The sequence below is a fragment of the Dasypus novemcinctus genome, chromosome 24 (assembly GCF_030445035.2).
Source record: "Dasypus novemcinctus isolate mDasNov1 chromosome 24, mDasNov1.1.hap2, whole genome shotgun sequence".
Lineage (NCBI taxonomy): Eukaryota > Metazoa > Chordata > Mammalia > Cingulata > Dasypodidae > Dasypus > Dasypus novemcinctus.
Genome location: NC_080696.1, coordinates 52,469,817 through 52,758,174, shown reverse-complemented (window position 1 = coordinate 52,758,174; position 288,358 = coordinate 52,469,817). Strand labels below are relative to the sequence as shown.

The window sequence follows — 288,358 nt, the reverse complement described above, 5'->3', positions numbered from 1 at the left end:
GGTCAAGGAGGCCCGGGATTTGAACCGCGGACCTCCCATGTGGTAGACAGACGCCCTTAACCACTGCACCAAGTCCATTTCCCTGAACAAGTCTTAAACACGTCCATGTATACCATCACCCAAAACCAGGCTGATGTTGTTTCTCACTTGGATGACTGCAGCATTCACTTAACTGAGCCCCAAATCAGACTTCCCTTCAGTCTACACCTGATAGACTAGCTGGAGGAACCTTTACTGAGCTCAAATTTGATAATTTCACTTCCTATTTAAAACCCTCGTGTCTTCTCATTGCACTTAAAATAAATAAAGACAGAACTTCTTAACAAAGTCTATTAGCAAGACATACCCTGGCCTTAGCCAGAGCTCCAGTCTCATCTTTTTTATTTTTCTCTTTAAGAAGGACCGGGGATTGAACCCAGGACCTCATACATGGGAAGCAGTCACTCAACCACTGAGCTAAATGTGCTCCGAAATGAGGGTTGTTGTGTTGTTGTTTTTTCCCATTTGTTTGTTTTGTTTTTAGGAGGTACCAGGGATCAACTAGAACCTTGTACATGGGAAGCAGGCATTCAACCATTTGAGCTACCCTGGCTTTCTCTAGTATCAACTTGAATCATGCTCCCATTTGCTTTCTGAGAGGCAACCATACTGGCTTTTCAGTTCTACAGAATGGCTGTGGGGATCGTATTTTCCAAAGATCACTTCAACAACGTCCCATTCCATGTGTTGTCCTCGACCTCTGCCACTAGTTTGTCAGGAAGTGGAACCTAATTTTCTTACCCTTGAATTTGCCCAGGCTTCTGTCTCACTTTCCACCCATAAAGTACACAGAAGTGGCTCTATGTGACGTCCAAGGTTAACTCACATAAGACAATGCAGCTCTGCCTTTCTCAATGGGAGACACACCCTTGAAGCCTACCATTGCCAGGTAAGCAATTCAAAGACCCTGCAGCTGCCATGCTGTGAAGAAGTCCAAACTAGCCCAGGCAGAGAGACTACATGTAGAGGTGCTGAAGCTCCATGAAGAGAGAGATGCTTAGCCAACCCCCAGGTGCTCCACTGCCCACAGTTCCAACTCTAGGTACCACCTAACTGCAACCACATAAGAGACCCCATTAGGCAACTAAGCCAAGCCTTTTCTGAATTTCTGACCCACAGAATCCATGACAGATAATAAAGTGATTATTCCTCTTTATACTTTTCTATTACTTCTTTTTGTCTTTTTTTTTTTTTTGCTATTACTCCTTATAATCAGAAATCAATAAATCCCAAACAATTAATATAAGATGCAAAAAAACTGTGCAGGTGGAATGACGTAATTGGCATTCAGAAGTGGAACCTAGGTCTATGACTTCCCAAATTGCTCTTTGCCCACTACATTTTCAGTCTTGGCTGTATATTAGATCACTCCAACATTCTACAAAACATGTAGCTCCCCACACCAACTAAGTTAAATTTCTGGTCAGATATAAAGATACCAGAATGTTTTCCATACTATAGGACAGGTTGGGCCTAATATATTAAATCATTTAGTTAATAGAATTATGGTTTTCAAGTAATTTGAATAAACATTGAATAAAATGTTTATTCCTAGTGGCCTCTAGGAAATATAAAGAACATAGTAGACCACCACATGATACCCACCTCTTCAAAAGTGGAATACATTTCACAGCATAACTGTAAATTCCAAAGTATTTTTTAAAAATTGTATTTCTCTCCCTTTCCCCACCCCAGTTGTCTATTCTCTGTGTCCATTCCCTGCATGTTGTTCTGTGTCCACTTGCATTCTTGTCAGCGGCAAGGGGAATCTGTGTCTTTTTTTGTTGTGTCATCTTGCTGCTTCAGCTCTCCATGTGTGCGGCGCCACTCCTGGGCGGGCTGCACATTTTTGCACTGGGCGGCTCTCCTTACGGGGTGCACTCCTTGCGCGTGGGGCTCCCTTACGCGGGGGACACCCCTGTGTGGCACACATCAGCACTATGTGTGGGCCGGCTCATCACACGGGTCAGAAGGCCCTGGGTTTGAAGCCTGGACCTCCCATGTGGTAGGCAGACGCTCTATCCATTGAGCCAAATCTGCTCCCCATTCCAAAGTATTTTGGTATTCTGAATAAAATTCAACAAAATTTAGCAAATGACAATCAATTTATTAAAATAGTTGACTTAGCGATGGGTTTAAAGATTAGATATAGAATATGTATTGATTTGGAAAAATTCTACATACTATCTTTTTCTTTTCTTTTTTCCTAATTATTGAGCTTCTCTTCACAAGAGCCTTAGATCACAGTAATTCATATATACAATATACAGTACTCCCACACATCCACCATAAAACCTTTCCTTTCCACAGCGATATTCTTATAACTTATTCATATCATATTTACTTAAACTGATGTACAGACTCTGAGACAATAGCTTTCAAACAAGGTGACATCTGTGCTTACATTGTGGTCCATACTTTAGGATATAGAGTTTTCTAAAATTTTAGTTATCCTATGTTTTACATTATGGTTTACAGTATTAGTCTGTCGTCCCCTATATGTTTTTGGTGTAATATTACATGTTTTATATCTATCCTTGTATACTCTCGCGAAACTCCTCTCTTACCCCATTTACCTTGGTTCCATCCATTCAACATCCATTTTCCCCTCCCCTTGGGGCCCACAGAGACAGCCAATCTCCATTTCCTGAGGAGCCACGTCCAGAGATACTTGCAACAGTGTTCAGGGCCTGACTTGCTCAACTGCCCTAATGCCCTGGGAGCCATCCTTTCTCTCGAGAGATACAGTTCCCTCTTTTTTGATGGCATTAGTCCTCCCCAGGATGTGGGTCCACCCCCACTCTCACTACTTGGGTCTCTATCCAATGGTACAACCCACCCTGGCAAAACGAGCATTCAGACATTCCCCAGGAGTCCGTCCCGTGTCAGACTATCCCCTCTAAGCATCCTAAACAGGTAACCCTCTTAATTTTATTTTGATACGGTTTTCTCAGCATTTTACTCTCAACCAATACCTGACACTCTCCTATGTTTGTATGTTGCCCCTCCCTCCCCCCAATTTTTTGGGCACTATTACCCATCTGCCCATCCCCAGTCCCCCTCAAACCCGCAAATCCCCACCCAAAGGCAATCCCTTGCCCCCATTTTATCTCTTCTTTGTGCTCATACTTACCACCAGCTCATCATAGATTCCACCCCTGCAGACATCGGCTCACATCCTTCCTCCACCTCCTGATTTCCTGTAAGCCTATCTTCCAGTCTCTAGCTCTCTGAGGCAGCTTGCTGATTTCATATCACTGAGGTCATGTAGTATTTGTCCTTCAATGCCTGGGTTGCTTCACTCAGCATAAGGTTCTCAAGATTCATCCATGTTATCACATGTGTTTGTAGTGTATTTGTTCTTAAAGCCAAGTAGTATTCCATTGTATGTATGTACCACATTTTATTGATCCACTCATCTGTTGATGGGCATTTGGGTTGATTCCAACTTTTGGCGATAGTGAACAATGCTGCTATGAACATTGGTGTGCATATATTGGTTTGTGTCCTTGTTTTCAGTTCTGCTTGGTATATACCAACCATTTTACTAGTAAAGGATCCTGACATTATATTGGGCTTCACTTTTCAGAAAGTTTTGGATCACAGAGTGGTTCAACAATGGCAGCAGAGGAATACTGGTATAGGATGTTATTGATAGGTGATATATGGTTGACAGGGAGTTATACAGGGCATATGTCCAGGGTGCGTGGTAATGTTTGGATATACTCATAGTGGCACCAATTAAAAACAACAGCTGGGTGGGTACTGGGTTCCTGGCCGAGGGTGCTCTGTCGTGGTGTCCCTAGGGGAGCAGCAGCAGTCCCCCAGGTGCAACAGTAAGGACCAGGAAGGAATGAGGGTCCAACAGTGAGCCCCTGATACTAACGACTATGCTTGTGAGCCTATACGCCTGAAATAAGAACAAGGCCTAGAGCAGCACTGTGCCTAGGAGTTTCCTCCTGACAGCCTTCATGTTACTCAAATGTGGCCAGTCTCGAAGCCAAACTCAGCATGTAAATGCAATGCATTCCCCGCAGCGTGGGACATGACACCCAGGGATGAGCCTCCCTGGCACCGAGGGATCACTACCAAGCACCAGCTGATGATGCAACTAGAAAATGACCTTGAATTAAAGGTTCAACGTGGACCAGCAGAATATCCCTGTCTACATATAACAACAGGAGTTTAAAATGCTGTTTGACCTAATGTAAGGGGGAAATGGAAAGGAGAAATGAGTTTATATGGCTTTGAGTCTCTAAAAAAGAGTCTGGAGGTTGTCAGAAGGATTGCCCTTATGCACACCTGAGCAGTCTCAGAGACAGATAAAGTAGATACAACCCCAGGTATTGGTTCTTTTGAGGACTAAAGAAACCCATAGGTTCTATGGTCATGGCAGATGGGGTTCACTGCCATGGCAGTTGGCCCTTCTTTGGAGCTGGTGTTTCTGTGTGATGGAGCTGGACACAGATGGGATCTCTTTTCACAAGACTTTCATGCTACTTTACTGGAATGTGCTGGGGTTTAAGATATATCTAGGGGATTTGAATCTCTGGACTGACAATATGATAGCCAGGCCCTGAGCCTCAACAGACTTCAACTCCTACACTCTGATTTATTGGACTTACCCCACTCAGCTAACATGGAGTTGAAGAATGTCAACCACCACACCATGGAGCCTAGAGTGCCTACAACTGAAAGCAGGAGGAGTGCATCCAGTATCCATGTGGAATCTAAGCCTCCTCTTGACATAGATGTGCAATGGACACAACCAATCCAAGGTCCACAGAGAAAATGTGGCATTGGTGTGGGAAAAGTGGCCATGGTGGCTGATGGGTGCGGGGAATGGGAGGAAGAGATGAGATGTGGAGGTGTTTTCGGGACTTGGAGTTGTCCTGGATGGTGCTTCAGGGACAATTACCGGACATTGTAGATCCTCCCAGGGCCCACTGGATGGAACGTGGGAGAGTATGGGCTATGATGTGGACCATTGATCATGAGGTGCAGCAATGCCCAGAGATATACTTACCAAACACAATGGATGTGTCATGATGATGGGAGAGAGTGTTGCTGTGGGGGGAGTGGTGGGGTGGGGGCAGTGGGGTTGAATGGGACCTCATATTTTTTTAATGTAATATTTTTAAAAAATGAATAAAAAATTAAAAAAAAAATAGTTAAGCATCTGCAATGGTGACTTCAACCTCTACTCCTGGTTCAATATTGATGGAAGTAATCTGTTTAAGAATCTCTGAAGGACTGTGCAGGTCAATGAGTTGCTCGTGGACTCTCATCTGGAAACTATCTCAAGTCTTTGAACCTTCAACACAAGGAGTTTTCCGTGTAGTGATTCTTAGAGTCTCGGTAGGCATGTGAACCGGTCCCTTCACTTTGCAGTTCTTTTCCTTTGTGCTTCTAATCAAGTCAGCACACACCTCCAGAAACTTCACGCTGTGGCTGGTCAGGGTGATTCTAAGGCAGTGAATTGCCACCCCTGGTTCCACTGGCATCTTTCCGGTGTCCTTAAAAGCATGGCCGTGGCGCAGCTTCCTGACTGACTTGTTCCTTCCCGAGAGCTAACAGTGGTGAGTCAGTTGAGTGCTGCTGCAACAGCCACTGTGCTTTTCTCGAAGACTTATGTTCTTTTAATGGCACAAAGTTTGAGAGTGATTTTGTTTTGAAGCAATAGTAACTGGAACCTGGGCCCTATGCTGTCCCACCATTGGACTTTTTTTTTTTTTTTTTAGGAAGTGTGGGGGATTGAACCTGGAACTTTGTACGTGGGAAGCAGGCGCCAACCACTGAGCTATACCCACTCCTCCCACCACTGGACTTTGTACATGTTCTCCCCCTCCTTGGGAACACTTCCTGAACCCCTTTAATCTAATTACCACCTATGTATCCTTCAGATCTTTACTAAAGCTACTCCTGCCTGGCATCCTGAAACTAGGTCAGCTCCCCCATGAAATGCCCTGGTAACACCATGTACGTTTCAGTCCTACACTCATCTTGCTTGCATTTGGAGATTATTTGACCAGGGTCTGCTTTCAGATGAGTTCTCAGGTCCATAGGCCAGGCTTCAGCCCGTGTTCTTATACAGTAGGCAAGGCATTGCAAACTTAAATGCCAACTAGTGCAGGAAAGAAACATAATTGAGAGACATGGGCAGGATTGGAACTGTGCTGTAATGCAAAGAACATGCCCACGTATAGTGTGCAGCTGCCACTCGGCAGGCTCTGTGCAGCCTGATCTGCCTCATTTTAAAGGCAATTTTACAAACCCAGATTATCATGTGACTTTTAGAGTGATAGCAACTAATTAAAACTATAAACAAAAAAGAAAGAGAAAACAACAACAACCTGGGGATTTAACATTACTTATTTTGAGAACTACTCCAAACTTTTGCAATGTACAACTGAGGCACAGGTTAGTTGTGGAGCTGGCTGGGATTCAGTACGGGGTCCTTTAGATATGCTTTTCTCTTTTTGTACTTGAGGCTGTCTGTCAGGTCTTTTCCAAGGACCTGAAGACCTCAAGACTCTCACCAAGTAATTAAGGGATTCTTTCTTTTTCTTTCTCTTCGGAGGAAGATGGAAGGAAGCAGCTGTGATCATTAAGTAAGTTACACTAAATTCTATGTGTTCCTTCCCAGGAGATAAATTGTTTGTAACAAGGAATGGGAACATGCAAAGCTCATCATAAAAGCTCAGTGAAAACCTGAAGAAGTCTGAAAATTATCCTTCTTATTTGTTTCTATTAAAAAGTAGAGGGACCTCTCAATGTATGGAAGAAGGGAAGAAAGTTGAGACTGGTACTCATAGACCCATCATTTGCACACATGCACATACACCCACAGACTGCGACGTGATAGTAAAATGGATCAGAACAATCCCCCCCTTTTTCAGAAAAATAAACACATCTTTATTGTCTAGAAATATATATATACAAACCCACAGAAGATGCTATGCTCCCATTTCCCCATCTTCAACTCCTCTGATATAAAGGACATTATTACACCTTATTAAAACTTCACCCAAGTGTCCAGATGATGCCCATCTAGGTATTCTTCTGTTTTTGCAAGCTGCGTATTTCATATAGCCATCTCCAGATACCAGGTAGCCCTTGAACTCCATTCACTGCTTAAACTTCATCATCACAGATTTTCCTGTTAATCCACTCAGGAAAGGTTTGGGATTGAGGGGTAAACTCATCGCAACTACTGGGGAAGCTGCAGGCCACTCACCATTGACCCCCTGTAGTCTGTCACTTGTAACTGGAGTGGCTACCATAGCCCATGAGTTGCTGAGCTTCAAAATAAAATTTTAAAAATCCCTTTCCATCTTTGAAGGTTTGTGCTCACAGATCCCATCTTTGGGTTTAAGGAAACCCCTCTGTGTCTGCCTCTATACCCAAGTGAGCTACAGGATCCAGACTTTGGACGTCAGAAAGAAAAAAAGGGCGGGGGGCGGGGGGAAGCGAATGTGGCTCAAGTGATTGGGCCTCCATCTACCATTTAGGAGGTCCAGGGTTTGATTCCCGGGGACTCCTGGTGAAGGCAAGCTGGCCCACACAAAGTATGACCCGCACGGCATGCTGCCCTGTGCAGGAGTGCTGGCCCACGTGGGGAGCTGGCATGGCAAGATGATACAATAAAAAGAGACACAGAGGATAGACAATAAGAGACCCTGCAGACCAGGGAGCTGACATGGTGGAAGAGACTGAGCACCTCTCTCCCACTCTGGAAGTTCCCAGGATTAGTTCCAGGTGCCGCCTAAAAAGACAAGCAGACACAGAAGAACACTCAGCAAACGGACACAGAAAGAAGATAGCAAGCGTAAAACAATGAGGGTGTGTGTGTGGGGGTGAGAGAGAGAGAGAGAAAGAAAGAGAGAGAAAGAAAGAGAAAGAAAAGAAAGTCTTCAGCAGAGGCAGGACAATATCTTAATGCTGCCTACTGTTGACTTGTATGGGCACTAAAGGGATAGTGGAAGTCCTTTTGATTGGTTTTGGTGTTCTGAAACTTCACTGTCATCACATATTATAAGAAATAAAGGTTAAGACCTGGCCCAGAGAGGGGAGTTCTCCATGGCTTAGGCAAAGTTCCAAGGCATTGTTTGGAGGGGCCCTTTCAGCCATAGTATCTTGTATTATGAATTTATGCAAATTTAACTATATTCCCTTGGTGAGAAATACTGAACAATAGTTAGACTGAGAGAAAGAGAGAATAAGCTATTTTCAAATAGTGAGGAAGCAGTCCCAAAGTGAGCAGGAGAGAGACCTCTGCACCTGCAGTTTTCCCTTTCACTCTCAATTTCCTCGACCTCTCACAATCATTTTTCGCTGAGTGTGATTCTAGAGGCCCAAGATCCACACTCTTCCTCCACTTAAGCAAACCAGAGCAGCAAAAACAAAACAAAACACTTAGTATCTAGAGCTGTGTGGAAGAAATAGCAGTGTGTTGCTGCACTCCATGTCATTTTCCACCTATCTCTATAGTGATTTGCAAGAATAATTTTGACAAAACATGATTTTTACCTTACATGCTCACCTACAACCAAATCATGGTCTTGGTACATTTGAAGAACTGAGAAGTTCTCTGGGCTGACGGCAGTAATCTACAAGTAAAACAAAAAATCTTTTTCTTCATTTATTATTATTTTTTCTTTAGGAGGTACAGGGATTGAACCTGGGACCTTGCACAGGCAAAGCAGATGCTCAACACTGAGCTGCACCAGCTCCACTTCATAAAGTTAATGCATGCTTATTTCAGAACATTATTTCCCTCTTCAGAGCTTTCATGCCTGCTGCTTCCTGGAACGCTCTATCCTCAAATTTTAGAATGGCTAATGTGTTCCTTATAGTACTTATTGCCCTCTTATGTCCACTTGTTTGCTTGTTTGGGTGCGATTTTTTGTCTTTCTCCCCTCCTTTTGTGCAAGGCATTTATTGTTTTTTAACACTCTATGTAAATAACTGATTTTATTTATTGTGTGTTTTTTCTCTGCTAGAATGTAAGTCCATGAGAATAGGGATTTTTTTTTTTTTGAAAAGGAAGAAAAAGGAATTACTTTATTTCTCATTGTTTTCAAGTTCTTCAAGCAGACAGAAGTAGAAGAGCTGGCTGACAGCCCTGTTCAGCTTGGCCTGGAGAAGGTAATGCCAGTTTGTTCTCATCCACTGTGGGTGGCAGAAAGTCCAGAGTCCACCACAACCTGTCCCCTGGGCAATTAATGGAGCAAAACTGCAGAAAATCCAAACCAGAAGGCGCCCAGTCTTTCAAAGACCTTCCCATGACTATTTTTGGTGGAGAACATAGGCAACTGGTTGGCTGAGCCCCATAGTGCAAATGCTGTTTGAACCTGGGGTGCTTGGCACAGAAGCATTTGGGAAATTGTTGGTTAACTCGGCAGAGCTGCAGTCTTCACTATGTGCTTTCTGGGAATTTCCTATGACCTTCGTGTTCCCCAACACTTGGCTTCACGTGTAGCCCTGCACGTCTGCTCCAAGGTTCCTGACGGCAAGGATTTTTATGTATATGGGCACTGTATTCTCAGATCCTTGCAGGGGTTCTTAACCAGGGGTCCGCAGCTTAACCTGAAATTCAAAAAAATCATTATTCTTGTGGGGATGTGTTGGTGTAAGTGTGATAACATTTATTAAGTAATACACAGTGTAGTGTGGACTTAGTAAGGGATCCGTGGTTTTCACGTGACTGGCAAGGGGGTCGCGGAACAAAAAAGGCTGAGAACCCGTGTGGGAGCATGCCTTGCACATAAACATTTAAGAAAGGGAAAGGAGGGATTGAGGGAAAGAAGGAAAGGTGGAAAGGAGGGAGGAAGAGAAGACGGAGGAGGGAAGGAAGGCATGCCCACTTACACTGCTGCATTTCCGCGCCAGCCGGCGGCCCCGGGAACCGTAACCCAGCAGGGATCGGAACCCACAGCCGGCCGGAGCCGCCCAGATGGAGGCCCGCCGCTTTCCGCCGGGCTCCCGGCATGCCTCGCGAGCTCAGGCCGCGCCGCAGGGCCCGCCGGGACTTGTGGTCCGTGGCGCGGGTGGGGGTGGGGTCGGGAATGGAGGCGGGCGGGGGCCGGGGGCGGGCGCCGGCCCCTCCCCCGTCACTTCCTGCCGGGCTGCGGGCGCCGGAGCGGCTTTTCAGCGTTTGCGCCGGCTGTCGCCGCGTCTCGCTGGTTTCCCCCTTTCCCTCACCTCCCAGCCCGGCGGCGTCCGCCCCCTTCACGGCCACTCCGCCTCTTCCCTCCCTCCGTCCCTTCTTCCTCTCCCTTCTTCCTTCCTCCTTCCCTTCCTCGACGTCGCCGCCGCCACCCAGGACCGCCGGCCGAGGGACAGGCGCGGGGTAGCAGCCAGGTGAGGCGGCCGGGCCCAGCTTGCCGGGCCCGCGCGAGCGCCGTGGTCGCGGGGCGGCGAGCGGCGGGCGGCGGGTGGGGCCTAGGCCTCGGCGGGGCCGCGCGCCCGGCCTTCTTCCCCGGGGCCTCTCTCCCGCCGCGGGGCCCTCCCGGAGGAGGCGGGTCCTGCTGAGACCCCCGGCTCGGGGCGCACCCAGGCTCCCCCATCCCCTCGTTTTCTTGCTAGGGCCAGAAACAGGTGCCACGACTGCCTTTTCTCATTCCTCATCGCGCGGGGATGCCAAAGTTATTCCCGGGGCAGGGGTGGGATGGGGGGCGTGGATAGGGTCCCGGCTGCAAACCCGGGAGATCCAGAACTCTGTAGCCCAGTGATTACAATCATGGCCCAGGTGTTCAACATGGGTACAAATCCTAGCTCTACTAGATAAATCACTTAAACTCTTTGTACTTCTTTGGAGAAAGGGGCCTGTAATGTTCCGGCCTCTTAAGGCTGTTAAGGTTCAGTGAAATGGGCTTATAAAGGTCCTTAGCAGAGTGCCAAACCTACAGCGTGTCCCAATAAGTTGTCTACATAATTTATTAGCGTTGGTATTAAGGTAAGATTTAATGGGTAGAGTGGACAGAAGTTGACCTACCTTCCAGTTTGGGTTTCCTTAGAGGCAGAAAGGTTCAACTTGCCCACCACCAGCTCCAGGGCATTGTCTTGGATTATTAACGTCTGAAAGGGGCGAACGTTTAATTGGGACTCTCCGTAGTAGGCAGTCTGTAAAAGATAGATGCTTCGTCTTTTCCGCTTAACTAACTGCTAGGTTTCCACCAGCTCCCCCAGTATGAGCAACCGGTCCTCTTCTTCTGCTTCTTTCGGCTTCTTGTTGCCATTCCATTCTGGGAAACTTGCTGGCTGAAGCTTCCCTTGAGTTCCGCAAACCTTTCAGGAGCACCTGCTGTGCGTCAGGCTCTGGAGGGGGATGTACGAAGAAGGAAAAATACGTCCTTTCTTGCTTTCCATCTGTAACTTCTAACTTTTTTTCACCGCAGCTTTGCTTTTATTGCCTCTGTGCCTGTTGGCAGACTTTCATTTTAAGCCCTTGCCCCATGTCCGGGTTGGAGTTTACTTGTATGGAAGTTTTCTCCTGTTCGGGCAAAGATGTTTCAGTCTATTCTGCCACTTTTCTCTGACGTTGGGGATGTTTTTAAGGTCACTCTTCCTTTCTACTTGTAGCTTTAATTGTTTAGAGAGTGGTGGAGAGAGAGAGTTAAACCAGGTTTTCTTTGATTTTGGTCTTTCAGGAATCAGTGTGCTTACCAAATGTAAATTACGTTGCTACTTGCTGAAGTAAAAACTAAAAATACAGTTTGATTGTAAAGGGAGCAGTTTTAATCATCTTTGTGACAGGTGGGATTTTTAGAACAGCAGCTTTATTCATTCATGCTGAGTTTCTTTAAATTCTGTACCTAGCAATATAGATGTACTTTCATTAAGGAAATACAACTCATGAAAGTTCAAATTTACAAGAATCAGCATGTATTTTGCTATACTGAATAATCCCTCTAAACCGTAGGATTGTTTTAGGAAGTGAATTTCTTTAGCAATCTTAAAATGTTTTGATTTATGTCTCTCAGTGAATAACACAGTTATGCAAAGTGGGCTCCCTGTTGTTGACATTTTTCTAGAATAAAGCCTTACCATCATTTTTAGCTTAAAATCTTGTTCGAATCACTCTTTAAAAACACCTAAACAAACAAAACACCTAGACAAACAATACAAAGCATGTCTTCTGCCATTTTGCAAATTGAAGTGCTAGGGAAATGGTGCTTTATTACTACTATTGATAACCTGCAGTTTTTTTTAGAACAACTTTTTATTATGGAAAATGTCCAAAAATTGAGTAGTCAAATAGAGAATCCCCATGTATTGGTCACTTATCTTTGACAATTATTAACTCATAGCCAAGGTCAGTCTTGTTTCCTATTTCCCAAAAACTGGATTATTTTGAAACAGATCTCAAACATCATATCATAACTTTAGCAATTTGGCTTTTACTAGATTGCCCCAGACTGTCCAAAATCTGTCCAAAATTTGCTTTTAGCAAGGTCATAGTTCTCATTTTGTTTATTGCAATTCTCATTTCCGTTTACACATGATTACAATGGGGGGAAAATCGGTCTTACGATTTGTTGCTTTCTCCCCCTCAAAATAAAATCCAAAATACTTCCTTGTTTCTTTGTGTACAAAGACAACAATTCTTTTACTCTTAATGACTGTAATTGGAAAGCAATCAGAAATACAGATTTCCAGAATCCTGTTCTGGTGGAGACCTACCTGTTAAGCCACTTTTAATGGAGAGTAATTTTGCATCAAAGTTAAACTACAGTTAATAATTCATAATGAAAACTTTCAAAGTTTCTTTACAGTAGTTGTGTAAATATGCTAATGTCACTGTAAGTTAAGAATTAGGCAAAGGTATTTGATTTCAAAAGCTGCTATTATAAAATTGTTTTCAAAAGGCCCCCTCACCTGCTGTATTTACAAACAACAAATTTAGTAAGTATGAATGAAATCTTAATTTTTGTGATTAGTATGAAAGCACAGCATTGATGTTCATATTTTACTTTCTTGTCTAAAAAGATATCTTTGCTAGAGTTGAATGAAAGTTGACAGAATTGTTTAAAATGTTTGTCATTGTTACTTAATTTTCAAACTTCTGGTCAAGAACAGTTTACAATTCTTAGACCTGTAACATTATTTCAGTTCTCTAGGTTTACTTTTGAGCTTGATCAGGTAGAGTGGAAATGTATGTATTATGTCTTAATCATTACAACCTGGGAGATAGGGTGGGATATACATTTTAAATCTTAAGCCCAAACCGTTAACATTATTCTGGGTATAATATTCAAACTTGGGGCTATATAATGCTTCCTCATTCAGAGCTTTTCTCAAATAAGAGCAGAGGAGGCACAAAGTGAGCTCTAAACTTGTATTCTTTGATACCCTTTTATTGGATTTGCCAGCATATAGATTAAACTCTCATGGAAAAGGCCAGAAGTCAATTCAAAAGGCCTTATTTATATTGAGCTTCCAAATTGGGTCATCTTATTTGATATACATAGTGACAGAATTGCTCAATTTGGAGAATGTAAATTCTTTCTCCTCATATGAGAGCTTTTGGGGTTGCTTTCTTTCTCTCAGAAGGATTTTGGAAACTACGAATATTGTTTAGAGAATTTTATGGCAGATTTTGATTCATCCTAGACCTGTAACAGATTGTTTTCTATTAAATATTTGTGTCAGGCGGTCTTTTTGGTTGTAATGCTCCTAGTGTAATTTCCTACATGAACTTTTCCTTGAATAAAACTTCATCAATAAATATCAAAGATAGAGTATTTATGCTGTTCCAAAAAACATATATATGTATGTGTGTGTGTGTGTGTGTGTTTGTGTGTTAGAGATTGATCTATGAGAAGACATGCTAGTTGCTATGGTTATTTTCCCCTCAATATATTATTATGAAAAAATTTAAACCTTTAGCGAAGTTTAGAGAATTTTACAGTGTATACTTGTATGTTTACCACTTACCTTCTATCAACATTTTACTATACCACTTTATCTCACATCTATTCCATCTATACATTCCTCTTTTAACCCAATCCATTTTATCTTTTGATACATTTCCAAGTAAATTATAACATCAGCACACTAAATACTTTAGCATGCTTATCTAGTAGTTATTTTTAAATTGAGGTAGCCATATAAGGAGTTGCCAGATCTTTAAAAGCCAAGATCTTTGTAGATTTTTGTTTTTAATTTCGCTTTGACTGTAGAACTCTTTTTCTTTTGAAGCAAATTGTTTAATGAACTTTCGTACCAAAGTGTGCCTATATGTATAATTCAGATATTAAAAAACTGGAATAATGTGGACCAAATCCTTTGTTCTAACCTGGTAATGAGCTAATAGGACTATAAATACATATAGCTGTATTCATCTTGCCACAGGATGGATGGTAGGGATATGTTTTGTGAGTAATTTATTGCACTTAACTGAAAATATTTACTTCAAAGAAAATTATGATTTAAAAGGGATAAAATGGGGAAATTAGTCACATAGCTTAATTTATATTTTAAATATTTACACTTCCATAATAGTGAATGAGGTTGATGTAAAAGTGATTTATGTTACCAGTTTAGTGGAGGTAGCAACAAAATCTCTGTAGACTATTAGTTATATTTGCTGAAATTATATGTTCTTTTACTTATTAAAGGGGTATAGTCAAGGGCCTCCCACAAAGTATATTTACTAAAAGCAGAAGTAAAAAAATCTATCCAAGTAAGTATTTGCTTTTGATTAAAAATTTAGTCTTTTAAATATTAAGTCTGTAACCCATCTGCTTCTGTTTAATCAAGAATCTAATTTTGGAAAGAAGTGTCATGAATTTGTGGGTTTATAAACAGTAATGGAAGCGAAACAGGGCATTTTATTATATGATACAGAAGTCATCATTATCTTAGAAGGTTTGTTTTTGTTTTTTTGTCTTGTCTACAAGACTACAAAGGCTGAAAAAATCTATTTAAATATTGTAGGGTTTTCCCCCCTAAATGGAAATGATATCTGAGGACTAAATCTCATCAGGTTGTCTCTCTATTTGATGCAACTATAGCACTGGTTGCCAAATAAGTGAGTTGATTTTAGTCAGCCTGTTTTCTGTTCCCATTAAAAATTTTCTTTTTTTTCAATTGGTTTGTGGCTGTAAATTTGTTTATAAATTTGATGTGACTGGGGATATAATTAGTGAATTTGCTAGGTGATAGTATTTGCTACTATTTTTTTTTTTTTTTGCTTTTGTACCAGGTTAAAATTACAGGGTGAGAGTTATGTGATGAAGAGGAATTGTAAAGGTCACATTGAATTTATCTAATAATAAAAAGTTGTCTTTCATTGAGCTTTGTACCAAGCATTGCTAGACCATTTATGTTTCATTTCTAAAACTTCCAAACATCTTTGCAGAATAAGGTTAATAACTGAGGAATAGTTAGGACCATCTAAGAGGCCAAGTAACTGATGCAGGGTCCTAAGCAGCTAAGTATCGGCAATGGAACACAGGCTTGGTTAGCTCCAAAGCCGCTGCTGTTTCCACTGAACCACACTTCATCTCTAATTATGTGTAGGTGCTTTTTGCTTAGGATAATTGATTCTGCTTATTACTAGGGCTCCCCTTTCCCCTTGTGCAGCTAGGATAAATTTTTTCCTAGACTGCTTAGATCAATTTGAAAGAAAGTGTGGTTAAGTTAATACTTAGCCTTTTAATTGGATTTGTCATTTCCTTGAATAGTTTGAAGATTTGCAATTTACTTTGTTTTGTTTTATTAGGAGGTACCAGGGATTGAACCTAGGACCTCATACACCAGAGGCAGACATTGAACCATTGAGCTAGACCTGCTGTCCTGAAGTTTACTTTTCAAGAACACTTTCTTTTTTTAAGGAGGTACTAGGGGATTGAACCCTAGACCTTGTACATGGGAAGCAGGTACTTAACCTCTTGAGCTACCTCCACTTCCTACCATGCAGTTTACTTTTGTTTGTTGTGATAGAATGCTGCAGTCAAATTAAAGTTTTAAGCTGATTCAAAGATTTTTTTGTGGGGGGACGGGACGGGACTTCAAGATAAATGGAGAGGGGGATGTTTTATTTTATTTTATTTTTTTAAAGATTTATTTCATTTATTTATTTCTCCCCACCCCCTTGTTGTTTTTCACTTGTCGTGTCTTTTGGTCTTCCTTGTTTCTTTAGGAGGCACCGGGAGCCAAACCCAGGACCTCTAATGTGAGAGGGAGGTGCCTAATTGCTTAAGCCACCTCTGCTTCCTGCTTTGTTGTATCTCTTACTAGGATTTTCCTCCCCTGGACTGTTGTTGCGTCAACTTGTTGTGTAAGCTTGCTGTCTTCTTTAGGAGGCACTGAAAACCTCTGCTCCCTGCTTTGTTGTGTCTCTCATTATATTTTTTCTTCTTGTGCCCTTTGTCAGCTTGCCACGTCTGCCCTTTGGGCCAGCTCGCTGTCTTCTTTAGGAGGCACTGGGATCCAAATCAGCAACCTCCTATGTGGGGTAGGCAGGAACTCAGTCACCTGAGCTACATCCACTTCCTGGGATGTTTTATTTATTTTTATTTATTTTTTATTTTTAAAAAAATATTTATTTATTTATTTATTTATTTATTTATTTATTTATTTATTTATTTATTTATCCTCCCCACCTCCCCCATTGTTTTTGTGCTTGCTGTCTGCTCTCTGTGTCCACTTGCTGTGTGTTCTTCTGGTCTGCTTGTCTTCTCTTTAGGCAGCACCAGGAACCAATCCTGGGACCTTTCAGAGTGGGAAAGAGGCGGTCAATCTCTGGCGCCACCTTGCCTCCCTGGTCTGCTGTGTCTCTTATTGTCTCTCCTTTGTGTCTCTTTTTGTTGCATCATCCTGCTGCACCACCTCTCGGTGCGGGCCAGCACTCCTGTGTGGGCCAGCTTGCCTTCACCAGGAGGCCCCAGAAATTGAATCCTGGACCTCCTATATGGTAGACAGGAGCCCAATAGCTTGAACCACATCTATTTCCCCAGGATGTTTATCAACTTTTGTGTTGAAGGAGGCTAATCTTTCATGACGTTTATTAAAAGTTATTTAACTATAGCTAAGGTTGTTGCTAAAAAAAATTAGTTTCTTCCAAATTATAGTGTACTGCTTTATTGGATACTAGTTAACTAAGCTGCCAATTAGCTTTATAGGGTTAGAGGGTTGTTGCCCTCTTTGCTTCCCAACCATTTCTAACATACAATTCTGGGCTAATGGTTTTGGGAGTATTTAATGTAACTTTTCCTGTTTGGTATTGAACTGCCTCCTGAACAATTTTCTATTTCACTTTCTTCGAATTGGTAATCAACTGAATAAGAAAGAAGTCTCTTTGGGTCTCCGATCAGGCAGTAGTCATCTCTTATGGCTAGGCAGATCTAGCCTTTGGATTTGAGATTTTTGTGAGATGGTATATGAGGTTCCATTCTGTGTTTAACCTCAACTGAGGCAACTGTGTAGTCTTTTTTTTTTTTAAAGATTTATTTTTTTAATATATTCCCCCACCCCCACCCCATTGTCTGCTCTCTGTGTCCATTTGCTGTGTGTTCTCTATTCGCTTAGATTTTTGTCAGCAGCACTGCGAATCTGTGTCTCTTTTTGTTGCGTCATCTTGCTGCATTAGCTCTTTGTGTATATGGCACCACATACCTGGGCAGGCTGTGCTTTCTTTGCACTGGGCACCTCTCCTTATGAGGCGCACTCCTTGCACATGGGGCTCCCCTATGCGGGGGACACCCCTGTGTGACAGGGCACTCCTTGCACTTGTCAGCGCTATGCGTGGGCCAGCTCACCACACGGGTCAGGAAGCCCTGGGTTTGAACCCTGGAACTCCCATGTGGTAGGCGGACGCTCTATCCATTGAACCAAATCTGCTTTCCAAGATATATCTTTTATTTCTTTCTCCCCCCTCCCCAGTTGTCTGCTTTCTGTATCCATTTGCTGTGTGTTCTTCTGTGTCTGCTTATATTCTTGTCAGCAGCACTGGGAAACAGTGTCTCTTTTTTGTTGCGTCATCTTGCTGTGTCAGCTCTCTGTGTATACAGCACCACGCCTGGGCAGGCTGCACTTTTTTCCTGCGGGGCAGCTTTCCTTGTGGGGTGCACTCCTTATGTATGGGGCTCCCCTATGCCTGGGACACCCGTATGTGGGGGACACCTCTGTGTGGCACAGCACTCTTTGCATGCGGCAGAACTGCCTGTGGGCCAGCTCACCACATGGGTCAGGAGGCCCTGGGTTTGAACCTGGACCTCCCATGTGGTAGGTCGACGCTCTATCAGTTGAGCGAAATCTGCTTCCCACTGTGTAGTCTTTATTGACATAAGTATGTCTCATGAATCATGAAAAGGTGTTGGAAATGTGTCTTTTCTGGGGATGAAGTAAGCTGAATAATGCTGCTTAATTTTTTCTTTGGTTCCCTTCAGGGATGGGCTTTATGATCTCATAGATATTGTTTGATTCTCACACATCTTTGCTTTTGTGAAGTCCCTGCTTTCTATACATTAAAATTAACCTAGGAATGAATTTTCTACACTTGCAGATTCTACCCTGGTACAAATAGGCCATTCTCTGCTGATATCATTGCAATTTTGTACAGCATGCCGGACAGTCCATTCCTCTGTCAGAGTATAATTTATATGTAATGATATGTCTGGTTATGCTTGAAGGCTCATGATATTTGTTGCACAGTTTAAGCAACCTGTTCATTGAGGCTCCATGACCCTTTACCTAGATGACAGCCAAATGTAGTTAAATAAGTTTCTTCCTCCTGGTTTGTAATAGATTAAACCTTTTTAGTCTAGAACATTTAGTGTATGAATAGTTCTGGATAGTAATTTCTCTGGTACCTGAAAATTGATCTATTTAAGCACCAAATTAAAAAAAATATATAGTAAAATCATCCTTTTTTGGATAAGGCATTTTCTAAAATTTGCTGCATTTTTTTTTCTTTCTTAAATAGTGTGTTTTGAGTATGACTTTATTATGTGTTATGTTGTGTCCTAACAAAGCTGTATTTAACAGCTAACTTTGTCACGTCATGTCATAATTTACAAGTATTTCACATACATTACTAGTTAATCCTCTTAATAATGATTTGGTTACTGTTTTAGATATATATATATATATATATATATATAAAAATAAGTGGCGGTAACTTTCTCAGGATTATTCAGCTGAGAGACAGAATGGGGACCAAAACTCATCCCAGAAGTTTTCTCCACCTTATCAGTGTGTTAGTGGGCTTGCCCTTATCCTAAATCAGCAATCCCCAGTCAATGATCTTTTTCATTCTTATGTGTCTTTTTTAGTTATGAGGTGATTTGTACTATAAATGATTTGTTACTACTAATTAAAATGCTACTGTGTGATTTTTAAAAAAAATTTGTTTTGTATTCCTGTACAAATATGAATTCCACAAGAGCAGGGACTGCATCTTATTTGTGCATGCTGCTTTCCCCAGTACCTACAATAGTACCTACATATAGTAAGTATTCAATAATTATTTTCTGAGTGGCTAAAACAATGAATTTAATTCACTCTCTTGCATTGTAGTACAGTATGCCTATATGCTTTCTTAAGTGGGGAAGAAATAGATTTGGGCTTAATTCACAGTCTTTCTTATTGCTGCCACTGCTTGGAGTTAAGTGATAGATACACTGGTAATAATTGAGTTGGTTTTGGATTATCATTTGAAATTGGTTAAGGTATTTCAAAATTAGATTTGATCATGGGATTGGGAATGTATATATGAATCTCAGCTATCACATTTATTGCGTAAAAATATTTGAGATCCATTGTTCTAAATGTTTGCAGACCGCGATACTTCTTAAGTCTGTCTTGTTCTCTTTTTCTTTGCCATTTTTTAACTGTTGTCTTTATGTCTGTCTTTAGCAGTTCCTTTTTTCCATTCTAATGTTTTACTTCTGCTTTGGGCTGGAAAACTAGATACCCAAAACTTAGCATAATTGTTCAGCACAAATGGCCTTGGATTGAGGGAGGCCCCCATTGGTAAAAGGCATAAACTTAATAGGTGGTCTTAGACATCTGTTTTGGCTGTTCAGAGGTCTTTTACAGTTCCCAGTTATGCTAGTCTTCTGGGTGGGTAAAAGTTTGGAACAGCTAGGTTCTAGATTGGAAAGTTGTTAGTGTAGTATTTTTACAAAAAGAATAACCTGAGCTGTTAAAGTCCTGGAAGACAAGTTAGAGTGTGTGATTTTTATTTCTGAAATCATTCGGGCAGTGAACAGCTACTTTTTATTGTTTATTAAGCCACAGTAGCAGTGAGAAAATGAAACCAATTTATGTTGTAAAAAATGCAAAAAGCATCTCAAGGTAAGGAATTCTGTTACTATTATAATATAAAAGAGAGAACGCCTCTAGGTAAATGAGACCTGAGAGAGTGAAAAGTATTTCACTTCTTATGTCATCTGAAATCCAGTTTTAAAAAACGATTGTGGTTTGAATTCACTAGAGGTAATAAGCTTTTTTGTATTTTGCAGTTCAATATAAGAATATTCATGTGCATAGTTTCTTTTGGTAAATTTTCCCATGTAACTGCATTTGTATAATTAAGCATTTGTTAAAGAATTTATGAATACAGTATTTAGCCACTAATTAAAGGGGGGGGGTAACCCACAATTTTGAAAATCAGATCTATGTGATTGGACAGTATGGTGATGTCCAGTTTCTGTTTTAAAAATTCCTAGGTATACATAGCTGTCCCACCAGGAAATAACTGAGATTGAAAAAGGAAATTTTTACTGTCTTTTATGTACATATCTCTGCCAAGTATTCCTAGGCAATTGTGTCCTTTTGTCAACTCTTGTAGTGTGCTCCTTCAATCTATGGCATCATGCTGTCTCAAACAGGTTTCCCCAAACTTCAGCAATATATGTCTTCATTTGCAGAAAAAAACTTACTCTAGTAAATTATTATTGTTCCTTATTTTCCAGGAGTTTCTTAACCGCATAACCTCTCGGAACTGAACCAAAACAACATTGTTCCTGGAGCACCCTCTTTAAGGTACAAGTAATTTTGCTATATAATTTCAGACTTGTTTGTAATCGATAGTACTTTTGAATTCTTCAATGACTTGTGTGGAAATGACTTTTACTGCTGACTGTAATATTAGAGAAACAAGAAATTTTATGCAGTTTGAATTTTTTACTCTTGAGGTTTAATTAGGAAGTAAATGCAGGAAAAATTGTTGGCAAGAATGTAAAATCCTTTAGCCAGCGCCTTCATATATGTTAAATGTAAAGATATGAAAGCTGACTGTTGAAGTTGTCATTAAACATAACATTTTCAATAAGCATCTTAGTCATAGAAACTTTTGTAGTTTGTTTTCCTTTAAGCCTCTGATTTATTAAATTAAGTTTAAACATGGTTTTCAGACTTGTGGAACTAATTCAACATTGTTTTCCATTGTGAGATAGGTTATAAATCATTTCTGTTTACCACTGGCAGCTTGTGATTATCCAGACAAAAAAGAGTTTTATATGAGTGTTCAGGATTTTATGGTCCTTTATCAGGGCATTGCAAAATGCACTACATGCATTAACACCTTTGTGTTTTTGCACTTTTCTTTTCAAGCACTGAAAGCATATTACCACAACTTATTTCTGAAGTGGTAATTAGTGAACAAGTTAATTCCACTTTCATTGGGAATGAAGAATTTGAAACACAGGGAAATTAGAGAAGTTTTACAAAGCTCAGTGACCAGATTTATATTAACCACAATGATTTTGTATAATGCCTTTTTTCCCCCTAAAGAACTGAATAACTGTGTTACTGCGACTCAGAACTCCTTCAGGGTTTTAGCTCTCTGAGTGCCATAGCTGAGGCTTTGTCTAATATCCATTATAAATTGCTCAGGGGAAACTGAGGCACAGGGAAATAGATTGCCAAGAGTTGGACATATAATTACTGAACTATGAGTAGAACCGAAAACCACAACTCAGAAGTAGAAGTTTGATCTGATTTAACATTGTTGGTTGCCACCTAGCAGCAAGAGTGGTTTCTTAGAAACTAGGTCTTAGCACTGGTGTGTTTTGCATGAAGGTGATGGTAAATGCAGTTGTGTTTCTAGGTAGGTGGCACATGCTTACAGACTACAATTTCCCTTTTCTGAAAGGGAAAGCCAGTTAGCCATTATATTGAACCACACCCTTGTTGTCAAGAAAATGTCACACAGTATAATTCTTAAAAATCTCTAGTAAATCATGAATAACTTTCATTGGTTTAAAACATTTTTCTGTTTTTCTGCTTTTAGATAAAAAGAAAAACTTCCATATTACAAAGATAATAGATATTCGAGTTTAGTTATTTTTAAGAAATTTTATTTGGTTTCCCCCGCCCCTACCTTCCCTAAGTTTTTTTTAAAACAGATTTATTTATTTTTATTTACCCCCTCTCCATTGTTTGTACTCACTGTCTGCTTGTCTCCTTTTTAGGAGGCACCTGGAACTGAACCTGGGGCCTCCCATGTAGGAGGAAGGCACCTAATCATTTGAGCCACCTCTGCTCCCCCTGATAAGGTTTTAAAGCTATAAAAGATAATAAGGTTTAAAACTTTAGTTAAGCTACAGAGATAAAATTTCCTTCACTGTAGTATAGCATAAAATGTGACACCATTTCTAGAATGAAGTTAATAATAAATCATCTTTTAGGAAGTGTTTCTTTAAAAGGACCACCCAGTGGTTACATTTGTTTGGAAAGAAAATCCTCCATTCACCACTTGGTGTTGTATTGGATGCAAAGGTTGTGAACAGTGGGCTGTTTCCAGGAATTATTTTTGACTAATTTATGTCTTGCAAGTGAGTGTGCCTCCTCAGGGCTGCTTCTCCTGTCTTTCTCTTGAACACCAAGTACACCGTGGTTTTTTATGTTTTGTTTTTCTTTTTTTAAATAAGTAGTTTTCCTATTTTTACTTTTTTTCTTTTTTCGTATTTCTTTTAAAGAGCATTTTATTGTTGGGTGATATGATATATGAGTTCAGCCTGCTATTGAACATTGCTTGGCATTGACCTTAATGCAGCCTTTTTGGAAAGATTATGTATGATGCTAGTTAGTGATTGACATGCTCTATACTTGCGACTGCCCTGCCACCAGGCATTTGGGTAATGTTTGGAATCAATAAATTGCTTTTTTTAGGCAGGAGTGATAAGGGTGAATTTACTTGCAGAAAACTTATAACATTATAACTAGGAAGATGTGTCAGAAAAAGATCTTAGAACTATCTGTTTGATATAAGGGAATAATGTGGGTATTTTTTTTCCCACAGACAAAATAATGACAAAATTAGAGTTTGCTGTAATAGTGAACCAATAAAGCAGGTGTTACTTGTCTCTGAATAAAACAAATTATATTTGACATCTTACAGGACTTCTGAAGAATTAGTAACTGTACAACAGACATCAGCAGTATTACAATCTTGAAAATTAAGAGCAAAACGTATCTTTAATATCTCTTATTTAGGACATTCTGTAAATATTTTTACATAAATGCACAACGTTTGTGAGCCACTGATGTGGGTATTTTAGGTGTATTTTAAGGCTCTTGAAACTGTCTTTGAGAAAAGGTGTTTTTTGTTTTGTTTTGTTTTGTTTTTGAGATACCAGGGCCAGGGATTGAACCCGGGACCTTGTATTTGAGAAGCCGGCACTCAACCACGGAGCCACATCAGCTTCCCTGAGTTAGTTTTTTCATTTGTTTGCTTGTTTGTTTTTTTGTTTTGCTTTTAGGAGACACCGGGAACCAAACCCGGCACCTCCCATGTGGGAAGCAGGCATTCAACTGCTTGCGCCACATCTGTTCCCTGAGGAAAAGTTTTAACAAATAAGAGTCTTTCTAGAATTTGAGATTGTACCCTGTGCCATTTATGGGTTCACATATAGATGCTTAATACGTTTTTGTTTTATTGAATGAATATATCCTAAATTTACTGTTGCAGTTGCTAATATTTTCTGTGGAAAGGAGCTGGAGTACTCCTTTGTAGCTACGTGTCCATATTATATCAGATTTAATGAAGGGCTTTCAAGGGAATATATTTAGTGAAATGTTTATGGTTATCTTAAAGGGAAGCTTGTATAGTTTGGGATGGCGTCTTTTCTGTTTATTTTAACACATCTTGTTTGTAAATATCACTTATTACAGAGTGGACGGATGTATTGATTACTTGACAGTATGGATACTTCTTTGTAAATCAGGGGTTCTTAACCAGGGGTCCATGGAAAAATTTCAAGGGGTCCGCGAGCTTGAATTGAAAAAAATAAACTCGATTAGATGTCCAACATGGTATGCATGTTGCCTTGTCAAATACTATACCACAGTTTAGTGTTCTTAATTCAAGATAATCAACAGTATTCATATTGACACGTCTTTAAAAAATAAAATTTAACTTTCCTATATTTTTGATGTATTGGATTATTATTTAATGTGTTAAAGAAGCACATATGTATAGTGTATCATATGGTTTTTAGTGGCTGTATTTCAATATATGTAACTGATATCCTTTGTAATTTTATTTTATGCATTTAAAAACATTCTTGTTGGGATGTGTTGGTGCAGGTATGATATATTTATTAAATAATAGTATAGTGTGGACTTAGTATGATTTTTATTTTGATGTAACATGTTCTGAGTGCAGTGGCTAACTGTCTGTTAAAAGGTTGGTAAGGATGGTGGAGATTGTTTTATGACACCTTGGGAACACTCAAATTTCTAAATGTTTGCCGAAAATGACCATTGATCAGATGTTAAATTGTGTTAAGTTATCAAGTATTGAAATTACGGGAAAGTTGTAAAATGTAATTTTGAGTAATCCTAAAATTTAATTTAAAGACATGCCAATGACTGTCATAAAACTATCTGCTGCTAAATTCTAAGAAGGGATCTTTGGTTTTCACTTGACTGGCAAAGAAGTCCATGGAACAAAAAAGGTTAAGAATACCTACTATAAGTCATATATGTTTGTCCAGTTAAAAAGTTGGATACTAAAAATGATGTTTTCACATAAATTGCTAGACAGTTATTTCATACAGAGATTTTTTTAAATCTTTTTTTTTTTTTAATTAGAGAAACAGTATGTTTACAGAAAGATTATGCATAAAATACAGACTTTCTGTATACCCTCTTAATATCAACACCTTGTATTGGTGTGGTACATTTGTTAAAATTCATGAAAGAACATTTTTAAAAATCACTCTCCCTTTCCCCTGATTTTATTTTTTTATTTTTTAAGAGGTACTGGGAATTGAACCCAGGACCTTGTACATGGGATGCAGGTGCCCAAACAACTGAGCTACACCCACTCTGGAAAGAACATTTTTATAAATTGTACTATTAACTATAGTCTCTTATTTACAATACAGTTCACTGTTTGTGTTGTCATGTGAAGGTGAATAAGACTAAGCTTGCTTCCAGATAGTTCTGCAAGCTATTGGGATCTGTCCTGATTTGTCCCTTAATTTTTATTTGTATTTAGAATTAAGATGTTAATTTCAGAGTAATGTGTTTATTTATTTCTCCCTACCTCCTCATTGTTTGTATTTGCTATATCTGTTGTATGCTGGTCATCTTTTTAGGAGATACAGGGAACCAGAACCCAGGACCTCCAATGAGGGAGGGAGTTACCTAATCTCTTGAGCCACCTCCTATTCCCTGGGATCTGTCTTTTTATGTACTAACAGATCGCTCAGAATGAGCATTCATTATGGTCTCATCTTACTCTTCACTCAAAAGTGAATATACTAAACTTGTTGAATGAGGAATAACCACTTTTTTAGCATACCATGTCCCCAAGACATGTATTAAGGATTTAATCTTTAGAACAGAGTACTATTGAGCAACAGGTTCAAAATTTATACAGAATATCTCAAATTCCATGATTCCCCTGAAGGCTGTGATGAACTATATATATAGCGATAGTGAAAAGCTTTATTTATTTTTTGAATATGTGGGTAGACAACACACTTTGCCCCATTAAGCTATGATAGCTTTCCAGGTGGCTTCCCTTTTTGGGGGAGGGGAGGTTCTGTTTGGGTAAAATACTATATGAAATTTTTTTAGAGCCTTTTGGAAATGAAAAGGAATTTTAAAAAATTTTTCTGAGAATATAGGCTACTTATTACATTAGTAGGATTTTATTTTGTGGATTAGAATATATGTACTTGAAACAGTATCACTGGCTCCTCTGCTTACTGGGTATCAGTGGCATACCTTCTCCCTGGCAGTTGTGGCAGTCAAAAAATGTCTCCAGACTTTGTCAAATGTCTCCTGGGAGCAAAATTTACCCTGGTTGAAAACCTCTGCTGTAGAGTCTGTTTTCAGGCTTTAAGACACGCAGAGTGTTAAATTGATAAATGACTAAAAATTATTAGAAGAGTACTTTGTTGAATTTTAGTATTGGTCATGTTGGAATTTAAAATTTATGAAGTACCCAGCCTTATTTGGAGGTGGTCTTTTTTTTTTTTTTTTTAGTTTATTTTATTAAATACATTTTTTATTGAAGTATATTGTGCACACATGTATATACATAAACAGTAAGTGTATAGTAAGTGTTGTGAACTTAAGAAATAAACATCCATAACATCATACAGGGGTCCCATACATCACTCCTCTGTCAACACCTTGCATTGTTTTGATACATGTGATACATTAGTTACAAACAGTGTAAGAGCATTGTCAAAATATTGCTACTAACTATAGTCAATATATTACATTTGGTATATTCCCCAACTCATCTTATTTTTTAAAATATATTTTTATTACAGAGGTTGTAAACTTAACAATCATGCATATGTGTAGAATTCCAGACAACACCCCTTTACCAACAGCACACTGTGGTGTAGTATTTGTTATAGATTATGATATAATATCTGATTATTACCACCAGTTGTGGTCCATAAGCATATGGCCGTTGTCTTTTTAAAAATTTTTATTTGGAGTTTTGAACTACTTGTTTCAACTAAATTGCTATGGAGACATAACTCCAGGTGAATTTGAGATTAATATTTTTGGGCAGTCTTAATTAAGAGACCCTTTTTTCCTTTCTTACTACTAGAAAATGTATGTATTTATGTCTGTGACTGGAAATGCTGGCATTGGGCCTGCTTTAGATGGCATTAGTCAAAAAAGATCCCTTTGACCTCCACTCTTTCTAAATTTAGGAGTTCATTCAGAGTCTCAGATGCTTGGAACCTCAGAGGGCAGAGTTGAATTGCTTATTTTGGGGTGCAGGCAGACTTTGTTTTATGGCTTATCTTTTGAGCTTATGATCTGTGGTTGGTGTTGTGAAGTTGTGAGTGCACCATAAAGGATTTTTTTTTTTTTTTCAATAGAAAAATGTCCTCAAGACAGAGTTTAGAGACATAGGAAAAGAGAGAGACTGTTATTTTACCATTGGGGGGAAAAACCAACCATAATGAAACAAGGCCATAGCTGATTTTAAATGGTTTTGTGGTTTTGAACTTGTTTCTTAACCCTGGTAACTGCTCTGCTACTACCATTCTCTAGGTCTTCTATGAATCTTCTCTGCCATTTTATTCAGATTTCAAAAGTACATATCAGTAAACAAGGAAAACTGAAATATTTTGAATTTTGATAAGGCAATGTTTATTCCTCTTACCCAGTCATATTTCAGCTGAATTTCCTTTGAATGTTACAGTCCTTTTTGTCTCAGCAAGAAAGAATGTCAGAACTCATCAAGTAACTGAACTGCTCTGGTCATTTGTGTCTTTCTGGAAGCCCAGTTTTAATTAAAAATCATGTTGAGATTTAAAGAAAACTTAAAGTAGCAAACAATTACTTTGTAATAGAACTTGTAATTAGTTTGCTGGTTTTTGTTTTGCTTAACTATTTCCAGAGAGACCTGCTATTTCTTGTCTTTGTTACTACTGGTTATTTTTAAGTACTTTTGACTTGCTTAAAACATTTTCAGCCTTCTGAAGGATGGCCGTGAAAATGAGAACTGTCCTTATTTTTGTCCTGTGAAGAAATTTAAATTTAAAAGTATTTAGAAACAATGCCTTTGATGTCTTACCCTATAAGATAAAGGTAAATAATTTCTTACTTTGTCCCTCCCCATTCTGCCCTTCCCATCCTCTGTCATACCAGTAAAATTGCTGTAGTCTAAAATCTGTTGCTCTCCTTTTCATCTTCTCCACTTCTGCTTTTAATAGTACAAATGCTCTAAAAATTATCTCTGCTATTCAAATCATATCTCAGGGTCATGAGCATTGATATGGGTGCAACGGTTTTCTTGTTTGGGGTCTGTAACTGAGTGAGCCCTTCTCACACAAACTTCTTAGGAAAACATATCTTTTATCGTCATAAAGGAAAAAGGAAACAGCGGAAGTGAGAAATTCCTCCTTTTTTTTGGTCAACTCAAAAATGCTAAGAGTGTCATCCATCTTAGCATGTGGCCCCTAAATGGAAGCAGTGTTTACATTCACCCGTTAATTATGTTACAAACCTAATTTGCTTTCAGCTTCTTATAATTTTAAGAACAGAAGCTTTTACCATATCCTGTTTACTATGGAAAATGTCTCTATACTTTTAAATTTGCACTTTTAATATAAGTGATAGTTTAAAATTCTTAATATTCAACAATCAATATCATTACACTCTTCTGGTTCTCGTGGTAATTGAACATGCAGAGTACCTGGGTATTGAAAAGTCACTTAAACACTGGGAAAGTCACAAGCCCAAGAAACTTACAGTATACCAAGGAGAAACATTTCTAATAAATCAACCTAGCAACCTGCTAACCAGGGCAATTTTCATACTTGAGTAGGTGACACCAGTTTTGACTGAATTTTGGCAATTACATATCTCCTCTATAATTTACCTTTTTATTTTCTTTCCCTTACAACTTTTAGGTAGAACTTTAGACTTCATAGCACTGAATTAACCTGCACTGAAAGCTGTTTACCTGCAGTTGTTCACTTTTGTTGAAAGTGACCATGTCTCAAGTTCAAGTGCAAGTTCAGAACCCATCTGCTGCTCTCTCAGGGAGCCAAATACTGAACAAGAACCAGTCTCTTCTCTCACAGCCTTTGATGAGTATTCCTTCTACTACTAGCTCTCTGCCCTCTGAAAATGCAGGTAGACCTATTCAAAACTCTGCTTTACCCTCTGCATCTATTACCTCCACCAGTGCAGCTGCAGGTAAGCGTATGAATCCAAGTATCTTCTATTTCAAATGTTTTCTTAGCCTGTTTTCTGATCTGATAAGTAGGTTACAGATGTAGGGAGCTCTCAAATTTACTTTTAACCAGAAGAAAGTATTGCCACCCATGCTTCTTTATCCCAGACATAGAACACTGGTATATATTGGGTTGATGGAGACCTTGGTCGATAGACCATTTCAAAATTTTAAGAAAAAGAATTGAAAACAACTCAAACTAAAAGTCTAGTCTATATAAAGTAGTGGCTGGCAGAAATAATTGAACAATAAATACCACTTTGGGTATTCATTGTTGTATGGGAAAATTTTACTTTTAAAATTATTTCCCAGAACTGACAAAGAACTCTTGTATGTGCAAGTCCCCTTTTTGTGTGTCTATACAATTTTATCCCAAGCCAGAGGATAGCCGTATTTATCTAGGAAGCAAAAGAGTGCATTGGCAATGGCTACTTTTTATTTTGAGCAAGTAAGCTTTAAATTGGGGAGATTCCAGAGGTAGTTCAGAAATCATTGTGAGGAACAATTAGAAACTGAATAAAAAAGCAGATATTTTTATAAAATAAATAAGTTTTAGAAGCATTCAATTCTGATTGCTAGGAAAATGAAAATGAAGTGAAGGTACTCATTGATTTAAATAAAAAGTCTTGAAACAAAAAAAAAACCCTAAAAACAATATTCTACCTTCCTCCCTCCCCTCAAATGTGGCAAAACCAGTTAAATAGATGGGATGTCAGTATTGGGAATCTGTACCAGAGTCACCTTACACATTCTTTTCAACCCCTTTCTTATGCCTGACAGTTTTCCTTTGCATTTCCTCTTTTGTCCTCTCATTTCCTTTACTTTCTAAGTCTCTTCTTAGAGTGTTTGCTTCTCCCACTCTCAGCTGCATGGCATTTACCATACTACCTCCAGACTTTCTTAAACCAGCTCACCAGATAGCATTTTTGATTTGTCATAGTCCCTTAGATACTCAGTTTTCCCACATTTGCCATGTGAGACCATCTTAAAATGAAAAGGCACAGACTATTTCAGTCTTCTGGTTTTCGTTTTGTTTTTTTTTTTTGGTGTTTTTTTTTTTCTTCTAATTTGTATTTATATCTGCATCCTTTTGACTTTGTATAATCTCCTCCCATCAAGACCATTTTAGTTTACTTTTATAATTGTCAGAAACAGATAAGGTCTTGAGGATGGCAGCCTCTAGAGAAAAGACTAGGGGATGTCACAAGAATGAGAAGTTAGCTGTCTAGAAAACAACAGTCCTTGTTTGAGAGATGGTATTGGCATGTTGAGCTTTGTGACATAATGAACCAGGGGACAAATGACAGCTATCTCCGTAACCAGTGTGTCTCTGCTCAGAAGACCTTGTTATTCCCTTGGTTGGTTATAATAGCAGTGCTTCATCTGATTCCAAATCTTGCTTGCCTGCCGTGGTTCAGTTATTTCCCTAACTTCTGTTCTTTTTTGAAGAGACACCCTCTCCTTTTAGGTTACCTGGCTTCAGCCGATTGAGGAAAAAAACACAGTAGTGTCTTCTCCAGGCATGTGGTCCTGGTATGGTTTGTGGTTTTGCATCACTGCTGCTCTAAATCCTTAGATCTTCCGTTTGTTTTTCCCTGTATTTCCATATCCCTGGGAGAGCAGCAGTCTTAAATACTTCTAGTTGACTTCAATGCTCTTACATTATTTTTCAGTTCCTTCTAACATGGCACACCCCAAAGAGAAAACCCCAATGTGTCTTGTGAATGAGTTAGCCCGTTTCAACAAGATTCAGCCTGAGTATAAGCTTTTGCGTGAGCAAGGTCCAGCTCACTGTAAGGTAAATATTGTCCATACTGCTTGTGCATTTATAACCCACCAGGAATGTTTTCTGTTTTCTCTTATACTGTCAAAAGTGGTGCTGTGATTCAAAATGTGTATTTTCAAACCGCTGAGGTTGTCTTAAAGAGATGCAAAGGTATAGATTTTTGAACGGTTGCTTCCTTTTTCCTTTTTCATCCTTGCAGAATGGGTCAAAGGAAAGATATGGTTCTTTTTGGAGTATTTGGCTTTTAAGACTCTAATTAGCATGTGGTTGTTTAGGATTCTGGATAGAGACAATTCCCTAAGACCTGTGAATGATTTCCCCCAAGTTTTCCAGGGCTGCCTCTTGTTTGTTTGCACATTTGCGTTAGACTGGGCAGGGAGAGGAGGTGAAGGGGAAATCAGTTTTGCCACTTGTTAACAATGCAGGTAAAAGGTTCAAAGATACAAGGTAGAAATTTAGTTTCAAAGTGAGTATTTTGGATTGTCTCTGATTTCAGTTATCCTTGTCATTCCCTTTGTCTCAGATAATGAAGGTGACTATAATTTGAAATTTTACTATTTGTTACTCAGGAATTCAGTCTTTTAAACTTGTGTGGTATCTGTGCTAATGTATATCTTGGAACTTCAATATTTGTGTATCTGGCTTTATCTTTTGTGGCTGAAGAAAAAGAGGATGTAGGATGAGAGATAAGGAATTGGGCCTCCTGTTTCTGATCCTAACCTTGCAGCAAAGATAGAATACTTAAGGATGAGTTATTTAATTTCTTTATACCTCATAATTTTCTTGACATGCAAAACCTTAAGCCTTTTCATTTGACTAAAAGTAACATCAACCACAATCCTAAATAGATACCATAGCGTAACAGCACAGTTAGGTGAGTGGGCTTTGGAATCAGACACCTCTCCAATTATTTTTTTTCTTTTTTGAAACTCAGTTTCCTCATCTGTAAAATGGGGATAATAATACCTACCTATTAGGTCTAATGAGAAAATATATTTAAAGCGTGGAGCATAATGCTTGCCATTTAGTAAGTGCTTGATAAATGGTAGCTATTATTAATCAGTTATATATTTAAGAAAAAGAGAAATTTCCCTCTCAGATGAGGCTAGGCTTAACATTATTCTAAAGCATAATTATATTTGAAATATTTCTTTATATTTGAAAGATGAGTCATTTTTATAATTATGTTTCTCCTACAGGGTTATTTTGTTGTTGTTGTTGTTGTTTTTGCACACCTTAACTTTGGGATTCCTTTTTTAACTGTTTTTTCGTATTTTTTTGGAATATGTACCTTCTCATCTGAACTTTAGTACTTTAGGTAGTAGGTAGTTTTGCTATGCGTTTAATCCATGACTGTGCATTATTTTACCCACAAGTTGTTCCAAGAGGAGAAGTCGTTCCCTCCTGGGTAACTGTTAGACTATTTTAAAAGTCAGAGGACTGGTGTACTTTTAATTCCATCAAAACCAAGATTCTAACCTCACTCCCACCCCTCCACACAGAATGCAGCAGAGTCGCAGCAGCTCCGGATGGGGAAAGTCCTGGACAAAGGCAAGACTGTTAACGAGAGTAATTCTTTCTTGTTTTTTAGCATTTTCCCCTTCAGAGTCTTTCCATGAAAGGATCTCCAAAATGGCTCAGGGATTGCACAGCAGTGCAGGCTTCTGCTGTTTGACTTCTCAGGCCAGCCAGGGTTTTGTTTCTTTTTTTCCTCTTTCCTATTTTTTTTTCTTTCTTATTTGTTTGTTTGTTTGTTTTATTTATTTTGTTCTTTATTATATTTTTTATTAGCCAGGGTTTTGAGTTCTTGCTTTTGGTACTTAAATGAGTAACTGTGGGAACTACAGCATATATACAGGAGACCCCTAATATTTCAAGGGAAGTGAAGGATTTAAAAAATTTTCCCTTTAGTGGAAGTTGTACACTGAGGGAATCCTGAAGTTAAGACCTACAAGAAAAATCAGCTATAAAGGCAAGTTGCCCCAACCCCTTAGGCACCAAAATTTAAATGACCTAGTAATAATCAAACCAAAATATTTCCCTTGTAAAATTATCTGTAATTGAAGTAAAGTGATATCTTTTGGTAAAGAAAATCAGAAAAATAAAAGTTCCACTTGATTTTGCTAAGTTTCAAAGCAGTGGCTATCAAACTTTGGGGTTCATCAAAATCCCTTTGGGACCTTATTAAAAATACCCATTCTCAGGATCTCGCTCCTGCTAGTCAGTCAGAACCCCTGGGGGGTAGGGCTCAGACATCTGTACTTTTTACCAAGTTCCTCAGGCGATTCTTCCTGCGTACACCAAAGTTGAAGAACTACTGTTCTATGATAGGCCATAGTTTTTGCCCTTCTTAACTTTTGGATCCCAGTGTTTTGAAGACAATTAGTTGTTTTCGATGCCTCTTTGGAGTTTAGTTCAAAAAGGTTTTTAGAGCTTTGCTTGCTCTGGATCTGATTTTCTTCTGAAAGTCGAGGTAGTGTCAGAGTAGTACAGTCTAAGGAAAGTAGAAGGCAACATTTTAGAATCTGGCTGACGTTCCCAAATTTGTTCACTTTCCTGTCTTAATGGGGTTATGTTTTTAGACAAGAGTGCACAAACACATTACAGCATCAAAACAAGCGTTGTCTTAATTTGCGTGAGATGCTACTATGCATCTAAAACAAATTTTCTAAATTTCTTGCATAAGAATAATTGGAAGACACTTTCTGTTTGGATGTCTTTCAAATAATCGGGTTCTAATATTTTAATATATAACAAAACATTTTTTACACTCTGTATTTACCTCCATCTTTTAAAACATAGTTTTTTTCATGGAGTACTGTGCAGTGTTAGTCAATAATGTATGTGTGTGTCTATGTATATATATTCTTTGTTTATAAAAATAACAAAAAAGAAGAAAAGGTGGTGATGGGATAGATTACCAAGATTTAAATTACCAGCCTTTTAAACCATGACCATGAAAAGTGTTCAAGGTCCAAGTGACATATTACAGTCAACATCAGGTTTCATGAATTGAGAGCTCACAATTTTCATTTGTAGGTGTTTACAGTACAGCTAACTCTTGGAGATCAGCACTGGGAAGCTGAAGGAACTAGTATTAAAAAAGCCCAACACACTGCTGCTGCCAAAGCTTTGGAAGGAACAAAATTTCCTAAACCCATAGTCCGCCCTTTTCGTAGCGAAGGAAGGAATCCAGGTATTATGCGTGGGCCAAGACAGGTTCCTTTCAAAAGTGTGTCTAGAGGTACCCATTTAGTATGTATATGAATTATTTCATGACTAACTTGTTGATTTTGAAAGCACAGATTCTGCACTACCAGTGGCAAATGCTTATCTTTTAGGAATCCTTCAACTTTACTCTAAAGCAGTGGTTCCCAATCTCTGGTCCCTGGACTCCTGATGATCTGGAGAGGTGGTTATGGGATAAAAGGGGGGGGGTGTCTCCACATGATTTTTAAGATTTCAGAAAAGCTTAATGAAAATACATTTTTCCCTTTGTTGAGGATGTACGCATTATTCAGAATGTGGGTTTTTGCTGGATCATGTCAACTCAGTGTAGTAATATTGATTATCTCATGTTGATCAGAAGCTTTGATTTACTGTCAGATATACATCTACTGATCATTAAGAAGAATGAGAAAATAACATAAATATATATATTACTTAATAAATACAAATCAGTATGAAGTAACTGTTCAAACAAGGGACCCATGAGCAGAGAATACTAATGAAGAAGAGCATTGGATGAAAAGGTTGGGAACCACTGATATGAAGACTATCATTAGGAATGGAAATTTTAGCAGAATTAACCCTCAAGTGCATAAAGCAGTCCTAGTCCCTCTCTATACAGGAACAAATATGGAAAGATCTCTGTCAGACTTTGCTTGCTGCATTTGATTTCTTTGTGGTATTCTTTCTACAAATTCACTCTCTACTGCAGCAGCTCTATCAGAGCAACTCTAAAGATCGTTCAGGTTGGGGGAGCAGATGTGGCTCAAGCAGTTGAGCACCTGACTCCCGCATGGGAGGTGCTGGATTTGGATCCTGGTGCCTCCTGAAAAAAAAAAAAAAGCAAAACAAATGAAAAAACCAATTCAGGGAAGCTGATGTGGCTCGGTGGTTGAGTGCTTGCTTCCCACACATGAGGTCCTGGGTTCATTCTTGGACCACCTGTTCCTCAAAAAAAAAAAAAAAATCATTCAAGTTGTACTTAAAATACAACTATATAAATTATGAAAAAATAGAATTCTAATGTCAAGAAGCAGAGTTTTGGTAACTCATGTGATCCTCGAATTTTGTAGAACCCAAAGATATTCTTAAAAATTTGATTCATGGTAACTATAACTGGCTCAACTAAATTTGATAAATTTACTTGACCAGTTATGATATGGAAAATCAAGTCATTTTAATTTTTCTCTATGTACATCTTAAAGAGGCATTTTAGAGTGGATTTTTGTATGCATTTAATTGAATTTTGCCATTGCTAGTGTTGTTCTGTGTTTGATACAAAAATATTGTTTTTAAATGTGGTAGTGCACTGGCACTAATCTTTCCAGGCTGATTTTTTTTTAAATGATTTGCAAAGGTTTATGAATTGGAATAACCGAGAAAAAAATAAACTCTAGAAAATGAGTAGTGAATGTTTTCTGAAGTTGATAATTCTGACCTAACCCAAGATGTACTTGCTCCTCTTGTATATAGAAATGGAATTCATTTTCCTAACAAGTATTACCACAGGTCAAAATCCCATTATAAATGTTAGGAGTGGAAATATCTGAATATTCTGTGGACTTTATCTGACTTCTCCAGATAAAATTTACTTTCTGCCTCGGTAATTCTACACTTTTTCTTACGGCACACATCCCATTGCATTGTAGTTCATTGAGTGTGTTGTTGGTTCTTTGAAAGCCTCTGGAGCAAGAGTTTTGTCCCTCAACCTTAACATAGTGCTTTGCATACAGTTCTCAATAAATCTGTTGTTCAGTGAAGTAGAGTGTACAAACATATTTCTAAGTGTAAGTCAATAACCCAGTAAGTCAGTACAACCAAAGTTATGTTGGTTAGTATTACCAAGCAATAAAATAATTTGGACAGTCACATGGGATTTTATAATCATAGGATTTGACATGTATTAGAATTTCTTTCTGACAACTGGAATGTATGGCCTTCACCGATAACATCTTGTGTTAAATTGTTGCTTCCTCTAATAGCCCTTACAGTATATTTTGTGCCATTGACTGTCTATTAAACCCCAAAATCACAGCAGATTCTTGGATTTCCTGACCTGATGCCTAGCAGTGACGTACTTAGGCCTTTTAATGTAATGCATCATGAATCCAATTAGTAGAAAGCATGCTATTCTTTTTTATTTTAGCAACTGTTAGTCTCATGTCAGGAAAAAAAAAGTTCTTTGTGTTGGTTCTGTGTTGCAGAAAGTATAACCCCTACGGTAGAGCTAAATGCACTGTGCATGAAACTTGGAAAAAAACCAATGTACAAGCCTGTTGACCCTTACTCTCGGGTGCAGTCCACCTACAACTACAACATGAGAGGAGGTGCTTATCCCCCGAGGTATGTGTGTGTTTGTTTTGCAAATACAGGTGAAAAATGAATATATCTGATGCTTTACATGGAATGGTAAATTAGCACTTATCTATAGATTGAGATGCAAATAATGATTTGGTCGTCTTTCGACCTGTCAAATGTTGAAGTCAGTCTTAATTGTGCTGGTGCCCTTGGAACTGTGCCTTGGTGCTCTTTGAACTCCTTTCTTCTCAGAGGGCATGAGTTATTTCTCACTATTTATGTGGTTTATGCCCCCAAGCCATGTAGTTAAAGATCATTCTTGTAATTGCTCTGTGTAACTGAATAATTTGAAAACAGTTTCCCCAACACCTTGAATCTCAGCATTTGTAGAATTCTTGATTCTTGTTTTTTTGGGTACTTTTTTGACTTTTGACGGTGTGTGCTTTGTAAATAGCCTTGGAGTACAAGTGCAGTAAAATACTAATTGAAACCTGAAAATGCCATGCATTAAAATTCTCCTGCTGGTAGTAGTAATATGCTAGTCAATACATTGATGATCAAAATCAAAATCTTAATTTCCCTGTTCTCTTTAGGGGGACACAATGCTTTTTTTTTTTTTTAAAGTATATCATTCATACATGAACATACATAAACAAGTGTATAGTAAAAGTTGTGAACTTACAAAACAACATGTATAAATAACATCATACAGATCTCCTATACATCAACCCACCACCAACATCTTGCCTTGTGAGACATTTGTTACAAATTAAGAAAGAATATCGTCAAAATCTTACCACTAACTATAGTCTATCTTACATTTGGTATATTTTCCCCACAACCCACCCTATTATTATTTTTAATATATTTTTATTATAGAAGTGACCTTATAAAACAATCATGCACATGTATAGAATACACATTTGAAAAATACAAGCTTTGAAATATAAGAAAGCAGGTCCTGCTAGGCTATGGGCTGTTGGGATTTACAGAAATGAGGGTCCTTTCTGAAAGCCTTCACTCAAGTTTCAGGAGCTCTTCTGGTGACTCGTGCTTGGATGAATATTCAGGTATGTGAAAGTAGAACAAATTAAGTCTTCATTTCAGCATTTTAGATTTTGTAAATACAGGTTAGCATTATAAATTAAAATTGTAATTGGTAAGCCATCCTATTTTGTGGAATATTAGTTTGATTTGCTAAACAGTATTTGTTCATACTGTTGACAGTTCTAAACCAACTTAAACTTTTACAAAATTTCTGCATACATTGATGAGTCATTATTAGCAACCAGACACTAATGTAATTAGGATCCGTGATGAAGAAAATACTTGGAATTTACTGGAGAATATATGGGTGACTTATCAGATTGAGAATATAATTTTCCTAACTCCCTTTTATTCTTTAGGTACTTTTACCCATTTCCAGTTCCACCTTTACTTTATCAAGTTGAACTTTCTGTGGGAGGACAGCAATTTAATGGGAAGGGAAGGACGAGACAGGCTGCGAAACACGATGCTGCTGCTAAAGCATTGAGGATCCTGCAGAATGAGCCACTGCCTGAGAGGCTAGAGGTAAGGAGACAATAGTAGTGAAGGTTCCTTGACAATTAGGACAGAGCAGGAGGGTGGTATAAAACACATCATCTCAAGTAGCTTTCTCTAAAGAGATACATTGACAACTGTCCATAATTTTTGTTATTCAAGAACTTATAAGATCTTTTACCCTGTATCTCTTTTTTGCCTTTAAAAAAAATTCTTAGCAAGAAAATGAAATGCTTTCTTTTTCACTCTGTGGCAGCTCTGAGTGACATGTTTGAGTGTGAACATGTCAAAGTTTTTGATTCATTTGAGTTGTAAAGAACACATGTGGATGAATTCTTAGGTGTTAAAGATTGTTCATGTTGGAATCTACTATGATTAGAGAATTTTCTGAAGCCTGTTTTTGACCAGCTACTCTTTCTTTATTATGTGGGAGTGTTCTCTATTCTGCATAAAAGGACCATCACAAAACTAAGTAGCTTAAATAGACACAGTCTTTTATTTTGCTCACAAATCTGCAATTTAGGTAGGGCTTGGCAGGAGTAGCTCATCTTTGCTTCACATGGCTTTGGCTGAGGTCACTTGGCAGGGAGTTGAAGAATCTACTTTTAAGATGGCTCACTCACATGGCTGGCAAGGACTGGCTGTCAGCTGGGAACTAAGCTGGGGCTTTTGCCCAGAAAAGCTCTTCTCTTAGTGGACTGCTGCACAGGCTTCCTAATGGTATGGTGGCTGGGTTCCAAGAGTGAGCCTCCTACGAGACAGGAAGTGGAAGCAGCTGCTGCTTCCAGTCTTAACGCCTGGATTCAGAAATCAGCACAGCTTTACTTCTGCCATATTCTGTAGTCACGAAGGCATAAAGCCCAAATTCAAGGGTGGGAGGCATAGAACCCCACTCTTTAAAAAGTGAAGTTACAATTTGCATAATATAAATTTAACCATTTTAAATGTACAGTTCAGTGACTTTCAGTACATTCACAATGTTGAAAACCTTACTTTTTAAAAAAACATCTTTATTGAGATATTCCACATATCACACAAGTCACTCATTTAGAGTGTACAATTCAGTGGTTTCTACACAGTCACTGGGTTTTGCAGCTGTCACTGCAATCAATTTTAATTTTTTATAAAATAATTTTCACCAGTTTTGCTGGAAAACAGTTCCTTGGAGTTGCTTACATTATTTTGGAATGGCCCCAGTATATTATCAGTTTTATATATCACTGGATTCTATTTGCTGATATTTTAAGGTTTTTTTTTAACATACTTAGGGATATTGGGCAGTAGTTTTCTTTTTCTTTTTTAAAGGTTTATTTTTTTATTTCTCTCCCTTCCCCCGCCCTCCCCCCCCAGTTATCTGCGCTCTGTGTCCATTCACTGTGTGTTCTTCTGTGTCCACTTGTATTTTTGTCAGCGGCCTAGGAATCTGTGTTTCTTTTTGTTGCATCATCTTGCTGCATCAGTTCTTCATGTGTGCAGCGCCACTCCTGGGCAAGCTGGACTTTTTTTCGCCCTGGGCGTTTCTCCTTTTGGGGCGCACTCCTTGCCCGTGGGGCTCCCCTATGCAGAGGATATCCCTGCGTGGCACAGCACTCCTTGCGCATATCAGCACTGCGCGTGGGCCAGCTCCACATGGGTCAAGGAGGCCCTGGGTTTGAACCCTGGACCTCCTATATGGTAGGTGGATGCTCTATCAGTTGAGCCACATCCGATTCCCTATTTACTTATTTATCCCCACCTCCTCATTGTTTGCATTTGCAATGTCTGTTGTGTTCTGGTCTTTTTTTTTTTTTAGGAGGCACTGGGAACTGAATCCGTGGCCTCTGATGCGGGAGGGAGGTGCTTAATCATTTGAGCCACTTCTGTTCCCTGCTTTTTTGTGTCTCCCGTTATGTTATCCTGTGTCTCTTGTTGTATCATCTTGTTGCATCGTCTCACCGCGCCTGCCTGTTGTGTCAGCTTGCTGTCTTGCTCATTTTCTTTAGGAGACACCGGGAACCAAACCTGGGACCTCCCATGTAATAGGCAGGAACTCAGGCACTCGAGCCACATCCACTTCCCTCAATTATCACTTTTGAACTTCTTTTCTAGCAACTCTAACTGTGTAAAGATAGATATTGCATGATATTTATTCTTTCATAGAGGTCTTCCAAAGAACAAAGGGAACGAAGGGGAAGCACACTTAAAAAAACAAAACAGAGCAAAACAGAATAAAACTCATAATGGGGTAGTGGATGTAGCTTTGTGGTTGAGTGCCTGCTTCCCATCTTCCCATTATGAGGTCCTGGGTTCAATCTCCAGTTCCTAGTAAAAAACAAAATCAAAAACAGAACAAGGGAGGCAGATGTGGCTCAAACAATTGGGCTTCCACCTACCACATGGGAGGTCCTGGGTTAGGTCCCCGGTGCCTCCTGGAGAAGACGAACTTGCGCAGTGGGCAGGCACAGCGAGCTGACATAACAATATGATGCAACAAACAAGACACCAAGAAGAAAGATAATAAGAGATACAACAAACAAGGAAACTGAGGTGGCTCAGGTGATTGAGCACCTTTCTTTCACATGGGAGGTCCCAGGTTCGGTTCCCAGTGCCTCCTAAAGAGAATACGAGCAGGCACAGAGGGCACACACAGGTGGACACAAAGAACAGTGACCGCAAGCAATGAGGGGTAAGGGGATAAATAAATAAATCTTTAAAAAAAAAACAAACCCCATCCTCTTTTAGAATGATCCTAAGAATTTATTGTATTGTACTCTTTTATATCATCTTGGATAATATTTTACCATTAATCATAATTTACTCCTAAATATGCCAAGCAAGTAATAATAAGTAATAGAGGGAAGTGAAAGAATGGTAGAACTCCTAGGTGAATGATACAATAGTGAAATAATTTGTCACTATTGTACCACTCTTTAATGTTCTTAGTGTATTACCAACATATTGTGTCATCTTTCAAGAAGTTATAGAAGACTGGAGACTCTACCTTTTTTATCTACTTTTAGCTTTCATTGAACCCAGCTAAGAATGAAGAATTTTCTTTTTCCATTCATAATGGGAAAGAGAAGAAAATTGAAAGAAGATATTTCTGATTTTTAGACAAATGAGAAGATGAATGCAAAGAGACAGCAGCACTCTAGACTGTAATGATGGTGAAATTGAGCATTTAAGTGAAATGTCAGACTATGAATCTTCAGGTGATATCTTAGATGAGTTTCTACAAACTCAAGAATTCAGTGTGTGGTAGTATTTTATGGTGTACAAAAAGGAAATCTGGTATTCTTATTTAGTCAGCTCACTTAGTGTAATATTTTGTGACAATCTAGACCACCCTGTTTTGATAAAAGTACATGTGGCAACATTCTTTTATCTTTTATGATATTTGGACACCAAAATTTATTTCTTACCACTTATCAGTAGACAAATGCAAAAAGCAATTGTTTGTACAAAGATGATTGAAAGGAAATAGATGATGTGAAAATGAAAAAAAAAACAACCCATTGGATTGATTCTTCTTCTGTTGGTGTTTATAAATCTAAAAATGAAAACATTTTGCAGTTATGGAGCAAAGAAGATGGCTGTTCACTCTACAACAAAATTTTGAGTCCAAAGGTTTAAAAAATTTCAGAAGTTTTATCTTCTGACAATACAAGTAGAAGAAGAAGTGGAAGTCATGATATGCTAGAACCTATTGAAGGTATATATGAAATCTGGCATCATTACAGATGACTGTCCTGTAGGTTCAGGCATGCCACTTAAGCAGTTAGTTGCATTTAGAGGACCTTGCCTATTGTAGGAATATATACCTTCCAAATGAGAAACATATGAAATAAGAATTGGGGTTTGCTTTTTTTTTCTCTTTCTTGCCTGCAGGCACTCTGACCTCTACTTAGAGCTCAGATATACCACAGTGGATTTGCTATTTTTAAATATTTATTAAAACTTCTGATGAAATTGTTTTTTATATCCTTTTATTCTGTAAATTATTTGTAAAATGACTTCGAATATAGAAAAATAAAGAGTATATTGGAGTCAGATGGTATTGATGACTATTTTTTCTGGCATACTGTTGGGTAAGCATGGTTCAGAGTTATTTTTGTTTGTTTGTTCCTTTCCCTTCCCTTTTCTCTTTTCTCTCTTCTCTCTTCATGTTGCCTAGATTTTATTGCTGAACCATGTGCTATGAAATTGATGTTAATAATAATTCCTACTTTCTGAAGGTAAGATTAAAAGCGATATTTCCCCATTTTGCCAGGAATAGTATTTGTCCAGTCCAAATTATATCATAAAATTATGTATATAAAAGAGCAACATAATATCACTTCCAAATAAATGTATATTATTGTTCCCTGTTTTGCCTTTTTTGTTTTACTGGCTGTTTCATCCCTATTGAAATTAATTTGGGGGTACTTTTTTTTCCCCATCCCCCCTCCCTGACTGGTTTGCTGTGTCCATTCACTTTGTGATCTTCTGTATATGTTTCTTTTTGTCTTGTCTTCTCATTTTCTCCTCTAGGCTTCACCAGGATTCAATCCTGGGACCTCTGATGTGTGACAGAGGTTCCCTGCCTCTTGTGCTACCTCAGTTCCTGGTTTCTGTTGCAGTTCACCTCTCTTTTGTTGCATCATCATCTTGCTGTGTTGCTCACTATGTGGGTCTCGCTTACTGCACAGGCAGCATTTACCAGGAGGCCCCGGGGATTGAACCTGGGTCCTCCCATATGGTAGATGGAAGCAAAATCGCTTGAGCCACATCTGCTTCCCAGGAGGCAATGTCTTAATGGCTTAGAGCAGTCAATCACAAGTCTGGTTGCTAGTGAAATCAATAATCAACCTTATTTTTTAAATAAGCAAATAATGTGATATCCAGGCCCTACCTGCAAGATTTGGGTTCACTGTCTGGAGAGGGGCTCATGGCATGTGTCCTCTAAGGCTCGCAAGTAACCCTAGTGTTTCTCTGGTTGAGAACAACTGGCTGGCTTAGAGTTTTAGAATTTAGCAGTAGAACCATTGTTTTTTTTTATCAGTCTTATGTAGACCCTCAAATAAAATAGCAAAGTAACATTTCATTAGTATAAATTTATTTTATGTTTGATTTAAAAATGTTTATAAAGGCAATCAGTGAACCATTTATGCGTATTTTCAAGACATAGAATTATACTATATATTGCCTCTGTCCATTATAAAATAAGCAAGGCTGGGAAAGATATGGTCACACCCTTAGGACAGTGGTTAACTCTGCCATGGGAAGGAGAATGAGAGGGACTTCCTTTTTTCTTAAGAAAGAAAAAAAATGATGTCAATAGGATTTAACATTGACATGGTTAAATCCAGACCAATAGCTTCTTACTTTATTATCTATACTTTTATGTATGTTTGAAATAGGTCAAATTAAAAACAGAAATTAAAATTAATTGGACTGGTTTAATGAACAAAAAAATTTGAAATTTGGGGTGTACACATGATAATTAAGGTCTTAGATCGGCCTCAGCACCCAGTTTATTTCTCAGTTTTGTTCTGGTTGCACATTCAGGAGAACATTCTCACTGACACACACACACTTAGCATAAGAGTGGGTGTTTTTTGTTTTGTTTTTAAACATCTTACCTCTTTTTAAAAAAATCTCAAAAATAAAAATTTTTAAAAATTTAAAAAATAACACCAAAAAAAAGTTTAAAAAAAATCTCTGGACGCTTCAGATAAACAGCTATCAAAAATCTTTGCTCTGTTGTGCATAAAAATAGTTTAACCTGTTAGCCCAAGGTAATGTGTTGATGGTCTTGCATATGTTAATATCTAGTATGAAATACATGGCTGCTTTTAAAAATATAGTATTCTCTATTAATTTCAAACTAAACCTAGGTGGTACCCTAACCTTCTAAGGCACAGTGAATCAGGCTTGTTTTAAGGATTCACTCATAGAAAGGCAGACCCTTTTTCTGCTTTGGTTTTAAACAACAAAAATAAAAGTATGTTTAGGGTAAACCACCAGAACTACCATGCAAATAGTTTTGATCATCCAAAAGTGAAATGAAACCAGATTGGAGAAAAAACATTATCATGGAAGGAGAAAAGGAAATAAAAATAGTGTCTGAATGAATTTATATTTACAAAATTATACTCTTGATTGTACCAGTTTTTTATTTTGGTTCTTTAACCAAGAATTTTGTGTTTCTTTTTTTAAACCAATTTTATTGATCCATGGTAATAAAGCCTACAGTTCATCCAGAGTGTATAATCACATAGTTATGCATTCATTTCTTTTAATTAGAGCTTGTAATGTCAACATAGCATTGGTAGGATCTATCTGATAAATGTAAGGAAATACACAAAAGATAAAATCTTGGATAGTCTTGCACTGTACCTATTTAGCAATACCACCAGTCATAGGTTCCTGTCAGCTAGTTTTAATATTGGAAACAGTATTTTACAAATTCTTTGACAAGAGTCCCAATAATGTGAAGAAAAATGCAGCTCTCTTGCAGTATTTTGGGAGGACTTTGCTATAGCTTTTTTAGTTTCTTATATTATCACTAAAACATAACCTATGTTCCATGTTATCATATGCAGAGAGAATCTCTCTAACTCAATTTGATCCCAAGCCTGGCTTGAGGATGTAATTGAACCTTGTTACAAAGATAGAATCTGTTCTCTTCTTTGGTTCAGGAGACTTTATTAGCTTGTACCTTGAATTTTTGCCAGCAATGGTAAATAAGATACACAGGGCAGTTTTATAATTGGTTTCACCTCATCCTTTCTTAAAGCATTTTCCATGTACATCATGTCCAAATAAAAACCCTATATACTTCAGGTGGAGAGACATGTATTTGCATTTGAGATGTTCCACATTGATCTGTCTGTATTTTGACTTTTCCAAAATATGCCTTAACAGTATTTGTGACAGTACTTTGGAAGCTGCTTAGACCCAAGCAGTAGTGGCATCTTTTTTTTTTTTTCCAAGATTTATTTTTTTATCTATTTCTCTCCCCTTTCCCCACCCCCCCAGTTGTCTGTTCTCTGTGTCCATTTTGCTGCGTGTTCTTGTTTTTGTCCACTTCTGTTGTCAGCGGCACGGGAATCTGTTTCTTTTTGTTGCGTCATCTTGCTGCATCAACTCTCCGTGTGTGCAGCGCCATTCCTGGGCAGGCTGCACTTTCTTTTGCGCTGGGCGGCTCTCCTTACGGGGCGCACTCCTTGCGTGTGGGCCTCCCCTACGCGGGGGCCACCCCTGCGTGGCACAGCACTCTGCACACATCAGCACTGCGCATGGGCCAGCTCCACACAGGTCAAGGAGGCCCAGGGTTTGAACTGTGGACCTCCCATGTGGTAGATGGACGTCCTAACCACTGGGCCAAATCCTCTTCCCAGTAGTGGCATCTTGATGCATCACAATTGGGCTGATTCATACTCAAATGTCTGTTATGTATGGATTGTTTATGGTGGACTTATTAGGTGCTGTCTGATCCAAGTTTTAAAGAATACTTTCTCTTTTTTAACATTTAAAATCCAATGACACATGGTATACTTGTAGCCTTGTTTCCTGGGTTAATGTTAAATCCATAAAACCACTTTTCAGTGACTCTTAAGGTTTGTCAACCCAGTGGGGATGTCAAAGTTTTAATAAGAGTTAACTGCTAAACAATTATTCTTCTTTTAGGTGAATGGAAGAGAATCAGAAGAAGAAAATCTCAACAAATCTGAAATAAGTCAAGTATTTGAGATTGCACTTAAACGGAACTTGCCTGTGAATTTTGAGGTAAACTTATTCTACAAGTAGGGCTTTGTACGAAATCCTGGTGGTGGTCATCTTTGGAATGATTTTTTCCCTAAATAACACAGGAATAATATTCATATATGTGTGAACCTTCAAGTTGAAAATTTCAAAATGCTTTATTAATCTGGGAGCATCCTTGGATCTCTAGTTGGTCTACAGTGAGTGGCCTCATTGGGTCTGTGAACTTTTTAAAATGGTCTAAAGAAATATTGTATTCATGTTGACATGACTTTTTGTGGAAAGAGGGCCCATTGTTTTTATCAGTCTCAAAAGTTTCTGTTACTCTCAAAATATTATGAACCTTCTTAAGTAAACCGTAAAAATCTTGTCAGTTTTATTTTTAAAAAGACATAGGTTTTGCCATTGTCCATTGCCTACCTCTCCAATTCACCTGTTTAATAACTTAATTCGTTGGAGGAGCTTCTGTGGTGTAAAATAATAATTAATGGGTTGTTAGTTCAAAATGGAATATAAAATACATTTAATATGTGTTTCTTGTGAAGACATAATAAATCCAAATAGAGGAGGGAGTTAAAGGAGGATTTTTTAAAAGACCTTGATGGTCTCTTACATTGCCAAATTCTTAGCAAATTATTTATTTTGATGCACATGCTTAATTATGTAAGGCTGTGTTTTTTGTTTTTTAAAGATTTATTTTATTATTTATTTATGCCCCCTGCTTGCCACTTGTTTCTGTCTGCTGTGTCCATTCACTGTGCGTTCTTCTCTGTCTGCTTGTCTGCCTTTATTGCATCATCTTGCTGCGCCACCTCTCCGTGGGCCCTCCAAAGGCATGGGCCGTTAGCTCTCTGCGGGCACAGGCCAGCTTGCCTTCACAAGGAGGCCCTGGGAAGCGAACCCATGGCCTCCCATATGGTAGACGGGAGCCCAATTGGTTGAGCCACATCTGCTTCCAAGGTTGTGTTTTGATATGCAATGCAGGTTTCTTAATCAGTTCTTCAGTCTTTCAAAGTTATAAAGAATATTTATTTAGGTTTCAAATGATCTTTAGACTCTGGTCATGCACTGTTACTTCAGGCCAATGTTGTTTGAACTTGGACACTTGCTTAAAATAGTTAAATTAGCTGTAAATGTCTTTTAGCCTATTTCTTTTTTAAAAAGCCTATCAAATATCTGTTATCCTGTAAAATTAATTTTTAAGCAGTTTTGCAGTTATAGGTGACCTCTGTAAATTTCATGTCTGACCCTAAATTTCATGCCTGACTTTCATACATTGTATATACATTGTATAATTTGCCATATTATGTGCTAGCACCCTAAGTTGCCTTAGCATCCAAATCCATCAACTGAGTCATGATGACGTCTGACCTACTGCATGGTGTTGCATATCTGTCTGCCATGGGACAAAGGTGGGAGTGGAGGGTTGTACTTGGATCACAGGACCAGCCTGTATGCAGTGATTTTCCTTGGGCCTTTCCATTTCCTGCCTACTATTCCTACCCCACTCTGCCATATAAGACCAGGTTTATATTCTTAGCCCTCCCTGAGTACATGGCTAGTTCTGTGACCTTCAGTTGGATCTTCTCACCTGGCCTTACTTCCAACCTGGCTACCTTCTGTTCCTCTGTTGAAGAGATGGTATTAGGGAGAGATGACACGGGCCGTACAAAATGACAGCAAGGACTAGTTGTTTAGGTGGGAGCTTTACCACAAGAAGTCACATGGATTTCCTGGGCTTCTATTGCAGGAAAAGAAAGAAATGTTCCTCCTGTCCCCCTGCTGAGAGATTGGCATGACATGAGATTGCAGGTTTAATGATTGGAGAGAAGGGTGGCAAGGTTGTCGAAGGGACAGATGCCTGGCTCCCAGGTCACCTCAAAATCACGGAGATGGCTGTTGGGGCCAAGGTCCTAGATTCCTGTGAAATTTTCACCCACTTGCATTGGTTGTCGCCCTGCTTGCGACAGCTTCTTCAAGTTTAGTGAGGGATTGCCATTTTATATTTTGCTCTGTGGGATTTGGGAGCCAAGTTTGGTGGTGTTCTAAGGAAGCATTTTAAACAGTCTGTAAGTGCCTGTGTAAGCTGTGTCCTTCCAAGCTCTCCTTGACTTTTGTAGAATGGTCGAGGCACCCCTTGTTCTCAGGAGCACTACATGGCTATTTGTTTGGCTGACTTATTTGTCCTATTCAATTTTTTATTTTGAAAAATTTCAAACCTTCGTAAAAGTTGCATGAATAGTAGAATACCCATGTATCAACCAATGGTTAACATTTGCATTTTCTTTCTCTGTAAGTGTACATATTATTTTATATGCTGTTTCTGCACTTTTGCTGCATCATTTGAGAGTAAGAAGTGCACATTATGCTCTTTGACTCCTAACACTTTAGTGTGTATCTCTTAAGAACAAGGACATTCTCTTAAATAGCCACAATCTAATTGTCAAATATGGAAATTTAACATTGCTACAATACTGTTATGTAATATACATCCTATATTCACATTTTGCCAATTATCCCAATGATAGATATCCTTTATAGAAAATTTTCCCTGTTCTCCGTGTCATATAGGATCACACATTGCATTTAGTTGACATGTTTCTTTAGTTTCCCTTTATCTGTGACAGTTCCTCAGCCTTTCTCCGTGACACTGACATTTTTAAAGGTCAGTTATTTTGTAGCACGGCCCTCAGGGTTTTTGTGATTGTTTCCTTATGATGAGATTTGGAAATGCATATTTTTGGCAGGAACACCACAGAAGTGATGCTGCCCCTTCTCAGAGCATCACATGAAATAACTCTGTTCTGGTGTTGGTGATGTTAACATTGTCCCTTGATTTCTGTTTCCTACACCAGATGTCCTCCACTCTAAAAAACCTTTCCCTTTGCTTCTGTGCCCCAAGTTAATTTACATATGGTAAGCCACTCTTTTTAAGTGTACAGTTCAGTGTGTTTGATGAAATTATTTAGTTGCGTAACAGTCACCACAATCAAGATATGAAATATCTTTCATCCCAGAAGCCTCCCCCCTCCCCCACCCTGTGTCCTTTGAATTCAATCCTTTCCTTACATCCCCAGTCCTTGGCAACCACTGATCTAATTCCTGCCCCTGTAGTTTTACCTTTTACAGAATATTGCATAAATGGCATCAGAGTATATTGCCTTTGTCTGGCTTTTACTTAGCATAATGGAAACTTTTTGAGTCATCCATGTTGTTTCATGTATCAGTAGTTCTTTTTTTTTTTTTTTTTTTTAAGATTTTATTTTTATTTATTTCTCTCTCCTTCCCCGCTCCCCCACCCTCGTCTGCTCTCTGTGTTCATTTGGTGAGTGTTGTTCTGTGTCCACTTGCATTCTTGTCAGGCGGCATGGGAATCTGTCTCTTTTTTTTTTTGTCTTTATTTTTTTAATATTGCATTAAAAAATATGAGGTCCCCATATACTCCCCATCCCCCTCACCCCACTCCTCCCCCCATGACAACAATCTCTTCCTTTTGTTGTGTCATCTTGCTGCATCAGCTCTCTGTATGCGGCACCACTCTTGGGCAGGCTGCACTTTTTTCACACAGGGAAGCTCTCCTTGCAGGGGGCACTCTTTGCACGTGGGGCTCCCCTATGTGGGGGGCACCCCTGCATGGCATGGCCCTCCCTGCACGTGCCAGCAGTGGGTCAGCTCACCACATGGGCCAGGAGTCCCTGGGTTTGAACCCTGGACCTCCTGTGTGGTAGGCAGACGTTCTATCAGTTGAGCCACATCCGCTTCCCAGTAGTTCATTTTTTATTGCTGAGTAATACTCCATTGTAAGGACATACTAAAATGTACTTTTTTTTTTTTTAAGGTTTATTTATTTTTATTTATTTATTTAATTCCCCTCCCCTCCCCCGGTTGTCTGTTTCCTGTGTCTCCTTGCTGCCTCTTGTTTCTTTGTCCGCTTCTGTTGTCGTCAGCGGCTGGGGAAGTGTGGGCGGCGCCATTCCTCGGCAGGCTGCTCCCTCCCTCGCGCTGGGCGACTCTCCCTATGGGTGCACTCCTTGCGCGTGGGGCTCCCCCACGCGGGGGACACCCCTGTGTAGCAGGGCACTCCCTGCGTGCATCAGCACTGTGCATGGGCCAGCTCCACACGGGTCAAGGAGGCCCGGGGCTTGAACCGCGGACTTCCCATGTGGTAGACGGACGCCCTAACCACTGGGCCAAAGTCCGTTTCCCCTAAAATGTACTTATTTACCAATTGAAGATGATTTGGTTTCCTTTTTTTTTTGGTGATTATGAATAAATAATCAAATACCCTACTAGGTATACATATGATTTCTCTTGGGAGTAGGTTTGCTGGGTTGTGTGATAATACTCTCACTTTAAAAGTGACTTCCAAATTATTTTTCAAACTACATGTATCATTTTACTTTCCTACCAACAGTATATGAGAGTTCTTGTTTGCTGTCCATCCTCTCTAATACTTTGTGTTGTCATCTTTAATTTAGTCTTTTTACTAGGTGTGTAGTGGTCTTACATGGTTTAAATTTGCATTTCTATGAAGACTATTGATGTTGAGCATCTTTTCATGTACTTATTTGCCATCTGTATATCTTCTTTGGTGAAATGTCTGTTCATATTTTTTTGCTAAGTTTTTAATTGAGTTGCCTCTCTTTTTATTAGAGAAGTTGTAGGTATACAGAAAAATCATGCAGAAAATACAGAGTTCCCATGTAATCCTCCCCCCCCCCAAAAAAAAAACCTGCTTACCCTATTATTAACATTTGGCACTTATGCAGTATTTTTGTTACATTATTATATAATTATACTATTAATAGTAGTCCATAGCTCGTGTTAGGGTTCACCATGTTGTACAAATTTTTATTCTAACCTAAAATATCCTCTTGTAACTACATTCAAATATGTAATTCATTGGTGTTAATTACATTCACATTGCTATGCTACCATTACCACCATCCTTTACCAAAACTTTTCCATCACCCTAAACAGAAGTTCTATACCAATTAAGCACTAACTTCTCATTCTCTACTCTGACCCCAGTCCCTAGTAACCTATACCTTAGTTTTTTAATCTGTGAATTTGCTTATTCTAATTATTTCATAACAATCAAGTCATACAATATTTGTCCTTTTCTGTCTGGGTTATTTCACTAACATGATGTCTTTAAGGTTCATCTATGTTGGTACATGTGTCAGAACTTCATTCCTTTTTATGGTTGAATAATCTGTTGTATAGATATACCACATTTTGTTTCTCCATCTGTTGATGGGTTGTTTCTGTCTTTTGAAATTGTGAATAGTACCATTTGAGTCCCTGCTTTCATTTCTTTTGGGTTAGAAATAAGATTGTCAGGTCATATGGTAATTTGGTACTTTCTGAGGAATAGCCACACTATTTTTCAAAGCAGCTATACCATTTTACATTACCTCCAATAGTGAACAAGTGTTCCTATTCTCCACATTCTCTCTAGTACTTTTCTTTTAAAGTAGCCTTTCTAGTGGATGTGAAATGGAATCTCATTGTGGTTTTGATTTGCATTTCTTTAATGGCTAGTGATTTGAGCATCTTTTGATGTCCTTTGATGCGCAAAAACTTCAAATTTCAGTAGTTTCATTTACCTATTTTTTCGTTTGTTCCTTGTGCTTTGGGTGTAAAGTCTGGAAAAACATTGCCCAACCCAAGGTCCTGACAATAGTTCCCTTTGTTTCCTTCTGAGAATTTTATAGGTTTTCGATCCATGTTTGAGCATATTTGGTGTGAGGTAAGGGTCCACCTTCATTCTTTTTTTTTTTTTTTTTTTTTTTTTAAAGATTTATTTATTTATTTAATTTCCCCCCCTCCCCTGGTTGTCTGTTCTTGGTGTCTATTTGCTGCGTCTTGTTTCTTTGTCCGCTTCTGTTGTCGTCAGCGGCGCGGGAAGTGTGGGCGGTGCCATTCCTGGGCAGGCTGCTCCCTCTTTTCACGCTGGGCGGCTTTCCTCACGGGCGCACTCCTTGCGCGTGGGGCTCCCCCACGCAGGGGACACCCTTGCGTGGCGCGGCACTCCTTGCGCGCATCAGCACTGCGCATGGCCTGCTCCACACCGGTCGAGGAGGCCCGGGGTTTGAACCGCGGACCTCCCATATGGTAGACGGACGCCCTAACCACTGGGCCAAAGTCCGTTTCCCCACCTTCATTCTTTTACGTATGGCTGTCCAGTCTTCCCAGCACCATTTGTTGAAGAGACTTTTCTTTCCCTGTGGACTGGGCACTTTTGTTGGAAATCAACTGGTCATAGTTGAGAGGGTTTATTTCTGAACTTCCAGTTTGATTCCATTGGTATATATGTCTGTCCTTGTCCTTGGTTTCTGATAAGAAAGTGCTTGTTGCTGCTGGGAAGTAAAGTCATAGCTTCTAGGCTTTTTGCGGGCAGATAGACCTAAGAGATATACTATTTTAATATCTATATTAAGTCACAAATTTATGCCTCTAATTTCAAACCATCACAGGGTTCTTCGTTTTCATTCCCTATTTCATATTTGTTTCTCCTTTTTCCCACAGTGAGAATCTGGTTCCCCAAAACATCAATATATTATACCAATACCTTCAACAATAAACCTACTAAGTAAAGTTCAAGGTATCTTTGAATTCTTTTATCATTACATTGTATCTCACTGAAGGTATATAGCAACACTGTTGTGTTTTAAGATTACCTACATCATTTTTTCCCCTTGCTAATAGTCTTTATTGAAGTTTGCTTTATATAAAGTAAAATGTACATATCTACTAAGTGCACAACTCCTTAAATTTTAACATATGTGTATATCCATATATCTACCACCCAGATCAAGATACATTTCCATAAACCATGTACTAGTTCTCTTAGCCTCATTTCCAATTAATTCCTGCCCAGAGAAGCTACTTTTTGAATTCTGTCACTGTAGATTACTTTTTGCTTGTTCTTAGACGTCCTATAAGTGGAATTATTTAGTATGTAATTTCCTGTATCCAGTTTCTTATTCTTAACATGTGGTTTTGTTTTGTTTGTTTTTGTTTGTTTTGAGGTATAAGGGGCTGGGGAATGAACCCATGTGTTGGAAGCTGATGCTCAACCACTGAGCCTCACCGGCTCCCCCGAGTTGTTTTTTTCATTTGTTTGTTTGCAATTGTTTTTTAGGAGGCACCAGGGACTGAACCTGGGACTTCCCATGTGGGAAGCAGGTGCTCTACTGCTTGAGCCACATTCACTCCCACAACATAAGATTTTTGAGGTTCATCTATGTTTTTTTTTTTTTAAAGATTTATTTATTTATTTAATCCCCCCCCCCCCCCCCCGGTTGTCTGTTCTTGGTGTCTATTTGCTGCGTCTTGTTTCTTTGTCCGCTTCTGTTGTCGTCAGCGGCACGGGAAGTGTGGGCGGCGCCATTCCTGGGCAGGCTGCTCTTTCTTTTCACGCTGGGCGGCTCTCCTCACGGGCGCACTCCTTGCGCGTGGGGCTCCCCCACGCGGGGGACACCCTTGCGTGGCATGGCACTCCTTGCGCGCATCAGCACTGCACGTGGGCCAGCTCCACACGGGTCAAGGAGGCCCAGGGTTTGAACCGCGGACCTCCCATATGGTAGACGGACGCCCTAACCACTGGGCCAAAGTCCGTTTCCCTGAGGTTCATCTATGTTGTTGTGTATCAGAGTTTATTGCTGAGTGGTATTCCATTGCATGAATGTAACACATTGTCTTATTTTTTTTTAAAGATTTATTTTTATTTATTTAATTTCCCTCCCCTCCCCCGGTTGTCTGTTTTCTGTGTCTTTTTGCTGCGTCTTGTTTCTGTTGTCGTCAGCGGCATGGGAAGTGTGGGTGGCGCCATTCCTGGGCAGGCTGCTCCCTCCTTCGCGCTGGGCGGCTCTCCTCACAGGCGCACTCCTTGCGCGTGGGACTCCCCTACGCGGGGGACACCCCTGCATGGCGCGGCACTCCTTGCGCGCATCAGCACTGCGCATGGGCCAGCTGCACACGGGTCAAGGAGGCCCGGGGTTTGAACCGCGGACCTCCCATGTGGTAGACGGACGCCCTAACCACTGGGCCAAAGTCCGTTTCCCCACATTGTCTTATTGATGGATGTTGGAGTTGTTTCTTCATTGGGGTCTATTATGAATAAAGCTGCTGTGAAATTGTTGTATAAATCTTTCCGTATACATGTACTCCCAGAATACCTAAGTGTTAGGGTAGGTGCTTAACTGTAATAAAAATTGCCAAAGAATTTCCCAAAGTGATAGTATCAGCTTTAACTCCCACCAGTAACATGAGAGTTCTAGTTACTCCACATCTTTGCCAATAATTGATATTATTGGTATTTTTAATTTTGCCCATGTATGTGTGTGTAGTAGTAGTAATATTTCTTTGTGGTTTTAATTTGCACTTCCCTGATGTCTAAAGATGAACACTTTTTCATAAGCTTATTGGTCATTCAGAGATCTTATTTTGTGAAGTATCTGTTCAAGTATTTTATCCAGTTTTAAAATGGAGTATTCTACCCTTTTTTTATTAACTTGAAGGAGTTTTTAAAATATTCTGGATGCAATCCTTAGATACATGTATTGTGCATTCTGTAATTTGCCTTCTAACTTTTTTGTAAACAAATCAATTTTATTGTTACATGTTAATAAATCATACAGTTCCTCCAAAGTGTACAATCAGTGGTATTTGGTATAATCACAGTTGTGCATTTATCACTTCAATCATTATTAGAGGATTTTCATTATTTTAATAATAATAAAAAACAAACAAGAAAATTCTTCACCTCTCAATCTCTCAGTGCTTCCCCTGCTGTACATAGCTACTATTTCTAACTATTCTTGCACAATTATATATTTATTAAGCAGTTTTATTGAAGTATTTTCACATACCATACAATGTATCCAAAGTGTATAATAATTGGCTTTTAGTATAATCACAATGTGGTGCATTCATCATCACAGAAAGTTTTAGAACAATTTCATTACTCCAAAAAGAAAAACTCCACACCCCTTAGCAGTCCTTGCACAGCCCTACATAACCACTTGTCTAATTTCATCTTTATATATTGATTTTTATTTTATATAAATGGAATCATACAATATGTAGTATCTTGTGTCTGGTTTCTTTCATTCAGCATAATGGGTTTTTTTGGTCTAATATTAACAGCTTATAGTAGTAACATTTGTTCAACTTCAAGAAAAATGGTCTCACATATGCAATTTTGCCCATATTCATATTTTACATGCAGTTTTTCTAGGCTATACAGTTCCATTTTACATTTTTTAGCTTTCCTTTTAGTAATTTACATGACCTTAGTCTTTACTTTTAAACCACTTTCATACCCACATAACAGAACTGCTAGTTAAAAATATTATGTTGGGCTTTCACCTTTCCTGTTAATTTCCAAAGATAACACACATCCTTTTTACCAATTCTATTAAGTTAACCCTCAGCTTTCCATTCTCTAACCTCATTCTATTTTTTGGTGACCCATATCCAAGTTATTAACTCATGAGATTACACTATATATTTATTAAGTTAGTTTATTTATTTTTTAAAGATTTATCTTATTTCTTTCTCTCCCCTTTTCCTGACCCCCACCAGTTGTCTGCTCTCTGTGTCCATTCGCTGTGTGTTCTTCTGTTTCTGCTTATATTCTTGTCAGTGGCACTGGGAAACTATGTCTCTTTTTTGTTGCATCATCATGCTGCATCAGCTTTCCATGTGTGCGGCGCCACTCCTGGGCAGGCTGCACTTTTTTTTGCACTGGGCGGCTCTCCTTACGGGTGCACTCCTTGCGCATGGGGCTCCCCTATGCGGGGGACTTCCCTGTGTGGCACAGCCCTGGGTTTGAACCCTGGACCTCCCATGTGGTAGGTGGACGCTCTATCAGGTGAGCCAAATTTGTTTCCTTACACTATGTATTTAGTTCATAGTAGCACAATCCTGCAGTGTTTGTCCTTTTGTGTCTGGCTTACTTCACTCAATATAATGTCTTCCAGATTCATCCATGTTGTCATATGCTTTACAACCTCATTTCTTCTTTTGTTTTAGGCTATTTTGGTATACTTTCCCTTCCAAATAAATTTGATAATTGCCTTTTCTATTTATTTAAAGCAACCTTTTGGAATTTTGAGGCATTGCATTGATCTTTAAATCAGTTTGGGTAGGGTTGACATCTTCACAATGTTTACTTGTAATTCCAATCTATGAACACTGAATGTCTTTCCATTTCTTTAGGTCTTCATTGATTTCTTTAACATTGTTTTGTACTTTTCTACATATAGGTCCTGTACTACTTTGGTTAAGTTATTTACTAGGTATTTGAGTCTTTTCATTGCTATTGTAAATGGAATTTCCCCCCTAATTTCCTCCTCAGATTGTTCAAGACTAGTGTACAAAAACATTACTGATTTTTGCATGTTGATCTTGTATCCTGCCATTTTGCTGAACTCATTTATTAGCTCAAGTAGGTTTATTGTAGACATTTCAGAATTTTCTAAATATAGGATCATGTCATCTTCAAATAGTGATAGTTTTCATTCCTCTTTTACTATTTGGATGCCTGTCATTTTTTTTTCCTTGTCTAATTGCTCTAGCTAGAACTTCTAGTCCAGTGTTGAATAATATTGTCTTGTTCCTGATTTTAGAGGGAAAGCTTTCACCCTTTCTCCATTGTGTATGATGTTGGCTGTGCATTTTTCAAATATACCTTTTATCGTATTGAGGAATTTCTATTCCTATTTTTTGAAGTGTTTTTATCAAGAAAGGATGCTGGATTTTGTCTAATGTGTTTTCTGCATTAATGAAGATGATCTTGTGTTTTTTTCCTTCAATTTGTTAATGTGGTGTATTACATTAATTGATTTTCTTATGTTGAACCACCCTTGCACAGCAAGAAAAATCCCACTTGGTCGTGATATGTAAGTCTCTTGATATCCTGTTGGATTTTTTTTTTCCTTCAAGATTAATTAATTAATTCATTCATTCATTCCCCCTTCTCTTCCCTCTCCCCCTGCCCTGCTGTTTTTGCCATCTGTGTACATTTACTGTGTGATTCTTTGTATCTATTTTTCTTTTTGGTCTTCTCTTCTCATTTTTTATCCTCTAGGATTCACCAGGATTCGATCCTGGGGACCTCTGATGTGGAGAGAGGTTCTTGTTAGCTGTGCCACCTCAGTTCCTGGTTTCTGCTGTGCTTCATCTTGACTCTCCCCTTCGTCTCTCTTTTGTTGCGTCATCATCTTGCTCTGTGACTCACTTGCATGGGCACTGGCTCACCACACAAGCACTCTCGCTCCATGGGTGCTCGGCTTGCCACACAGGCATTGGCTTGCCACATGAGCACTGGCTCACCACGTGGGGACTGGCTCACTGTGCAGGCATGCTTTCTCTTCTCATTTTTCATCAGGAGGCCCCAGGGATCGAACCCGGTTCCTCCCATATGATAGGCGGAAGCCCTATCCTTTGAGCCACATTCGCTTCCCCCTACTATTGGATTGATTTGCATGAATTTTGTTTAGAATTTTTTTATCTATGTTCATTAGAGAGATTGGTCTGTAATTTTCTTTTCTTGTAGTATATTTATTGACTTTGGTATTAGGATGAAGTTGTCTTTTTAAAATATGTTGGATAATTTTTCCCTGTTTAATTTTTTGGAGAGTTTAAACAGGATTGGTGTTAATTGTTTTTGAAATGCTTGATGTACTTTACCTGTGAAGCCATCTCATCCTGGACGTTTCTTTTTTGGAAGCTTTTTAATGACTGATTCATTCTTTTTAAATGTGATTGGTTTTGTTAAGTTTTTCGGTTTCTTGTAGCATAAGTGTACATTATTTGTCCATTTCTAAGAATTAGTTGGTTTCATCTAGGTTGTGTATTTTGTGGGCATATAGTTTCTCATAATATCTTATGATCCTTTTTATTTCTGTGGGGTCAGTCATAACTTTCTCCCTTTCATTTCAGATTGTATTTATTTGCATCATTTCTTTTTCTTTGTTAGCTACCTAGGGGTTTGTCAATTTAATTGATATTCTCAAAGAACCAGATTTTTGTTGATTTTCTCTATTGTTTTTTGTTCTCAATTTCATTTATTTCTGCTCTTATCTTTATTATTTCTTCTGCTTGCTTTGGGAGTGGTTTGTTATTTTTTCTAATTTCTCGAGTTGTTCCATTAACGCTTTGATTTTTAGCTCTCTCTCTCTTTCTCTCTCTCTCTCTCTCTTTTTAATAGGAGGTACCAGGGATTGAACCCAGGACTTCTACATGGGAAGCAAGTGCTCCACCAATGAGCTACATTTACTTGCCATTGAGAGTTGTTTTTTCTGTTTGGTTGGCTGGTTGGTTGGTTTTTAAGAGGTACTGGGGATCAAACCCAAGACCTTGTACATGGGTAGCAGGTGCTCAACTACTTGAGCTACATCTGCTCCTTCTCGTTTTTAAAAAAAAAATTTTGAGGTACTAGGGTCAGGGATTGAACGTGGGACCTCATATGTGGGAAGCCAGCATTCAGCCACTAAGCCGCATTAGCTTCTCTGAGTTGGCTTTGTCACTTGTTTTGCTTGTTGCCTGTTTTTGTATTTTCAGGAGGCACTTGAAACCAAACCCAGGACCTTCCATGTGGAAGGCAGGAGTTCAGTTGCTTGAGCCACATCCGTTCCCCTTCTTTTTTAATATAGGTGTTTAGAGCTATAAATTTCCCTCTCAAGACTGACTTAGCTGTATCCCATAATTTTTTAAAACAAATCAATTTTATTGATATGTATTAATAAAGCATACAGTTCATTCAAAGTATACAGTCAATAGTATTTGGTATAATCAATAGTTGTGCATTCATCACTTTTCATTCATTTTCTTTGGTATTGATATAATTACTGATTTCACTTGCAGTACTCACTGAGTTTTTAGAGTATGTTGTTCAGCCTCCATATGTTTTCAGATTTACCTCTTTCTATTATTGATTTCCAGTTTCATTCTATTATGATCTGAGAAGGTGTTTTGTATAATTTCAGTCTTTTTATATTTATTGAGATCGCATTGTTACCTAACGTGTGGTCTATCCTGGAGAAACATCCATGGGCACTTTAGAAGTATGTATAACCCGCTGAGTTTGGGTGCAGTGTTCTGTAAATGTCTGTTTATGTCTGTTAGGTCTAGCTCGATTATCATATTGTTCAAGTTCTCTGTTTCCTTGTTGATCTTCTGTCTAGATCTATCTGATGATGTGAGTGGTGTGTTGGAAGTTTCCATGATTATTGTAGAGATGTCTGCTTCTCCCTTCAGTTTGCCAGAGTTTGCCTTATATATTTTGGGGCACTCTGGGTAGGTGTATAGATATTTATGACCTGGTTGATTTCTCCCTGGTTGATTGTCCCTTTTTTAAATATATAATGGCCGTCTATATCTCTTATAACTTTTTTTTGCATTTAAAGTCTGTTTTGTCCAATATTCCTATAACTACCCTTGCTTTTTTTTGGTTACTTTTTGCATGGAGTATCTTTTTCCAACCTTTCACTTTCAGCCATTTTTTATCTCTGGGTCTAAGGTGAGTCTTTTATAGGCAGCATATACATGGCTTATGTTTTTTATCCATTCTGTCGGCCTGTTTCTTTTTTTTAAGATTTATTTTATTTCTTTCCACCTGCTTTTTGTTTGCATTTGCTGTGTGCTGTGTCTTTAGGAGGCACTGGAAACTGAATCCGGGGCCTCTGATGTGGGAGGGAGGTGCCTAATTGCTTGAGCCACCTCCATTCCCTGCTTTGTTATGTCTCTTATTGTATTTTTTCTTCTTGTGTCTCTTGTTGCATCAGCTTGCCACTCCTGCCCATCACATCAGCTTGTTTTCTTTAGGAGGCGCTGGGAACCTCTGCTCCCAGCTTTGGTTGTGTCTCTTATTATGTTTTCCTTCTTGTGTCTCTTGTTGCATCAACTTGCCATGCCTCCCCATCTTGTCAGCTCGCTGTCTTCTTTAGGAGGCACCAGGAATTGAACCATGGAACTCCCACATGGTAGGTGGGAGCCCAGTTGCCTGAGCCACATCCTCTTCCCAGCCTATATCTTTTTATTTTTTAAGATATATTTATTTTTTTATTCATTTCTCCCCTTGTCCCCCTCATTGTCTGCTCTCTGTGTCCATTCGCTGTGTGTTCTTCTGTGTTTGCTTATATTCTCATTAGGCAGCTCTGGGAACCAATTCTGTGACCTACTGAAGTAGGACAGAGGTGATCATTCTCTTGTGCCACCTTAACTCCCTGATCTGCTGTGTCTCTTATTGTCTGTTCTTTCTGTTTCTTTTTGTTGCATCATCTTGCTGTGCCAGCACTCCTGCACGGGGCAGTATTCTGCACAGGCCGGTACTCTGCATGGGCCAGCTCACTAAACAGATCAGCTTGCCTTCACCAGGAGGCCCTGGGCATCAAACCCTGGACCTCCTATAGGGTAGATGGGAGCCCAAATGCTTGAGCCACATCCACTTCCCAGCCTGTATGTTTTGATTGGAGAGTTTAATCCATTCATATTCAATGATTTTACTGTAAATGCATTGCTTACTTACATCATTTTGTTCTTTGGTTTTTATATGTCATATCTTATTTTCGTTTGTCTTTTTGTTCTTTTGGTTATCCTTTCCACTATTCTTTTTTCTGTAATCTCCTCCAGGCCTCTCTCTCTTGTCTTTTTTTTTTTCTGGCTGTAAGTCTTCCTTGAATATTTCCTACAAAGGTAGATACTTTTTGCTAACTCTTAGTTTCTGTTTGTTTGTGACTATTTTAAACTTATCTTCATATTTGAAGGACAGTTTTGCTGGATAAAGAAGTTTCAGCTGGCAGTTTGTTTCTTTCAGTATCCTAATTATATCGTATCACTGTTTTCTTGCCTCCTTGGTTTCTGATGAGAAATCTGCCTTAAGTCTTTTTTGTGTGAGTGTGTGGTACTGTGGCAGGGGATTGAACCCAGGACCTTGGGTATGGGAATCTGGTGCTCAACCACTGATCCACATCGGTTCCCCTCAGTTATCCTTTCTGTTTGTTTGTTTTAGGAGGCACCAGGAACCAAACCTGGGACCTCCCACTTGGGAAGCAGGTGCCATATCTGATTCCCCTGCACTGTTGTTGTTGTTGTTGTTTAAGATTTATTTATTTATTTATTTCTTCTCCCCCCCCCCCGGTTGTCTGTTCTCTGTGTCTGTTTGCTGCATCTTCTTTGTTCGCTTCTGTTGTTGTCAGTGGCATGGGAATCTGTGTTTCTTTTTGTTGCATCATCTTGTTGTGTCAATTTTCCATGTGTGCGGCACCATTCCTGGGCAGGCTGCACTTTCTTTCGCGTTGGGTGGTTCTCCTTATGGGGCGCACTCCTTGCGTGTGGGGCTCCCCTACGCGGGGGACACTACTTGCATGCATCAGCACTGTGAATGGGCCAGCTCCACACGGGTCAGGGAGGCCTGGCGTTTGAACTGCGGACCTTCCATGTGATAGACGGACGCCCTAACCACTGGGCCAAGTTGCCACCTGCACTAAGTCTTGTTGGATGTCCCTTGTTTGTGATGGTTTGCTTCTCCCTTGCTGCTCTCAGAATTTTCTCTTTATATTTGACGTTTGACATTCTGAGTAGTATGTGTCATGGAGTAGGTCTATTTGGGTTTATTCTGCTAGAGGTACGCTTTGCTTCCTGGGCATATAAATTCATTTCTTTTATGAGAATTGGGAAATTTTCAGCTATTCCCTACATACTGTTGCTGTCCTTTTCCCTTTCTCTTCTCTTTCTGAAATTCCCATGACATCTGTATTGTTGAATTTCATGTTATCATTTAATTCCCTAAGCCCCAGCTTAGTTTTTTCCATTCTTTTCTCTGTTTGTTCTTTTGTCTCCTCAATTTCAGCTGTTCTGACTTTTGTATCAGTTATTCTTTTTTCTGTCATTTTGAGTCTGCTTTTCTATGTCTCTAATGTTTTTTGTTTTGTTTTGTTTTTGTTTTTTGGAAGCTACTGGTGATCAAACCCGGGACCTTGTACATGGGAAGCAACTACTCAACCACTTGAGCTACATCTGCTCCTGCCTCTAATATATTATTTTGTTTGTTTCTTTGTTTTCAGGAGGTACCTGGGATCGAACCCAGTATCTCATACATGGAAAACAGGCATTCAGCCACTTGAGCCATAATACATCCACTCCCTCTATTGTGATTTTGATCTCACCTATCGTGGCTTTCATTCCCATGAGTTCTGTTACCTTTTTATTCAGGTTTTTAAATTCTTCTTTGTGCTCACATGGTGTCTTATTGATGCCCTTTATCTTTTTAGCTGTATTGTCTTTCACCTCATTTTTTCGATTTTGGATATTTGTGTGTATCTTGTTGATTATTGTCTCAAATCCTATGTCTTATTTGGAGCTTTAATATATTACTTTTCTTAGGCCATGTCTTCCATTTTCTTAGTATGGCTGGTAATTTCTGGCTGATGTCTAGGCATCTGATTAGAGTAGTGAGTTTACTCAGATGCTCAATTTCTCCCTCTTCATAGAAATTTAGTGGTAGGAGGCTGTGTGTTACTGCTGTTCTTTGATTCTCAGTTCTACCTGTTCCGGGTCTTTAGAATTTTCCCTATTAGTTGTTCAAATCTGTGCCCTGACCCCAGTAATGGCCTCCTAGTGCCTTGGGGAGGGAGTCTGTAAAGGCCAGAAAAAGCCTTTCCTCAGGTGCACTTCCTTGGCCTGCTAACAGATGGCGCTCTTTGGCAGCCCTCTCAGTTTACTGCCTGGTCTGAGTGCTTTTGCTGCAACACAGATCAGATCAATGTGACCGTTGGTCCTGCTTGGAGGCTAAGAGCCTCCTAACTCAAACTTTCTCTGAGGCAGTTCTCCAACCTTTGCTGGCATCCCTCTCCCTTTTCCCTGGAAATAATTCCCCTCTCATCTCCATCCTTAACAACCAGTTCCAGTCAGTGCAGAGGGAGACTGAGAGGGTCAGATCTCTTAAGTCCTGTCCTGACTCCCAATGCAAACAATTACATGGCCCCACCCAGTCTAGAAGGGCTTGTGGAACACAGTAGACCAAATTTATGGGACGTAAGGGGAGTCAGCCTTAGGTCGTGTCCCTCTCGCTCCCATTTCCTGGTGTGTTAGTTAGCCACAGGGGTGCTGATGCAAAGTACAGAAATCTATTGGGTTTTATAAAGGGTATTTATTAGGGATAGAAGCTTATAGTCATAAGGCCATAAAACGTCAGTTACTTCCCTCACTGAAGTCTTTTGCCGTGTATTGGAGCAAGACGGCTGCTGGTCTCTGTGAGGGTTTGGCCTTCCTCTTCCTCCTAAGTCTCTGTGGTCCCATAAGTTCAGCCTTTTCAGGCTCAGTGGTCCCAGTTCCTTCCTTTCTTAACTGTAGGTTAGCACAAAGCTTGTCCCTCTCCCCAAGGCTCATTTCTTTCCAGGCTTAGCTGCTCCACTCTCTTCACAAAGTCATCTGTAGGCTATGAGGCTCATTCTCTCAGGGCCTCTGCTGTGTCTAATGGAGCCTTCTCTCTTTCCTCATGTATATCTACTTCTCTGTATATCTACTTCCAGGGGCTCCAGCATCAAAATTCCAACTCTCTCGTTTGTGGTGTTGTTTTCTCTTTGAGTCCCTGCCCACCAAGGAAACGGGGTCTCAATGTCCAAATGATGTGGCCCAACCAAAGCCTTGATCATAATTTAATCAGGTAAAAGTGAAACCTCTGAACTCAATACAATCAAAAGGGAACACACCCAGAGGAACAGACCAGTTTACAAACATAATCCAGTATCTATTTTTGGAATTCATAAATAATGCCAAACTGCTATACCTAGGGAGGTAGATCCCTGATGGATCCCTGGGGCTCCCTCTCTCTGTAGCCGCTTGCCCCCAGCCCCCAAACCCCCAGGCTTGAGAATCAAAATGATCTATGGGGTGGAAAAGGATGTGGCTTTTAACTCACAGTTTTGCTGTTGTGATTCTTTTCCTTTGCCCTCTCTCCTCTGGCAGTGTCCGGCCTTCCCCTGTTGTCCTAAACCTTAGATGATTTTTTTCCAGGCCATTTCTGCCTGTCCTCTAGATATTTTTCTGGGAGAAAAGAGAGTTATGTCTTTCTAGTTCTCCATCTTCCTGGAAGTTGTCTTTTTACTTTTTAAGTGGAGTCTTTTGATGAGCAGTTTTACATTTTGAAATCTTCCATATTATTTTTTCTTGTTTTTTGTGTACAAAGAAATCTTTGCCAACACACTGGTCATTAAGTTTTCTCCAGCATTTTTGCTTTTACTTTAGTTTTGTGTTGTGTTGCCAATTAATTTCAGTTTGTGTGAATTAGGGAATTGAGGGTCAGTTTTTTTTCTCATATGGACATCTTGTACCATTTTCGTTTTTTTTTCCCCCCAAAACACTTTTCTTTGCCTGTTGATTGCCTTTGGCTTGTTTGCCAACTATCAAGTAACTATATATGTGCTGGTCTATTTCTGAACTGTTTCTGTTCTCTTGATCTGTTTGTTTAATCCTTACACAATACTAGTACCATGTTCTTGTAATTGCTGTAGCTTTATATAGGAAGATTGAAATTTGGTAGTGTCACTTTTCTAATTTTGTTGTTCCTTTTAAGAGTCTTTACTAATGTAGGCTAGATTTTTATTTTCCACCCATGATAATGAGATTACTTTGATTTACAGTTAGGGTTTCTGTTTATATGCAGATAAAGTGCCTTTTCCCCATCTTTGTTGACTTAAAAATTTACTCAATATGTGAAACGTGAAATCATTCCATAAAGCAAAACTGTACAGAAAGATAAATTCAGAATTGTCATCTTATCCACTGTTTCTCTACCCCAGTCCCTCCCATTTGTGATTTGTAACTGATTTTGTTGGTTTCTCTTTTATCCTTCCTGAATTTTCTGTTTGCAAAATAAACACACAAACACATATGTGTTGTTCCCCCCCCACCCCCCGCCCTGCTGTTTTTGCTGTCTGTGTCCATTCACTGTGTGATCTTCTGTATCTCTTTCTCTTTTTTGTCTTCTCATCTTTCTCCTCTAAGATTCAGAGAGATTTGATCCTGGAGACCTCTGATGTGGAGAGAGGTTCCCTGTCAATTGCACCACCTCAGTTCCTGATCTCAGCTGTGCTTCACTTTGACTCTCCCCTTGGTCTCTCTTTTATTGCATCATCATTTTCCTACATGACTCACTTGTGCGGGCACTCATGTGGGCACTCAGCTCACTGTGTGGGCACTGGCTCACCTTGCAGGCATACTTTCTCTTCTTCACCAGGAGGTCCCAGGGATTGATTGAGTCTGAGTCGCCTCTATTTGGTACACAGAAGCCTTATCACTTGAGCCACATCCGCTTCCCATATGTGTTTTTATTTATATGTTTGTGCTTAGGTATATATGTATAACCCTTTTTCATATTAAAATTTACATGCTATAATACTCTTCTGCAGTTTTGCTTTTATTGCTTAATAGTATATGCTGGAATCACTCTATTAGTGCTTAGAGATTGTCCTTTTTTTTTTCTTAAATAACAGAAATTTATTGGCTCATAGCTTGTAGGATAGAAGTCCAAAATCAAGGTGTAGGTGGGCCATGCCTTCTTTATTTTGGTGGTGACTTGCTGGCACTCAGTCTTTGCCTCCATCACATGGCTACCCTTTCGTCACATGACTACCCCTCTCTTTCTCACATGGCTTGTACCTCCTTATTTTTTATAGCTACATAGCAGCCAGTTTTTAAAAACACCTTTATTGAGATTTACCATACAATTCACCCATTTAAAGTTTACAACTCAGTGTTTCATTTTGTTTTTGTGTATTCATAGATATGTGCAACCGTCACCATATTTCAATTTTAGAATATTTTCCTTATCTCAAAAAAGAAACCCTTACCTCCTCACCCCACCCCTGCCACCCCATTGCCTCCTACAGCCCTAAGAAATCCCAAATCTACTTGCTGTCTCTGTAGGTTTCATTATTCTGGATTTTTGTGAGTGGAATTGTATAATATGTAGTCTTTATGACTGGTTTCTTTCACTTAGCAAGCATGTTTTCAAGGTTTATCCACACTATAACACATCAGTATTTCATTTCTTTTTATATCTGAATACTTTCCCATTGTATGGCTATACTGAATTTTGTTTCTACCTCTTGGCTATTCTTTATATAGTTCTTATATAAACATCCATGTCCAAGTTTTTGAGTGAAAATGTTTTATTTCTCTTGGATATATGCCTAGGAGTGGAATCACCAGTGCATATGATAACTTTATGTTTAATCATTTTTGGAACTCTTTTCCAAAGTGGCTGCTTCTTTTTACATTCCCAAGTGGCCAATAAATAATAGGCTTAATCTTGTCTGGAAGCTCAGAGCAGATATTAAACTCTTTACTGCAATTTTTTCTGAGCGTTGTAACTTCCTTTTTGCCAGCTGTAGTGGATCACACTAAACTCAGGACAGTCTATGACCCTGGGGTGATATGAGCCATACTGATGAGGGGCTGACAGAAAATGTTTCCATGTTCCAGGCCTAACTCTAGAATGACTTTTCTTTGGATTCATCAGACCCAGGAACATTAACAAATTTGAAAAGCAACAAGAAAGGAAAGAATTTTTCAAAATTACCTCTGTTGCCTTTGGTCAACATTTGCACTCTCTTTCATTTAATGGGTCTTTTCCTTAACAGTCCCATCACCTTGTGTTTCATGTGAAGGGCAGGGTGCTAATTGGTGTGCACTCCAGCTTTTAATAAGTGTTTATCATGCTTTCACTCAGTCATTCCCTCTAAAACAGGTTGCCCGGGAAAGTGGCCCACCCCACATGAAGAGCTTTGTGACCAAGGTATCGGTTGGGGGCTTCATAGGGGAAGGTGAAGGAAAGAGCAAGAAGATTTCAAAGAAGAATGCTGCTATAGCTGTTCTTGAGGAGCTGAAGAAGTTACCTCCCTTGCCAGCAGTTGAACGAGTAAAGCCCAGAATCAAAAAGAAAACAAAATCCTCCATAGTCAAAGTAAGAGCTTTTCTGAACAGTTTTCCTGTAGAAAGATTGTGGGATGAAGGGGGTGAAGTGGAGGGGAGCGGTAGGAGGCTGGTTGCTGACTCCATAAGGAAAGGGGCCAGAAATCAGTGTCCATGTGCCAGGCCTGTTAGATTCTTTATGGATGCCTCCTTATTTAGTTCTCACAGGAGCCACAGGTTAGGTTAGGTATAGATAGGACCCTGAGGCCCTGTTCAGGAGGTGATCTGCCGACCTGTATGCATATCTGTATTGCTCATAGTGGCCCTGATTATCACAGTGAGGAGCTGGGCAGGGCTTGAGTGTCCCTCCTCAGGGAGAATGGTTAAACCATGGGAACTCCATTTCATTGCCCACTGTGCTGGTCTGAAAGTGGGGGAGAGTCCTATGAGGAAAGCTGTCCATGCAGCAGCAGTAGGAGTGTTTTTACAACACGCCTCCTTTTTCTTTTGGATTTTTGAGCCATGCCAATGGACTTATCAAAAAATTACATTGACCCTTCCCCCCACTACCCAAAAGGGTCAGGATTCCATTGGGGGACATTTGTGAATGCTGTGATGTATTCATGGTTTTCAGTATAATTTAATACTATATCAAGACTCCAATTTTTCTTAAAGAAAAGTTAGCATACTACATATACTCTTTCAGTTTCCCTTTTTTCACCAAACTTGTTCTGGAATTCACTCATCATTGGGTTGGGTGAGGATTCCTGGGTGCTGAAGGTGGCTGGCAAGGGTAACTGGGGGATTGTTAGGTTTTTCTTTCCATGTGGGATAAGTCTTTTTTTTTTAAAATAAAGCCAAAACCCATTTTATTATCCAGACTTTTGGGGAGTTACAGGGATCATGTTTTATATTTTCTCTCTCTTTCTCTTCATTGTCATATGGAAATCTGTTGTTAAAATTTTTGTTTTTTTGTTTAGTTTTTTCCTTCTTGTTAAACTTTAAAAGCAGATGTTACAGTGATGTTTGCCTGTCATAGTGAAATGCTTTTGTTGATTTGCTAAGACCGTAAAATCACTTCAGACCAATCATAGAAAATCTTAAAGCATCTTGTAATTAAGAAATGTTAAAAAAAGGTCTGGTTACTTCTAAATCATTAGAACAATATAAAAGCAATCTCCCAACATGTCTTAATCTCTGAATTGGCAAGCTTCTTTCAGTGGATAACATGGCATGTGGTGTTCTCATTATTTGTTCCTCAGCTACAGACAAGCCCAGAATATGGCCAGGGGATGAATCCCATTAGCAGACTGGCCCAGATCCAGCAGGCAAAAAAGGAGAAGGAGCCGGAGTACATGCTCCTCACAGAGCGAGGCCTCCCTCGTCGTAGGGAGTTTGTGATGCAGGTGGGTCAGCGTGGGTTATGGGAGGCATCTTCCTCTGACTGCAACCAGTCTTTGGGTCTGATCAAGATCCAGAGGCTGGATGCCTTCCTGGGAGCACAGGTCCAGGGTGTTGGCCTACTGGGCTGCTTTGTGCCACCCAATGTTACCATTATTAAAACCATATTGCTTGTGATATGTTGATAACTTAAAAACATGTATTTACTTTTAGGCACACTACTGGTACGCCTGCATTAACAGGTGGGAATTTGTACATATGGTACCAAAATTTAGAAGAGTGCTGGAGTAGGGGAATTAATTTATGTCCCCTTGAAAATTGGATAAATTTTTTTTCAAAAGATAAATTTTACAATTATTCTCAAAGAATATATTCTCTCCTCCTTTTAACCCTTTTGTAGGACCTGGAATCCAGGGTTAGCCCTTCCTTAGATTGGGAGTGACACTTCAGATTTGTTTCTCCTTGTACTTAGCTTTTTGGACAAAGCTACTTCACATGGGCAGATTGTGATTTTAATTTAATAGTGTTTTCTGGTGAAAAACAGAACTCTTAATTCTTACGTAGCACTTCACAATTTATAAAGCACTATTGCTTATCTAGTGTGTTTCAACTGCTCAGTCAGATAGGTAGGAAAAAACGGTGGTCCTTCCATTCTACACATGAGGAAATTGTACCTTGCCCAAGATCCCATGACTGGTAAATGGCTAGTAAATGGCTGAGTCAGGATTCAATCCCAGGCTAATCTCTACAGACATGGTTTTTCATGTCTTAAGATGTGAGGCTTTTGATTTTAAGACCAACATAGTCCAGGACTATGTTTAACCAGGCCTGGGGGTATCTAACAGGGAGGGTGCGTGTGTGTGTGTGTGTGTATGTGTGTGTGTGTGTAAGTATGTAGGTCTATACATGTGTATATACACTTGTAAGATGTATGTTAAAAATTTTACTGACTGAAAGGATGTATAGCACACAACTTGCAGATAATGTATTAGACTCTTAATTGTAGACTCCACACATTATAACTTCAGTGACTTTGTTGCCAACAGCAGTATTACACAGTCAAACTTTGCATAAATGTGATATTACTCTCCAGTTCAGCAAAGAAGTTGCTCATGTCATTGACAAATGAGTAGTTCCGGTATGGATATTGGTTGGTATTTTGTTTATATTAGCAAGTAATGTGAAAGTAAAACCATAAAAACATGTCAAGATTTGACTTATTTGTTAATGATATGAGCATCTTCTCTGAACTGGATAGTAATTGTCAAATCCTGGAAGAATGTTGCAATTTTTGATAGTAGTCACAGTGTAATAGCTGCAAACTTGACACATTTCTAAATTTAATCTGGGTTATTAATCATTTCTTTATCACTTTCTTAAGTTTAGAGAAGTCTAGAGGAGAGAATTAGTAAAGTAACTTCAGCCTTGATATATAGCATTTGCCTGTTTCTGTTGTGTCCTCCCACTATGGCCAATTTCAGGTAGGGAAAAGATGGACCATAACACACCATTGTATAGTATTTCTACCATACAGATAACAATAGAGCATAGATAATAGTAAAACTTAGATAAATTAGAAAGTGATGAGTTTTTGAGTATTCATTACCTTTGTCTTTAAAAATAATTTAATTATAGGCTTATGTAATTTGATTTTTAATAATGTCTGGATTTAACAACCAGAGCACCAAAGTCCTGAATATTTAATGATTGCCCCTTGCAGGCTGCTGTGAGCCATCTCCAGTGCACCATTGTGAAGCCATCTGTTTCTCAACATTGCTGTATTTTCTTGCCAGCACATCAATTACTGACTGGGCTTTACTGTGAATGTTTAAGCACATTGGTCTGTGTCCTGACTTCTTTATGCAGGTGAAGGTTGGAAATCACACTGCAGAAGGAACAGGCACCAATAAGAAGGTGGCCAAACGCAGTGCAGCCGAGAACATGCTGGAGATCCTTGGTTTCAAAGTCCCACAGGCTCAGCCCACCAAACCAGCTCTCAAGTCAGAGGAGAAGGTGACCGCTTGGGACTCAGTACCTTTGCTCTCTGACTGCAAGGTGGCCATCTCACCTCATCCCAGGGGACTCTGGCTTCTCCAGGGAACAGCCTCAGGACAAGGCTTCATCTCCTGACAATAACACAACCCTACTGAGCAGCATCTTTTCCATTTAGACCATTATAATGTGGTCAGAGGGTAGTTGAATGTCAGATGGCTCTAAGCATGGCTGTGGGTTAAATCGTTTTTGCTTTAATATCTTGTGGTCTGGGAATGCTTTGCTGGAGAATAGCTTGTTTTTCTCCATTTGTAAGGTAATGGCTATCTGGGCTTGAAATAAATGAGTATGTGATTATATCATTTGCTCTCTTAAAATGAAACTGGTATAAAAGATTCATAAACCTTAGGCTTTCATTAGTTGTGGAGCAGGCTGTGATTTTTCCTGGGACTAGTGAGACAGTGTAATCAGTTAAGAGTCATGTCCAAATCCATAGTTTTTGTTTGGGATTTCCTCTTTTCTTACGTGAAAGGAACATGAGATGGAAATACTCACATAGTGAAATTTTCAGTTCTGCCAAGATTGGCAATCAGTATCCTATGCAAAAACCTTTACTGAAATCCTCGTTTCCAGTCACTCAGTGGTCCTGTTGGGAAAAACCTTAAAATACCAGAACTGCTTCATTCATGTCTGCTTGTTGTATCAGCTGGGAGAAATGGCATCAGCTAGCTATGAGCACATAGTTCATAACTATGAGAAATAACTAGGACCCAAATACTCATCATAGTGTCTGCATAGATCCTGCACTTGGCTTTTGAGGTTTTTATTCTAAAATCTTGAAGAATATTCATAAACATCCTTACCTGTTATTTCTTAGAAAGAAGACCTTACGTTTGGCAAACTTTTTATCTAGTAACCCCCCCCCCAAGTGTTATCTTTGGAAATGTCACCTTTTTTTCTTATTTGGACATTAGTTCCCAGAAATATTCTTGATTTATTTGGCTTTAGTCTGAAGTCTTCTTCCCCCACATTGGTGAGCTTTACCCATCAAGCATCTTCTGGCTCCTTCTGAATCAACATTTACCGTTTTCCTGTGATGCAGAGGAAAGGTTCAGCTCAGCTAACAGTTTAATACACTTGGTTAGATAGTATTTGTGGGCAGGGCTTTGAGTCGAAAGGGCTGTTGTGGCTGAGAGATGAGGAACCGAGGTGAAAACAAATAACTCACCCAAATACACTCGGTGATGGGCAGCTTCAGTGCAGAGCCATCTGTCCCTCTGCCAGTTCTTCCGTGGGTCTGTCCAGAGTTCCACAGCATGAGAGTGTACGTTGTGAGAGAGACATAGGCTCTGCCCGTGTGGCATAACCAAACCATTGGTCAGGTTTTGGCGTAGGGTTTTTCTGCTGCTTGCCTCTTCATATTTCAAAAGTTTAAAACCAAAGATTGATGCTGGTTGGAGTTTGTGTAGCTTTAGATAGCAGGAGCTAATATTTTGATGATTTAATTAATGCTTATGGTTGTATTTTATTTTATTTTTTAAAGACACCAATAAAGAAACCAGGGGATGGAAGAAAAGTAACCTTTTTTGAACCTGGCTCTGGGGATGAAAATGGAACTAGTAAGTGTGATCTCTTATTTCGGTATAAAGGGATTCTGGGATTTGCATGGTGCCTGAGGAACAGCAGGGGCAGAGTACTGGTCTCTGCATCTTTTCTGTGCTCTTGTGTGTATTGGGGGAGGGCCAGAATGGAGTTTTACAACGTCTTTGCAGGCCATAGATGTGGACTTGTGTTTGTGTCCTTTCCTAGTAATATTAGTGTTCACCTGATGTGTCCCTCCCTAGGTAATAAAGAGGATGAGTTTAGGATGCCTTATCTTAGTCATCAGCAGTTGCCTGCTGGAATTCTTCCCATGGTCCCTGAGGTTGCCCAGGCCGTAGGAGTCAGTCAAGGACATCACACCAAAGATTTCACCAGGGCAGCTCCGAATCCTGCTAAGGCCACGGTAACTGCCATGATAGCCCGTGAATTGTTGTATGGGGGCACCTCGCCCACAGCGGAGACCATTTTAAAGAATAACATCTCTTCAGGCCACGTACCCCACGGACCTCTCACAAGACCCTCTGAGCAATTGGATTATCTTTCCAGAGTCCAGGGATTCCAGGTAATTGACCCAAGCTGTGGGGTCCATATGTCAGCATGGTCATCTTTTGAGTTTCTCTGCGAAAGTCAGCTATGCACCTTAGTATTTTTTTAAAGGAGGTAACTGGGGATTGAACCCAGGACTTCGTATGGAAGATATAGCATAAACTACATCTGCTCCCCAGTGAGAGTTGTTTTTTTTGTTTGTTTGTTTGTGTTTTTTTTAGGAGGTACCGGGGCTTGAACTTGGGATCTTGGACATGGGAAGAAGTCGCTCAATCACTTGAGCTTCATGTATACCCCTATACCTTATTTTTAAATGAACTTTTTTTGCCATGGTGAGGGGGTAGGGGTGGGTTGGGATGGGTAAAGGGTAGTCCTGAGGATGGAGCAATGGAAAATATTGCAAGCTTGTATGATAGGAGAAAACCCTTGTCCTTTGGTGATGAAATTTTTTAAAACCCAAGCCGTCCAGAAAATCAAAACTTCTAATCAGAGCTTCTAATCTAATTAGTAGTTATAAATTTGGACTTAAGAGGGAACAGATTCATTTTGCTTTCTGCCTGGTAGGAGAGGACATGGCTTCTTGCAGACTGGGAGTTTTGAGTAGGCATCTAGGTTCCTGGAAGATTCTAGAACCTTAGAACCCACTCCTCTGCCTGTGTCCCTCAGCAGCAGCATTTTCTGACAGCCTGTTTTGCCATCTAGGCAGGTGTTGCTGTGGCCACAGTCAGGTTGAGCCTGGGGCGAGAGAAGTGCGATCCTTGTTTGGGCCAGGGCTGCAGTTCAGGTCCCATTCATCCTTACCCATTCCTTACCCTGTACTCACTTTTCTTTTCCTCCTTAGGTTGAATACAAAGACTTTCCCAAAAACAACAAGAATGAGTTTGTATCTCTTATCAATTGCTCTTCTCAGCCGCCTCTGATCAGCCACGGCATTGGAAAGGATGTGGAGTCCTGCCATGATATGGTACGTGACCCCTTGGAGCGGGCTGGCCTCTATCCAGGAGGCCCTTGGCTTAAGTGGTCAGTGAGTTCCATTGTGCAGTTACTTGGAGCCTTTCCTCACTTCAACTAGTTACTGGTCTCAGGAGAATAGGAAAAGGATTTTCATGTACACTTTAAAACATTTGATTGTATTACATATTTCATATTCCTGTGGACTTTCATTCTTAGTTTATTGGATCATTTTCTCATTCAGAGCTCACCAGCTTTTCCTTTCCTTCTCCATGCTGAGCTGGAAGATTGGCTTGGATCCTGGAACTCAGCCCCTCCCTGAGTCCCACCTGGCCCTGAGTTATGACAAGGTGGAGATACAAAATGGCACCGTATGATGACATCACAAATACAAGCATTTGTATATGCTTCCCAAAATCCTTTCATCACCCTAAAAGACTAGTATTGTTGGGGCCTTGGAACTGTGTCTTATTTCTGTATTTAAAATAGTGGAGTATATTAGATGCTTGATAAATATGATTCATAAATGGATAACTCAAAGAAAAAAAAGGAAAAAATAAGTTATTCTGAAACTGTTGCTTTCACTAGACAGCCAAAAGAGTCCATGGCATAACAAATTTTAAGAACCAGTGATTTCGAATTTCATTTGGATGAATGAAAGACATCTCTTTTTTTCAAGAAGGTTAAATGGTGATGTATAGGAGAAGGAAAGATTCTGAGTCTTGGGGTAAAACCCAAATGGTGTTTTAAAAGAATGGAGTATTACCCTTTCACCAATAAAGCTTTTGTTCATTTTGTTTTGGGGGAAAAAAATTCACAAATACTCTATATCTACCAGATCATTTCTTTTTTAAAATTTGTATTCCAAATTTTAAAAATCGGACTTTACAGAAAAGTGTTATTTTAGGGTGACCAGCATATTGGGCAACAGGAAAACCACACTCACCTCCCTCGTCAGTGAATTACACTGGGTTCCAAGCAGTGGCTGCAGTTTTACTTTTCTTTCATCCCTAACTAGGCTGCACTGAACATTTTAAAGTTGCTGTCTGAGTTGGACCAACAAAGTACAGAGATGCCAAGAACAGGAAACGGACCACTGTCTGTGTGAGTGCCCTTATTTACAGATAGAAAGGCATTGCTTTTTCCTCCTTTCCATTAAATTCACACTTTCTGTTTGATTTAACAAACGCTTGTGTCTGCATCTCTTTCTGTCCTTTTCACCTGAAAGATTTCCAAATTTGAGTAAGAAAACTCTACTTTAAAAAGAGTAATATTTGAGAAGATACACAGTGACAAATCATGCCCTCACATGGTCTCCAAACATCCACCCCATTCTCTCCACCCCCTATAAATCACAATAAGTTTCTTATTTATCCTTCTTGTATGTTTCTTTATGCAAATATAAATTTTTTTCCCCTTGAATTTCTTTCTTTACCCCCCAACCCCCGAAGTAACATACTGTATACACATTCTCCCCTTTTTTCACTTGATGGTATATCCCAGGAAAGCTTCATTTTAGTCCGCTTATAAACTGGGGTCCTGCACTATTGGACTTCACAGTGTTTGTTCATTTTTTTCCTAATGTGGGTTTTATTATCTTAATTCACAAAAACTGGTGTCATATTCTTTTTTTTTTCTTCCTTAAAGGTGTGGGAGGTGCTGAACCTTTTCTGGCCATGAACCATTATAAAATCCCAACATATATACTGAAAATATTGAAACTGCTTTGAAAATTTGGAATTTCTGATACCTCCAGTGGGCTGAAAGACATAATGGATGATGAACTGGAGACAACAGTGGCGATGCAGATGGGATGTATACAAGGAGGCGGCTGTGGCTGGGATTGAATGTGCTTGTGGTTTTTTATGATGGGGCCAGAGGAGAGGGCATATCAGCAGGGCGGTGTGATGAACTAGCAGTCTCCACACACAGCAGCTTTGTGGGGAAGGAGGTCTTTTGCCTGCTTCCTAGCAAGTCCGCACCCCAGTGCTTGGTCTTTTTTTTTTTTTTTTTTTTCCTGGCTGTATGAAAGAAGAAACAGAAAATAGAAAGCACGACCTCCTCAAACTGGTTAACTCAAACACTTTGGGATAAACACTGGACAGCCACACCGGAAAGAGGCCTTAGACTGGCCCAAAAGTTGAAAGAAAGCACCAGAGAAAATCAAATGCTTCCTACTCAGCGTAACCTGACCTTTCTAGAGTGCTATGGCCCCCACTGCCCCAAGAACCCACATCATAACCACTGCTTTCTCTTCCAACAGTGATACATGTATTCTTAGTTTCATTATTTTCTTTTGATTGAAATGACACTATATAAAAGTTTCATTTGAAAGTTTCTCAATTGTATCTAGTTACATAGCACAGTTTAGAAACTTACCTGAGGCTGACTTTATCAGTAATCTAACCAGTAAAGATCATATCCATGTGTATGTGGTTATACATTTTTATTTTATTGGACTAACCCAGGAACATTTCAGTGATGCAAATTGTGGGCCCTCTGGTTTAGCTGAAATAGTCCTGGACTTCTCAGAAACCTGGATGAAGTCTCCCATAGTTGTATAAATTGACATTTTTGGAATTTTAAACTTTAAATGATCATTTGGTTCCTTTTCTATTTTACTTTTATTTTGGTTAATGCAGCAGGACTTAAACAAGTGAACTTTGATTTTGTTTTAAAGATTAGTAAAAAAAAATTGTGTGTATATGCATATGGCTCTTCAGGATATGTAGCTTTCACTACACTACAGGATATGATCTCCATGTAGTAGATATAAAACTGCAGATGGATTTTCCTTGAGTGCTTTATACTGTTAATTACATCTCCATGTAGGGCTGAAAAGAATGACCTATGTTCATGTATAAAACTGTGTTGCTTTTGATGCTGTGTTGTACACAGAAATGTGTGCAGTAGGGGCCTGCATACGGTCCAGATAAAAAGCACGGTAGCCTTGCAAGTTAAGTACTGCTTTGATTCATTGTTTACGCTGGAAATTTTTTCTCCCCATGGAATGTAAGTAAAACTTAGTGTTTGTCACCAATAAATGGTAATACTAAAGGTTTTTTTTTGTTAATTTATTCTTATATGCCACTACTGCTAGATTGCTCCTCTCCCAACCAACCCCTTCCCCCATTTATTTTTAAGAAAAAATTTGTAATGCTTGTGATTCTGTTGGGGAAAAAGTCTGAAGCTCTGAAATTACTTTATATCAAACCATTGATCAATAAACATCTACTAATGAATGTTTTGGTCATGTTGAGCAGTGACTACAGAAATACCAGAGGACGTGAGAGATGGCAGGGAGGTAAGGAGTGTCGGGGTGCAGCCCCAGCGTGGAAGTATTGAGGCCAGTGAGCGGTGATCAGCCCCGGGTGAAGAGGTTCATCATCTGAACCCAGACCTGCCATTGGTGTCCAAAGAAATGACACAGGAGTTGAGAGCTCTCCCAGCACAGCAGTGGTGTCTTCCTGCCTGAGCTCTGATGGTACCTGAGTATCCAGCAGCACCAAGAAGGAGGGTGTATGAGATGCAGCTGCCTTCTGTCCTGCAGAGGGGTGGGTTAGTTATTGTTTTTGAAGTTGAGAAGAACTTCAAAGCTTGGAAAGGTTGTTTCACTATAAAACCAGCCTGTGGATTGGGCTGCGTGAATAACTGAAAGCAATTATAAAGTTACGGAATATGTTAAGGGGCAGGAAAGAATTCAGCATAGCCTCGTGAAAGGAAGAAAAACAACCATTTTAGGTCTTTAAAAAAAAAAAAGACCAAAACACTTATGGGCTGTTACATTGAGACCACCCTCCTCTAGATTCTTGTATTTTGAGAAAGAGAAGCTAAGTATATGGAGTTGTGCAATATCTTACTGATGCATATGCATGAAGAGAGCATACTTAGTACTAAAAGCTGTCTTATGGTGTTTTCCTCTGGGTTTTGCCTATTTGTAAAAGCTCATTCTGGGCATCCCATTGAAGAACCTGATGGCCTGGGCTAATTTGGGGAATCTACTTAATGTTTTGAGCATTAAGTATTAAAAGCATTACAGTGTGAAAATTATAGTTAAAAATGAGTACAATTACAAGATTTTCATTAATATCTTTGCTGATTAAAACATTACAATATAGCTTTTAATCATTTAAAAATAGATCACTTTGAAATATCCCAAACTTAGAGAAGAACTCCTGTGGCCCCTCGCCCAGGTTTTCTCACCGTTTCACTACAATTGCACATGCACCTCTCTCTACTTCATACCCCTTCCTTTTCTAGATAGTTGATCTTCATTATTTGCAGAGTCCATCTTTGTGAATTTGCCTACTCACTGAAGTGTATTTATAACCCTAATATACTGTGTATTTTGTGGCGCTTTTGTGGTCATTTGTGGCTGTGCAGAGCAGTGAAAAATTTTAGTCACCCGACACGCATGTTCCAGCTGAGGCCAAACAAGGCAATGCTCTTCTTGTTTCAGCTTTCTTACTGTAAACAGGTGTCCTTTGAGTAGTATATTTAGTACCATGTTTTTCTCATTTTTGTGCTTGTTCTTAGTGATTTTGCTCTTTGAAAAGGCTCCTAGGTGTTGTGTTGAAGTGCTGCTTATTGTTAGGAATTTTAAGAAGGCTGTGATGTGCCCTATAGAGAAAATATATGTGTTAGATAAGCTTTGTTAAGGTGTGAGGTGTAGTGCTGTTGCCATGAGTTCAATGCTGTATTAAATAAGGCGTCTTAAACAGAACCACATAGAACAAAGTTATGTATTTATCAGTTGATGAAAATGTAACCAGAGCCTTGCAGGAACCTACCTAATCTTGTATCTACTGTAGGAGCAATGGTTCGATATTTGCTAATTTGATTATTTATGGCAACTCTTATAGAACATAACTACCATGATTAACAAGAATCCTCTGTGTGTGTTAGATATATTCCTCTAAGTCAGAAAATCAACACTGGTATGACAAAGACCCCATTCAAATTTCATCACTGTCCCAACATCTGTATCTTTTCTGGTCCAGCCTCCTGTCTAGAAACGTGTTGCCTTCAGCATCATGTCTCCTCAACCTCCTCCTGTCTAAGGCAATTCTTCGGCCTTTCCATTTAACATGTCCTTCGTATTCAAGCAGTTGTTAAGAGTACAGGCTTTTTATTCTGTAAATTGACCCTCAGCTTGGCTGTGTCTGATGGTGATCAGATTTAGGCAGTACTTTCTTGGCAGAAAACCCAGGTGATGCTGTGCTCTTCTCATAGCATCCCACCAGCGGACACATAATGTTGGGCTGTTAACTCTGCCATGTCAATGCCAGGTTTTTCTAGTTTTAAGTCACCATTTCCGTATACCACTGGCCTGTTTCGCCTCCCACCATCTTCCGTCTTTGTTTTCCTCCATTAAAAAACTGCCATATAAATCAGTCACCACTAGGATGGTTGCCCAATGGTTGAGCTTCCATTCTCTTCTGAATTTATTTATATCCTCATAGACTCAAGGATTCGTATTTTATTTAATGGATTGAAATCCATTACTTCCCTTTCTTCTGTTGATCAAATTGTCCCAAATTTGTTCATCAGAAGAATCTTCAGGGTGGTTCCTGTGTCCATTTGGCATGCCTACGTCATTTTTTTTTTTCTTTTGAATTCTTGTTTTTTTTTTTTTTTACATTTAAAACGTTATATATTTTAAACTTTTGATCTTGAAATACCTTCAAACTTACATGACAGTTACAAAAATAATACAAACCCCAAACAGAGAACTCCAATACACCCCTAATCCCCAGGTTTCCAGAGCCACCAATTTTTACATATGGCCACATTTGCCATATCATTCTATCAGTCCATCCATCCATTTGTCAATTCATTTTCTGAACACTTGAGTGTAGGTCGCACATAACATGCCCCTTGAACACTTACTGCTGCCATGTACATTTCCTAACAAGTCCAACATAGTAACCATCTTAAGTGCAGTTATGAAGTTCAAGAAATTTAACACTGACATTAAGTTTTCCATCTGTATTCCAATTTCTTCATGTTCTAATACTGCCCCTTTTCTCCTCCCTTGTTGGATCCCATCCAGGATCACATATTGCATTTATCATCATTTCTAGTTGCTTCTTATTTTTTTAAATTGTGGGAACATGCATACAACATAAACTTTCCCGACTCAATCACTCCCAAGCATAACATTAAGCAGGATGAATCACAGTCACAATGTTGCAGTACCCTCACCACCTCCATTACTAAAATTTACCCATTTCCCCAAATAGAAACATTATACCTATTACACATTTACTCCCCATTCTCTGTGCTCTCCAGCCCTGACAAATAGCGTTCTAATTTCTTTCTCTGTGAACTTGCATGCTCTCCAGTATATTCTTTGTTGTTATTATGGGACTTAAATTTAACATCCTAAATCTATTTTAAAAATCTTGGGAGCAGATATGGTTCGAGCAGTTGAGCTCCTGCCTCCTGCACGGGAGGTCCTGGGTTTGGTTCCTAGTGCCTCCTGAAAAAACAAACAAACAAAGTAATCAGCTCAGGGAAGCCAATGTGGCTCAGTGGTTGAGCACTGACTTCCTATATACAAGGTCCCAGGTTCAATCTCCGGCTCCTACTATCTAAAAAAAAAAGAATCTCATTTACTTTGTTACCAGCTTAATCTTAATAGTATAAACAAATTACGTTCCTGTGTTCCTAAACCCCTTCTGTCCTCGTATCTCAAATTACATGCTTATACAAAACCACTGAGTTATCACATTTTATGCATTTGCCTTTTAGATTCCATAGGACAGTAATAACTGGAGTTATAAACTGAAAGTACAATAGTACTGACATTTACATTTACCCAATTTGTTACCTTTACCAAAAATTCTTATTCATGCAGTTTCAGTTTTCTATTGTACTTTCCTTTTCTGTTGTCCTTTGTGAGTCTGTTGACCTACAGAACTCTCTCTAGCATTTCCCATAGGACCAGTCTGGTGGTGACAAACTCCCTTAGCTTCTAACTAGTAAATCTTAAATTCTCCCTCATTTTTGAAAGGCAGTTTTGCTGGATATAGAATTCTTGGTTGCCTATTTTTTGCTTTCAGTACTTTAACGTTTCATCCCACTGCCTTCTTGCCTGCATGGTTTCTGATGAGAAATTGGAATTTAACCTTACTGAGGCTCTTGCACATGACATATTGCTTCTCCCTTGCAGCTTTTAGTGTTTGGCAGTTTGATTATAATATGCTATAGCACATATTTGGGTTTGCCCTGTTTGGAATTCATTGAGGATGTGTATATTCTTGTGTTTTGTTAAATTTGGGAAGTTTTCAGCCATTATTTCTTTTCTTCCCCTTTTTTTTTTTTTTAGAAGGTGCTGGCAACCAAACCCAGGACTTAATACATGGGAAGCAGGCGCTCAACCATTTGAGCTACATCTGCTCCCCATGCCATTATTTCTTTGAATATTATCTGTGTCCCTTTTCCTTTTGGCACTCCCACAGTACATACATTGGTATATTTGATTGTGTCCCACAGGTTCCTCAGGATCTGTGTGTAAAGATTGATTTCACTGTGGCAAGTTTGTTGTTTTTAAATTATTTTGGGGAGTATAGGATTTTTTAAAATATAAAAATATATATAACAACATTCGCCATTTTAAAACCATTTTAAATATATAATTCATTGACATTAATTACATTCACAGTGTTGTGCAATAGTACAGCTGTTTCCATAACTTTTTCATCACTCCAAATAGAAATTCTGTTCCCATTAAACAATACTCCCCATTCACTCAGCCCCTGATAATCTCTAATCTGCTTTCTGTCTCTAGGTATTTGCATGTTCTGGATATGTGATATAAGAGGAATTGTACAGTATTTGTCCTTTTATACCTGACTTATTTCACTTAGCATGTTCTAAAGGTTCATCCATGTTGTATTATGTATTAGAACTTCATTCCTATTTATGGCCAAATACTATTCTATATGCATCCACCACATTTTGTTTATCCATTCATAAATTGTTGAATATTTTCCAGATTTTGGCTGTTGTGACTAATGCTATGAACATTGGTGTCCAGGTACCTGTTTGTGACCATTCTCCATTCCTTTAGGCATATACTTAGGAGTGGAATTGCCAGGTCATATGGTAATTTATGGTTAGCTTTTTGAGGAACTGCCAGACTGTTATCTGCAGTGCCTATGTCACTTTGCATTCTCACCAGGAATATATGAAGGTTCCAATTTCTCTACATTCTTACTGAACTCATTTTCCATTTTTGAAATTCTAGCCATCCTGGTGAGTGTGAAGTGGTATTTTATGGTTTTGATTTGCATTTCCTTAATGAGTAATGATGAGCATCTTTTCATGTTCTTACTGGCCATTTGTGTATATCTTTGCTCTGTTGTTAACTGGATTGTTTGCCTTTTTGTTTTTTGAGTTATTGGAGGTTATTTTGTTTCATCCTGCCCACACATTTTCCCCCTGTAGTGTGTATGTATTTTTTTAAGCAGGTACCAGGGATTGTGCCTAGGACCTCTTCCATGGGATGCAGGCCCTCAACCACTGAGCTGCATCTGTTCCCCAAAGAAAGTTGTTTTTTCATTTGTTTTTAGTAGGTATGAAGGCTTGAACCTAGGACCACTTGTACATGGGAAGTAGGCACTCAACCACTTGAACTACATCCACTTCCTCCACCTGTCGTGTTTTAATGCCAATCCTAGATATCATATAATTTCACCTGCAAATACTTCTGCCCATAGCTTTTCGTTTGTAAAGGCCCTCGTAGGCCAGAAGAATGTGTCATACCTCAATCTTGTTCCTTCCATAGTTCACTGAGGTAATGAGCAGCTTTGCTAGGCAAATGCCCAGTGATGGCAGCCTTGGTCTGGATATTCCAAAGGTCTGTTAGAGAGGAGGGGGTCTAAAGTTGGTGTGACCAGTGAGAAAGGAAATTGACCATTTCCAAAAAGCATTATGTTGCTGCTGGCTGAATAGGAGCTACTATGAGCTCCCTAGAATTTGTCCACTAATAAGTTATTTCCAAGAAATAAACTTGAGGTTGGAGATCCAGAGCTTTTCTTTGTTTGCACATACAACTTAAAAAACTTCCACTGTAACCATCTGTGGCTTTAGGGCTTAGATGTCTTAAAAACAAGCAAGAAAACTTATTTGAAATTTCCAAACCCAAATCTTTGTGTTTTTAAATAATTTTTTAAATGGCAAGTTTTTAAATGATTTTTTAATTTGGAAGTACCCGTTATGGAAAATTTGGGAACAAAGTTACCCAGAAGCCCTTCATCCCAACGTGAATCCTCTCATTTTCCCCACCCCTGCTCACAGGCAGTTCTTTTACGCACTCCTGTGGTCAGCTCTGAAGCGGAGTTCCGAGCTGTGCTCTGAGCTGACTCTGCTGCCCCAGAGCTTGGCAGGGTGTGGGCACAGCTCTGGCCTCCACAGAGGTCTGCTTGTTCTGCTTTAGCTGGAGTCCCCACTTCTGTAAACTGCAGTGTACGTATGATGGGGTCTCTCTTACTTTTGCTATCACTGACCTTGGACAGGTCACCAGATAGTTGGTACCACTTTGGAATAAGGGTCTGTGTTTCACTTCAGACTCTCTGTATTCTCTTCTCCTACCCTTTTTATTTTTTAGGAGGTGCCAGGGATTGAACCCGGGACCTTGTGCATGCAAAGCAGGCGCTCAACCACTGAGCTACTCCTCCCTTCTGTCCTTTTCAATCATTTATTTGCTATAGCTGCTCAAAGGCCTCCCAAGGGGTAAGGCCTGAGCTCCTCTGGTGTAGAACTTACTTGGACTTTTGTGTGTTTGTGTGCAAATGCTCCCTATGAGTCTGCTGGCTGCTGTGTCCGTTCTGTATGTGAATATATTCTCCCCTCGTAGATTCCATCAGAAATATGCTGGCGGTTGGGAAACAGCATGTCTGAAAATTCTCCTCTGGACTTGTTATTTTCCTTGGATTTATGGGCAAGAACCTGTGTAAATGTGTTGAAGGCCAAATCAGACTTCGGCTAAGCAAACTGGAAATGCTCAGACCTTCTGTATCTCAAAGACCGTGCTGATGTCTCAGGCCATGCTGCATGGCTGGGAGTGGGGAGTTGACAACGGGGAAGGGTAGCCCAAGTGGGGCTGCAGCATGAGTTAATGTTTTTGGCAAACCAGCCTGTCCTCTGAATGCCCCAGTTTGTGAGTGGTCCCAGACCTGGCCTAACTCTTTCTGAAGTGGCTGACCACCTTTGTGGTTGTTCTCCTTGGCCAGGTAACATTTCCCCAAGCCATGTCCTGACAAGGGACAGCATGGTCAAGGAGGATGTTCTTTCAGACGAGGCGTCTGTGCTTTGAAGCCTTTAAATGTTACCTCATTAAGGGCGATGCTGCTGTAATGTGGGTGGGCAAATACGTGCATTTGGCAAGGAAGAATCAAAGCCAAAGCTGGTAGGAGGCCTTGTAGGAAGGAGCAAGTCAGTGTGCTGAGCAGGCAGGGCTGCACGGGCTTGGAAGCACGGGAGCTGCAGGTCAGGCAGGCTTGCGTTTCGGTCTTGACTTCACTCTTCACCTAGACTTTGGACACATCATTTCACCTGTTTCCTTATTTATAAATTAGGTATCTGGGACCTTCTGCCCTTTGTCCAGCTCTCAAGGCCCGACATACCAATACACAGACTCCAGTACATTTCCAAGTCTCTCTTTAGAAAGTGGGAGACATTCCACAGGAGCAAGGTGTAGTTGGAGAATTTATGACTTTTGAAGAGGCCCATTGAGCCTGCAACTCCCAGGGTAAGTGACGATACCCCAACCCCTACCCTTAGGGTCCATAATCAGCACATCTGGAGTGTGAGGCCTGGCAGGTGACAATGGAGAGGAGCCAGCCAGCGGCCCTTGCTGGGAGTACAGCCTGGTGTCTCTCATAGGGGAAGGCCATTTTCCCTTTGGTTAATTTGACTTTGGAGTCAGGCAGACCTCGTTGGATTGCAACTCTGCCAAGCCTGGCCTGAGGCCATTTGGCCCGTGCCTCTATTGCTCCTCAGAATATATCCCACATTTTACCTTTCCATCTCCGTGGCTTAGCCCCAGATTATCTTTTCTTACCTGCATAACTTCAACTGCCTCCTGTTATGTCCATCTCTATCCTGGTCCTCTGCCCTGTCCTGTCCATCTCAATCTCCAGCAGAGGTTTCCCAGCAAAAGACAAATTGGACCATGTCACGCCACAGCCTGAAACCCTGAGATTTCCCTGCATACCAAAACTACAAATGGCCTGATGAACTGCACCCGCCTGCCTCTTCCCCCTTAATCACTGTCCTGTAACCATGCTGGCCTTTTTTTTTAAGATTTTATTTATTTATTTATTTATTTCTCTCTCCCCACCCCGTTGTACTCTGTGTCCATTCGCTGTGTGTTCTTCTGTGTCCGCTTGGATTCTTGTCAGCGGCATGGGAATCTGTGTCTCCTTTGTTGTTGTTGTTGTGTCATCTTGCTGTGTCAGCTCTCCATGTGTGCAGCGCCATACCTGGGCAGGCTGTGCTTTCTTTGTGCAGGGCAGCTCTCTTTACGGGGCGCATTCCTTGTGCATGGGACTCCCCTATCCCTGTGTGGCACAGCACTCCTTGCGTGCATAAGCACTGTGTGTGGGCCAGCTCACCACATGGGCCAGGAGGCCCTGGGTTTGAACCCTGGACCTCTCATGTGGTAGGCGGATGCCCTATCCATTGGGCCAAATCTGCTTCCCACATGCTGGCTTTCTAACTGCTCATAAACTGCTAAGTCTAATCTTGCCTCTGGGACTTTGCGCATACCTCTACTTTCCAAGTTCTCATATGGTTGGCTCCCCTTCATGCTTCATGTCTTATCTCAAATGTTACCAGCTCAGGAGGCCTTTCCTCAACCATCCTAATGCAGCAGTGCTGCTTGGATTCCCTCATTACCTATTTACTTCCTACTTAGTAGGACTGATTTCCATTGTAATGATCATATTAATTTATCATCCTCACCAGAAAATAAACTCCCCAAAGGCCAGTGGCTGGTCTTGACTGTATTTCCAGTGTTTGGAAAGTATTGCCTGGCACATAGGAGGCATCCAGAAAAGATCTGTTGGAGACAGAATGAGGGGTCGGACCAGATGATCTGTCTTCCAGGACAGAATTGGTGAAGGGTCTCAAGGGTAGTCGGGCTGGCTTCTCCTTTCTTGACCCCCACAGGCTCTAACTGCCATGGGTGATATTTTGTCTCCCACCCCTTGTACAAAGTCAAAGGTACTAATCTCATGTTTTCAAATTTTTAAAAAAATTTCATTTTTATAGCCACAGCATTAGACTATTGTTCCTCAGACTCCACCATCAAGATTTTTGCTGTGTCCAAGTGTGTGGGGGATGCTTTTTTATTTTTAAAAATTGATATTTTGACTGTTGAGCATTGCATAGCTGGAGTAAATCCCACTTGATCATGATGTACAATTCTTTTAATACATCTTTGATTCAATCTAATAATTTGTTGTGGATTTTTGCACCTATGTTCATGAGAGATATTAGTCTGTAATTTTCCTATCTTGTAATGTTTTTTGGCTGGTTTGACATTAGAATAATGCTGGTCTTGTAAAATAAGTTGCAAAGTGTTGCCTCTATTTTCTGAAGAAATTGTAGAGGACTGGTATCATTTCTTCTTTAAATGTTTGGTAGAATTCACCGGTGAAACCATCTGGGCTGGGTGCTTTTTGCTAATTAGTTATTGGTTCAATTACTTTCATGTACGTCTATTCATATTATCTATTTCTCCTTGTGTTAAGTTTTGGTAGATTGGATCTGCAGTGATAGTTCTTCCATTCCTGATATTAATAATTTATGTCTCTACATCTTTTTGGTTACCCTTGCCAGACTTTCTATCAATTGCTGTTTCCAAAGAACCAGTGTTTGGTTTCATGATTTTTCTTATTTTCCTGCTTTCAATTTCATTGATTTGTGCTCTAATTAAATTTTTTTCTCTAGCTTACAATGGATTTAATTTGCTCTTCTTTTCCTAGTTTCCTAAATTAGTTTAGATTGTTGTGATGTTTTCACTGTGTCAATCTCCATGTATTTTGAGATTTCTCTGTCATTTTGATCTTTTATTCCAGTGTGATCTGAAAGCATCCTTTGTATTTCTCTTCTTTTAAATTTGTGTTTTATGGCCTGGGATGTGATTTATCTGGGTGAATGTTCCACGTGAGCTCTTTGAGAAAATTATGTATTCTATTGTTAGATAAGTGTCTCTATAAATGTTAAAGACATCTAGCTTATTGATGGTGGTATTCAGTTCAACCATATCCTTATGGGTTTTCTGCATGCTTGGTCTATGAACTACCAACCGAGGGCTGTTAAAGGCTCCATATTTACTTCTTGCCATCCTTTTTTTTTTTTTTTTTTTTTTTTGCCTTACTTATTTTGACACTATTGATAGGCACATACACATTAAGACCGGTTACATCTTCTTGGAGAACTGACCCCTCTATCACTATGTAATGCCCCTTTTTACCCCTGCTAATTTCCCTGGCTTGGAAATCTGCTTAGTTTAAAAATAATATAGCTACTCCTGCTTTCTTTTGAGTAGCGTTAGCATGGTTTATCCTTCTCCATCCCTTTATGTTTAATCCATTAGTATTTATAATTAAAGTGAGTTTTTTTAATAGACAACATATAGTTGGATCTTGTTCATCCACTCTGGATTGTCTGCCTTTTAACTGGTATATTTAGACCATTCACATTTAAAGCGATTCTGGATAATAGTGGGATTAATATCTACCATATTTTATAACTATTTTCTGTTCCTTACCCACCCCTGGGTTTTTTTTTTTTTTTTTTTTTTGGTATTCTGCTTATACCTGAGCAATTACTATTTCATCTCTTTATCTTTCTTAGCATATGTTGTATTAATTCTTTTATTGTTGCTTTAGAGTTTGTAATATACACTAACAGATAATCTACTATCATATACTGCTTCAGGAGTATTACAGGTACCTTATAATAAAATAATCCCAATTCATCCCTTCTGTCCCTTGAAACAATGCTGTCATTCATTTCACTTATCCATAAGCTATGATCATCATATATATCACCATTATTATTTTAAACAAACTGCTAAGTCAGTTGAAAATGAGAAAATAAAAGCCTTTACATTTATTTCTTTTGAATGTTCTTCCTTTATTTACATAGATCTGGGTTCCCAGCCTATATCATTTTAACTTCTCTATGGAAAACAACATTTCTTGCAAAGCAGGTCTACTGGCATGACATTCTTTCAATTTTTGTTTGTCTGAAAAAGTCTTCATTTATCCTTCTTTTTTTTTTTTTTCACACATGGGAGGCAGGCGCTTCAGCCAAGCAGGTGCTCAAACCATTGAGCTACACCTGCTCCCTCCCCTTCACTTTTTTTTTTTTTACCATTTTTAAAAAATGTATTGAAGTATATCACTCATACATAAACATACATAAATAATAAGTGCATAGTAATAGTTATGAACTTACAAAACAGATATCATTTACAGGACTCTCATACCTCACCCTACCACCAATACCTTGCATTATTGTTACACATTTTTAACTAATGATTAAAGAGCATCATAAAAATATTACTACTAACCAAAGTATTTCCTCCCAACCCACCGTATTATCTTTATATCATTTATATATGAACATACAAAAACAATAAGTGTATAGTAAAAGTTGTGAAGAGAAACAGATGTGGTTCAATCAAATGGGCTCCCGGCTACCATATAGGAGGTCCAGGGTTCAATGCCCAGGGCCTCCTGGTGAGGGCGAGCCGGCCCACGTGGAGTGCCTGCCCATGAGGGAATGCAGCCCCAAGCAGGAGAGCCGCCCTGTGTGGGGGAGCCACCTCGCGCAGGAGAAGCTGCCTGGCACAGGAATGCCAGCTGTCGCAGAGCTGGCGCAGCAAGATGACGCAACAGGAGACACAGAAGTTAAGACATAGCAGAACAGGGGAGCTGAGGTGGCGCAAGAGAGTGATTGCCTCTCTCCCACTCCAGAAGGTCCCCAGGATCAGTTCCCAGAGCCACCTAGTGAGAATACAAGCAGACACAGAACACACAGCGAATGGACACAGAGCAGACAACAGGGGAACAGGAGGTGGGGAGAAAAAAATAAAAATAAATCTTTAAATAAATAAAAGTTGTGAACTTACAAAGCAAACATGCATAACATCATACAGGGGTCCCATGTATCGACCCTCTACCAACACCTTGCATTGTCATGAAACATTTGTTACATAGATTATGTAAGAATATTGTTAAAATCTTACTAATTATAGTCCTTATCTTACATTTGGCGTATTTTCCCCAAAACCCACCCTATTTTTAAAATATATTTTTATGACAGAAGTTGCAAATTTACAAAACAATCATGCACATGTGCAGAATTCCCAAACAAAACCCCTCTATCTAACAACACACCACACTGTGGTGGAACATTGATTACAGATTATAAGATAATAGCGTCTGATTGTTACAACATCCATAGTGTGCATTTGGGACACATTTTCCATACTGCCCCATTAGCAGCACAGTACATCTTTGGCATGGATGCAAGAATATTACATTACTGCTAACCAGAGTCAATTCACCATTCCAGGTGTAATTTTCCCATGCTTCTCCACATTCCCTCCATGTTTTCCCATATTTGTATATGATCAAATAGTGATGTTCATTTGCTCTAGTTCACAAAGGACACTCTTGCATCTGTACCATTAACCACAATTATCCACCTCTGGGTTTACTGTGCTATTCAGTTCCTAGATTGTTCTCCAGTATTCTGTCCATTGGCATTTATATCCCTAGACTACCATTTTCAGCCACATCCCTATTTATAAACTAGCTGTTAATCACTGTGTTACCATCCACTCTATAAATTTCCACACTTTTACAGTAAAGCTAATTAAAACTTCTACATACATTAAATATCAGTAGTCCATCTCAGTCCTCCTCTTATCTCCTTTAAGAACCCACTACCTACTACAAGATCTTGAAGATACAGTCCTACATTTTCTTCTAGAAGCTTTATGGTTATTTTACATTTAGGTTTTTGATCCATTTTGAGTTAATTTTTGGAAAAGGTGTGAGATAGGCGTCCTCTTTCTTTCTTTTGGCTATGGATATTCAGTTCTTTAGTACCATTTGTTGAATGGACTGTTCTGCCTTAGCTGAGTGGGTTTGACAGTCTAGTAAAAAATCACTTGACTATACATGTGAGGGTCTGTTTCTGAACCATCAGTTAGGTTCCATTGATCCATGTGTCTGTATGCCAGTACCATGCTGTTTTTACCACTGTAGCTAGGTAATACAAAGTCTGGAGATAAGAGTTCATTTTTCCTTTTTAAGATGTTTCTGACTATTCAGGACCCCTTACCCTTCCAGATGAATTTGATAATCATGTTTTCAATTTATTTGAAAAATGCTGGTGGAATTCTTATTGGGATTGCATTGACTCTGAGTAGAATTGACATTTTAATGATATTTAGGCTTCTAGTCTCTGAGCAAGGAGTGTTCTTCCAATTATTTAGGCCTTTTAAATTTTCTTTTAACATTGTGATGTAGTTTTCTGGATAGAAGTGCTTTACACTGTTGGTTAAGCTCATTCCTAAGTATTTGGGTTGTATATGTCATATTTCATTTTCATCACTTTTACACTTTGTTACTTTTATTGATATAATCTTCATTTCTAGACTCTCTTCCAGGCTTCTCCCTTGTCTTTTCAGGCTTTAAGCACACCTTTTAGTATTTCCTGAAAATCTGGTATCTGGTTAGAAATTCTGTTTCTGTTTATCTGTGAATATTCTAAATTCACCCTCAGTTTTGAAAGACAGTCTTGTCTTTTAGTATCTTAAATATATCATGCCACTGTCTTCTTGTAGAAGCAATTTCTCTGGTGAAAAAAACAGCACTTGATCTTATTGAGTGTCCCTTATGGTATGCATTGCTTTTCTCTTGCTGCTCTCAGGATTCTGTCTTTGGCATTTGACATTCTGATTAGTATGTGTCTCAGAGGTGATATTTTCTGATTTTTTTGGCTGGGAGTACATTTGTGCTTCTTGGGCTTGGATATCTATGTCCTTCAGTAGGATTGGGAAATTTTCTACCATTATGTCTTCAAATATTCCTTCTACTCTTTTTCCCTTCTCTTCTCCTTCTGGGACACCCATGACACATATTTTTGTACATCTCTTGCTGTCATTTAGACCCTGTCACTGAGACCCTCCCGAGGTGGCTTGTGCCTCCAGTGGAGTATGGGCGCTGGCCTCCATGGTGTGGAGCGCTCTACTTATAAGTCTTCTCTGCAGATGGGCAGTCTCCTTCCATTACCTTCAAGGATGTGGCAGGATGCTTTTCTGGTCTTCTGGAGGACCCAAACAGGTGCTTCAGCTAGCTCCAGAGAGCTCTAGGTGTTTACTCACAGCCCTGTAGCAGGAGCTGACTCTAGGAGCTCTTTATTCCACCACCATCTTGCTGGTTGTTTCCCCCCTTCACTTTTTAAAAAAATTTCTCTTCTCCCCCCCCCCAGTTGTCTGCTCTCTGTGTCCATTCGCTGTGTGTTCTGTGTCTGCTTGTATTTTTGTGAGCGGCCCTGGGAATATGACTCTTTTTGTTGCATCATCTTGCTGTGTCAGCTCTCCGTGTGTGCGGTGCCACTCCTGGGTGGGCTGCACTCTTTTTCATGCGGGGCAGCTCTCCTTGCAGAGCGCACTCCTTAGGCGTGGGCCTCCCCTACATGGGGACACCCCTGCATGGCACGACATTCCTTGCAAACATCAGCACTGCATGTGAGTCAGCTCATCACACAGGTCAGGAGGCCCTGGGTTTGAACCCAGGATTTCCCATGTGGTAGGCGGACGCCCTATCAGTTGTGCCAAATCCACTCCCCACCCCCTTCACTTTAAGTATAATTTCCCTGGGTACAGAATTCTAGGTTTTTTTCTTTCAACAAATTAAATACTTCACTCTCTTCTTCCTTGAATAAATTCTTAAGTCTTGTTAATTTTTTCTTTGTTCCTCTATAGGTAAGGTTGAATTCCCCTCTGGTTTAAGATTTTCTGCAGTGTGAATATGATATGACTAGATGTGGGTATTTTTTAATTTATCCTGAGCTTCCTGGACCTATGGTTTGGTGCCTGTCATTAATTTGGAAAATTCTCAGCCATTATTATTTCAAATATCTCTTCCTCACTTTATTCCTCCTTTTGGCATTCCATTACAGGTATGTTATACCTTTTGTAATTAGTTGTCCCACCATTGTTGAATATTCTGTTCCACCTTTTTTTAAATTCTTTCCTTGGCCATGTCTCATGAACCCAAAGGCATTGTTTCTATTAGTCTCTTTCATTTTTAGTGCTTTTGATTCCATCTCTTTGTAAACATTACCCATCTGTTCTTGCATGCTGTTTTTTTTGTTTTTTTTTGTTTTTTTCATTAGAAGCATTCAGTTAAATTCCTGGTCTATAATAATTCGACCATCTCTGCCATGTCTGAGTCTAGTTCTAATGCTTGCTGTCTTCAGATTGTGTCTTTGCTTTATGGGCATTATGTCATGGGCAAAAGGAACCTTTTTTGTGTTAAGATTAATCCCCCCTACCCCCGTTGTTTGTGGTTGTGATTGCTGTCTGCTCTGTCTGCTTGTCTTCTCTTTAGGAAGCACCAGGAAACAAAGCTGGGACCTTCCATGTGGAACAGAGGCATTCAATCACCTGAGCCACCTCAGCTCCCTGGTTTTCTCTCTCGTCTTTCTTCTCTTTTGTTGCATCACCTTTTTGTCAGCTCGCTGCACTAGCTCACCTTCTCCAGGAGGCACCAGGAACTGAACCTGGGACCTCCCATTTGTAGGCGGAAGCCCAATTGCTTGAGCCACATCCACTTCCCTACTGTAAGGTTTTATTTATGTTTATCTAGCTAGAAGGTGGGCTGTATTTGCCCTTTACTGTAGTCACAGGTGTCAGGATATGATTTCCTCTGGAGTCCTTGTTTGTGTGTCACTTTCAGACTTGCAGTTTTAATTCCATTATTGATGGTGTTAAGGTGTGTGGGGGAAGGAAGCATTCTAAAATCCTAAATACAAAGTCTTAGTGTGCCTGTGCGTCTTGGGTGTGATCGTCACAAGTGCTTCTCAGCATTGCCCCGACTCCTTTAGATGAGACAGAAAGGCTAGAAGGGTGAGCAGTAGTTCCCTTCCCCAAAATGGTTTAGGTGCTGGTAAACATTTCCCCTGAAGGGAGTTTTCTGTTAAATACAACTGACCCCTATGGTCAGATTTCAAAATGGTTACTCTTTTCCTTTTCCTGCTGGAAACATGAGGGGATTTTTTTTTACAGTCTTCATCATGAAAACCTGGTAGGGGGTCTTGGAGGTAAAACTCACCAAAGAATGGGGACCCTCCTCTTAAATAAGGTCCCCACAGACTTTAAAGCTAATATACATTGAGCCTTCAGCAATTCATTAATTAAAGTTCAGCCATGCCTACCAGTACTAGAGCATGGCCTCAGGGAAGCTGCTGTTCCAAGGTGCAGCAGTTTGATATGGTTCATGAATTCTAAAAATAGATATTGGATTAGGTTTGTAAACTGGTCTGTACCTGGGTATGATTAAATTATGATTAGGGCTTTGATTGAGCAATGTAGTATGGCATTGACTTCCTGCCCCCTGGAAGGTGGGGACTCAACAGATAAAAGACATGGCCAAGGACAGAACTGAAGTTTTTGAAGCACACAGAGGAACGTGGTTAAGAGGAAAGAGATGCAAGCCCCAGGAAGAGAGGAAACCAGGAAGACTGAACCCTGGCACAGATTGGCAGCTATCTTGCTCCAACATGTGGCCAAAAGACTTTGGTGAGGGAAGTAACTTACACTTTATGACCTGGTAACTGTAAGCTCCTACCCCAAATAAATACCCTTTATAAAAGCCAACTGATTTCTGGTATTTTGCATCAGCCCCCTTTGGCTAATACACTATAGGCTTCTCCTGTTTTGATTCTATCTGTTTTCTGGGCAGTGGTTTAAGCCTGTGACCTCAATTTTCTGATGGCTCTAAGAATTGTTTTTCATTTTTTCAGCTTTTTTTTCTTGTTAGTATGGGAGAGATGACTTCCATGTTCCTTATGCTGGACCAAAAACCACCATGTCTTTTAAAAATTGATTTACTGGGAGCAGACACAGCTCAAGCAGTTGAGTGCCTGCTTCCCACATGGGAGTTCCCAGTACGATGCCTAGTACCTCCTAAAAACAAAAAATCCAACTCAGGGGAGCTCATGTGGCTTCCCCATCCTGGAACCTAAGAAAAATTAAAAAACAACAACAACAACTTATTTTACTTAGCTTTATCCTACCTTCTTGGTTTATCAACTTTAACTTGTATCAAAATCACCTGGAAGGCTTCTTAAAAGACTCCTGGATGATAAACTTTAAGGTAGTTGGAGGGTAGAGGAAGGTTGTGAGCTGACAGCTACTTGGGTGAAATCTATGATAAACTCGAGGTATTTGTACAGGGAAGGGATAAAATGGGGGCATAGGGATAACTTAGGGTGGGGCTGCGTGGGCTTTAGGGGCACTAGGGATGGGAGGATGGGTCAGATTGCCCAAGAAATTGGGGAGAGGGTGAGGGGAACATTTGATCATGGGAGATTGTCAGGTATGTGGTTGAAATTGTGGTGCAGAGAAAACCCTTTAGAGAATGTAATATGGAAGGTTGCCTGTTTGGGATGCTTAAGAGGGGGGCATCTGACACAGGGCAAGTTTCTGGGGAGTGTTTGTTTTATTATTTTATTAAAAAAAAAAAAAAAAAGATTCCTGGGTCTCGTTCCCAGAATTTCTGATGCAGTGGGTGTGAGAGGTGAGGCCCAAGAATGTATATTTCTAATAAGGTCCTAGGTGATACTGATGCTTACTTTTGAGAACTGCAGTCCTAAGCAATAATGTCTAAGAGATTGCTAGTGATTTTTTTCCAATGCAAAATATACAACCATAAACATTCCTTTGGGTAGCACCACAAATCCTGTGAGTCCTGTTTTGAGAAATGTCTAGCTAAATGGAAGGCAGCTTTGGTGGTACTGTTCAGACATAACCCAGCTGGCTCTAGAGAAATGCTGTGCAAGGCCAGCATGAATCTTTATGTCCTTGGGTGCAAGGGTAATTTCCTAAGCAGCTTGTTAGGATATTGGGGAGAACTAACGGCTTGTGGCAGGAGGGTGAGAGTGAAAGGTAACATTTTCCCATGGCTCAGGGCTTGGAATCTCCACTGCCACAGCCTGGCCTGTTCAATGCCCCCACCCTGTTTCTCCCTAGGGAAGGTTCTGCAGCCTCCGTGGCTAACTGGCCAGAAAGTTTAGCAAGCAACCTAACAGTAACAAACACTTCCTCCCAGCCAAGCCTCACCCCTCACCCCTCACCCCCAACCATTCAGTTTAAACAAACTAACAGCAACTTTTACTTATTGGTGCTGATTCTATTCCAGGTGCCCTGCTGAAGTACTTTACATGTATTATTTTATGTTTACAACCAACCACACTGAAAGAGAATATTCTCATTTGGCAGCAGAGGAAATAAAAGCTTAGCAAGGGAAAGTCTTCATTCAAGGTGGCGTGGTCAGTTGCAGAGCTCTAATGCAAACCCAGTTCTGCCTGACCCCAACCATTTCAGGGTGAATCCAGCTCTGCAGAACTACAAAGAATGGCCTTCATCACTAAGCTGCGGACACTTAAACTTGCCAGTAAATTACAACAACTTCAGCCTACCATCTCTTAACAAAACCCTTAAAAGCCAAATATAAAACTGTATACTAGGGGAGCGGACTTAGCCCAGTGGTTAGGGAGTCCGTCTACCACATGGAAGGTCCACGGTTCAAACCCCGCGACTCCTTGACCCATGTGGAGCTGGCCCATGCGCAGTGCTGATGCGCACAAGGAATGCCGTGCCATGCAGGGGCGTCCCCTGTGTAGGGGAGCCCCACGTGCAGGGAGTACACCCTCTAAGGAGAGCCACCCAGCGCGAAGGAAGGTGCAGCCTGCCCGGGGTGGCGCCGCACACACAGAGAGTTGACGCAGCAAGATGATGCAACATAAAGAAACACAGATTCCTGTGCTGCTGACAACAACAGAAGCGGACAAAAAGAAGAACACGCAGCAAATGGACACAGAGCAGAAAACTGGGGTGGGGGAGGGAAGGGAGAGAAATTTAAAAAAAAAATAACAAAACAAAAAAAACCCTGTATACTAGATGAATAAGAAACATCAATTAAAACGCTTTTAGAAAATATTAACTTAGAATATTGACTGATAAACTGTGTCAGGTTAAAGGAAGTAGAACCACCATTCTTCCTTTTTAGAAACTATTTTAAAGACACACTTGCCTGGCAATATAAAAATGAACCATATACTACTCAATCATTTTAATTTAGGAAAAAAAAAACAGGACTCAGTCCTCTCAGTTTAAGATGCTGAAATGTCTTCCAGAGCAGTAAGTCTGCATTGACTTAACGGCTCGTGAACAACTTTAGCAAGAACAGTGTTGAATAGATGCCAATAGATACTCTAGTTGCTTACCTGGGCTTCAAGCTGTCTCAGCCATACCTATTCCCTGCTTTCCATCCAGGCTTTTCACCTGTGTTTGTAGTAATTATGTTCGTGTTTTAAAAATGTATTCCAGTATCTCAAAATCCTTCCAACCAATCCTTCTACTTAGAGCGAAATAGTAATGTTTGATTTAATTCTTCCATTACTGTGTGAAAACTAGAAATTATTAGATAGATACAAATACACTTTTAGATAGCTTGAAATTTCTCAAGGAATGTAAAAACAAAATGTGTAAGAAAATGAGGTAATTAGGTAAAGTGTATGAGATTTGAAAAAAAAAATTCAATAACTTCAGTGACCACTTATAGAATGAGGTTCCCGATTACACTGAACCGGCAATTAACAACTCTAGATAGTCTGAATCTTGACTACCTAAAAATGGATGCTGTAGAACCCCAAAAGATCTCTTCTTGGCCATTTGGTTAAGATCAAGTGTAGAACCCCAAAGGCTAAGGCAGAGGGACGGATGCTAACACAGCCTGCAGCTCACCGGCTTCTAAGATGCTATAGTTTGCAAAGTCCCAAGTAACCTCTGATTGGTGGGGATGGGGTGGCAAAGATCCATGTTGTCTAAAGTATGCCAAACAACCCTGTGAGGCCAGGCAGAGCATTTCTCTCCTACCCAGAGGGAACCATCTATCTAAAACTATGAAATGCTGTAGAAAGTTTAGTAGATAAGCTCCAAAGCTCTGTGAATATTTCCTTTCCCCTTGTAAACAGGACTAATTAATTTGAGCTGAAGTACCTACAAATTAAGATTTTATGGAATCCACAAAGAGAAAAGGGAGAGATCTAAAGAAATTCTTTCTTTTATAAAAGCATCAGAGAGCACCAAACACTTGTCCTTAAGATGGTCTAAGATACTATATTTTAGGACTTTCTTTATTGCTGATTACAGATTTAAAACTATGAAATGTGCATTGCTTGGCAAATTACACAAGTGATTCTTTACTTCCACTTCTGATAAAAGCTTAAGGAAACTTTCACACAAAAATACAAAGGATAAGAGAAATAAGAATGGCAATAGCCACAAAACAAAAAGGTTTGGTAACATGAAAAGTCTCCACAGCCAGTATGTCAAAAACTTAAAATTATCCAAACAGTGCAGAGGGTCAAGTCAAATCAATGTCAGCCATACACTGAACTATTAATACTAGACCCTTGAAGTTGCAAACTGGAAAAGTCATCCTTATTTAAAGTCACATATTTATGATCACACGAACCACCTAATTTGCTCAAGGTTCAGCTTTAAGCAACATTTAATTTCCTTTAAAAGATGGATTTTCTGACAAGTTCAAAAAGAAGACTTGCTTTGTTTTGATGAAGCTCTGCTCAGAAGTTTATAAGGTTTCCTAAGAAACCATCCTGGGCTTAGTCAATTAGAAAAATGCATTCAAAGCAGGGTCACACTGGCTGCCTGAAGATATCCCTGGAGATACTGAAGGGCTTCTGCATTGAGGCTGGTGCTCACCATTGATGGAACCTACAAGAGATGGGAAAACCACATACTGGCTGTTAGAAATCCTGATGTACCAACACAAACTTCATGTCTATGGCAGAGCTGTCAATCATAAATCACTGTCAAAGGAATCCTGAAGTTAGTGACAGAGTGAAAAAGTTCTTATGGGTGAAGATGTGATATCTAAGATTTGCTCTAAAATTCTCTAATGAAGAAAAATGGAGGAATAAATTAAGCAAGATTGACAAAATGCTGGTAATTACTGAAGATGTGAGGGTTTGCTATACTCGTGTTTTGTAAAATTTTACATAAGACAATGAAAAATATAAATTAGCAGTCAATATAACTTCTACAAGTATAGAGAAGGGGCTGGCTAAATGAACTAAACAAAGTCACTATTAGGTGTGCTCTATGATCCATTCTTTAATTTCTGAATATGTTACAGTTAAAAAATATCAATAAATGCCCACATCTTAAAAGATTTATGCTTTCCATAATAGGCTGATAATTTCAATCTGAGAAACAAATGCAGTTTATTTCTGTATGGCTGCAGTTTTTCCCTTCCCTTTAGCTTTACCCTGAAAATCATTTCCTTAAACTTATTTTTGCAGTACATCATGGAGAAAGGGAGCATCATTTTAACTAAAGAAAAATAATCTTTGCTCTTAATTCAATGAGATATAGTTTGATTATTATGCTGACCAATGAAAACAGGCACCTGGAACAACCACTACCTTCCTGCCTTCCCATAAAAGCCGTCATTCATCACAGAGTTCTTTGGTAACAAAGACACTTACCCTCCCAGGACAGGCAGTAGACAATTTGTGAAGTGACTGTGCCAGATGAATTTTGGGGTTGTTCACCATCTGGCCTACAGGATCATGCTCTTTTTTCCCAGCAAATGCCAGCTGTGAGAAAGCAGTCTGGTATCCTGGTGTATCTTCTATGTCAATAAAATGCTCTTCATCAGGAATAGTATCATCTTCAGGTAATTCAAAAAGGCCAATCAGAGACTGCAATAAAGGAGTCCTGAATTGGAAGAAAGTAAAGATGACAAAACATTAAGAAAATACTTTGAAAGGACCTTTGAAATTTGGATAGGTATCAGTGGTTTGTGCTGGTCCAGAAACCACTCCTCAATTCTTTCAGCCACGGTACTCCAATTTGTGTTTGGGAAACTACCCCCACAGTTCTCAAGCTGGCCATGTGACCAAGCCTGGTTAATTAGAAGAGCATGTGACCCAAGGAAAACAAGAATATTTAATCTAAGAACTTTAGTTAGGAAACATAAGCCTCAAGTTGCCAAATCAATTCATGGATGAGAGGCTGCCTGAGTGGAATCAAAATTAGGAAGAGGCAAGAAGTGAGCAGAGCAAGGTCCCCCTAACGCTGACCCCTAGAATGCAGAATCTACCTCTAGCCTATTCAGATCCCCTCTAAAGAAAGGCAGGTTGTTTGGGCTTTGGTCATAAAACAGTCTTACAGAAATCATCTAGACCAGACATGTGCATCAGATTCCTAAAGAGATCCATGATTCCCCCCCAAAAAAGTTAAGAACCAAGAAAGAAGATATTTCTAGGCCCAGAATCCACAAGTTATGTCTAGGATCTTATTGCTATGAGAAGTTGACATCAGAACTGGGTTCTGGCCTCAAAAGAATAACCTTGAATAATTTTGCAGTCATAGGAAAGGAAGCTATAATTTCCAAACAATGTAGGATGGTGTACTTACCATAGCTTAGTATACTCAGTGTCCATCATCGGGGGACATTCTGTTAGTAATTTGGTTATGCCAACTGCACAGATCTTTTTCTCTACATTTCCAGATACCTTCTGAATTTCAGGAATAATGATTTTCTCCAAAACCATTCCAAACATTCTATTAATCAAAGCAAAATAAATCCATTCAATATTAAATTAAACTACCATAATAATTAAAGTGATTTTATTTACACTCATAAAAAGGATGCTGTTTTTTGTCATTCTGAATGGAAACAAAAATAGAGGTGACAAAACAACAAAAAGAACAATCTTTTCCCCATCACACTATAATTATAATGTGCTCAAGTACAATCTTTTTTTGGTTTTATTTTTCAAGTATAATCTTTATAGCTTTTGGGGGGTGTGGTCTTACATGTTTTTAAAAAATTACTTGGGAAACGGACTTTGGCCCAGTGGTTAGGGCGTCCGTCTACCACATGGGAGGTCCGCGGTTCAAGCCCCGGGCCTCCTTGACCCGTGTGGAGCTGGCCCATGCGCAGTGCTGATGCGCGCAAGGAGTGCTGTGCCACGCAGGGGTGTCCCCCGCGTAGCGGAGCCCCACGCTCAAGGAGTGCACCCATAAGGAGAGCCGCCCAGAGCAAAGGAGGGAGCAGCCTGCCGAGGAATGGCGCCGCCCACACTGCCTGTGCCGCTGACGACAACAGAAGCGGACAAAGAAACAAGACGCAGCAAAAAGACACAGAAAACAGACAACCGGGGGAGGGGAGGGGAATTAAATAAATAAAAATAAATAAATCTTTAAAAAAAAAAAAATTACTTAAGAAATCCCTGGAAAATTAGAAAACACATAGGCAAGAGCAAGAAGGAGAAAGGCACATCACCATTCCACCATCTAGCCATAACTAATTTTTAAAATTTTAGATGAGAACCTTCTCTGCTTTCTTTGATTATATTTCTACAAATATGTAAAATTTAATGGCTTTATTTAAAAAATGATTTGGCTAATCATTCTCTTTGTTGCAAACATCCTACATTACTTTACTATTCTAAATAATATACAACACTCACAGTTTATGCTTTGATTAATAGAAAAAATTATTTTAAGTGAAAATACTTTGGATAGAGAATGCACTTTTTTGGTTCTACAAAGACCATGCCAAGTTCAGTTCCCACTAGTATTGCTGAATACCGCACACAACGAATGGACACAGAGCAGACGGCGGGTGCAAACAATGGGGAGAGGGTGAGGAATAAATAAACTAAATCTTAAAAAACAAAACAAAAAAAACAGGAAGCAATTTGGCTTCTACCTACCACATGGGAGGTCCTGGGTTCAGTTCCCAGTGCCTCCTAGAGAAGGTAAGCTGGCATGATGGGCAGGCACAAGCGTGCTGATACCACAAATTGAAGCAACAAAGAGACACAGAGCAAAGACAATGACAGACACAACAAACCAGGGAGCTGAGGTGGCTCAGGAGATTGAGCGCCTCTCCCCACACAGGAGGTCCCCCCAGGTTAAGTTCCTGGTGCTTCCTAAAGAGAAGATGAGCAGACAGAGAGCACATAGCAAATGGATAGAGAGAACAGAGAGCAACTGCAAAAACGGGGCGGGAAAATAAATCTTAAAAACAAAACAAAAACAAAAACAAAAACAACAACAAAAAAAAACACCCACATTTTCCGGTACAATTTTTTGGTTTACTTAATCTTTTACAATTTAGCCAAACTGGAGTTGTTGTTTTTTACATTATAATACAGGGATCTAACAAGATTTTCTTCAAAGAGTTATCCTCTATTTTTTCTTCATAATCTTTCCTTTACCTACTAAAAGGAAATGCCACCTATCTACATTCTTCATGTATACACTAAATAACTCAAGAACAGTTTCGTTGGTCCAAACTTTTCTCATGCTATGAGGTCCCTGAAACAACACTGACCATTGAACATAAAATCTGGGGAATCAGGAGACGGTTTTATAGAGAGTTTCCTCTTTACAACACAATACCCAAGAATATTTTGAAAATCAAAGATACTATCACTGCACCAGGAACAATGAATTATCCATAAATTATAAGTAGGGATTATTGGCCTAAGCTAAAAGGAAAGGTCAAATCATTTTTTCCTTTTAAAAATAAAGTATAATTAACAATAATAAAACTTACTTTGGTTGTATATCATCAAATATTTCTTGTAGGGCTAGGGCCCCGTATTTTATGCAGTACAAATTAATAAAGACTAAGAAACCTGTTGAAAGAAGAGGATCACTGTCAATATAAAGGAATCTTTGCACTACAGAAGTGATTTAAGTCTTAGCATGAAAAAGCACTTTCTGCCAAATTAAACATATTCCTTATAATTAAATTCTCAATTTGTAACTTTGGCATGAATGACTTGCTTTCTTTTATGTTATTATTTCTTTTGGGAAAATGTTTTGATATCAAAACTTACAAACCAACCTTTCAAACAAAATATATGTGAAATTAATTTAGTGTTTAAGGACAAACTATTTAAAATACATTATATTTAAAGTTTAAAACCAATAAAAGGATGATCTGGAACCACAAAGTATAAGGGTTTAGCCATATTCTGTCATTATTTCTATGGGAACACTCACATAATTTTACTTACTCTTGATGAACTTGGTTGTTTTGGAATTCTGAAGTCTTTGGAAGAGTAGAATGAATATTTGCTTCCTATACTGGTCAACTGACTCACTAAGGAATTGAATAAAAACAACAATGTAAATTCAGTGTTTTTCTGAGTACAAAACAAAATCTGGTCAAATTTACAATGAAGTTACAGTCATACTCACGGAGGCATGTGCTCTATTATACTGTTTAAAAGATAAAAACCTTGGTGGTCATTTGCTTTAGATGCAATCAGCTTCTGGAAGACACCTAGTAACCCAGGCTATAAGAAATTAGATCAAATATTAAAGTGATATGGATTAATTATTCCAAAAGTTAAACAGGTAATATACATCTTAAGAAATCATGCTGCAATAATATAATTAGCTTTTCCTCTTTAGTTCTTACCTCTGAAATACAGGTAGAAAAGATTCTACCACAACAAGCCCTTAAAGTTAAATTCTTGAAATTAACCCATGTAGTTCTTATTTTTATATTTTTCACCATAGTGTTGATTCATAACTAAAGGATAACTAACAAAACATACATTAACATTTTCTATTGCCTCAATTATTTTAAACTAAGAATTTTTAAAAGCCTGCTATTCAGTTTTTCCAAAGTACTTTATATATTCTTAATTACATCAAAATAAATCTGACTTACAATTTTGTCAGCCGCAGCACTTGCTATTGTATTTGAACCACGTTCTAAGAATGCTTGGAGAAGCCTCACCAGAGCAGGAATATTTCCTGTTCTTTCCCAAAGCACTGGTTGAAGAAGATGAGGAAATAAAGCCATATATGAAGAAGGGATGTCATTTTTGTGTGTTTCCAGAAGCAAAGACATTACTTGAAAGACGTATGGGATAAATTCTGTTGATAAAAATTAAAACAGAGCTGTCAGTGTCAGGATTAATGGTTCTGACAAAAAACCAAACACTTAGGCAGGCTTCATTTTTCTTTTCTTTTGCCTCCCCCCTTTTATTTTATCAGGCTTTGTTTTATAACTATTTTAACACCTTATCCCATTACAAAAAATAACAACAACTTCCTTTAACTTACCTTGTACATCGTTTTGTAAAATTTCAGTAAACACCAGAAACAAAGCCTCCTCAAAATTTACAACAGCAGCAGGGTTAGCTTTGCAAGTTATTCTTATGGATAAACATATTGCTTCAAACATGTAGTGATTAAAGTGAGGTTTGCTCGGGTTCTGGAAATTTAAAAAAAAAAAGTAGTAATAGCTAATTATTCTAATAACTCAAGTGATTATATTTAGTATCTAAAATAAAACACAATTAACCTCTCTAAAACACACTTGAGATGTCATCTATTTTTAAAATCAGCATTAATAAAAAATACCTTACACTAAAAAGACTGTAAAAACTGTTTCCATATTGAGTTTCAAATTTAAACAATAACACTCTAGTACTGGTTTGGTTTTTTAAATGGGCAAAAGTCCACTATGAAAAAATACTCCCACCAGAGTCGCAGGGAGGTAATGATACAAGCTTAGGCTTCCAGAGATGTAAGAAACACATCTTATTCCCCAAATCTCATAAAGTCATCACTTTAAATAATAAAATCAGTCAGTAGGTGGAAGGAACAGGGACACATAGGCCTAGTGCTGCCACTAGCCACATACATCTGGGATGTTAGGCAAACCTCTACTTCCATGAACCTTGAAGTATCCATCTATGGTGATGGCTGTCTATCTCAGTGGCTTTCAAATTTCTCTTTAAGCAACAAACCCCTATTTTCCTCAAAACAAAATCTTTCTTGGAAGGCTATCATGGAAAGATTGATAAAATTAGAAAATGAGAGTATTTATGTTTTTGGGGCTGGGGTGAGGGTGGGAAACGATGGTGGTAATGGAACTACTTCCCTTCTCCCTTCCTTCCCCCATAGCCCAAAGTAGTCCAAGACTCTTAACCAGATTGAAAAATAATCACTGTTCTCCAAGGTCCCTTTAATATGTCTAAGAATTTATCTCCTTTTCATAGAACAATTAGGAATAAGCATCTAAAAAAGGACTGTCAGTCAAACTTATTTCATCATATTTATATTTGAACAAGAATCAAATTATCTGTAAAGTTTTAGATCCAAGCGTGAACTTAATTGTTGGGAAAGAAGAGTAAGGAATATCAGACAAAGGATTTTACTCAGTACATTACAAAAGCCTGAAGAGTCTCTTTTATCTAAGATAATTTTGGATTATCTGCATTTTCTCAATTTCTACAATGAGCATGTTACTTTTTAAATGAGAATAAAAACATATTAAAGTTTCTGAGCCTACACTCAAGGTGACCTGTCGTTATGTCTCTACACCAATGTCATCCCACTCTTAGGAAAATATGTTAACTGCTGGTCAGGAAGAATGAATATACTTTCTCCAAAGTCTGACCCATTACCAGGGAGTTCTGAGGCCCAAGCAGTTTGAAAAGAACAATTCCACTTTCAAAATTGGCTCTGTTACCTTACTAACAGCTAATAGCTTCTGTGTAAGCTGAGTGATGAGAGTAGGGATGTAGGGGATTATGGCTTCTTGTAGGAGGGAAAAACTCCTCATGATAGCTGTAAAATACAAAAACAGCAAAAACAGAGTTCAGTTAAACTTCAGGCCAAAACAATGATAAGGGGGAAAATAGCTAACTGATTCATCAGCTAAAAATTTAAGAAGCTTACAACACTCCTCTGACAGATCTTTTTAAATTAGGGCAAAAGCTGGTAACATAATTTAGCTGGGAAATACTCTTCAGTATTTCCAGAAGGTATAAGGCTTCAAGAATTTAAAAAAGGGACAGTAAGAAATAGTTGACTAGAGAGGGACAAAGAGGGGGGGAATAAATAGTGGACTGACATGGATGGCTGAAGGACAGGCAACGATAGAGTGCCATGAAAAATCATTTTGGAGCCCTTTCACTTAGAAGTCAGTGGCAGGAAATGCTTATTTCTCGCCAAAAGGAAACATGACTAAAGCCCACAGGAAACTGAAAGCAAAGGCCACCTACCCATCTCTCTCAAAAAGAGAAATAGGATCCTAAGGCAAATTTAAACATAAAGCCATGGAGGGGTCCACACTACAAAATATTGCTCATTAACAGATGCCTAAAAACATATCGCAAGGGAAATAACACATCACATAAGCTAAAAACGTATGACAGCTGTCTTTCCACGAAAAGAATAAAAGGGGTCTGACCTTTGCATCCATGTTTCACCAAGACCTATGAACATTTACAAATCAAAGCACCTACTGTATGCCAGCCACAAGGGATAGAACAGTATCCTGCCTTGCCTTCGAAACTTTGCAAAGGATTTTTCCTGCCTGAGCCAAGACCTACTCACCCTTGAATTAGCTAACCACTACCTATTCCTCACATCTCAGCTTAGATGGTATTTCCTAAAGAAAGTATCTCTCTGACCTGGGTTCAGAGTGAACTCTCTGGGCTGGCACAGAATGATTTCAGTCATTTGCACAACCCTAGTGAGGAGGTATTACATAGTGGGTACTCTTGCATAACCTAGGAATACAACATTGAAGATCACAGAGTAGCTGCCTACCTTCAGAGAAATGAAGATTAACAAACTGTAATTACACATCACTGTTGGGAACAGTACAGTGTTACACACATTCACACACACGCAAAACAGGAGTCCTATGCCAGACAGGAAGAATCAGGAAAGGGTCTCTGAAACATATTCCCTATAAGCTAGAGACACTGTGCTAGATTCATGGATTCCAAAAGCTAATAAGACTGAGATTGTCCTTGAAGTAAGAGCTAGCACCAGGAAACTCTCCTAATGTAGCACTGTGTGTCCTTAGCAGTGTCTCTGAAGTTGGGGTCTGTGTGGGGTCTGACCTTTGCACCTGTTTCACCAAGACCTAGCACAGCAGGCCCTCAATAAATGTTTGTTTCAGGATCTGACCCTTGCTCTCAGAAATTCAATCTAGAAAAGCAGAAAAAGAAGTAGTTTGCTACTTTTTCTACAATAAGAGGGGTTCAGTATCAAGGTAAGGTAAATATTTTCTCAAAGCAGTTAACAGTAAACAAAACATTTTTCATTTTACATCTAAACCTATTCATTCTTGGCAGAGTATCTGGTTCATAGACTTTCAGAGTGTTTACCCTAATAATCCGAGATTAGATGCTTAGTCTGTACACCAGGGAAATGGCCTACCTTTCATAATATACTCATTTTCTGAAGAGCCAGGAAGCGTGAGAGCTTTGAAAAGGTTTGTTAGCAGAATCTCAACAAATGGTGCAATTTCTGCAGCAGTAAAGCTAGAGATGAAAAAACAGCTTTTTAGTCACTACCAACTTTTGGGGTTTGTAACTGTGAAATACTCTTGGCAATTATTAAATCACACCTCAGGGAATAAACGGATCCACCTCCCACAACAGTCAACTAGCAGAACGCTTAGGAATATTCTTTTTTTTTTTTTTTCAGGCAGTATGGGGGATTGAACCTGGGACCTCATACATGGGAAGCAGGTGCCCAAACCACTGAGCTACACCTGCTCCCCAAGAATATAATTTTTACATATATTCATGCTAAGCACATAAGAAGGCAAATCTAAGACCAAGCATAATTGAATAAAGCCAAGAACCAGGCAAACCCAACGTGATTTAAAGCTGCAAAAGTCGTCCTTGATTCGTTTCTATTACCACTGATAACAAAGCTTGGACTCTCAGCAGTCTTTTGAATCCATATTTTTTGGAGGTGGAGAAGATTCAAACTCTGGATCTGAAGACTTCTGCCTTAACTCACCCCAAAGGATGTCCTCTCAACCCTTAATTGGCCATTGAGATTATTTGTACTTCAAGTTCTTGATGGAGAAAAGAACCTAGAAATCTTTTCCATCTCTTATCCCAAGCTCAGTTTCAAGAAATGATACTGTTGAAGAACGGCCTGAAAGACATGCAGATCATCCGATTCTTCTACGTTTAGTCCTTGGATCAGGCCAGAATTAGGATCCTGATTCCTACAGAAATTACTTGCACTCAGCTGGGTCATATCTCAGCACGAAGATAAGTTACAAAAATAGTCATGTAAAATGAACTCTGTTGTATGATGTTGCTCAGAATCCTGCCATAACACAGTATTCTCATAATGAAGACCCACTTTTATTTATTTATTTTTTAGGTACTGGGGCTGGGGATCTGGGGCCTTGTATGTGGGAAGCCAGCCACTCAACCACTGAGCCACATCAGCTCCCTGAAGACCCACTTCTGAAATGCCTTGAGCAACTCTTCTGATTTTAATCTCAAGAACATTGTGAATACTTGAACTCATCAATTTTCCCTCTTTGCCTTGGCTGCTAGTAAACTTCAAATAAATTTCTGAAGCCTCTAGAACTACTGTCCTGGACCCTTTGACACATATTTTTATTTATATTTTTTGTTTATAACCTCATCCCAGTTATTTTCCTTTGCTCCAGCTTCCACATTTAATTTATGTTGTAAGGTATCTATATTGGCTCAAATCCGTTTGAGAATGAGACAGAGTATAAATAAGCAAAAAGTATACATTTACTTTTCTAACTATAATGAAATTATGAATACATCCAGACATCTCTGACACAGTACAGAACTGCCCCAGCACCCCAAACTAAAATAATATCAACTGCTTTGACTAAAATACTTACAGAGTGGCACTGTTAGGCCCTCTCATTGTGAACAGCCTCTCAAGAGCATGTGCTGCATATGTATGAACAACAATACTCTCAGCTTGAAGATGGTTTATCAGGAGAGGAATCGAGACTAAAAGATGCTCTTTTGGTACCTGACAAATACAAAAATATACATACTCTAAACCAAATGATGCTATCTTAAGAATAAAATGTAACTGGAAGAAAAGTGCTGATTTTTAAAAACATTTTTATTAGCTTTGTCACAATGGGATATGATACTGTTGAGAAATCAAAACTTCTACCTACACATTGAATTCACATTAATTTTTCAATGTTTTCCATTTTTTATGAGCACAAAACCAAAATTATGATGAGGATAATCTTATAGATAAACGAATACACCATAAAATAATATCATGGTGAAACAGACTAAGATTTTAAGAACTATGCTTTTCACTAGTGCTAAATTAAATGACTTCTCCAAGAAAAGTTATCTTTGTGCCTTATTTTCTGTTCCAAAAAAACAGGGACAATAATAAGAATACTAATCTTCATTAAAAACCTTTTAAAAATTTAGAAGCTAAATTACTGAATCGTGAAAACAGAACTGCCAAACTGGTAAACAGCTTCCAAAGACACATCAAAATTATAAATCAAGAAATTAAACAATCATCCACAGGACATAAACTATGGCAAGTTCTTACAATGGAATATGAGATCATTAAAAAATGAACTACATGGGAAACGGAGTTGGCCCAGAGGATAGGGCGTCCATCTACCACATGGGAGGTCTGCGGTTCAAACCCCGGGCCTCCTTGACCCATGTGGAGCTGGCCCATGTGCAGTGCTGATGCACACAAGGAGTGCCGTGCCACGCAGGGTGTCCCCCGCGTAGGGGAGCCCCACGCGCAAGGAGCGCGCCCATAAGGAGAGCCGCCCAGCGCAAAAGAAAGTGCAGCCTGCCCAGGTATGGCACTGCCCACACTCCCCGTGCTGCTGATGACAACAGAAGCGGACAAAGAAACAAGACGCAGCAAAGAGACACAGAGAACAGACAACCCGGGGAGGGAGGGAATTAAATAAATAAATAAATCTTAAAAAAAAAAAAAAAAAAAGAACTACAGCTACATCTACTAAGATCAATAACTCGAAAACAATATCAAGCACCCAAAAATCAAGATATATGTGCTAATACCTATAGTATAAAATTTATTAAATACAATAAAAAAACACATAGAGGGAAGGGCAAGTGGCTCAAGTTACTGAGTTCTTGCCCACGACATGGGAAATCCTGGTGCTTGCTAAGGAAGATGAGCAAAACAGCAAGCTGACTTGATGGGATGGCATGGTGGTGAGCTGACACAAGATGACACAAAGAGACACAAGGATGAAAACACAATGAGAAAACAACAAAGCATGGAGCAGAGGTGGCCCAAGCGATTAGGCACCCCCGTCCACATGGGAGGTTCCGGGTTCAGTTCTGGTGCCTTCAAAAAAAAAATGAGCACACAATGAACAGACACAGCAAGCGCAAACAACGGGGGTGGGGGAGGGACATAAATTTTAAATACATATATATAAAAATATATATAGAAAGAGAGAGAACACATAATTTTTATGGATTCATAAATATGTAGCAAAAGCATAAACAATTCCATGGGCTTAAAACACTAAATGCATTACAGTAATTACTTCTGGAGGGAAAGAGCAGAGGGGCGGGGAATGCCCAGGGTGCCTCCACTATATCCGTATGTTTAAGCAGTTATGGCATGGAGTTATGATAAAGGTATGTAGCAGGTTCATTATATTATCCTCTATTCTTGCTTGTATATTTAAAATATTTTACAAAACAGCAGCATTGCTATTAGGCAGAAGCATTGGAGAAATGACTTTGCATAATTCTTTATCTCACTAAAATGAAAATAAAGTATAAGAATAAAAAGGAAACTAAGTTTTCTAAGAATCAAGAAGAAACAGACAGGAAGTGGACTTGGCCCAGTGGTTAGGGCGTCCATCTACCACATGGGAGGTCCGCGGTTCAAACCCCGGGCCTCCTTGACCCGTGTGCAGCTGGCCCATGCACAGTGCTGATGTGCGCGAGGAGTGCCCTGCCATGCAGGGGTGTCCCCGTGTAGGGGAGCCCCACATGCAAGGAGTGCACCCCGTAAGGAGAGCCACCCAGCATGAAAAAAAGTGCAGCGTGCCCAAGAATGGCACTGCACACACGGAGAGCTGACACAACAAGATGATGCAACAAAAAGAAACAGATTCCAGTGCCACTGACAACAACAGAAGCAGACAAAGAACACGCAGCAAACAGACACAGAACAGACAACTGGGGCAGGGGAGGGGGAGAGAAATAAATAAATAAATAAATTTTTTCTTTAAAAAAAAAAAAAAGAGGAATCAGAGAAATGGGCAAAATATGAATAGGGAAGCGGATGTGGCTCAGGCAGTTGAGTTCCTGCCTACCACACAGGAGATCCCAGGTTCAGTTCCCTGTGCCTCCTGGAGAAGATGAACAAGACAATGAGATGGTGTGATGGGCAGGCATGGCATGCTGACACAACAAGATGATGTAACAAGGAGACACAGAGGGAAGACAATGAGAGACACAACACAGCAGGGAGCTGAGGTGGCTTAAGTGATTGAGCGTCTCTCTCTCACATGGGAGGCCCCAGGTTTGGTTCACAGTGCCTCCTGAAGAAAAAACAAGCAGACACAGAGAGCAGACAGCAAGCACAAACAACGGTGGGCAGGGATAAATATAAATCTTTAAAAAAAAAGAATATGAATAGTTCACAGGAAAGAAATGTAAATTAAAACTGTAATGAGATATTTTTCATCTATCGAATTGGCAAAATTCTAAAATGTTCCACTGTGGAAACAGGCATTCTCATTCATTTTTTTAAAAGAAATGCAACATGGTACAATGCCTATGAAGGGGACTTTGTTAACATTTAGCAAAATTTTATATGCATTTTCCTTCTGATCCACCAATCTTCTAGGAATCTATTCCAAAGTTACAAGGACAAAAACAAAGTAAAATACGGACAAGGCTGTTCAAGACAGTATTATTTACAACAGCAAGACAGAAAACAACTAAAATATTTATTTATAGGGGACTAGTTGAATAAACCATAGTAAAGCCAACGGAGTACAAAGTACTATGTAGCTTAAAAAAAAAAAAGACGATCTCTACATACTACTATGGAATGATATCCAGGCAGGTGAAGTGAAGAAAGCAAATTACAAAATTATAGACAGTATATTGTCTTCTGTGTAGAAGGCGAAACATAAATGTAGAATTCAAGCTGTATTCAGTAGTCTTACATACTATTAATACTGGGATTGATATTTTGAAACTACACATATTAGGACAAAGAAATAAGTAATTAGATACAAGTATAAATTAAAAAGTTAAACACCTTATAATCACATTTGAATTTTAAACTATCAGTAGGATTTCTATTTTACTTTCTTCAAATCTATCTCCTGGTTCTGTCCTGGGAATAAGCCTAGAACCTATGACAATTCATTCACAATATCCCTAGCACCTAGATTTGTGGTCTTCAAATAACTTTTCCCACCTTAGAGATACAGCTAATTCAGGGCTGGGTCAGTAAATGTGTAAGATGCATCTTGTCGTGTCTGAAAGGAGGGAAGCCATCAAAATTGTGTTTATGTCAAGAGGACACAGGAAACCACATGAAGTGGCCCCTACTGGCCAAAGACAGATAATTAGACCATCAAAAAAACCCTGTTTGTCATCTTAGGAAGTTACTATGGTACTAGTTTATTCCTCTGAAAACTGATGAAGGGGAAAAAAATGAAACCATTTATCCTGCCTTTCCTGTATAAACTGGTAGTCAAATTACTGAGATAATGCTTGGGGTTGTACAACATAGTGAATATAATAAAAATCAGAGTATACACTTGTAGATGGTATATTTTATGTGAAGTGCATCTTAACTTTTAAAAATGCTGTAATGGGTGTAGATGTAGTTCAATGGTTGAGAAACTGGCTCCCATGTACGAGGTCTCAGGTTTAATCCCTGGTACCTCCTTAAAAAAAGAATAGCTATAAAGAAATTGTCAATGAGGGAAAAATTCTTCTCCAGAATCCACTGATCACAAAAAGTGGACAACCAGACATTATGTATGTCCCAAAGAAATGAAACAGAAAAGTATACCTATGACATATTCTTGCCATCTCCTCAAAAGAAAGAAAAGCAAGCCTCCAATTCTACCAGTTTTTAAGAAATACTGGGAATAGGGGAACAAGATAAACTCTGTCACGAAGATGCAATCAGCCGAAAGCAGCAAGTGAGAAATTCTTTATGAAAAAATGACTGGTTTTCCCAACAAACAATAAGCATAAAAAAGGCAGCAGGAGAACCTCTCTTCTGTAGATTGAACAACCTGAAACAAAATCAACCATAAACAATGTGTGGGCCTTGCTTGGATCTCAATTTTTAATAAACCACTGTAAAAAAGACATTTTTGAGACAACTGAAGGAAATTAAGCATGAACTGCAAACAGAAGACATTAAGGAATTATTAACTTTGTTAGACATCGCTGTCAGATATGATCTTATCATACAATGGAAGAAAAGTTGGTATATAATAAAACTTTTAAGAAATTGAGGGGCATATAACAAATTAAGAACTACTTACTTGATTCCTAAAAATCATAATATACTTGATACCATCAGCTTTAAGGACAGGAAACTCATTCACTATCAAAAGAATGAAAGTCATAGTTACTAACTGCTAACCCGTTAATCAGAATGTTACTCCCAAATCAGTAACAGTAACATCAGATTAAAAAAAAAAGTTCTGATAACCAATGTTAAATAACTGAAGCATAGTTAACTATAATGTTCTACTATGTATTCATTAATTCTGGTAGGATTATAAGTAATTTTTCCCTTTATCTTTATGTTTCATTACAAATGACTGTATTACTTATGTAACTGAATGAAAATAATTTAGACCATACTAATGACCATGACATTTTCATTCTCAGAATTTTAGCTATTTTGAATTACGAATTTGCTTTAAATAACTCTAGTGATGGGAAAATAGACAAATGAAAGAAATCAATGAAGGAACATTGGCCAAATGTTAATTCTTGAAGCTAGATTTTGGGTACACAAAAGTTCATCATCATATTTTCTCTACCTTGGGGTATACTGAATATTTTCTACACAAAAACTTTAAAACATAACAGGAATATATAATACCTTTATCAATACATACTCAAACATAACAAGTTACCCTCATTTATCAGTTTCAAGTACTTTGAAATTTATTCCATTTTTCTTTTTTAAGATTTATTTTATTTATTTCCCCCCTCCCCCATTCCAATTTTTAAGAGTGTATTTTTCTGGAGGCAGATGTAGCTCAGTGGTTGAGCACCTGCTTCCCATGTATGAGGTCCTGGGTTCAATCCCCAGTACCTTTTTAAATAAAAAAAAGGGTGTATTTTTCAAATAAGGAAAAGAAAACCAAAGTATAATTACTATTTTGTACACCAGGTTAACAAAGCTGAGTTGCAGCTCAGTCCTACTCATTTCTATTTTCCTTTCACATAAACAACATTTTCTTTACAGAAAGTTTATTTCACCTGTGCAGAATTTGGGGAAACCAATTGAGATTTTATTCAATAAAAGAAATAAATGCAAGAATAGGAGCCAGCTTTGTGAGTATCATGGCTATGCAGAGCTTGCATTATAATTTTTGCCATAATGTGACTTATTCTGTATTATTGAGACAATAATGCAAGGAAGCGGATTTGGCCCAATGGATAGGGCATCTGCCTACCACATGGGAGGTCCAAAGTTAAAACCCAGGGTCTCCTGACCCGTGTGATGAGCTGGCCCACGCAGAGTGCTGATGTGCACAAGGAGTGCTGTGCCACACAGAGGTGTCTCCCATGTAGGGGAATTCCACATGCAAGGAGTGCACCCCATAAGGAGAGCCGCCCAGCGCAAAACAAGTGCAGCCTGCTCAGGAATGGCGCTACACACAGAGAGCTGATGCAACAAAAAGAGACATGGATTCCGGGTGTCGCTGACAAGAATACAGGCGGACAAAGAACACGCAGCAAATGGACACAGAAAGCAGACAACTGGGGGCGGCGGGGAAGGGGAGAGAAAGCAGACAACTGGGGGCAGGACGGAGAAGGGGAGAGAAATAAATAAAAAATAAATCTTAAAAAAAAAAAAGACAATGTAAATAAAAATTTGCAGGTAAGGGGTTATAAGATATATATAAGAAATAATTTCACAAAACTTACCATTAGCTGATTTTAAATCAGGCAGAATGTGATTCACAAAGAACTCAGTCAGGTTTACAAGTTCATTAGCTTGTGTAATTCCATGCTGAAAAGCAAATATGTAATAGGATAAAATAACATGACACCTACCACATTAGAAATCTAGGCAACTTTAGAAAACCACATTAAAATGGAGACGAACACTTCAAAACACAAACTGCTTATATATAAAATAAGACAAAGAAATGTCCTTAATTAAAGACTAGCATAGTTTAAGGTTAGCATGTTTTACACTCCGAGGGTCAGCTAAGGTAACAAGAGTGGCATCTGTCAATGTTTTGGTCCATAGTATAACAACATAAAGCCATCTTCAGAGATTTTATAAATTCTAATCAGAATATGGTAAGTATACTGCTATACCTGGCAAAGCAAGTTATATCATCATAGCTATGTTACTACCTCTTGACTTCTGTGGTAATTGGCGAGTCTGTTTTAGAAACAAAACCATGTTGAAAACAATCACCTTCTGTGTTTGGGCTTTCGATGCTAAAGATGTCACTAGGTAAATGGCTGCATCTTTGTGTTTCCAGTTGACAGATGGATTTTTTGCATATTCCTGCAGCATGGAATTAACATAACCAGAGAAGATTCCCGTCACGGGGCCCTCAAAAAACTTGCATAATCCTCGTACTAGATCACAAGCAGCCCTGCGTCTAGTATCAATATCTATAAAACCAAACGGAAATATAATCATGGGAGAAAGAAACCACCACCATCCAAGTGATCAAGTATAGACTATAGAGATCATAGTAGTATGATAAAAATAATAAAAGTCAAATAATTCAACCTTTGACATTTTGGTGAAGCTCATGAAAGCTGCTTTTTAAGGTTTACAAGTTAAAGGAAAACATTTCTCCAATGAAAATTGAAATGATAGTGTTATCCTAACTCCCACTCTTCCCCATATTTTCTAGAAAGAGAACAATTTTATAACTGGCCTGCAAGAGACTATCAGTTAAAAACCAAAATACACACCAGATCCTTCCAAATCTCTTCTTATGTACTCCTCAGAATTATCTTCAAATGCTTCCTCATCAGCAGCTACAAAGAGAATTTATATTTCAGATAACCCCCAAAAGACATGACGAGTTACTGTACTTAACAGCTGAGTATGCAGACAAGTATGTATAACTGTCCCGTTCAAGCAACAAGTACAGCACCATCAAACGACAAATCCATCTATCCTTAACCATCACCTAAAGTAGCAAATGTCTTTCTGAAAAGAAAATGACCCCGCTTGATACAGCCTCACTTGTTCTCATGTGACAGGGGTCCAAGAGGTGGCTATCACCAACCAAATTTCCAAAAGTAAGTGCTAGCTTTTAATTTTTCCAGAAAAGAACATTAATCAAAATATAACAAAAACCCTAATGCCCATAATTACTATCCATAATAGTCATTTCATCAAAATAGAATGGACAATTACCAGTCAGAATAAAGATCAATTTTCTTAACTAAAGAAACAGTTTTATAAAAACACAGAAACAAAGAAAACCTCATACTACATTGTCATTTTTTCATTTCATTAGTTTCAATTCCAAACTAGTAATTTAGGAGCCACTGATACTGATCTAAATGACTACTTTGATAAAAAATGCAATGCCTCCACCTTCATTACTTGCTCTTCCCAACTGTAAGAAGGGGGAAGGACTTCCTGAATACAAATACATCACAGGTACCCAGGATTATTTTTACCTTAAGTATAAAATGTCTTTCATGCTGTATTTGAAAGGTATCTGTCATTTCTATTACCAAGGCAAATTTAAAAACAGCCATCTGCCTTGTTGAACCATTAAATCTAAGAAAAATAAATCATTTTCCTCAGTTGAGATCCTAGATATTTACCTTCTCAATATAACAGGACTTTTAAAGTTTTGCTCAACATTTCCATGAAAAAACCTCCACAGTACACAAAAAGGTCATCATAGTCAATCTCATTTTACAAATGCCTTTTATACATTTTGTGTCTAGATTTAGAAAACAGGCAATAAGTAACCAACAAGAGGATTTATTAATTTAAAAAACTGACTAAACCGACAAAGAGGAATGAAGTGAAAATATTAAAGACTTACTAATTTTAATATTAACAAACTTTTTATGAAACAGAGCTTTTAATCCCTGAAAAAGCTTACATTCTGTTATAATTACCTCTAAATTCCATGTTAGGCACAATAACTTTTTCACAGATACTTGTCAGCGTGTTCTGGTCCTCAAATAGATTCTTATAATGAGGTCTCTCACAAACTGAAGCCAGAAACTGAATTGCATTACTTACCAACTGGAATAAAACACAAAAAATATAAGCATATTTTAGAGACAAAAACTGAACAGTTTACTGCTTGGGGGGAGACGGGTGTCTTTTATGATTTATTTCCACCATTAGCTTACCAAATCATATTTAACCTCTTGGCCTGTTGTAACTAATAAATTCCAGATGGCCGTGACAAAACGGGGCAAGTACCGCTGAAATTCTTCATCATACTTTTGTGCATAGAGTGCAGCATTATCACAAATCTGGGATTTTAAGAGCTCCAATAAGCCTGCTTCCTCTTCATCCTCACGTAAAAGAAAATGGAAAACTCAAACATGTAACTCTGATGCAACCATAAATGTGGAGAGTAGCTATAATTCCTGAACTGTTAAACATTTAAATCAAAGCCAATTGCTCCAAACTGTATCCATGCTACTGTCAATTTATGCAGCTAGTCTTTCAAATAAATACTTTATATTTTTAATCATTAAGAATGGCTCTCAAAAGCTATCAAAAGTTTTTTCTTCTGATAGCTGAATTATAAAATAATTGCAATAATAAAGAACACACTTTTCCTTCATAACATGGTTAATTGTATTGTCTTACTGTCTCCCAAAAGACTCTCATTTCAAATATAGTAAGATGTGTAACACCTGCTCACCTCCCCTGCCTCAAAAAAAAACAACAACAAAAACCAGTAATGCTACAGAAGTCTCCCAAAAAACATTTAGTTACAAAATATTAAACAACAATCTAAATCAGGGATCAGCAAACTACAGTCCACAGGTCAAATTCAGCCTGTTTCCTATTTTTGTCAGTAAAATTTTATTAAAACACAGCCATGTGCATTCATTTACTTAATTACCCATTTGTACAATTCATAATTTTGTCTATGGCAGCATTCACAATTCAATTAGAGTTGAGTAGCTGCGAGAGATCAAATTAATGCCAGAAATATTTACCAGCTGGTCCTTTACAGAAAAAGTTGGCTAATCCGAATCTCAAGCATGGCAGTGATTTACAGAATAATTTCTCCCAATAATAGTAATCCACAAATACTCTCTGAGCTGTACTATGTGGCAAAGAACTCAAATTTAGAAGAGATAAAAAGATTTTCCCCACTGCTGGTTACTCAGAGGATAAATAATATGAGGAACATTATGGAATGAGAGGACACAGGTGGTATACGGCTAAGTGGCAAACAGTCCCATGGAAGAATGGAAGAATCCTACATGAAAAATTTCCCTTAGACTTAAACATGAGGAAAAGCTGTTTTCTGAGGGAATGTTTTTCCCCTAGTGGACTGAAAAAAATTATGTTATGGAAGCCATGTTTTTTCGTTGTTGGTTTTTACTTAACCCAACTCAAGAGACAAAATCTGCTGTACATCCATAGCAATGATCTCTCTCTGCACCCCACTTCCAAAGTCCCATTTGAATCACAAAGTATAATTTTTATATGGTTGAAGTATTTGTAATATTTTTAATTGTTTTTTAGTTTCTTGAGAAAGATCATAAATATATTAATAAATGAGCAAATGTGTGCATGGCATAAGTTTATACATTGATAAAGTACAATTCACAAAACCTATAGCAGAAAACTATAAATATTATAAACTTTTAATCACTTTTTCTTCACCAAATTATGGGTGACTTTTTAAAGAGAGACTATTAAAGAGGTCAAGTTTCCTTAATATTTTCAGAGACAATTTTCTATTTCATAAAATGTTCACAATAAAAATCCTTAGGCCTTACATCCCAATGATGCAATGAAATAGTTGTATCTATATATATTGTGATATAAGTCAACTCCATATAAAAACTTAACTTTGTATAATACACATACCAATTATGCAACATCCAAAAGAATCAAGTATTACTGGCGTTCTTGGAATTTCATCTATTAATAATAAGCAATTTTTAAAAGAAGAATGGTAAATGTTCTCAAATAACTTTTTATTTAATTTTCTGAACCTCCAAGGCTTTCAGAGGGTACTGAAATAATTATTAATGAAAGAAAAATGCTACAGGGCAACATTTTTAAACAATACTTACATCAGTTTGCAGAAGTTTATTGTCTAATGTCAAAAGGGTATGAAAATTGTTCATCCAAGTTTCCATATTATCTTCAAAAAATTCAGGGAGATCCTAAAGAATAAACACTGACTTGAAACTTTTGATTAATCCACCTAAGTACGCTATTTTATAAGTTTCCCCCACATCCCAAATATTTTCCACATGCCTATATGTTCAAGTCCACATTTCTTAATCTGAGCCCATCATTAATGACAAGAATCCTTTTTTCCAGTTAGGTCTGGCAGCTAAACAAACGATTCTGACTTCTACCTGTGTTCGTACTCTTTCACTACAAATGATACAAACTCTACTTCCTGCCCCAATCTACTTATTCCTACTAGGCCCAGCTAAGACTGCATTAAGTCTTCCCTTATAAAATTTGGTGCTGGTAGTGAATATCACTCAGAAGTGCTTGAGTGCCTGCCTCCCACATAGGAGGTCTCGGTTTCAGTTTCTGATGTCCCCTAAAAATAAAACAATAATGAGCCAACAAACAACAAGCAAACAAATGAAAAAAACAACTCAGGGGAGCTGATGTGGCTCAGTGGTTTGAGTGCTGGCTTCCTACATACAAGGTCCTGGGTTCAATCCTTAGCTCCCAGTACCTCAAAAAACAAACAAAAAAATCAGTGTTTACTTATATATCCTTTTAACTTTCTGAACGAACTGCATTTATTATAAAGATTCAGACTCACACTTACTGTCTTAATGATTCCCTGTGATGTACTATTGCCTTTTATATAAGATATAAGCCCCTCAAGGGCAAAGACTGTATCACCCTCTGGCCTGACTATCCCTAACAAATTATTAAGAACCTCATTTTACCTGACCTCTCAGAAAAATAATTGAAAAGAACATGTAAGCAGAAACAGTATTTATTAAGTCAGAATTTCTCAAACTGCTGTCCAGTTTGCTCATATGGGCACGTCACTTATAGGCTGTCCATCTCCATTTCTTCTACCTGGGAGAACCCCTCTCCTTTGGGAAATGCTCTCCCTACAACTTTGAGTATGTCATATTGCAAGGATAAATCCAGGTACTTGGCTCTGAACAATTAAAAGGCCGCATCCTTCTTTTAGTATGGTAACCCACACCAATGATAGCCCCTTCTCTCCTGGAGCTCTGAATCATTATTTCAAGAACAGAAAGAAAACCATAAGTCAGTATGTTATGTATCTCAGTATGTTACTATCTCAGTAACAGTAAGGGGACCAGGTATTTACTGTACATTATAGCTGCTGTGTTTCCCCTGAAAAGCCATTGTTTCTTATCCCTTTTCAAAGCTTGGTTCTTTAGCCTTCTGCTGTTTCTGTCACCCTTCCCTGTAAGCATCCCAAAAAAAGCCTTTTTGTGTAAGGTGGCCAGGATTATCTGTTCTTGCAACAAGGGAACTAAGGACCCCTAATCAAAACATGGTTTCCCCATGTAAATGAAAAAAGAGGAAGACATGAAAAAGTGACTCTCCAAAAAGGTGATTTAGACTGAGGAACTTCCCTAACTTACTGGACTGCAAGAGAATGCTACCTTTTTCCATGAAGTATCCATTAGTATCTCTAGGGACAACAGTAAAGTATAACTTTTTGGGAAATGCCGGTTTGTTTTTTTTCTAAATGCCGTTTTAATGTATTTTAGATGTGTAATGACCTGTACTTCTCTATGACTCTAGAGTAACATTCATCTAAATCTTAATGTTGATTTTAAAGGATAGGGGGTGGGGTTGGGTGAGTTTGTCAGATAAAACTAATTCTTCTCTCTTCCTTTCAGAAAAAGTAATCCAAAGGTCTTACAAGTGGAGATCTTTGTAGGCATTAAAGAATAAGAATGAACAGCACAAAATAAAATGAAACTTACCTGAAAATTTAAACTATAAAACAGTTTTGAGATCAGAATCAGGGATGAAAACAAAATCCTCAGGGCAGAGGCATCATTTGCATGGGTACTGCAGAGTTCAATGGTGGCCTTGGAGAAAAAGGGAATTTAGAAACATCATTTTAGCATATTATAAACCTAGCACAGTAATCTTGGTGAAAAAGCCTTGCACTAGGCTGAGATTACTCATATTTCTTCTCAGAATTTTGGTTTTTAAACAGCAGTATATAGTTAATTAAGAAATTTTGAAGAATATATTAAAGTACATAACTTTAAATCATTCATTATAGCACTACCAGAAGTCCCATCTTAAAATTTGAACTATAACCTTCCAATCTTTGATGTGTGTCTATTTAAGTACATTATTTCCACAAAACTACCCTTATTTGTTCTCATTAAATAAACCCTCTGTCACTTAACATTTTCATAGTCTGAGATTCTAGAAGTGTATCACCAAAGCAGCACAGTATGCCATGAACACACAAGCAGGGGTTTTGGAATCCAGACAGACCTGGGTATAACCCAGACTCTGTTATTTATAATGAGCATTACTTTGAGCAATCAAGTTATTTTATGATGAGTCCCAATTTCCTAATCTACATATAGGAATCATGCCTATTTCATAGAGCACATGAGAATTAAATGAGAAAACACAGAAACGGTCCTGATAATTTGTGCATGCCTGGTATGCAAAAAACATTCAACAAGTTATCCCATTTCCCAGAGTGAGGAAATATGAATACTAAGGTTTTTCTTAACGTAGTACCAAAATGACCTTCAGAAAAGCTATTACCATTTACAAACCAATGGACAAAGTGTTTATTTCACTGTACCCTGGCGAAGACTTTTAATATCATTAAAAATAAATTAAAATCTTTACCAATTCGATAGGAGGAAAAAGGATCTCATTTTGTCCTTTTTTTTTTTTTAAGGAGATATAGGGCTTGAACCCAGGACCTTGTACGTGGGGAGCAGGCACGCAACCATGTGAGCTACATCCGCTCCCCTAAAAGAAAAATGTACGATCAAAACATATCCTAGTAATGAAAAATTCTATGCATGCTGCTCTAGGTTTTACTACTGAATATCACAACCTTCTTTTTGAAAATAAGAAATGAGCAGCTTTTCTGGAGCCAGCACAACTACCTTGGGCCTGGTTCTCTTATATATTGGTTGTGTGACACTCAATCTTCAAATTTAGGTAGAAAAAAGGGTTAACAATACATTTCCTTTCAGACTGACAAGTCTCATAAAGATGAAACAAGAAAATATTTAGGAAAGCAGCTGGTGCACTATAAAAATAATGTACAAATATAAGATCAATTAATTTAATGTCAAAGTCAAATCAAAATGTGGATCTAGGTCTTGTCAGAGGTACTCTCTGAAAATGGTTCACTATTCACTTGTCCCAGAAAACCCCACAAAATCATGCAAATGAAAAGGTTCAATTCTTCATGTTTAGTTTAAGAAGACCTGAGAAACTGCCCAAGTCATCAAGGGTATGCATATTCGAAAAGCTACCAAGTATCTGAAAGATGTCCCTTTACAGAAGCAATGTGTGCCAATGTGTGCCATTCATTCATCATTACAGTGGTGGTGTTGGTAGGTGTGCCCAGGTCAAACAGTGGGGCTGGACATAGACAGGGTCACAGTCCAAAAAAAGTGTTGAATTTTTGTTGCACATGCTTAAAAATGCAGAAAGTAATGCTGAACATAGGGTTTAGATGCAGATTCTCTGGTCACTGAGCATATCCAGGTAAACAAAACCCCCAAGACACACCACAGTACTTAACAGCACTCATGGTTGGGTTCACCCATACATGAGCTTCCCTTGCCACATGGAGATGATCTTTATTGACAAAGAACAAATTGTTCTAAACCAGAAGGAGGTTGCACAGAAGAAAAATACATCCCAGAAGAAACCGAAGAAACAATAACTAATAACTTGGGAATAAATTCAGCATACAAGAAATGCAAATAATTAAAAAAAAACAAACAAAAATGTAGACCTATTCCATTTACTCAAATAATTAATGGGTGAAAGAAATGATATGTTTGGGATTTGCTTTTAAATATTCCCACAAAAGGAGGTAAAGGACCAGATTTAAAAACAAAACAAAACAAAACAAAACAAAAAGCAGCAAAATGTTGGTAACTATTAACCTTGTGTGATATCTAGGACTTTATTACACCATATTTCTCTATTTCTGTGAAGGTTTTAAATTTTCCAAAAGAACTGTCCTCGAAGCATTACCAATCTTTTTTTTTTTGTTTGTTTGTTTTTAATTTTTAAATTTTTATTTGTCTTTTTTTAAAAAGAGACACAGATCACCAAATGCAATGAATGTGCCACAATGATGAAAAAGGTTGTTGATATGGGAGTATTACCAATCTTAAATAAACTTTCAAGCATTCTCTTAGGCACAGAAGTTATACAAGTATTTAAGCAATTAGTAATTTAAAAAAACTAAAGATGTTATATACCTTAAACAGATTAGTTAAAGGCAAAGCAAAGGCATCCAGAACAAGTTTGATTTCAGTCCATAACTCGTTTGACTTAAATTCATGGCGGTATCTAGAAAATTAAGGTGAAAGAGATAATTTTTTCCCCCATTTTGAAAATTATCTTTTCTTTTAAAGCTATGTAGAGCACACAAAAGAAAGAGATAAATTTAAATGTAAATCTGTTTACTTCCTTTAGGTCTTAAGGCACAGATGTTGATTAGAGAAAAAAAACTTGGCTAGTTGGCTTTCTGAAACTCAAAGAGAATTCTTGGTTTTCTTCTTAACGGAATCACACAATTTATCAAGATATCTTACGGGTAACAGTGCATTATGGAATAAACATTCTGCTTGAAAACAAGCAAAGTAATAACGAATTGAGAGGTTTCAGCTTTTGTTCCAGGATAATAATGAAATGAATGACAACAGTAAAAAAAATAACTGTTTACAAAAGCAAATGCATTTTTAAAAGTACTTTTAAAATATGAATTTGTACGTCAATACCTTTTAAATAATGAATGTGCTGTACGAAGGACCCCATTAATAACATGAAAATCTCCACTCTGAAAGCGATTCACCATTTCTGTCAACAGATCAGGCCATTTCTGAGGGAAATCTTCTCTGCCAATAATGCTAATGGCATCACTTAACTGGGGGGGAGGAAAGGATTAATTAGATGAAAGTGTTACAGAGATGCGTACTGAAAAAGCAGGGCCTGGTGTTACCTGCTTCTGAATTTGCTCTGGGCTGCTAAGCATCAAGTGTACTATGTTGGCTTTAATGGCTACTCGGTCAGCTTCACAAATTTTATTTGGTTCATCTTCAACCTAAAATCAAAACATAAATGAGCAATGTCTTTGTGAATAGAAACAGAACCATTTTTTATTTTTATTTTTTAGTTTTCTAGGAAAAACATATTACAGATTACATTTCAAAACAAGGACAAAGGCAAAAAAAATGTTGGTAAGGGCCTTCGCTCACTGTCTCATTACACAAATGAGTCATTCCTTTATTATTATTCCTAATTATTAATTAGATGAAAATGTGAACCTTTTCCCCAGAAAAATGTATTCTCCCAATGTTTTATCCTACAAGTTAATGAGCTTTTGACACCTGATGCTAATTAACAATCTCAGCTCTATATATTAAAATAATCAGAGTAAGTGGTTAAACCCTTTATAAACACATGCCATTTAATCCATATTCATCTTCAAAAGCTTCAATTTAACTCTCACCTTAAATAAAAGGTCTTTTTTCTTTTGTGTGATCTATTTATCTTTAAAAAAGAAAAAGCCAATAAAAAATACATTAAAAAAAAAAAAGTCTTTTCTATAAAAATTTGACCATTATGGGTTAGGAAATGTAACTGGACTATACCAGCCAAAAAGTTTCCGAAGTCTCACGCGTTTTACATACCAAGACAGAGGGAGGTTGCAAGCATGCCTATTAAGTAGAGGGATGGGCTTTCTAAGACTCACCAATTCATTTCTCCACTACATATGGTAATACCTGACTAATTATACAAGCTTGAAAAAAATGTTTTTTTCAAAAAAATGTATTTATACTCATTTAGGGAATGAGAAAAAAGATACTAAATATTTAAGCAGATTTAAAGCTGACTTTTCGAAAAATTAATCATTTTTGTTAACCTTAGTAATTTCTATATCATTAGTGATATCACCACAGAACAATTCTCATTTTTTCTTATTCTAAGTCAGGGCTTCTCAACTTCAGCCCTATTGATATTTTGGGCCAGATAATTCTTTGTTGTGGAGAAACAAGTTTGCATTATAGGGTGTTTACCAGCACCCCTGGCCTCTGTGACAACCAAAAATCTCTCCAGATATTACCAAATGTCCTCTAGACAGCAAAATCACCCCTGATTAAGAATCACTGTCAGTTCGGGGGTGGAGTTGTCCTGGGTGGTGCTGCAGGGACAGTTACCGGACATTGTATGTCCTCCCATGGCCCACTGGGTAGACTGTGGGAGAGTGTGGGCTATGGTGTGGACCACTGACCATGAGGTGCAGCGGTGCTCAGAGATGTATTCACCAAGTGCAATGAATGTCTCATGATGATGGAGGAGGTTGCTGTTATGGGGGAGGAGTGGGCTGAGGGGGATGGGGGGTATATGGGGATCTCATATTTTTTTAATGTAACATTAAAAAATAAAGACAAAAAAAAAAAAAAAGAACCACTGTCAGGAAAGCTCCTATGGCTCAGTGACTGAGCACCAGCTTCCTATATAGGAAGTTCTGGGTTTAATCCCCAGCCCCAGCACCTCAAAAAAAAAAAAGAAAGAAACTACATATATAAAGAACCACTGGGAAACGGACTTTGGCCCAGTGGTTAGGGCGTCCGTCTACCATATGGGAGGTCCGCGGTTCAAACCCCGGGCCTCCTTGACCCGTGTGGAGCTGGCCATGCGCAGTGCTGATGCGCGCAAGGAGTGCCGTGCCACGCAAGGGTGTCCCCCGCGTGGGGGAGCCCCACGCGCAAGGAGTGCGCCCGTGAGGAGCTGCCCAGCGTGTAAAGAAAGTGCAGCCTGCCCAGGAAAGGCGCCGCCCACACTTCCCGTGCCGCTGACGACAACAGAAGCGGACAAAGAAACAAGACGCAGCAAACAGACACCAAGAACAGACAACCAGGGGAGGGGGGGAAATTAAATAAAATAAATAAATCTTTAAAAAAAAAAAAAAAAAAAAAAAGAACCACTGTCCTGAATTAAAGCAGGGAAAATGCCTGTTTCTTAATTTATAATTTTTATACTAGTCATTAAACTTGTAGCACAACAGGAATTATCTTGTAATTGAATATATTTCCATATCTCATAAGACAGAAGGCAAAGGCCCTTATCAAAAACTTCAAATCTAATTTTTTTTGCATCTTATAGTTTTCTTTTTTAAATATGTAATTTTTTCTCAGCATTTCTTTCTTTTTCCCAGTCATCAATAGAGAATAGTCCAATTATTCATTCAGGCTGTGTCTTTCCACACATTATCTCTTTATTAGAGAGTAAGCAAGAGGTAAATTTCAGCCATAATGGAGATTAAAACCAAGTCACACACACTCTAGCAATCTAAGTCATGAAGGTAAAGTAATCTACACGAATTCAAATGAAATTAAACACTGGTATAGGGTTGAGTGTAATTTTATCTTTAACTCATGTCTGCACATTCTAAGAATATTGTTTATAGAAACCTTATAAATATATACAGCATTAAGTTATATATTCATAAAATACTTACAATTCTCCAGTTCCTTTTAATATAGTTCTTGAATGTTACTGAGGCACACACTTTGATGACATTATCTTGAGACTTTTCCAGTAATGTTAAAAGCAACAGTGGGTAATTCTGGTTTCCTTCTACAGATTCAAGAAACTTCTCAGCTATAAAAGAAATTCCACGTTAGAAGATTTGTTTTATAAGCAAAATCTTTACATACTTTATGTATATATGAACAATGTACATCTCTGACTGAAGTATCAAAAAATTCAAAGATTAGAACATTTTACTTTAGAGAACCTATCATGGATATACTGGGCCTCAGTTTTATTAATATATTACATCGTTTATGTGTTACATTAAATTTAAATGCTTCAGTTTTCAAATCCTTTCCCATCTAATTCACCAGTATCTTGCTTCCCATGTACAAACCTATAAAATGGCCTAACTGGATGATAATCTCAAAAGAAGCTGATGGACAGTAAATGGACACAGAGTAGACAATGGAGGAAGGGGAAAGAAAGAAATCTTTTAAAGGAAAACAAACAAACAAAAAACAAAAAAGAAGCTGATGGCCAGAAAGATTAAGTGACAATCTTTGGCAAAAGGCATATACCTGCCTTGCTAGAGAATGAGTATTATTAGTAATATTAACACTTATTTCATAAGGTTGTGATAAAGATTAAATAATTAATGCTAATATATATTATTAACCATATGGGTTTGGTGGTTTTCTTGCATATACTATTTCATCACATACTAAATCCTCACTACAGCCCAGACAAGGCCAGTGATGTTAGGCAACTTGTCCAAGATTGTATAGCTAGAAGATTTCAGCACTAGAAAAGTTTTAGTCCAATCCTTAATCTACCATATCAGTGCTAAGCCTTCTTCTGAAACTAACACTGTCTGAATATCAGGACTGAATTTAAATAAATACTTTATCCATGTATTTTCAACCCATACTAAATTTTGGGATAATAAATTTCCTAGCTTACTGATCAGATGGTGAAGGTGGTTTAGTATTTTTTTAATTTTCCTATCTTAAGCTATGTAAGGTAACACCCATTCTAAGATATATTTATTGAAAAGGTTCATATTAACATTTATCATTTTTTAAGAATTTAATAATATCACTTAATACCTTTCCTCTTTCCAGACTGAGTCCCAAGAGATTAACTGCCATCCTCTAGCCTTCCTTGCTTTGTGCCCACGTTTTGCTTGAAGGATAACAGCTGCTGAACTGAAAATTGTTTTTCAGGTAGAGATCCACTATGGTTTTGTTTGAGTACAGAAGGCTTTGGATTGTTTCCTCCTATTTAGTGATCGGCATTTTGTACAGGGCAACACAAAGCAACCATGATTTGGGGAAACCCTACAAAGACTGCCAGCTGTCCTTCCTAAAGTTGTAGTCAATATCCCAGAAGTACTCTTCTCATAAGTCTAATTATTCCTTTCTGTGTTCATTACCTTCAACTTCTGTGCAGAATATATTTATATTCACATTTCTGCATACTCAAGGGAGTTTTTAAAGGTCTTGCAAGTCATCTTTACCAATGTCACATCTCAATAACCAGGGAAGCATAGTGCTATCTGTAAGCTGGGATATGCTAAACATTTTCCCCACCAGAGCTTTTTATAGATACTGTGGTAGTTTAGTACCAATCTCTGAGAAATGCTATGTTCATGTTCTTCCCAGAAACACTAGTTTAAGCTACACTCAGTTCCGGACTCATACACCTTACAAAGGCACAATTATTTAAAATAATTTTTTATAGACAGTGTCGGCAAAAGTCTTCTGGGAAAGTCTAAGGAGATTAAAGCCATTATCTTCCTTTTACCCAGAAGCACATTACTTCTTAAAGAACAAAAGCGAAAATCACAATTTTCCCTCTCAGAAAGCACAGCTTTTCTAGAATAGGATGGTTGTACTATCATGTTTATTAATACATTTATTATATGTAACACATATGTATGTATGTGTGTGAATATATATAAAACACAAACGCATACACACACAAACATGCATTCAATTGTATCTTCATGGGACCTTCCAAAATCATCTTTATAAGCAGGCACAAGCTAACTTCTGAAGAATCAGGTTAAGAGCATTTCTGGTCAATATGGCTCACATCAAGGATTACCAAATCACTGCCCATAGGCCATATTGGGCCCCCAGAAGTAGTTTGTTTGGTTCGCACTGTGATTTAAAAAAATTTAAGTTAGTTGCTATCATTTAAAAATGAGGATACTCCACATAAAAATCCTTATTTTTCAAACAATACTGGAAATTTGATCTTGCAAAATCTGGTCTGCATTCCCCAGGCAACTGGTTCCAAATAATATGTGCCCCTTAACCAGGGCATGTATTCATATATTCACATTATGTCCCCACTTGCTCTGCCTCCCTCATTTACCTTAACAATTGACTCCTCTGGGTCTTTAAGTTTGCAATTCTAAGCTTACACCATATTTCTAATGGAAACTGGACAAGTTCAGAAGAAGGAAAAAAATTAACCCCAGATCTTAAAACATTAATTAAATCAAACCCAGCATGGGGATTAAGAGACAGTATCTGGTTTCATTCACTTAATCACTTTTTAGGCAATTAACTCTCATTTCTACGTCCCAGTTATTATCTCTATAAAGCAGGCAAGTTTTAAATAGTGATTTTCAGAAAGGTAAAGGGACAAAGCATTTAAACATGCCAGTAGTTTTTATCCCTAACCTAGCACTTTTTATCATAGAAGATGCTAAATAAAAGCTATTTTACTCAAAAGGTACCATATAGTATAGGAGTTATAAGCAGCCAACCCCACACTTTATGGTTAGAGAATGAAGAACAAAAAATATCTGAGAGGGGAGCGGATGTAGCTCAAGTGGTTGAGTGCTTGCTTCCCACGTACAAGATCCTGGGTTCAATCCCCAGTGCCTCCTAAAATAACCAAAAAACCAACTATCATTGGGGAGCTATGTAGCTCACTGGCTAAGTGCCTGCTTACCATGTACAAGGTTCTGGGTTCAATTCCCAGTACCTCCTAAAACAAAATAAATCCAGCAAGTACCCGAGAATCAAAGTGTAAATCTTTTTCCAAATTTACAAACAGGCAGATTCCACAAAGGTTTCCCTCACTTGTCCTTTAAAAATAAAGCCACAAAAGAATATTTATTCTCTTTACCTGGACGTCTGATGGCAGGATCAGGATCAAGTGTTTTCTTTAAATATTCTGTTAGCGTTTGCAAATTTGCATCGCTGAGCTCCATTGCTACAGGACCTAAAATAAAAAATGAGGTTTGGGTAATTGATCACATGAGGACACTGTGATTTACATAAAAGAATCCTTTTATTTAATGAGCCTTCTCTGAAAGCTACATATTTATGTTTTCAATATGGGCTACAAGTTTGACTCTTGGCTGAGAAGGGCTGCAGAAGATAGAAGGTAGATTAGAGGTACCAGCAGAAAGAGTTAGGGGAAACTGAAGAGTTAACTGCTTAATGGGATGTGTTTGGGATGCTGAAAATGTTTTAATAATGGATGGTGGTGATAGTATCACAAAAAACCCACTTCTGCTTGGATTCCATTAGGTAGCTTTTATACACCTAGTCACATGTACTTGCAAGGGAACCTGGGAAATGCAGCCTATTCAGAGCAAACATGCACTAAAACCAATTTAACAGGTTTCTATGAAGAAAAAAACTCAGCAGGGAAGTGGATTTGGCTCAACTGACAGAGCGTCTGCCTACCATATGGAGGGTTCAGGATTCAAATCCAGGGTCTCCTGACCCGTGTGGTGAGCTGGCCCATGTGCAGTGCTGATGCGCACAAGGAGTGCCCTGCCACGCAGGGGTGTCCCCGCGTAGGGGAGTCCCACGGGCAAGGAGTACGCCCCGTAAGGAGAGCCGCCCAGCGCAAAAGAAAGTGCAGCCTGCCCAGGAATGGCGCCGCACACATGGAAAGCTGACACAACAAGATGATGCAATAGAAAGAAACACAGATTTCCGTGCTGCTGACAACAACAGAACCGGACAAAGAAGAACACGCAGCAAATAGACACAGAGAACAGACAACAAGGGTGGGAAGGAAGGGGAGAGAAATAAATAAATAAATAAATCTTAAAAAAAAAAAAAAAGAGATAACAGAAGGATTTTAATGTGTGCTCGTGCAGGGCACTCTTCAGCAGCCAGACCCCACAACCTTCTAAAGCACACTATCTGTTTGAAAAGTTATTCTCCTTAGTACAGTCCTTTCCCTGAATTAGAAAGCATTTTTAACAAAGGGAAACCAATTTACACTAATTTGGTAGATGCCACCACCTATCCTTCCTTTCACATCTTTGTGCCTGAACATCAAGTCCCATTCAACCACCCACAATTTACTGGCAGGCACTCTTTCTGGTTTTTCTTACCAAAAACTGGAAAATGCTATACATTTATTTCTGCCCCATTCACAATATACACGAGCATTGTAAAGGCTTCAGGTACTCTTATAGTAAATAAGCTTAACCTTGTTTAATCGATAGTTTGGCCACAGAACCCTTTTTCTATGGAACACAAACACTTTGGAAAGTAGTGATTTAGTCCATTTATTTTCCCGTTCCTTTTTTCAAAGTTGACATGCTGAATCGGTTAGGAAATCACGTAACTTTGCTGTTGCCAAGCAAAGGTATTTGCATCAGTTAAAAAAAAAGGGGGGGGGGAGGGTGTAGGCTTTCCCTTCATCTCAGACAAATTTACACTTTGGAACAATGGCAGGTTGCATATTAGAAACTGGAGTGGGAGGGGTCACAGAGATTAACTAAATCTATTTTGTTCATTTTTAATACATTCCTCAACAAATTTGAATTTCACTTTCTTCATTATGTCCCTACAATATTTGTAAATATCTATTAACTTTTCTTATATACCAACCCAAACTCCTTACCATCTGGCACCTGTCAACTTGATCACCTTCTTTCTTCCTGGCTCACTTCTTTCTGTACCTTGAAGCAGCCAAAATAGTTCTCCCTGCCTATAAAAATGCTCTTCCTCCTAACTTGATGGCAGATATCATTCAGCCCACCATCAAAGGGCTTCCATGTATACCATCTACCTTGTCCCTGTTATACTGTGTTCATAGTATATAACCTCATGTGAAACTTTATTTATGTGTTGTCTCTTGCACAGGCTGGAATGAAAGCTACTTAGGGTAGGGGTTTTGTATGTCCTGTTTGTCTGTATGCCCAGGACCTTCAACATTGCTTGGAACATTGAAGGGATTCAGTAAGCATTTGCTGAATAAACTAATGGATGAGTCAACATGTCAGTCATCTAGCTAAAACATGAGTTCCTGGCCAGGATTGGAGATTATTCTTTGAGGGTCAGTTATCAATAGATCCCACATGATGTAGGAACTTAGTTAAATCTGTCAGATGAACAAATGACCAGTTTATCTGCCATTATTAACTGTTGTTCATTCAACAAAGAAATGAATTTTGAGATTTGTCCTACATTACTATTATTCATATATGCCAGTGCTGATATTGTCACTTTAGAGCTTTGCACTTAACTGTTCCTTCTGCCTGACAGCTCTGCCCCAGAGAGCTATATGGCTCTCCACTTTATTCAGGTCTCTTCAAATGTCATCTCTTTCCAGAGATGCCTTCCTGGACCATCCCATTTCAGTTGCTCTCCATCCCTTTAGCCTGCTTAGTTTTTCTAAGTACAATTTCCAGACATATTAATTTGCTTCTTTGGTTTACTGCACTTTTCCTGCTGCTACAGTGTAAGCTCCATGAGAACAGTGACTTTGTGTTTGGTTCAATGTTATATATCTAGAGTCTTACAACAGCAGTGAACACCTATAAATAACTGCTGCATTATTTCTAAAAACTAGACACCCTCAATTGATTTTTCTATCAAAAGCATTATCACTCTTCACATTCATTTATCTGGTCAATTTTGACTGTGACAAACAGAGGTGAAGAAAACTGAGTCTAAGACCACATGGCAGAGTGACTCTAAAATGACAAAGTCACAGAGCTAGGGTAGGACAACTTTTTTTTTCCAGGAGGTACCAGAGATTGAACCCAGGATGTCATACATGGGAAACAGGCACTCAACCACTGGGTTACATCTACTCCCCTAGGACAACTTTTAAGTTTAAAAAGATGAGGAGGGGTGTATATAAACTATGCATGCTATAATTCCTGAAAACAAAATACCACACAATTCCTATAATCTTAATGTTAGTTAAGGAACTAAATATGCGTCAACAAATGCTTTTTGTATCTCCTTAATGACAATGCCTTTAAAACCAAATTGTAAGCTTAATCTCAATTTGGCAAAGTATGGAAGCAGATGTGGCTCAAGTCATTGAGTGCCTGCCTCCCACAAGAAGTCCCAAGTTTGGATCCCAGCCCCTCCTGAAAAAAAGAGAAACAACAAGTAAAACAGACAAGGAAACCAGCTCAGGGAAGCCTATGTGGCCTGGGGCTTGAGCACCAGCTTCCCACACGCCAGGTTCCAGGTTCAATAATAAAAAAATAAATAAATCTTAAAAAAAAAAAAAGATTTCCTCCACATTAGAAAACTATTCCTGAGGTCTCACATCTGGGGAGAGAAAAAGAGATCCAATGAATGAAAATTATCTGGTCCAAATAAATCAAGAACACACACACCCTAATACCTCAGCCCACAGCCCACCTTTTTGCATTCTAATCACTGGACTACACCACTTACAATCACATCTGAACTCCTACAAGGTCCTATATGATCTGAGGTACATGATACCTCTCCCTTTTTCACATACTACATTTTAGCAACCTGGCCGTTCCAATATCCCAAGCTTGTCATCGTCCCTAAGCCTTTCTATTTCCTCTGCCTGGAGTGTTCTGTCCCCTCCCCTGTTGGCCACAGTTCAAATGTCACCCCTTCAGAGAAGCCTTCTTTGCCTATTTCATCACTTTCTTACTGGTATCTGAAATTATCTAATTTATTCAATTGTGTTGCTTGTTTCCACACTAGAATACAAGCTCCCCAAAGAAGGGTCTGTGTCCATCTGTTTCTCCACTATTTTCTGAGAGTGAAAGTGGATGTTCAATAAAGTTATTAAACTAAGAAAGGGTGAAGAGGATTTGGCTCAACTGATAGAGCATCTGCCTACCACATGGGAGGTCCAGGGTTCAAACCCAGGGCCTCCTCACCCGCGTGGTGAGCTGGCCCATCCGCAATACTGATGCACGCAAGGAGCGCCGTGTACGTAGGGGAGCCCCACGGGCAAGGAATGCGCCCTGCATGAAAGAAGCGCAGCCTGCCCAGGAGTAGCACCACACACATGGAGAGCTGAGGCAGCAAGATTTTGCAACAAAAAAGAGACATAGATTCGCAGTGCCGCTGAGAATGCAGGCAGACACAGAATAACACACAGCGAATGGACAGAGAGAGCAGACAAAGGGGGGGGGGGGAAGGAGAGAAATAAATTAAAAAGGTAAATCTTAAAAAAAAAAAACAACAACAACTAAGAAAGGAATAAATTAATTCCAAAGCTACAGCACTGCTCCCACACCCATCCAATCTTGTACAGGAAATGTTTTCCTTTTGCCCTAACCTCCAACTAGCAGGACTCTAACTAGAAGAGGTGAGGGAAGGCCCTTGCATTGATGGAAAGAAGTGAAAAATAAAGGGTCTCAAGAGGAGAAAAGCTAGGTAGGTTCAGAGCCCCAGAAATTATGCAAAAAATGAGGATGCATCAGGAATGGCTTTGTGGGTCCAGGATGAGAAGATCACTGGTGGAATCCAAGAATCCAAGAAGAGTTTCACTGTCAGTGGCTCCAAGGAAGAATAATATGTCACACTGTGCCCCTACCGAGTGGCAAACATAGTAAACAAGAAAGACAAGATGCCTGCTCTCAACAAACTTACATCCTAGTTAAGATAATAAACAAGTAAACAGTAAGTAATTTTAGATAATGGTAAAGTCTATGAAGTATAGGGTGACCTGATGGAGAGTTGAGGGAGGGAGATCCTTACTGAAGTTGATCAGGGAAGGCCTAAGATGAGAGAAACTAGAAGAAGCCAGTCTTGCAAAGGTCTGGTGTTAGCAATTTCCAAGTAAAGGAAAGGCAGGTGCAAATCTTTTAAGGTAGGTATGAACCTGGAATGTTTATGAAAAAGGAAGGTCAGGTTAGTGTAGCTTCAGTGGCTAAGAGATGGCGTGGGAGAGATGGATTATGGTCAACTCAGGCGTGATCCTCAAAACTCTACCAGCTTGATTACGCTCTTAACCCCTTTTGCAGATAAGGAAACTGAGTGAGGTTCAGAGAGATGAAGTGATTAGCCTTGAGTTACACTTCTAGAATGAGGCTAAATCTAGAATGAAGACAAGTGATCTAACTCCAAGTCCACACTCCGAACCACCGCACCATAGCGTCGCCCTCTGGAGGGGGTATCCCATATTACTGGGCATTTATTATATCACAGGTGCATTGACTAAAATTGAATCCTCATGAACAATTCAGCAACGTGAGATCGCGATGCCCATTTACAGCCTAGGAGACGGAGGCACAGGGTTTAGGTTAAGCGCTCCTTTCCTACTTAAAAAGAAGAGGTCTCACTGAGTGGAGGGAAGCGGCGATGCGGGCCGCGGCTGGCACCCTCACCTACCCGCTGCGCCGACCGGCCTAGCAGAGCAGCACACGCCGCTCACTTTGAGGGTGGCCAGGCCCACCCCGAGGCGCCGAGAACTGACGCGCGAGCGCGGCCAATGAGAGGCGGCCTTCCCGAGCGGCAAGACGGCAGCGTAGCCAATTAGCGCGGCGCTGTGGGGGGGAAGGGGCGGGAGCTCGGGACGCTCACGTTAGGCAGCGCTTCAGCTGCCCTCGCCCCTCTCAGGTCCCCAGGCTGCAGGGGCTGGGCCTGAGACGGGGGACATCACGAGGTGAGGCGAAATCCACCCGGGAAGGCGAAGACCCTGCTCAAAGCACGGGCTCACATTCCGCTCTCGCCCAGGGACACAGCCCCCAGCTGCCTATAGCGCTCGGGGAAGTGCGGGGAGCGCCTCATTACTCCCTCAGCGGGGTCCCAAGAAGCCACCCTGCTAGGCCGTGCTCGCCCCGCTGCTTACCTTATGGGAACAGATAAGAGAATCCCAGCCGCGGACGGATGCCGGCAGTACCCGTACCGGCTGCCGCTCCGCTTCACATTCAAACCCTGGCAAAATGGCGCGGCAGCGAGACTGCGGCCGGCGCGCATGCGTCAGAACCGGGGGCGAGCGGCAGTGGGCGGGGCCAGGAATTCTCCGGCTCCACCCAAGATCGAATAACCAATCGGGACTCCGCTCTATTTTTGCTCTGACGTCACAAGTGACAATACCCTTAGGCTCTGACCATTAACAGGCATCACAAGCCCCATTTTCCTGAAAAGAGCACAGATCCCGCGAGTGGCTGCTGGGTTGTGATCTATTTCGGTGGCGGGGCGTGGCACGTTGTAGGTCTTTAGTAATTGTTGAATGAACTGTACAAAGTCATATAGGTAGAGTCTAGGACAGAACAGAACTTCCTACCCCCTCATGGAGGTTGTATTTTAGAGCAGGGGATCTTAACCTTTTTTGTTGCACGGACCCTTAACTATGTCCACACTATTTAATAATTGTCCAGGTATTTAATAATTATATCACACCTGCACCAACAGGAACCCCTTGTTAAGAATCCCTGTTTGAGAGGAACGGAAAAAGCAAATAAATATTTTCAGATATTGGTAAGTGCCATGAGAAGAAAATTTAAAACAGGATAATATGACAGTGACTTGGGAGGTAATGGGCAAGTGACAGACCAGAATTTCAACAATGAGACAGCTATGTGAAGATAAGGCAGAAGAGCATCCCAGGAGGAGGGGATGGCAAAGGTAAAGACTTTGAGACAGGAAAGAGCTAGGCTGTTGTCTAAGTGGAGAGAGGCTGGAGATGAAGTTAGAGAGGCCCATGGGCCACATTATGTAGGCCTCCTATGCCACAGTGTTTGAACTGTGACTTAAGCGCATCCACTACAGAATGACCTCCTAATTTACATGTTAAAAGGTCCACGGGTTGTGTGGAGAATGACCTGTATGGGAAGGAGGATGGAAAGAGCTTGTAGTAGAGAGACAAGTGAGGAGGAGGCCGTTGGAGGCGTTCAGGAGAGAGCTGTGATGGCTTGGACTGGGGCGAATAGCAGAGCCTATGAAGAGAGGTAGACAGCTTCAGGCTTTGTTTTAGGGGCAGAGCCCATAGGCTCTTTTTTTTTTTTTTAAGATTTATTTATTTATTTCTCTCCCCACCCCCGTTGTCTGTTCTCTGTGTCTATTTGCTGCATCTTCTTCTTTGTCCGCTTCTGTTGTCAGCAGCATGGGAATCTGTATTTATTTTTGTTGTGTCAGCTCTCCGTGTGTGTGGCGCCATTCCTGGGCAGGCTGCCCTTTCTTTTGCGCTGGGCGGCTCTCCTTACAGGGCACACTCCTTGCGCGTGGGGCTCCCCTACGCGGGCACAGCCCTGCGTGGTAGGGCACTCCTTGCGCGCATCAGCACTGCACACGGGCCAGCTCCACACGGGTCAAGGAGGCCCGGGGTTTGAACCACGGACCTCCCATGTGGTAGATGGATGCCCTAACCACTGGGCCAAGTCCGCTTCCCCATAGGATCTTATGATACATGGAGTGTGAGGAAAAAAAACAAAGGCGACTTAAGGAAATCCCAAACTTCAGTTTGGACCACTTCCTCTCCCTACTTCACCAGGTCCAGCTGTCTCCACTCAGAACTCATCCCCTGGAATTGCTAGCTTGCCACTACTAGGACTGAAAGATATATTATTTGGCCATTAGTCAATGAAACAAACATTACAAAAACACAAAATTACATAGGCAGGAAGTGGATGTGGCTAGACCCCATGGGTGTCCACCTACCACATGGGAGGTCCTGGGTTTGGGTCCCCTTGCCTCCTAAAAGAAGGCAAGCAGACACCGCCTCCCACCACAACAAGCAAATACCACAAGCCAGCAGACCCCGAAGGGCACAGGGGGCTGATGTGGCTCAGTCCATTGGGCACTTCCCTCTCATGTGGGAGGTCCCAGGTTGGTTCTGGTGCCTCTTGGACAAGGCGACCAGAGAAACAAGAGAACCATCTGGGGGAGGGAGGGATAAATAAAGAAAAATAAATAAACCTTTTTTAAAAAGTAAATGTATATTTTTAAAAATTACATAGGCAACCTGGCTACATGTAAAAGCAGTTCCTATGGATAAAATGTAAAAAGTTCCTCTATTTGAGTGAAGGAATTATGGATATAAGGTTTTGTAAAACTCTTCAACATCTCTGAACTCCTTATCAAACCCTATACAATCTGGCCTTCCTGGACCACCCTATCGGAAATTGCCCACCCCACCCCCCATCAACCAATAAGATTTCTTTTAGAGTTTGACAGGTTTATCAAATAAAATATAGGACACCTATCAAACGTGAGTTTCAAATAACGCATAATTTTTTAGTTTATGCCCTATGCAATAATCACACTTAAAAATATATGCCTTGTTTATCTGAAATTCACATTTAACTGGGCATCCTGTATTTATCTGGCCATATTACCTCCATTATATCATTCTGTTTCCTCTTCTTCATAGCATTTATTACTTTCTGCAATTGTTTTTTATCCTTTTCCCACACACACACTAGGCTGAGGACCTTATTGACCATATTAACAGTCATACCCCCAGCACCTAGCACCTAGTAGCTGCTCAATAAATAGTTGCTAATTTTAAAAAGATGAAGGTCATTGAGAAAGATATGTTATCAGGATATTGGTGAAAAAGATGTATTTTTTACCAATGCAGCAATAGTACAAGACATCATCTTATCATAACATGCATTCCTGATCAAACATTTTCCTCCACTCCTGGTATGAGAAAGACCTTAATGACTTAACCATTTCCCACTCTGAGAGCCAGTTCCCAAGGAGACTGGCTGGTATTTGGTATCTGTCTAGCATCTTTCCCAGTGTCTGCAGGAAGCCCTCAAGCTGTACCAAGATTATCATGTCTATGGACATAACTCCAGGGACACTCTTCATCCCACCATTTGCAGCCACCAGAACTATATGGGCTAAGTATCCATCTCGACTCTCCATGGCGATGGGTGACACCTGAAGACTACCCTAGAGTTCCTCCCACATGTACACATACTCTTGGGGTTTGCTACAACTGCTAACAGACTGTGTTGGAAACCAAAGAAAATACTTCAGCCATTTGGCTGAGCAGAGAAATGAATACTCAACCATGCAGTTTTCATTCTTTCCAAAGTCTGATAAAATAATCTATGGAAAGCCATCATGAAAAGACAAATTCCTTATGCCCAAAGAGTAAGATAATCTTACATTTTACTTAGATTCAAAAGGCTACGGACACAGGGAAACTAGACACTGACTGTCCTTGGAAAGAAAAAGGCTTCTTTTGGCCCGATCTCACCTTTAAAACCCAACTAATATTATTGTTGAACTAATGAAAATGCTCAAATGAATGAAGTGATGAAAGTGGAACTATGTGATTATAGCCCGTTAATTGTACACTTTGGGTGAATTATATGCTTTATTAGTATGTATCAGTAAAATCAATTTTTCAAAAAAAACCCCATCTGTGGGGAGCAGATGTGGCTCAAGTGGTTGAGCACTTGCTTCCCACACGGGAGGTCCTGGGTTTCATTCCTAGTGTCTCCTAAAAACCAACCAAGCAAACAATCAAAAAAACCAACTCGGGCGCCCATGTGGCTCAAGGCTGCGCATCAACTTCCTACATACAAGGTCCTGGGTTTAATCCCCTGCCCTGCCCCACTACCTCAAAAACAAAACAAAACAAAATAAACCCACCGAGACACAGAAGAGTATTAATAATTAAAATCGAGGAGTATCAAATTGTTATTTATTTTTAGAGATATATTTCTCCCCACCTTGTTTTTTTTGCATTATCTGCTCCGTGTGTCCATTCACTGTGTGTTTTTCTGTGTCTGCTTGTCTTCTCTTTAGGCGGCACTGGGAACCAATCCTGGGACCTTCTGGAGTGGGAGAGAGGTACGACGTCTCTTGTGCCAGCTCAGCTCCCAGGTCTGCTACATCTCTCATTGTCTCTTCTCTGTGTCTCTTTTTGTTGCATTATCTTGCTGCACCAGCTCTCCGCGTGGGTCAGCACTCCATGCAGGCCAGCACTCCTGTGCAGGCCAGCATGCTGCGTGGGTCAGCACTCCATGTGGGCCATCGTGCCACGCAGGCCATCATGCCACACGGGCCGGCACTCTGCATGGGCCAGTTGTCCGCTCGGGCTAGCTTGCCACGTGGGCTAGTTTGCCTTCACCAGGAGGCCATGGGAATCAAACCCTGGACCTCCAATATGGTAGACAGGAGCCCAATCACTTGAGCCATATCCACTTCCTGCTATTTCTTATCTTCTAAAAATGGAGGAAATTTTTTCCCTTTCTTTTTAAACATACATGCATGTGGTGAAAAAATCCAAACATACAAACAGGAAAGCACTCAGTCTTTCACTACTAACTAGGATGTTAGCTGTAGGTAATATACTGTGTATGTCCTCTATGTCCTCATTTTTAAATTTGTTGATCTTAAGTTTTCTGAATGGTATGTTAGTCTACTGTCATTTCTAGTTTGTCATTGTTTCTGTGTACTTCAGACTGCCTTTGCTCTATATTTCGGAGTTATTAGTAAAGGTTTGTGCATTTCTTCTTGAAATTTACACTTGACAATGTGAAATGATTTCTCTTTGACCCTTTCAAAAGCTTATTTCTTCGAATTCTATCTTGTCTGATATTAAAATTATTAGACCTGTTTTATTTTGATTAACAATTTCTGTCATACCTTTTATCATCCCTTCATCATCAACCTTTTTCATACTACTAAGAGTGTGGGACTTGAGCAGACTACCGAGGTTCAGTGCCACCCATGTGTATCTGGACAAGTTACTTATAACTTATTAATGTTCTGGTCTCTCAAATGGGGATAATAAAAGTAACCTGCTTCTTAGGGTGAGTTGTGAGTATTTAAGAGCCTATCTATATCTATATATTACATAAACAGGGAAGTGGCTCAACTGATAGAGCATCTGCCTACCACATAGAGGTCCAGAGTTCGAACCCGGGGCCTCCTGACCTCTGTGGTGAGGTGGCCCACACACAGTGCTGCCATGCACAAGGATTGCCGTGCCATGCAGGGGTGTCCCCCACGTAGGGGAGCCCCGCCACAAGAAGTGTGCCCTGCACAGAGCCGCCCTGTGCGAAATAAGTACAGCCCGCCCAGGAGTGGTGCCCAGGAGAGCTGATGCAGCAAGATAATGCAACAGAGACACAGATTCCTGGTGCCACCGAGAATGCAAGTGGACACAGAACACACAGTGAATGGACACAGAGACCAGACAATCGGAAAGGGGGGAAGGGGAGAGAAATAAATCTTAAAAAAAAAAATATATATATATATATATATATATTTTTTTTTTTTTAACATAAACAGCCATCTGGGAAATAGCAAGTGCCCAATGAGCATTAGCTGTTGGGATCATTTAATGTCCTGCCATGGCTCCCAGTCCTCCATTTTCTCAAGTGGTACTGCCTTAGCCCTGGACAAGCCTTGGGACTCCTGCCTTGGCTCTTGGACCTTAAGAGGGCTCTTGGGCCTTAGAGGGCTGTACTCTGGCCCTCATCCAGCCACCCCCACCCCACAGGCAGAGGCCATAGGCAAGCAAGTATGCTCAACCCGTCTTCCCTCCCCTCCCTTTCAGACCACATTCCAGTTACACAGGACACTGGAATTCCTGCTCAAAAGCCCTGAGTCCTTACCCAGGGCCTGTGGAGACGTCTTGCCGGTGTCATTTCTGAGTAAAAACTACAAGGAGGTTGTTAGCACCCTTAAGGAGAAAGGGTGATGAGGGCGCTAACAGGTGTTTGCAGAGGATTTGGACGGAGCTGGGGTGTCCCCACAAACATGCGAGGCCCTTGCAGTTCAGGTCGATGGTTGAGTTGGGAAGAGAAAGGGTGCTGAACATGAGCCACTTCGCCCAATGCGGCCGTGTTCTGGCATGGAACTCGTCTGAGATTCCAGCCTTTGAACTGGCCTTCCAGGTCATTACAAAGGTGTCTTTATCAAGCAGAGGATAGAACAAGTTATGTGTAATAGCTTACTAGCTTGACATATAACTTTTAAATGTTTATAATTTCTGCATGTGAACCTGTATTTTTATTTCTGCCTCAGAGCCAGCAAACGTCAGTACTGTGGTACGTGTAACTTGCCCACAGGGCATTATTTTAAATTACTCAAATCACTTTTGCCAGAATTCTTGGAGACCATACCCCTTCTCCTTCTTCTGCTTTGGGTATGTACTTGCATTCCCTAAGTTGGGCATTCCTAAGATGTGATACAAATAACTAACTCAACGACAGTTTAACAGATTTCTTAAACTGGAAAACAGGCTATTAAACACAGGTTTGCAAAAATTCCAGACAACCACTCTGGCTTTATGAAAAAAGAAAGCTTATTTTTCCTAAAATGTGCTTCAATATGTTGACAGGGTACAAATGCAGTATAATTCTGAAATTATCTTTCAAAACACAGAAGTAGCATCTTAAACAAGGCTCAGCCAGTCCTTTCTCAATCATGGGTGATCCCAGCATGCCTTCCTTCATAAAATGAGATCTCTCAAATATGTAAGCAGAAGTGACTTTTTCATTTTTTAACAGAAAGTAGGTCAAAGAAAGCAGAAAATATCTTTTGGGCCCTACAGCACCATGTTGAAGGAGCCTTGTTAGACAGAGAGGAAGTCACTTTAGTTCAAGGTTTCTCAACCTTTGTACTGCTGGCATTTGAGGCTGAGAAACTCTGCAGTGAGGGCTGGCCTGCTCATTGTTCCATGTTGAGCAGCATCCCTGGCCTTCACCCACTAGATGTCAAGAGCAACTCTCCCACCAGCCTTTCCCAGCCGAGAACCACCGCTCTAGATAAAACCCAGGTGCTATCTGCTCTGAAGAGACAGACTCTTTGAAATCACTTCCAATTACTATGTATTTACTTACTTATTTTTAGGGCTGTCATTATTGTTCTTTGCTGGAAGCAACTAAATTTAATACCACAAAGAACAGAGGTTTTACTTCACTAATCAATAAAGATGACGATGTATTGGTCAAATTCAGCAGTGAAATATTTTAATAGAATAAGAATTTACAAGTTCAGAAAATTTTGTGAAAGAATGGATTCTGAATTTGGAGGCAGTAAAGCCAATACTAGATTTTACTGTCTCCACATGTGCGTACCCTGTGTGAACTGTAGAATGTGCCTCCCACTCAGTATCTGGTAGGCTACCCTGGTGAGTCGTCCTCCATCTCTCAGGACTGCACACTTGCCCTCAATGACAGTGAGAGTGGATGTCTGTACTCAGGAACAAACCCACTCGTTAAATTGATCAGTGAAGGTAAATTCAAGAGAAAAATGAGAATCTTTTCCCAACTGGATATCCCCCCTTTCAAGGGAATTAAAAACGTTACTTAAAATTAAAATCTCACAATTATTATTCTCTCATTCAATATATTCATTAAATACAGAAGCCATATTTTCCCACCAATTGAGAACTAAAAACTTAAACTGCCATAAGAACAAACTAACCCAAAACTATGGTTTGACATGTTTTAATCACTATATTAAAAACAGCTTTACTTTTTAAAACTTTATTGATTTACCACCTGATTAAAGCATGGGATATTTTAACTGTATTATACATAATATTTTTACATAGAAAACTTTACATAGCTTTTCATATTATATAATTCTTCTTATTCTTTCAAAAATTTATACATCCATTGGACAAGGAATGCTTTTCATTAAATTACCAATAATAAATGCACTTAATCATTGTGTATAGATCAAATTAAGGTAGCTATTAACTAACTTTTAGGCATTTTAAAGAGGTAAAACATACATTTGCACATAAAGAAATATTTGATGCAAATATGCAGATAAAATTTTTTTTTAAATTAGAACACTGAGAAAAACTACATCTTTGATGAGTATCTGTTAATCTTTTTGAGAGCAAGGAATTCCAGATATACTGATTCTTTAAAATATTCAGCTTTGGTTTCTTTTATTTTCAAACTTCAAAGCTGCTGATCGTAAGACTCCAAGGATTTCATGTGAGTTCAAGCCATGTCTACCTTAACAGAAATATTAAAACAGAATTCATAAAAGCAGTTTTAAGGATCTAGCTTCCTTTTAAACCAGTTATCTATTTGCATCGTAACAACAAACATTTGAATGAGATAGTAATACTTACATTTGTCAGGAGGTTCCTTTAATAACTATAAAGACTAATAATGTATAGTCATAATCACAAAAGAACAACAAAAAAAGTTTTGGTGGGTTTTTTTTTTTTTTTGCATTTTGTACAAAAGTCACCTGTCAGAGGAAAGTGTTCTGAGATTATATAATTTCCATAACATATGTTCTTTGGTTGTGTACAAGGAGCAACAGGGAAAAGGTATATTTGACTCTAAAGATACATATTAGAAATAAAACTTCCCATCAACCGTTTGCTGTTAAGATGCCAAAGCTGGTGATTTTTCCCTATCGGACAATGAGGAAAAACAAAGCTGCTCAAAGTGGAAGTATTGTAACAAAAACTTCTCTAGAGATCCAGCACATATAATAAAACTTAAGCATTCTGAGAAAGAAATAAGGCCTTGGAAAATGCTTCAGTCTTCTCCATAACTTTATTAAACAGCAGCCTGGCCCTGTGCTGTGGGGCTGCACACACCCCTTGCACTAGTGTTTGAATGGCACAGCCACGTTCACCATGAGAAAGAATATTTATTCATTAAAAAAAAAATTAGGCTGAATGGCTCATTACTGGAGGTAAAGGATTTCATTTCCTCTGTATGTCACTGTCTACTGACAAGAAAAATTACCCTATTTTTTAAAAAAGGTCCATTGCTGGTAGAATTCAAATGCATCATTCAGAAAATTAAATATTTTAAAAGACAAAGGTAAAAAGAAATTCAAACCTGAATGTTTCAACAATAAAATGCTCTTACATATTTCCTATTTTCCAAGAGGAGACAAAAATTAAAGAGAAGGCAGAAAAACATTGGCAAAGTCTTGCAATCATATTCAATGAAGAAAATTTCACATGAGAACCTCAGAAGGAAAGAAAAAAATCAGCAATCAGGGGTTGCACAGGGGCCTACTGTATACAAGATGTATGAATGAACATGCATGTTCCCCATTTATAATTTTAATACAAATATCAATGGAGAAAATGACCCTTCTGAGGTTGTGACAAACTATAGTACCAAGAATAAGCCTTAGAATATAGGTTTCACGTTGCAATATAAAGATTCCAGGACAAAGTCAAATGTGCTAACATTTTCCATTCACAGTAAAATATTCTCCTATAGCCTCTTCCTGCTAAATTATGTAACTCCTCATCTCTAATGTGTGTAAATAATGTAAAAACCTAAACCTGCTCTTTTTTCTTTGGTAGAGAAATTAAAACACTTTTTTTTGGAAAGGAAAAAGTAGAGTGCTGCTGGACAAAGCCGAACATTTCTCAAGGCCGTTAAAAAACCCCAAAACAACAACAAAAAACTTAAGAAATCAATCTCAGAGTAAGCAAAAGCACCTTCTTAATAAAGAAAAAAACATCCAATCTTACAGATATATTCTCAAACAACTAACTTCTAAGGCACCAGAGTTGACATCAATACAACCCAATTTATAGGACAAAAGGGTATAGGTAGAAGTCTGAATGTTTTAATAACTCTGTATAACACTTTTCTAATGCTTACTGCTGCTCTAAATGAGCAGTAGATGAGAGGGCAGAGAATGAAGCATGTGGTTCTCTTACTTGCTGACTCAGAATAAATTAAGCTTCCAAATATACGGTTTGCAGGCTTCAGGCCATATACAGGTTACTTTTACATAAGCTGCATCAGAATTCAGCTTTACTGCAGTTAGGAATATTGCACCAAGTGAGGACCCCAGAATTTAACCATTATAAAGAATTCACCTCCTAGGCTCAAATTAACAGAAGTGCTGGGCATATGCCCCCTCCTGCCACCGTCGTAGTTCATCTGTGCTGGCCCCACGACAGCACAGGCTTGCTCTGGTTCAGCTCATGACATTCATCTAGGGAGGTTCACAGGAGTGACCCTTCTCATGCACAGTGACTGTCCCTGGCTTGAGGGCCTTTTAATGGGGACTGTGCAAAGCAGTGGTACTAAAATCGGTATACTCACTACTCTGAGGTAAAAATAAAAAGGTTTTACTCAAATAAAAATTAACTTTGGTTATATTACTACTTTATTTTCATTACTACATATATTAGATTTCAGAGTTTGTGAGATGGACAGTGTATTCTGGAAATTTTAATTTAACACCCATCCACATATACTTACTTCAAAGACAGAGAATCATCTTCATTAAATCATTTACTTTTTCCTGTAGAGGTTTTCTCCCCAAGTTACTAAAACAGGGAGTGCCAAGAGGCACTACATTTTTTTTTACCTTGTAAGCTCTTAATTCTAACTTTATCACTAAATTCTGCCTTCAATCAAATCTTCAATATCTCTTTGTAAAATACTTTAAAAATCAGACATTAAAAAAAACAAAACTCTTCTTTTCCCTACATTTCTCCCAACTAACTACAGCTGACTCACAACTGACAAAACACTCAAACTTCTCTAACACACTCAAACAACAACAAAAAACCCAGCATATTTTAGGTGGCAGCTAGCCATTACAAGAAATTTTATTAACATACTTTCTAATAATCATGAACCTATACATCTATGTGCAGTATTTTCTAGGAGAGCGACTTCCTCTGACAAAAAAAACATTTACAACCAATCATGGGGCTTTTTTGCTTGAAAATGGTGGCATCTGCAATGACAGATTTGACAGTTCAATCAGTTAAAATGGAATGACAGAGATGAAACAGACTCCCAACCTACTGTGTTAACTGGGTTTGCAACAGTTTAATGAAATACCACAACACCTTAGTCAGGGACCTTGATGGGGCCAGCATAGAGGCTGTCCTTATACAGATCATTCTGAGAGTCCCGATGCTGACTCTCTGTTTCTATGACCTGACACTTCAAGAGATGTGTCCGAGGTGATATGATGACGGTCCTGCAGAGCTGCAGCAGTAGCCTGGAAGAGCCAGGGCTACCACCCTGGTGACAGTGTCCCCGGTACTTGTGATGGCTCTTCTGGAATCCATATCTTATACACAATACCTATACGTAGGAAGAACTTCCGCAGAACTGCTCGGAGCTCAGGAATAAGGTCAAACTGCATAATTTCACACAAGTAGGGGTAGTACATTGAAGCATGTGCTTTAAACTTGAGGTGGGAGAAAAGTAGAGAGAGAAAATTAGATATAGTTCATTTTTTTTATGCATCAGTTTTTCAAAAGAATTCACCTCACTTGGAACTTTTTGCAATATTAATACTTTTTCTTTCTCCTAGAAAGTTGGTGCAAAAAACTTGCAAATGAAAAGTCCTTTTAATTATATTGAACTCCAAAAACTAATTATTTGGGGATAGCTTGTCACCAAAAAGCAATAGCCCTTTCATTTAGTAAAGCAAATTCCCTGGTCCAAACCAGTGTTTCACAACCTCAATTCCTTCTCCCAACACTCCCATACTGAAAATGACTAGAGTAGTTCCTAACAGAAACATGTATCGTTTAAACTTCAGCCTTTCTAGAGTGAGGCTCAGTGACAGAAAAAACCCCAGTATTTTAAGCATTTCAGTGTTTGTAATTAATTTCCCTCCAATGCACCTAGAATAGTGCTAGTTATATAATTATCCTTGGGAGAATTGAGAAAATAGTACTTTCAAACTCTGAGTAAAAAAGCCAACCCAAACCTTATGTCCTAGTGGATATATCAGAGTTTACTTGTTTATACCTTTTCATCGTTTATTTTGAGGGTTTTTGTTAGAAGTAACAACAGGAGGCTTGTCCAGGCCTCCCGATGGCTTTCAGAGTTCACTGTGATAAAATATCCAAGAGCTTCACTGCACACACTAGAATTAGAGGGGGAAGAGAAAGGAACATCAGGCACATGATTATTCAGTGAAGAAATATCTTGCAGTGATTATTTATTGAGCACTCACTCAGGCAGTATCATCTTGGGCAAATCATTGAGACTGTTTCCTTCCCTGTAAAATGGGGATAAATAATAGTACCAAACTCAAGGCGCTCTTGTGAGGATTAAATGAAATAAGTATGGTGAATCTTAGCTCAGGCCTGCTGAGGGATAAATCAATGTTTGCAGAATTTGTTAATCGCACACTAGAAGCCACTAACCAAATGCAGAAGAGCCTACTGTCCACCCTTAATATCACTGCTTCCCGTTTTTCACATATGATTGCTATTTCTTTCAACATGTATGGCAAAACATTTATGTATGCCCTTTAGAGAAACTTTATGAAACTATATAGGTAGTTTGTTTTTTTTTTTAGCTTGATTTAAATTGAGGTGAGTCACCAGTGTCCCGATTAATTAGTTGTTCCCTGTCCCCATTTATGACTTGTTAGTTTTGTCATTATAAGACAACAGGAAAGTACAAAGAATTATAAAGGAGAAAAAAAATATTCGTAATTCCATCATCCTACGGAACACATAACAATTTTTTGGCATTCCCTTCAAGTTTTTCTTTCCTATGATTTTTTTAAAAAACACTGCTGAATATTGTATTTAATACTTATTTAAAAATAAGTATACATAGTTTTGCATCTTGCTATTTTTAGTCAAATATTGTATTATAGCATTTTCTAATGTTAAAGAAAATTATATTTTAAAAACTTCATTTAATGGCTCCATTTAATGGCTACATAATATTCTATCAGATGAATATACCACAATTTAGTTATCTATTCCACATTTGGGCTGTTATAATTTTTTTTCTTTGTAAAAAAGTCTGCAAAAAATATTTTGTTTGGGAATCCTTGTTCCTATTTCTAAAATATTTTCTTAAATAGATTTCCTAACAGTGGAATTATTGAATCAAAGGGAGACATTTAAAGCTTCTGATATATAATGCCAACTGCTTTCTAGAAAGATCATACCTACCAGCAGTGCTGCATCACATGTTACTGTTTTTAAATCTCAAAGGAGTAAAAAGAGGTCAGAATCAGCACCTGGCACACACACCGAGGAAGCTGGTGCCAAAGATCTACTTTTCTGTTTGGGGGTCTCTTTTGTTTCCCTATTGCTGCCTTTCTGCATAATCAAAGTTGCTCCACCTTGGAATTCCATTCCTCTTGGAAGGAAGGAATGATAAGATGTTAGACCTGACATGGTTCTAAAGAGGACCTAGTCTCAAAAGAGGAAGTAATCTGCCCAAAGCTCCAGACAAAGGCAGGACTTCACTGCAGATCTATTCTCTCTGAGCTCAGAGCACATTCACTGCCATGTTTTGGTACTTCAAGAAGGACGTATGAAAGGAACAAACGAGGCCTAACCCTCTTTAGAGCATCGAGAAAAGAAAGGTAATTTAACAGTCACCAAGCGAATAAAAAAAGAAAAAAGAGATCAGTTTGTGAGGCGAGGGTATCCGCATGTAGACATATTTCTTTTTTTCAACTCATAGTATTGTTGTGATGTATTTTGTCTATTACAGGTAAGAAATTTAATTCAACCTTCTTACTTTAAAAGTCGCTGCTGTATTTCTTCCCAGGAATCCCTGCGGTTCTCATCGACATACATTCGAAACAGGATTCTCAAACAACAGGCCAGACTGCTGGTCTCTTGTTTTAGAAGATTGGGTTTAGACTTGCCCTTGAAACCTAGAGATCAAAAGTCATATAAATAGTGTACTTCCTAGGATAATGCTGAGAAATCATGAGGGAACCTAGCATAGGTACTTTAAGAAATACTGAAACATCTCAAAAACTTAATACAGTTCATTACCTTGTGACACATCAAGCCATTGTTTCTTCTTTTCAAGTGTAATAGCTCTTAAGAACTTTAGCATGTTTCTAAGTTGCAAGAATTTTTTCACAAACACACATAAGAGCACATTTTATTAAACAAAGCAGTACCAGTCTGCCACAGAGATGTACAAACAGCTCACAATATCACATTTCTTTTTTAACCAAAACATTATAGGTAAAGACATAAATCATCTAGCTATTTTAAAGCTGGGCGGGGAAGACATTCATTTAATTGTGGGCTAAAACAGACATTTGGGGAGAAAATGAAAGTAAGGATAACAATACAAAAATTATGTAAAGTGTCTCTTTTGTGCCAAGTCCAAGATAATGAGAATTCCATAACATACACACCCCCCCGCCCTGCCTCCCACAGAAAGAACTGCAAAATTTCAAAGCTGAAGATCAAGTCAACTGTAAATTGTACTTTTTTTTTTGACATGGCAGCACTACTTTTATGGATAATCATAAATCACTGCCCGTGTCATAGGAACTTCACTGCTACTTTAAGAGTCTTGGAAAGCCGGTGAGCAATTTTGATGACTTTTGTGATATCACTGTCATATTCATTACTGTTATAAGTTTAATTTATTTTTTATAGTTATAACAATGTCACCTGGTTCCCAAAAACCTATATTGTTGAACTGGAAGTTTTAGATGTAATTTAAAAAAAAAAGCTGCCGAGAGGACCAAACTTTAAAACAGATAAAATAAAAAGTAGCTTAAATAGTAAATTTAGGGAAGTGGACTTGGCTCAATGGATAGGGCATCTGCCTACCACATGGGAGGTCCACGGTTCAAACCCCGGGCCTCCTTGCCCCGTGTGGAGCTGGCTCATGCGCAGTGCTGATGTGCGCAAGGAGTGTGGTGCCACGTAGGGGTGTTCCCTGCGTAGGAGAGCCCCATGTGCAAGGAGTGCGCCCCATAAGAAGAGCCGTCCAGCACGAAAGAAAGTGCAGCCTGCCCAGGAATGGCACCGCACACACGGAGAGCTGACACAAGATGATGCAACAAAAAAAATACAGATTCCTGGTGCCACTGATAAGGATAGAAGCGGTCACAGAAGAACACACAGTGAATGGACACAGAGAGCAGACAACTGGGGGGGGGGAAGGGGAGAGAAATAAATAAAAATAAATCTTAATAAATAAATAGTACATTTAAAACCAAAATTTTTATACAGTGATTGTAAATATATGTGCTATAAGAATGCAATCCCGGGAAACGGACTTGGCCCGGTGGTTAGGGCGTCCGTCTACCACATGGGAGGTCTGCGGTTCAAACCCTGGGCCTCTTTGACTTGTGTGGAGCTGGCCCATGCGCAGTGCTGATGCGCGCAAGGAGTGCCGTGCCATGCAGTGGTGTCCCCCGCGTAGGGGAGCCCCACGCGCAAGGAGTGCGCCCCGTAAGGAGAGCCGCCCAGCGCGAAAGAAAGTGAAGCCTGCCCAGAATGGCGCCGCCCACACTTCCCATGCCGCTGACGACAACAGAAGCGGACAAAGAAACAAGACGCAGCAAATAGACACAGAGAACAGACAGCCGGGGGAGGGGGAGAATTAAATAAATAAATCTTAAAAAAAAAAAAAAAAAGAATGCAATCCCTTTAGTTTACTCATGCCTATAGAATACACCTCTTGCATTATTTAACTTTTGACTTAAAGAGGTCTTGAGAAATCATCATAAAATTTAACCTCCCCATATAAGAAATAAACCTTTTCTTTTAGTGATCCTTATAGACCCAAAGTCACATGTTTCAAAGAACATAAATACATATGGCAAGTAGCTTAAGTTGAACATAAAAAAACATGCCTACTAGAGAAATATTAACATTTCAAAAAAGGTACCTATTTGAAACACTGGACTCACCACCAGGATTTATGTACTTATTTTTGGAAGTGCAGAAGGGAGAGAGAAAAGGTAGAATCAAAGAACCCCTTAAATCTTCAGAAAATATCTGAATGCTTTCTGTTCTTTGTAAATATATTTTTAGTATAACCATGTTTAACTACAGGATTTTAATTTATTGTATAATTTCTTGACTTGTAGATTAGTTCAAGTTTCCAACTTGCAATGTTTTTCTATTGAATATTTAATGAGAAGCTACAGTATACAAGGCAGGGCTCCTGGTGATGGGATGAAATCTATCAAGCATTTCCCTTCCTTCTCCCTCAAGCACGAAAATACCTAGTAAATTAGTTCAGCTATGTCTAACATATCAGGAATTTCCCAGAGGTTTTAATGTTTTAGGACAGTGGCCAGTGTGGCCACCTATCATATCTGCTGTATGGCCTTACCTGCTCGCCACAGGACAGTCCGCTGCTCGTAATTGGAGTTGAAGGCCTTTGAGAATGAATGGGACTCCTGCAAGCAGTCCAACAGCTTGAAGAGGTGCTGGGAAGACATGTGTTTATACATGCCCTGATCCTCCGTCTCTATGTGGATATCTGCATCCAGTGTATCTTGCTAGAGGAGGGAAGGTAGGAGAACTAAGTGAAGAAGATGGAGTGGTTGTGGAACATTACTGAGAAAGCTTTCTAAGACGTTGTGATATCAGATGAAGGCAGTCTTGACTTGCTAAAATTTATCCTCTGTATAAAATATACTTCTTTCCTTAATGCCCTGAAGAACAATTAGGGCATTAAGACTTTGGTTACTGGCTACTAAAGGAACAACTGAACTCTTGCATGATGGTGGGCTTTGCTGGCCAAAGTTTCAGTTTTATCAGTGCTATCTCTGATGTATGAATAGAACTGTGTATTTTCACAATAATTTGACTACAGGATCACAATGTACTCTTTTTATTTTATAAAGAAATTGGAAAATGAGAAAATTAATGTATAATATAAATGATAAAAAGTGAGAGTCTCAAACATACTGATTTAAAAACAGAAATCATGAGGTAAAATCCAAGTGGGCAACTTTAATCTCAGGAAGGTGATTAATGAACATAATAAATTTATATTTTCAAATGTAAATAAAATAAGAACTTTAAAACACATATGAAATAACAGAAATTTTTACTGAACATGCTGCCAAAATTTTAAGAAATCCAAGACATATTTCAAGGATTTTATATTTCTTGAGTCCTTGAGAATCCTATCTCTCCTTTAAGCCAGAGTTAAGTTAAAATAAAAATGCAGTTTGTAATACTCTCCAAATCTATTTACAGATTCAACATGATCCTTATAAAAATCCCACTTGGATTCTTCGCAGAAATTGACAAGCTGATCCTGAAATTCACATGCAAATACAAGGGACCCAGAATAACCAAACAATCTCAAAAAAGAACAAAAAAGCTGGAGGACTCATACTTCCTGATTTCAAAACTTACCCAAAATCTACAGTAAGAGGCAAGAGAGAGAAATTGGCCACCAGAGTGAATTCACCAACATATTCAGATGCTGAGACATCAGCAAAAAATTACAAGCTATGCTAGGAAACAGGAAGAGACTGCTGAGTGGAAAGAACAAACCAAATACCCTGAAGAGATACAGGATTTAAGACAGTCAGTGATAATCACACAGCTCTCCTAAATCACTCCAAAGAATTTATAGAAAATATGACTAAAGAAGTAAAGGATATTAAGAAGACACTGGGAGATCATAAAGGACAATTTGAAAGCCTGCAAAGAAAAGTAACAGAACTTATGGAAATGAAAGACACAATGGATGAGATTAAAAATATAAATTAACACCAACAACAAACATTAGAGGCACATCGGAGCAGATCTGAATTGCCTGAAGTGACTTCAAAGGCAGGACACCTGAACAGGGAAAGACAGGAGATAAGAAGGAGAAAAGAATGGAAAAAATGGAACAGTCTCAGGGAATTGAATGACAATGCAAAATATACAAACATTCACATAATTGATGCCAGAAGGAGAAGAGAATGGAAAAGGGGCAGAAAGAATATTTGAAGAAATAATAACTGAAAACTTCCTGACCCTTATGAAAGACATAAATATCAATATCCAAGAAGAACAATGCACCCCAAACAGAATAAATCTGCATAGACCTACCCTGAGATACCTACTCTTTAGAATGACAAATATCAGATATAAAGAAAGGATTCTGAAAGCAACAAGAGAAAAGCAAAGCACCACATCTAAGTGAAACTTGATAAGATTAAATGCAGACCTCTCATCAGAAACTATCCAGCCAAGAATTCTGTATCCGGTAAAGCTATCCTTCAAAAATGAAAGTGAGTTCAAAGTCTTTACAGACAAACAAAAGCTGATAAATAGGCTACCAAAAGATCAGATTTAAGAGATATTAACTAAAGGGGGTATTGCAGCCTGAAACAAAAAAGCAAGGGTGAGAGATCTGGAGAATAGTTTAGAAATGAAGATAATTAGGAAGGGTAAATTAAAGGATAAGAAGACAGACAATGAAACATAAGAGGACAGAGAACTGAAGGACAAAATGGATGAAGTGATGCCTTTACAGTAATAACACTGAATGTTAATGGATTGAACTCCCCAATCAAAGATATAGACTGACAGAATGGATAAAAAAATATGAATTGCCTACATGGTGTCTATAAGAGACCCACCTCAGACATAAGGACACACCCAGGTTAAAAGTGAAAGGTTAAAAAAAAAAAAAGTGAAAGGTTAGGGGAAGTGGCTGTGGCTCAATCAGTTGAGCTCCTGTCTACCATACAAGAGGCCCTGGGTTCATGTCTGGGGCCTTCTTGTGAAACAGGCTCTCCCTCACGCTGAGGAGAGCTGACTCAGCAAGGTGGCACAACAAAAAGGGAGACAAGCAAAAAACGCAGAAGAGCGCAGTGATGGAAACAGAGAACAGACAGCAAGTAAGCCACAAGGAGGGAGAGGAAATAAAAATAAATAAAAATAAAAAGACAGAAGAATGCACAGCAAATGGACAGAGAGCAGACAACACGCAAAAAAAAAAAGCTGCAAGGGAAGGGATAAAAAAAAAAGTGAAAGGTTAGAAAAAGGTATTCCATGCAAACAGTAACCAAAAAAGAGCTGAAGTAGATGAGATAAATGTAAAATAACATTATAGTATATGAACAATAATTACTTAGTGCAACTGGCAAATTGTTCCTGTGATCAGTATTCTGTAAGTTTCTTTATACAAAGTAAACACTTGCTTTTAACTGAGGACTGGAGAAGAGATACATTTTTGGATACATTTTTCTTTAACCCTTTCTTATGCACACTCAATTAAAATATTCCACCTGGATCAATGCTGTTCCATCTGTCTACTGTTGAAAAGATTTTCAGTTTTTCTGCCTAATAAAATTATCAGTTGGCATATTGTTATTGCTGGAATTCATTCCAATAAGATGCAAAGAATTCCCAAATAGGAATTTGATTATCCAGAAAGAATTACGGCCTAAATGGAAATTAAATAACTAAACTAATACTTTATTTCAGTCTTAGAGATTATTTCCAAGAGTTAGATCTGTATTATAAAAATTAGAATTGTTATAATGAATTCCTATATTAGAATTATTATTTACATTTATAAATGTTTGTTACTATACTATCTATTTCTTATTATTGATTATATTAAATCTAGCTGGCTTTGTGCTCTCTTTTAAAACTTGTAATTTCTTTTGATCTATTTTTCTATTTATTTTACAATTTTACAATAAAGGAAAAGCCATTGATTATATACTTTGGATAGATCATATCGTATGTGAATATATATCAATAAAAATGCTTAATAAACATATAAATAATTGTATAAGAATAGCCAGAAATAGCAGCTATGTACAGCAGGGGAAACAAAGAAATTGAGAGGGGAGGAATTTCCTTGTTTTTTATTATTGAAATAATGGAAATGCTTTAACAATGATTGACGTGATGAACAAACAACTATGTGATTATACCAAATACTGCTGATTGTATACTTTGGATAAATATATAGTATGCTTTATTAATATGTATCAATAACATTGATTTGTTTAAAAAAAATAGCGTGGGTTTGGGGAAAAAGTACACCAAATGTAAGATATGGACTATAGTTAGTAGTAATATTTTGACGATGCTCTTGCATAGTTTATAATAAATGTATTACAACAATGCAAGGTATTGGTGGAGGGGTGATGTATGGGACCCCTGTATGATGTTCTGCTTGTTTATTTTGTAAGTTCATAATTTTTACTATACGTTTATTGTTTATGTATGTTCATGTATGAATGATATACTTCAAATAATAAAACATAGGCAGAGGGCCAGATTTGGCCTATGGGCTGAGTTTGCTGAGGACTGTATTAAGAGGTCCACACCTATGTTTGACTTTATATTGACTACTGATCAATAAAAGCTCCAGGGAAGCGGACTTGGCTCAAGGGATAGAGCATCCACCTACCACATGGGAGGTCCATGGTTCAAACCCAGGGCCTCCTTGACCCATATGGAGCTGGTCCACATGCAATGCTGATGCATGCAAGGAGTGCCTTGCTACCCAGGGGTGTCCCCCACACACAGGAGCCCCACGCGCAAGGAGTGTGCCTGGTACTGTTTTTTCAATGATCTGTGTCATCCTAAAGTAGATGTAACCAGTTCATCAATCCAGCAGGCTTTCTGCTGAGCTGCTCCTGGTTGTGACAAAATATGGGGGAAGCTGACTGGTCACCAAAACTGAGCTATGCAAAAACTCCACATTAATGTGTGGAAAACAAAATGAAACATTGATAGTAAGCAACAGAGTATGATACAGATAGTGTGGCATAAGGATAGACATATAGATCAATGGAATAGAATCTAGAATTCGAAATTAAACCCTTACCTTTATGCCTAATAAGACTGTCAAGACAATTCAGTGGGGGAAAAATAGTTTTTTCAATTAATGGTGGTAGGACAACTAGGTATCCACACATAACTCACACACAAAAATGAACTCAAAATGGATCAAAGACCTAAACATGACAGCTAAAGTTATATAACTCTTAGAAGAAAACATAGGCCTAAATCTTTGTGACCTTGAATTAGGTAATGCTTTCTTAGAAATGATACCAAAAATACAAATGACGAAAGAAAAAATAGGTAAACTGGATTAATCAAAATAAAAACATTTTGCTTCAAGGAGAACATCAAGAAAGTGAAAAGGCAACCAAGAGAATGGAAGAAAATAGTTGCAAGTCATATACTTGATAAGAGTATCCAGAATATATAGAAACTCTCATAAACAAATAAGCAAATTTAACCATGGGCAAAGGATTTGAATAGACATTTCTTCCAAGAAAATATACAAATGACCAATAAGCACATAAAAGGTTTGTCATTAGATTACTGCAAATCAAAACGAGGTACCATTTAGTACCCACTAGGATGTGCAATGTCAAAAAGATAGACACAGTGGAGCTGATGTGGCTCAGTGGTTGAGTGCCAGCTTCCCACATACAAGGTCCTGGGTTCAATCTCTGGCCCCTCAAAAAAAAAAAAAAAAAAAAAAAAAAGACATTAAGTGCTGTTTGTGAGAATGTGAAGAAAGATATTAGAACCCTCATGTGTTGCTGTTGGGAATGTAAAATGGTACAACTTCGGAAAACAGTTTGGCAGTTCCTCAAAAAGTCAAACATAAAATTACCATGTTTTGCATTATATATTCCTAGGTATATACCAAAGAGAGATGAAAACACACAAACACTTGTACACAAATGGTGACAGCAGCATTATTCATAATAGCCAAAAAGTGGAAATAACACGAATGTTCATTAATTGATGAATGAATAAACAAAATGTGGTATATACATACGGTGGCATTTTCTTTGGCTATACAAAGATAAGAAATATTGATTGATACATGCTATAACATGAATCAATCTTGAAAACATTATGCTAAGTGAAAGAAGCCAGTCCTACAAAAGGCCACATATTGTATCATTTCATTTATATGAAATGTCCAGAACAGACAAATCCATAGAGACAAAGTAGATTAGCTGTTGCCAGGGTCTATGCAGGAGGAGGGAATGGGAAGCAACTGTTCATGGGTATGGGGTTTCTTTTCACAATGATGGAAGTGTTCTGGAATTAGATAATTGTGATGTTTGTACAACTTAGTGAATGTGCTAAAGGCCACTGAATTATACTCTTAAGAAAATAAAGATGAAGAGGGCAGGCTCTGGGCTGGATTTTGCCTACCGTTGCATTTTGTTGACAGTAATTAAATATTTTACATTAATTGCCAGCATTTTAAAAATGAAGAGACTTCATATATATACATTTCTTCCCTTGAGAAACTGGAAGATTGGCATGACTCGGTCCACCTGGACAGCAGCACTCCACTGGGGCTGGATGGGGATTACCACATTGCCCTGGGAGCAGCTCTCTGCTTTACCCCAGCACCCACCACCCTGTCTCACTCCCAGGATCTGCGAGACCCTGAAGCATTTAAGTTTGCAAACTATGGAGTAAGGCTACTATCCAACTGTTAGAAACTCAATTCTCTATGTCTTTAAGACTACCTTACATAAAAGGTTGCCTATACAAAACAAAACTGAGCTTTCTGAAAGAAACTGGGTTCTTTATTCATATATTTTCCTTCTTAGTTATTTATGGTTAAACTGTAGACCAACTATGAGGAACAGTCTCCTCTCCTGATTAATAACATTCTTAATTTGAAGCATCCAGGAAGAGGGTAGCAATTGAGCAGTGGTTTGCTGGTAAACCAGCTCTCCTGGTGGGGGGGCGGGAAGCCCCTGTTTGTAGTACTTGCTCATTTCTGTGGTGTCAATACTCCAATTATGGTCAATTTCAAGTTTTCAATTATGACATCAGTGAATACGGAGTCGGGAAGAGATGAGCACAGTCAGCTCTCCGGAGCTGGTAAGACCGGGTTCTAGCATACCACTGCATCTGAGCAACCTCCCTACAGACAAGGAAGCCTTCTCAAGGCCTGCTATTGTTACCTGGGCAGCAACCATGTGCTCTGCATCTTCCTTTTTGCTTGTTGCAGGGTAGAACACGATGTTATCAATGGTCTGTATCAATTCCAACTGGACCACACACTTGATGAGGAGGCTGGCAAACAGTTTCTGATCTATTTTAGATGATAAAAATTAATCCTAATAATGATTCAGCCAATAATGAAAATATGTTTGCTGAGCTACTATTACATGCCAGGCACTATTCTTGATGCTGTGGGATTGTAATCAATAAAATGGACAAATATCTCTGCTCCCCTGGAGTAGACAGACAATGAAAAAGACATCTAAATATAAGATACAATGTGTCAAATGATGATGACATATGATAGGGAAGGGGGTAGAAAGTATTAGGGTGAGGTTGCAGTTTAAACAAGCCAGTCAGGAAAACAATACTCTGAAAATATGATATTTGAGCAATGATTTAAAGCAGGTAAGGGAATGAGCTACGCAGGGCCCATGTCCTCCAGCAAGCTTCTCTGCCACTTGGACAAAGCAGCTTCAGCCTGCATCCTAACCACAGGAGACTACATGTTCCTCTCCAAAGAGATCTGTATCTCAGCTTTGAGAGTGGGGGTGGCTCTTTTGAGTTCTTAGTTCCTAGATCATTCTCCCTCTGCTTTGGGGTAGTAGCAGTTTTCTGCTTTTTCTACTTTAATATGCCTCCAGAGTCCTTTCCAGAACTCCTTTTAGTAGTTAGCCACTTTTGACTAGTTAACAATTCATAATAAATTTTCCTGTTCAAACTACTGGTGTGGTTTCTGCCTAGTGACCATTCTCCAACTTGCAACTCATCCATCATTGTGTTCTCAATCCCTGGGTTCAGGGGTGGTGCATGTCAGGCACTTCATCAGTGCTGGTTGATTTGACTATAGCAAAAGGAGAGATTTCTTTTCCAACTTACTGTTATAGAATCAAAATGTAAAAAACATTAAATAAAGCAATTGATGGGAAACAAGGAGTCATGTTCATGTTTTTTAAAGTGGCTGTGAAATTATATACATATATTCTCTAAGCAGAATTAGTTCTAATTAAACACCAAAATAGAACTGAATCAGATATACATTAACTTATACCAATTCAATTATACTATCTGGACCAAAAAAGAAAGGGGCAGGGAGAGAAAGAAAGAAAACAATATAAATGTTAGAAGACATTTTGCCTGCCGTTTCATTCACTGAGCTTATGCCCATAAGGGAGGCTGAGTTGGGAGACTGGAAGAAACAAATCCATTGTTCCTTGTGGAATGGGAAAAGTCTTAAGTCCCAGGCACCTCTCTAAGTATTGACATCCTACTGCAATGAGAGTAGTTCTACTATTTTAAAAAATGTACTGTTAGCTCCTACACACAAGCCAACTACTTTATCCGGAGTTGATGGAAGAAACAGATCATCCCATCACTGGACACTAGAGAGGAATCTGGCTAAGCTGCAGTTATTGGGAGACAGTGTGTCAATCTCCAACACAGTGCCCTTTTAATGGATTTCAAGGATGATTGTTTTCTATTCCTTCAAAAGAAAATGGTAGCATCCATGGTTTTTGTGTAATAGCCTGCTTCAGAAGTTAATTTCAATGTTTACAGGTACAATCTGGCATGCTGCAGAGTGGTGGGACTGCAGTGAAGACAAACAATGGGAGACACAACTAAACAAACAAACAGAGTAACTTTTAAAAGTTCCAGTTCCTCAGTCAGCCAGAGGTATCCTGAATACCAACTCTACTGACATATTGGCCAGTTATGTCATAATCTGTTTAAGCCTTGGTTCAATCAAACATAAAATATTAATAGTACTTCTCTCAAGGGCTAGTGTAAGGATTAAATGAGAGCAAACACATGAAATACACAGCACCATGTCTGACACACACCAATTGTTAAGCATTCTTTGAAAAGGATAGATAGTAAAACACACCATAAGCAACATTAAGAGACTAACTGGTTAAAGTATTTTGTAATTCATATCTGGCAAAGGGATCCCAAACCAGTAAGAAAAGGACCAACAACCCAAAACAAAATGAACAAAGATTATGAACAGACAATTCACAGACAAGAACTAGAAATGAACTCTTAAACATATGAAAAAACACTCAATTTCTCTCATTTTTAGAAAATTGCCAACTTTCACGTAGGTTCACTAAGATCACGTAAACAGGTATAGCCTTATGGAGGCAATCTGGATATATTTGTCAAAGTGGCAAATGCACTTATCTGTTCATTTTGTAGACTCAACTATTCTATTTCTAGGAATTTATTTTAGAGATAAACTCAAAAATGACATATATAAGAAGTAAAATAATAGCTAATAGGATAAAAGAATATGGAAGCTCTTTACATACTGATTTTGAAAGATCTCTAAGGTATATGAAGTAAAAAAAGAGTAGTGCAAAATATTCTATCACTTGTATTAAGAAGGACGGGAGAAGAATTAAAAAATAAATATACATATGTGTGTGTCTGTGAGAGTGTATCATCTTGCATTTGGATAAAATATCTCTGGAAGGGTACATAAGAAATTGTTAACACTGTCTGCCACAGAGAAGAGCAGATTGAGGCACAAAGGTGGGAGAAAAACTTATCGTGTTTACTCTTTTGTACCTTCTGAATATTTGCATCATGTAAATGTGTGACCTATTAAAACAAAACAAATGAAAACAATCTTAAAAAGTGGTCTTACTTGCATATGGTCTACCCTTCCAGCTGTCATCAGTTGGGTTGGAAAGCTGGCTCTGGCCTCTCTCAGAGGCATTTTTATCTATGCTGCTTAAAGACTGGCGATCCAGATCCACATCCTAAAAGTAAACCAGAGAGAAATACAGTGTTCACTTATCTTCATCCAAAATTCAGTGCCTAGGCAAAGATGTGCCTGTTACAGCACTGCAGGCCCAGCTTGCATTTAAATGCCTTGCTAAGCTCAAAGTAAACTCACACTGCATGTAGTAGCACATCTTAAAAACTGCGCTGGAGATGAAGAATTTCAATTATTACTGCCCCCCATTAAAATTTCACATTTTGCGATTCCAACTTGGAGGGCATTTTTCTACACATTATGATTTAATAATGAGTGTAAACAAATTTTTAATGAGATTGAGTTCAAAAATAAAACAAATGCAGTAGCTAGATTTTTTAATAAGTCCACAGCAGAAGACAGAGGTAAAATACAGAAAATGCTTAAATAATGTACTTCACCTTTAAGCTCCTATATCCCAAATGCCTTTTTTTTTTTTTTAACCTCTGACAACTTTCAAGTCCCATTCCTTTTTTCCCTAATTTTTTTTTTTTATTGGAGAAGTTATAGGTTTACAGAAAAATCTGGAAATACACAGTTCTGATATTCCACCTCCCCCCAAAAGGCCTTTTAAAATCTAATGGCCAGGAAGTGGATGTGGCTCAACAAGTTGGGCATCCATCTACCACACGAGCAGAGGCCCACACCCAGCACAACGAGAACTAGACACCCACACACTGCACCCTGCCGCAATGAGCAGATGCCTAAATGAGCAGATGGCACAAGCCACCGGATGCTGCAGCCCACAGGGAGGAGGTGTTGGCTCAGGCCACTGGGCACTCACTACCATGTGGGAGGTCTCAGGTTCAGTTCCCAGTGCCTCCTGGAGAAGGTGAGCAAACAATGAGCAGGGAAGTGAATGTGGCTCAAGCAATTGGGCTCCCTTCTACCATATAGGATGTCCAGGGTTTGATACCCAGGGTCTCCTGGTGAAGGCAAGCTGGCCTGCACAGGAGTGCTGCCCTGCGCAGGAATGTTGCGCCACGCAGGAGTGCTGGCCCACGTGGAGAGCTGACGCAGCAAGATGACACAACAAAAAGAGACACAGAGAAGAGACAGTAAGAAATGCAGCAGACCAAGGAGCAGAGGTGGTGCAAGAGAATGATCACCTCTCTCCCACTCTGAAAGGTCCCAGAATTGGTTCCTGGATAGCCTAATGAGAATACAAGCAGACACAGAAGAACAGACAGAGAATGAACACAGAGAGCAGACAATGAGGGGAGGGAGGAGAAATAAATAAATCTTGAAAAAAAAATGTGGGGAAGCAGACTTGGCCCAATGGATAGGGCATCCACCTACCACATGGGAGGTCCGCAGTTCAAACCCTGGGCCTCCTTGACCCGTGTGGAGCTGGCCCACGCGCAGTGCTGATGTGCGCAAGGAGTGCCCTGCCACACAAGGGTGTCCCCACGTAGGGGAGCCCCACATGCAAGGAGCGAGCCCCGTACGGAGAGCCGCCCAGCACAAAAGAAAGGGCAGCCTGCCCAAGAACGGTGCCGCACGCATGGAGAGCTGACACAAAAAGATGACGCAATGAAAAGAAACACAGATTCCCAGTGCCGCTGATAAGGACAGAAGCGGTAACAGAAGAACACACAGCTAATAGACACAGAGAGCAGACAACTGGGGTGAGGGGGGGCAGAAGGAAGGGGAGAGAAATTAAAAAAAAAAAAGTGCAGACAGACAAAAAGAACCATCGTCAGGAGGGAAGGGGATAAATTAAAAAACAAAGTAAAAAATAAATCTTTAAACGAAAAAATCTAGTGGTGGGAAGAAGACGTGGCTCAGTTGATAAGAGCATCCACCTACCATATGGGAGGGTCCAGGGTTCGATCCCCAGGCCCTCCTGACCCATGTGGTGAGCTGGTCCATGCGCAGAGCTGCTGCGTGCAACAAGTACCATGCCACGCAGGGGCACCCCTGTGTGGGGGGACCTATCCTGGGACCTTCTATAATGGGAGAGAAGTAAGTGCTCAATCTCTTGTACCACTTCATCTCCCTGGTCTGCTGAGTCTCTTATTGACTCTCCTCTGTGTATTATCTTTTGTTGCGTCATCTTGCTGCACCAGCTCTCTGCTTGGGCCAGCTTGCTGTGTGGGCCAGCACTTTGCTTGGGCCAGCTCACTGCACAGGCCAGGACTCCATGTGGGCCAGCACTCTGAGCAGGCCAGCTCTCCACTGGCCATGCGGGCCAGCTTGCCTTCACCAGGAGAACCTGGGAATTGAACCCCGGACCTCCCATACGGTAGACAGGAGCCCGATCGCTTGAGCCACATCTGCTTCTTTATAACTTTTTTTGCTCTGATCTCACCAGAAAAGCAAAAACTCATTGGGCTGATTAATCTTTTACTAAAGACACTGATAAAAAGAAAAATATCCTACCAAATGTTTTTCTGATGACTCTTCCTCCATTCCGATAGGTTTCCATATCAGCAAACTTGAGAGAATGCAAGAGAAGGAAGATGATCAATGTGAAAGGCAACCAGGAGCTTTAAGATATCCACTGAACGCAGAATAAACTGCAACAATCACATTAACACTTACACATGTGGAATGGTTGTTTTGAAGATATCTAACATACAGTTGCACGTTTCATCCCAGACATTAGGACTGAACTTCTCTCCATTGGATATTACTAAGTTTTCTAAGCAATTTGTACCTGATCGAGCCAACTGCTCATTATCTGCAAAACAAAGCAGTATCTATCATTAAATTTCAACTGCTCTTTTGAGTCCAACCAGTTCCCTTTATATTGTGAAGTAGAGACTAAACAATTGGTGGGCTTATAGAATTAATGAAGCAATACTAAAGACAATATTAAAATATTTATAGTTTAAGTAAGCTATGAAACCTTATTTGTTATAGTTTGATTGTTAGGGATGGCAGGTCAAATTTTGCTAACTTTAATTAATGGCTTCATATATGAAAAATGGTAAAAGAAGATGGAAGATAGTAGACCAGTGCTTCAAAAAATTTAGTCACTCAAACACAACATTTCCAATTTTTACCTTATCAATATCCATTATTTTACGTTACTTTACTTTAAAACTTCAGACATTTTTGGAAAAAAAAATTGTTTATAAACCATCTTGGGGAAGGTTTATATTCAAATTAAATAAAAAATACACACTTTCACCAATTATGCCTTGTACTCCTTGACAGAACATCCAACTTTTATAAATTGAAAAAATTAACCCCATTATGGACTATGTCAAGAAAAATGATGCCAGGAGATTTAAAGAGTACCTTGTTTTACACACCACTGCAATTGTGCAAATACATCGGAAAGAAGAACTTCATTCAAAGCTTCATAAAACTGGGTAAATACATCACAAATGGCATAAAGTGCATGATTGCAAGTTGTTGTCATCCACTCAGATTTCTGGAAAAACAATAAAACGATGATGCTTAAAAATCACTCTCCCTGGGTGGGATAGGCATTTGTATGTGCTGTTGGCAAAACCATTCTGGAAAGTAATTTGGCAATATATATCAAGAGCCTTAAAAATGTTCACACCCAATGGTCAAAAAAGCACAAAAAAGATGCTCAACATTATTAACCATTAGGGAAATGCAAATCAAAATCATAATGAGGGAAACGGACCTGGCCCAGTGGTTAGGGCGTCCGTCTACCACATGGGAGGTCTGCAGTTCAAACCCCGGGCCTCCTTGACCCGTGTGGAGCTGGCCCACGCGCGGTGCTGATGCGCACAAGGAGTGCCGTGCCACGCAGGGGTATTCCCCGTGTAGGGGAGCCCCATGCGCAAGGAGTGCACCCCTAAGGAGAGCCGCCCAGCGCGAAAGAAAGTGCAGCCTGCCCAGGAATGGCGCCGCCCACACTTCCCATGCTGCTGACGACAACAGAAGCCGACAAAGAAAACAAGATGCAGCAAATAGACACAGAGAACACACAACCGGGGGGGGGGGGGGGGGGCAAGGGGGGGAATTAAATAAATAAATCTTTTAAAAAAAAAATCATAATGAGATACTACCTCACAACCACTAGAATGGCTATTATTAAAAACTCAAAACAAAAAAAGAAAATAAGCACTGGTAAGGATGTGGAGAAACAGGAATCTAATTTTGCTGGGATGTCAATATGGAAAGCAATTTGGCAGTTCCTCAAAAAGTTAAACACAGAACTGCCACATGACCTGGCAATCCCACTTCTAGGTAAATACCGTAAAGAACTGAAAGTAGAGGGAGCTGAGGTGGTTTAGGTGACTGGGCGCCTCTCTTCCAAATGGGAGGTCCTGGGTTCAGTTCCTGGTGCCTCCTAGAAAGGAGACAAGCAGACACAGAGAGCAGAGAGAGACCACAAACAATGCAGGGCGGGCGGGGGGGGAGGAGAGGAGGATAAATAAATTAAATAAATCTTAAAAAAAAGAAAAAATTGGAAGTAGGGTTGTCAGTAGATATATGTACACCAGTGTTCACAGTAGCATTATTCACAACAGCCAAAAGGTATAAGCAACCCAAATGTCCATCAGCAGAAGAATAGATAAACAAAATGTGGTGTATACACACACTGGAATATTACTCAGCCTTAAAAAGGAATGAAGTTCTGATCCGTGTCACTACATGGATGAACCCTGAAGGGATCATGTTGAGTGAAATAAATTGGACATAATGGGACACAATGGGACAGATATTGTTTGATTACACTTATATGAAATAGTTATGCAAACTCATAAAGTACAGTTCAGGTTACCAGGGGTGGGAGGGGGGAGGGGAAATGGTGAGTTAATGTGTAATGGGTATAGGGTTTCTGTTTTGGGTGATGAGAAGGTTCTGGTAATTAGTAGTATGGGTACTGCAACACTATGAATGTGATTTCATGGTCCTGGACTGAATCTAATAATGGTGGGAAAAGATGCAAAAGGACATCATTGGGACATATGAAAAAACCAGAATATAGAATGTAAGCTTTATACTGATGTTAAATTTCCTGAATTTGATAACTGTATTTAAGGTGGTTATATAAGTGAATATCTTTGTTCTTAGGAAATATACAGGTAAGTACTTGTTGTTCACCAAGCATGATGCAAACAACCTACTCTCAAATGTTTAGAAAATAATTGGATGGATGGATGGATGGAAAGATGGCTGGATGAATAGATACAGTAATGTGAGAAATGTGGCAAATGTTAAAATTGGTAGCTCTGGGGATGGGTGTGTTGGAGTTCTCTATAAGGGTTTTATATTTTAAAAATTTTTTTAAGATGCTCCAGGAATTGAACCCAGGACGTCACACACAGCAAGGAGGCGCTCAACCACTGAGCTACATCCGCTCCCCCATATTATTTTTTAATTGTTCTTTATGTCTGAAATTATTTCAAAATAAAAAGTTTAAAAAAAATTACAAAACTGTATTTATACTATGGCCTCAACCATATTTATACCATGTAAAAGACTGAGAAAAATCTGCCAAAACATTAACTCCAGTTTCTGGATGGTAAAATTATGAATGGTGTGCATTTCCCTAATATTCCCTATTAATCATATGTGACTTTCATACTACAGGGAGGGAAATGGTGCTCCTCAGTGAAGGTAAAGTTACACCCCCATCTAAAAATCTTGAGATAGAACAGCCTCTCCATCCCCAAGAGGACAAATAACAAACAAAAACACCTAGAGATATCAAAAATCCTTAATTAAAAAAAAAAGGTCTAGTATTTATAGCACTTCTAACTGTAACTTCATTAAAAATCCTAGGGACCACTTACCATGAATTGCTCAGAAGTTTATGTGAATAAAACAATGAAGTTAACTGGTAAGTAGCTTGGGTGAAACTGACAGGTATAGTGCTCCAGGGCCAAGTGGTTAGACCTTGGTGATTTATTTCCTCAGATGGGGAGAGTCTCTTAGTACCATCTGATACTAGTATAAGAGTGCCAGGAAGGGTGTTTCCAATCTCTAAACAGCCCTGTACTTGACCTTGGGGTAGGTGATTATGCAACCCTCAGAGGCAGATAAGGCCAGAAAGGTTTTTCTCCCCACCTATCCAAGGCCGGTGCTTTAGTCATCTTACCTCCGACTGCTGCTCAGGGAGTTTCATATTGTCAAAAATTCTAAACACGATTCTGAACAGGTCCTGCCACCAATGCTTTTCAAAGGTGTGGCCATAGCTCTTCATGATCTCAAACATGACTGTGAGTCCTCTGGAAGAAACAAAGCAAGGTGCAGAAGAGAGAACAGGGTAGGGAAAGAGAACAACAGAGAACAGAGTGGAAGAGAATGGGGTCAGGTGAGCAAGTGACGCCAGTTTCATTTTAGTGATCTAAGTGCCCAGCACACCAGGGACACAGTTACCTTGTCCGTACATCTAACTTGCATCTGTTAATGATGCAGGAGAGTTCAAACAAGATGGGGAACCAGCCTCGGACCCAGACTCTGTCACCAGGAGCTACATTCATGTCATCACTTGTGTATTCCTGTAGCACCTACAATGAAAATCACATCTAAGACTTGGACTTAGCTAGCAAAAGGGAGGAGCTGAAAGAGAACTATACAAAGATTATAAGCTCCACACATTTTCCTCCCCTAAAAATATCCTCTCCTCAGAGAGCTCTGAGGAGACTGAGACATTTGCCTGTCCCAAAGCGCACAAGAACAGCTTTCCCATGTGAACTGATGGCCTTCTGTGGGTTTTGGAATAAGCTGAGTCGAGCAGATGACAAGAGTCCAGGGGGTGGGAGGTGCTACCTTAAGAAGAACACCACAGGTCAAATGGTGTTATAAAATATGCAGGATGGTTCAAATTCTTAGATCTTTCTAGAATATTGTTGTAATAAATATTACTTAAAATGATAGCAACAATAGCCATAGCTATAATTTATTGAGTGCTTGTTAGGGCCAGGAACCATTAAGGTGCTTTACATGGATTAATGATTCTCATAACAATCACAAGAGGCAGGTAGAAATGGCCCCATATTACAGATGAATTAACCAAGGCCCAGAAAGTTAAAGTAACCTGCCCAAGGTCACACAGGTAGAAGCTAACAGTCTCTCCAGAATCTGGCTGTGAAAACCTACTTTCTGCCCTCTGAGAGTTTTTGACCTCTCCACTCTATAACCACTTTTGTAGTAGTTTTATCTATTATAATGGAACTTCTTTATCAACCCTGGTTATCAAATATTAGGCAATTTCTTAACCTCTCTGAGCCTTAGTTAACTTTTAAATGGGGGATACAATTACCCAACTCATAGATCTGATGTGAGGATTAAATGAATTAACACACAGAGAAAATACACAGAATTGTGCCTGACATGAAGTGTACAATCAACATTTGCTCTCATCATCACCACATCTTAATATGTACAGGGCATTATAGCTTAGGTGGGCTTATTTTCACCCAATTCCAACCAATTTTCATGGTTTGGGACTCTGTCAGTTAAATTAAGCAGGTCTCTGTAGAAAAGTGAGCTATATCAAGAAAAACTCCAAACACAAGGAAAAAGAAAGGTGATTTTTAAAATGGGACTTCTCATTCATGTCACAGTGGCATAGTGTTATTTCCTGAAAGGGATGTTTTTTTTTCCTTTCCAAGAGAAAGATGTAGCTTCTTAGGTTTTGCCCAAAGAAGCTAAAATACTTTCTAAAACAAAAAACTTGCAGAATACCATATAAAATTTTTACTACGAGTAAAACAAATACTTTCATACTTATAAAATAACAGAAAATATATAACCCCTGCCTGGCAGCACTTTGGAATAAACACCTAGTTCAGGGAAAAAACACATTTTCTAAAAGAGTGGCTGATAAGCTCTTGCCAGGAGGATGGGTTTCCGCCCACTGACCCTTTTTCCCCTGACTGCTCATGTGAACGAGGAGAGGAAAACCATACCCGAGGCCGCTCAGAGACATATTTCCCACAGTAGCGGATGAGCCGGATTGCTTCCATGCTAGTATCAGGAAAAGCAGCATTACAGGCGAACTCTGACAAGCACTTCACAGCATCCTGAAAGGAATCTATGGCTGCAGGGAAATGGTGCTGGAAAATAGTTGCTGGGGAAACACAAGGCACATTTTTTTATAAGATCAGGATTTCAAAATGGGGGTTAAAACAAACACACAGAGATCATTGACAATTACTTTTTTTTTTTTTTTTGAGGTACCAGAGCCAGGGATTGAACCTAGACCTCGTATGTGGGAAGCTGGTTCTCAACCGCTGAGCTACACCAGCTCCCACTGACAATTACTTTTTGTGAAAATCTAAGAAAAGCATATCAGAATTTCTGAAAGACTGGCTTTTCTTATTAAATTATTCAGAAATCAATGCATTGAGAACATGTCAGCTAAACTGGTTTCCTAAGCTCAAGCAATGATATAAAACCTCAGTCATTCATTAAACAAAAACTTACTGAACGCCAACTATGTGCTAAGCATGGCTCCAGGCCCTGGGGATACAGGAGTGAGTAAATTGAAGTTCCTACCCTCATGATGCTCCTCCTCCACAGGGCAAGACAGACAATAATCATGTAAGTTAATACATATATTAAAAATAAATAAATAATTTAAAAAAATACATATATATCTACTTTAACCTAATGTATTTTAGGATACAGTTAACTTAAGATAAAAAATGATCTGGAAGTGAAGCTGGCCCACAGTAGCTTGCCTGACAAATGATGCACACTGAACAAAGCTCTGGCCTTAATTCTGAACCCTGAGTACACCCTTTACAGCTGAGGCCATCTGTGTCATAAGACTGCAGCTTATGCTACCTCACTGGAACACTGAAGATAAAGTGAGAGGGAGGTACAATGAGCTCAAGGTGAAAGGCAATTTAGAAATCCAAGGCTTTCAAAACCCTACAAATAGCACCTAAAAGAAAAATGCAAGTAGTAAGAAGCTTATGAAAAGTTAAAAGACCTTAAAAAGGTAAAAGATGAACGAATGTCTTATAATTTCATTGAAGACCAAGTAAGTATTTTATGATGTGATCCCAGGCAGGAGCAGGGACTTCTGGTCAGTACAGAAAGATGGGAGGATTAATAGGTGTCAAGCACTCAGAACACAGCCTGGCACATTATTATATCACACAATAGCTAAAACAGACAGCTAATAAGTGGCCGTCCTCCTCAACTTGGGGGTGGGTCATTTATCAGAAGGGAACACAGCCACTTACTGACAATGTGGCCTGTGGTCTGAAAGGCCAACTCCACAATGTTTCCATCATGATCAGAGGCTGCCTGGTGGAACACAGCAAAGATGTTCTTCCAACCCGAGCGGATGTTGGCTGCCTGTGAATTCACCATCTGGGCAATGCAGCGGATCACCATGTCTCGGATGGTTGGAGACCTGAGGAAGAAGTGGTAGTCATGTCATCTGTACTTTGGGCGGTGAAAACAGAAATGAACAAAGCCCATCACTTACAAATTGCACTTTAAAAAAACATTTTTTAAGTACACAAGCCTTTAACAGAACCCTTATTTCATCTCCTGGCAGCAACATGCTCAACCTCAAAGACTAAAGCATAAATGGTAGAAGATAATCTGACAATCCTGCTCCATCTGCCAGCTACTCAATTTCCCAACCTTCCTCGCAGCCAGGGAAATTGTGACCTGTTCTGACCAATTCGAATAAGAGAAAGCCTATTGGATAGAGGGCTTCTGGAAAGGTTTTTACTTTTGTCTTAAAAGAAATACACATGGTTGGCTCTGTCCCCTTTCCTTATACTCCTACTCTGACTACTGAATGTGCCTGGAGCTACAGTCACCATCCTGTGGCCATGAAGCATTAAGTTCAAGGATGAAATGCCAACACTGGATGGCAGAACAAAGGATGAAAAGAACCTGTGTCCTTGATGACAATTTTGGGCTCTGGAACCAGGTTGGGACTGCCTGCCTCTGACTTCTCATTATGTAAACAACACATGGCCTTGTGATTTAAGTGATTACTGGTCAGGTGTTCTGTTCCTGGACCAAAACAGTTAGACTAATATAATTTCACCACCTAGAAATATTAGTTACTAAATTCTTAGTGTACATACCCATAGATTTCTCTTTTTTTTGAGGTACTGGGGCCGGGGATTGAACCTGGGACTTCATATGCAGGAAGCTGGCGCACCCAATCACTAAGCCACATCAGTTCCCCTGAGTTGTTTGTTTGCTTGTTTTTGTTTTTTGTTTTTAAGAGGCACCAGGGACTGAACCCAGGACCTCCTATGTGAGAAGAAGGCACTCAATCACTTGAGCCACATCTACTCCCAATACCCATAGATTTTAAAGCTGAGATATGAGTGCAAGATAAGCATATTATTCATAGATCAGTGTATACATACATAATTTAGGAAGTACCATTTTAATTATTTAAAAATGTAACAAAACCTGAAAATAGGGAAAAAAGGCCCATTTTCTGAAATAGCCACAAGGTTAAACATGGTGAGCACCCTTAATACTTGAAATAGATGAGCATGCATGTCTTGCAATCTATTAAAATACACAATTGGGAAGTGGACTTGGCCCCGTGAATAGGGCGTCCGTCTACCACATCGGAGGTCCGCGGTTCAAACTCTGGTTCAAACCCCGGGCCTCCTTGACCCATGTGGAGCTAGCCCACATGCAGTGCTGATGTGTGCAAGGGGTGCCCTGCCATGCAGGGGTGCCCCCCACGTAGGGGCGCCCCACTTGCAAGGAGTGTGCCGCATAAGGAGAGCCACCCAGCGCGAAACAAAGTGCAGCCTGCCCAAGAATGATGCTGCATACACAGAGAGCTGACACAGCAAGACGATGCAACAAAAAGAAACACAGATTCCCGTGCCGCTGACAACAACAGAAGTGGACAAAAAGAACACACAGCAAATGGACACAGAGGACAGACAACTGGGGTGCGGGTTCGGGGAGGGGAGAGAAATAAAAATAAATCTTAAAATAAAATAAAATATACATTTATGAAGTGAACTCTATTATCTCAGGAATAGCAAGCAGCAAGGATATACAAGCCTATCATTTCTATAGCACTAGCTTTGAAAGACATTAGAGAGGCTTTGGAGACTGTTGATTTGTCTTTCAAATATCATCTGATTTAGGATTAACATTCATGTTTGTATTTGGACCCATATTAACTGATCATAGGAAAGGTCATTTAGAGAAGGCAAGGGGAAAGTCAAAACAGGGTTAAATATTTGCTAAATGTCTGCAAAGTAAATATTCCACACACAGAGAGAGGACTAACTACATATCTAGGTAACTTCAACACATAATAAAATTGAAATCATGAAGGGGCTGAAGTGACTGAGCGCCTCTCTTCCATATGGGAGGTCCCAGGTTCTGTTCCTGGTGCCTCCTAAAAAGAAGACGAGCAGACACAGACAGCACACAGCAACTGGACACAGAGAGTGAACAGTGACCTCAAAAATTGAAATCATGGTTGTCACTTTATAGGAAAAAACATAAATTTGGCAAGAACTATATGTATTTATTAAAATGATTTTTGCCCATCTGTTAAAACTGTTAATATGTGATTACAGCAAAAGTTTTCAAAAATTCAGAGAAAGTACAACCAAAGAAAAAAATCCTTTTACATGATAGTATAGTATTTCATAGGAAGAAATATATATCACTAACTTTATTATACTGTATGTTCAAGTCTATCACTTGCCTTTTCACTAAACTATTAAGCATTTCCCAATGTCATAAACTTTGTGAACATTTTAAATAGTTGAACAACATTTCATGTTTATTAACAACTTATAGTTTAACAGTCTTGGCTATCTAGGTGGTTTCTGATTTATAAAAACTATTGGTGTGATACACCATTTTCTTGTATTTCAAATTAACCCCTTGGGAGACTTAATAGAAGTGTCAAATTACTGGGTCAAACGGCATGAGGATAGAAAGGTTCTTTTTTTCTTCTTCTTTCTCTCCCCCTCCCCCGCCCTGCTGTTTTTTACTGTCTGTGTCCATTCGCTGTGTGATCTTCTCTATCTATTTCTTTTTTTGTCTACTCTTTTCGTCTTTCTCCTCTAGGATTCCCCAGAATTCAATCTCGGGGACCTCTGATGTGGAGAGAGGTTCCCTGCCAATTGTACCACCTCACTTCCTGGTCTCTGCTTTGCTTCAACTTGACTCCCCTTTGTCTCTCTTTTGTTGCGTCATCATCTCGCTGTATGACTCAGTTGCGCAGGCACCGGCTCACTGCACAGGCACTCAGCTTGCCATGCGGGCACTCACATGGGCACTTGGCTCGCCACATGGGCACTGGTTCGCTGTGCTGGCACACTTTCTCATCTTTTTCACCAGGAGGCCCCAAGGATCAAACCTGGGTCCTCCCATATGGTAGGTGGAGGCCCTATCACTTGAACCACATCCGCTTCTCAATAGGACAGTTCTTGATATGTATTGTTAAAACACTCTGGAAAATGTTACAGCAAGTTATAATTCCACTAATAGTATCTGAGAGTTGCTAACAACATGTGTTTCTAAACTTACTCCATCCCTTTTCCAATGGTGATAAGTAGTACCAGGACAGACAGGAAAAGCCTAGAGTTAGGGGACAAGGGATTCTGGAGCCACCAGCCAGTCAGGCAAGCTTGAGCATGTTTCTTAGCCACCTGTGGCCCCCCAGTCTTTTCAGGCACTCTCAATGATCTTCTCAAAGGTCCAAAAATTTTTGGATATTTGCTAAAAGCAAGATAATGCCAGACTCTGGAAGGGGCTTAATTTTGGTTTTTAAAAAATAAGCAGTAAGGCAGAGGATATAAACATCAAGAGAAAGAGAGACAGGCCAAGATTTTTCTCGGGCTCTTTTATCTGCTATTCAAAATGGCGGGCACTGGCTTAGAGCCTTCTCATTCAATGGGTGGAGTCAAACACAAAGATTATCCCCAAACTTAACCCTTCCTCTTATGCTTCACAGCTGAGAGAATCCACCAGCACCATGTCTCACTCCCACAATGCTACTGCCTGGTTGAAACCAGGACAACTACAATGGCCTTTAAACTCAGCCTATTGTTGTCATGTTCCCCAGGGCAATGCAGAGTGATCCTTTAAAAATATGTCAGGCCATTTCACTTCTCTGCTCAAAAGCCTCTAACAGCTTCCATCTCTCAGAGCCAGCCAAAGGGCTTCCAGGGGTCAACAGGCCCTGCATGATCTGGGCCCCGGCTACCACTGGAACTTCGGTCTCTACCAACCACTGCCTTGTTTATGCCATTCCATGCCATGCTCCTCCTGCCAAGGCCTTTGCTCTTGCTCTTCCTTCTGCTCTTCACACTCTTCCAGAGGCAACACATGACCACTGCTTACTCCTTGCTTCTTTCAGATCTCCCTTATGAACACGCCCCACCTTCTTACCGGGATTTTTCTTCAGAGCACTTAATACCACTGGACATTTGCTTATCTACCCCACTGGAATGTAAATAGGGACTGTTTTTTTAAATTTTATTATGGAAAATTTCAAACATATACAAAAGTAGAGAGGATAACTTCCATATAGCTTATCACCTTGCTGCAATTCTAATCAATTCAGGGCCCAACAAAAACAGGGAGTTTGAATGTTTTCTTCACTTGTACTCTCAGCACATAGAATAGACTCCAGCATATGGCAGGACTCACTGCATATAGACTGAGAGAATGAAGAGGGTGTCTGCTGCAGAAGGAGAGGTATCCTGAGCTCTTTTATCACCTCTTAGGAGGTACAGGGATTGAACCCAGGACCTCATACTTGTGAAGCAGGCACTCATCCACTGAACTCCAGCTGTTCCTAAAGTCACATAATTCTTGACCTTGTCTGAGGGCACTTCAGCAGTGGCTCCTTCTCTAAATTCCCTCAGAACCAGTCCCAGCAAGGATGTAAGACATATTTCTATTAGTTACAGTAGTGTAACCTCTCCCTCTGAGATGGTCACACACAATCTTTGTATGGATTACTTAAGGACAATAGATGTGAATTATAATCTGCTAATTCTCTTTACTTCCACCAAGGGAGGAAAAAATTGTGTGGTTAGTGTTAGGAGGGCTTTCTAGGTTTCCAAAGGGGAATATGATGAAGAGACTTTCATTATAAAGCACATACCTGTTTTTCTTCATAATATGCTCAAAGGGCCTCAGAAAATCTTTCTGGAAACGGAAGTTGGCCAATTCTCCCTTCTCAAGAAATTTCATAGAAAGTTGCCTTAATGAGTCAACAGCAAAGATGGCCACATCTTCATTGGGGTTACAGCCAACCTGAGCAGGAATAAGAAGAGCTGTGAAGCAGGCACAGTGCAAATCCATGGACCTGGGGTTCTGAACGTCAAAAACAAGCAGCCTATCTTCAAAACAAATACTGTGAAAATACACCCAAGGGAAAAAGAAAATGGTATTTCTTGGCTATGACCTATCAATTCTGTTTGAAGTATAACGACAAAAGACTCGTGTTGAACATTTAATTCAATGTGCTTTCAATATGTGCTCTTTAATTTTACCCAATTAAATATCCACATGAGGGGGGTCAAACAACTTTACAGTCAATATAAAGCCTTTTCATACTTGCCCATGACTGTCACCTGAAGTAAATTATTACAAATGAGTATCATCAGTTCAAAAAATTCAACAGAAATATTGAGGCTTTTCAATTTCCCTATTAATTTTACCTGTCTATACTTTCTCTGCTTATACAGAACAGAGTTACGGATATTCAGTTGGTGCTTCTCAAACATTTCCATAAGAACCCTTAAAAGCAGAGCAGGGGAATTCTGGGAAGATGGCAGATTAGAAAGATATAGGACTATCTCCCTTCACAGAAAAATAGCTAGAGAACAGGCAGCAACAGTCTGGAAAAAAAAATGTTCTAGGGTTTAAGACACCAGGGGAAAGCTGGACACTGCCCAAAGGGAGAAGGGCACAGAAAAAGAAGCTGGACATTACGACCATGAATAGAAACTGCAGCGGCAGGCGCCCCTCCCCCAGCCTACAAGCAGAGAGAGCTCTGAACTATCAGGGCTCAGGCAAGCAGCTACAGACAGAACAGGGCCACAGTGACCCACCTCGCCTGGAAAGGGAGAGAGAGGGTCACAGCCTAAGGCTGATTCAGCTTTTGACTCACACATTTGGTCTGCTGTGTCCCCTATGAGCTTCTAGGCCTGACGGGATGTGCCTTTGTTTGCCCTGGGAGCACACAGGGGACAAAGAGAGAGCCCACCCTCAATCACCCTCCCTCCTGACTGGGAATGTTAGATGAGGACACAGAGGGGAGGGGAATTATTTCCTACCCCAGAGAAGAGAGGGGACTGCCAGCAAGGCTGGAGAACTGTCTCTGGGAAAGTTTGATTTTGAGGCTCTTGGTCTCCAGACAGGCTCCTCGGTCACACTGATCTAGTCCGTGTTGCACTGAATACGCTTGGACCAGGCAGTGAACTGAGAGGCCTGCCGAAGCGTGCCATTTGCTAGCTGACCGAGGAAGTACATGTGAGGGAATTAAAAGTACATAGTAAGAAAGGATTTTTCTGGCCTTTACAGCCTTCCTCCCCAAAGCCTTGGAATCGGGTCTGTAGCCCATTTCTGGGGCCAGGGCCCAGATCTGAACTAACAGGTACAATCCTAAAGACCTAGAACATGTTGAACCAAGAATCGAAGAAGGGCATTAACACAGACTCCTGCCACTAAATCCCTATAAAAGAGAGAAATTTCAGCATGAGAGGAAACTCACCATCATAATCAGGTATCAACCCAAAATTATAAGCCATACTAAGAAAATGGAAAAAATAAGCAAGTAAGAAATATATCAAAGCCTCAGATGAGACACAGGATTTGAGACAACTTACCAAAAAGATTCATACAAATATCCAAAATCCAATTAATAAGTTGAAAGACAATATGGCTTAAAGATAAAGCACATCAAGAAGACAGTGAATGAGCACAGAAGAATTTGAGAACCGGGATAGAAAAGTAACAGATCTCATGGGAATGAATGACATGACAGGTGAGATCAAAAAAGCAAAAAAGTACTTAATGCAAACTTCTAGGAATTACTAAGTAATTATGATTACAAAGTCAATATATAGTTGCCTTTATATTCTAAAATAGCCAAGGGTTAGTATCTGAAATTGCTGAAGCTGGCTGGACTCAGCCTAAACTTACTGTTGTGATGGTCATTCAAAACTTATGGTTACTCTAGACATAGCCTCACACTTGTGTATGCTTACTATTGTGATGTTAATTCTAGACTGACCTTACCCTTGTTTATGGTTACACCAAAACTAGGCTCATCCTTACTTACCCACAGTGCTTACTATTGTGGTGCATTATGCATTTCTTATTCACAATGCTTACTTTTCTGGTGGTAATTCTAGTGACTTCTGCTCTGCACTCTCCTGTCCCTGTGACTCACCCATCCTGTTCAGCACCTTAATGTTTATTAATGAAAAAACCTGTGCCAGCTCCACCCCAATTACTCAATAGAATTCTGATGTTATAGAAGATTAGAATTTCTGTGGATCCAGGAGGCAGAATGTGGACCACTTAAGCCCAATGCCCTCTTTTGCTTGCCCAACACACCCTCTTTGAAAACAAAACAAAACACATTAGAAGCATATAACAGCAAATTCAAAATGATTGAAAAAAATTAATGAAAAAAAAAAAGAATAAACGACAGCAGACAGAACAGCTGAACTTGAAGAAAGAAAAGAACAGAGAGAAAAGGATGGGAAAAAAATTGAGCAGTGGCTCAAGGAGTTGAATGATAACACGAAGCGTGATAACACGAAGCGTAATAACGCACATGCCATGTTAAAGGAAAAAAGAAAGGAAAAGGGGCAGAAAGAGTATTTGAGGAAATAATGGCTGAAATTTTCCCAACTCTCATTAAAGAAATTAATTTACATGTCCAAGAAGCACTGCATACCTCAATCAGAATAAATCCAAATAGACCTACTTTAAGACACATACTAAAAATGTCAAACATCAAAGATAAAGAGAAAATTCTGAGAGCAGCAAGGAGAAGCAAATACCACATCCAAGAGACACCCAGTAAAACTTAGTGTGAATTTCTCATCAGAAACCATGGAGGTGAGAAGACAGTGGTATGATATAATTACTATACTGAAAGAGGAAAATTGCCAGCTGAGAATTATCCAGCAAAACTGTCTTTCAGCTATGAAGGTGAGTTTAAAATATTTGCAAATAAACAGAAACTAAGAGAGTTTGTAAAAAATCTGCCTTGGCAGGAAGTATTAAAGGGTGCCTTACAGCCCCAAAGAAAAAGATAAGAGAGAGAGGTTTAGAGGAGAATGTGGAAACCCAGAAGAGAAGAAAGGATACCAAATGAGTAAAAAGATGGTGGAGCAGAAGTAGCTCAGTAGCTGAGTGCCTGCTTTACCACCCCCCCAAAAAAAGAAAAAGAGTAAAAAGACAAATGAAAATAAGATATGACATTGAAAACTAAAGAATAAAATGGTGGAAGTAAATAGTGAATTTACGGTCATAACAATGAATGTGAATGGATTGAACTCCCCAGTCAAAACATACAGGCTGACAGAATGCATGAAAAAACATGAGCTATCCCTATGCTGCCTACAAGAGATTCACCATAGACCCATAGATAAAAACCAGCTGGAAGTGAAAGCTTGGAAAAAGGTATTCCACACAAACAGTACCCAAAAAAGAGCAGGGGTAGCTAAACTAATATCAGACAAAACAGACTTTAAATGTAATAAAATTAGAAGAGATACGGAAGGCCATTATGTGTTAATAAAAGGGACAAGCCACCAGGAAGAAATAACAGTCATAAATGTCTATGCCCCTAACCAAGGTGCCCCAAAACACTTGAGGCAGGGAAGTGGGTGTGGCTCAAGTGATTGAGCTCCTGCCTATTACATGGGAGGTCCCAGGTTCGATTCCTGATGCCTCCTAAAGAAGATAAGCAAGACAGCGAGCTGACCTGATAGGCGGGTGCAGCGAGGTGACACAACAAAGACACAAGGAAGAAAACACAATGAGAGATACACAACAAAGCAGGGAGCAGAGGTGGCTCAAGCCATTAGGCACTTCCTTCCCACATGGGAGGTCCCTGGTTTGGTTCTGGTACCTCCAAAAAGACGACGAATACAAAATGAACAGACAAAGCAAGAGCAAATAAGGAAGGGGGAATAAATAAAATAAAAAAAAAAAAAAAAAATACATGAGGTAAACTCTGGAAAAACTCAAGAAACAGACAACTCTGCAATAATAGTTGGAGACTTCAACACAACAATCACATCATTAGATAGAACAGTTAGAAGATCAACAAGGAAACAGAAAACTTGAAAAATACAAAAAACAAGCTAGACCTAACAGACATATAGAACACTGCATCCCAAATCAGCAGGTTATACACTCTTCAATTGCTCATGGATCTCTCCATGATAGACCACATGTTAGCACACAAAGCAGGTCTAAAGAAATATAAGATCAAAATTAAACAAAGCACTTTTCAGAGCATAATGGAATGAAACTGGTAATCAATAATAGACGAGAAAGGAAAAAACTGACAAACATGTGGAGGCAAAACAACACATTCCTAAACAATTAGTGGGTCAAAGTAATATAGTCTGTGCATGAATTCAAAATTATCTAATTCTGTATCCAAGTGTGCCCAGTCTCTGGAAATCCAGTTAAGTGATATTGGCTCTATAGGCTTTGAATGTGCAGAAAGGATGTAAGACTGAATGTGTATCTGAAGTTGCATCCAGATCAAATGTGGGTGAGATGCTAATCCAAGCTTACCTGGAATGTGGGGAATATGTTAATTCAAACTCTCCTGGAATGTAGGGGATATGTTAATTCAAAACCTATCTGGTACTCCAACAAACAGTTGACTAACAAAGAAAAGTAGGTTTCTGGGAAGCGGACTTGGTCCAGCCATAAGCTGTCTGTCTACCACATGGGAGGTCCGTGATTCAAACCCCGGGCCTCCTTGCCCCGTGTGGAGTTGGCCCACACGCAGTGCTGATGTGCGCAAGGAGTGCCATGCCACGCAGGGGTGTCCCCCGTGTAGGGGAGCCCCACGTGCAAGGAGTGCGCCCCGTAAGGAGAGCTGCCCAGCACAAAAGAAAGTTCAGCCTGCTCAGGAATGGTGCTGCACACACGGAGAGCTGACACATAAGATGATGCAACAAAAAGAAACACAGATTCTTGTGCTGCTGACAACAACAGAAGCGGACAAAAAGAAGAACACGCAGCAAATGGACATAGAGAGCAGACAACAGGGGGTTGGGTTGGGGGGGGGAAGGGGAGAGAAATAAAAAAAATAAAAAGAAAAAAGAAAAAGAAAAGTAGGTTTCTATCATGAAAGCACCTTCGACTACCCACCCTTGTATTATCTGTATAAAAAGGAACCAAAACTCTATTCGAGTCTGGTGGGCTATAAATAAATTACTTTTTCCTTCCCCAAATTATAACAAGTCCTGGCCTTTTCATATGCAAATAGTTAAACATCTCTTGACGTCTACAACATTGGGGGGCTCATCCGGGATTTGCAAACAAAGGCCAGAGAAAGTAGCATTTCACTACCCCTTCTGGATTCCCAAGGAAGCTGGGAGAACTCAGGTGAACCCCAATCTGGGCACCCCTGGATTACATTTAATCCAGAAAAGATCTGGGCTCCACTAGAATCTTCCCAACAAAAATCGAGGGCAATGGAAGGTCTGGGAAAAATTCTGGGAAGACGACTCCAAACACAGAAAAAGTAACTGCATATTAGTATCTGGTTCTGGTATTGTCTCCACTGAGGTAGTGAAGGCTTGATTATAATAAGAAAGGATTTTTATAGGTTCGAGTCCTAACATCCTGGAAATTGATCCGGATTTTGAAAAACTTGGTTACAGGAAAATAAATCAGCTTTCTAGTGAAGCTTGGTCTGTTATAAAGTAAAACAGTAAAAAGGTCTAGCCGGAATCTTTTGTTACGGGGCTGAATTGCAAATGAATTTGCTTTATAGATAGCAAATGTAAGCAGGAGATCCTGTTCAGATGTTAATGTTAAGTGTTCTCTCTTTCTGAAGTTTGTAATGGCTGTAGCCGTGCCAAATAAAATAAAAATTGTGAGTCAGATTGATAAGTTTTGTATTTCTGTCTGCTAAATGCTGGTGTTAAAATTATGTAATTATATAAAGTGGTAAAATTTGGTTAAGCTGGAATACTCCCCTGCCACTGGCAAAGGAGTGAATTGATTGTAGTTTATAAAGCAAAACCACGGAGTTCGAATGTATGTGCACAAGCTCTGCTGTCTTGCCTCTCTGGGTCAGCCCCATTTGCCAGAGCTTGGGGATTGTCTGTGTCAGTGTCTGCACCATGCACCCAAGTTTATTGGAACTGGTCCAGTCAGGGCACTTGATGGAGCCAGTAACTTAAATCATAGCCCTGCCAGGGTGGGGGTCCTGGGAAAAGCGCTGAATTTGAAGAGTTCTTTCAAGCCATTTTAGTAGCCTGGTACTTGCTAACATCACCTTATCTCCCCTCCTCCCTTTAGGAGGATGCATAACAAAAGCAGAAAGCTGGAAAGGGAGAGCAGCTTGCCTCTTTTCAGTGAATCCCCTGGCTTTCTATTCATAAGCCTATCAAATCACAGATCTACCTGGAAGGGGGGAGGTAAAGGAAATCTCTCTCTTTGTAAGTCTATGTAGAAATGCTTTGAAATGTTTAAAGCTGTAAACTGGTGAAATACCTTGGTCTAAAAGAAAGAGGCTACTGCTTGAAAACAATAAACCTCTGATCATTTGATAGCCCTTGTAATGATTTGGCTGGAAACAGTCAGCAGCAAGGGTTATGAGATACTGCAAAAAAAACCCACCAAACAGATAAATCTGAAAACCCAGAGATCTCATATCATGTCTCCTTAAAAACAAAAACAAAAACAAAAACAAATAAACCTCAACCTCTCAATTTAAACTCAATTGTGCCTATAAAAGGTGTAAATAATAATCAAAATGAAATCTCATGTGCTATCAATTAGGGTCAGGGAGTTCCTTAAAATGCTAAGGATATGGAATTCTGGTTTAATCTGTGCTTAACTTGTATTAAACTTTAAAATCTGTGTTTGGCTTTTGTCAGTTTGCCTGAGCCTAAAAAAGTAACTTGAAATGAATATTTAAATGCCAATTCTGTCTTGCTGGTGAATTAAATGCATAACCCACAGATGAAATTTGTTCAGTTACTAAGAAAACAGGAAAGCATCGCAGGGTTGTTACTAATAAGATTCTTGTAACTTAATTAATAAAGGTATCCAATTCATCTTAAAGTAAAACATATTAAGAACTGTAACTAAAAATTAAAATCATTGTATAAGTACCTTTATGTGTGTGTGTGTATAAATTAATGACTAAAGCTATTACAATGGAGTAAACGTGGCCTAGATTTTGATTATTGTAATGGTGATATTGAATTAATATGCCTCTGTTTGTGGCTACTTCGGGTTTATCTAGTGCTTATTGTGATAGTGGTGGTTATTACTGAAACTTATCCTAGAGTTATTTTATAACTAATTTCATCCCTGGTCTTTTACTACTGTGATGGTAGCTTATGGTTTCACCCCTTAGCAACTGAACTTATTAACTTTAAAAACTTACAGTTAATTAGAAGGAAAGGAGTTTATGCATATCACTTTTATGCCATTCTAAATATTTTTGGTCTTCTCATTTCCTCTTTACCTTTTGAAAGGAAAAACTGTCTTGTTCCTTGACCTGTAAAATAATATTAATTCTGACTGGCCATTTCCACCAAAAAGGAGACAGTAACTGTTGCCAGGTTTTCCAGGAATAAGCAATACTCTTCCTAGGGTACCAGGCCTTACTAAACAACTCCTCCATTGTTTGGGCTGTCTCAAAGAAAAAAATGAGTAAAAGCCCAAATGCTTGCCACGTTCCCTCCAAATAGCAATGTAACTAGGAAAGTCAGTGAGGGAACTATATTTTTAATTAACCAGCAAAGAAAAAGGGGTTTTAAATAGCTAAATGGTGTTTCTATATCAAACTATTCATGTCTGCCTATTTGCTCAATTTATTAAGGTTAAATATGCAGTTATATAAGTAACAGATATTTCTAAAACCCAAATTAAACTAAATGGTATAAAAAGTCCTGTAAAATCTAAAAACAGAACTGTTAAAAAGCTATGAAATCCTTATTAAATTATAATTAAAACAGGTTAAATAACTGCTTTATATTCCAAAGCCTAAAAGTTAGTATGCTTTTGAAAGTAACCAGTTTTAGAATTATCAAGAGATTTTAAGCCCCTGAAAAAAAAGAAAACAACATTATTTGTTTAATCAATAACAATTTCAACTTGTTTAGCTTAAGTATTATCTCTTAGGTTTATAAAATACCAGGTTAATTACTTAACATTGTATCTTTTAGGTTTATAAAATATCAGGTTAATAAGTTAACATTGTATGTGTTGAATCTTTAGAATAATGGGAACTGTAAGCTCATGTTTAATTAAGTTAAATTAAGTGTAAAACTGCTCTCTCTTAAATGCATGAAGTAGATTCCATTGGTTGCCAATTGTAATCTGGAGTAAAATTGCCAGTCTATAATTGTAGTCAATTGTAAAAAGTTTGTAAAGAAATAATATAAAAAGTTTGTAAAAACATCTTCCAAACGGAAACATTTAAATGGTTCTAGTTCTAAAAGCCATTGTTAACTAAAACCTGGATTGGTATTGATGGTAAAAAGTAACTTTGCAGTAATAAAACCTGTCTGAAAGTCACCACAAGGTGCATATTTAAATAAATGGTAATGGCAACTTCTGTTTTCATTTTAACAATGAAAAGTAGTTTTTTCCCTCTATTACTAAGTAAAATATCTACTAATATTTTCATAATAAAATTGTAAAAGTAAGCAAAGTCATTGGATATGTAACACATTGCACTGGAAATGTTTAAAAGGTATAGAAAAATCAAGAGAAAAACTTCAACATTGTCAAACTCTCTTGTGCATTCAAACCAGGCCTTGAATACATTACAGGTTGCCTCTCCATAGGAGTTATTGGCTAGGCTGGTCACTGACCCACCAAACAATAGAAGTATTTACTACATCAGGCCTCTGGTTGTGCTCCTGAAGTCGACAGAAACTACACTGCAGTTTCAAACTCCTGCAGCAGCCAATGATGGCTTGGTACAGCCAAATGTACAATGGATATCGCATCCAGATTGACACTGTTCCATAGTGCCAGAGAGCACTGTGCAGCAGGGCATTAAAATATTGGAAACTACCTCTCTCTAGGATCGACAATGCTGAGACTTGCTCACTGTGTGAACAACATACCAAGTGGAGCTATGATTATCAGAATACTGTAAGTAACACTTAAACATGATTGGCATTATGGCCTGCTCCCATGGAGAGATAACGTAAAGTATTATAAGTCTGAAACGTAAAACTGGGAAGCGGATTTGGCTCAACAGATAGAGTATCCACCTACCACATGGGAGGTCCGAGGTTCAAACCCCGGGCCTCCTGACCTATGTGATGAGCTGGTCCACACGCAGCGCTGATGCCCGCAAGGAGTGCCGTGCCACACAGGGGTGTCCCCTGAATAGGGGAGCCCCACGCGCAAGGAATGCACCCTGTAAGGAGGGCTGCCCAGCGCGAAAGAAGTGCAGCCTGCCCAGGGTGGTGCCGCACACATGGAGAGCTGACGCAGCAAGATGATAGAACAAAGAGAGACACAGATTGCCGGTGCTGCTGACAAGAATACAAGCAGACACAGAAGAACACACAGTGAATGGAGAGAGAGAGCAGACAACTGGGGGGGAGGGTGGGGAAGGGGAGAGAAATAAATAAAAAATAAATCTCTAAAAAAAACCAAAAAAAAAAACCCTTAAAACTATTAATTGCAACTCAGAATCCTTATCTTATGCATTAATACATTAATTAACATTAACGGCTGTACCTTTATCCTGTTCTAAATATATGCCTAATAATTATAATGTTATCTTTTCTATTCTAAATCAAGTACAAAAGTACATTAGACATGTTAAATTCCTGGTAAACTTCATTTTCTAAATAGTTAATGAACATGGCTATAAAATAAAATAGCCATCTTAGCCCTATAGGCTTTGAATGTTCAGAAAGGATGTAAGACTGAATGTGTATTCAAAGTTGTATCCAGACGGAATGTGGGTGAGATGTTAATTCAAGTTTACCTGGAATGTGGGGATATGTTAATTCAAAACCTATCTGGTAACTCAGACAAACACTTTCTTTCATAAAAGCACCATTTGACTCCCTATCCTTATAAGTTCTGTATAAAAAGGACCCAAAACTCTACTCGGGGCTCAGGTTTTGAACAGAAAGCTCTGGAGTCCGGATAGTTGTAAATAAATTACTTTTTCCTTCCCAAAATTATGATGAGTCCTGGCCTTTTCATATGCAAATAATTGAACCTCTCTCAATGTCTACAACAAAAGAAGAAATCATAAGTAAAATCAGTAAATAGATTGAGACTAATGAAAGTAGAACAGAAGTTATCAAAACTTATGAAATATAGTTAAGGCAGTGCTGAAAGGGAAATTTATAGCCCTAGTGCCTATATTAAAAAAGAAGAGTTAAACTCAAAGATCTAACTGAACACCTGGAAACTATAAAAAAAGAATAGCAAACCATTTCCAAGGCAAGAAGAAGGGAAGAAATAATAAAGGTTAGAGCAGAAATAAATGAAATTGAGAACAAAAAACAGAGAAAATCAACAAAACCAAAAGCTGGTTCTCTGAGAAGCTCAATAAAATCGACAAACCCTTAGCTAGACTAACAAAAAAAAAAAAAAAAAGAGAAAGAGAAGATGCAAATAAATACCAAAAGAAATGAAGGGGGGGGGCAGTTAAAACTGACTCCACAGAAATTAAAAGGACCATAAGAGGGTATTATGGGAAGTGGATGTGGCTCAAGTGATTGAGCTCCCACCTACCACATGGGAGGCCCCAGGTTCAGTTCCCAGTGCCTCCTAGAAAGGACAAGCAAGACAGCAAGCTGGTGTGAAAGGCTGGCATGGCAAGCTGACACAACAAGGAGACACAAGGAGGAAAACAATGAGAGCCATGGCAAAGCAGGGAGCAAAGGTGGCTCAAGCGATTGAGTACCTTTCTCCTACATGGGAGGTTCCAGGTTTGGTTCCTGGGGCCTCCTAAAGAGAAGACGACCAGACACAGCACACAGCAAAAGGACACAGAGACCAATCAGCGAGTACAAACAACAAGGGGGATGCGGAGAATTTAAAAAAGAGAAAGAAGATATGAGAAACTGTATGCCAACAAACTAGGCAGCCTAGATTAAGTGGACAAACTCCTAGAAATGCACAAACAACCTATACTGACTCTACAAGAAATACAAGAACTTAGCAAACCAACCGCATTTAAAGAGATTGAATCACTCATCAAAAATTTCCCAACAAAGAAAAAAAAAAGCCCAGGATTGGATGGCTTCATGGGTAAATTCTACCAAGCATTTTGAGAAGAATTATCACCAATCCTGTTTAAACTCTTCCAAAAAATTGAAGAGAAGGGAAAATTACCCAACACATTTTATGAAGCCAACATTACTCTAATACCAAAGCTGGATAAAGATACTATAAGAAAAGAAAATTACAGACCTATCTATCTAATGAACATAGATGCAAAATTTCTCAACAAAATACTTTAAAATCGAATCCAATAGCATATCAAAAGAATTATACGTCATGACCAAGTAGGATTTATTCCTAGTATGCAAGGGTGGTTCAACCTAAGAAAATCAATCAACGTAATATACCACATTAAACTGAAGGAAAAAAAACCCACAATCATCTCTTTCAATACAGAAAAGGCATTCACCAAAATCCAGCATCCTTTCTTAATAAAAACACTTTGAAAGATATGAATAGAAGAAAAATTTCACAAAATGATAAAGGGCATAAATGAAAAACCCACAGCTAACATTTTACTCAAAGAAGAAATGTTGATAGCTTTCTTTTCAAGGTCAGGAACAAAACAAGGATGCCCACTGTCACTAATGTTACTCATGTTACACTAATGTTACTAGAAGTTCTAGCTAGACCAATTAGACAAGAAAAAACAAACAAAAGGCACCAAAACAGGAAAAAAGGAATTAAAACTATCACTATTCATGGATGACATGATCCTATATTTAGAAAATTTTGAAATATCTATGACAAAGCTACTTGAGATAATAATGAATTCAGTAAAGTGGCAAGATATAAGATCAACACGCAGAAATCAGGGTTTCTGTACTCTAGGTATTAAACAATCTGAGAAGGAAATCAGGAAAAAATTTCCATTTACAATAGCAACAAAAGGACTGAAGTACCTAGGAAACAATTTTTTTTTAAGATTTTTAAAAAAAATTTCTCTCCCCCTTCCTTCTGCTCCCCGCTCCCCAGTTGTCTGCTCTCTGTGTCCATTAGCTGTGTGTTCTTCTTTTTGTCTGCTTCTGTTGTTGTCAGTGGCATGGGAATCTGTGTTTCTTTTCATTGTGTCATCTTGCTGCGTCAACTGTGTGTGTGCGATGCCATTCCTGGGCAGGTTGCACTTTCTTTCACGCTGGGCGGCTCTCCTTACAGGGTGCACTCCTTGCGCGTGGGGCCCCTACACGGGGGGGGGGGCACCCCTGCGTGGCACGGCACTCCTTGCGCGCATCAGCACTGTGCGTGGGCCAGCTCCACATGGGTCAAGGAGGCCCGGGGTTTGAACCATGGACTTCCCATGTGGTAGACGGATGCCCTATCAACTGGGCCAAGTCTGCTTCCCCCTAGGAAACAATTTAACCAAAGCAGCATAGGACGTATATTTAGAAAACTACAAAATAATGCTAAAAAGAAATGAAAGACGACCTAAACAAATGGAAAGACAGTCCATGTTTATAGACTGGAAGATTAAATATCATGAAGATGTCAATCCTACCCAAACTGATTTATAGATTCAAAGCAATCCCAATCAAAATTCGAACAGCTTACTTTACAAAAAGCAATTACCAAATTTATTTGGAAAGGAAAGTGCACCTGAATAGCCAAAAGCATCCTAAAAAAGAAGAGCAATGTGGGAAGACTCTCACTGCCTGACCTTGAAACATATTACAGTGCTACAGTGGTCAAAACAGCACGGTATTGGCATAAAGATAGACACATGGATCAGCAGAACTGAAGTGAGATTCCTCAACTCTATGGCTAACCGGTTTTTGACAAACCTACCAAATCCACATTACCGGGACAAAACTGTCTCTTCAACAAATGCTGCTGGGAGAACTGGATATCTATAAACAAAAGAATGAAAGAGGACCCCTATATCTCACTTCCAACATAAGAATCAACTCAAAAAGGATCAAAGACCTAAATATAAAGGCCAGAACCATAAAACTACTAGAAGAAAGTATAGAGAAACATCTTAAAGACCTTGTGGTAAGTGGTGGTTTCTTGGTTCTTACATGCAAAGCATGAGCAACAAAAGTAAAAAGATAAGTGGGACCTCCTCAAAATTAAACACTTTTGCACCTTAAAGGACTTTGTCGAAAGGCTGAAAAGGCAGCCGACTCAATGGGAGAGAATATTTGGAAATCCCATATCCTATAAGGGTTTACTATCCATGATATATAAAGAAAATATAAAGAAAGGCTATAACAACAACAAAGAGACTAATGATCCCATTAAAAAATGGGCAAAAGACCAGAATAGACATTTGTCCAAAGAAGAAATACAAATGGCAAAAAACACATGAAAAAATGTTCAACATCACTAGTGATTACAGAAATGCAAATCAAAGCTACAATGAGGTATCATTTCACACCTATTAGAATGGCCGCTATTAAAAAGACTGAACTACAAGTGGTGGAGAGGATGTGGAGCAATAGGAACACTTATTCTCTGTTGGCGGGAATGCGGAATGGATGGTATAGCCACTGTGTAGGACTGTTTGGCAGTTCCTAAAGAAGTTGAATATAGATTTGCCACGTGACCCAGCAATATCACTACTGGATATATACCCAGAAGAACTGGGAGCAGTGACACAAACAGACATCTGCAAACATATGTTCACAGTGGTGTTATTCACGACTGCCAAAAGATGGAAACAACCCAGGGGTCCATCAACCATTGAATGGACAAACTGTGGTTTATATATAAGATGGAATATTATGCAGCTGTAAGAAGAAATGAAGTCATGAAGCATATGACAACATGTATGAACTTGGAGGACATTATGTTGAGTGAAGCAAGCCAGACAAAAAAGGACAAGTATGGCACCAATGTACTATTAGGAACTAAATATATTTTCTAAACTCATAACTAGATATGAATAGATAACTAGAATATGGGTGACCAGGAAATAGAATGAGACTAGAAAATAGAAAGCTGAGAGTTAACTTGTACAGAACTGGTATAAAGAGGTTGAGTATTAATCTTTGGAAATGAATAAAAAGGTGAAATCACAACATAGTATTTGTACCAGCAGTGCTATTATATGGGTATGACAATGGTTGAAAGGGAAGACTAAGGTCATGTATATTACTAAAAGGAAAGCGAAAAAATATAACATTGACTGTATAGCACTGTAAAACCTCACGTGAATTATGAATACGGGTAATGTTATATATGCATATAAGACTGTTTTTCTTTGAAACAAAATGTTATATATGTTAAAGTTCCAAGATGTTAAATCAGGCAAAAAAAACCCCACCAAAACACATTGTAAGTGAAAGAAACCAGACACAAAGTACTACATATTGTATGATTCCATTTATATAAAATTTAAATATAAATCAAATTAGAAAGATGGAATTAGATTAATGGTTATGTAGGGTTGGAGAAGGATAGAGGGATTGAGAGATTACTTCTAAGGAGTGTGGAGTTTTTCTTTTTGGAATAATGAAATTGTTCTAAAATTTTTTGCAGTGATGAATGCACAACACTGTCATATGAAAACCCACTGATTGTACACTTTTGATAGATTGTACAGTATATGAATTTCTCTCAATAAAACTGCTTTAAAGAAAAGAGACATCTGAAGGCGATCACCTAATTGATGACTGAAACTAAGATAACTAACAGCTTTGAAAATCAGAGCTACTTGTATCATACAACAGGGAAGTTCTACTGTATTTACAGAGGAGAAAATTTTATCTTAATCTCCTATCTAGGTAACAGGGAAAAATACTTTTCTCTATACTAACATCTACATGTATATAAACTTGATAACACCAAAGCATTATTCCCTAATGGTGTGCACTTTGTAATTTTACATTTCAGTGCCTGTCTTCTCAAAGTTGTGGTAAAGGAGAGATGTCTGGAAATGAGCCTGGGAAGAATGGAGCAGTGGCAAGAGCATAAGGATAGTGTACACCGAGCCAGTTAAGCTCTTGTCTCACCTCTAATACCCAATCCCCTCTTTGGGCTCCAAGATTAAGCCTGTCCCTGCAGGTGTCACATCTCTTACAAAATGATTAGAAGGTCCTGACATGACAAGTTTCCTCCTTTTTAAGGGCAGAAGAGCAAAATGCTGAAGAGGCTGGGACTTCAGGCAGTTAACATAGGAAAGCACAGTGGTCTTTCTTTTCTGCCTGTTTCCTATGAAAGGATAAAAAAAAAAGGCAAAGCAGAGGGAAATGTTTCCCACCAGTGTCCTGCCAAGGAATCTGGGGGCAGCTTGCCTGCTCTAAGTGAGAAATGTCATTGATATGTGATCTGACCTGAAAATGTTTTAACAAAAACAATGCTGCAATATTATTTATAATAAAGAAAATTTGGAAATATCAAAAGGAAGATGGTAACATAATGGTATGTTCAGGTACATGGAATTTTATTTGACAGGTAAAAAGGAAAAATAAATCCTACATATGTTAACATGGCTAATCTATAAGATTCCTTAATAAATGAAAGAAGTCACAAAATTATATGTATAGCAAAGTGATGAGGCAATGGATGTTTCCATAACAATATCCACATCAACCAGAATATGTACAGTATATAATTCTATGCCTTAAATTTTAATTGTGATATAATTTACATTCTGTGAAAGGTACAGAGTACATAAACAGTTCCATGAGTATTGATAAATACATACGCTCATGTAACCAATGTCTCTATTAAGATATAGAGCATCAGCAACACCCCAGAATGCTCCCGAGATCTCATCACCATAGATTAATTTCACCTGTTCTGGAATTTCATAAAATGGAATCATACTGTATGTACACTTGGCTTCTTTTGAGACTCACTGCATTATAATTTTTATTAATAAGTTTTGTTAAGCTTATTATTCAAAAACATAATACTTAAATACCATGTTAGTATTGTTTGTGGAATCCAGTTGCAAAGAAAATGTTCAATTAAAATTAAATTCAATATTAAAAAAAATTATATGTATAATATTATTTATATTTTTAAAAAAGCAAAACAACTCAAGAAAACATTATTTATATTTCTGTGAGCATACACGTATGTTCATGTGTAGAAAAAGGTCTGGAAAAATATACTCCAAACTGATAATAATTAGCTCTGGAGGGCAGGGTGGGGAGAAGGATGGTTGAAGTGTTTGTCACTGTAATTTTAAAAAAATTTTTAACAAGGAGAATGATTAATGTAGTGTTCACATAATTGGAGACTAATTAAAAGAATATTCCTCTCCGAAAACCTCAGGTAAAAACAGATGCTTCAGAAATACACACGGTGCTTACTGGGCAATGACACAGCCCCAAGGACACCCAATATGCCCCAGCTTTGAAGAGGAGCAGCACATAGCTCTCAGGATTCTAGTGGGGTGGTTTGAGCAGGTGTACTCAGGCATCCACCTTTTCTTCAAACCTGTGAGATTCTCACCTGCTCCAGTTCACACTGGGAAGCACAGCATTCTTCTGAGGTGGTGGGAAGAATGACAAGCCCAACTGAGCCACTGAGTTTTCCGTGACATTGTGCTTAACAGCACTGATTAGATAGATCGGGCATGTGTAAGGAAGGTGACAACCGTGAAATGTCTAATTTCTCACCAGCCTGTGTCCCAAGCTTGCCCAAGAGTCCATAGATCAACTGAGAAGTGGCAGGTAAAGAGTCTTGACAGAATCACAACTGGGAAAAGTACCTTGTACAAACTAACATTCCCTCCAAAAAAAGAAGTCCCACTGAACAAAAAGTCGGGAAAATGTTTCCCAAAACGCTTTTTGGATAATCATTTCTCAGAGATCAAAGGGTTCCACAGCTATTAGCCAAAAGATCTTGGGTAATAAATTAATAACTGTTTGAGTTTAGGTGTCACTGCCTTGGAGAGAATGGGTAATAATTTATCTTCTCTTTCTGAAGTAAGTTCACTTCAATTATTTCAACAAGTCCATTAAGAGTTTATTTACCCATAAGAGTGGGAAGGATGGAAGTTGACTTATTTGATTGTTACTATTCATTCAACAGTTCCTCTGGGTCATCTGCAGAATACTGTGGCTCTCTCTTCTCACTAAGGGCTCAAAGGGAAGGTCACCTCCACAGAGATGCTGTCTCAAAAACCTTACCAAACTGCTTCTCTCTACCCTTTCCCATCAGTTATTTTATAGTGAAATGTGGGTGGGCTTCCCTCAGGCAGGGACTTCATTTGTCCATGGCCCGGCACAATGCATTCAGATAATCTGCTGAACAGATGGTGTGCTGTGAAGGACCTTACTTTGAGCTGACATGGAAACAAAGTAAACAAAGAACTCTGATTAGGTGCCATGTGAGAAGCAGGCTTCCAAGCACACTATATTTGACAATGCCTCATTTCAGTGAGGTGTTACAGCAGGCTATAGAAAACTCTTCCCTCCTCTGCATGTAGTGACTTCCATTGGTAAATTTTATATTGGCCATGGTGGCCAACATTAATTTATACCTCATGGAAATCAGCAGATACTAAAAAATCATTTACCAGACTCCCACTGCTAGTTCTTTTTTTTTTTTTTTAAAGATGTATTTATTTATTTAATTTCCCCCCCTCCCCTGGTTGTCTGTTCTTGGTGTCTATTTGCTGCGTCTTGTTTCTTTGTCTGCTTTTGTTTCTTTGTCCGCTTCTGTTGTCGTCAGCGGCATGGGAAGTGTGGGCGGCGCCATTCCTGGGCAGGCTGCACTTTCTTTTCACGCTGGGCGGCTTTCCTCACGGGCGCACTCCTTGCGCATGGGGGTTCCCCCACGCGGGGGACACCCTTGCGTGGCACGGCACTCCTTGCGCGCATCAGCACTGCGCATGGCCAGCTCCACACGGGTCGAGGAGGCCCGGGGTTTGAACCGCGGACCTCCCATGTGGTAGACGGACGCCCTAACCACTGGGCCAAAGTCCGTTTCCCGCACTGCTAGTTCTATATCCTAATGGCAGACTACTTTCTTTTAGTGATTTTCTCCTATTCAATGTAGAGAGAGAATTTATCCCTTGCTGATAAATTGATTTTTACTAAAACTATTTTTAAGTATTTGTGTAATAACTCTTTATCTCCAAGCCTGAGAAAATTTTCTTGATATCATGAAATGTATTTTTGCAGGAAACAGTGTTAATAAGCTGTTATTTCCCCCTAAGAAGCAATTGATACCACAGATATATGCGTATTTTTTCTTCTTCTGATTCCTTTTTTTATTTGTTCAATATATGTGTGTATATGTGTGTGCGTATGTATATAATGAAAACCTCTAGTGGGAAGAAAGCAGTTTAGTTTGGTTTTCTTCCAGCAATTGTCAGTTTTAGAACATAGACGTGGTTCTGGTTTGTTTCTGGTTTAAAAACAAATGTTGACTTCTTTGATAAAGTTTCAGAAGAGTGGTGGCAATGGAAATCAGGATACAAGAAGTAGTGACATCTAACAGTACAATCATACAGAACATAACTCAGGTCATTGAGGAGGCACCTCAGGATTCCACAATGTTTTCGACCATCAATATATCTGTCCAGTGACAATGACAAACTTTGTGGTATTACCCTACATCCTTGTTATAAGAAAGTCTATTAAAGTGTTTTTAATACTCCCAAGTTTTGAATTCATTCTACATTAATTCTATCAATATACAGGTATGCCATTACTCCTATCAAGTTGCCCTTGACTCCACAGGTAAAAATGAATTTAGCACCTAAAAATCAGGGCCAACTCTTTATTACTCCTTTCTAAAGTTTCGCTGCTTGCCTTTTTTTTGGACACAGATGGAATGGTTTTTGAGTTTAAAGAGTTACCTTATTGAAGTGATCTCCAATCACATGCCATATTCGGGACCACTGTAATCGGATCCGGTTCATGTTGTAGTATGATATCTCCACAATCTTCTGCAAGCTGAACATGCGAGGATGGTGGGGGGAAGCCAGTTCGTCCATGGACACAGCACACAGCCAGCGGACAAAGTCAACTATAGGCCAGACCCAACAACACAAGCGAGACCTCATTAGTAACGGTCAGACAGTCACAACATGATGGCTCTGTAATTGTGAGAGATGTTTCAAATACATACCTATTGCATTTCCATCCAGTCTGGTAGATCCAGTAAAAATTCTAAGAAGACAATTCCAGACATAATGAAAGAAGAATTACATTTGTGAGTTTCAATCTCTAACACTCAGAAAAGGGTAGAAATGAAACATTACAGGTCTGGCACCTCCACTAAAATAAATAATGAAGCATCATAAGTACATAACTGGTCAATGAACTCAATTCACAGGAGAAATGGCTACACAGATAGAAAGAGAAGGTGACATAACAAATGGGAGGAAGAGTCAAAATGTTGACAGTAAGTGTGGGCAGCAGGAAAGGCAGGGTAAGCAGATCCCAAAAACCACTCCTCCATAACAGCAAGAACCCTGGCAAAAAAACCCCACAAAGGATCAAAAGCAACTTTTTCAGAACTGAACTCTGGAAATTAACCAAAGGCTTGTAAAAATCTAAGGAGTGTTTAAGAAAAACAGCTGAAACTGCGTATGAGTGGTGAGCTTGGTGGTGTTTTAAGCTGGCCTATTCCATTATCTTCTCCCTACATCTGTGGTAGCTTTGCAAACAGTTTTTAAATCATGGTAACTGTGAAACCAGCATCCTAGCAGACCCTGGAGGAGGCTGAACAGCACAGGAGCTCATCCAAAACACCATTCTCAAAACTGTCATTATGTGGCCAGTTCTAACAGCACCCTGGAAATCCCGAATTCAGGCACCTCACTACTGACAACAGCATTTTCCCTGGGGGTGTTTGTCAAGAGCAATCATTGGCAACTGCTCAACCTGGCCTAGGAAAGACCTGAGAAGGCCCTAAGCTCTCATCTCTGGCTGACCTTGAGGCGCCGTGTGATTAAGGCAGCCGTTGTAACTGCTGGCCTGAATACTGAAAGAGGGCCCCAAAATACACTTTGAGCCAGTTGGCAAAGGATGCGAGACTTAACAGACCCAGGCATTTAAGGAATCCCTGTCCAATTGTTAGCTGACCACTAAAGGTAAATAAGGAGAGACTTCAGTAATCACATGCAAAAAGAATGGACTTTACATAATTAGTTCAGAAAAGTCTCTAAACAAAAATATCAATAACAGCAAAAAAACCCTGGGTGGAGGCGTGGGTGGGTAATCTGATTTCCATAGTTGCCACATTATATTATTTAAAACATCTAGTTTTTACAAAAAAATTGAGATATGCAAAAACAACAAAACAAATATGGATTTTAGAAAAGAGAAGAACCAGTTAATAGAAACTGTCCCTGAGGAAGCCCAAATGTTGAAACGTATTAGACAAAGTTTTAAAATCAGCTCTTTTGGGAAACAGATGTAGCTCAAGCAGTTGAGCACCTGCCTCCCACATGGGAGGTCCCGGTTTGGCTCCCTGTGCCTTCTAAAAAAAACAAACAATGAGCAGACAACAAACAAAAACAATGAGCAGACAATGAGCAAAAACAATGAGCAGACAATGAGCAAAAACAATGAGCAGAGGAGCAAAGAGAGGAGAGAACCAAAGCAGGGGAACTGAAATGGCTCAGTGGTTGAGCGTCAGCCTCTCACATGTGAGGTCCTGGGTTCAATCCATAGTCCTAGTACCAAAAAAATCAGCTCTTTTAAATATGGTCAAAGAAATAAAGGAAGGCAGTGGATTTGGCTCAACTGATAGAGCGTCTGCCTATCACATGGGAGGTCCAGGGTTCAAACCCAGGGCCTCCTGACCCGTGTGGTGAGCTGGCCCATGCACAGTGCTGATGTGTGCAAGGAGTGCTGTGCCACGTAGGGGTGTCCCCCATGTAGGGGAGCCCCACGCGCAAGGAGTATGCCCTGCAAGGAGAGCCGCCCCGCACGAAAAAAGCACATCCTGCTCAGGAGCAGCGCCGCATGCATGGAGGGCTGATGCAGCAAAATGATGCAATAAAAAGAGACACAGATTTCCAATGCCGCTGACAAGAATACAAGCGGACACAGAAGAACACATGGCAAATGGACACAGAGAGCTGACAACAGGTGGAGGGGGGAAGGGGAGAGAAATAAATAAAAAATAAATCTTAAGAAAGAAATAAAGGAAATCATGTATAAAGAACTAAAGAAAAATCTGAGAACAATGTATAATCAGCAAAAAGAAAACATAATTAAGAAGAATCAAAAAGAAATTCTGGAGTTGAAAGTATAAAAACTAAGTAAGCTATGAATCATTGTAATATTCTGGACAATGTTCTTTCATAATCTGAAACAAGTGTTCCACAACAATGCAAGGTATTGGTGGAGAGATGATGTATGGGAATTCTGCACATTATGCATGATTGTTCTGAAGGTCACAACTTCTCTCATTAAAAAAAATTTTTTTAAGTATAAAAACTGAAATGAAAAAATTACGGAAGTGGTTCAATAGCAGATCCTGATCTGGGAGAAGGAAGAATGAGTGAATTAAATTAAATTAAATTTAATGTCATTTGACATCATCCAGTCTGGGAAGCAGAAATAAAAAAGAAGGAAAAAAATGAATAGCACTTAAGAGATCGGTGGAACACTGTCAGTATACTGACAACATACACAAAATGGGAGTCCTAGAAGGAGGGGAGAGAAAGGGGCTCAAAAAATATTTGAAGAAATAATCACCCAAATGTGATGAAAAATAGTGATTTACACATCCAAGAAGCTCAACAAACTCCAAATAGAAAAAATTCAAGAGTTCCCACCTAAACATATCATAATCCAGCTGTTCAAAGACAAAAAGATAATCTTGAAAGCAGCAAGAGAGCTGAAACTCATTATGTACAAGAGATCCTCATTATGATTTAGAGCTGATTTCCCATCAGAAACCACAGAGCCCAAAGGCAGTGGGATGACATATTAAAGTGCTGAAAGAAAAAGACTGTCAATGAAGAATTCTACGTCCAGCAAAACAATCCTTCAAAAAAGGAGGAGAATTAAGACATTTCCAGGTAAACAAAGACTGAGAGAATTTGTCACTGGTAGATATGACCTGCAAGAAATATTAAAGGGGGCCCTTCAGGCCAAAATAAAAGGACATTTGACACTAACTCAAACCATATGAAGAAATAAACAACACTGGTAGAGGTAATTCCTGGTTTTATATTACCAGGAAAATAAAAGACAATATAAATGTATTTTCCGTTTGTAACTTTTGAAAAATTCTGATTTTAAAAATAACTGCAATCATAAATCCATGATGATGGACAAACAGAAAGATATAATCTGTATGACAATAGCAGCACAAAGTGGGGGAAGTTATTTAGGAGCAAAGATTTTATATACTTTTATACTATTTTGCATTTTATATATTGTATATATTATTGCCTAATAATATATAATATAATAAAATATATAGTAATATATATAATATATAATAATATATATAATATATTGCCTAATAATATAATAATATATAATAATATATATAATATTGCCTAATAATATATATAATAAGAATGTTAATAATTAAGATATATTAACTGTAATCTCCAGAGCAACAACTAAGAAATTAACTCGCACAAAAGAAGGCAGAAATGGAAAATAGGGGAACAAAAAAGACCTAAGTCATATAAAAAGCAAATAGCAGGAAATGGATGTGTCCCAACCAACTGGGCTCCCATCTACCATATAGCAGGTCCAGGGTTTGATGCCCAGAGCCTCCTGGTGAGGGCAAACTGGCCCACGCAGCAGGCTGGCCCACACAAGTGTCGGCCCATGCAGGAATGTGGCCTCACACAAGAAAAAGTAGCCCTGTGCAGGAGTGCTGGCCAAAATGGAGAGCTGGTGCAGCAAGATGACACAAGAGACACAGAAGAGAGAAAATAAGAAGACATAGCAGAAGAGGGGAGCTGAGGTGGCGCAAGAGAGTAATCGCCTCTCTCCCACTCCAGAAAGTCTCAGGATTGGTTCCCAGAGCTCCCTAATGAGAATACAAGCAGACACAGAAGAACACACAGCGAGCGGGCACAGAGAGCAGAAACCAGGGGGAATAGGGTGGGGGTGGGGATAAATAAATAAAATAAATGTTTATAATAAATAAAGCAAATAGCAAAAGGGCAGGTGTAAATCCTACCTTATCAGCAATCATATAAAATGTAAAACTCATTTTAGTCTTAAAAACAAATAAGAGGAAAGTGAAAGAATAGAAGAAGGTATTCCATGCAAACAGTAACCACAAGGGAGCTGAAGTGGCTACAGTAATATCAGACAAAATAGATTTTAAGAAGAAAATTGTTCCTAGAGATGAAGGACATTTTATAACAATAAAAGGGTTAATCCTTCAAGAAAAAATAACAAATATAAACAGATATATATACCTAACAACAGGGCCCTAAAACACATGAGGCAAAAAAGAACAGAACTGAAGGGAAAAACAGACAAATTAATAATGTCCAGAATAGTCAAATCTATAGAACAAAAAGTAGAATGGTTGCAAAGACTAGAGAGAGGAAGGAAGTGGAGTGACTGCCAATAGATTTGGGGTTTCTGCATTGCATGATGAAAATGCTCTGAAGATAGATAGTAGTAATAGTGGCACAACTCTGAATATACTAAAAATCACTGCCTGCTTTCAAAGAGTGAGTCTTACAATATATGAATTATACCTCAAATTTTAAAAAAAGGAGTAGCATACAACAAGGGTGCTAGATAAGATTTCTAATATCCACTACCCAGCAAAGGCAGAGAAACAGGAAAAAAAATTAAGTATGGGTAATAAAGGAATAAACATTTTGCTGTGTAAATATAAACCAAACTGGAAAAGGAGGGAAAACTCATCAAAAGTAAATTATGGGGATGACCAGCAAAATGGCAGCAGAGTATGGAGCCTCTAGAGTTGGCTTGTGCTACAGGGCAGTTTGTAATCAACAAGAGCTCTTTAAAGCACCTATTTGGGGGCTCCAGGAGACCAGAAGAGCATCCTGCAACATCCATGAAGGAATGGAAGGAGAAGACTGCTCATACGTAGACAATATTCTTAAGTAGGGCATGCTACACCAGGGAGGCAGGTGCCCATCCTCCACTGGCAGCACAAGCCGCCTTGGGAGCTATTCCACCACTTCCAAAAACGGGGGAGGAAGAGATGGTTGGGCATTAACTTCAGCTACTGATTAGTACATTTGACAGGCTAAAATATAATTCTAAGAAGTGCTAAAATTTGAACCTGTCCAAGTCAGAAAGAGATCAGTAGCTGCCATTTTAACTCTGCCTTAGCACAAGGGGAAACAGGGTAGACTGAAAATCACAATGCTCACAGAGACCAGCTTCTTACCATCCCTAAGCTCCATCCTCACCTGCAGCAGGAAGGAAGCTGGGGTGACCTGCGCCAGCCTCTTCAGGAACATACAGGTCACGACATGGAGGCTGGTGCTCATCCTACTCTGGCAGCACAAGCTGCCTCAGGAGCTATTCTGTGGCTAGAATTGGAAGCTCCATTTCCCAAAATTGGGAGGAAGAGAGAGTTGGCCACCGACTTCAGCTACTGATTAGCAAGTTCAGCTAGCTAAAGTATAACCCTAAGAAGAGCTAAAATTTGAATCTATCCAAGTCACGAAGAGGCCAGTAGCTGCCATTTTGACTCCACCCCTGTCATGAGGGGAAGTCGAGTTGATTGAAAATCATAGTGAAGGTAGGAACTGGCTTCTTTCACCCAGACTGAAGTGCAGTCCTAGCATAGGCTTCACTCCCACCTCTAGCAGGGAGGAAGCTGGTAAGCCCTGTGCCAGCCTCTCTGGGTAACTGCAGGAATATCTGGTTTGCACAGACCAAATACTTGGAAGTCTTCCAGGGCAACTGTAGTCATTTTGGACTTGCACAGCATATATCTCTGTCCACACCTGCAGCTCCATCCCTGCTCTAGGCAAGGCAGAAAGGGACTTGAAGTTTCATTAGTCTCTCTGGGCAACTACAGTCTAGGCCTGTATGACTTGGATTATTACACACAGCTGTGGCTCTGTCCCTAACCCTGGCAAAGGAAAAAGTTGGGAGAAGCTTTATTGGTCCCTGGGGCAATGAGGGCAGCTTGTGGTTCCTCAGTTTACACCACCAACTACAACCTTGGCTCCTATTACATAACCAGCAAGGGAGAAAGGGCAAGAAATCCCTAAACTAAAGAGAGAATCTGAACCCACAATAAATACTTCTAGTAAGCCAGATGCTAAGACACCAACAAAAAATTACAATCCACACCCAAGAAACAGGAAGATATGGCCCAGTTAAAGGAACAAGATAAGACTCCAGATGACATAAAGGAGTTGAGACAACTAATCATAGAGGTTCAAACAAATCTCCTTAACAAATTGAAGGAGATGGCTGAAGAGATTAAGGATATTAAGACGACACTGGATGAGCACAAAGAAAATTTGAAAGGGTACACAGAAAAGTAGCAGATCTTATGGGAATGAAAGGCACAATAAATGAAATTAAAAGTACACTGGAGAGGAAGAGGCTGTGATTCAATCAGTTGGGCTCCCATCTACCATATGGGAGGCCCTGGGTTCGCATCCTGGCGGCTCCTTGTGAAGGCAGGCTCGCCTGCACACTCTGGAAAGCCGCCGACTTGCCAAGTGCCATGGAGAGCTGGTTCAGCAAGGTGATACAACAAAAAGGGAGACAAGGAAAAACACAGAAGAGTGCACAGCAAATAGACACAGAGAGCAGACAGCAAGCAAGCGGCGGGGGGGGGGGGGAGGGGGTAAACAGAAATAAAAAATATAGACACAGAAGAACACACAGCAAATGGACACAGAGAGCAGATTGGGGGGGGGGGAATTAAAAAAAAAAAAAAGCACACTGGAATCATATAATACCAGATTTGAGGAGGCAGAAGAAAGATTGGAGAGCTTGAAGAAATGGTTTCTAAAAGCAAACATAAAAAAGAACAGATTAAGAAAAGATTGGAATAAATGGAACAAGGTCTCAGGGAACTAAATGACAGCAAGAGAAGTGCAAACATACATGCCATGGGTGTCCCAGAAGGAGAAGAGAAGGGAAAAGGGGCAGAAGGAATATCTGAAGAATGGTAGAAAATTTCCCAACCCTGTTAAAGGACAGAGATATCCATGTCCAAGAAGCATGATGTATTCCCATCTGAAAAAATCTGAATAGATCAACTCCAGGATACATACTAATCAGAATGTCAAATGCCAAAGATAGAGGAAGGGGACTTGGCCCAGTGGTTAGGGCGTCCACCTACCACATGGGAGGTCCACAGTTCAAACCCCAGGCCTCCTTGACCTGTGTGGAGCTGGCCCATGTGCAGTGCTGATGTGCACAAGGAGTGCTGTGCCATGCAGGGGTGTCCCCCATGTAGAGGAGCCCCATGCGCAAGGAGTGTACCCCGTAAGGAGAGCCGCCCAGCACGAAAGAAAGTGTAGCCTGCCCAGGAATGGCACCACACACACGGAGAGCTGACACAAGATGACACAACAAAAAGAGACACAGATTCCCAGTGCCACTGACAACAGAAGCAGACAAAGAAGAACATGCAGCAAATAGACACAGAGAACAGACAACTGGGGGGGGGGGGGGAGGGCAAAAAAAAAAAAGCCTAAGACAGAGAATTCTGACAGCAGCCAAGAGAAAAGCAATGCATAACATATAAGGGATACCCAACAAGATTAAGTACCAATTTCTCATAAGAAACCCTGGAGGCAAGACAACAATGGTATGGCATAGTTAAGATACTGCAAGAGTAAAACTTCCAACCAAGAACCTTATATCCAGCAAGACTGTCTTTTGAAAATGGGGGCGAATTTAGAATATTCACAGATAAACAGAAACTGATAGAGTTTATAACCAAGAGACCAGCTTTGCAAGAAATACTAAAGGGTGCGCTATAGTCTGAAAAGAAAAGACAGGAGAGAGAGACTTGGAAGAGAGTCTAGAAATGAAGATTTTACCAGTAAAAGTAACTGAAAGTCTCAAAACAGTGGTGCAAATAAAATATGACAGATAAAACTCAAAGGTCAAAATGGGTGAAATAAGAATTGCCTTTACAGTAGTAACATTGACTGTTAATAGATTAAACTCCCCAATCAAAAGATACAGATTTGCAGAATAGATAAGAAAATATAAACCACCTATTTGCTGTCTGCAAGATACTCACCTTAGACCCATGGATACCAATAGATTCAATAGGCTGAAAGTGAAAGGCTGGGAAAAAGATACTCGACACAGGCAGTAACCAAAAGAAAAAAGCCAGAGTAGCTATACTTATATCAGATTAAATGGGCTTTAAAAGACACTAGTACTGAGCAATCTGAGGAAGAAGTCAGGAAGAAAAAATTCCACTTACAATAGTAACTAAAAGAATCAAATATTTAGGAATAAACTTAACCAACAATTTAAAGTATTTGTATTCAGAAAACTAAAACTCGTTGTTTAAAAAAAAGGCTTAAATAATTGGAAGAACATTCCATGCCTTTGGGTTGGAAGATCAAATATTAAGATGTCAATTCTACCCAAATTGATATACAGATTCAATGCAATCCTGATAAAAAATTCCACCAGAATTTTAAAAAATAAATGGTAAACACTATTATCAAATTTATTTGGAATGGTAAGGGGTCCTGAATAGCCAGAAACATCTTAAAAAGGAAAAGAGAAGTTGGAGGATTCTCACTTCTGGAATTTAAATCATTATTACCTAGCTACAGTGGTAAAAACAGCATGGAACTGGCATAAACACAGACACACAGACCAATGGAACAAAACTGATGGTTCAGAAACAGATTCTCACATCTATGGTCAAGTGATTTTTGACAAGCCTGTCAAATCCACCCAGCCCAGGCAGAAAAGTCCATTCAACAAGTGCTGCTGGGAGAACTGGATATCCATAGCCAAAAGAAGGAAAGAGGACCCCTATCTCACACATTTTACAAAAATTAACTCAAAATGCATCAAAAACCTAAATATAAAAGCAAGAACCATGAAGCTTCTGGAAGAAAATGTAGGAAAATATATTCCAAGTCCTGGTGGTAGGTAGTGGATTCTTAAAGGAGATAAGAGGAGAATTGAGATGGACTACTGATGTTTAATATATGTAGACATTTTAAGTAACTTTACTGTAAAAGTGTGGAAATGTATAGAGTTGATGATGGTAATATAGTGATTAACAGTTGGTTTATAAATGGGAATGTAGCTGAAAAGGGTAGTCGAGGGATGCAAATTCCAATTGAAAAGAAAGCTAGAGAATAATCTAGGGAGTGAATAACACAGAAAACCCGGAGGTGGATGAAAACTGTGGTTGAAGGTACAGATGCAAGAGTGTCCTTTGTGAGCTACAGCAGATATATGTCACTATGGCAGGGTGGTGGGAATGTGCAGAAGCATGGGAAAAACACAACTGAAGTGACTTATGAACTGTGGTTAAGAGTAATGTAATATTTATGCACCTATGCCAAAAATGTACTATGTTGATAATGAAGGAGTATGAAAAAAGGGTGCCAAATGTACACTATGAACCTGCTAATAGTCTGCTGGTATTATCTCATAATCTATAAAAAAAAAAGTTCCACCATGGTATGGTGTGTTAATAGAGGGGTGTTGTATGGGAATTCCGCACATGTGCATGATTGTTTTGTAAGCTTATAAATTCTGTCATAAAATATATTTAACAAATAATAATAGAGTAGATTGGGGGGAAAATACTCCAAATGTAAGCTACTTCAGTTAGTAATAATATTTTGAGGTGCTCTTTTTTTTTTAAAGAGACTTGTTTATTTATATACCCCCCCCCCAGTTGCCTGTGGTTGCCGTCTGTTCTCTGTGTCCATTTGCTGTATGCTCTCTTGTGTCTGTGCATCCTCTCTTTTAGGAGGCATCAGGAACCGAACCTGGGACCTCCTATGTGGAAGAGAGGCATTCAATTATCTGAGCCACCTCAACTTCCTGGTTTCTTGTGTCTTTCCTCTTTGTGTCTCTTTTGTTGCATCATCTTGTTGTGTTAGCTCACTACGCCTGCCCGTCGTGCCAGCTTGCCTTCTCCAGGAGGCACCAGGAACCGAACCTGGGACCTCCCATGTGGTAGGGGGAAACCCAATAGCTTGAGCCACATTTGCTTCAGAGGATGCTTGTTAATCACTAGTTTAAAATGTTTCACAACAAGGCAAGATATTGGTGGTAGGGTAAAATACGAGAGTCCTGTATGATGTTATGTATGTTTGTTTTATAAGTCATAGCTATTATTATAAACTTACGGTTTATGTATGTTTATATATGAGTGATACTTCAATAAATCTAAAATAATAAAATAAAAAAATAGATTATGATAAAGATACTACCATAGTTAGAAAGAAAGAGAAAAGCAACAGGAGCAAAGTTATCAAGATTAACAGATATAGAGGACTGCTCTGAGAGCATACAAATTATATCAAAAATTCTGTACTACCAACATCCAAAAATTGTTCATATTTAATGCACTGTGAAACGGCATTAGCTCAATGTGCAGCAGTTTATAAGGCTATTCAATGATAATTATCATAAGGTTTTGATTTTAAGAAAAATTCAGGGAAACGGACTTTGGCCCAGTGGTTAGGGCGTCCGTCTACCATATGGGAGGTCCGCGGTTCAAACCCCGGGCCTCCTTGACCCGTGTGGAGCTGGCCATGCGCAGTGCTGATGCGCACAAGGAGTGCCGTGCCACGCAAGGGTGTCCCCCGCGTGGGGGAGCCCCACGCGCAAGGAGTGCGCCCGTGAGGAAAGCCACCCAGCGTGAAAAGAAAGAGCAGCCTGCCCAGGAATGGCGCCGCCCACACTTCCCGTGCCGCTGGCGACAGCAGAGGCGGACAGGGAAACAGGACACAACAAATAGACACCAAGAACAGACAACCAGGGGAGGGGGGGGGAATTAAATAAATAAATAAATCTTTAAAAAAAAAAAGAAAGAAAAATTCATATTTTAAGTATTGGAACCTCCTGATTGTCTTCAAATGGGCATAACCATAGTTTCTCCTGGATTTTAAGGTTAAGCCCTAGCAAATAGAAATAATGGAAAAGTTTTAGGGAAAAGAAATGGAAAATGTCAATTCTGCCAATTCTCACTCATGACAGGTTTTAAATCCTAAATCCTTCTTGAGGCTTTTTTAAAAATTAACTGTTGCTAAGGAAACAAGGTAATTTAAAACATTGGCACAAGTAAAAACTTGTTTTTTACATAACTTGTAAGAATATTAAAGCTATATTTAAAAATGGTCACAGTGCAATCCAAGGTCAAAATTTAAACAAATGTGACGGTTATTAGCAGCTGTGGCTCACAAGCCACTTTTAATCTTTCTTAGCTTGAGTCTATTTATAACCTTCAAACAAATTCTAAATCATTCACACCTGGTAACCAAAGAGAGGCCACCACAGCCTCATTGGAGAACAAAATTATTACCTGTCCACAGCTACAACCACGCTCTGCGAACTGGTCTCACCAACAGATTCCTGGAAACTGGCTATCTGTCTTTTATCCACTCCACCACTCACCAAATTACCTGAAACGCAGTACATAAAATCAGGAGAGCTTCAAAAACGGTCAAGCACTTAGAATAAAATATCCTGTGGTATCAACTATGAGACAAGGGACATAAATAAGGATGGTTCCACAGGCGAAAAAAAAATCAACTGACAATACAAAAAAATTCAATTTATGTTTTGTCATTGGCATTGAAAATGTATCCTTATTTCAAGCTTCCCTTGTTTATACAAATCATCTTCCTTTCTCTATGTTCTTTTATGTCTTTATAGCTAACAGTATAAAAGTATTTAATAGTTACTATACACAGGAAAACAAGAATTATTCAATATTAATCCAGAGTTCCTAGAACATGTAATAGCTTGCACCTGCTGAAGGAAGGTTCGATGTACTTTACAGAATTTAACTCCATTCACCCTCACAAAGCACCCTAGGAGGTAGGTGCTATTAAGAACCCATTTTCAAAGAGTCCATCCTTTTAACTGTTACACTATACTCTTCTAACTACTGTTCAGGGACCAAGGGCCTACTCTTTGTAATTAGATGGCCTGGGTTTGAATCCTGCCTCTGCCACTTCCTTGTAATTTTACCCTGCTCAAGTCACCTCACCCCTTATATACAAAATGGGGGTGATAAAGTCCCATCTCACTGCATTGTGAGGAGGATTACAAGAATTAAAATACATAAAGCGAGTACTTAGAATGTGGCCTGACATTTCTGGTTACCCTTTTTATTTTTATGGTATTACACTGTTTTTACATCACTATGAGGAGAGTCTCTTAAATGTACAGTCAGAAAAAATTCTACTTGTGTAAGAATACCGTTTAATAAAAAGGCCCCGGGAAACGGACTTTGGCCCAGTGGTTAGGGCGTCTGTCTACCATATGGGAGGTCCGCGGTTCAAACCCCGGGCCTCCTTGACCCGTGTGGAGCTGGCCATGTGCAGTGCTGATGCGCGCAAGGAGTGCCGAGCCACGCAAGGGTGTCCCCCGCGTGGGGGAGCCCCACGCGCAAGGAGTGCGCCCGTGAGGAAAGCCGCCCAGCGTGAAAAGAAAGTGCAGCCTGCCCAGGAATGGCGCCGCCCACGCTTCCCGTGCCGCTGACGACAACAGAAGCGGACAAAGAAACAAGACGCAGCAAATAGACACCAAGAACAGACAACCAGGGGAGGGGGGGAAATTAAATAAATAAATAAATCTTTTTAAAAAAATAAAAAAATAAATAAATAAAAAGGCCCCCAAATGAACTTGGGAGAGATGATGACTCCATCGTTTAAAATCTAGAAACACACATACACATTCCTCTGACACCAGGCATTAAAGATGTACACTTTCTAAAGCAAATGGCTTTTTTTCTCCCCAAATGGTTATCTGTGTAGAAAGAAGAGTAAAACTCTGCTGATTTTGGTAAGACAGGCATTTTACTTAACAATTTAACCACAATTTAGAGAACTGAAGTAGTACTTCGACTTCCACTAATAAACACGCTGTCAGCTAACACACAGGAATAGATGGTTTATATGACAGACATCCTGATGAGACAAGAAGTGTTTCATCTGGGTTAACATGCAAATCTGTGACTACCAGCTGGAGGCCCAGTGTCTTACCAAGGCCAAGGCCCATGAACTCTTCTCCTGCCAAGGTATAACCCTTGAGGCTCCCTTCTCTTTCACGTCCAGATCCAGACAAGTAGCGGGTCTTCACACCCGTTCCTATCAGCTGAGCGAGCTCCAGCTGGCTGATGCACTTCAAGATCTAATGAAAAGGAGGCAGGAAAAAATGAGCTCCCACTTCATAACTTAAAAAAAGGGCAATATTATCTTAAATTACAGTCAGTAAAGAGGTATTTAAACAAGTAGCTTTTCAAGGTAGGGATAAAATCCAAGGGTCTTAGGATGGCTTCCCAGAGGGTCAAATGACTGGCCAATTTACCGATGACTCACAGAACAGACACCATCTGCTCATGGAAATGGGGACAAATGGGTTTAATGTAAATTTGAAAACGTTTTCTGAGCCTGCAGATTTTTATTCAATCATATATATTTATCCTTGGTAATCACCTTTCCTTAACTGAGGACACCTAGTTTTTGCTTCATAGGGTGCTTTAAAATATAAAATGAAATCCTATTTATAATGTTTTTTTTACAAAGGTCAACACATGAAAACCACTTTTCTGCAACCAATAAACGACACAGACCAGACAACCTCATAGAACCTTAGTATTTCCTTTAGGATACAAAATCAGAGATAAACGTATTACACAAGGGTACTGGATGGGTATGCTTCTGTGTGGATAAGGCATACCCAACTCATGCAAGTTTAGTCCCTTCTTTTCCACCCCCCACATCTAGACTAAAAAGAAGACTGATTTAGATCCTTGAAGGACCTGTTTGGAAAATCAGTTTCTGTGTAACTTCTAAAATTCCCTGCTCACTTAGATATACCTTGCACTTTAAGATTTCTTAGAATCAAAGGTTTTATAGCAAGTATTTTTTAAGCATTCTTGACCTGTATGATGATGGATTTGGTATCAAGTGTTCAGAGTGTTTTACGTAAGAGTTGGAAAAGTTAATTCATCCCTAGTATACAGGGTGGTTTTATTTGCCTTATCAGTCAGGAGTAACTAACTTCTAGGGATAACCCTAGAAGTTGATATCCTGTTCTAAAGCCTTATTTTATAGTCTGAAAAAGCACTTTGCACACTCTTCTTGTATAAAAGTAAAGATGTAATTATAGTATGTAGTGTTATTGCTTTGTTTAATAAGAACCTCATTTTAAGTTGACAGCTGATTTTTAAAAATGATATCTTTTCTGTTTATTGTAAATATTTAAAATAAAATTTAAAATAAAAGGTTAATGAGAAATAGGAAAGAAAAATAAAAACTGGCCAAGGCATAGCAAGAGTCCTAGTTAGACAACACTTTGAGTATGGGTCTTGAAGACAGACAGCCCTATTATTATTTTTTTAACTATTAAAAAGGAAAAGAGCAAATGAATAAAAGAAAAGTTGGTACAATGAAGTTGTGCATTAGAGATGTTTAATTATGCAAATTTACTAAGTGTTCGATAAAGAGAAAAATTATTTGATTGGAGCAGGGGATTTCACTTACCAGACCCCTCAATGAGCTCCTTATCTAGCCTGGTCTAGGCACCCTCACCTCACTTCCCCTCTCCTCCACAGACATACTCACCAGCCTTACTGGCCTCCCTGCTGCTGCTTTAGTCTCAAATCTCTGGTCCTATGGCAGGACCTTGTCCTTGCTATTCTTATGCCTCGAATGCTGCATTCCCAGATGGCTTCACTTCTCACTTGGACACATTTCCCTCAGATAAGCCTTTTTTTTTTTTTTTTAAGATTTATTTATTTATTTATTTCTGTCCCCTTCTCCCCCACTGCCCCAGTTGTCTGTTCTCTGTGTGTCTATTTGCTGTGTGTTCTTTGTCCGCTTCTGTTGTCAGCGGCACGGGAATCTGTGTTTCTTTTTGTTGCGTCATCTTGCTGCGTCAGCTCTCTGTGTGTGCAGCGCCATTCCTGGGCAGGCTGAACTTTCCTTCGCGCTGGGCTGCTCTCCTTATGGGACACACTCCTTGCGCATGGAGCTCCCCTGTGCGGGGACACCCCTGCATGGCAGGGCACTCCTTGCGTGCATCAGCACTGTGCGTGGGCCAGCTCCACACCCGTCAAGGAGGCCCGGGGTTTGAACTGCGGACCTCCCATGTGGTAGCGGATGCCCTAACCACTGGGCCAAGTCTGCTTCCTGAGAAGCCTTCTTTAATGATCCAGAGACTGCACACTCCCTATTATCACCCCACTCTCAGGTCATGCATTTTTTTTCTTAGCACTTACCACTTTTTGGAGTTTTACTGTATATTTCTTTGTTTCCTGTTTTCTGCCTTAAATGCCAAGATGGCATTTACTCTTTACTGTTCCCTGTTGACTCCCTAGCACTTACAATAGCCTGGCACACAGTTGGCACCGCTTACTTGGTTGACTGAATGAATGAGAATGTGCCCTACAGGGAATGAAGTAGGAGATGAGGATGTATCTCCCAGGCCTGAGCAGTGACTCTGGTGCTTGACGATGCAAACTGCACCCTCTCATGAGGCTTACCTGAAAAAATAGAAATTGGTCCCAACTCTTATTGGAGGAAAAACTGGCTGCATGACACTTATCAAGAGATAGCATACAGATCCGCAGGTAAACCCACTGCAAGGAATTTTCATGGGACCTTCTGACTAAAGCTGAGTTTTGTCTTTCATGTTTATCTTACAATCCAATCCCAGTAAGACTCCAGTATACCATTGGCCATTGCCAAGCACTTTTACTTTTAAATTGTCTTCCTCCTGACTGAAAAAAGAACTTAATGCTACTGAAGAGTATCATCTCTTGATTCCTCCACACAATGTGATACGATTAAACTGTTAACTATTAAACTATTAATGCCCTCCTTTTTCTAGAAGCTGGGGATAGCTGGACTCTCAAGTATGTTACCAACTCAGCAAGACAAAGACTTAGTTCCAACCTGATTTCTCAATGTTTCTGACCATGAAATAGGTAGTTAATTCTTTTATTAACATTTCCAGGTGCTGCCATATACTTCACAACCCATAGGAATCCTACATTGATCATACCTCCCAGGATAGGAAAAAAAAAGTTCTAGGAGAAAAAGCAAATATTTATTGATTTGCTAGGTATTTATGACTCATCAGAAGATGAGAAATTATTTTCTTACTTAAAAAAAAAATCTTACAAATTTTGGATGTTAAATTTAAGTCCCATGGTCAGTTATAAAGAAAAGAATGGGAGAATATGTAAGTTCATAGAGACGGAAATTAGAGTATAGGTTGCCAGAGGCAGGGGGCAGGGGGAATGGGGTTAATGAACAATGAATATAGGGTTTCTGTCTGGGGAAATGGGCAAGTTTTAGTAATAGAAGGTGGTGAGGGCATTGCAACACTATGAATGTGATTAATTCCATTGAATGGAATGCTTGGGAGTGGTTGAGATGGACAAGTTATGGTGTATACATGGTTCTCACTTTTCTTTTTAAAAGGAAGAATAATTGAAGACATATGCAATACTGATCCTGGGTGGGATCTAACAAGGGAGGAGAAAAGACTCAAAGGGACATTATTGGGATATATGAAAAAACTGGAATATAGACTATAAGCTTTATATCAATGTTAAATTTCTTGAACTTGGTAACTGCAGTTAAGGTAAGGTTACATGAGTGAATATCCTTGGTCTTGGGAAATGTACAGGGGAGTATTAAAGGTTCAAGGGGGATGATGTATCTAATCTACACTAGGGTGTTCAGAAATGGATTAATTAACAGATACGCTGATGAATACATAAAAAGATAGAATGATATGGAAAATTAAAATGGGAAGCTCTGGATATTTGGATGGGTTAGTAACAATGATTCAAATTCGGTTCATCAATTGTAATAAATGTACCACACCAATATATCTTGTTTTTTTTCCCTTCAGTTTCCTAGTTTATTAGTCAATAAGTTTTCACTGAGCACCTACTAGACACTGTAACTAGATGGCAGGAGTAAAATAACACATAGAAGACATAATTTCTATCTCTTTGGGGCCAGATAGTAAATAACTCACACAAATCCTATTAGTGAAATCTTAGTAAAGAGAAATGTAAGATACTAATATCACTGAGGCTGAACTTCAGGGACAGTCTTATTAGAGAAAGGATATTTAAGCTATCTAAAAGACAGATTAACATTGAGTCAGGCAGAGGAACATGGACAAAGACTCTGAAAATTTGCGTGAGAGTGGGTGCTAATATGTGAATCCCCTATACTTATTTTTCAAGGATTGAACACAGGACCTCGTACATGGGAAGCAGGCACTCAACCAACTGAGTTACATCTGCTCCCCAGAATGTCTTATACTTTTTAAAAAAAATTTATTTCCCCCCTTGCTGCTTGCTTGCTGTCTGCTCTGTGTCCACAGGTTGTGTGTTCTTCTGTGTCTGCTTATCTCCCTTTGTTGCATCATCTTGCTGTGCCAGCTTTCTGCAGGAGTGGGCCGTCAGCTCTCCATGGGCATGGGTTCACTTCCCAGGGCCTCTCATGTGGTAGATGGGAGCCCCACCAATTGAGCCACATCTGCTTCTCTCCCTACACTTCTGATGAAAAACTTCTCTACAGAAAAGTTTATTATTAACAAAAAAAAAATCTTTGAAGGTTTGATAGCTGAAAAATTATTTCCTGTTTTAATCTGCATTTCTCTGCTTACACGGTGCAAAGTACTCTCAACTACCACACTGAACATGATACTGAGGTGTTTCAAGAACAATCACAGTGTTGGGACTTGGCCTAGAATATGACAGTCCCAAAGTAGAGTGAATCACTCTAAACTGAAGAAACTAAGAAACAGGAAGCAGGAAATGCCCACAGGCACCAGGTGAGAGCTATAAATGAGCAGCATGGGCCAGATGGAAGACAAGGTGCCAGAAGTGATAAATGGCAAGTGAAAGGCACCAACAGGGATCAACAATAAGGAACAGTGGGGACTGAGGCAAACTGGAGTATGCATCCCTATCTGAACAGGCGTTAACAACTCTGCTCAGTGTTTGGCTGACAGGTGGGAAATGTGGGCACAGCGCTGTCATATTTTCCAATTTTTAAAGAGACAATGGCAACCAGGACTTATAGAATGAGAGCTCTCATGCAAGCTGCAAAATTCTGAACCATGAAAAGTTAGCCTTACACATTGCTTAGCTAAATCAAAATGTGAAAATGTGGCAAAATAATAAAATTGATGGATCTGGTATTTAGGAGTATAGGAATATGTTGGAATTGTCTGAATGGGGTTTATATTATTTTTGTAACCTCCTTTAAGTTAGAGAGTATTTAAATATAAAAAGTTTAAAGTAAAAGTGAACCCCTACTCATACGCTCCATTAACAGCTTATCATTACCATTAATATCAACCATTACTTTTTAGATACAAATAGGAGAGAACTCAGGCACCTGGCTTTGTCTTTTTTTTTTTTTCCTAAGGAAGTACTGGGAATTGAACCCAGGACCTGATACAGTGAAGCATGTGCTCAACCACTGAGCTACACCTGCTTCATTCCTGACTTTGTCTTAACTCTATTACTGACCATACGAGCTCCCAGCAGGTGCATAAAGATTTGGGAAAAGTGACACAATTGTGGGGAGAAAGTCACCACAATAGAAGCATCCTGCATGCAGGACACTGGCTGCCGGGAGCGAGAGCTCACCCTGTGAGGTGGTACACCTGAACACACTCTGCCCATCATGATCCAAAGAGTCTTTCAGATAAACGAGATGTTTGTGGATGAGAGAAAACCCAGGGTTAAAATCAGGCCTGACTTAAAGAAAAACGGAATTGGCAAATAAAAACATCCATACTGAATAAAAGGAATGCTGGGAGGCTCCTCACAAACAAAAGGCAATTATCAGGCTTTCATTGAGAGACACACCTCGTGCCAGGAATTCCCAAGGTAGTTGCCATCGGTGTGAGCCACTGTAATAAGTGTCTTTATGGTGTCGATGTTTTTCTGTTTCATCTCCGTGATGCTGGAGCTGGCCGTCAGCAGGGAGAAGCGAGCAAGAGCCTGAACATAGGCATCTCGTTCCAACTATAATGGAAACCCAACAGAGAACACTGTGAGCCTACCCTTAGCATGACTGTTTTAACAGCTATGGGGCTGATTCACTGAGCTTCTCTGGAAACTTCTATACATGTGTGAACAAGCTTTATGCACTTAACACACCAGTTATTCCATGCTGGTGTCTTCCTGCTACTGGAATATCCCACTGAGGCTCCCTACACACCACTACATTGGAGAAATAGCTCTTTCCTTTCTGGTTATCTCAAGCAAACTTAACTGTTTCCATTCCATTCCCTTTGAAAGGAGCAGGGAAGGAATCTGTTGAATACTAAGAATGTCACATAAATTCTAATATCTACAACAATAATGCAACAGATCTATTTCTCAAATTTACAAAAGAGGAAATAAATGGCATCTCAGAAAGGAAACATTAGCTGGGTCAATGTCATGTGGCTAGGAAGCAGCAGAGCTGAATTTGAACCCCAGAATGTCTGATTCCAAAACCCGTGGTCCTGGTACAAAAGAAAATGTGTTAAGTGTAAAATGCGTGGGAACAAATAAATAAGTATAAATTCTTGCTGACATGGAAAGTGATGCACTGGGTTGATAACTGCCAGATTTCATAACAGTTTGAAAATTTTATTTCATTAATTTGCTTGAATATTTCAAGATTCAGAAAGTTTACACAAACACACATTTTGTGTTAAACTATTTGTTTCCCCAGATGAGAATTAGGAATAAGGGAAATTATAATCAAAACTGATCTTAAAATGCTAAAAAAAAATTTTTTGTGCACCAAAGAAGGCAAGTTAGACAAGATAAAAAGACTGTTTTGCCAAATTCAATCAAGTAACTGGACTTCACCTATCCTTAAAGAAGGTTTTAACCCAAGTCATCGATTTTTTCCCCCTTATCGAGATTGTTGTTAGCACAAACCTATGGGTTTCTTCTCAGTGGGTTGAATAAATAATTTACCAAGACTTCTAGCTAATTGGAAATTTTTGAAAGTTTCTAAGTTTTGCCAAATCTAAAAGAACACTGTCCACCACCAACTTTGGAGTCTTGCTAACTAATACGCACCTGCATTCCAAAGATGCAAGCAATTCGGATTGCACATCGGATGCCTTCCAAACACAAAGAGGCCACTTCAGTATCATCACAATTCTGCAGCCCAATGCTATAGGCTGCCAACAGTGGTGTCCACACCAACTAATAAGGGAGGAACATTTCAGTAACATTTAGAATTTCACACAGGAAGAGCACTTAGAGGCCACACTATTAGTTACAGGCACAGCGAGAATCCCAGGTTCACAGCTATTTTGATTTCAATCTATTCCATTTACTACATAAGGCAGTTCCTACTAAACTGTGCTAAAAGTTAACACTATAGATGCTCTAATACTATATATAAAGGTCAAAAGAAAGACGGTAAACACATAGCTCCTGTGCCACCACTACATTTATCTATCTGTGCCCATGTCAGATATCACTAAATGATCATAGACCTCACTCCCTGCTGAATCTACATGAGGCCTGAGAATCCTTTTCACAGTGTGCTGGGCAGCCATTACCAACTGGAGGTTGGCACGCAAAATAAAACCTAAAAGCAACTTCTGTTCTAAACTTAGATTATTGAAATACTCGTAATTCAAATTATTTTGACTTTACTTTTCCTCCAACTTTCTTGCGAATTTCATGGAAATACAAGCTCACAAAATTCTAGAGTTGAGCACTTGACAGGATATTGGCAGTCACTATAAAAACATCTTAAGAGAAAAATGTCATACTATGAATACAGGACGTATATCTTTTCTAATCATTTTTAAAATAGCAAAATCTCAAGGATATTGTCCTTTACTTGCATCTAATCTCTTATCTGATAAAATAACACTGAAGTAAGATAGCTCAATAAAAATGTCTGTATCTTTTACCTGAATATTATATTAATTCATTCAATCCTCCCAGCAGCCCTCCCAGCAACCATGTATTTGTTTCCATTTTGCAAGTGATAAACCGCCAGAGAGAGACTGAGTGACCTGATCAAGGTCACACAGCTACAAAAGTGCCAAAGCCAGGATTCAAACCCAGACTTTCTAACTCCAGCCACCCTGCTCTTGGCTGACTCTGGTGCTTTCCCACCATCATCAAAGAACATCTATGAAAGACTATTTTAGTTACTGTTCAGAGATCAGTGGCCTTTCTACTCTTCAACTTCCTTACCATCATAAACCTGCTGGTCGGCTTCCTGCTGGTCAACTCGGCATTAAGCTTAACCACATCCCCTCTAACATCTCAGGATACTCACTTTGAACATTGGCCGGACGTGGTCCAAGTGAGTGGCACTTGTAAATGGGGCTTTGGCATGGCTCACGGCCTCCATCAGAGCTTTGGCTGTTTTAGCCATTTGCTCCATCTCCAAATTGTACAGCAGCCGTCGCTGCTTTTCACTAGCTACATCTACAAAGAAATAAGAATAATAATAGCAGCTAAATCTGAGTGTTCACTATGTGCCAGGCACTGTTCCAAAGGATTTACACTGATTAACTCACAAATCCTCCCAACTATTTCATGAGTCTGTTATTAATATTACTACCATTTTATAGAGGGGGAAATGATGCACAGAGAAGTTAAGTAACTTGGCCAAGATCACTCAGCTAACAAGTAGTAGAGCTGAGAAATGAACCCAGGCAGTGTGACTCCAGAGCCTGTGATCTAAAGCACTACACTCTGCTGCTTCTCAAACAAACAATTGATAGCTTCACAGGGGCCTAACTAAGAGAAATTTAATCAAGCCTGCCACAATCGCCACTTAGAGCAATGTGTTAAGACACTTTTTTTGATAATTTACATCTCAGGTTACTTATTTTAAATGCTCCTTGTCCCTAATCACAAATCTAACAATAAGATGGTGATATTATGAAAGAACATGATCTATTAATTAATTTAATCATACTTCCTACTCAGAGATCTACATATGCAAACTGAATTTATCAGAGTACTTAATCATTCCGATATACCTCAAAATTGGAATAGAAAGCATTTGCCATTAGACCTTACTCTGCTTAGTAGATTTGGTTGCAATTGTATGTTCTTTTGTTTCTTTCATTGCAATTTTCTTGCCTTCTATCTCTTCATAGATGCTTGAGAGATATTCTTCTGGTAGATCTTTACTATCATTGATACCTCGATTCATTTTAATGTACTGCTCTTTTGTCATTTTATTTTTTACCTGAAATTTAAAAAATATTAAAAACCATTTAAAACCAATCAATGGTCAAAATAAGCTATTTTTAAGTTATTATAATATGTAAATCATTAAAATATTTTACCTGAGGACTGTGTAAATCTGTAGTTAGCATAATAATTGAGTATGCTAGGACATATGCAGTGTCAGCACTAGCAAACAGTGTTTGCCTGGAAAAGATTGCAAATGTAAAAAACATTCATGAAGATGAAGTTTGGAAGGTACAATGCTAATACAGACAAACTTCACTAAAAACAGGCCATCAACTCCACCTGATGCCAAATTTAGTCAAGAGTTCGCATGCTTTCATCATCACTGAACAGTAAGTAATGACCCAGAGTATGGAAAAAGCTCATAAACTATTTAGCAGATTCTAGACTCCTTTGGATAAAGCAGTTTCAACTCAATTTTTATCCTAGTTCTGTTCTTGGAATCATCTACTTTCTGCCACTCACTGGACTAGGCACTGGATATAAAAATGACTAAAAAACTATTCTTCAGTTATTATTTACAGTTTACATTATTCATTGTAATATTTAAAAGGAGAAAGACAAAGGAAAATATCTGTGCTATTCTGAACAAAATGCCAGTGAAATAGGCTTTTTTTTTCACCTCAGGTAAGAAAAGCCAAAAAACTGGATGCACAGCCTCACAGTAAATGACACTGAAGCTAGAAAAAGTGGTCTGTGCAAACTGCCCTCCACCAGGACAGGGAGAGAAGATTCTGACAAATACAATGAAAGGTCAACACTGATTACTATGATTAGACTGGTTAAAGAAGAGACCTAGGCCTTCAGATATGTTTAAAGTGAGCAACAGGGAAGCAGACTTGGCCCAATGGATAGGGCGTCCGCCTACCACATGGGAGGTCCGCGGTTCAAACCCCAGGCCTCCTTGACCTGTGTGGAGCTGGCCCATGCGCAGTGCTGATGCGCGCAAGGAGTGCCCTGTCACACAGGGGTGTCCCCCATGTAGGGGAGCCCCATGCTCAAGGAGTGCACCCTGTAAGGAGAGCCGCCCAGTGCAAAAGAAAGTGCAGCCTGTCCAAGAATGGCGCTGCACACAGGGAGACCTGACATAGCAAGATGACGCAACAAAAAGAAACAGATTCCTGGTGCCGCTGATAAGGATAGAAGTGGTCACAGAAGAACACACAGCAAATGGACAGAGAGAGCAGACAATTGGGGGGGGGGGGGGAGGAAAAGGGGAAGGGGAGAGAAATTAAAAAAATAAAATAAAAAAATAAAGTGAGCAACATGCAACTGTGTCTTCACAGTGAATTCTAATACCCATTTGGTTCAAATGACCAGATGCTGTCTTTGCTGACCATGTTATTTCATGGGAATAGCGGCACATACTTGGAGGATTGGAACTAATTAACAGGGATACCACGTTGACTTGAGAAGCAAAACTATGATCACAATGTTTCAACTCAACAGTCGCCACATCATGTTCACAGTACATTCAGACATTCTCAATTTCAGGTTCAATAAAAAGAGCATGGGCTTCTGAGTTAGATAAATCCAAATTCGATACCCGCTATGCTATTTACTAGCTTACTGATTTTGAACAGGCTGCTTAATGTCCCAGAACCTTAGGTACTACTCCCAGGCTTACCATTACAGTAAATGAAATAATGCATGTACAACCCATGGTGTGGCTGACATACAGGAGGTGTTTAATAAATGTTAGACTCTCAATATTTTTTTTTTTTTTTTAGGTACTTAGGGCTTGGAATCAACCCAGGATCTCATATGTGGAAAGCTGGCACTCAACCACTGAGCCACATTAACTCCCTTGAGTTGGTTTTTATGTTTGTTTGTTTAAGAGTGTTATTTTTATGCAAAGCAGCTTTGCCCCACCCATGGATCCTTCTTCTGTTTGCTCATTGTTTGTATTTTTTTTTTTTTGGCTCATTGTCTTTTTTTTTTCCTTTAAGAGGCACGAGGAACAGAACCCAGGACCTTCCATGTGGAAGTGAGCACTCAACCGCTTGAGTCACATCTGCTTCCTTCTATTTCTACTTCCACAAAAACATGAACCATTCACCAAAAAAGGCCCCAAGATGGAATCACATACCCAGGAAATTTTATTAGTTATACAGCCATTTCTGTAACCAGCTCATCAATATCAGATTAAAGAAAAACCAAAATCCTTAAGTTCTACCCATATATCAAATCAGGGAGCTATTCTTGATTAGGGAAGATGCACCCAATTGCCTCCTCTCAACACACAAAACTACTCTTTTATAGTAGTTAGTGGTGTGGATTCTAGCTGTGTCATCTTGGGCATGTTCTTAACCTCTCTGTTCTTCAGTCTCCTCGTTGTAATTTGGGGACAGACACAGGCTTACATGAGATAATCCCTTAGCATCATACCAGGTCATGGTGGATAGAAACTAGCTGCTCATAAGATTGGTGGTCTGAGGTTGGCAAAAAGATGACTGATGTGGAAGGGACTTAAACATGGTGCTCACCCCTGGTTGCATTCTATGTATCTTGCAGCAAACTTTTCCATTAACCGATCGATCTTCTGGGCTTCCCCGGGTAGGCGGAAACCTTCAAGGAACGTTCGCAAGGCTGAGACAAACTCCTTTTCACAGAAGTCAAGTTGGTCCACATAGGCATACATCACCTCCTTGTTGAACTTCGTGCTGTCTCCCAGAAAATCACCTACTTGTATCTGAAACATACACACACACTCACTCACATCTAGAAAACATCAAACATACACCTACAGCAAAAGACACTTCAGCCAAAGTGGGGAGGCGGAGGCAGAACACCCTGGCTCCAAGTGTCCAGAACAGACTGGACTGCTAGAAAAGCTAGGTGACTACCTGAGCCTACCAACCCCCCGCCCCAACCGTTCCAGGTTCCATCTGTCCTGCCACAAATGAAGAAGAGGAGGCATGAGAGACTTGAAAACGGATGGAATGATGTGGCACCCTAAGGAGGGAGATTAGTTGCAGACAACCATCCAGCTGGTTACTTTAAAGCAGGCAAGGAACACTTCTAGCTTTGCCACTGTTTCACCAAATTTACAACCACCTGCCAGGAGACTAGTTTACTTCCATCGAACAGCTCTTTGCAAAAATGGCCAAAGAAATAAGTAGAACTGCTATATTCAGGGTTTTGGACAATAGCCACGACACTCAGGGTCAGTCAATCTCTAGGTTAAAGTTGGTAGTCTCAGAATCATGTAATGGAACCCACGTGCGAGTGCCAAACCCCTAGTCTTACAGAATCCAGGCGCTCCTCCTGGTGTAGGAATTGGGCAATGTCTTCAACCGATGCTCCCAGCATGCCCTGCTCCTGGAGGAACTGGATCCCCCTCTTGGGTTTCTTGTTGAACCTGTTTCAACAAGAGATGGGACACAGATTGCCCATTTCAAAGTTTGGAAATCAGGAAAATCTGGCATTTGAGGCAAATTACAATAGAGAACACCATGAATGAGTCATCACTCATTCCACCTTCAATCTCTGATCCAGCTGTAGTGGAGTCTGCTGGTTGTCATCCAACATCCATTCTCCCTTTTTCCAACACTAATAAAACCCTATTTTCTTAGTTGGGCACACAACCATCTGAAATAAAAATTACTTTTTTTTTCTCCCTCCCTTAAGCAAAGTACAGCTATGTGATAAAATTCTACTTACTGGTATTCTACTATAGAACTATTGTGACTCTAGCAATTGAAGAAACTATCACTGATATGGAGACAGTGGCCATGGTAGTTGCTGAGGCAGGGAGAGGGAAGAAGAGATGTGATGTGGGGGCATTTTTGGGACTTGGAGTTGTCCTAAATGATATTGGAGGGACAGATGCTGGACATTATATATCCTACCATAACCCACTGAATGGACTGGGGGAGAGTGTAAACTACGTGTAAACTACAACATAAACTATAATCCATGCAGAGCAGCAGTGCTCCAAAATGTATTCATCAAATGCAATGAATGTGCCACAATGATGACAGAGGTTGTTGATGTGGGAGGAGTGAGGCGGGGTGTGGGGTATATGGTAACCTCTTATATTTTTTTAATGCAGTATTTTTTGGGACCTATGTATCTTTTTTTTTTTTTTTAAAGATTTATTTTTATTTATTTAATTCCCCCCCGCCCCGGTTGTCTGTTTTCTGTGTCTTTTTGCTGCATCTTGTTTCTTTGTCCGCTTCTGTTGTAGTCAGCGGCACGGGAAGTGTGGGCGGCGCCATTCCTTGGCAGGCTGCTCCCTCCTTCGCGCTGGGCGGCTCTCCTTATGGGTGCACTCCTTGCGCGTGGGGCTCCCCTACGCGGGGGACACCCCTGTGTAGCAGGGCACTCCTTGCGCGCATCAGCACTGCGCATTGGCCAGCTCCACACGGGTCAAGGAGGCCTGGGGCTTGAACCTCGGACCTCCCATGTGGTAGACGGACGCCCTAACCACTGGGCCAAAGTCCGTTTCCCATATATGTATCTTTTTTAAAAAAAGCAATTAAATTTTTAAAAATTAAAAAATAAGTAAGTACAAAAAAAGAGAAAATGTTCAAAACAAATTGTTTAGTGAGGTATGAGCAGAAGTGATGTGAGTACTTCTAGGAATGGTTCTTCAAAAAGCTGACTCAACTGGAAGGTAAACTCTTTTTGCCCTTCCTCTCTTTTTTTCCTCCATAATATATGTGATGGCTGGTGCTACAGCAGCTATCTTACGCCATAAGGCAACCCTGAAGATGAAAGATGTGTGTTAAGCATAGTTAAGTAGAAAGCTAAAAAGGGGCCTGGATCCTTGATGTTCACAGAGCCATTAAAACAAGCCTAGACTGTCCACTTGTGGATTTCTCCCACTCTGCCTGGCTCAGTTAGACTCATCTACAAGTACTTTTTGTAATAGGCATTTGCCCTTTAGGATTCAGTCCCAGGTACCCAGATAGACGTTAGAGCTGGCTTTGTAAGATGCCTCAAGAGATTCTGCTAGAGTGGCAGCCACACTCACAGATCGATGCCATGCTCAATGATTTCTTTTTGTTGCTTGATGACCTCAAATTGCTCTGGATCATCCTGGACAGTTGTTTGGGTCCCTGAGGACATTGTGGACTCCATGGATGTCACACTGCTCCGTCGTGCCATGTCAAGGCCTTTTCCTTCACCCATTTCCTGATCCATAAGCCTTTCCTGGCCTGCAATGACACAAAGGCAAAGGAAACCAAATAAGGAAATGGGACACAGATATATTTGAGCTCAAGTCTGAGTTCACAGTTCTCTTTTCCAGACATATAACAATAAGGTATTTACTGTAAGGATCATAAGCACAAAACCTTGATTATCTCCCAGATACTTTACTTAAAAACTCATTTCTAGAGAACCTTTAGGATATTATCCTCCCACAAAAGCTTTGAAAAACCAGCAAGAATAGAAAGAAACAAGTTTTCTGGTCTCAAAGCTCCAGGAAAGTTAAAGAATTGCAGGAACACAGCAAGGACTGTATCAAGAAAAAGGCTACTTACTTAAAAGTGGTAGGATCTCATAGCACCCTGGCTGGCCCCTCTCCCAAACCCTCACCAGCTCGCACTCTCAGTGCAGGTCTTGGTTCTGGAGGGAGCAAAGTAGCCCTCATGCACATACAGGAAGCATATATGCCTGGTCCAGTCTCTCTGGTGCTGGCCTGAGGAAGATACTCACCACAGGTTTGACATTTCAGAATTTGCCCTGTGTGTAGAAGGCAGCTTGCAGAGCTCTCCTATAGAATGCTTTGGGAGAGCAGTCAAGATATGGCTGCCTGAGCCAAGGATTGTTGGCTGTTAGGAGAGACAGTACTGTGGTTGGGAAGAAGAAACATCTGTATCCACGTAGACAGGGAAATTCCTAGGGCCATACATGCATACCTAAAACAAGACACTCAGGCACAGAGGATCAAGGAGGCCTCTATGCTTTGGCCTCGAGCCATCTTCTAAACTCATTGTATGAATAGGTTTTGAAGGACACTATTCCTGCAGATCAATCTGTAAAGACTGGGAAAGGTGTTTTCTTCTTCTCCTTTTTCTTTTTCTTTTGTAGCTCCTGGTATTCTAAGAAGTTTTGTCATAATACTTGCTGGATATAAGCTTAAGAAACAGATATCTCAGAATCTGAATTCCAGCAAAAACACATTAAATTATCAAGATGACCAAGATTACAGATATATAAAGAAACAGGAAGTGACAACCCAGGCAAAGGAGAAGTTGTTTGTCTTTTTAAGGAGGTCCTGGGGATTGAACTTGGCACCTCATACAAGGGAAGCAGGGGCTCAACCATTAAACTACACCCAGTTGCCGAAGGAGAAGAATTTAATCTTCTAATGCTTTAGCATTAGAAACCATCAATGGGAGGACCAGACCTGTGATATAGCAGTCAAAGACTTAAAAAAAGACCATAAATACGCGCGAAGAACTAAAAGAAAACATGGACAAAGAACTAAAGGAAATCAGGAAAATGATAGATGAACACAAAGAGAATATCAATAGAGAGACAGAAATTATGAAAAGGAACCAAACAGAGCTGAAGCCCACAGTAACAGAAATAAAAACTTCCTTAGAGGAGTTCAGCTGGCAGAAGAAAGACTCGGTAAACTTGAAGATAAGACAAGTGAAACCATCCAGTCTGAGGAGCAAAAAGAGGAATAAAATGAAGAAAAGTGAAGAGCTTGAGAATCTGTGGGACACTATCAAGCAAACCAAAATAAATACACATTGTGGGAATCCCAGGAGAAGAAAGAAGAAAAAGGGGAAGAGAGGATATTCAAAAAAATAATGGCTTGAGAACTATCCAAATTTAATGAAAGACATGAATATACACATCCAAGATGCTTCACGAACTCCAAACAGGACATAAACCCAAACACTCATATAGCAGCATATTATAATCAAACCATCGAATGCCAAAGATAATGAGAGAATTCTGAAAGACCTAAGAGTGAAGCAACATGTCACATACAAGAGAGCCTCAATAAGATTAAATGCCAATTTCTCATCAGAAACCATGGAGGCAAGAAGGCAAAGGGATGACATATTTAAAGTGCTGAAAGAAAAAAAAAAAGAAAAAAAAAAAGCCAACCAAGTATTCTACATCTGGCAAAACTGTATTTCAAAAATGAAGGACAGATTAAGACATTCCCAGATAAATAAGAACTTAACAGACTTTGTCATCACTAGTCAGCCCTACAAGAGATGCTAAAGAGTTCTGCAGGTTGAAAGGAAAGGGCAATAGACAATAGACCAACGCACATGAACAAACGGAGATCTCTGGTAAGGACAACAGCAATCTTGTTACCAGTATTTCTCTGAATATTCTCTCTGCCCCTTTCTCTTTTTCCTTCTCCTTCTGGGATTTCCAACATTCCTGTACTTTCTACAGAATAGGCAAATGCATAAAATGTAAAAATAAATCAGTGGTTTTGGATTGAGGTGTTCTGTGATAAGAACTACAAAAAGAAGAGGAGTCAGAGTGGTACAGGAATACTGGTATATTTGTATACTTTTGAAGTTAAGGTAGTATCAAAGAAAATGATACTATCATAGTTTTTGGACATTAAATTTAAGTCCCATGGTAACTACAAAGAAAATATTAGAGAACATCTAAGTTCACAGAGACAGAAATTAGAGTACAGGTTTCCAGGGATGGGAAAGCAGAGGGATGGCTAGTTAATGCATAATGCATGTAGGGTTTCTGTCTGGGAAGATGGGAAAGTTTTAGTAAAGGAAGATGGTAAGGGCACTGCAACACTGTGAATGTGATCAGTCCCGCTGAATGGAATGCCTGGGAGGTTTCAGATAGGAAAATTCATAGTGTATATATATTCCCATACTAAAAAAAAAAAAAAGAAAGAAAGAGCAACTAAAGAGAAAATTAAATGCAATATGTGATCCTGGATGGGATCTAACAAGGGAGGAGAAAAGGCTCAAAAGGACATTTTGGGACATATGAAAAAATTAGAATATAGAATGTAAGATTTTTATAAATGTTAAGTTTCTTCAATTTGATAACTGCACTTAAGGTGGTTATAGAACTGCAAATCCTTGGTCTTAGGAAATGTACATGGCAGCATTAAATGTTCAAGAAATAGAACGTATACAATTTATACTCAAGTGTTGAGAAAATGAATTCATAAATAGAATAGACAAATTTAAGGCAAATGTGGCAAAATGTTAAATGTTTTTAAAAATTGGTGGATCTGGGTATCTGGAGAGATAGAGGTATGCTGGCATTCTCGGTATGGAGTTTCTACTATTTTGAAACTGTCCTGAAAGTATTTCAAATAAAAAGTTAAAAAAAAAAAACAAAAACTGATCAATACTCTCCAAAAATGTCAAGGTTATAAAAAATAAAGACAAACTTTTTTTAAGGCAGTTTTATTGAGATATAGTCAGATACCATACCTGAGAAACTTTTAAAGAATGTAGGACACTAAGGTAAAAACAATACCTAAAATGCAATATCAGATCCAGGATAGGATCCTGGAACAAAAAAAGAACATTGGTGGCCAAACTGGTGAACTTAATCTTTTGTTTAGTTAACAGCATTGTGTCAATGTTAATTTCCTGCTTCTGATAATTATACTATGTAAATGATGAAAACATTAGGAAAAGCTGAGTGAGGGATACATGGAAACTCTCTGCACTACTTTTCCAATTTTTCTGTACGTCTAGTATTAGTTAAAAATAAAAAAACTTTTTATACTGTGAAGAAAAAAATATTTTTCACAGAACTTGATAAGCTAATTGTAAGCTAATTCTAAAACTTATATGAAAACACAAAGATCTGGGTCACTTAAGGAAGGACAATGAACTGTAGGATTTATGTTACCAGCTATCAAAAATTATAACAAAATTCCAGTGAAAGTGAAGCTGGGTGAAAAGTGTTGTATTGGCACAAGAACAGACAAATCAAGAGAAGAGATATAAAAGTCAAGAAACAGATTTACATATTCATGGAAGTTTAGAATATCATAAAGGTGGTGCTTCAAATCAGTGAAGGAAGGAAAGACTACTGAAAAAATGTTGGAATAACTGGCTCTCCTTTCAGAAAGATAAAATTATAGTATAAACTTCATGCTGGTTCCCCCAAATTCTGACAATGAAAAGCTAACCCAAGAGTAGGTGTAGCTCAATGGTTGAATTCCTGACTCCCATCTAGGAGATCCCAGGTTCAATTCCCGGGAAACCTCCTAAAAAAAAAAAAGAATAAAAAGCTAACCCTTTAAAATACGACAGGTATATGGCAAACTAGCATGGTTTACTCAGTTACAAGTTACAAGAAAACTGTACCAAAACAACTTTTCCGGATAGTCACAAGTAACCTGACATGAATGGAGGCGGTGGCAGTGATGCTCTTACCCAGGCTGGTCTGGTGATTGGGATTCACATATAGGTCTTTGCTCCATTCCACCATGCACTTGAGAATGGACACCAGGCATTCCAGTCCTTTCTTCCTCAGACTGAGCTCCTTAAGGGCAAAAGTGGCATGGCTCAGAGATTTAGCAATAACTTAAGTGCAGTCATTTACAGTGCTCTTAGGGAGCTATGCAAGGATAATAGATTCTGACACAAGGGCTTTTCAAGTATAAAACCCAAGGAACAATTAACAGGACACACAATTAAGGGCTCATTAGAAAAACCCTGGGCATCTCTAAACATTACAAACATCCTAGCAGCTGCAATATGGGATATATCTTTCTTAACCGGGAACTCTCTGAAAAATAAAAAAAGAACCTTGCTTGAATCATGCAGCAAATGAGAAATTCTGGACACAATCTTATCCCATGAATACCCACAAATGCATTCCATTTAAAGGCTCACCCTACAAGCAAATAAAAATGCTGATTTTTTAAAAAAAGTAGCATTTCTTTTTTTTTTTTATTAATGTGAATATTTATTATCATTGGTGAACCAATACTGATAGACTATGATTAACTCAAGTCCACAGATTGCATTAAGGTTCACTCTTTGTGTTGTACAGCTCTATGGGTTTTGACAAATGGATAATGTCACGTATCCACCACTCAAGTATCACATAGAATAGTTTCACTCTTGTATCCTGCAGTATCCTCCCCACTCTGAAAACCACTGATCTTTTACTATCACCATAGTTTTGCAAAAAGTGGCATTTCTTAAAGTGGCAATTGAATATGAGTTGTAGATAATCTAAAAAAAAAAAAAAAGCCACACAAATATTTTAGACTCAAAACTAATACAGCATCCTGGGAAGCATAGATCTCTCTGTGAATCTGACAGCAGCTATGGACCGTCTTCTAGGAAAAAATGCCCACATAACAAAATTCTACACATAATTCCAGGGAGTTCAAAGACCTGACCAATTCATTCAAAGACCTTAGGCTAAGGCTCCCTTTCTATTTGTAGGCACTTTAATAATAAGGCAGTCTCCTAGAAAGAGGCACTCTCCTTTGCTCAAATGTCATCTTCTCAGAGAAACCACCCTGATGACCTAGTCAAAAATCACAACACTCCCACCTCCAGCATTCTTTCTTTTTTGTCCCTGCTTTATTCTCTGCAACACTTATCACCATACTTCTTTATTGTCTGCTTGTAATATAGTCTCCTGACAGCAGGGATTGTGTGCATACTTTGTTCACTGCCATATATCTCCAGCTCTGAGGACAGTGCACAGTACATGGTGGCACTCAATAAATGTTTATTGAAGTGAATGAATTTTAGATATAAAAGTGTTACCTGCAGAGGTGTCATTCCCAGCTCATGTCCACTTCTTCCCTGAGCGATTTTGGACAAATCATTTACGAGGCGCTCAAAAATGTTAGCAGCATTTAAGTCACAGTCATAGTTGACATAAATATCCACCACACACTGGGCATCTTGGAAAATAACATGCAAGTATTAGAAATTCTGAAGGCAAATAGCAGTTACATTTTCTAAGTAAAAAAGATCCCTTTGTCAAAAATTTTTGCCATTGATTTATTGATTCAGAAGGCCATACCTCAATTAGGAAATGTATGTTGGAAGTACCAGGAAGTTGGAGGCTTATGAAAATGGGCTTTAATAAATTTTAAGAACTTTCTGAATACTGAAGATATTGAGGTTGGCCAACAGTGAGGTGTGCCCTAGCACAAGGGACTTTTAGTGCTGAAAGCAGGAAGGTCCCAAGCAAACTGGGAAGGAGAGGTGGGGTGTAACTAGCTATTAGGCTAGAATTAGCCTTTAAAGTAGCGATTTCCCAACACACTAAAATGTGAAAAGTCGAGTTCATGGCTAGAATGTTGAAAAAATGAAAGCATAAAAAGCATTTCTAGGTGAGTGCAACCAATGAGCACCCTCAGGAATAAAATACCTGCACAGATCCTCGTCAGAGTCTGAATAACCATCCACCTGTGCTCAAAGGAACTAGTTGATGTTTCTAAAATGTTCAGGAATATCTCTTTGAAAAAGACCTAAATGGCATGAAGACAAAGAAAAAAACAATAGGTAGGTTAAATTAGGGCTCAGAAATGCCAAAGCTTTTAGAGGGCAGGCAGTTTCTAGAACATGGGAAGTAGCCTGGGCAGAAGGAAAATATGGCATCTGGAGCCTGGCCTGAGAGTGGGAACAGCAAGAAGGGCGGGGTATAAGCCCCAGCAGAGGGAGCAGCTGCTCAGCTCCCGCCAAGAGCTGCCATGTGCCAGTGCTGGGATTTTTTGAGAGAAACCAGAAATTTGGATTTTCATATCAAACCTGATTTCTCAATTTGGAATCAAGTTATTTCCAACAATTCACAGACCAAACATATTTGAGGCACCAAGTCCAGTTTCTGGACCATACCATTTAAATTGCAATTAAAACAAAAGGCACACAATATTTGCAGACATTGGTTTCTTTACAAAAAGGTATTTTCTCTCACTCAAAAAGTTCCTCTTTGGGGTGCCAACAAGTAGATCGAACAACTGGTTCCCAGTCACTGTGATACCAACAGTTAACTCATTTGGTTTACATATTATCAATCAAAAAATTAAATTTGGAATCCATACCTCAATCTGCATTTTCAAGTGCATTTTAAAATTTGAAAGAAGAGTAAGAAAAATGGCAAGAGAGAGCTCAAAGACATCAGGCACGGAAGAAACGCCATTTTTGGACAACGCCACGCAGAGATATTGCTTGATTGCATTGATGAACATCTCATGAGTCCTGAAGACTGGGCCGGCATTTTGCAACACAGAGAGGAGCAGCTGTAGGGAAACCACCTTGGAACGCAGCTCATGGGATCTGGCAAAGAAAAACGAGTGTTAAAAGATAAAATGTAAAATAGAAAAGTGGATTTGGCTCAACTGACAGAGTGTCCGTCTACCACATAGGAGGTTCAGGGTTCAAACCCAGTGCCTTCTCACCCGTGTGGTGAGCTGGCCCACGAGCAGTGCTGATGCATGCCAGGAGTGCCGTGCCACACAGGGGCATCCTCTGCGTAGAGGAGCCCCATGTGCAAGGAGTGCACCCCTCAAGGAGAGCCGCCCCGCGTGAAAAAAGCACAGCTTGCCCAGGAGTGGTGCCACACACATGGAGAGCTGACGCAGCAAATTGACGCAACAGAGAGACACAGATTCCCGGTGCTGCTGACAAGAACACAAGTGGACAAAGAAGAACACACAGGGAAGGTGATTTGGCCCGGTGGACAGGGCATCCGTCTACCACATGGGAGCCCTGCAGTTCAAACCCCAGGCCTCCGTGACCTGTGTGGAGCTGGCCCACGCACAGTGCTGTTGCCATGCTGGGGTGCCCCCGGCGTAGGGAAGCCCCACGCGCAAGGAGTGCGCCCCATAAGGAGAGCTGCCCAACGTGAAAGAAAGTGCAGCCTGCCCAGGAATGGCGCCGCACACGTGGAGAGTTGACGCAGCAAGGCGATGCAACAAAGAGATAGATTCCCATGCCACTGACAACAACAGAAGCGGACAAAAAAGAACACCACGCAGCAAATGGACAAGAGAACAGACAACTGGGATGGGGGGGGAAGGGAGAGAAATAAATAAAATGAATCTTAAAAAAAAAAAAAGAACACACAGTGAAAGGACAGAGGGAGCAGACAATGGGGATGGAAGGGGAGAGAAATTTTTTTTTAATCTTTTAAAAAAAGAAAAGTAAAACAGTTGTTTAAGAAGGCCTCACTCCTCTACCAGTGAGCAGCAATTTCTGAGAGGCCAGTGAATTAAGAATTAGCAACAGCATCTAAATGTTAAGAAGATTAAGGGCAGATGGTACAAGGCGGGACCTATTCTTTCTTTCTTTTTGAGGTACCAGGGACAAAGGATTGAACCCAGGACCTCCCATGTGGAAAGCAGGCACTCAATCACTTAAGGCACATCTGCTCTCCTCCTATTCTTTTGGTCTCTCCCTGCCTCAAAGCAGAGAATACAGCAGGAGCAAAGTAAGTGTCAAGTGGCTCTGAAGAGGTAGTACTGCAAATAAACTGGCAGAATCAATTATATCACATCATTTCATATGAGGCTAAGAGATCTGTACCACTTAGTCCTTATATACAACTGTGGTAGTTTGAGGCTTTCATGGGTCCAAGAAAAGATAGTGTCCTTAGAGCAGGGGTTCTTAACAAGGGGTCCATGAGCTTGAACTGAAATTCAAAAAAACATTATTCTTGTGGGGTTTTGTTGGTGTGATATATTTATTAAATAATATACAGTATAGTGTGGATTTACTAAGGGATCTGTGGTTTTCACCTGACTGGTAAAGGGGCCCGCGGAACAAAAAATGTTAAGAATCTCTGCCTTAGAGCTAATTCATCCCTGTGGGTGTGAACCTACTGTATGCGGGAGTTTTTTATTAGATCACATCAGTTAAGGGCATTTGATTAGAGTACTTCAGTAGGGCATGACCCAGGTTGGATCTTAATCCTCTTACTGGAGTCCTTTATAAATGGGATGAATACGGAGAGAGGCCACTACAGAGAGAGAGAAAAACCCCCAGAAGCTGAGAAAGTCCCAAAAGGTAGAAGCTGAAATCAAAGGAACCCAGGAGAGAGAAAGCCACAGAAGCAGAAAGAAATCTTGAGGAAATCAGAGGCAGAGAGCAACAAGACCCGGAGGAGAAGGGAAGGACTGCAGATGCCACCACTGCACTCTGCCATGTGACAGGAATCCAGGATTACCAGCAAGCTTGTCTTCAGTAGAGAGCTTCGCTGGATGCCCTGATTTGGATATTTTTCTCAGCCTCCGAACTGCAAGCTTATAAGTTCATAAACCCCCTTGTAAAAGCCAACCCATTCCTGGTATTTTGCCTTGGCAGTCTTTCACAAATGAAAGCAACAACAAAGATGGTTTTGTTTATCTGCCCCCCACATCTACCCTAGAGTTCAGGGATGGTAAGAAGTAGGAAACTTTTATAAACCATTTTCCTAATATCATCATAATACCAGCTGGATTTCTCAACAGAAAAGTTGTGGATCATTACTAATGACTAAAAATAATGATAACAATAGTGATTATAAAATCTTTTTTAAAGTGTAAAGCCCTGTGCTTGGTATATCATCTATACTATTTCATTTAATCATCAATCCTGTAAGGTGTTTTTCCATATTCCCACAGGTGAGTCTCAGGAAATCACATAGGCACAAGCTAGTATAAAGAGGAGGAGCTGGTATTTCAATACAGCTCTCTCTGCTTCCAAAGCCTCTGCTTTCTTCACTTCACATTTCTGCCATCCTTGTAACAGTTAGTTCACATTAAAGAAAATCCTGGCTTCCCTGGTTTGAATCTGGGGCTTAAATCTGTATCCAAGGTAGGGCCTGTGTCCTGCCGCTCCCTGACCACCAAAGGAGATCAAATCCACGTAAGAGTAAAAAGATGGCACATTTCAATGTATTGATTATGAATTGCTGTCTACTTACTTTGGATCTGGGGGACCTTCACCAAGCGGTTTCATGGACAGTTTGCAAAGGGAGCGGAACACAAGGAAGGCATCCTTCTGCAGAATGTGAGAGAACTTAGAAGCCACTTGATGTCCTTGTGTGTCTGATTCCTAATAAAAGAAACATCAAAGGGTCAAAACAAAAGGATAACTCTTTCCAAAATTAAAAAACATATTTACCACATGGAAATTAAAATTTTTATATTTATTCGACAGGGAGGTAAGGGACTTGGGAGAGGGGAGAGTATGACAAAATAGGAGCTATGGGGGAGTCATTACAGAAATTATGAAACCTTGTTCCTTGTCCTTCAGAAAGTTGGTATAGGTGGGTTTAAAATGATACATGATCAAAAGTTAAACCATGAAAATATAAAACAAATATAGGTACATATTTTTGTTACTTTGGAGTAAGGAAGGTAAAATTCTAAGACTATTACTGCAGAATAAACAGGAAAAAAATGATGGGTGTTTTAAAATAAACCTCTAACCTAAAAAAGCCACATTTAAAAACAAAAAACTTAATAGAAAAATAATTGTAACAATATGACAAGGATTAATATTCTCAGTATACATAAAGTTTGGACAATGTATTAAGGAAACATGGATCCCTCTTCCAAATGAAAAACAGGTAAAAGTTATGAACAAGCAATTCACCAAGAAACATATATGGAAAATAAACCAAAATAACCTTATTACTACTTCTCTTATCAGACTGAAAGAGATTCAATTAGTATTGTTCGTCTCAACAAAAGAATGGGAAAATAGGTACTAATACCCTAAGGGTGGGCAGGGACTCAGATATTATTTTCCAGAAGGCTAATTTGGTGTTAAGGAAACCTTAAAAGCTTCCAAGCCTTTTGATCTAGCCAATATCACTTAAAGGAATTTATCTTAAAGAAAGAAGCAAGGATGTGCACAAAGATTTAGCTACAAGGACGTCTGTTATAGAACTGTATCCTGTGATAACAGTGAAATAATTTAATATAGAGTGGTTGAAAAGGTTATAGTAATCCATAGGATAGAATTTTATATGACCATTAAAAAATCAATCAGATTTATATGCACTGATGTGGGAAGAGATGTCAATGACATAGTGTTGAGTAAACAAAGCAAGTCACAGCTTAGTATCTACGACAGGAGTTCCTCTGGATCCAAGAATGTCCCTCTAGTGTAAAAAGCATGCGTTCTCAACCAGGCTGATACCACCTTCAACTGGGTAATCACTGGTTCTTGATGGGATGAAAAAGTCTTACTCTTTTTATGTAGAAAGCACAAATATACATACAGTACATAAACAGAAATACAGTATAACATTAAAACTTCATTGGTGGAGGGTGGCAATGAGGGTGGAAAAATGTCTACAAAGTGAGGAACACTTGTGAAAAGGTATAGAGTGGTTTCTGAAGGGATGTTCACCAAAGGGTAACAGGGACCACCTCGGGATGGTGGGACTTCAGGTGTATTACTTCCTGTTATGACTGTTTATATGTAACATTTTCAAAAGGATAAAATTATTGAAAAAATAATAATATGGCAGACATATTTATAGCCTTGCAAGGATGTTCATAATATACATTAAGTTTAAAAAGCAGGTCACAAAGCAGTATGTATATTGTATTATTCCTTTTAGGTAGGAAAAAATATGCAAGTGGGAGAAAAATCTAGAAGGATATAGACAATGTTAACAATAGTATCTCTGGGTTATAGGATTATGGATGATTTTTATTTCCCTATATGTTATTTTCCTTTAATGAATGCACATTATTTTGAGAGGCAAGAAAAAGGGTAGAGCATACTAGTTTTTAAAAAAGAAACCAGGTTTAATAACAGTGTCATATACATCCAACATTAGCATGTTCCAGGAAGCAAGCCTGCTAATACATGAAATATCAGGCCATGATTTTGTGATTAATAATGGAATAGGGCTTGCTTCTTTCCTCCCTTCTTAAACTGAGATTCTGTTTGGCATCTTCTAAGAGAGTAAAAACTGAAACAAATTTATAGGAGAGGATGATTGGTATACCAGATTATCTGCAGATGACAAGGACTGCCTGTCGTCTGCTATCCCGTTGGTCTGTGAGTTTTCATCAACTCCTGGAGGCACAGCACATTCCTGGCACTCCAGTCCGAGGACCCTCTCAGGTTCTGGCACACCATGTTTTTCTGCTGCTTCTTAAAAACACAAGTGCAAAAGTCATCACCAAATTAGTACTCATTCTAAAAGGCTGCCTGCTACCAAGAAGTTACTCGCATAACTTCCCAGCTACCCTTTCCCCCCATTTCTCCTCATCACTATCCCGTGACTGACAGAAGACCAAAAGAGGCCTGGTCCAAGTGGTGCTTAAGCTTTGCATGTGTCTATAATCCTCAGCCCCAATTCCAGGGCCACAGCAATGCACGACTCACTCCAGGGGGCTTTGCTCATCTTGTAAGCCATGTCGATGGTGCCCCCAGAATTGTGCAATGCAGCAGCTCTGCCCACCCCATTCTGGAAGAGATTAGAAGCAGCTAAACATGAAAGGCATTGATTTTAAAAAAGGGCCATTAATGTAAGGGTTAGAGAAGAGTCCTGTCAATGAAAAGAGTTTGACAGGACAGAAAACCTCAGTCACAAAGAAAATGTAGCCCTGAGCTTCCTGAAAGCCCTATGAAAGGAAGTTAGACAAAGAATTAAACAGATCTCATTAAATGAAGGAAAGCATATCTGATGATTAACAGACCTGAACTCTATGAGGAATTACCATATGGATCTTTATATAAGGGATACTGAACAACTTAATGATTAGCAGGATCTTCAATTACAGTTTTACAAAGCATGTATTTATTCAACAAATATTTATCAAGTGCCTATTGTGTGCTTTATAAATATTTTTATTTATCAAGCTGGCACTGGAAAAACAACTGTGATGCTTCTTGTGATGACTCCTTATATAGATCCCAGAAAAAAATCTAAAGGTAGAAATGAAATGATTCTATTTTAAAACTATTTCTACAAGGAATTAAAAAAATATAATGGTATGTCTGCATATAGTTTTATAGTACTGTAACTTAACAAAACAATAGGGCTTAGGACAGCGGCTTTCAAATTTCTTTGACAATAACCCTGAATAAGCAATACAGGCATGCACATAAATAATAATACTTAACATTACCATGTACAGTGCCATTAAATTGTTTATATTCTTTACACTAAGGCAGATTGTTAAAAATGGGGGTATTTGGGAACTCTATTTTTTGCATGATATTTCTGTAAACCTACAACTTCTCTAATTAAAAAATATATATATTGTTTATATTCCTACTACATTCACTTTCATTTTAAAAAACTGCTGACTGCAACCCACTAAACTGATAAACCATTATTGGTTTACAGCAATGGAGCTAAGCATTCAATGGACAGCCACTGACCTGAGATTTTGGGCAAAGGAAAGAAAGAAAATCATCCAACAGTCATTCTGAGCTATAAAAGTATACACCCACTGAAATCATACCATGAAACTGAGGGAGTTATGAAGGCTAATAAAATGAATGAAACTTCTTGTTCACCCAACACCCACTGATGTGTGGAATGGTCGCTATTGCATCAATGGCTCGCAATGAAAATTCAGCAGCAAGATCTTGGGGCTCACAATCCCCTCCTGGAAAAACCTGCATACCCCTTGATTTACAGAAAGTATTTAGGAGTGAACCTTTGTTTCTCCATGTGAAATACCCAACTCTAACATGATCAGACTGTGCTCCCTGACCCTACCTCAAATGAGAATAAAATCAATCAATAAAAAAAGATAAATTTTGGATTCCATATGAAAGATGGGCAGGGAGAAGCATGAGTTTCACTAGGGGGGGGAATAAAAAACATCTACCACTAAAATATTTGTCTAAAGACTTTTTTGGAGGAATGAGCGAAGAGGAAAAGCTGGGTCCTTAGTTCTTACCTTTAACAGCAAATGTGACAACATCTTCTAAGATCTCCTTCACTACCTCCTGCGCTCCATCCTTTGAGGTTTGATCAGTCCCTATACATACCAAGTACATAAACACACACATGGGCATTATCAGGAAAAACAAGAGTGGGAGAGCAGTAGATTATGTCAAAATTCTTTGAGTCACAATTCAGAAAACAAAGGGTACAAGTAAGTACTCCCTAAAGCCAATCTGATTGTGCTAACAGAAGACAAGTCCCATGAAATCTGGAAACACTTAAGCAGCATCTGCTATGACTTCAAGTTTCCCTTTGTGGAACACTTAAATCCCTCTGACTTTTACACTTCTTCCTTCATAAGTCACATTGTTCTGCCCAGGGCCCTACCCACAACTTGGAAGTGCGAGTTGGATTTTAACCAGCTCTGGTTCCTCTAGGACAAAAGAGGAGCTCTCTGTTGTGACTTCTCATGGACCTTTAGGAAGTGACAAGCCTCCTACTGCTTTACTTTTCCCAAACCTGTAAACCTAGAATTTAGCATGAGATTTCTGATGTCATAGTTGAAGATATACTAAATTTAAAATTGATATTCTGTAAAAAACTGTTTAAGTGGAATAGGCTCAGCACCAGGTGTTGTTTTTTTTTTAAACTAGTTCTGGGAATTTATGAAGTAAATAACTCATGTCTACACTTTAAGAAGTAAACATATGGATTTATAAAATATCACATTAACCAAAAAGGCCATCACTCTAGATAAAGCCAAAATAACCATTTTAACTCTTCCTTTTGGGGGATTTTCAAACAAGTTTCTCTCTCTCTCTATATATATATATTTTAAAGATTCATTTATTTATCTTTCCCCCTTCGCCTCCTTCTGCCCTATTTGGGTTTTTTTTTGTTTGTTTTTGTTTTGCTGTCTGTATTGTCTTCTCTTGTCATTTTCTCTCGTCTAGGATTCACCAGGATTTGATCCTGGGGACCTCTGATGTGGAGAGAGGTTCCCTGTCAATCATGCCATCTTAGTTCCTGGTTTCTGCTGCACTTCACCCTGACTCTCCCCTTGTCTCTCTTTTGATGGGTCATCATCTTGCTGTGTGACTCACTTGTGCAGGCACTGGCTCACCATGTGGGCACTTGCATGGGCACTGGTTTGCCATGCGGGCATGCTTTCTCTTCTTCTTTTTCACCAAGAGGCTCCGGCATCAAACCCAGGTCCTCCCATATGGTAGGCAGAAAAGCTGTCACTTGAGCCATATCTGCTTCCCCAAGTCAATATTTTTATGAGTTCTGTGCTTAGTCTACAAGTTCCCATAGAGATAGCATTAAGTATTTTCATTTCCACAGAGAATTTCATACACCACAGCTCTTTAAATCGGCAAATCAATTTATGGGAAAATATCAATATTATATGCTTTTCTTAAAGGACCAAAAAACTCGAATGGGGAGACAGATGGATGTGGCTCAAGCAACTGGGCTCCCATTCACCATACAGGAGGTCAGGGGTTTGGTTCCTGGGGTCTCCTGGTGAAAGGCGAGCTGGCCGGGTAGAGCTGGCCTGCATGGAGTGCTGGCCTGTGCAGGAGTGTTAGCCCGAGCTGAGAGCTGGCATGGCAAGATGACACAACAAAAAGACACAGAGAGACAAAGGGAGGTGCAGCAGACCAGGGAGCTGAGGTGGCGCAGGAGATTGAGTGCTTCTCTCCCACTCTGGAAGGTCCCGAGATCAGTTCCCAGTACCGCCTAAAGAGAAGACAAACAGAAACAGAAGAACACAGAGAGAGCAGACAGCAAGCACAAAACGAGAGGGAGGAGGAGAAATAAATATTTTAAAAGACAAACAAACAGGAAAAGTTAAAAAAGAAAAACAAAAGCAATTTGAATGATGTTAGAAAACTCCCCAGCCACAGTCATAATCACCTATATCCAGCTCTTCACCTGAAAAAAGATGTTTTAACTACATCAACTGGTCATTCTCAGACCACCTTCATAATTACTGCCACATTAATGCACCACTTGTTATTATATCCTTAACAGTGCTCTTAAATTAACTTACCTTAAGTAATGATAGCCACAAAATCACAGGTTTTGTATGTTAATTATATGTTTTCAATGCTTTTAAAGATAAAAAGCATAACTAGATGTTCATAGTGCAATGTTCACAATTGTCAAAAGATGGAAACAACCCAAGTGCCTTACAACCGATGAAAGGTTAAACAAACTGTGGTACATACGTATGAAGGAATACTATACTGCTCTAAGAAGAAATGAAATTGTGATACATAGGACAACATGGATGAACCTTGAGGACATTATGCTAAGTGAAGTAAGCCACACACAAAAGGACAAATATTGTATGGTCTCACTAATATGAACTAAATACAAAGAGTCAACATGGAGTTAAAACCTAGAAGTATAGGTTACCAGGAGAGAGGATGAGGGCTGAGAAGGGATACTGATGCTTAATGTGTGTAGAATTTTTAATTAGCTTGCCTGTAAAAGTGTGGAAATAGGTAGAGTCGATGTTAACACATTATAGTGAAATTGTTAGTTTATAAGTGGGTTTGTGGCTGAAAAGGGTACTCTAGGGACATAAATGCCAATTCAAAAAAAGCTAGAGAATAACCTAGGGACTGAATAACATAATGAACCCAGAGGTTGATGAGAATTGTGGTTAACATTACAAACACAAGAATGTCTTTCTAAAAACTAGAACAAATGCGTGTCACTATTGCATGGGGGTAAGAATATGGTGACCCATGGGAAAAATACAGTTAATGTAACTTAGGACTATAATTAGCAATATTGTAATATTCTTGCATCAATGTCAAAGAAGGTATTCTATCAATGCTAAGGGTCAATGACAGGGAGGTATGGCTTTTTTTTTTTTTTTTTGACTATGGAAAAGGTTCAAAAATTTACTATGGCAACAACAACACAACTCTGACGAAAGTGAGAGCCTATGAGTGTACACTTTGGATGGACTGTACAAGGCTTGGACTGTATAAAACAGTGAACCATGTGGTGGAAGATGGACTGTGGTTAACAGTACAAATGTACAGAACTAAAACAAATGTATAATACTAATAACAGAGAGGTGTATGGAAAAAATATAACGAAAGTAAGCTATGAACCATAGATTACTGACCATAATCTGTAACAAATGTTCCACAATAGCGCAAGGTGTTGTGGAGGGGTGATGTACAGGAATTCTGCACATTATGCATGATTGTTTGGTAAGCTCACAATATCTCTAATTAAAAATACATACATATATATAAAAGAAAAACCTGGGCAGATAAAAGAAAATGCTAAAATAAATAGAACTCTTTCACATAGTCACATAAAAAGGTAATAATAAAAGCACAGCTATTAAAAATAGAAACCACTCATCTCTGAACCACCTTATAATCATCTCATTTACACCATGGTTTGGTAAACGTATGACTAGATATTTTCAAGTTCCTTTCCATTTCCAACATTCTCTGGTGCTATGATTCAATAAAATTATGGTGACAGTTTCTAATCCGTAGTGTACATTCCAAGTATCTGGTACACAACACCTTACTCAAAAAAACACTGGCTTGATGAGTCTGTTTTATCAGATAAGTTATAAGCTCAGTGAGTTAGACCAGAGACTGCAAAATGGTGGCCGGCAGGTATATCTGGCCTGCAGGTATGTGTTATTTAGCCTAGAAACTGCTTTTTAAAACTTTTTAATTAGTTGTCAATATTTAAAAACTGGGAGACTTACAACAATCCGGATTTCTGGCTTCTAATAGAAAAAAAAAAATCAGACTATCTGGCAACACTGAGCTGGACACAGGAGCAGCTGCCGCCTTTAGCCAGGGCATGAGCTCCACAGATGCCTCAATTCTCACCACTCCCAACTGTCTACCTTCCAATGAGGCCAAGTGCCAGTTGTCATCATACTTACACTAGGGTTGTTACAGTACAGTGAGTTGGAAAATACAACATTTGCAATAGCATGTTCTGTCAAGAGCGGGAAAAATGAGAGACAGAAATGATAGGGTGTTTTAAGAAACACTGGAAAGAAAATGTTCCCATGTGGAAGTGAATTCTGCAGAGTGATTAAATAAGAGTAAGGCAAGATCGAGCACATTCAGGGTGGTATGGTACGCATGATTGTTCTCTAACTCATAACTTCCCTAATAAAAATAAATAAATAATAAAAAACCAAGAGTCTGCCATTCTCCAACCAGGCGACCTAGGTTACTTTACCTCCCAAGCCTCAGTTCCCTCACCAGTAAACGAGGGGGTACACAGCACTTACCTCACAAGGTTTCATGAAAATTAAATGATACAGTGCATGTAGTGTTTAGAAGAGTCTCTCAAGAAGAGTAAGCACATGAGCACTAATTTTTATTAGGCCTGTGTGTCTTACACGCAGAGTGTGCTTGTGCTAATAAGACATTTATGATGCCTTCATAATAGACGACTGCTCACTTCTGAACCTTCCAGGTCCTGTACACTAAGCCCCCCTATTAAACAAAGTCTGTAGTGAAATTTCCCAACTAACTGCACTGCTAATACAAAAAGCAGTTTCAGTTAGTATTAATGCCTTGACTCACTGTCTTGCATTCCCAAGGAGAAAAAAATAATTTTTCCATCTCAACATGGATTTCCCCCTTTCCCTCACTGCCATTTTCCCATTAAAACAGCATCGTCTTCACCGTTTCTTGGAGGGCTAAGAGTGTTCAACTCATTTTCCTTGAGAGACTGGTAAAGGTATAAGCTGGAACTGTAAAAGTATCTGTGCAAAATCCAAATATTCTTAGGCCAGGAAGTGGTGGGGAGAGTCAGGAAGCCCTGATTCTGACAGAATGTTTTTGTAGAGGGAGCTGCTGATGAAAAATCCCAATACAAGCCACAAAGAAGCAAGATCCTGGACTGCCTTCTTGCTGTTGGCCTCAGGTAGGTCTCAGGTTTTCTGGATACTGTAATAACCACCAAGAAGTCTGTTGTGTTTAAGTTTCAAGCACAGGGAATTGGATTTGGCACAACGGATAGGGCGTCCGCCTACCACATGGGAGGTCCAAGGTTCAAACCCAGGGCCTCCTGACCTGTGTGTTATGCTGGCCCACACGCAGTGCTGATGCACGTAAGGAGTGCTGTGCCACGCAGGGATGCCCCCCGTGTAGGGGAGCCCCCTGCGCAAGGAGTGCACCCCGTAAGGAGAACCACCCAGCGCGAAAAAAAAATGCAGCATGCCCAGGAATGGCGCTGCCGCACACATGGAGAGCTGATGTAGCAAGATGATGCAACAAAATGAGACACAGATTCCGGGTACTGCTGACAAGAATACAAGTGGGCACAGAACACAAAGCAAATGGACACAGAAAGCAGACAACGGTGGGGGGGGGGGGCGGGAAGGGGAGAGAAATAAAGAAAAAATAAATCTTAAAAAAAAAAAAAGTTTCAAGCACGCTGTGAAAATGTTTGACAAATTAAATATTTGAAAAATGAGGCGGTTGCCACCTGGCCATTACTGATGAGGCACCAGAACCTACCTGTTTCACAAATTCTGTCCACAAGCAAAAGAAGACAGTTGCTTTGAATAGGTTCAAATGAGACAATCCCCTGCTGCCATTCTCTCCCCAACCAGCTGGAAAACAATTCTGTGGCAGGTATTATCATTCACCTGATACCCTTCTTCCTTACTAACAGATCTCTCATTTTGCCTTGGAAGGGAATGTACTTACACTTTCCAGCTTTCCTTGCAAACAGGGTGGTCATTTGACCCATTTTAAACCAATGAAGGGTAAATGTACATTATCAGGGCCAGTTTCCGTAAAGGTTCCTTGGAAAGGGGAATGACTTAGCTTGCAGGGAGTCCTTTAGTTTACCCTCTTCCACCATTTTCCTGCCTAGAACAAAATGGCATCATCTTGAACCACAAGGTGCTCTTGAAGATGGAAGTTATAGGCTAAGAATAGTAGAAGAAAGATGGAAGGAGCTATGCCTTCTCATGTCCCTGATCTTGTTCCAATTCAGAAGGGACCATGGATGAAGGAGATAGAAGGAGCAGTGAGAAGCATCCACTCATTCATTCAGCTAACAAACTGACTGCCTAAGAGTACATGCATTTGGAATACCTCAGAGTTTGGAATACCTCAGAGTCTATTACAAAGATCCCTGCCCTCATGGTGCTTACATTCTAGCTGGGGAAAATATATAAGTAAATTATATTGTATGTTAGAGCACATGACAGTTTGAAGATCTCCTGTAATCCCAGGAAAGATTATGTTTTTTAATTAATCCATTCCTGTGAGGGTGAGAACCTTTGACTGTATTAGATTCTGTTAAGGGACCTTGATTAGATCATCCAGTATGGATCACCTTTTTTTTTTTTAATATATAGATCACTTTTGATTCTACTATGTCAGTGAGGCTTGACTCAGGTTGGGTCTCTGCCTCTTGTTGGGTCTTATACAAATCGAGAACACACAAAAAGATGCACAGAGAATGACAGCTACCATTTTAGCTCTGCCATGTAAAAAAGGATGCAAGGATCACTAGCAGCCAAAGCTGAAGCACTAGACCCTAGGAGGCTGGGCCCATGTAGCAGCTCAAGGCTGATGAGTCATACCTTAGAGACAGTGAGCCTTGAGGGGAAGGCAGGAACCCCAGCAGAGGTAAGCTGCCATCTTGCCTCACCATGTGGGCAGGATACCAGGATCACCAGTAGCTGACTTTGGTAAGAAAGCATCTCTGAGAGTACCTTGACTTGGGCATTTTTTCAGACTTTTACTGTAAGCTTTTTCCCCTAATGAATTTCCTATTATAAAAGCAAACCCATTTCTGGTACTTTGCATTGGCAGCTTTTGGCAAACTAAGTGTGCTACAAGGAAAAGCAGAGTAGATCTGGAGTTGGAGGGAGCAAGTGTAAACACATTATGACAATAAAGCATGGCATGCCTGTTTCCTAGAAACTGGTCTAGAGTTTGTGGCCTACATTCAAGCACTTAGTAATATTTAAGACTTCTTAAGGGGAAAAAGAACAGGTAGCAAAGCTTTTTGCTGCCACATTCTAACCACACAACAATATGGTTCTTTGACAGTATAACAACAGTTCATTGAGAAGAAATGAATTAGGTGATTTATCAGCTCAGAATACATGTCCATTACACAGTAAAGAAAATGCTGTAAACCAATAAGCTAAAGCTTAAGTGGTTTATTTCCTATAAGGCAGGTTGCATCAAAAACAAGCTGGGAAGAAGGGAAAACTAGAGATGCATTTTGTTATTTTTATAATGGGTCACTTTGAGATTTTTTTGTCAACAAAAAAATAATAAAATTCCTAAAGTGGAAAATTTGGTATTGCTAACATGGAAAGCACACAGGCTTACTTTATCTTACTGCGCTGTTCCTACCACCCATACATCTCATTACTATATGAAATAGCTGCCCTTTTTCTGTATACCAACTCAGTTTTTAAGCTGAAATTTATCTTAGAAAATAACAACAGCAAACACTTACATGGCCCTAAGTACCAGGCACTGCTATCATTTAATTCTCACAGCCCTGTAAGATAGGTATTAGTTATAATTCCACTTTACAAATGAGGAAATTGAGGCTCAGGGGGGTAAAGATTTTGCCCAAGGTCTCAGAGCTACTAAGTGACAGAATCATGATCTGAATCCAGACTGTCTGACCAAAAAACTTCCATATTGGGAGACAGAGGATAAATTTACTCTATTTTATAGTGTAAATGTTGGCATGTTCTACCTTTTTTTTTTTAAATTAAAGTGTTGCATGGAAGGAATTGATGTTTGGCTCCCAGGTCTTTTCGTTTTTCTCTTAAAGAATGACATGTGTGAAGTAGATGTGACTCAAGCAATTGGGCTTCCATCTCCACGCGAGGTCCTGGGTTCGGTTCCCAGTGCCTCCTGGAGAAGGCGAGATGGCACGGCGAGCTGACACAACAAGATGATGCAACAAAAGAGACACAAAGAGAAAAAACAATGAGAGACACAACAAACCAGGGAGCTGAAGTGGCTCAGGAGACTGAGTGCCTCTTTTCCACATGGGAGATCCCGGGTTCGGTTTCTGGTACCCCCTAAAGAGAAGACAAGTAGACACAGAGAGCACACAGCAAATGTACACAGAGAGCAGACAGTGACCACAAACAATGGGGTGGGGGTGAGGGAATAAATAAATCTTAAAAAAAAAAAAAAAGGCATGTCACGCAAGAAGAAAGGTGAGCAAAGAAATTCATAATTTTACATATCTATATAAATGTAAAAATGATGGTATCTAATGTCTAGGATTAAAAAGTCAGAATCTTAAAAAGAAAATTAACCCCCTCTCAATCAGAAACAGAGTGAGCATTACCATCCTAAAATTCTCAAGATTGAGGAATGAACAAATATAAGGGGGAATGCAACTATAGACTAAAGTAGACTTATTAATATTCTAGCAATGGAAAACTTGTAACACTGATATAAAGGCTGTGGCCACCAGAGGTTCTGAGGGGAGGGAAGGGGAAGAATAAGTGTAACATGGGGCATTTTTGGAACATTGGAATTGTCCTGCATAACACTGCAATGACGGATAAAGGCCATTATACATTTTGTCAAAACCTGTAAAATTGTGTGGTACAAAGTGTAAACTATAGACTAGAGGTTCTTAACAAGGGGTCCATAAGCTTGAATTGAAATTCAAAAAAACATTATTCTTGTGGGGACATGTTGGTGTGGGTGTGATAGATTTATTATTAAATAATATACAGTAATGTGGACTTAGTAAGGGGTCTGTGATTTTCATCTGACTGGAAAAGGGGTCTGTGGAACAAAAAAGGTTAAGAACCCCTGATACAGACCATGGTTAGTAGCAATGCTTCAATATGTGTTCATCGATTGTAACAAATGTACCACAGTAATTAAAAATGTAAAGGGGGAAAGTGGGAAAGAGGAGTGGTGAGGCATACGGGAATCCCCCTATATTTTCAATGTAACATTTATGTAATCTAAAATACAAAAATTTTAAAAATTAAAAAAGGAAACTTAAAAGAAAATGGGGAATGACTAGGTTTCTTTTTGGGGTGATGAAAATGTTCCAAAATTTATTGTGGTGCTGGCTGCACAACCCTGTCAATATTCTATAAACCAGTGAATTACACATTTTAACTGGGTGAATTGTATGGTAGGTGAATTATAACTCACTAAAGCTGTTTTTTAAAAAAAGGACAAGAAGATCTGGGAAATCAGAAGAGTGAATGGATGTGGGGAGGGCCCCTTGGGACAGCTGGTGGCCATCTCCAAATTTTCATACAGGCTGGCATGTCTCAGGCTGAAATATCTCATTTTGTAGGTTTGCAATCTGGGCCACTTTTGGGGCACTGATGAGAATGACAAGCAGATTGTCAATTTATTAATTTGGGAGGAGAAACAGAACTGCTAAGTTAGGAAAAAGATGCTCACGTCTGTCCGTGAATTCCTCTCCATCCAGGACAATTAGATGGGAAGACAAATCATCCCAGGAAGGTTGTGGGGAGGGTTCCCAGGTACTTAACAGGAAAATGTATGACAAGTGTCAACTTACTTAGTACAGCGCCTGGCACAGTGAGTGCCAAGTTCACGTGGGCTCCCACGAGGCAATTACTATAGGACGGAGTCTGTAGGAGAGCCTGTGGTGTGCCCACCTCCCCCCCAGAGCAGCCAGAGCCTGGGCTTCTCACTGGGCCTCAACAGCCTGGACTCCTGGGCGCCTCCACCATCTGCTACTCGGGTTGCCCTTCCTCCCTGGCTTCCCAGCTGCTCAACCCTCTCTTCTGAAGGACCCAGGCTTTCCTTAGAGTAACATTTTGAACTGGAAGTCATGTGCTCTTTTTAAAGTGACTGTTCTGATCCACTATTTGCAGGTTTGCAGGATGACTCTCACAGGCATTCTGATTACCATGTTCCTGGGAGAAGCCCCACAGAGTCCACCAAGAACTGGCAACAAAATTCACAACAAATACGAACTCCAAATCATTTTCTGTTTGTTAGGACAGAACTTCAAGTTACTGTGTTTTTGCAACACTTATTCTAGAAAGCACATTTTCTCCCATTCATTAAAAAAAGCCATTTACCCAGTGTCTGCAGAGGGTGCAAGGCGCCCTTCCAGGTGCTGGGAACACAGTGACGAGGGCAGCCTAGGTCTCACACCAGGACAAGAGAACATCAACACTTTCAAGTGACACCAAGTTCCATGAAAAAAATAAAGGAGGATTTGGGGTAGAATAGAAGGAGTGCTTTAGATAGGGTGTCTAGGGAGGCTCACTAAGGAGGTTAACATTTAAACTGAGAGACCTGAAGAAAAAAAGGCGGAGGAGGGAGTAAGTGCCAAAGCACTGAGGTAGGAGTAAGCACTAAGCACGGCACTTTGAAGAACTAGAACTAATGCCTGTGCATTGTGTAGCAATCAAAAGGGAAGAAAGGTATAAAAAGAGGGTAGAGAGGTGGGCAGGTCACATGGGGATGGGAGAAGGGAGAGTGTGGATTTCACTCTGAATGGGGAGAGAAAGGAAATTACCCAAGGAATTTAAGCAGGCCAGAGCCATGATCTAATTCATGCTTTTAAGAGATCACTTTTGGCTGCTGAGTGGAAAATGGGCTGTAGTGAAATCATTTTCATGCAGCTCAGCAAGACCTGCTTTTATATCTGCACAGCTAAGCTCACTACTGTGTTTAAATATTAATATTAGTTGGCTGACCACAGCTTGATAAGGGTTACAGTAAAAACTTGGTCCTTGCCTGGAGAGTTAAGAAAGTGAAGATGACAACAGTTATAAGGGGCAGGCCAGGAATTTCTGAGCACCTTCCCTAAGACAAAGGAGAGCAGGAGTGAGTAAATAGCAACTCAGCACTCACCCCGAGACACAGAAAATTCTCGGTAGCAACTTTCTCTTTTTGTCCTTTCCTTGAGTAAACTGATACAGAACAACATTCTAGTAATACTTGGCCTGTTCCAATGTACGGCAAACATTCTGGTAAATTATGAAGGAACAAAATCTGCTCAAAGTTTGTGCACTCTAGTAAAAAACATACTACCAACAGAAATCATCATTAGTAACATGACCCAAGAAGACAGCAGATCAATTATAAAGACACATGAGATAACTCCTATAGAACAATAAGGTAGACTGAAGAATAATTTGACAGAATTGCTAGGGTTTAAGACAAATTCCTAAGAAAATAAGAATTTTGGATCTAGGTCATATGAATTGCCCAGGGAGAGATACAAACACTCAGAAATATTCTATGAAAATCCAATCCAAGATTTCATGCCTAATATTTCATTTATTTTAAGACTATAATCAGGTGTGGAAAATTCTTTTATTTTAAAAAAGCAAACAAAAATAAATAATGTAGTTGGTCGCTAAAAGAGGAAAAGAAAACTCCTCTCCGTTTTTCCATATACCCATCAATCCACCCATCTACCTTTTTTTTCCTTTCAGATGTTTATAAGTAGCCACTAACTTCCAAGCACCGGGCAAGGCACAAATATCCAGTGCATACGTGACAGACGAAGTCCTTGTCCTCCTCTGGACGGATAAGACAAATATTACATGACTAATTACCCAACAATTAACTACTGGCAGATACATGCCTCCAAACTAAACCCATTGACACCAAGTATCTAGATACATAGTAAGAGCTACTTAGAGAAAATTGTGCAGCTGAAAGCAGGACATTAGACATCATGCCTAACTGACCGTGTTCTGCAAGAGAAAAGCAAAGTGGAAAGATGTCAAGGGGAAGCCCAGAAATGGACAAAGTGCTATCAGAAATCTCCTGCAGATGTTACCAGATAGCTCCTTTACCTGCCCAGTGGGCACAGGATTTCCTTTCACTACTAGAGAGGGACAGTGTGCTGCTGGGCTATACCTGATAATGATGGGATTCTTTCTCTGGTCACATCTCCATTTTCTGAGGTCACTTCACCAGAACCTCTCCTGGTAGGTTCACCATTGGTTAAGTCTGTTTTTTCAGGAGTTGTTGGTTTGCTTTGAGTCTGGCTCTGCTTCAAATGATTGAACTTTGGAGAAACTGCCATAGCTTGGATCACGGGGGACTGGGGTTTCGAATGGACTGATTTTTCCAGTTCTCTGGCCTCCTGCAACTAAAAAGCAACAACAACAACAACAAAGGATTCAATCTAAATGATCCCAGCATCTTGATAAGGAACAAAAAATATGTCATTCTCTTGCCTAAAAATGTTTCCAGCCAGAAGATTAAATTAAGAAGGAAATAAATTGCTTTGATGAACTCAAAATGCAAACTTCAAAACCCATGCAATATTCACTCTGATTCTGAAATCAAGAACAAAAGCACAATACAGAGAATTCACAAGAAAGAGATAAAACTTTAGAAATGCTAGTGATTCTTCACAAGGGAGGCCACACATTAAACCATTCACAGCAGGGATGAGGTCCCTTACTTAGCAGCTAATTGCTACCACTCACCACTTGGTTTTCCATGCGGGTAAAAATGACGTTCAGCATCTGAGTCAGGGTAGCCTTGGCAGTGGTTTGATTGATGAGATTTTTGCTGGCCAAATAGATATTATAACATGTCCTAACTGTCTGCAGAATAGTGCCCTCGTGAATTTCAATGTGCGGGGAAGTCACTGCAGTGAGAAGGGCCTAAAACAGAAATACAGAATCTTCACATTCAGGAATATCTCCCACCCTCCCATCCTTCTGTGGACAAACTCTTCTCAAGGGTTCGGCTTTGTTGGTTTTTTAAAGATAAATTTTAGAAAAATGGCTCTGCAAACTCAACTGAATGATAATATCAAGAGCCTAATGCTCTGAGTTTAAAACTATTAAATCCATAAAATCCAAATTATTTGAAATAATTAAGCAGGTCTGAAGTGGGCTTTCTACAAGTATACTTTTTAAAAAAGCAAAATTTCTTAAATTTAATATTGATTGAAAACCCAGAATGAAAAATGTAGATACTTCTCTCAGGAAGGAAACTGCTCCAACTTGGTCTCACCCTTACCAATGACAAAATGTATATGTTATCGATGGGCAGTCAGTTTCCCAGTTCCCTACAGGCTTTCAAGAGAGCTTTAAGGGTACAGCTACATGAGGCCATCTACTGAAAGCTAATAAATTCAAGATTTAAGATTTGAAAACTTGGCTACACCCATCCTGATCCTGTTCTCCAACAAACAAATGATAGCATCCCATACCAAACCATTCGTGGAAGCAGAAATAGAACAGGGAAACAACAGGACAGGAAGCAAGTTTTTGATAACAATGTCAATAAGGACCCATTGAGAAACAGCAAATTGGGAACTCAGAATTTCAAAGGGAAAGGCTAGAGGATTTCAAGCAGATTTAATTCAGAAGACAATTTGAACTGTTAATAGTAGAACTGTTTACTTTGAAAACACACCTGGTTTTACTCTTCCTGTTTTGGGTATGCTAATAAATTCTGACAATTAACAAAGGATTTAAGTGACACTTAAAATTTTCTGTTCTAGCTCAACACCTAAGACAACTAACATACGGTAAATTAAAACTCCAAATTCCCAAAAGGAACTGGCTTCCTACTTTACAAACAGACCAGGCAAACTAACAGAAATACCTTAATTATCTGTAACTGAACCCCTTCATCAGTCTGCGGGCCCTGAAAACAATTGCAAATGGTTTCCACGATCCTGTCGATGAGTCGCTTTCCTGGGGCTCCGCTGTCGGGGGCATTGCCCGTGATATGTCCATATGCGATGAGTTTCTGGACACAGAAAGAAAAGATTACAAGCTGCTGCCTGCTGGGGACTGAGGCAGCCCACAACAGGAAAAAGGAAAAAACTAAGCAATAAGTGAGGTCTTTAACTTCCATTCCTACACACTCCTTGGCTTTCCAGGTGCAGGGAAGACCTAACACTTCTGTGAATGAAGCATTCCTCCTCGGCTCATGAAGAGGCCACGGTGTTCAGTGAAAAAGGCAGAAGAGTCCCTAGTATGCCACCACTTATGTAAAAAATTGAGGGGCTAAAAACTATACCTAACAGAGATAGAAAGTAGACAGGCAGTTGCCTAGGCTTTGGAGGATGGTGGGAAGAAACAGGGAGTGACTGTTAATGGATATGAGATTTCTTTTGGGGGTGATAAAGATGTTCTAAAATCCAACTGTACTGATGGTTGTGCAACTCTGTCAATATTCTAAAAACCACTGAACTGTAGAATTTAAATGGATGACTTGTAAAGTAAATGACTATTAAATCTCAAAACTGTTAAAAACCATGTGTATATGTATGTATACATATAAACACTTTTTTTTTTAAACTGGAAGGATGCATAAGAAACTAATGATAATATCTTTTGCTTGAGGGGAGGACAACTAAGCAGCTGTGGGGAGGGGTGGTACTAAGACACTTTATAGTACATCCTTTCATTCTTTTTTTTTTTTTAAGATTTATTTTTATTTATTTAATTCCCCTCCCCTCCCCTCCCCCGGTTGTCTGTTTTCTGTGTCTTTTTGCTGCGTCTTGTTTCTTTGTCCGCTTCTGTTGTCGTCAGCGGCACGGGAAGTGTAGGCGGCGCCATTCCTCGGCAGGCTGCTCCCTCCTTCGCGATGGGCGGCTCTCCTTATGGGTGCACTCCTTGCGCGTGGGGCTCCCCTATGCGGGGGACACCCCTGTGTAGCACGGCACTCCTTGCGCGCATCAGCACTGCGCTTGGGCCAGCTCCACACGTGTCAAGGAGGCCTGGGGCTTGAACCCCGGACCTCCCATGTGGTAGACGGACGCCCTAACCACTGGGCCAAAGTCCGTTTCCCCATCCTTTCATTCTTAATGAATGTTAAACCATGTCCATATATTTTCTAGTCCAAAAATTAAGTCAAAACAATAACTAAATTCGTTACCTACATAATCAAACAGTGCATGTCATCCAAGTGGCTAAAGTGGTGAGAGCTGCTAAGGCAGCACCTATGGACTGTCATCTTATGGGTCAGTTTGTCCAGGGGCTCATCTTTCAGAGGCCATCTGCCTCTGCCACCTCACTCATGACTTGATTTCATCATGGAGAATCTGAGAGCTAGAAGGGACCTTACAGGACAGGGGCAGCCAAGATGGACAAAATTTGGGTTGCTATCTGAATCTGTGCTCTCCAAACTGCAATTTTAATCCCCAAATAAACACCTTTGTTGCCTTGAGAAATAAAAAAGGCCAGGGACAGAATGATTTCCAAGCCGGGCTGAGATTCAAATCACTTGGGGCAGCTCATTAAAACTAGATTCCTGGACCTCAACCCAGACCTACTGAAACCAGAATTTCTGGGGTAGGACCCAGGAACCAGTGGTTTTCTCCAAGATATCCAAGTTGTTGTTGTTGTTTTTGTTATTTATTTATTTATCTCCCCATTCTCCCTCCCCTCCCCCAACCCCAGTTGTCTGTTCTCTGTGTCTATTTGCTGCGTGTTTTCCTTTGTCCACTTCTGTTGTTGTCAGTGGCACGGGAATCTGTATTTCTTTTTGTTGCGTCATCTTGTTGTGTCAGCTCTCTGTGTGTGCGGTGCCATTCCTGGGCAGGCTGCACTTTCTTTCGCGCTGGGTGGCTCTCCTTATGTGGTGTACTCCTTGCGCGTGGGGCTCCCCTACACGGGGGACACCCCTGCGTGGCAGGGCACTCCTTGCACGCATCAGCACTGCGCATGGGCCAGCTCCACATGGGTCAAGGAGGCCCGGGGTTTGAACCGTGGACCTCCCATGTGGTAGACGGATGCCCTAACCGCTGGGCCAAATCCGCTTCCCTGTTTTGTTTTTAAATAGTTGATTAGATAAAAGAACCACCTGTCAGCCACAGGGCTACCTGAATTCTAAGGCACTCTCTGCTTTCAGTGACTCGATAACAACTTTCAAAAATGCTTTCCCTTCTTTCTCTTTTTCAGCTTCTGGTTTGTCCCACTCTTGCCTCTACCCACACAAAATGGACACAAGCTCCTGAGGCTATAGACACTACTGTGGCCAACAAAAACAGGAAGACCAGCTACTCTGCAGAGGCTTGATGCCATTTCTCACTGGCTTTTCCCCATTAGCTATGAAAGCAGAAAGAAAAACAGAATAAGAGAGTGGCTGAGAGTAGAAATACAATCCTCCTGGATCAAATGACTAAGTAGGGGAGATGACAGCACACCATCTACTGATCAAATCCAACCATGGGGATCTCCAGTCGTGTGGGTGCAAAGCATTTTCTTAAAGAACAAGTCAAGATGTCCTTTACCTCATCCCTCTTTGATCCTGTATTTCCAGGCTTCCTAAGAGAGGAGGGCTGGCTACATCAAAGATGAGCCCTGCTCATTTTTGACACTGCTTATTCCTTACTTGAGTCTGTTTTCTGAGTACAATGAGTACAATGGTCTGTGACCTCCTGAAAAGCAGGCCCCATGTAACCCAACACAGATGCTGCAAAGCAAAGAGGAAATGGATTGCTGCATGTTTAAAGTATGAAAGAGAAGCTGAAGTATTCCGCCTAATACATACTCCTTGAAGGCCACATTACCTTCCAAATTGAAAAGTGTTTTAAGTATGATTTTTATTTCCTTCCTTGCACAGTGTGACAGGGCCAGAAGAAAGGTGTTATTGGGTCCTGGGGTCTTTCTGGCTCTACCTTCTCATCCTTCTCTGTGCTAGGTGTTGTTCTGGGCACTGGAGCTATACCGTGGTGAGCAGGAAAAATGAGCTCCTTTCTCTCATATGATGTCTATTCTCCAAGGGAAGCAAACAAAGCTGAAAGTCCTGGCTGAGACTTATAGAGCCTTGTGTGTCCTACAGAAACACCCCATTCCATCGCCGATCTCTGTGTGCCCCCTGCAGATCACTGTGCTCCAGGCACAATGGCCTCCTCCTGGCTCTATACCAGGACACCTCCACCTGAGGGCCTCTGCACTTGCAGTTTCTTCTCCCTGGACTGCTCTTCCCCCAGGTGTCTACATGGCTCACCCCTCACTTCCTCTTAAGTTGTCACTAACAAATACACTTATTATCGATGCCTTCTAGAACCAGCAACCTACTCAAAATTTCAACCCCATCTTCCTTCCCTGTTTTATTTTTCAACATAAAATTTAATCACACTCTAACACTTAACAATGACTAGAATGTAAGCTCCATAAGGATGAGGATTTTTGTCTGTTTTATATACTGCTGTATCCCTGGAACCCAGTACAGTGCCTAATATGAAGGAGGAGATCAACATATATTTGCTGATTTAATGACTGAACGTAAATATGTTCATAATATGCTGCTGAGTGAAAGGGCAAGCTGCAGTGATAATGTATAGCATTATCCTGTTTTGGAAAATAAAATTATGCATGTATATGTATATACATATTTTAATAAATGCATAGACAAAAGCCTGAAAATATGTCAGAGGCCCAGTGGTAAAAGCACATTTGGCAAGCTTGTTCAAGGAAAGCATTTCACACAGTGAATGAGGTTGAAAGCTACATCAGGTTTAAGAAAAGAGTTAACATGATGTGACTGATTTTAAAAGGTTTCCTCTACATGTGTGTGGAGAACAGGCTGGAAAGCAACAGGAGTAGAAACAGGGACACCAGAGGGAGGCAATCTCAGCTGTTCAGGGGAGCATTTGGATTTTGGGGGGAGTCAGGGGTTAATGGAGATGGAGAATAGAGGTTCCTGTCTATTCCCTGCCTACACAAGGAAGGAATGGGAAAAGGGACAGAAGAAGGAGGCCATTGGGCCACTGGCCCACTGAAAAACTAGTCCAAGGAGATTTGCATGGAGCAGAAGATGAAAATAAAATACACTACAACAAGCCTTCACAGGACCAAGTACACAAGAAGAAACGCTGAAAGATCATATTTTTTATGCAAATTAAGACACACCTAGCAACAAAAGATGAGGTCAGTAAGCTCTATTCTGAGTGTGATCCCATCCACATGGATGAGTACATGTGGTCCAAATTAAGTCTTCCACCTCAGTTATCTATATTCTGAATTTAGTACCATTTCTTTTACCCCAGTGATAAGAATACAAACTGTCAATTATGACACTGCAGTTTGATTTATCGGTTCTTACTCCCAGAGAAACACTGATGCATGTGTCCAAGGAAGGTTGCACAGTTGGAAAAGGTATGTAGCAATATGGCTAGATTTTAAAAACACTGTTGAATGTAAAAAGCACTGCATAAGATCATACTGTTTGTTTAAAATAAAGAAAAGAAAAGAAAGGAAATTACACACCTGAACAGATAACTGGCCTTGGGACTGGTGTCCCAAGGGACTTCAGCCTTATCTGCAAAGTTCTAAAAAAATGTTTTAAGAGAATATAATTATGTACAATTTATATAATTATAATTGATTTTTAAATGTGCATTAAAAATCCAAAGTGTTCTAGAAATAATAACTAAAAGATAACGTTCCTGATATGAGCAACACAACTTAGACCAGTGGTTTCCTATACCCTTCCTGGGGTGTAGGAAGAAAATATTAGAACTTCTATTTCTATTTATTTTATCTTATCCTTTTTAAAGTTCAGTTTATACATTTTATAATGTATATAATTTATTTATTTATTTCTCTCCCCTTCCCCCGGTTGTCTGTTCTCTGTGTCTATTTGCTGCGTCTTCTTTGTCTGCTTCTGTTGTTGTCAGCGGCACGGGAATCTGTGTTTCTCTCTGTTGCGTCATCTTGTTGTGTCGGCTCTCCATGTGCGTGGTGCCATTCCTGGGCAGGTTGCACTTTCTTTCGCGCTGGGCGGCTCTCCTTACGGGGCGCACTCCTTGCACGTGGGGCTCCCCTACGTGGGGGACACCCTTGCGTGGCAGGGCACTCCTTGCGCGCATCAGCACTGTGCATGGGCCAGCTCCACACGGGTCAAGGAGGCCTGGGGTTTGAACCGTGGACAGCCCCTGTGGTAGGCGGACGCCGTAACCACTCGGCCAAGTCGGCCGCCCTATATATAATTTAGTAACAGTAGCACATGTATATTTAAAACTGAAGAAATACGAATATATTGGGAGAATGTTTTCAAAAAGAAATTTTGTTACTGATACATGACCAGAAAAACTTAAGAGAACACGCACTAGTTCAGATAAGATTAAATCCTAACCCTCCTTACCCTGAGCCCTGGCCTTGGGAAGGTGTGACCAAGCACTAAAGGAAAGGAACAGAGAATCTTTTACTCCTTGACAGAAGCGAGCACCAAGGGAAATCTCCAGGCCCTCTCCCTTTAGAGAGAAGGAACACTGAGTTTACTGTGCTCTTGGCAAACCAAACTTGGAAGCACCTGTGCTGCTGCCCTTTTCAAGCCCTTTTCAAGGTCCAGGACACCTTTAAATGCCCAGGGCACAATGTGGGCGTGTCTGCAGCTAGCTTCAATTCTGCCCAAACCAAACTTCACCCCCAGACATTGGCCTTCCATTTCCAAGAAGTCACCTCACCAGCACTGGGAAAAGCCAGTCAAACTGGTCTCACAAAGAGAGCCCCAAGGGGAAATGAATTCTGTTTGTTTAGTATTCATGATGCACCCAGCTACTTTCTAGTATCATAAAAAGATGACATATTTTGCATTTTGTATATGAATCAAAGAAATCCTAGTACACCTATTCAACTCCAGCGAGCTACCATTCTAAAAAGAGGGACAACCCTAGCTACAAGCCTCAAGACAGGCACTACATTCTTAAATTTATACCTCAAGACAGCAGGCTGGATTAAGGTAGGAAGACAACGTTTCCATTAAAATTATTCATAAACAGTTTTAGAAACAAAATATTTCTAGGAAAACACAGGATAATTTTTAAAAAATATTTTATTGTGATAACATATATATAAACACACTGCATATTTTTAAGTAAAGAGGCCAGAACCAAAAGGTAACAGTTAAGAGCAGAGTTCGACAAACTTTTCTATAAAGGACTAGATCCTAAATATTTAGGATTTATGGGTCATATGGTCGGACTGTCACAACTACTCAACTCTGCTATAGTAGCAGGAAAGCAGCCATTGATAATACATAAACAAATGACCATGGCTGTGTTCCAATAAAACTATTTACAAATGGAGGGAGTGGATCAAATTTGGTTAGGAGGATAGATGTAGTGTCAGAAAGTCCTGAATAATTCCATTATTTCTTGGACAGGAGACCCTGGGCTGGACTGTTCATTAACCCTCAGTTTCCTTAATTTTACAACAAAGACAGGAATAAGTACCTCTGAAGGTTGTTGGGAAGACTAAACAAGCTAATGTAGCTAAGGCACTTAACAGAGGGCCCAGCACAGTTCATTGTTCTTAGTATATCAATGTTAACTGACAGTACCTGCCTCAAAACTAAACAACATGGGGAAAAAAAAAACACTAGAAAATAACTAAAATTAAACTTAGGGTCAAACTTCCTCAGAAAATACTCACAGTAACAAATATTTCAGGATGGAAGTAGGATTTAAGTCTGCCATTTTAAGAATTCTTGGCTCATTATAGATTTTGCATAGGACAATCCGTACAGAATTATATTGAATGAGAAAATGCCTTTTCATTTGGAAGAGCTGCCTCTGTAAAGAAACTGCCATACATTCTCAAACATATATATATATATCAAAGAAGTGAGATTAATAGAGTAAATATTAGTCCAGAGATGCCAGCAATGTGGCATGCTCACCAACAGTCCTGAGACCAGGCAGACATAACCAATCGATCATGTCACCTTTTCTCAAGAAACCCAGATAAAGCTTCAGAAACCTTCACAACACAGCTCTACAAGCAATCATAATAAAGAAGCTACTTATCATCCCTGCTCAAGAAAGTACTGGTAAGTTGTGGATCTCTTCAATGTATTTTTTAAATTGATAAGCTTTTTCATTGATGTGAGTTGCCCATTGAGGTTAAGAATAAATATTCCTTGAGGGAATCAGAAACCTCAGGAGCAGGGTTTGAGAAAAAATACAAGAATGGTGGACCAGAATTAAGATACCCAAGTCCTGCTTCTTTCTCTTCCTACCTACATGTTGCTGGACAACTTGCCCTAACTTTTCTGCCCCTGCTTCTTATTAGTAAAAGACGATTTATAACAAGGTTACTTATGGCTCTAAATAGATATTTCTGTACTGGATACTATGAACTTTAATGCCACTAAGAAAAAATTGCATAAAAATGTCTCGTGTACTACGTTACAATTAATTAATTACTATAAAGGTTATTTAGAAATACATAAGAGAATTCAACAAATAAAGTATTTCAAGGGGGAAAATTCTTATTTTAGCTAAAGAGATCAGACCACTCCCTCTTCCCTGACCTCCTCATTCCCTCTCTCACAGACCTCAGTAGAGAGTAAGCTGGGTTGCTCCTTTCCCTGGCACCTCTGATGGCATTCTGAGCACCAGGGTGATAACTTCCATGGCTCCTGTGCAAGGACCGTGTGGGGCTGGGAGAGAATCCCTTTTACACAATCACACTTAAACATGTACCTGCAAGCAGTCAAGGGATGTGCTGACCACCCGTGGGGACTTGGACTGGCAAGCTAGCTCAAACGGAAGGAAATATTTGTCAGCTTCAATGAAGTTTGCCTTTGGTGGTGCGGCAGCGCCAAGTCTAGAATAAAAGCAGAAGGCAGAGAAAGGCGATGAAAAAAACAACACACAAAACAAAACAAAACAAAACACATTACTCTTTGCTGTTTAACTTGCTATCATTTAATCATGGGTGGAAGCAAACTGGCATTAGTAGGGCTAGACAATTAAAAGTTTAAACATGGAAGCGGATTTGGCTCAACTGATAAGAGCATCCACCTACCACATAGGAGGTCCAGGGTTCAAACCCAGGGCCTCCTGATCCATGTGGTGAGCTGGCCCTTGTGCAGTGCTAGGCACGCAAGGAGTGCCATGCCACACAGGAGTGTCCCCGGTGTAGGGGAGCCCCACATGTAAGGAGTGTGCCCTGCAAGGAGAGCCGCCCCACGTGAAAAAAGCACAGCCTGCCCAGGAGTGGTGCTGCACACACAGAGAGCTGATGCAGCAAGATGACACAACAAAAAGAGACACAGATTCCCTGTGCTGCTGACAAAAATAGAAGCGTACACAGAAGAACACACAGCGGATGGACACAGAAAGCAGACAACGGGGGCGGGGGGAGAGAAATAAATAAATCTTAAAAAAAAAAAAAAGTTTAAACACATGTATTAGGAAAAAAACACCAAAGTGCCACATGCAGAGAGCAAGGCCTCTGATCAGCATGCTGAATCAACACAGTCTTGGCTGGATCCTGGCCTCAGCCCTGTCAGAGCTTCTGACATGTGACTAACTGGCTTTATTATTAGGACGACCAGGAGCAGCCACTCATGGGGCAAGCTGTCCTTCTGCCTAAGGAAGCATGACACACACAGAGACAAGGGTTTTGCCTCTTCCATTAGTAAAAAGTACAACAGCACTGACTTGATCTTCCTTATCCTTTTCTCCAGATTTACAACTATTGAGCCAGTGACCTATGAACCCAGCAATGGTTCAAACACATACTGAGTCCCATCATGTGCCCAGCACTGTGCTGCCCACCCCTAAAGATTATAATTACGAGAAAACAGAATGGGAAAGTGGTTCTCATGAGAATATGCTACAGCTTACCTCTGCTTTTCTATTTCTGCTTTAATTTCATCTGATGGGGAAGAAAGAAAGACATGTTAGGAGAAACACAATATTTATATGAAAGAAGGCTTCACTAAATGATATTCTGGACATTTTTATAAACAATGTATGACATTTAAAAATATACAGTAGAGGAAAGTGGATGTGGCTCAAGTGATTGAGCTCCTGCCTACCACACAAGAGGTTCTGGGTTTGGTTTCCAGTGCTTCCTAAAGAAAAGCAAGATAGTGAACTGACGCAATGGCTGGTGCGGTGAACTGATGCAACAAGATGATGGAGCAAAGACACAAGGAGGAAAAAACAATGAGAGACACTACAAAGCAGGGAGCGGAGGTAGCTCAAGCAATTAAGCACTCTCCTCCCACATGAGAGGGCCTGTGTTCCATTCCAGTGCCTCCAAAAAGAAGATGAGCACACAATGAACAGACACAGCAGATGCAAACAACAAGGGGGTGGGAGGGGAAATATATATATATATAATAGTACAGATATGAAGTGAAAAAAGGAATTACAATAGCAATAATAACACTTACATGACAGTTACTTTGTGACAGTGTTCTAAGTACTTAACATATCTTTACATATTTGACCTCATTTAATCCTCAAAACAATCCTATGAGGTAGGTACTATTATTATCTCCATTTTACTTAGCAGAGTATCGCAATCTCAGCACAACTGGCACTTTGGGTCAAATAATTCTTTGCTGTGGGGGCTACTGTGTGCACTGCAGGCTGTTTAGTAGTACTCCTGGTCTCTACTCATGAGATGCCAGTAGCAACCCTGTGGTCTTGAAAACCAAGAATGTCTCCAGCTATTGCCAAATGTCCCCTAGGGGCAAAACTTGTCCCCTCACCCCTCAATCTGAGAGGCACTGATTTAGTTGAGGAAACGCAAACACAGCAAGGTAAGGTAACTTACCGAAGGTCAGACATTTTAGTAACTGGAGAACCAGAATTGGAACCCAGACATTTTGGGTTATAGTTCGTGCTCTTACCTGTTTTCTTGTATTACAAAATTTATTTAATAAGAGCTAACACAAAATTATGACACAATATTGTAATACAATATTATGTAACATTTCAACTGCGTAAAAATATGCAGAGAAGACTGGAAACATTGTTTAAGAACAGGACAAAGAAGAGATGTGATGAGGGGACATTTTTGGGACTTGGAGCTGTCCTAAATGATACTGCAGGGTCAGATGCTGGACATAATATATCCTGCCGTAACCCACTGAATGTACTGGGGGAGAGTGTGAACTACAGGGTAAACTATTATCCATGTGGTGCATCAGTGCTCCGAAATGTGTTCGCCAAGTGTGATGAGTGTGCCACAATGATGGGGGAGGTTGTTGGTGTGGGAGAAGTGGGGTGGGGGGATGGGGGGTAAAAGGGAACCTCTTTTTTATAATGTTACTTTTGTGATGTATGTATCTTTAAAAAAAATACAATTTACAAAAATGATGTGGATGGGGGTGGGGAGTGGGTTATATGGGAACCTCTTATGTTTTTTTAAACGTAACATTCTATGTGATCTACTCAGTTTAATAAAAAAAAGTGTTATTAAAAAATAATTTTTAAAAAATAGGGGAAGCTGACTTGGCCCAATGGACAGGGCATCCACCTACCACATGGGAGGTCCACGGTTCAAACCCCAGGCCTCCTTGACCGTGTGGAGCAGGCCCATGCACAGTGCTGATGCACACAAGGAGTGCCCTGCCACATAGCGGAGCCCCACACACAAGGAGTGAACCCCGTAAGGAGAGCCGCCCAGCATGAAAGAAAGTTCAGCCTGCCCAGGAATGGAACCGCACACATGGAGAGCTGACACAACAAGATGACGCAACAAAAAGAAATACAGATTCTGGGTGCCACCGCTGATAAGAATAGAAGTGGTCACAGAAGAACACAGCAAGTGGACACAGAGCAGACAACTGGGGGGGGGGGGGGGAGGTGGGCAGGGAAGGGGAGAGAAATAAATAAATAAAGCTTCAAAAAAAAAATAGGACAATTTTTTCTTTTCTCTTTTTTCATATCTCCTATGGTAAGCATATGTGAGTTTTATGAATTAAAATTAATTTAAAATCTTGACCATGGAGGTTACAACTACACAGTCAGGGTTACAGAAAGAAAGCATCATCATTCAGAAATCACAAGCTCAAGAGGTAGTTGTATTTCCAGGGGAGAGAACAAAGTTTTGTGCCTCTGAAATAACAGAACGCCCCGTCTAAATCCACTTATACACACGTGCGCGCGCACACACACACACACACACAGCCCTTACCCTCTCAGTCAAATGTATTCCTACATAGCAGACCCTGTGCCGTTATCAAAACAGGCAAAGGAAGCAGGTCTGTGCTGAAAGCTATGTATTCGGATAATCTCCAAAAGTCCAGCCTTCTTTATATAACCCCTTGAGATCCACTGGTTTGGATATGCACTAGTTATCCTACCAAGTCCAGGACACAGTTCTGGAGGCTACAAATTTCCTTTTCTTGGTCAACTTTACTTTCGACTTAATTTCAGGACGAGAAAACTGAGTAACTTGACTCACTGGAGGTGGTTATTTTCTAACCTTCAAGGAGGCCTATCAGTCTAGTGAGGGACAGATCATTAAATTCCACACATTAGAGATTAGGAGAGAATCACCCAGAAGACTAATATCAAACATTTTGTTCATAGACCCACAGGGTCTGTTAAAGAGAACTCTGTGGCACGGACCACATGAACAAGACCCATTAAGGAAGTAGCTTCAGCTTGCCAGAGGCCCGAGGCTGACAGAGTGGCCATGGAGATCCAGCCCATGGGCTGGTGGGCAAGTTTTCACAACAACCTACAGCAAGAACGCCAAAGCTCTGCTTGAGAGATAAGCTTGCCAGCTGAAGTGTGCCATTCCAGAGGGCATTGTTGCCCAAATTCAAATGTAAGGTTCCCTTCCAATTATGGTTTCCTTCCTAGAGTTAAGTTTAAATGTCCAATGCATCTAAAGCAATTAGGCCTTTGCTGTAGTCCATGCTGGCCTCTGAGCTCCAAAATAATCTGTTTTGGAACTGGTACAGGTGCCATATACCAAATGGTGAATCAGTCACCAACACTACTGCTCACTGAGGCACTAAGGGTAATATAATCAAGGCCAGAGATAATAAACTCAAAGGCCTATGAGGCCAGGCAGGAAAACTCAAGGAGAAAATGTGAGTGGGTGTGAGACATTTGGGGCAAGGAGGTCCCCTTTCCACACCCAACACACTAAAGGTGAAGCAGCTCCTCCGGCCCAGCCAGGGGGCACCTCCAGAGACCCTGACCCCAGGGTGCCAGTTTTATTTTTCCAGAGGTCAAAATCTCCATTTTAAGTAAAAGCTCCAATTACAATTCAACTATTATTTAAAACATCGTGACCCTAATAAATCTGCTTAGCAGGCCACCTTGGCCCTGGAACCATCAGTTTGCAACCTTTGCTTTAAATGATAGGGAAGAACCGAGGAGAAAGTTCTCCACTGGCTGCAGAACAGCACCTGAGGGGGATGAGCAGCATTATGAGGACAAAACACCCAAGTTTTATATAAGTTAAATGTTGCTCAGCCAAAGAGTAATGAACTAAGGAGCCAGACAACTTGGGTTCAAGGCCAAACTCTGCCGAATTTTATGTATGAAGAAACAAAGTCGGGACAAGTCGAGTCCCTTCCCTAAGATCACAAGCTGCTGGTGAAGGAGCTGGGTTTAGAACCCAAAAAGTCTAGCTCCAGAGTCTGTGTTCATAACCTCTCAGATATCCTGCTTCTCAAGTATGCATGTGGAACTACCCTGTCAACTATAAATGCAGAACAAGAGAAATGTATGGTTTTGCTATCACTAATAAAAACCACACGCTGCACCCATGGTTAAATTCTGGTGTTTCACTACTCTGAGCCTGATCTTGCCTTGGGGAGGCTACTTCACAGCCTCGGCTCTGGAGTCTCCCACTGTAGCATGACTTCTGCAATGGTATACCCCAGTGTTCAAATGAGAACCAGCAAGGACCAGTGTAACTTGCTACAGTAGCAGCAGAGGAACATGACAGGGCACAGTGACTACAAAGTGTGGCCCTCTAATGGGAACAGGAAAGAGGAAACCTGCTACAGGGGAGATCAACTACAGAAGTCCAAGAAACTACATCCCTGTTTTCAGTTTTTCTTTAGTTTTCTTAATTTACATTTAAACATTCCCTTAAGAATTAGGAATTGCTGTACTTTGTAATTTACTCTTCGTTGAAGGAAAAAAATATGAACATCCTTGTCTCCATGGAAACTGCACCTATATCCGTGTACTCCTGGCATGTCCTAGATGGTGGCGTTGATGCCCCAGGGGCTACCTGGGGAAGAAACAATCAGCAGGGACAGCCTAGGCCAGCAAAGTGACCAAGTGGCTCAACCATCAGGAAATGGACTGACTATAAGCAAGGCAGACTTCAGCATCCCTGTTTGCTGGATGAGGAAATCAGACAGATCTTTTGGATTCCAAATTCAAGTTTCTTTTTGGAAATAATGAGCTGGTTCAAGAACGAGCTGTTGGGAAGCGGTTGTGGCTCAACTGATAGAGCGTCCGCCTACCATATGGAAGGTCCAGGGTCCTATACCCAGGGCCTCCTGACCTGCGTGGTGAGCTGGCCCACGCAGAGTGCTGCTGTGCACAATGCAGGGGTGTCCCCCGTATAGGGATGCCCTACGTGCAAGGAGTGCACCCCACAAGGAGAGCCACCCCGCACAAAAAAGGCACAGCCCGCCCAGGAGTGGAGCTATATGCACGGAGAGCTGACGCAGCTAGAAGACGCAAGAAATAAATAAAATAAATCTTAAAAAAAAAAAAAAAAGGAACCAGCTGTTGATGAGGAACAAGCATCGGTGCAGGGACAGGGACTTCAACCAGGGCAGAGTTTCTCAGCTTCATCACTTCTGACATTTGGACTAGATAATTCTTTGTTGTGGTGGGGGCTGCCCATGATAGGCTGTTTAGCAGCATCCTTGGCCTCTACCCATTGGATGTTAGTGACAAGTCCCTGCTCCCTCATGGTATTAAAAAAGTGTTTCCATACACTGCTAAATATCCCTTGGTGGGCAACATCGTGTGTGGTTGAGAACCACTGGGGTAGGGGCAGGAGCCTTAGATGTGGCATTTCTTTCAATTTACCCCACAATCCATCTACTTTCCCTGCTCCAGACAGCCAGGAGATGTTGTGACAAAAGATTAATAATAATAATAAAGGGGGGGGTATATGGGGACCTCATATTTTTTTAATGTAACATTAAAAAAATAAAGACAGATAATAATAAAAATGTAAAAACATAGTATTGGGAAGCGGATATGGCTCAACAGATACAGCGTCCGCCTACCATATAGGAGGTTCAAGGGTTCAATACCCAGGGCCTCCTGGCCCATGTGGTGAGCTGGCCCACGCACAGTGCTACTGCGCACAAGGAGTGTCGGTCCACATAGGGATGCCCTGCTTAAGGGTGCCCCCTGCGCAAGGGTGTCCCCTGCACAAGGAGAGCCACCCAGTGTGAAACCATAGCCCGCCCAGGAGTGGTGCCACACACACGGAGAGCTGATGCAGCAAGATGATGCAACTAAAAGAGACACAGATCTCCACTGCTACTTGATGAGAATACAAGCGGACACAGAACAGACGATGGGGGGCAGAGGGGGATAAATCTTAAAAAAAAAACATAGTACTGAATGCTTAACTAGGTGATAGGGTGTTCAGTGCCTGTCATTTTTTATCTCATGTAATCCCACAACAAATCTATGAGGTGAGATAAATTATCCTCATTTTACAGAAAAGTGAGGCTCAAAGCAACCAAGTATTTATCTTATTCAATGTCACACGGCTGGGAAGTGGTGGGATCTGCATTTAAACCCACACATAACTTTGCTTAATATTTTTCTTTGAATAAATTCACTTTTTAACTTAGATACATTTATTTTAAAGTGAAATTTACATCACTATCAAAGACAAGGTAATCAGGATCATTTGCCATAACAGAAGGAAACTAGGCCTTCTGGGAAGATGGTGGATCAGAGAGAGACAGGACTCACTTCTCTCCCAGAAAAATAGCTAGAGGACAGGTAGAAACAGCCTGGGGAAAAAAATGTTCCAGAGTTTAGGACACCAGAGGAAGGCTGGACAACACCCAGAAGAGAGCGGACCCGGAAAAGAATCTCTATGGAAAGTACATGAGTAAAAGCTGCAGCTGCAGCTGCAGTTGCAGCTGCCAGCACCCTTCCCCCACCCCATGAGCAGACAATTTTGAATTCTCCTTGGGCCAGCAGCTATGGACAGAGGGAGCCAGGGACCCCCCTCCCCAGGAAACAGGAGAGAAAGGATGCAGCCAAAGGCTGATCCAGCTTTTGGCCAAGAAATTTGATCTGCTGGGTCTCAGGAGCTCCTCCAGGCTGGATGGGGCAATGCCATTGTTTGCACTGGTTGTCGGCACAGGACTTAAGAGATAAGACCCTCTCAATCATCTCAATCATGCTCCCTACAGACCTGCACTGGTTGTTGAGGACACAGAAGGGAATGGTATTATTTCCTACCCAGGAAAAGGGAGGGGGCTACCAGCAAAGGTTGGAGGGAAGCCTCTGTGAAAGTTTGAATTGTGAGTCTCTGAACAGCCTCAAGGCTCTATCCTCTATCGCAATGTTGCTGTCAGAGTTGCAGGAAACACAGTAGGCCAGGCTTTCACTGAGCGGGCTGGCGATGAGCACCATTTGCTGGCTGACCAAGGAAGTGCATGTGAGGAAACAAATGAAAGGCTTTCTTCAGCCTTTATAGCCTCCTTCTCCAAGGCCTTGGAAGCAGGTCTGCAACCCATTACTGGAGCCAGGGCCCAGATTTGAGGAACAAACAGGGACAATCCTAAAGACCTAGAACAAGCTGAACCAAGAATCAGAGCAGCAGTAACACACAGCTTCCCACCTCTAACTCCCTACGAGAGAGAGAGAGAAACTGAGCATTAGAATAAATTCACCACCCTAATCAGATGTCTAGACATCACCAAAAAATTACAAGCCATACTAAGAAAATGGGAGAAATGGCCCAAGCAAAGGAATATATGAAAGCCCTAGATGAGACACAGGATTTGAGACAACTAATCAACGAGGTTCAAACAAATCTCCAAAATCAAACTAATGAGCTGAAAGACAATATGGCTAAAGAGATAAAGGACATTAAGAAGGCACTGAGTGAGCACAAAGAATATGAAAACCTGAATAGAAGGAAACTATAAAAACAAGCACAATGAAGCAAAAAAAATGTTATTAAATTTTAGTAAGATATTTTCACCCACCAAATGTTGGAGCCTGAGAGTTGTTCTTTGTTTAAAAGATCCATTCATAAGTGTGATCAGAGTTAAAGACACATTAGCACCAAACTGAGACTTTCTCCTTAAAGTCCTAAAATAAGGGAATAACATGCTCAGCACTGGCTGCCTAATGTCATTCATCATTCATGTGTCCCACATTTGAGATATGCTGCATACCCTGTATTCCCTCAACAGAAGGCTCAGCTCTGTTCTTCACTATGTAATTCTAGGTAAAGGCAGTTCACTTCTCTGAGCTTTGGTTTCCTCATCTGTAAAAAGGGGTCATGATACCTGTCCTGCCCATTTCATAGAGTTCTTTTGAGAATCAAATGACATGACAGATAAGTGGAGGCATGGACATTAGGACAAAGAACCCTTGTTCCAGACACTCAGGAAAGGTTAAGAGTGACTGCCTGGGGAAGGAGGTTAAGATTAATTTTCACTATAAACTGGTAAAGAGGCAGCTAATTAGCCACTCCAATATCTGTTCATCTCTGCCTCTTTAATACTAAAACCCCCCATTTTCAGCTGAGCTCTTTGCTGTTCAGAATAAAGATATTTTACCAGCCTCCCTTGCAGCTAGATGTGGCCACAAGACTAAACAAAAATATATGCAAGTGTGTTGTGTGGTTTCAAGGAAACTGCTTTATATAAACAGATTTACAGGGATGTTAGAATGTGCTCTTTGCCTTCTTCTTCTTTGTTCCCTTCTTCACCTTGCTGCCTGGAATGCAGATGTGATGGCTAGTGCTCTAAAAGCCATCTTCAACAATGAGGACAAGGGCTATACTCCAGGAGAGGTAAAGCAAAGGGCTGGAAGGAGCTGATGACTTAAAGCGCTACCATCCCAGTTCTGGAATGCTTAAGTCTCAGGTTTTTTTCTTCTTCTTTATATAAGACACTAGAACCTTTAATGTTTAAGATGACAGTTTATTATTATTATTATTATTTTTGAACTCCAAAAAGAGATATTATGTTTGTAAACTGGTCTGTTCCTCTAGGCATGATACCCTTTGATTGAGTTAAATTCAAAGGCCTTGTTTACTTGATTAAATCAAGATTGAGGCTTTGATTAAATCCACATCATTAGGGCATGCAAGGCTAAGTCCTGGCCCACTTGGCAGGCTATATAAATAGACACAAAGAATACAGAAGAAAAGAGAGCTCCATAGACATAGAAGAGGAGAGAACGTTGTCAGCTTTGATCCTGCAGCCCTGGCAAGAGAGATGAGTCAATCACCTGATAGTTTACAGCTGACCTTGTGAAGAGACCAGAGCAGCTGAGTACAGAAAGAAATGAATCCTCCAGCCTACAGGTGAGATCAGAAGAAGCTGGTCCCACGGAGCCTTAAGAGGAAAGGGGAAGGCTGAACCCTTGCAGGTTGCTTCAACCTGTGGCATCTTGCTTCAACATGTGGCAAAAAGACATTTGGCGGGAAAGTACTTCTTATGGTACTCTGAGTTGGACTCTTTTAGGGCCTTGTAATTTTAAGCTTCTACCCCAAATAAATACTCTTCATAAAAACCAACAGATTTCTGGTACTTCACATCAGCAACCTTTTGGCTGACTAACACAGATGTAATTATTTTAGATTTTCCTATGGCATGCAGCCAAACCTAGTCCTAACTGTTAAAATAGCATTTTGTTCGAGTTTTTGTATCACGTGTATGTATTACCTATTGAGGAAAAAAACAAAACAACACTTTAGCTGTGGAGGGAAAAATCTTATAAAATCCTCTCCATCAGGCGCAGTAAAGGATTCTGATGACATAGGCCTTTCCAAGGGCTCCAACTTTTGTCTTTTGTTCTGAAAGGGTCAGGAAGCCTCTGGAGTGGCATGATCTGACCCTCACTTTGGCTGCAGTTTTGCATATAAAGAGGCAGGTGGCCAGGGCAGAGGCAGGGAAACCAGAAGGAGGCTACTACTGATGATCCAGGTGAGTGACAAGGTGGCTCAAAGCACAGTGGAGGCAAGGAGCTGTCTGAACAGTAAAGCGCCTATTCTGGACTGAACTGTGTCCCTCCAAAAGATATGCACAAGTCCTATTTGGAAATAGGCTCTCTGACAATGTTATTGGTTAAGATGAAGCTAAACCTGATTAACCTTATCTAATCCAATGTGACCAGTGTCACAAGGATAGAAATAAAGACAGCCATGTGATATCGGCAGAGAAGGAGTGATGCCACGGATTGCCAGCAAGTTACCAACAGAACCCTACAGACATGAGAGGAAGCATAATCCTGTCCAAACTGATTTCGGACTTCTAAACTCCAGAACTGTGAGCCAATAAATTTCTGTTGTTTGAATCCACTCATTCTGTGGTACTTATCATGGCAGCCCTAGGTTGGAAATGGGCAAGATTAGCAGTTGCACATAGTGTGACCTCACAGTTGGGTTCTGGGTACATTTGGATAATTCAAATTTTTTTTTTCATTAAAAAGGGAAAAAAGGAATAGGAAAAAGCATATGTGGTGGGGGGCCCTCTCAGCCAGCACAGCCTGGTGTGGTGGAAAGAAATCTGAGACTCAGAAGTGGATCCAAGCCCTGGCATGGACATCTAGTAGCTGTATGATGCCAAACACCTCCGTGAATCTTGAACTTTAAAAAATGAAGATGACAAAAAGCAGCCCCATATGCTCCAGAGACCATAACTAGGCAAATCTCTTGACAACCGCACAAGACATGTACTGTCAGATCAATAACTAAGGCAGTGCCCAGCCCACAGCAGGTGGTCAATGTCAGTTTTCTTGCTCTTTTCTGCCCTTTTTTTTTTTTCTTAATGTGTGTAAACATTAAGAGATTTATTATAGGAATTGGCTCATGACCACGGGATGGGCAAGTCTGATTCAATAGGGCAGGCTACAAGTTGGGAACTTGGATGAAGGTTTCAGTGAAATCCCCAGGAGAAGTGGGCTGGATGAAGTAGAGATGGAAATTCTTCTTTTTGACTACTGAAATCATCAATTCTCCTTAAAAGGCCTTCAACTGATTAGATGAGACTTATCTTATTGCTGCAGGCAATCTCCTTCGTTGATTATAGTTGCTTTTTTCTTAAAATGGGAGTCAGCAATATTTCACAATCTCCAGTGCCTTTGGTAGAGACCAGCAAAGCCAAGGGAAGGAAGTAAACGAGTGGAACACATTAACTAATAATAGTAAAACAAGCTGACGTTTTCTGATTGCTTATTGGGGGGCAGGTGCTCATTCAGAATCCTGGGAGGCAGTAACACTCTTATTATCCACCTTATACAAGTAAGCACTCTAAGCACCGAGGTTGTCACTTGTCCACTACATCAAGATTCATACCGAGACGGTCTGCTCCAGAGCCTGCAAGTTGCGCCAGTCAAGAAGAGGAAGGAGGCTGGGGGAAGGAAGAAGAGCACATGGCAGGGAACTGCTGTCTCAAATGTCAACTGGGCAATTAGCAGCAATAAATGAGTAAGCTGGAAAGGAGCCGAGACTGAGTGGGGTGGAGTAGCTACAGCTGAAAAGCCACACTTCCCATGAAATCCTATCTGGCTGTTGCTGTCACCTACAAACCTCTTGGGTCACGCCTCCTCATTCATTTGCAACTTTGGCACAGACTCCCATTCTCCCCTCCACACCCAAGGTGAGTCCAACAAAGATCATCACCAACTTCAAACCCAACACTGTCCCACAATCCTATTACTGATCAACTCCCCCAAAGTTCCACAATACCTTTCAAACCTTCAACTCTCCTTAAACATCTGATCTTCCACATCCCTTCCTACCACGCAAACCAACACTGGCCCTCACTTCATTCAACTCCCCTTCCAATGACTTCCTCCTCCACTCCAAGCTGGCCTGGTGTGGCAGGTCACCATCTGAATATTGTTCCCATCTGGAACTGCTCTCCTGTTCTCTGCCCACAACCTCCATTCCTTCCAGTTGACCTGTTCAACTGCTCCCAGGAGGATCTTTCTTTGACCTGTTAGAACCTTTAGTCTGTGGAACCTTCTACTATTGACCAACATGTCAGCTTTCTCCTTTCTTCATTACCCAGGATGAACCCTGTTCCCTGGATTATCAGAATGACAAGCAAACAATAAATTTGACTCTTTCTGACCTTTAGCCCTACCTTCTGGCAAAATCCCAAACTTAGATTATACCGCCATGCCTTTCAGACCTGTCTTCACCTAACCAGACCTCTGACAACAGGGCAGTAGGTCCATAAAGTCGTAATTACCAACCACAAAAGGAACCTTAACACTGCCAGTTAACCCTATCTTCTCTGAGTGATGACAATTACACATTTCTCTACTCTCCTCAAATACCCTATCTCTCCCGCCTAGTCACCACCATTATGCCACCTTTCTCTCTACTCACAACCGATCAGGTACCTCCCACTTCACTTAGAAATTAGAAGTTACCACCAGGAGACTCCCTCAACTTCCTGTTAGAAAATCTACAAACTTACCTACTTCTGTACCAGCCCTCTGCTCTCGTCTATTAAAAGAGAGTTGGTATCCAATTCTTTTACCGCTGATATCTCCCATGCTCAACTGCCTTCTCGGGAACTTCAGGCTATCATAACATCTAGAATCTAGAATCTGACCATTTCTCACCACTTTCACCACCACCACCCTGGTCCAAAGACACCACCATCTACCCCCTGGACAACAGCAACAACTTCTTAACTTGTCTTTCTGCTTCTGCTCCCTCCCACCCAACATCTTTTCAAACAACCAAAAGAATTCATTTTAAAGGTAAATCGTATTACAACACTCCTTTGTGCAAAACTCTCCAACAGGAGTAAATTCTAAAATCTTGACCCTGGCCTCCAAGCCTCCTCCTGGCCCCCTGCTACCCGTTGAAGCTTACCTTCTTCCACCCTGCCTCCCTGGTCTACTTGTTCTCAAACACATCTAACATGCTCTTGTTTGAGAGCCTCTGCACTTGATAATGCTGCAGCCTAGAACGTCGTCGTCGTTGTCGTCATCGTCCCCCCCGCCCAGATATCCGCGTGGCTCACTCCTCACTTTCTTCAGGATGAGGCTCAAATGTCACCTCCTCAGAGGCCTTCACTCACCACCTAAAAGTGCCACTCCTGCCCCTCCTAGTCACCGTGTATCTCCTTATTTGCTTTATTTTTTTAAACTTTATTCTGTTTATTTAAAAAAATTTTCTCCACAGCATTTTTCAGCCTTGACATATTTCTAGTTCATTGTCTTTCCCAGTAGAATATATATGCTATCACAGAGATGCTTTTGTCTGTTCTTGTCACTGCTGAATTCCCAGCACCTAGAACAGCGCCTGGCACAGAGTAGGCACTCAATAAAATATTTGTTGAATGAATGAATAAACTGTCCTTTCTCTTTCTTGTATTAGTTATTTCAACTGGCTCCCTTCTCAATGATATTTAAATAAGCTCAAGTCTCTTCTACCTTTAAAAAAAAGAAACAAAACACTCTCATGATTCACATCTCCTCTTTCCCCTTCACATCACAGCCCAACTTTGGCAGAGTTGTCTATACTCACTGTCTATCTCCTCAATTCTCACTCATCCTAAACCCGCCCCAATCTGGCTTTCGCCTTCATCATGCTGAAAAAATGGCAGAAGCTAAGGTCACCAATGATGGGCATTTTTTTGTCTTCATCTGATTTAACCTCCTGGCAGCATTTGGCCTTACTGGCTTCACCCTTCTTGAAACTTTCTCTACTTCTGGCTTCCTAACTACACATTTTCCTCATCTGCCCTCTGCCTCTTGTTCTACCTCTTCTCTATTTCCTTTAGAGGCTTGGCCTTCTCTGCCCAGCCAGGGGAGGCTGGGTCCCTCAGGCCCAGTGCTCCCCACTTCTCCATCTGTCCCTCTCTGTCTACTCTCTCACTAGACCATCAAATCCTCATCGACAACTTCGATTACCTCCTAGACTCTGATGTCTCCCAAATTTCTCGCTCCAGTATGACCTCTTTTCTGGACACCAGGCTCACATACCCAGTTCCTACCCCACACGTCCAGTTGGATGCTTAAAGGCAAGTCAAACGCAACATATCTAAAACCCAACTCATGATTAACTGCCCCTGCCCCAATACAGCCCCCTTCCTGTACTCCCATCTAAAGAACAGCCCCACCATCCATCTAGTTAAGTCAGCCTTAATCCTGTCTTTCTCACACTCTTACCTAACCCATCATCAGGTTTTGCTAGCTTCACCTTCTAAACAAGCAGGGAATATACACACTTTTCTCTATTTCTATTGCTATCCGCTTAGTGCAGGCTACCAACATCTTTCACTTGGATGATGGTAACAGCCTCCTCATTGGTCCCTTGGCAACCCCTCTGTTCTTCCTCCAAGATGTTCTGAACACTGCTCCAAGTGATCTTCCAAAAACACAATGCTGTTAATTCTATCACTCTTTTCTCTGTTTAAAGCTTATCAGTATTGACCCACTGCTTTTAAACTAAAGATCAAATTCCTTACCACGACCTCCAAGGTCCTACGTGGTGGAACTCTGGCCTACCTCTCCCACCACTCTCCCCAAACACTCTTCCCCCCTCATTCACCATGCTCCAACATACAGTGGCCATTTTCAGTTTCCTTAACAGCCTGTGCTTCACTCTGCCACAGGGCCTTCGCACATGCCCTTTGTTCCCTCTTATGGAAATGCCTCCCACCTCAACCTATTTAATTAGTATTCATTATTCTGATCACAAGAATCACTTCCTCAGGGCAGGCTTACCATCTCTTTGTTAAATGCCTTTCCCATGCAGGACCAGGCTTCTCTCTTTCACAGGACTTCTGAGGTTGTCATTGTGAACAAAAAGCCATGATCATTTGAACAATGTCCATCTCCCCCATTAAACTGTAAACTCCATCAGAACAGGCTCTCTGTTTTGTTCCTCTTGCATTAGAGTACCAGGCGTGACACTCAAATAACTATCTACTAAGCACACATCAGTAGCTTGGTTTAGTCAATAGTCAAAAGGACCACATACAGAATAACAAAGATGAAATGACCACTCCCTAAGACTGAGGGAAAATTTAAGAATTTTATATCCTAGCACAGGAAGGCTGGTCTCCCTATAAATCTTTAATACCTAAGAAAATAGCTGAGCTGAAAGACTTATTTGCAACCAAGACAGTAAACCAAAAGAAGCTTCTTGCAGGAAGACTCCAGGAATGAAATAGCAAATGTAAAAACTATTTTCTAAGATAATCTTGCTGGAAAGAAAGTCAAGTATTTTCCTGGCAAGCTTCCTAAATCTGGTGAAAATGGTGACAACTAAACAAGGTTCTGTGCTATTTATATAGGAGACTCCATGTACTTGCTGATTAAGTACACGTTTTCACAGGTTTGCGCTTTTCCATAAAGAATGGCCTTACTGTTTTCCCCAACACTGCTTTCAGAGTCTCCCCTGAGATTTATAAGTACAGGGCAGAGCTCTAAATTCATCCAGTGTTGAAATTTTATGGTTTTGGAGACTTGGCAAAAGGTCCATAAACCAACTAACAGAGGAGGCAGAGAAAAGCAATCATTCAATTACTTTTCTTTCAAATCAGGGATTCTTACCAAGGGGCCATGAGCTTGAATTAAAATTAAAACAAACAAACAAACAAAAACATCGTTCTTGTGGGGACATACTCGTATGGGTGTGATATATTTATTAAACAATACATGGTATAGTGTGGACTTAGTAAGGGTCTGTGGTTTTCACCTGACTGGCAAAGGGGTCCATTGAACAAAAAAGATTAAAAACCCCTTCTGTTTTAAATACTGATAGTAATAATGCCTCTGCATTTCAGCAGGTCACCTGTTAGCTGTCAGTTAGGTTACTTAAATGCATTAGGTTACTTAACCTTTACAATGAGTCTGTGACATAGGTATTATCACCTTTATCATCTCAGGAAACTGAGGCTCAAAGAAGCTATTTATTAACCCAGCTCACACAACTATCAATAGCAAAGCAAAGCCAAAGCTTCAAACTCAGCTCTTGATGAATTTTCCCCCAATCCAGTAATTAAACACTTTTTAATAATCTATGACAAACCAATTTTTAGATGTTGCTTCTAGATAGATGATCTCCTCCAGAAGAATCATTATAAAACTCCAGTGAAAAGTAATCTGCCAGGGTCTCAAGTCCTGTTAAATCTCAGAACTTTATAATCTATAGCACTAGTAAACAAAATATCTATCAAACACACCAGAATTCGCTATGATTAAAGGTTTTTATTCTATTTTAATTTAAAGCCTTACTTATGTACTATGACACTTTAGTATTATATTTTTCAAATTTCACACTTAGATTCTTCACAACGGTTAGAAGAGTTTTTTTGAACACATCAAAATTAGAAGAATAGTAACAGTAACAATAACATCAGTATATACATGAAAAAGCAATTTACCCATTTATTATGCATGCACATAAACTGATATACATTAATTACAATTGAGCTTTATGAAAACTCCCTCAACTGGATCCCTTCCCAGTGACATTTAAACAAGTTCGAGTCTCTTCTGCCTTTAAAACAAAACAAAACAAAATTCCCATGATTCACCTCTACCCCTCCCCTTCTCATCACAGCCCAACTTTGGGAAAGAGTTGTCTATGCTCACTGTCTTATTTCCTCACCTCCCACTCATCCTCAACCCACCCCAATCTGGCTTTGCGCCTTCATCACGAAACAGCGCAAGCTAAAATCATTGATGACCCATGAGTCTCCAACTTCCATAAAAACAGTTAAAGTAGCAAATCTAAAAATGGATTTTATAATCTATATGTCAGCATTCATTGTAGCTGTTTCCCCACCTGGCTGTGTGCTGTGGGCAAGATGTTCTCTAAGCCTTGGTTTCCCATTGCTTGCTATAGCCAAATACAGGCATCAATTACATGTCATGACTACAGACTTAATGAGTTTACTGCTGATGAAGAGAAATATCATAAATCAGAAAAACTTAATAACTCAAATGAAGCTTATCTGAAACCAGCTCTTTACCTTCATTTTTAAATTCCCATTAGTCTATAGCTTATAGTAAATTAAGGGCATATGCAGTAAAAGCTGCAGAAAAAAGCTGTGATTTTTTTTAACCAGAGGCTTTCAGCTATGTCTCAAAATTCAGCTAGAGAAATGTGGTCTCCTTACTTACTAAATGCTTTATTTATTGAAAATCATCTGATTTCAATGAAGTATAATGACTGTTTTAAAGACCCCACAGCATTTTGCACACAATATTTGAACTTTCATATGCAGAGGCAATGAAGCATGGTGATAACAGTTAAGATTGGGGCTCCGGAGACACACTGCCTGTGTTCACATCCTGACTCCATCACTTACCAGTAGATTACACTGGCCAAATTAACTTCCCTGGGCCTCAATGCAGATAATAATAGAGAGATGATTACTGCATGTAAAGCATGCAACACTGTGCCTGGGACACAGAAATACTTAGTACTTGGCAGATTTTATATTTTCTCAAGAATGACTAAGACAGCTAGCAATTACAAAGCACTTAGCCCTTACTTAGCACTTCGTGCATATTAAATTATTAAATGAGATTCTGCATCTTTTATCATGTACATAACATAAGAGTATTGTTAGAACAATTCAGTTAAGTTTTACAGATTGTAGTAGACAAATTTTTCCACACCTGATTTAAAAACACTTTAAACACTTAAGATTATCACAAGATAATCTCTAAAGTCATGGAGTTTAAGAACAGAAATTGAGAGAGAGCTCACAGGAGAAAATGGCTCTTAAATAAAACATCTTTATAACAGGGAGGTTTTAAGAATGTGATTATGAAAGAGGGCTGAAAGGTTCAGAATTATCAATCTGTATCAAAGCTTCATTACAATGTAAAGAGCATCAGTGTCCTTGGGTGAGGAATTCTCTTGTGGGCTCTTTTTTTTTTTTTTCTTCTTGTGGGCTCTCTTGATTCCATCAGAGAAAGAGTGGAAGGACAGATATCTGAATTGGGCAGTCCCGATCTATGCCCTTGGCATTTAGCATTTAGTACAGATGAATCATGTTACATCCTGATCAACTCTGCTTTTTCAAGGGATAACCCAGTCTTCAATGAGTTTAGTGAATTAAACACTGTCCTTTAGTTACTACATTCTTATTCATTCCATCTACAAACCAAATACAGCAATAAGTCAGTCCCGAACCAAGGTTAAGAACATCAAACCAGAGTGTTTATAGTTTTGGTGATTTGTCCCAGCTTAAAATAACATATGATAATAACAGCAACCCTTTACGGTACACCTGCTACACACACGTCAACTAACGTAATCTTTATAATAACCCTACGAGGAAGGTATGAGATGAAGTAACAGGTCCAGAATTACAAAGGTTAGCAAGTGGAAGTCAGAGGATTTGAACCCAAGCAGTCTTGAGACCTGAGTACATGCTCCTCGCCTCTATACTATACTGCTCCTGTACCCCTTATCCCTTCCCCAACACAAAATTGGTAAAATCAGATCACAGAAGCTGTTTCCTCAAAGCGCTCTCTATCATGCAGGCACGTTTCAACATTGAACTGTCATTTACTGTTCCTCTTATCAAAATCAACGATAATTTACACATGATAATCTCTAAAATGCTGGCCAACTACAAAGCTTCTTATACACAGGCTCATTTCAAGTATTTTTCAAGCCTTCCCTACTTAAATGGAACTACTAGACACAAGACTGTTTTGAGATGCAGAGTGCAAATCATCAGGTATTTCGCTATGTTTTTTACTGTTTATAAACAAAAACAGTCATTTCCATTTATCAGCAATGGAATTATTCTTTTTAAAAGGATGGGCATTTTAAATTAATACTATGCACAATTCCATTACCCATTTTGATGATAACGATGAGTCACCATGTCAAATTGCTTCATTTAACCTGTACTCAAATTACTTCCTATGTAGCCCATTTATTATAATTCACTACTAAAGTAAACACTGAACATGCATTTCATGATTTTTAAAAAATATGAATTTCTGGAGAAAGTTATGATCTGAAAATATCTAAAAAACTCTCAATGTTTTAGCCCTTTATGACCCATAAAACAATTTCATAAACAGATTCCAACAATTATATGTATGTGATATATAATTTGCTGAAGATTTTATGTTAAGAAGTTTTCTGATGGAGGAATGAAAACTGCCAAATAACTATTTAAAAACATCCACAAGAATACTCTTAAAGTAATAAATTAGGAGGATAGAGCTCAGGCAGATTTCAAAGTAAAGTTAAAAATACCAGGTTTCTGTCCAACTAACAAACTGCTTGTTAGTAAAACAATATCCAACAGTTAGCCTTGATTATATGAATAGAAGAGCTTTAAAAATCTAAATCTCAGTAAATTCCTTCAACTGATCTTGAATTTCACAAGACTAGCAACTGTTTCCAGATTCTAATGCTATTGAGAGCCTCGATATCAATATATATCAATATGCATACTAAATACATGTAAATATAATCTATCGTTATCAAGAGCCTCTGTATCAATATCTCTTGACCCCTAAAGGAGTCTCAAACCCTTCTGAGAATCTGATAAAGCAACGGACCTTTTTCTCAGAGAAGTAAAAATTTCACAAGCTGTTTTCTAGGTTCCAAGAGAACAAACTTCTACATTTTGTACCAATTAACTCGAAACCTATGACAAAAATCAAACTTTCCATTTACTCAGTTGATAGAAAAAGTAGATCCTTTAAAAAACTCCAAACCGAAGGCATTGGGGTGGTGAATGAGTCTGAAGACAGCGCTAGTCAAATGTATTGACCCTCACACGGGAGAACTCTCTTCTCCTGAAACTCCACAGGGTGTAGACTTTCAGTATTCAGCTCAAATGCCACTTCCTCAGAAAGAATTACTTGCCTGACCACTCCATCCATAGCAGCCCGTAGGACTACTTTATCACATCTTTCTTTTATTGTCACAATAGGATTTATTAATGTTCAAAATTCTCACTTTTTTTTCCTCTCTCCATTAGAGTATAAGCTCTTGTCTATCTAGTTTCCCCACTGTATCCCAGTGCCTACAACAATGCTTGACACACTGTGGGCATCTGACAAATGTTTGTTGAATGAAACTAAAAGACAGGATATAGATGTTGGCTGTAACTACCAACAGTTTAACTAGCTATTAGAGTTTTCCCCTTCTTTGCATAATCTGCAGGTCCATTCAATCAGCAAATTATTGAGCACATATTATGTGTCAGACAGTGTTTCAGGTGCAGGAGATACAGCAGCGAATAAAAGCCAAATATTTTTGCCCTCATGGACCCTACATTTTAGTGGACTGCCCAGAATAAGTAGGTCTCTTGCACCCTACAATTTCTTGGAAGAAGTGAATAACATTCCTTCTTGAAAGAAAAAGCTTTCTGGGATCCCCAAACGAAAGGAAAACATTTCTCCAATCGGGCACTTTCAAAACAAGCCTAAGGGGGTCCGCGAGCCAGTTGGGCAGTTCTTCCCACCTGCTCTGTACCCAACCAGCAGAACCCAGGTAAAGAGAAAACTCAGGGCAAGGGCTGTTGTTTCCGAGGACTTGAGGGTGGTGAGGGCCAGGAACCAGGAAACAGGACAGGAAGGAGTCGTGGCAGAGTCCTAAACTGGGAGCCTGGAGCTAGTCCTGGCTGTCACCAACTTGCTTAGGTGACCTTGGGCCAGTTGTGAGCTGCCCGGGCATCAGTTTCTCCTGGGGGTATAATGAGGAGGATGCGGGAGGGTGGGATTCGGGGTTGGGGGCAAGGTGAGGCTGGGGCTAGGAGGCCGGGTGGGGTAACGGCCGGTGTGGGGGAGGCCGGCGCGGGGCCGGGCCGGGCCCGCTAACCCACCGAGCGCCACTTGGCAGGCCCTGCGCAGCTGGGAGTGCTGGGGCCGCTTCACCTCCTTGTCGGCCAGGATCTTCTCGAGGGCCCGGGACACGAACATGCTCTTGGTCTGGCTCTCCTGCATGGCCCCGGCCCGGCGGAGGCTGGCAGCCCCGCGGGCGGGCGGCGCGTGCAAGCAGGCGAGCGAGGCAGCGGGCCCGGCGTCCCGGCCCGCACCGGTCGCGTCCGTCCGCGCCGCCCCGTCAGGAAGCGACGCGGCGGCCCCACGGCGCCGCCATGTTGGAGCGCGTCACGTGACCACGTGCCTGGCGCAGCCGCTACGGCCGCCGCGCGACCGTCGACCCCGTGACCCCGGCGGGGCGGAGCCTGCGGGTGAGGGCGGGGTGAGGAGGGGACGGGTTGCGGGTGGGGGGTGAGGAGGGGAGGGGTTGCGGGTGGGGGGTGAGGAGAGTAACGGAGAGGAAGAAGAAGCCAGCTGGAATGTGAGGGACAAAAGCAAGGGGTTGAGACGATGACGAGGTGGCGATAGGGACGAGAAGAGGTGAGGGGTAACAGAAGGTGAGGAAGAAGCAAATGAGGGGGAAAAGAGTGGAGATAATGGGGTATAGAGAGATGAGGAAAGAGAGATGATAGGAAAAGAGGAAAGAAAAGGAAAAAGAAGAATGGGAAAGAGTTGATGAGGCAGTGAGAGAGGTGATTAGGGAGTAAGAGGAAGGCGAGAAAGGAAAAGCAGGGGAATTCAAAAAGGAGATGAGGCAGAGAGGAGGGGAGGCAAAAAGGTAAGAGTAAAAGTGAGGGGAAAGAGGAGATGGAGGCAAAGTGAGAAAGAGAGATAGATGGAGGCAGGAGAAGGTGAAGGTTTAAGAGAAAGAGTGAAGGGAGAGAGACAGTAGGAAGAGATGTGTTCAGGAGAGGAGCAGAGAAGATGAGGAGGAGAAGATAAAGGAAAGAAGGAGTGAGAAGGGGAAGAGGAGTGAAAAGTAAAAAATGGTTTGGGGGGCAGGTGAAGGGAGGAGGAGGAGGTGAGAAAGAATGGAAAAGAAAACATCTTGGGAGATGCAAGAATAAAGGAAAAGGAAGGTGTTGGGAAGTGGAGGGAGAAGAGAAGGTGAAAGGGAGGCAGAGAGGGGTGTGTTCACAGACACTTTCCACAAACAGGATTTCACTATGCCCATCGGCAAGAGACAATATCCAACCAACCCTCCAGTCCACAACAGAGCCAACTTCTGGGCATCCAATTGAGTGAACTTCTGTTTATTGAGTGCCACGTCTGTGCCCAGTGCTGCCAGTAACAACTCAGCAGGAGTCCACCTCCTTTTGGTCTATTTTCAAAACCCGCGGTGAGCAGGCAGGGGATATTTCCTGCTTTTGACAAAGGAAAAAACGAAGGTTGCCTGTGTCACACAGCCTGCACATGGGGGCAGGGAGACAGACATTCTGACCCCAAGTACCTTCCACTTCATCCCACTGCCAGTGATATCACAACAGCCATTAGCGACGTTCCTGGGACCACTTCCTTTCACACCACCCATGTCCTCTAAGGGGAGCCGTGGTGCGGCTGGGGCTCAGGCAAGGACAAGTCGCCTTCTTGGAAACCTCAGAGGCTTCAGATCAAGCTCAAGTGCTCAGGTCTCAGCTAAACCCTCTCCTCTTCAGGGCAGTCTTCTCTGACCACCCTGTCCACAGGAACCCCTCTCTCCCTAATTGATGTTATTCATAGCACTTTTCTGAATTTTTAACCTTGTTGACTTGTCTTGTCTATTGTTTACTAGAGCCTATGCTGCAGAAGGGTAGGTCTGCATTCCCAGAGCCTGGCCCACAATCAGGTAGAATGTTTCATGGCCATAAATTCCATATATTCCAATGTTTGCAATGTCACTGTGCAGCTCTTTCCAGCAAGAGGTGGAAACTATTCCTCCACCCCCTTGAACCTGGTAGACCTGTGACTAATAAAATGTGGTGGAAGTTAGGCTATGGGAGTTCCAGAGTCTAAGCATCAAGAATGCTAGTTTTAGATTACTGCATGATGCTGAGGAAGAAAGAGCACATGGGAAAAGAGGCCCGGCCAGTGCAGATCTCCCATTTAAGTCCAGCCCCCAGCTTACCCACCAGCTGAATGCAGTGACATCATGACCCTGGTGACATCAGCAGAAGAATCATCCAGCCAAGCCTAGGAATAACAGGAAACAATGAGTGTTGATGTATTAAGCCACTAAATTTTGGGGGTAATTTGTTACACAGCAATAGATCACTGAGACACCTCTCAATCACTATGTGTTGAATGAATGAATAAGTGAATGGGTGAATGAATGAATTATAAAACTCTGAGAAAAGTGCAGTGCAATCCACTGAGTAATAGAAGTCTTTTTTTTTTTCTATCTGGTTATATACCTTTTTGGTGCTTCGCTTTGCTGTGCCTCTCCACACACGTCTAATGCCTTTTCTTTTTTTTCTACCAAGAAGTCCTGGGGACTGAACCCAGGTCCTCTATATGGTAAATGGGAGCTCAGTTGCTTGAGCCACAGCTGCTTCCCATGTAATAGAAGTCTTCACTACACACACAACAACAGGTTCAGACCACATCACCCCATGCTGAAAATCTGACAATGTCTCCCCATTGCTCTTGGAATTGAGTCTAAGTATCTCACTGTGGCCACAAGGTGTGATTGGACCTCTGCCTACTTTTCTGACCTCATCTCACTTCTTTTTTCCCTCCTTAAGACCTCCAGCCTTTATTTTCATCAAGGATTTGGTTTATGTACCTTTCTTCCTCTCAAACAGTGCTTTTCAGTGAGGGCAATCCTACCTCCAGGGACATTTTAGAAATTTGTGGGGGGATTTTTTATTATCCTGATGGTGGAAAGGCAGGGAAACTTAACAGCATCCTGGAAAGAGGTAGACAATCCCACACAGCAAAGAATTTCTTGTGTCCCCATGGCTGGACATTCCTGGAGGTGAAAAACCTATTAATACTGTCCTGAGCCTAGAACCAAAATCTGCTTTACGAATAAGCTTGGAGTATTGTTTTGCATGGCTTTAATAAACATCAGAAGTTATAAGAATGCAACTGTCATTGTAACTTGTAGAAAACCGTATATTGTCTGGAACTTTACCAAGTGTTGTTCATCATTTAAAAACCATGTAAGGGAAGCGGACTTGGCCCAGTGGATAGGGCGTCCGTCTACCACATGGGAGGTCCGTGGTTCAAACCCCGGGCCTCCTTGACCCGTGTGGAGCTGGCCCATGCGCAGTGCTGATGCGCTCAAGGAGTGCCCTGCCACGCAGGGGTGTCCCCGCGTAGGGGAGCCCCACGCGCAAGGAGTGCGCCCCGTAAGGAGAGCCGCCCAGCGCGAAAGAAAGTGCAGCCTGCCCAGGAATGGTGCCGCACACATGGAGAGCTGACACAACAATATGACACAACAAAAAGAAACGCAGATTCCCGGTGCCGCTGATAAGGTTAGAAGCAGTCACAGAAGAACGTACAGCGAATGGACACAGAGAGCAGACAACTGGGGGGGGGGGGGGGCGGGGAGGAGAGAAATTGAAAAAAAAAAGGCACCATCAGACATGCTTTCTTACCAAAGTCCACTCCTGTTGATCCTAGCATCTGCCACTTTGGGGCAATCAGGCAAGACAGTGGGTCTGCCAGCCTCTCGTTACTTTCTCCTTGAACTCAGCTGTGGCCAGTCAATCATCTCTCCTAGGCGTCTGCTCCTTGAGTCTCTCAGGGCGTCTCTCCTTGAGCACAGCTGTGGGTGAACCTGGAGTCCTTACACTCACGTGGCTGGGTTAAATATGGCAGCTTCCAGCAAGACCCAGCAAGAGGGTGGAGACCCAAACTGGCTCGCAACTCACTGACATAGTCCAATCAAAAGGTCCCTCACCCACAGGAATGCATTGATTCAGAAACATAAGCTTTTTCTTTTTGGGATTCATAAAAGAACTTCAGTCACAGGTGATAACCTGTTTTGTTTTTTTTAATGTCCCCTCCCCCCCAGATGATTCCCTTGTCTGTTCATTGTTTTTCACTCATTGTCTACTCTTGGCCTGTTTTTGTTTTTCTCTTAGGAGGCATCAGAAACTGAACTTGGGACCTCCCATGTGGGAGGTGGGCTCTCAACTTCTTGAGCCACATCTGCTCCTTGCTCTTTTTTGTTTTGCTTATTGTTTGCTCGTTGTCTGCACGTTGTTTCTTCTCATTTGCATGTTGTTTTAGCTCATTGCTTTTTTTTGATTATTGTTTATGCTCATTGTTATGTTGTCTGCTCATTGTTTTTTGCTCATTGTTTTTTTGCTCATCTGCTTGTTTTTTTAACTTTGTACATTTAATTGAAAATATAAACAATAATTAAAAATAAAAACAATATACAGTTGAATAGAAACATACATTTATCAATTAAAAGTACTGGATACATTTTAAAATTTTTGTATCATACAGTATGTTACACAATATATTTGGTTCATAATAATGCAATCATACAGCAATCAACCAAACCCAGGACCTCCCATGTGGGAGGTGGGCGCTCAACAGTTCGAGACGCATCCATTCCCAGTTACATGTGTTTTTTATTTTAATTATTTATTTATTTCTCTCCCCTTCCCCCCCAACCCCCCCCCCCGTTGTCTGCTCTCTGTGTCCATTTGCTGCATGTTCTTCTTTGTCCACTTCTGTTGTTGTCAGTGGCGTGGGAATCTCTGTTTCTTTTTGTTGCATCATCTTGTGTCAGCTCTCCGTATGTGCGGCGCCATTCCTGGGCAGGTTGAACTTTCTTTTGCGCTGGGCAGCTCTCCTTATGGGGCACACTCCTTGCGTGTGGGGCTCCTCTACGTGGGGGACACCCCTGCATGGCAGGGCACTCCTTGTGCGCATCTCTGCACATGGGCCAGCTCCACACGGGTCAAGGAGGCCTGGGGTTTGAACCGCGGACCTCCCATGTGGTAGACGGATGCCCTAACCACTGGGCCAAGTCTACTTTCCTGATGGTGCCTTGATTTGGACATTTCATACCTTGGAACCGTAAGCTTTTACCCTAATAAATTTCCCATTATAAAAGCCAACCCATTCCTGGTACTTTCCATTGGCAGCCCTGTATGGCATGGTATTTATGTGAGTTGTCACACTCTGCATCTATAGCTGTCCTAATCCAGGGGATTCTATGTTTAGGTGTGAACATCTGACTGCTTTATTATGTCTTCTAGTATAATTGTTCATGAGCACTTGCATATTGAAATAAAATTTCTAAATTACACATTGTTTTCCTTTTGTTTCATTTTTGTTTGTTAGGTCATTATCTTTTTTTAATGATATATGTAGGAAGAGTTTAATATCTATGAATTTCATTTTGAGATAGTTTATGGAGACCATGTGGTTATGAAAGGGGGTTGGAAAGCATTCTGGCTGGCCCTTTTCCGCTATCCTGTTCTCAGACCAGCCCCCCCAAGTAGAGCCTTTGTCCAAACTACTGGTCTTATTGCCTCTGCCCTACCCCTGGCTTTCACATCATGATTCATTTTCTTCATTGCACTAACCTTAATTTGAAATGATGGTGTTTACCTGTGTATTAATTATCTATTACTACCTACAAATTACCCTCTGGGGACAGCCAGCAGTCATGTCACGGGGACCCTCAAGAAGGAAGGGCCACGTGGTCAACAGCCATGTGAGGGGCCATCTTGGAAATGGATGATGACAGCAGCCCTGTCCACTAGCTTCTTTGCAACCTCATGAGGGACCCTGAGCTGAACCACCCAACTACGCTGCTCTCAAATACCTGACCCACAGAAACTGTGGTATAATAAATACTTTATTTTAAGCTACTAAGTGAGAAAGAGAGTGATAAAGAGCAACTGTAGGAAGCTGCAATGCTTTTTCTTCCAAGTAGCACACCATGCAGACAGAACATGCCAATCTTATACCAAGATTGGCATAAATATTAATGTTGCAATGGTGAATGAAATTTCATGAAGTTCCAGACAAAATACAGTTTTCCTTTGATTTTTTACGCAGTTGCATTAGAAGTAAGCCACTAAGTCCAGCCAATAGTCAAGGGGAGAAGAATTAGATTGCACCTTTTAAAGGAAATGTGTGTTCCTACAATATGCTTGCTCACTTACTACCTTGTCTTCTGTAGGTGGAGAGTGAATTCCGTGAAGCAGAGACATTGTTTGTCTAGTGTATAGTTTAGTTCTATGACCAGAGCACATAGTAAGTACTCAGTAACTATGGAATGAGTGAATGAATGAATGAATGAGTGGAGGTGGCTGGATTGGTGTCCAGAGAATTTAATCATTCAAGCAGTCAGTTATTTGGGGGGCACCTCCCTTGTTTCTGGGGTAAGGACAATAATGGCTCCCCAGAGATGTCCATGTCCTAATCTCCAGAACCTGTGATTATATTACCTTACATGGCAAATGGGACTTGGAAGATGTGATTAAGCTAAGGATCTATGGCAATGGGGAAATTATTCTGGATTACCAAGTGGGTCAAGGTAAATCACAAGGGTCTTTCTAAGAGGGACATAGGAGAGTCAGAGACAGAGGAGGAGATGTGTCTATGGAAGCAGAGATCAGAGTGATACCAGGGAATAGGCCAAAGAATGTGGGAGACCACCATAAACTGAAGAGGCAAAGAAACAGATTCTCCCTTCGACCCTCCAGAAGGGACACAGTCCTGCTGACTGCTAGACTTCCGACCTGCAGAACTCTAAGAGAATACATTTGTGTTGGTTTACACCAGTAAATCTGTGGTAATTTGTAATAGCAGCAATAGACAACTAATACAGTCTCTAAATTGGATGGGGTACAAAGAACTTGAGCTTTGGAATCAAAAAGACTTGAGGCCAAACCCCAGCTCCACCATTCAGTATGACCTTGGACAAGGGATCTTATCATCTTGAGCCTCAGTTTCCTGAGGTAATATCCTGACCATATTAATTGCAACTTGTGGGGAAAAGAAAGGGAAATGATGCTGTATGTCACGACACCTAGCACATAGTAAGTGCTTTTTCATAATCATCGTATTTTTATTTTATTTTTCACTGGTACCTCAATTCAGGACCACACCACTTCTCACCAATCAGAGGGCTCTCGAGAGGACTGTCTGTGATAAAAAACGTAAACACAATCAGGACCAAGAAGGTGGCGATCACTTGGTCAAATATTACGCTGTTAGGTACAGTTTCTATACCTGAGAGCCTTCAGGTGAGGAGGATTTCACCTCTGGGCCAGCATCGGAAGGGCGTCCTTGGCAGAGGGCATACTGTGGACAAAGGCTGATGGAGGGAGTGGCCACTGAAGGACATGGAGCATTGATGTCTGAGGGCTTTTCAGCTCCCAGTCGTGTTTTTAGGTAGGATGCTTTGGTTTGCAAGGAACCAAAACCGTATCAATGATGGCTTAAGACAGGGGTAAGCAAAGTTTTTATGTAAAGGGCCAGATGGAAAACATTTTTCACTTTGCAGGCCATACGGTCCTTGGCACAACTACTCAATTCCGCCATTGTAGTGCAAAAGCAGCCACAGACAATACATGGATGACAAAACTTTATGAAAACTTTGTTAATTTACATGGATTTTGTCCATGGCCCACACAGTTTGTTGATGCCCACAACCACAAGGATTTTTGTTTGCTCAACAAGTCCAGAAGCCATCTGTCTCAGGGTTGAACCTGCCACTTACTAATGATACCAAGGACCCAGGCACTTTATATTATTTTGCTCTGTCATCTTCAGCACGTGGATTTTTTTTCCCCATTGTTGTTGCCTCACAGTCCAAAGATGGCTGCCACAGCTCCAGGAAACACATCTCTAATCAAGGAAGAAAGAAAAAGAAACAGTGCCAGTATCTATTCTCCTCTTCCTTCATAACAGAAACTCCAGGTTTTAGCTGGGTATATGACCCCCCTGGAATAAAGACCACATCTCCCAGCATCTCTTGCAAGTTGTTGTGGCCATATGCCTAAGCTCTAGCCAACTGGATGCAATTTACATGCTTTAGTTTGCTAAAAACTGCCAAGGCCAATATGCCAGAAATGGGTTGGCTTTTACAAGGGAGAGTAATTAATTTATAAGCTTACAGTTCTGAGGCTGTGGAAACGTCCTAATCAAGGCTCTATCAGGGGATGCTTTTCTCCTTGAAGACTGGCTGTTAACGATCCTGGGCTTCTCTCGTATGCGGTAAGGCACATGGCAGCATCTCCCTTCTCCTAGTTCAATTGATTTCAGCTTCTGGCTTTGGGTCCTTCTCTCTCCCTCACAGTTTCTGGGAGTTTGTCTCTGTCTTTGTGGCTCCCTCTCCGTGTATTTATCCTGTTTATAAAGGACTCCAGTAAGAGGATTAAGACCTACCCTGGACTATGCCTTACAGAAGTAATCTAATCAGACTCCCCTTTAACTGAATCTAAACAAAAGTTCCTACCTACACTAGGTTCACACCTAGTGTAGGAACAGATTAATTTAAGAACACAATTTTCTGGGGTCCACAAAAGCCTCATAGAGGAAGTGCCCTTCGTCCACCCCTTCCTTGGTTCTGTTGGCTGGAAGGTAGACTTAATGGCTGGAGCTCCAGCAGCAATTTTTTTTTTCAACTTTCCCCTTCTCTTGAGTCTTCCCTCCCTAGTCTGGGGTGCCCTTTGGACTTGTGTGGATAATGACCTTTTTGCTTTGGTGATCTGCTCCCACCTGGTCCAGGTACAGAACCCTAAGTGGGCCTCCCACTCTCCCCTGGCTGGGCTGATTGCCCTCAAACTCTCAGAATCATCTCTGGATCTACAGCCTTTTCTGGCTTTTCCTCTCTGTCTATGCTGCTTGTGTTTTCTGGTCTGATCTCTGCATTTGTCCAGCTCTCCCTCACTCTACCTGTTTGTCCTCTTCTCTGTCCGCTGTCTTTCTGCTGTGTTTGCCTGTCTGTCTCCCTGGCTGCTTGCTCTCTCTCTCTTTCAGTTAGGGGGCAGATTTAGCAGGAAAAATACAATCATGTATGCACTAACTGGGGCATACTTATACTTAAAAAAAGTACTTGCTGTTTATCTGAAATTAAATTTTAACTGGCTATATTATATTTTATCTGGCAACCCTACCCCGAGCCCTTCTTTGTCTAGCAGCCATTTTGGACCCCTGAGGCAATCTTTGAAATAGAATCTGCTCTTGGTAGACCAACAAGGGAGAAGGTGCCTGAGGCTCTGACACTCTGCCATGCCAACTCTGAGGCACTTACCTACAATTTTGACATGAGATAGAAATAAACACCTTTTATTTTGGGTTTCCTATCCCTTGCAGCTGCACTTAGTCATAACTAATAGAATTGGCAATCACCAGCATCTGCTCTGACTCTGCTTTCCTCTGAGTCATGTCTCCACTTGGAACTGCACGCATCATTTAAGGCCCTTCTGCCGGCCTCGGCCCACCTTTTGGCACCCCTTCTGGTTTTTTTCCACTCTACAAAGACACTATTTACACTCCCAGCCATAGTGGAGGACCCACATCCTGCTCCCAGAGTGCCTCTGTGTGTCAGTGTGCGGGTTGTGCTGCCCCACAACTATTTTCTATGTGTGCCTTAAGGAAAAACTCCAATGCAACCTCCTCGGTCCCCTCAACCAATGCTGGGGTGGGAGTTCCAGCAGGAGCTCCATTTACCTGGGGCTGCATATTTAGGAAGAGCCTCAGAAGTAGAATGCCTGAGGTTTTCTCCAAAGAAGGTTATAAACATGCAGCAATTGTATTCTGCTTGTTTGCGTACGTGTGTCCAGGTACACCAAAAAATGGTCTTGGTTCCATGTAGATATTGCAGACACCGGTTTTGCTTTGTTTTGTTTTTGTCCCTGTGTCTTGCCTTGGGCTCTCCCAGAGGAGGACCCTGTGACAAGGACTTGAGTGGATTTGGAGGTGATCCCAGGACACAGCTGCAGGGGGCCGGGGTTGTGGGGCAGGGCAGGCAAAGCGGCCAGTTCAGGGTGTGAAATCAAGCCCTTGGCCATTGAGAGCAACAGGGTTCCAACCTGCTGGGGAACTCTGGGAGCCAGCGTAGACCTGCCTCAGAGTTACCCCAGCTGAAGGAGGAGGGAGCTGACCTCCTCCTCCTTACCCGGCGTGGGACGGCTGTTCCAGGAACACCAGTTCTGGCCCTTTGTCCTGCTCACAGGCTGACTGAGCCCCATGGCCAGAAAACCATGGGTGCCCACGGGAAGCTGCCAGCAGAGCTGAGTCCAAGAGCGGGTGGCTGGACACTGCCCGTGTCTGCTGCACAACATGTTGGTATGTTTTAAGAGTTTAATATGCCAGACTGTTGGCCTCAGTGCTCTCTCTAACCACAGAAGCAAGCTTAGCCAAGGCATAGGGTGGACCCAAAGGGCCAGGAGATTAGCGCCCTGAGGACAGACTGCCCAGGCAGCTCTGAGGTCCTTCTCAGCTTCCTGAGGTCCGCAGCTGCCCAGGGAAGGTACACTCCGTGCTTACTTCTTCCTTCTCCGTCTCACTTTCCTTCTCTGCTACGGCCCACACAGACCATTTGCACCCAAATCCTTGCCTCGGGATCTGGTTTGAGGGAATCTGACTTAGGTAGACAGAATGACGATGAGTCCTTCCCCCACACCTAATCCCAGGAACCTCGGAATATTTTAACATACATGGCAAAAGGGACTTTACAGGTGTGACAAAGGGTCATGAGATGGGGAGATTATCCTGGGTTGTCTGGGTGGGCCCAATGTCATCACAAGGGTCCTTCTAAGAGGGAGGCAGGAGGGTCAGAGATGGAGATGTGACAATGGACGCAGAGGTCAGGGTGAAGATTGGTGGCTTTGATGATGGAAGGGGGCCTCAATCCAAGGAATGCCGGTGGCCTCCAGAAGCTGGAAAAGATAAGAAAACATTCCTCCATAGAGTCTCCTCAGATGCAGCCCCAGCAGCTCCGTGAATTTAGCCCACTGAGAACCATTTCAGACCTCTGTGCCATCAAAACTGTAAGGTAAGAAATGTGTGTTGTTTTAAGCCACTAAATTTGCGGTAATTTGTTCCAGCTACAAGAGGAAGCTACCACTAAATGGGTGTATCAGAGAAGGGGCTGAGTTG

At 40.0% G+C, this 288,358-nt stretch overlaps 3 protein-coding genes across 11 annotated transcripts; 1 reads left to right on the top strand and 2 right to left on the bottom strand.

Annotated features, from left to right (window-relative positions):
- Positions 1-10,081: 10,081 nt before the first annotated feature.
- On the top strand, positions 10,082-76,268 carry STAU1 (staufen double-stranded RNA binding protein 1). Of its 9 annotated transcripts, none has more exons than XM_058287206.2 (16): positions 10,093-10,401; positions 20,964-21,033; positions 28,890-29,178; positions 30,889-31,013; positions 34,041-34,197; positions 36,434-36,572; positions 37,934-38,099; positions 45,720-45,818; positions 66,556-66,771; positions 67,982-68,125; positions 69,987-70,133; positions 71,656-71,731; positions 71,957-72,276; positions 73,102-73,224; positions 74,230-74,315; positions 74,859-76,268. In XM_058287206.2, exons 3-16 carry the CDS (start codon positions 28,974-28,976, stop codon positions 74,872-74,874), a joined length of 2,019 nt encoding a protein of 672 aa, XP_058143189.1. In that variant the 5' UTR covers positions 10,093-10,401; positions 20,964-21,033; positions 28,890-28,973; the 3' UTR covers positions 74,875-76,268. The 9 variants fall into 9 exon arrangements, with proteins under 9 accessions (XP_004475345.1, XP_058143193.1, XP_058143189.1 ...); XM_058287205.1 differs by having other exon boundaries at positions 66,538-66,771; XM_058287210.1 differs by lacking the exon at positions 30,889-31,013 and having other exon boundaries at positions 10,087-10,401.
- Positions 76,269-96,631: 20,363 nt separating this feature from the next.
- On the bottom strand, positions 96,632-134,722 carry CSE1L (chromosome segregation 1 like). The gene is made up of 25 exons (XM_004475291.4): positions 134,590-134,722; positions 128,668-128,763; positions 125,510-125,652; positions 122,987-123,088; positions 122,766-122,911; positions 122,244-122,334; positions 119,742-119,849; positions 117,870-117,962; positions 115,953-116,120; positions 115,713-115,842; positions 114,540-114,605; positions 114,028-114,230; positions 113,526-113,610; positions 111,902-111,963; positions 107,240-107,376; positions 105,772-105,875; positions 104,069-104,166; positions 102,655-102,805; positions 102,257-102,465; positions 101,779-101,876; positions 101,595-101,680; positions 101,129-101,210; positions 98,977-99,123; positions 98,043-98,274; positions 96,632-97,269 (listed from the first exon to the last, which is right to left on the bottom strand). Exons 2-25 carry the CDS (start codon positions 128,750-128,752, stop codon positions 97,180-97,182), a joined length of 2,916 nt encoding a protein of 971 aa, XP_004475348.1. The 5' UTR covers positions 128,753-128,763; positions 134,590-134,722; the 3' UTR covers positions 96,632-97,179.
- A 7,424-nt stretch (positions 134,723-142,146) lies between these two features.
- ARFGEF2 (ARF guanine nucleotide exchange factor 2) lies at positions 142,147-277,632 on the bottom strand. Its single transcript, XM_058287202.2, has 39 exons — positions 277,300-277,632; positions 257,153-257,183; positions 256,004-256,127; positions 248,167-248,313; positions 247,035-247,214; positions 246,457-246,691; positions 234,582-234,662; positions 232,670-232,818; positions 230,627-230,757; positions 227,766-228,000; positions 227,093-227,192; positions 226,480-226,619; positions 225,127-225,235; positions 220,752-220,935; positions 219,023-219,134; positions 218,260-218,465; positions 215,869-215,953; positions 215,597-215,768; positions 214,845-214,996; positions 213,620-213,748; positions 212,408-212,566; positions 206,544-206,691; positions 204,857-204,956; positions 193,523-193,563; positions 193,251-193,420; positions 174,165-174,316; positions 169,276-169,448; positions 167,992-168,152; positions 166,457-166,587; positions 166,176-166,305; positions 163,391-163,526; positions 162,689-162,827; positions 162,527-162,581; positions 160,034-160,148; positions 157,347-157,477; positions 150,758-150,926; positions 148,181-148,319; positions 146,438-146,555; positions 142,147-145,868 (listed from the first exon to the last, which is right to left on the bottom strand). Exons 1-39 carry the CDS (start codon positions 277,418-277,420, stop codon positions 145,692-145,694), a joined length of 5,367 nt encoding a protein of 1,788 aa, XP_058143185.1. The 5' UTR covers positions 277,421-277,632; the 3' UTR covers positions 142,147-145,691.
- Positions 277,633-288,358: the final 10,726 nt, after the last annotated feature.

Bases quoted from the DNA above. Each gene is read 5' to 3' on its own strand.
- ARFGEF2 (XM_058287202.2), bottom strand. From the start codon at position 277,420: ATGCAGGAGAGCCAGACCAAGAGCATGTTCGTGTCCCGGGCCCTCGAG. The intron at 215,954-218,259 runs GTGAGCACCATG...AATCTTTTCCAG, and splicing joins TACATAGAATGCAACCAGGG to GCAAACACTGTTTGCTAGTG. The intron at 162,582-162,688 runs GTAAGTGTTAAT...CATTCTCTCAAG, and splicing joins AAAACAACCATTCCACATGT to TTTGCTGATATGGAAACCTA.
- CSE1L (XM_004475291.4), bottom strand. From the start codon at position 128,752: ATGGAGCTCAGCGATGCAAATTTGCAAACGCTAACAGAATATTTAAAG. The intron at 115,843-115,952 runs GTAAGCTAATGG...GTTTTATTCCAG, and splicing joins AAGAGGTTAAATATGATTTG to TTGGTAAGTAATGCAATTCA. The intron at 111,964-113,525 runs GTAAGTTTTGTG...TTCTTTTGATAG, and splicing joins TGATTTAAAATCAGCTAATG to TGAATGAGTTTCCTGTCCTT.
- STAU1 (XM_058287205.1), top strand. From the start codon at position 28,974: ATGTCTCAAGTTCAAGTGCAAGTTCAGAACCCATCTGCTGCTCTCTCA. The intron at 38,100-45,719 runs GTAAGGAGACAA...TTCTTCTTTTAG, and splicing joins CACTGCCTGAGAGGCTAGAG to GTGAATGGAAGAGAATCAGA. The intron at 70,134-71,655 runs GTGACCGCTTGG...TATTTTTTAAAG, and splicing joins CTCTCAAGTCAGAGGAGAAG to ACACCAATAAAGAAACCAGG.